General features: G+C 37.9%; 31 protein-coding genes across 42 annotated transcripts in view; 12 read left to right on the plus strand and 19 right to left on the minus strand.

The window, feature by feature from the left end:
• nectin1a (nectin cell adhesion molecule 1a) overlaps positions 1–965 on the minus strand; it is a 19144-nt gene extending 18179 nt beyond the window's left edge. For both annotated transcript variants that reach the window (XM_056730178.1, XM_056730177.1), the window contains exon 1: positions 276–965. In XM_056730178.1, coding sequence (XP_056586156.1) covers positions 276–327 — 52 coding nt within the window. In that variant the 5' untranslated portion in view covers positions 328–965. The remainder of the gene's footprint in view (positions 1–275) is intronic.
• A 1435-nt stretch (positions 966–2400) lies between these two features.
• Positions 2401–4458, plus strand: LOC130408373 (thy-1 membrane glycoprotein-like). The gene is made up of 4 exons (XM_056731864.1): positions 2401–2547; positions 3280–3334; positions 3539–3868; positions 3957–4458. The coding sequence occupies exons 2-4, from the start codon at positions 3289–3291 to the stop codon at positions 4058–4060; spliced, it is 480 nt and encodes a 159-aa protein (XP_056587842.1). The 5' UTR covers positions 2401–2547; positions 3280–3288; the 3' UTR covers positions 4061–4458.
• Positions 4459–4774: 316 nt separating this feature from the next.
• On the plus strand, positions 4775–7551 carry LOC130408372 (uncharacterized). Its single transcript, XM_056731863.1, has 2 exons — positions 4775–4955; positions 5519–7551. Exon 2 carries the CDS (start codon positions 5605–5607, stop codon positions 6229–6231), a length of 627 nt encoding a protein of 208 aa, XP_056587841.1. The 5' UTR covers positions 4775–4955; positions 5519–5604; the 3' UTR covers positions 6232–7551.
• Positions 7552–7560: 9 nt separating this feature from the next.
• Positions 7561–25361, minus strand: gig2e (grass carp reovirus (GCRV)-induced gene 2e). The gene is made up of 4 exons (XM_056731866.1): positions 25252–25361; positions 24527–24985; positions 17312–18094; positions 7561–8383 (listed from the first exon to the last, which is right to left on the minus strand). Exons 1-4 carry the CDS (start codon positions 25325–25327, stop codon positions 7932–7934), a joined length of 1770 nt encoding a protein of 589 aa, XP_056587844.1. The 5' UTR covers positions 25328–25361; the 3' UTR covers positions 7561–7931.
• A 6559-nt stretch (positions 25362–31920) lies between these two features.
• bud13 (BUD13 homolog) lies at positions 31921–37033 on the plus strand. Its single transcript, XM_056730193.1, has 11 exons — positions 31921–32090; positions 32389–32482; positions 32566–32647; positions 32773–32821; positions 32901–33166; positions 33248–33534; positions 33698–33806; positions 33900–34038; positions 35825–36015; positions 36564–36645; positions 36726–37033. Exons 1-11 carry the CDS (start codon positions 31954–31956, stop codon positions 36817–36819), a joined length of 1530 nt encoding a protein of 509 aa, XP_056586171.1. The 5' UTR covers positions 31921–31953; the 3' UTR covers positions 36820–37033.
• A 345-nt stretch (positions 37034–37378) lies between these two features.
• On the minus strand, positions 37379–39250 carry si:dkeyp-69c1.9 (uncharacterized). Its single transcript, XM_056730194.1, has 5 exons — positions 38783–39250; positions 38231–38403; positions 37991–38110; positions 37667–37892; positions 37379–37591 (listed from the first exon to the last, which is right to left on the minus strand). The coding sequence occupies exons 2-5, from the start codon at positions 38391–38393 to the stop codon at positions 37483–37485; spliced, it is 618 nt and encodes a 205-aa protein (XP_056586172.1). The 5' UTR covers positions 38394–38403; positions 38783–39250; the 3' UTR covers positions 37379–37482.
• A 212-nt stretch (positions 39251–39462) lies between these two features.
• Positions 39463–40913, minus strand: c1qb (complement component 1, q subcomponent, B chain). Its single transcript, XM_056731450.1, has 3 exons — positions 40799–40913; positions 40468–40636; positions 39463–40275 (listed from the first exon to the last, which is right to left on the minus strand). The coding sequence occupies exons 1-3, from the start codon at positions 40799–40801 to the stop codon at positions 39737–39739; spliced, it is 711 nt and encodes a 236-aa protein (XP_056587428.1). The 5' UTR covers positions 40802–40913; the 3' UTR covers positions 39463–39736.
• A 390-nt stretch (positions 40914–41303) lies between these two features.
• On the minus strand, positions 41304–42426 carry c1qc (complement component 1, q subcomponent, C chain). Its single transcript, XM_056731441.1, has 2 exons — positions 42163–42426; positions 41304–41988 (listed from the first exon to the last, which is right to left on the minus strand). Exons 1-2 carry the CDS (start codon positions 42338–42340, stop codon positions 41429–41431), a joined length of 738 nt encoding a protein of 245 aa, XP_056587419.1. The 5' UTR covers positions 42341–42426; the 3' UTR covers positions 41304–41428.
• Positions 42427–43501: 1075 nt separating this feature from the next.
• Positions 43502–44775, minus strand: c1qa (complement component 1, q subcomponent, A chain). The gene is made up of 3 exons (XM_056731451.1): positions 44643–44775; positions 44387–44547; positions 43502–44249 (listed from the first exon to the last, which is right to left on the minus strand). Exons 2-3 carry the CDS (start codon positions 44535–44537, stop codon positions 43642–43644), a joined length of 759 nt encoding a protein of 252 aa, XP_056587429.1. The 5' UTR covers positions 44538–44547; positions 44643–44775; the 3' UTR covers positions 43502–43641.
• Positions 44776–45386: 611 nt separating this feature from the next.
• fbxo40.1 (F-box protein 40, tandem duplicate 1) lies at positions 45387–48595 on the minus strand. The gene is made up of 3 exons (XM_056731247.1): positions 48586–48595; positions 46122–47915; positions 45387–45867 (listed from the first exon to the last, which is right to left on the minus strand). Exons 1-3 carry the CDS (start codon positions 48586–48588, stop codon positions 45661–45663), a joined length of 2004 nt encoding a protein of 667 aa, XP_056587225.1. The 5' UTR covers positions 48589–48595; the 3' UTR covers positions 45387–45660.
• Positions 48496–53356, minus strand: fbxo40.2 (F-box protein 40, tandem duplicate 2). Of its 2 annotated transcripts, none has more exons than XM_056731249.1 (4): positions 53048–53356; positions 52797–52835; positions 50849–52627; positions 48496–49408 (listed from the first exon to the last, which is right to left on the minus strand). In XM_056731249.1, exons 2-4 carry the CDS (start codon positions 52797–52799, stop codon positions 49229–49231), a joined length of 1962 nt encoding a protein of 653 aa, XP_056587227.1. In that variant the 5' UTR covers positions 52800–52835; positions 53048–53356; the 3' UTR covers positions 48496–49228. The 2 variants fall into 2 exon arrangements, with proteins under 2 accessions (XP_056587227.1, XP_056587226.1); XM_056731248.1 differs by having other exon boundaries at positions 52797–52888.
• A 665-nt stretch (positions 53357–54021) lies between these two features.
• Positions 54022–73102, plus strand: arhgap42a (Rho GTPase activating protein 42a). Of its 4 annotated transcripts, XM_056731613.1 has the most exons (25): positions 54023–54366; positions 55683–55778; positions 57214–57275; positions 62649–62720; positions 65183–65284; positions 65395–65505; positions 65705–65809; positions 65915–66044; positions 66247–66347; positions 66439–66548; positions 67048–67107; positions 67577–67655; positions 68324–68363; positions 68582–68644; positions 68941–69015; positions 69144–69228; positions 69316–69374; positions 69461–69566; positions 69700–69859; positions 69973–70141; positions 70387–70776; positions 70872–71028; positions 71294–71356; positions 71586–71665; positions 71825–73102. In XM_056731613.1, exons 1-25 carry the CDS (start codon positions 54213–54215, stop codon positions 71911–71913), a joined length of 2718 nt encoding a protein of 905 aa, XP_056587591.1. In that variant the 5' UTR covers positions 54023–54212; the 3' UTR covers positions 71914–73102. The 4 variants fall into 4 exon arrangements, with proteins under 4 accessions (XP_056587593.1, XP_056587591.1, XP_056587594.1 ...); XM_056731615.1 differs by lacking the exon at positions 71294–71356 and having other exon boundaries at positions 54022–54366; XM_056731614.1 differs by lacking the exon at positions 67048–67107 and having other exon boundaries at positions 54024–54366.
• Positions 73103–73822: 720 nt separating this feature from the next.
• trpc6a (transient receptor potential cation channel, subfamily C, member 6a) lies at positions 73823–81413 on the minus strand. 3 transcript variants are annotated; one of them, XM_056732051.1, is made up of 13 exons: positions 81161–81413; positions 80633–80982; positions 78796–79543; positions 78500–78679; positions 77701–77865; positions 77125–77341; positions 76798–77025; positions 76402–76666; positions 76080–76275; positions 75405–75605; positions 74962–75030; positions 74798–74873; positions 73823–74679 (listed from the first exon to the last, which is right to left on the minus strand). In XM_056732051.1, the coding sequence occupies exons 2-13, from the start codon at positions 80773–80775 to the stop codon at positions 74531–74533; spliced, it is 2637 nt and encodes an 878-aa protein (XP_056588029.1). In that variant the 5' UTR covers positions 80776–80982; positions 81161–81413; the 3' UTR covers positions 73823–74530. The 3 variants fall into 3 exon arrangements, with proteins under 3 accessions (XP_056588029.1, XP_056588028.1, XP_056588030.1); XM_056732050.1 differs by having other exon boundaries at positions 80633–81413; XM_056732052.1 differs by having other exon boundaries at positions 73825–74679; positions 74974–75030; positions 80633–81413.
• A 1982-nt stretch (positions 81414–83395) lies between these two features.
• Positions 83396–85932, minus strand: angptl5 (angiopoietin-like 5). Its single transcript, XM_056730542.1, has 8 exons — positions 85622–85932; positions 85135–85297; positions 84898–85001; positions 84736–84820; positions 84554–84658; positions 84307–84426; positions 84044–84229; positions 83396–83872 (listed from the first exon to the last, which is right to left on the minus strand). Exons 1-8 carry the CDS (start codon positions 85751–85753, stop codon positions 83553–83555), a joined length of 1215 nt encoding a protein of 404 aa, XP_056586520.1. The 5' UTR covers positions 85754–85932; the 3' UTR covers positions 83396–83552.
• Positions 85933–86498: 566 nt separating this feature from the next.
• On the plus strand, positions 86499–89259 carry cfap300 (cilia and flagella associated protein 300). Its single transcript, XM_056730543.1, has 7 exons — positions 86499–86717; positions 87275–87356; positions 87433–87505; positions 87637–87794; positions 87890–88062; positions 88169–88235; positions 88781–89259. The coding sequence occupies exons 1-7, from the start codon at positions 86608–86610 to the stop codon at positions 88916–88918; spliced, it is 801 nt and encodes a 266-aa protein (XP_056586521.1). The 5' UTR covers positions 86499–86607; the 3' UTR covers positions 88919–89259.
• Positions 89260–89394: 135 nt separating this feature from the next.
• birc2 (baculoviral IAP repeat containing 2) lies at positions 89395–96346 on the plus strand. The gene is made up of 9 exons (XM_056730540.1): positions 89395–89870; positions 92872–94356; positions 94458–94557; positions 94645–94723; positions 94811–94859; positions 94995–95237; positions 95323–95577; positions 95839–95880; positions 96022–96346. Exons 2-9 carry the CDS (start codon positions 93438–93440, stop codon positions 96213–96215), a joined length of 1881 nt encoding a protein of 626 aa, XP_056586518.1. The 5' UTR covers positions 89395–89870; positions 92872–93437; the 3' UTR covers positions 96216–96346.
• A 110-nt stretch (positions 96347–96456) lies between these two features.
• polq (polymerase (DNA directed), theta) lies at positions 96457–109529 on the minus strand. Its single transcript, XM_056730539.1, is given in 33 exon segments — positions 96457–96589; positions 96673–96770; positions 96859–97000; positions 97091–97215; positions 97291–97402; positions 97527–97711; positions 97834–97952; positions 98033–98147; positions 98232–98406; positions 98483–98611; positions 98698–98891; positions 98989–99229; positions 99308–99510; positions 99903–100052; positions 100350–102832; positions 102970–103213; positions 104008–104132; positions 104227–104420; positions 104513–104655; positions 104735–104933; positions 105023–105165; positions 105285–105497; positions 105591–105737; positions 105826–105967; positions 106051–106182; positions 106184–106265; positions 106355–106463; positions 106545–106701; positions 106820–106950; positions 107638–107820; positions 107953–108601; positions 108712–108814; positions 109141–109529. Coding segments are annotated over 33 exon segments (7737 nt in total). The 5' UTR covers positions 109197–109529; the 3' UTR covers positions 96457–96475.
• A 485-nt stretch (positions 109530–110014) lies between these two features.
• On the plus strand, positions 110015–112763 carry ddias (DNA damage-induced apoptosis suppressor). The gene is made up of 4 exons (XM_056731367.1): positions 110015–110324; positions 110448–110609; positions 110703–110808; positions 110908–112763. Exons 1-4 carry the CDS (start codon positions 110212–110214, stop codon positions 112585–112587), a joined length of 2061 nt encoding a protein of 686 aa, XP_056587345.1. The 5' UTR covers positions 110015–110211; the 3' UTR covers positions 112588–112763.
• A 478-nt stretch (positions 112764–113241) lies between these two features.
• Positions 113242–122135, plus strand: pcf11 (PCF11 cleavage and polyadenylation factor subunit). The gene is made up of 16 exons (XM_056731027.1): positions 113242–113606; positions 115391–115516; positions 115819–116001; positions 116112–116273; positions 116459–117435; positions 117514–117691; positions 117787–118021; positions 118122–119413; positions 119505–119562; positions 119707–119820; positions 119929–120043; positions 120150–120333; positions 120463–120618; positions 120736–120828; positions 121008–121043; positions 121281–122135. Exons 1-16 carry the CDS (start codon positions 113439–113441, stop codon positions 121494–121496), a joined length of 4293 nt encoding a protein of 1430 aa, XP_056587005.1. The 5' UTR covers positions 113242–113438; the 3' UTR covers positions 121497–122135.
• A 271-nt stretch (positions 122136–122406) lies between these two features.
• ccdc90b (coiled-coil domain containing 90B) lies at positions 122407–125063 on the minus strand. Its single transcript, XM_056731861.1, has 9 exons — positions 124676–125063; positions 124478–124597; positions 124265–124368; positions 124072–124173; positions 123911–123952; positions 123748–123819; positions 123620–123673; positions 123308–123422; positions 122407–123066 (listed from the first exon to the last, which is right to left on the minus strand). The coding sequence occupies exons 1-9, from the start codon at positions 124767–124769 to the stop codon at positions 123011–123013; spliced, it is 759 nt and encodes a 252-aa protein (XP_056587839.1). The 5' UTR covers positions 124770–125063; the 3' UTR covers positions 122407–123010.
• A 224-nt stretch (positions 125064–125287) lies between these two features.
• alg8 (ALG8 alpha-1,3-glucosyltransferase) lies at positions 125288–128774 on the plus strand. The gene is made up of 13 exons (XM_056731860.1): positions 125288–125615; positions 125862–125940; positions 126036–126229; positions 126328–126431; positions 126539–126606; positions 126679–126805; positions 126884–126987; positions 127121–127241; positions 127358–127497; positions 127729–127868; positions 127951–128048; positions 128124–128196; positions 128291–128774. Exons 1-13 carry the CDS (start codon positions 125527–125529, stop codon positions 128523–128525), a joined length of 1572 nt encoding a protein of 523 aa, XP_056587838.1. The 5' UTR covers positions 125288–125526; the 3' UTR covers positions 128526–128774.
• An 83-nt stretch (positions 128775–128857) lies between these two features.
• guca1d (guanylate cyclase activator 1d) lies at positions 128858–131963 on the minus strand. The gene is made up of 4 exons (XM_056731862.1): positions 131669–131963; positions 130644–130793; positions 130202–130289; positions 128858–130114 (listed from the first exon to the last, which is right to left on the minus strand). Exons 1-4 carry the CDS (start codon positions 131861–131863, stop codon positions 129990–129992), a joined length of 558 nt encoding a protein of 185 aa, XP_056587840.1. The 5' UTR covers positions 131864–131963; the 3' UTR covers positions 128858–129989.
• A 2472-nt stretch (positions 131964–134435) lies between these two features.
• On the minus strand, positions 134436–143370 carry dub (duboraya). Of its 2 annotated transcripts, XM_056730753.1 has the most exons (7): positions 143228–143369; positions 141265–141408; positions 137684–137770; positions 136331–136408; positions 136174–136236; positions 135861–136061; positions 134436–135619 (listed from the first exon to the last, which is right to left on the minus strand). In XM_056730753.1, the coding sequence occupies exons 3-7, from the start codon at positions 137699–137701 to the stop codon at positions 135137–135139; spliced, it is 843 nt and encodes a 280-aa protein (XP_056586731.1). In that variant the 5' UTR covers positions 137702–137770; positions 141265–141408; positions 143228–143369; the 3' UTR covers positions 134436–135136. The 2 variants fall into 2 exon arrangements, with proteins under 2 accessions (XP_056586731.1, XP_056586733.1); XM_056730755.1 differs by lacking the exon at positions 141265–141408 and having other exon boundaries at positions 143228–143370.
• Positions 143371–144011: 641 nt separating this feature from the next.
• cysltr2a (cysteinyl leukotriene receptor 2a) lies at positions 144012–147284 on the minus strand. Its single transcript, XM_056730751.1, has 2 exons — positions 147152–147284; positions 144012–146712 (listed from the first exon to the last, which is right to left on the minus strand). Exon 2 carries the CDS (start codon positions 146703–146705, stop codon positions 145689–145691), a length of 1017 nt encoding a protein of 338 aa, XP_056586729.1. The 5' UTR covers positions 146706–146712; positions 147152–147284; the 3' UTR covers positions 144012–145688.
• A 371-nt stretch (positions 147285–147655) lies between these two features.
• On the minus strand, positions 147656–174128 carry rb1 (retinoblastoma 1). Its single transcript, XM_056730748.1, has 27 exons — positions 173851–174128; positions 173345–173465; positions 173155–173264; positions 172839–172973; positions 169741–169779; positions 169589–169638; positions 169273–169383; positions 168775–168917; positions 168531–168608; positions 168001–168110; positions 166633–166710; positions 165981–166068; positions 165759–165875; positions 165341–165397; positions 165227–165258; positions 163497–163573; positions 163117–163343; positions 153352–153467; positions 151573–151685; positions 150812–150957; positions 150610–150714; positions 150375–150488; positions 150019–150161; positions 149526–149556; positions 149299–149441; positions 149165–149211; positions 147656–149023 (listed from the first exon to the last, which is right to left on the minus strand). The coding sequence occupies exons 1-27, from the start codon at positions 173958–173960 to the stop codon at positions 148953–148955; spliced, it is 2712 nt and encodes a 903-aa protein (XP_056586726.1). The 5' UTR covers positions 173961–174128; the 3' UTR covers positions 147656–148952.
• lpar6b (lysophosphatidic acid receptor 6b) lies at positions 154939–157208 on the plus strand. The gene has a single exon (XM_056730752.1). The coding sequence runs from the start codon at positions 155502–155504 to the stop codon at positions 156531–156533; it is 1032 nt and encodes a 343-aa protein (XP_056586730.1). The 5' UTR covers positions 154939–155501; the 3' UTR covers positions 156534–157208.
• Positions 174129–174429: 301 nt separating the features above from the next.
• On the minus strand, positions 174430–181130 carry dlat (dihydrolipoamide S-acetyltransferase (E2 component of pyruvate dehydrogenase complex)). Its single transcript, XM_056730750.1, has 14 exons — positions 180688–181130; positions 180019–180120; positions 179812–179936; positions 179556–179682; positions 179348–179474; positions 179024–179199; positions 178440–178593; positions 177803–177870; positions 177596–177706; positions 177389–177496; positions 177158–177276; positions 176890–177052; positions 176661–176797; positions 174430–176554 (listed from the first exon to the last, which is right to left on the minus strand). Exons 1-14 carry the CDS (start codon positions 180955–180957, stop codon positions 176425–176427), a joined length of 1917 nt encoding a protein of 638 aa, XP_056586728.1. The 5' UTR covers positions 180958–181130; the 3' UTR covers positions 174430–176424.
• A 588-nt stretch (positions 181131–181718) lies between these two features.
• zw10 (zw10 kinetochore protein) lies at positions 181719–187470 on the minus strand. Its single transcript, XM_056730749.1, has 16 exons — positions 187074–187470; positions 186089–186223; positions 185858–185959; positions 185567–185644; positions 185315–185474; positions 185043–185195; positions 184751–184945; positions 184495–184631; positions 184231–184413; positions 183311–183549; positions 183117–183188; positions 182880–183043; positions 182653–182783; positions 182406–182537; positions 182124–182326; positions 181719–181964 (listed from the first exon to the last, which is right to left on the minus strand). Exons 1-16 carry the CDS (start codon positions 187176–187178, stop codon positions 181841–181843), a joined length of 2313 nt encoding a protein of 770 aa, XP_056586727.1. The 5' UTR covers positions 187179–187470; the 3' UTR covers positions 181719–181840.
• Positions 187471–187973: 503 nt separating this feature from the next.
• usp28 (ubiquitin specific peptidase 28) lies at positions 187974–203058 on the minus strand. Of its 4 annotated transcripts, XM_056730746.1 has the most exons (29): positions 202914–203058; positions 201865–201939; positions 201563–201686; positions 201310–201397; positions 200954–201116; positions 199311–199397; positions 199088–199225; positions 198841–198911; positions 198470–198546; positions 198246–198394; positions 198019–198146; positions 197281–197376; positions 197030–197188; positions 196694–196899; positions 195789–195859; positions 195451–195679; positions 194409–194726; positions 194191–194327; positions 192506–192760; positions 192285–192380; positions 191935–192113; positions 191705–191783; positions 191540–191619; positions 191340–191463; positions 190639–190828; positions 190456–190541; positions 189636–189701; positions 188787–189012; positions 187976–188652 (listed from the first exon to the last, which is right to left on the minus strand). In XM_056730746.1, the coding sequence occupies exons 1-29, from the start codon at positions 202959–202961 to the stop codon at positions 188600–188602; spliced, it is 3798 nt and encodes a 1265-aa protein (XP_056586724.1). In that variant the 5' UTR covers positions 202962–203058; the 3' UTR covers positions 187976–188599. The 4 variants fall into 4 exon arrangements, with proteins under 4 accessions (XP_056586723.1, XP_056586722.1, XP_056586724.1 ...); XM_056730745.1 differs by having other exon boundaries at positions 187974–189012; positions 192506–192757; XM_056730744.1 differs by having other exon boundaries at positions 187975–189012.
• Positions 203059–204180: 1122 nt separating this feature from the next.
• On the plus strand, positions 204181–209375 carry htr3b (5-hydroxytryptamine (serotonin) receptor 3B). Its single transcript, XM_056731761.1, has 9 exons — positions 204181–204217; positions 204429–204595; positions 204820–204864; positions 205526–205635; positions 205765–205934; positions 206192–206349; positions 208522–208732; positions 208818–209027; positions 209110–209375. The coding sequence occupies exons 1-9, from the start codon at positions 204181–204183 to the stop codon at positions 209373–209375; spliced, it is 1374 nt and encodes a 457-aa protein (XP_056587739.1).
• Positions 209376–211680: 2305 nt separating this feature from the next.
• Positions 211681–216512, plus strand: htr3a (5-hydroxytryptamine (serotonin) receptor 3A). The gene is made up of 9 exons (XM_056731393.1): positions 211681–211747; positions 212085–212248; positions 212406–212450; positions 212907–213016; positions 213130–213299; positions 213598–213758; positions 213987–214197; positions 215450–215680; positions 215971–216512. The coding sequence occupies exons 1-9, from the start codon at positions 211681–211683 to the stop codon at positions 216255–216257; spliced, it is 1446 nt and encodes a 481-aa protein (XP_056587371.1). The 3' UTR covers positions 216258–216512.
• Positions 216513–225119: the final 8607 nt, after the last annotated feature.

Below are 225119 nucleotides of genomic sequence, written 5' to 3' on the forward strand. Positions count from 1 at the left end.
TAAAGTTTCTTCACAGCGATGCCATAGAATAATCGTTTTGGGTTCCACAAAGAACCATTCCGCCAAAGGTTCTTTGAAGAACCATCTCCCTTTTTTTAATCTGAAGAAACAAAATTTAACTTCGGTACCTTTTTATCTGATTGTGTATAATAGGAGATGTAAGCCTACCAGGAGCCACAAATTCCATCTCAAACAAACCCGTTCGAGCGTCTAGAACAATACTTAAAATATTGATATTTAGGACTGTTGAAAATGAAGACATTTATTTATCTTACCTGATTTCAAAAGAGCCATCAGAGGAAGCATAAACTTCAACAACATCATCATCTGGTTTAAAATGTAACGATTGCCAACAACGTGATGCTTAGACTGGCAGAAAACTTAATCCAAGTTCCCCCATTTATTGAGGTTTGTCCAGGGCACAGGAAAGCAGGATGTCCTGACGTCCAGCTGTTTTACTACATCCAGTATCCACGCGCAGATCCGAAGCTTTTACTAGTCTGTATCTGTAATAGAATTACGCGCATCCAAACTCACTTGAACTGCGCGCGAGGCCACTTGGATACACTTTCTTCTGCGCGTGGGTAGCGGACCATAAATCAGCTTAAAGCGCGACCCACTGAGATTAATGTAGGATGGAGGACAGTCACAGTATCAACCTCTGTCCTCTTACTGCCTTGAGAGTTTTCGAGTGTTTTTTGCCCTGTCGTCCAGGATCGATCATCTACGTCCTTTGCGCCTTTGACGTTTCCTCTGAACAGTTACAGTACACGTTTGGACCGTATCTGCAAAGTCCAGTAGTGAAATTCAAGTTGTGCTTTTCTAATTCGTCGAGTGATCGAAAACAATAAAATTAATGGACCACAGTTCTTAATGGAGTTTAAATGTGCATCAGTAACAAAAAGTGATGTCCGACCTAAAACAAAGTAGGTATAGACTAAGAGCAGACTGTGCGACGTCTACAGCATACCACGCGTCAGTTCAGGACTCGTTTCAACATCACAACAAGCTGGTGCATGCTAACAAACTCTGATTTGTGAAGTCATTCAGGTTCTTGTGGCAACTCACTTTACGGGACGTTGTATAATATAAAAAGAGACCTCCATCGTGTGGTCAGTAAATGCACATACAATTGATCGTTGTCAATACTATCATTATATTTGACAGAACACTATAGAACTGGTTCCATTTAACACGATTGTAAAGTGTCAGAAAAGTACTAGGAAAAGAGAGTGAGAGAGATAGAGAGAGAGGAATGTTATAAAACATAGAGAGACAGTCAAATGTTATAAAAGCCTTTTTTGGTCGTAAGAATATTGTGAGAATATTGTCCAATTGTTTTTGTCTCATAGTGTTATATTTTATTTGTCATGTTGTTATGTAAAACAAAATATTTGTCATTTTTAATTTGTAGGGAGTTCCTGAGAATAAATTACTGCGTAACATTTGTATGGTACCACTGAATTAATCTCTTCATTTGATGTGAAGGGCACGTTGTCATGGCATACTCTGAAATCCTTTCAAATGTAAAACACGCCCCCACCTTGCCAGCATTTATGAATTTATAACAGCATTGAAAATGAAAATTCAAAATAAAGCAGTGGAATTAATTCTCTACCTTAGCAATATACTGCCAGTGCTTGACAAATAACATAAGGAAACAATGGAGATGTCAGTCACTTTAAAAACAATCATTCATCAACATAGAGAAGGCAACAATAAACACTATAGTGTGTCATTCACCTGTCTATAAACAGTGTTTGTCTGAGGTGCGGCAATCGACTGAATGACTGAAATCTTTGTGGCACTGAATCCACCTGCATCCATTTTTTTAAAAGAAAGACAAATGTCTTTTACATGCAAATATCACTTCTAATTTAAATGCAACAAACTACACCTTTAATATTTAGCACAAAAAAGTATGATATAACAAAATGATTGATTGATGCGAGGGTAGAAGAACTCTGAGGAATTAGATTAATAAATCATTAGATAATATTGCACAATCAAATCTAAATATAAACATAACGCAAACAAAATCCGGTAAATATAACACACTCCAAACAAGCGAGAGTGAATCATGCTATTGGGTGAACTATTTAATTCTATTCATGTATGTGTGATTCATGTTTGGTCGTTAGAAGAGATATTCAGAAAAAACCTGTCCTACTCTAAACCCACTGTTTATATTCTCCTGAATCAACAGCAACAGCAATGTTTAATATAACAATGGTAACAACAAATATAAATAGGCTGCTTTGATATTTTTGTGACAGATTTCAGATTTTGGGGCACATATATAAACGTAATATGCAGACATTGCAAAAAGCCATTGTCTAGTTGATCCTGTAGGGGGAGACAAATCTCAGCTACTTCAGTTTCCTTCACTCTCTTGTTTCGTGTCCCGCATCCACAGCTTTCATCCTGGTAACCTCCACCCTTCATAACGGTCTAGTTTTATGAATCACACACAGGAAAGGACCTTCTGCCAAATGAAAAAGAACACAGGCCGGGATTAAAACAGCATTCTGGTAGAGTATCTGAAAGGTAACCATCTGTAAACTGTGATGTCATGCTTGCTCAGGATAACAACAGAATTATATCCCTGCATTTCCTAATAAGATTTGCTCTCTTATCTGGGATTAAGGATTACAATTATAGCTCATCTTTTCATCTTGAAAAAAAAATGCACATTCTGCATGGCAAATGATCTTTCTGGGAAATTATTAATCTTCATGATTCTCAGAGTATTTCTCTTTGGTGAGACTGAATATACATTTTAGTATGTAAAGATGTTCTCTCCATTTCTGCTTGCATGTACTGTATTTGTCTAAACATGATATTGTAGGGATGCATCTTGGGACGGGCTGCTGCAGTGCAGTGGTACATTAGGTTTGTGTTTTGAGGGGAAAAAGTGCTGTGTAAAACAGATAGGTGGAGCTATAGCACTTCTGAAGGTTGAGCAGATGGGTGGCCTTGATGCCACACACAGCTGAACAGAAAAAAACATTTTAAAATGCAGGTTTGTTTAATGTTTAATAAGTTTTTAAAGCAAATTTGACATGTTTTTCTAGTTCAGAGTATGTAGCCTTTGGTATTGCAGATGGTTTATATTAAAGCTCATTTTAAATTCATGACCACACTATTTACAGTTTATCATGGGAGTGACACACTACTGCTGATAATTTATTTTATAAATGAATGCATTTGTGCATATTGTTGAATGTGTTTTGCTCTTCACCCAAAGAGCTTGTTAACAACTTTCTGTATTCACTACAGCATTCTGCAATGAACACATCAAACTCTATGTTTTTGTGGATTGTATTTCTGGAAGGTAGGAGAATTAAAAAGATTATACTATTAAAAATAAATAAAAATATAAAGTCATAACTAATAATAATAATAAATAATAATAATGAATCCATAATTTATTTTAAATATTATTTATTACATTACTTCATGCATACATTACTATGTGTAATGCTTTATGTTGACACTGTAAATGTGTAAGTAAAAAAACATGATTTTCCATTTGCAGTTCTGATCGGCGCAGTCCTGTGTCAAGATGAGATTATTATTACAGTATGTCAAGAGGAAGATACTGACCTCAGAGTCAACTGCCTCCTGGAGCCCAAAGCCAACTACCACACAGACTTTGAGTTCTCCATGTCCAAAGGCAACAAGGAGATTATCATAAACACTAACATCTCTGGTATTATGCCTGACCCCAAATTCAGACACAACACATTTGTGACAGAGATTGAACCCTACGGATTCAGACTGACCATGATGGGCTTCACCATCTCGGAGAACACTACTTTCATTTGCAAAGTAACCAAGTCCCAGAAGACTCTGTTTGTTGAATTGGGTACAGTAATTGAGATTCAATGGTATTATTATACAAATTCATAACAACTCTTTTCTCTCCTTAAATTTGAATTTACCTTCCCTTACAGACACCATCGAGCCCTGCTCTGCCATCAGTGTGTTTCTGCTGGGTTATCCCTGGATCAGTCTTCTAATTCCTATGTGCATTTTACAGCTGTGTGAAGACTTCTGAGAAATAGCTCAAGTGTATACAAGAGCATTAGCAGGCTAAATTAAAAGGGGAAACATTTCTATACAGCTCTCAGCATCTTTTACTCTTTAGCTTTATTTTACAAAGCTCTGCTTTTACTGTAAAGTAAGACTGATTGCTGCCTCTGTGATGGGATTATTTACTGTTTTTTCACATGGCAAAAGTTAAAGACTGCTGTGTTAATAGGTGTCAATATTGCTTAACCTTCAGAAGAAATCTTACAAGAATTTGTGTATCTTTGGATGTAGCTGCATAACTCAGTGAAGTTAACTAATATGTTTGTAATGGTGTTAAAATGTGCCACCGATGTCTGAGTAGCTCTATATAATAACATGATTTTGATCAAATTCACTACAAATGTTTAATTTATAGGACACTTTAGAACAATTAAATAAACATATTATTATGTCAACAAATTAAACAAAAACATTCTGATTGCAGCATGTGTACATAGACTTTTTGAAGATGGCAACATTGGGAATGTAGAATTAAAAATTGAGGATTGCTTGACAAAAACTAAAAGGCACAAGAGTCAACTTTCAAAAAAAAGTTATGCAAATAAAAATATATAATTGTGGCAACATACATTTTCATTAGGAAAAAGTATTTCAAAATGGAAGTTAGACCACAATAAAGGATCAATGTTCAGCGTTAGTTAGTTACGTAGAGAAAAATGGCGGATGAAATGGCAAAATACATTTTATATGTACATATTATAAAGAATACCAAATATAAACGGACTGTGTAACTTGAAACTTTTGTTTCTTGACAAGAAATGAAAGTGAAAGTATTTTTGCGCTAAAGGTCGGTCAGAGCTCAACTATTCCAGCTCACAACACCCGATTGCATTATTGAGCAGAGAGCAAAGACGGACAAGGTTGGTAAATGTTTCGATGTCCATCCTACAGTTTTAATACGTTATCGAAACGGTCAAAGATGTAAGGTTGGTCTTTCGCTCCCTTTTTTTAATTAGTTTGAATCCGGCGAAACCACCAAGGAATGAAAATATATACGAATACAAAAACGTTGTAACTATAACGATTGTTCTGTGTAACCGCCGAAGAAACAGCCAGTTGTGTAGTTGCGCCTTACATTCGTAACAATATGTGTATTCGGATTTAGAAAGTTTGTCCGACTTGACTGCTCGTTCAACTCCTCCCTCGAGGTCTGCAAGCGGGTCTCGCCGATCGGATGGCGCAGAGCCACCTGAGTCATGTAGCCAATGTTTGTTCATTTCAACAGGTTGAAAATTCACTGGTACACTTCACCTGTTTTATAGGCTTATCTTAAGGGAAGGGCTCAGACCAAAAATCTGCCTCTGCTCCTTCCACAGACAGAAAGTGCTTCTTATAATCAGAGCATACAAAGTGTGCTTTTAACATTTTATAGTTTTGCAAATTTTAATTATGTATTAATAATTGCCTCATTTGTGTTGTATAGGACCTGCAGACTCTGTAAGGATCGAAAGATAAATCCTACATATACTTCCAAAGTTCACGGCCATCTCATATTGCATAAGCATCAAGATGCCAATACAGTTTAGTGGATGGGAGACATACTGTGAGAAATCGAGGCACCTTAAACCAGGTCAAGAACCAAAAAAAAGCCATGGCTACATAATGTACCACGGGACACACAAAAACGCAGCAGCAACAATCATATCATCAGGATTCAGGCCCTCCAGTGGGGGAACTCTGGGCCCTGGAGTCTACTGTAGTAGGGACATTAACAAAGCCATGGGTTACCCAGGCGGTTGTGCTCCTGGTGACAGAGTTGTGTTCAAGCTGCGAGTAAGAGTAGGTAAGGTGAAGAAGATTGACTCTAAAAGTACGCACTTGTGGTCCACTTGGCATCAGAATGGATATGATACAGCCTGGTTGCCCAGCCCTAGTGGAATGGAAGAAGACTGCGTCTGGAACCCAAAGCGACTCACAGTGATCGGAATAGCACACTGCACAGACCCCAGTACTAAGAGCTCACTTGAGAGTCTCATAAAGAAGCAGGGACAGTTGCAGGAAGCCGATGGGAGAAGTCTGGATCAATGTAAGGGGTGTGGAATGCACACACAGGATAAACACACAATGGAGAAATGTTGGTCTTGTAAAACATCAGTATGCCCTTTCATGGATAAGCATGCCTGCCAAAAGAGCTGAACTGAAGGGAGTAGTTTGTGTACAAATGCTGTCAATGTATTATCAATTATAATGTAAAGCCATCACTGCAAAAACGAACATCAGTCATAGTTTTTAGAAACTGTGCAGTGTTTATGCATTTCTCTGTATGTGATATCATTGTTTAATCAGATAATGTGTTGTTATTGAGGTGAACCACATCGGTCTAGAGCGTGAAGTGACACTGCACACCCAGGGCAAATAGTGTGCATACTATTGCTTCACTAACATGAAAATGTAGCGAATCATACGAGCTAAAGTACGGACAATAGTAAATATAAACTTTTGTAATTTTATTTATTTTTATAAATGCTAGTAATCCAAATAAGAAGTTATTTAATGGTGGCACATTATCATGAACATTGAACGACAATTTTCAAATACTTTAAAAAATCAAGTTTGTTATAGGTTTAAAGGGTTCATAAAGGGAGGAGCGAGAGGATTGCTGACGAGAGAGCGTCCTGGCACGCACATGTGCTAAATTTGTGTTATGTTCTTGGAGCCGGTGTCGTGTCGAAAGCTGCCGGCCTTTTACTTCCGTGTCATTGTTTGTTTATTTTGAGTAAAAGTTTGTTTAAAGGCAGGGTGTCCGATTTCCGAATTACGCTTGTTAAGAAAAAAGTCGGGCCATGTACCAAAACAACCTTGTAACCAATCAGCAGTGAGGTACACAGGATGCAGACGAGCCGAGCACTGACGAATGCGAAAGATGGGGGATTTCTACAGTGCAGCTGCTGATTAACTTGCTTTAAAAAGTTTACTTTTCAACTTTTCAATAATTTTATGTTGTTGATTTTGTTTAAACACTAAATACTACTAAATTCTTTGATACTAGTGGTTTCTCATTTTAAAGGCCAATCAAATTGACAACCTATGCATGTGCAGTGGTTGAAGCAACCTTGTAAAAAACTGTATTAAGCACGATTTCAGATACAATTTATGTAATGTTTAATTGTTGTTAAAAATATTATCCTGATTTTAGCTAGCAATTTTAGAGACTTCCCTATATGGGGTTTATTCAGGTGGTATAGGGACAATATGGTATATACTGTATAAAATAAAATAACTGTATTGTTCTAATTGAAACCCAAGATTACTGTTGTTGGCTTGCTATGATTTTTCTATTATTTATTTACTACTGATAGCACAACATTTCTGACTTATAAAACATGCTGAATGCCTTGCCCTATTAGAAAGTATACCACATATGCAAGGAAAGGAAATGTATCTTTTAAAAGTCTTATTGTATATTTGTCTTAAACTGGTATATTGTTTAAAAAACAACAATCTGTGTTATGTCTGGGACAACAGATTCTGTCTTACTTTTAACTCAAATTGTGTAGTCCTTTTTATTTATTGAACACATAATAACACAAAAGTACACATATTGAGATAAATAGTACAACACAAACTATGTTGTAAATAATCAACACATTCTTTTTGAGAGTGTAGGTAGCTTTTCCAATATAATTTTCTTAAATTACTTTTATTTTTTAATTTGTAGATTGTTGGAACACAAACTTTTTTAAAGTAGGTTAATTTTGCTTGCTTGTGTCAGAACATGGGGTACAATATGATCATTTAAAAATGATGAAGTTTTTTTTTAACAGTTTGTAAAAAAAAATAACAAACAACATATCAGAAACTTTAAAGCATTTTTAGACTAACCCTTCAGTATTATTTTAATAACGTTCACAGTGAGCACCAGAAAGCCCTACTTTTGGGTGGATTTCATCAATGATTGTGATTCTTTTTGGATCCCAAACACAGTCTTCCTCAAGACCACTTGGCACCATGCCGCATCCTGGAGGGCACCAGGCGGTGTCATACCCTTTATCATGCCAGGTTTTTTGCATTGGGTGATTCTGAGAATCAATCTTCTTCACTTTACCAACATTGACTTTGACTCTCAGAACTACTCTCTGATCCACAGGCAGAGTCTTATCCATAGGGTATCTGGAGGCCTTTTCAAGATCTCGACTGAGGTAGACACCACGGCCGAGCATCCCTGTAGCAGACTGTTTAAAGCCAGATGCTTTTATTACTTCAGCAGCATTCCTGGATGTGCCATGGTACATCCTGTAGATGTTACCTTCCTGTGGTTGTATGAAGCTTTTGAGGCATGGTGGAGAACCTGGACCCAAGTCATCTTCAGCCCACATGTTTGCACCTGTATAAACAATGATTAAAATATTAAGGTGTATCGTCAAAAATACATTCAGTACAATGAGAGAAATATAAGCACTGTAAAAAAATCCTGTAAAAATGGATAAAGTACTGGCAGAAAACTACCAGTACATTTTTATTTATATTAAGGACATTTCCATTAATGCTAACATGTAATTTCTTGCAGTGCAAAATGTAAAATACCGGCAAAACAACTGTTATATTAATATAGTATATTGTGCCCCATTTTTTACTGATTTTTTTAAGTGTGAAAATATTAATAAAAATGTTGTTTCAGCATTTACAGTATAAAATAATTCCAAGTTGTCGTTACAAGATATTACAAACTTTATAAACAAGCTCCATACATGTTTCAACAAAGAAAAGATGACTTACCTCTGACTTTGCTTATTACTCTAATCACGGAACTTCTAAAAACACGTTTTATATTATTTAGGGCGTGATTGTAACAAAAGAAGTTTCTCTGACTTTTACTTTCTATTCATCCAAACTTTGAACAGTTTCCTGTATGTAATTTGTGACTCGTGGTGCTTCTGAAGTCTGTAAGATTGATTAGAAACTGTGTTGCATATTTGTTTTAAACCAACATCAACAAGTGTTTTCATATTTTTTAATGCCATATATGAAAAATCTGAAGCAAACAGGGTGATTTGTTTGAATGACACATTTTTACTAAGCTGTACTGAAGTTACCCAGAAAAAAAATAAAATACATTCAGATTGAACAAAACCCAACAGTTAAGTCTGGTATCTTATAAGGACATGTCTTAACATTCAGGACTGACCTAATGTTCACACATTGTTAACTTTTTATTTATTTAGTAAAAACAATGTTGTATACATTAAAAGTTATATTAAAATTGGACATAACAAATGAAGAGAACCATAAGTAAAATCAGCTATATTTACTTTATTTAAAACCAGTGTGGTTTAAGTTTCGTTTCTCTCTATACGGTTGTTTCCCTGTAACTGCTCATTCGCTGTCATGACGCCTAAAGGGCTGGGTATGGGGATGTATTGTATTGTAAACTATTGTCCTTGTAAATTTATCTGCATGTTGTGTGTATAAAAATGGTTAGGTTTAGAAGTAGATTTTGGTATATAAAATATTTATAAATTGTAAAGGATGTATGATGTACATCAGATTTTACAGCTAGAAATACTTCAAATAATTCACAATGGTATAAATACCATTTATAGCATAAAAAATCATATGCTATTTAAGTGCCAATTTACTGTATTGTTATTTATCTTCTGTACAAACACAAGATAAGATTGATTATTGGAATGCTTTTATTTGATAATCCTCAGCTGTACACATCCTTAGAACATGTTTTCAAATCAAAATCAGATCAAATCCCTTTATTGTCAATCAACCATATACACAGGTGCAACAGTAGGTGAAAAACTTGGGTGCAGTTCCAACAAAAATGCCAGTATGACATTTCTTGTACACATTTCAGTCAGGACCACTTACGTTTGAGAACAGATTTTAATTGAATAGCAATGCATCTATTTGGTATTGGGGTTATGGTTCTGTTCTGGGCCGACTCCGCCCGCATGTCCGGCACGATTTCCTGGACGGAGCGATCAGAGAGTCGAAACCCCAAAACAAAACCATATGCCAATAACCCCAACACAATAGTGCGGATAACCTTAATGATTAATTGGGTTAGCCAATTGCCATAGTAGTTGATAGTAGACAGGGGAAGCATGCGCCCTGGAGCGATTTTTCTGTTAAATTTGGGCAGGGGAAGCTTACACCCTAAGCAGTTACCTGGTAAATAGTGGATGGGGGAAGCATACACCCCACCGCACTTGCATGTTAAATGGTGGGAAAGGGGAAGCATACACCCTGAGCATGATGGCTGGTGAATGGTGAGCATGAGAGCATATACCTGAAGCGAAATTTACTGCAGTGATGGGCAGGGGAAGCGTGCACCCTACTTGCCTGCAAGGAATAGCAGTGGAGTTATAGGAGCAAATTGTTAGCAAACCGAACGAGTTAAACAAGTAGTAAAGCTGGCAGAGGAAGCATACATCCTGCAAGGAATACCACTGGAGTTATAGGAGCAAATTGTTAGCAACCGAAAGAGTTAAACAAGCAGTAAAGCTGCAGAGGAAGCATACACCCTGCAAGGACTAGCACTGGAGTTATAGGAGGAAGTTGTTAGCAAACCAAATGAGTTAAATGAGCAGTCAGCTGGCAGGGGAAGCATACACCCTGCAACGAATTTCACGAATGTTACATGAGCAGTGGTTAATGAGCCGAATGGTTAATCTAGCAGTAAAGCGTATACCCTGCAACAAATTGCACTGGTGTTACATAAGTAAGTTGTTAAAGGCTAAACTACCAGTAGCTGGCAGGGGAAGCATTCGGCCTGCAACGAATAGCTCCGGAGTTCACATGAGCAAGTTACCAACCGAACGGGTTAGCGAGCAGTAAAGCTGCTGGTGAAGCATACCCCTGCAACAAATAGCACGGGAGTTACATGACAATTGCAAACAAGCTGAAGGGTTAAACTAGCAGTAGCTGCTTATCTGAACTGCTGAAATGACTCGCGTTAACTTGAGAGCCCTGTTGATGAGTTTAACAGTGATGGGATCCGGCGATTTATTTACTGCAGAGACTGTGATACGGAAATGAATGGGAATTTAAATGCAGCGCTGTGCTGTGTGTCGAATTAGGATTGGTGCATGTCAGAACAGCTGACTGTCAGCTGGAGCAATCTAAACTAACCTGACCTGCCTGAACTAACGCGATGCTTGATTTACACAGTAAACATTTCTGTACAAGTTTTACTCCAGAATAAAACAAATGACATGTAATATACATAATAATAATACACAGCAGCGAATGTACACACAATGTGCGTAGTGTACAGTGATTGATATGTATATATACTTTTGATTCTGTATGATCAGCTTAGCATTATACTTATTTTACAAATTTACAAAATGTGTGTATACAAGACACTCAAATCCTATAGATTTTTTTTAAGTACATTGTTTCATAAATTATTTAACAGTAGTATATTTATACTAGTCTTATATATGTGTTAATATATACAGTGAGGAAAATAAGTATTTGAACACCCTGCTATTTTGCATGTTCTCCCACTTAGAAATCATGGAGGGGTCTGAAATTGTCATCGTAGGTGCAAGTCCACTGTGAGAGACATAATCTAAAAAAAATCCAGAAATCACAATGTATGATTTTTCTAACTATTCATTTGTATGATACAGCTGCAAATAAGTATTTGAACACCTGAGAAAATCAATGTTAATATTTGGTACAGTAGCCTTTGTTTGCAATTACAGAGGTCAAACGTTTCCTGTAGTTTTTCACCAGGTTTGCACACACTGCAGGAGGGATTTTGGCCCACTCCTCCACACAGATCTTCGCTAGATCAATCAGGTGTCTAGCCTGTCGCTGAGAAACACGGAGTTTGAGCTCCCTCCAAAGATTCTCTATTGGGTTTAGATCTGGAGACTGGCTAGGCCACGCAAGAACCTTGATATGCTTCTTACAGAGCCACTCATTGGTTAACCTGGCTGTGTGCTTCTGGTCATTGTCATGTTGGAAGACCCAGCCTCGACCCATCTTCAAGGCTCTAACTGAGGGAAGGAGGTTGTTCCCCAAAATCTCGCAATACATGGCCCCGGTCATGCTCTCCTTAATACAGTGCAGTCGCCCTGTCCCATGTGCAGAAAAACACCCCCAAAGCATGATGCTACCACCCCCATGCTTCACAGTAGGGATTGTGTTCTTGGGATGGTACTCATCATTCTTCTTCCTCCAAACACGTTTAGTGGAATTATGACCAAAAAGTTATATTTTGGTCTCATCTGACCACATGACTTTCTCCCATGACTCCTCTGGATCATCCAAATGGTCATTGGCAAACTTAAAACAGGCCTTGACATGTGCTGGTTTAAGCAGGGCAACCTTCCGTGCCATGCATGATTTCAAACCATGACGTCTTAGTGTGTTACCAACAGTAACCTTGGAAACGGTGGTCCCAGCTCTTTTCAGGTCATTGACCAGCTCCTCCCGTGTAGTTCTGGGCTGATTTCTCACCTTTCTTAGGATCATTGAGACCCCACGAGGTGAGATCTTGCATGGAGCCCCAGTCCGAGGGAGATTGACAGTCATGTTTAGCTTCTTCCATTTTCTAATGACTGCTCCAACAGTGGACCTTTTTTTACCAAGCTGCTTGGCAATTTCCCCGTAGCCCTTTCCAGCCTTGTGGAGGTGTACAATTTTGTATCTAGAGTCTTTGGACAGCTCTTTGGTCTTGGCCATTTTAGTAGATGGATTCTTACTGATTGTACGGGGTGGACAGGTGTCTTTATGCAGCTGACGACCTCAAACAGATGCATCTAATTTAGGATAATAAATGGAGTGGAGGTGGACATTTTAGATGCAGACTAACAGGTCTTTGAGGGTCAGAATTCTAGCTGATAGACAGGTGTTCAAATACTTATTTGCAGCTGTATCATACAAATAAATAGTTAAAAAAATCATACATTGTGATTTCTGGATTTTTTTTAGATTATGTCTCTCACAGTGGACATGCACCTACGATGACAATTTCGGACCTCTCCATGATTTCTAAGTGGGAGAACATGGAAAATAGCAGGGTGTTCAAATACTTATTTTCCTCACTGTATAGGTTGCTTGAAATTGGAATAAAGCAAGAATCTGTAATCGCTTTCGGGTTCTGACAAGATTCATCTACTTACCATCTACTACAGTGATCTGATTGATTTTTCTTTTCATTTCTTTTATGAATAACTCTTTCCTACTGTCAGATTACTTTTTTTGATGTTGTAAATGATGCCATTCCAACAGCTGTGAAATCTGGTTTTGGATAAGAATTGTTAGGGCATTGGGACCTTTACTTTATATTCAGGACTGACTGGATTTTAGCCATTGTTTTTACAACCATCTTTATTATCTTTAGAACTGAAAGTGATAGCAACTTTATTTGCCATTCAAATGTTGCTTCTGTGTACAAGTTTGTTTGGCTGTAAACAATTTGCATATGTCATTTGGTATGAGGGGGAATGGCTGACAATAATGAACACTATGTCTCTGTCATGAAACTCGAACGGGAACCCAATTGCAAGGCAGAGAGATAGGCAGGACGAGATGATACGGGGTTGACAGGTTTATTTAACAGAAAACAAGAACACTACAAAAGGGTCAAAACAAAAACCCACGAGGGGGAAAACAGGACAAGAATAATATATAAACTATAACAACGTACAAGGACACTGACTCACTAAACTAATAAAACAAGCACTTGAAACAAAACACTAACACTGACTGAACTACACTTACTTTGACGGAGAACAGGAACAAGAACAACTCAGACGAGGACCAGGTATCACACACAGTATACAGGTACAGCTTACAAGGGACATCATACAATGAACGCGCACAGGACAATGAAACATGAGGACTCTATAGGGAAAACAAACAGAGGATGGTAACGAGCAACAGGTGCTGGGGATTAGCACTCAGGGAAAGCTGACGAGGAACAAGATGTAGGGAACAATGACGAGACACGAGAAAGATCACTCAATCTCACACAAAACCATAGGTTATGCCATGACTCCACTCAAACAACAAGAATAAACATGACATGAGTGGAATCATGACATAAGCCCCCCCTTTAATGAGCACCTCCAGGTGTTCATCAAGGGGTAACTAACGAGACAAGACTGACTGGGAAACAGACAAAAACCAGACAGACAAGGTGAACATGACAAGGGGCATACAAGATATGATAACAAAAGGGTTGGGGTGAGATAACAAAAATAACAGACATGGGAGGGGGGCGGGGGCAAACAAGAAAACACAGGAAGTCCAGAAGGGGCAGGGCCGGGCGGGGAAGTCCCAGCCCTGGGGGACGCGCCAGGGCGCGGAGCCCCAGGAGGCTTGACAGGGGTAGTCCTGGGGGGAACTGTCCTAGTCCCCTGCAGGACTGCAGGGCTGGAATGCCGACTGGACGTCGGCTGGGCAGCCGGACTTGACGGCGGCTGGGCAGCCGGACTTGACGGCGGCTGGGCAGCCGGACTTGACGGCGGCTGGGCAGCCGGACTTGACGGCGGCTGGGCAGCCGGACTTGACGGCGGCTGGGCAGCCGGACTTGACGGCGGCTGGGCAGCCGGACTTGACGGCGGCTGGGCAGCCGGACTTGACGGCGGCTGGGCAGCCGGACTTGACGGCGGCTGGGCAGCCGGACTTGACGGCGGCTGGGCAGCCGGACTTGACGGCGGCTGGGCAGCCGGACTTGACGGCGGCTGGGCAGCCGGACTTGACGGCGGCTGGGCAGCCGGACTTGACGGCGGCTGGGCAGCCGGACTTGACGGCGGCTGGGCAGCCGGACTTGACGGCGGCTGGGCAGCCGGACTTGACGGCGGCTGGGCAGCCGGACTTGACGGCGGCTGGGCAGCCGGACTTGACGGCGGCTGGGCAGCCGGACTTGACGGCGGCTGGGCAGCCGGACTTGACGGCGGCTGGGCAGCCGGACTTGACGGCGGCTGGGCAGCCGGACTTGACGGCGGCTGGGCAGCCGGACTTGACGGCGGCTGGGCAGCGACCTCTGGCGGCTTCTGGCCCGGGCTCGGTGCCGGACGGACCGTCACCTTCCCACAGCGCCCCCCCCAAAAAATATTTGGGGTTAGGCACCACCGGACTCGGGACCACCGGACTCGGGACCACCGGACTCGGGACCACCGGACTCGGGACCACCGGACTCGGGACCACCGGACTCGGGACCACCGGACTCGGGACCACCGGACTCGGGACCACCGGACTCGGGACCACCGGACTCGGGACCACCGGACTCGGGACCACCGGACTCGGGACCACCGGACTCGGGACCACCGGACTCGGGACCACCGGACTCGGGACCACCGGACTCGGGACCACCGGACTCGGGACCACCGGACTCGGGACCACCGGACTCGGGACCACCGGACTCGGGACCACCGGACTCGGGACCACCGGACTCGGGACCACCGGACTCGGGACCACCGGACTCGGGACCACCGGACTCGGGACCACCGGACTCGGGACCACCGGACTCCCAGCTGCCCTCCGCTGCCTCTTCTTTTTCAGCCGACCCACCCGTCTGGTGGTCGGCTGAAGGAAGGAGGTGAAGGGCTCTGCTGGTTCGGGGTTGGAGGCCTCAGAGGAAGACCCCGAAGAATTTCTTCTCCCCCGTTTGCCACGGAGACCAGATGGTGGTGGTGAAGAGACTGCAGAGGATGGGGAGAGGCCCATGACCCCGATTTCTAGGGAATGACCCTCGGGGATGGCGGCCAGCGGAGAAGGAGAGCAGGACTCGACTGAGACCCTGGGCTCCGGCCGATTCATGGCGTACCTGATCAGTTCGGTGAAGCCCAACGGTCTCAGCATCTGCATCTCCTCCCGCGTCAGAGGATGGTTGAGGCCACCATTGAACAGGACCATCTGTTCCTGCTCATCATGGACCATCTCCCCTGCAGTCTCAAAGAAGCGATCCGCGAAGCCAAGCACGTCACCGTATCCCTGACGAACAGTACACAGGCGACGTGCCTGACTTGCGCGTCTCGCCTCCATGCCTGCTGGGTTCAATCTTGGCGCGTTCATTCTGTCATGAAACTCGAACGGGAACCCAATTGCAAGGCAGAGAGATAGGCAGGACGAGATGATACGGGGTTGACAGGTTTATTTAACAGAAAACAAGAACACTACAAAAGGGTCAAAACAAAAACCCACGAGGGGGAAAACAGGACAAGAATAATATATAAACTATAACAACGTACAAGGACACTGACTCACTAAACTAATAAAACAAGCACTTGAAACAAAACACTAACACTGACTGAACTACACTTACTTTGACGGAGAACAGGAACAAGAACAACTCAGACGAGGACCAGGTATCACACACAGTATACAGGTACAGCTTACAAGGGACATCATACAATGAACACGCACAGGACAATGAAACATGAGGACTCTTTATAGGAGAAACAAACAGAGGATGGTAACGAGCAACAGGTGCTGGGGATTAGCACTCAGGGAAAGCTGACGAGGAACAAGATGTAGGGAACAATGACGAGACACGAGAAAGATCACTCAATCTCACACAAAACCATAGGTTATGCCATGACTCCACTCAAACAACAAGAATAAACATGACATGATAGTGGAATCATGACAGTCTCCTTCGTTTAGACAGATCAGAACCAAATATGATATATTATTCAAGAATTTTACAACAGTGATGTCAAATGATCATTAGTTTAGGGGTATAGTTAAGGATTATCTATTAATATGACATGTAACACTTTAAAATAAGGTTGTTTATATAACATTAATAAATACATTAACTTACAATGAATAATATATTTAATGTCAATTACATTTTTGATATTTGATCATTTTGCATCAACTAACAGTTACAACTTTTGATATTAAAATGTAAGTGTTAAAATGATCAAACTATTCACCGTTAGTTCATATTAGCTATTGCACTAGCTAATGTGAACAAATGCAACCTTATTGAAAATTATTAATAATATGTTTTTTTATGTTATTTATGTTTTAGCTGTAAATGTATGCTTGTCAGTAAATCCATATTTTGAAAAGTATTTGTTTTAGTTTTTAAGTGTTAAAGTAACATACATGTACAAGCCATATAATAATGAGATAATACCAGTTTGTTTTTTGTGTGCTTTTATTGACGTTTTATGGTATGGTCAGCATTGCATGGTACAGTATATATTTGAATTTCATCTTTTTATTTAACTCCTTTAATTACGTTCTTCCCTTCTAAATGTGTTTTTAATATCACCATGTGCCCCTTAAATTGAACGGATTACACCACTGACTGTTATACAGGTTGGATCCCAAACACAGTCTTCCTCAAGACCACTTGGCACCATGTCACAAGGAGGGCACCAGGCGGTGTCATACCCATGATTATGCCAGGTCTTCTGATATGGATGACCTTGATAATTGATCCTTATAACTTTTCCGACCTTAACCATGACTCTCAGAACAACTTTCTGATGCTTGTCAAGATGTAGAGGGTACTTGGAGGCCTTCTCTAGATCTCGGCTCAGGTAAACACCACGCCCAAGCATGCCATCAGCAGACTGACGAAACCCCTCTATTTTAATTTTTTCTGCAGCCTCCCTAGATGTACCATGGTACATTCTGTACACTTTACCTTCTTGGGGTTCTTTGGAAAGGCGTGATGGAATTACATCAATGATTGTGATTCTACTTGGATCCCAAACACAGTCTTCTTCCTGACCACTTTTCACCATTCCACAATTAGGGGGGCACCAGGCAGTGTCAAACCCTTGATCATGCCAGGTTTTCTGATATCGATGACCTTGAGAGGTGATTGCTATTACATTTCCAACATTGACCTTAACTCTCAAAACCACCTTCTGGTCCTCAACTAGATCCTCATCTAGAGGGTATTTGGAGGCCTTCTCTAGATCTCGACTGAGGTAGACACCAGGTCCCAACATGCCACCAGCAGATCGACGAAAACCTCCTTGAAGTATTTTTTCTGCAGCCGCCTTAGATGTGCCATGGTACATTTTGTAGACATTATTTGCAGTTGGTGTGTTCTGACTCTGGAGAACTGTCGGTTCACCTGCAACCATGTCAACTTCAGCCCACATATTTGCACCTGGACAAAAAAAAATCTCAGGATATCTCAAAATATTAATGGAAACTCAAATGGTTTCCATAACAATAGTAAATAAACATAAGAGAGATACAATTAATACAAGAAAAAGCTTACAATAAATGGTTACAGATCATTAAACTTGTTATAGAAATATGTTTAGGGTTCATTAAAAAAGAAAAACAGATACATTTTAGCAAAAAAACAAAGTGTTGACTGACCTCGATTGCTTCTCTTAATGCTGAATACAGGTTCTCAACTCAGGTTTATAAATGACCCCTTTCAGGGTGTGTCCACAGCGGAAGGGTGTGTTTCATTCTCTTTCAGTTTCTTTTCATGACTTTATATTATGCAGTAATGAACACATTCTGAAGCAGGGTGCTGTAAAATCTGTGTTTTGTTCACAGAAAAATGTAAAAGGTCAATTATTTAATGTTATTTTTAATATTTTATTTATATGGTCTATGAAAATATTTTTTTCTGTTTTGTTCAGGTTGGTAAAGTAACTTACACTCCGCTTCTAAATAAAATAAACTATTTAGTGAAAGAATTATTTTTATTTTTTGTCTTGTTATCATCTGACCTTAAGACATCACATTTAATGCGAGTAATAGCAACTCATTAAAGCACACATATTAAGCATATAGAATTAGGAAAAACTGGCTGTAACATCTTTTTCAGTGTGTTTTCATCCTTAACTTTGTTAAAATGAGTACAAACAATTCACACGTCTTTTGTTTTTAAGTACAGTATGTATATATATCTCATTCAAATTTTAAATGTCAAAAAGAACTACCACTAGCTTGTTCCTTTAAGCTCCTTTAAAGCAAGACATAAAGAGGACATTTAAGTTTCATTCTCGCCTTTAATGTTGTCCTGCAGCTGCCCGCCTGGGTATAAACTACTATTTATATTACTTTATATAGGAGTATAAAGATAAAAATCTGCCATGGTAATGATTCATTACAACATCTCAAATAGATCAGATCTAAGACATTACCTGTTGTAATACTACCATACAAGAACAATGGGAATATATGATTCGATGTGACATAACTGAAATGTAGAGACTGTATCTGGCATACATGTTAAAGGGCATTTTCACAAAGGGACTTTAGAACTTTTCTAACTATAGGTCTTGTTCTTTATGTTTACTATTAATTGAACAGGCTATCTGCTGGCTTAGGTCCTGGCTGACACAGATTTATACGAAACTTATTTTTTAACAGTGTTGGGGACAAGATCTGTCTGGTTATAAGCATTCTTCCAAATATCTTTCTCTGTGTTCATCAGAACAAAGAAATGTAAACAGATTTGGAACAACTCGAAAGTGAGTAAATGATGACAGAATTTTCATTTTTGGGCGAAGTATCCCTTTAACGAAAGATATCTACCTAAATGGACGTATAGCCTGTATTAAACAATTTTCAGAAATATTCTGAAATTAAAGGGAACAAAGGTTTTAAAAATAACATTCACTCATCTTTTTTTATTTTTTTGTACAGTCTATCTATTTCATTCAAAGTTTAAATGTCAAAAATAACTACCAGCTTGTTCTTTTAAAAAAACATACAGAGGACATTTAAGTTTCGTTTTTGCATAGACATAGAGAGATACGTTTCGTTTTTGCCTAAAATGGGTGCAGCTGCCCCACCTGGTTTTAAACTGTTTGTAAAGCTGCTATAGGAGTATAAAGATGAACATTTGTCAGGGTAATGATTCATTACAAGTGAGAACACAGTTTTGTCACCATTCATTCACTCGTGATCTACATTTATATTGTTGTTAAATTGTTGACTTTTTTAGCAATGTTACTGCTTTGTTTAAAGAATAATACATATCACAGACATACAATTTGAGAAAAACTGTCTGTAACATGTTTTTTCAGTGTGGGTGATCCACTCCTGGGCGCTGAAACATTGGCTTCTCACAGCTCTGGTTGTGTGTTCACGGTGTGTGTGGGGTTGCTCACTGCTGAGTGTGTGCACTTGGATTATTTAAAATCACTGGTTCTCAACTCTGGCCCTCGAGATCCATTTTCCTGCCGAGTTAAAGCCCAACTCTGACAAAACACATGAAGAAGCTAATCAGCGACTTCAGGAACAGACTTGCTCAATTTAAGGCTGCGCAGATTGTTTAACATTAAAGTACCGCGAGATCGATTCAAATGCGCACGGAAAATCTGCACTTGAATCGCTGTCGCGGTACTTAAATCTCATAAACTGATAGATTTACGCAGCGCCGCAGTTTCGTTATGGATTTATGGCCATCTTAATGGTCTAGGCTCCGCCCATTTTTTATTTTGGCGCCCCTAAGCGACCGTGAAAGGAAATTTCAAATTTCTTTCAATAATTATTTACATTCACACTCCACACAAGTCATCTATTGGTTTGGTTCCGATCGGTCGAAAACTCAGGGAAAGTTGCTCAGAATAAGACCTATCATAAGATTCCATTACTTTGGGTATATGTCAAATGTCATGTGAGGCACAATTGTTTAAGCACTCCTAAAGCGTTATTTAGAACCCCGGTGGCCGAATGAGTTCACATTTCTTAAAGGACCAAGTGTCGTTTTGATCGGCCACCGTTAACCCAGCGTAATGAGTGCTCAAACTTCATTGGCGGCCATGTTTTTTGAGATATGCCAATGTCCTTTTACATATACATGTTGCACGAGACAAAGACCCACTATACCAGATATCAGGTATATCTGGCGAACGGTTGCTTAGTTGCATTAGTATAGCCATTTTCTAGTTCAGTCAAAGTATTGTGCCAAATTATAGCAGTTTTTTTATTGTGACCCCGGATTGAGAGTCTATTATGGGAGGCCGATTAGGGTGAAATACATTAAAACGCTTGCGTGTTTAAATTATACTTGCGCTGACATGTGAAACATTTCCGCTTATGTAACGGGGACCGCTGGCTTAACACAGAGTGCCGGTTCAAATACTCTGGCTAACGTTTGAAAAGCTAATTTAGTTTTGTATGAAACAGACGCTGTCCCACAACCAGTTGCACCTGCACAAAGGTAGTGCACGCATGCACTTGTGAGGGAGAGAGCGCAAAAATTCATTGTGACCGGAAGTCGTTTCGTTGTTACCGGAAAACACTTTGTTGTCTCTTCGAACTCGTGTAATGAATGTAAACAATGAAGTATTTCTTATTATTGGTCACGGTTGGCTTTTTTATGTGTAATTATCAGCCTGTTATTGCTAACTATGACGAATTTTTTAATCAACCGCGCTTCCGTGTACACTGAAATGACTTCCGGTCACACTGAAAAACTCGTGAATGCACTCTGGTGCAACCTTGTGCATCATTATAAAGGCCGATGTTTCTGTTTCATAAATATTGAAGCAAATATGCTTTTCTAAAAGGAGCCGTTGTATACGGTTGTATTGCCCTATTTATACATGTAAGTGCGCACGTTTTTAATGTTTTTCGCCCTAATTGGCCATGTAAGTGCGCACGTTTTCAATGTTTTTCGCCCTAATTGGCCATGTAAATGCGCAAGTTTTTTTAATGTATTTCACCCTAATCGGCCTCCCATAGTCTATACATATGTTCCAAGCCCCATTTAGATATCTCAAACGGTTCCCGAGATATGGCCATTTTAGTTAAATATGCTACTTCCGGTTCGGACATTTTTGCACCGCCTAGTGATCGAATTTTTTTACTTTTTTTTCGATAATTATTTATATTCATACTCCACAGAATCCACCAGCGTTGGTTTGATTCCGATCGGGCAAAAATCCAGGGACAAGTTCATTTTTTGGCATAAAATGTAAATTAGCGGGGAAATTTGCATACCGGAAATGAAATCAGAGAAATACTTATTTTTAGTTTTGAGCCAATGATTACACTGATATAAAGCACTTAGGTGTGCGACAAACGGTTTAGGGGTTACGGGCGGAAACGCTTCGGAATCGCTGTAGCTCCCCCTAGGGTCCGACATGGCTGGCTCCGTGTGTCTGAGTAGCGACAAGGACTACTATCTGACAGAGTCTCAGCTCTGTCGGTCTTACGGTTTGAGCTGCACGATCAGTTTTATGGCAGAAGAATTATAAGAAGAAGAAGAAGAAGAAACATACAATTACAATAAGTTTCTAGCGTTTCACGCTCGAACCTTAAAAATGCGTTTTAAGTTTAGAAACTGGTGAGTTCCCCCTCCCCTGCCTCTCGCAGTGGTTTGGCCCTCTTCCTGCTCTCCCCGTTCATGTCACCTGCGTATTGCGCAACACATTCAAGTCAGGAATGCGGGTCTGTTCATCAGTAGTTGTTGAACTCCAGTAAGAAGGGCATTTTATTCACTTTAAATGAAGTGATTCTCATTAATCTAGTTGATGCTGATTCATTAATAAATTAGTTGTTGCAAAAATTGCTGATTACTGATGTATTTTTACATGAATCTGCTATGTTGGCAATTAAAACGTTACTTAGCTAGTAAACGTAAACTTGTTACACACCGTGCAACTAACTTACACACCGAAGCCGTTTCCCATGCATTGTTTGATTTTTGGCGACCTGGTATGATGTGAACATTAACGGCCACAATTAGCCACCGATCCTGCCATTCAGGTTCCGTGTCACACACAGCCACGGACATACCGGTTAAAATTTTGTGACGTTTGCACTATATTTAGCCTTCAACAAAAGGTGCACACTTTTCACCTTTCACATTCATTGAATGTGTTTTTAAAGGTTACTTTCCTCCCCTAGAGCTAGCCCTTCTGTATTTACACCTGCTTTAAGTGGAGTTTCAAGAAAAGCTGAAAGCAAATGAACAATATGTTTAAGAGATATCATGTATTTCAGCAGGTGAGGCAAGATCTATGTTTATACCTAAAAAGGGAGCAAGAAACAATGTGAGAAGTTGACTCAGCAACAGAATCACAATATACAGCCTGATCAGATATATATTTGACACTTAGGTTAATGCAAATAATGTGGTGTTTAGTTCTTACAGCGTTCCTTTAACGCCACATAGCAATCTTCATGGATTGGAATGTAAAATACTGACATGTTATATCCTGCTATCAACAAAAAACATCATTTTAAATTTTATGTACGGATTTACATTTGTTAGAGCAGAACATATACTGAATGTTTTGGACATACAACTCTTTATGTTTCATCTCCATTTACATGATTGTTTGCATAAATCTGCCTCACAGAAATAAACTATTTACAGCTGTTACAGAAGATCAGGGTCAGGTTGACAAAAATGAACACTTTGTCTTAAACATTTAAACAGATCAGCTCTGAACATTTAAACATGTTTTTACATGGAATATTTATTTGATCTTTGTCCATACTTAGGTATGCTTATTTTTTAGGTAAGGGATCTAAAATATCTATAAAAATGCAAACAATATATCCATAAAATCTATAAATGACTTGTAAAAACATTAGTTTTAAATCAATATTTAGACCATTACAGCATCTATGCAAAGGTAAAAACATCTTTGTTTGTTTTACTGTGCTGTACATATTAAGGTCATGGCTGGCTTATAGAATACTTTGATAGCGGTTTCTCATTTTAAAGGCCATTCAAATTGATAATGTATGTGCAGTCGTCGAAGCAACCTTGAAAAAAACGTGTTTTTAGCACAATTTGAGATACAATTTATGTATTGTTTAATTGCTGTTAAAGATATGATTCTGTTTTTAGCTAGCAATTTTAGAGACTTTGCTTTAGGGGTTTATTCTGGTGTTAGGGACAGTATGGTATATACTGTATAAAATAAAATATCTGTATTGGTGTAATTGAAACCCAAGATTAATGTTGTTGGCTTGCTATGATTTTTCTATTATTTATTTACTACTGATAGCACAACATTTCTGACTTATAAAACATGCTGAATGCCTGGCCCTATTAGAAAGTATACCACATATGCAAGGAATGGAAATATATCTTTTAAACGTTTTATTGTTTATTTGTCTAATACAGTATATCGTTTTAAAACAACAATCTGTGTTATGTCTGAGACAACGGATTTTGTCTTACTTTTAACTCAAATTGTGTAGCCCTTTTTATTTATTTAACACATAATCAACACAAAAGTACAAATATGGTGTTAAATAAACGACACAAACAATGTGTAAATAAATAACACATTATTTTTGAGAGTGTAGGTAGCTTTTTTAATAATTTACTTGAATTCCTTTAATTTTTTAATTTATAGATTGTTAGAACACAAACTTTTTTAAAGTAGGTTTATTTTGCTTGTACACAGGGTCAGAACATGGTACAATATGATAATTTCCAAAATATGAATTGTATATTTAACAGTTTGTAAATACAATTTTAAAAACAACATTTTAAAAATGTTAGACAGTTTTTAGACTAACACTTCAATAGTATTTTAAAAAAGATCACAGCGAGGACCAGAAATCGCTTGTTTTGGGTGGATTTCATCAATGATTGTGATTCTTTTTGGATCCCAAACACAGTCTTCCTCAAGACCACTTGGCACCATGCCGCATTTTGGAGGGCACCAGGCGGTGTCATATCCGTGATCATGCCAGGTTGTTCGCATTGGGTGATTCTGAGAATCGATCTTCTTTACTTTACCAACATTGACTTTGACTCTCAGAACTACTCTCTGATCCTCAGGTAAATCCAGAGGGTATCTGGAGGCCTTTTCAAGATCTCGACTGAGGTAGACGCCACGGCCGAGCATCCCTTTAGTAGACTGTTTAAAGCCAGATGCTTTTATTTCTTCAGCAGCCTCTCTGGTTGTGCCATGGTACATCATGTAGATGTTTCCTTCCAGTGGTTGTATGTAGCTTTGGAGGCATAGTGTAGAACCTGGACCCAAATCATCTTCAGCCCACATGTTTGCACCTGTATAAACAATGATTAAAATATTAAGGCGTATAATCAAAAATACATATAGTACAATGAGAGAAATATAAGCACTGTAAAAAAATCCTGTAAAAATGGATAAAGTACTGGCAGAAAATGAACAGTACATTTTTGTGTAAAAATATTAATAAAAATGTTGAGTGTCAACATTTACAGCATAAAATAATTCTAAATTCTCGTAACAAGATATTACAAACTTTATAAACAAGCTCCATATATGTTTCAACAAAGAAAAGATGACTTACCTCTGACTTTGCTTGTAACTCTGATCACGGAACTTCTAAAAACACGTTTTATAGTATCAGGGCGTGATTGGAACATAAGAAGTTCCTCTGACTTTTACTTTCTATTCATCCAGTATGCTTTTATGAACTTTGAACAGTTTCCTGTATGGAATTTGTGACTCGTGGTGCTTCTGAAGTCTGTAAGATTGATTAGAAACTGTGTTGCAAATTTGTTTTTAACCAACATCCAAAATCGAAGAGTGTTTTCATATTTTTAAATGCCATATATGATAAATCTGAAGTAAACTGAATTATTTGTTTGTATGACACTTTTTAAGCTGACCGGAAGTTGCCCAACCAAAAATAAATACCTTTTTAACATTCAGATTTAAAAAACCCAACGGTTATGTTTGGTGTCTAATAAGGACATGTCTTAACATTCAGGACTGACCTAATGTTCACACATTGTTAACTATTTTTTTGAAAGCAATAATGAAAAGAAAACAATGAAAACAATGTTGTATACAATAAACGTTATATTAAAATAGACATAACATATGAAAAGAACCAAAAGTAAAATCAGCTATATTTACCTTTTTTAAAACCAGTGTGGTTTAAGTTTTTGTTTCTGTGTATACGGTTGTTTTCCTCTAACTGATCATTGGCTGTCATGACGCCTAAAGGGCTGGGTATGGGGATGTATTGTATTATAAACTATTGTCCCTGTAAATTTATCTGCATATCGTGTGAATAAAATGGCTAGGTTTAGAATTAGATTTTGGGATATGAAAGCTTTATAAATTGTAAAATATGTATGATTTACATCAGATTTTACAGCTGGAAATGCATCAAATAATTCACAATGGTATAAATACTCCCATTTTGTATTCAGCATTAATCCAAATTGGCAAAATGTTATGCTATTTAAGTGGCAATTTACTGTATTGTTATTTATCTTCTGTACAAACACGAGATAAGATTGATTATTGGAATGCTTTTATTTGTTAATCCTCCGATGTACACATCCTTAGAACATGTTTTATGATTCTGTATGATCAGCTTAGCATTATACTTATTTTTATTTCTATAAAATATTTACAAACTGTGTGTATTCAAGATACCCATGTCCTATAGATTTTACTTTTAAATACATTGATTCATAAATGATTTAACAGTAGTATATATATATACTAGGCCTATCTATGTGTTAATATACACTCACCTAAAGGATTATTTGGAACACCTGTTCAATTTCTCAGTAATACAATTATGGTGGTGTAATGGTGTGGGGGATGTTTTCTCGGCACACATTAGGCCCTTAGTGCCAATTGGGCATCGTTTAAATGCCACGGCCTACCTGAGCATTGTTTCTGACCATGTCCATCCCTTTATGACCACCATGTACCCATCCTCTGATGGCTACTTCCAGCAGGATAATGTACCATGTCACAAAGCTCGAATCATTTCAAATTGGTTTCTTGAACATGACAATGAGTTCACTGTACTAAAATGGCCCCCACAGTCACCAGATCATAACCCAATAGAGCATCTTTGGGATGTGGTGGAACGGGAGCTTCATGCATCCCACAAATCTCCATCAACTGCAAGATGCTATCCTATAAATATGGGCCAACATTTCTAAAGAATGCTTTCAGCACCTTGTTGAATCAATGCCACGTAGAATAAAGGCAGTTCTGAAGGCGAAAGGGGGTCAAACACAGTATTAGTATGGAGTTCCTAATAATCCTTTTGGTGGGTGTATATAGGTTGCTTGTAATTGTTCCTTTAAGTTCCTTTAAAACAAGACATAAAGAGGACATTTAAGTTTCATTTTCGCCTGTAGTGTTGTCCTGCAGCTGCCCTCCTGGATATAAACTACTATTTATATTACTTTATATAGGAGAATAAATATGAAAATTTCACATGGAAAATGATTCATTACAACATCTCAAATAGATCAGATCAAAGACATAACCTGTAGTAATATTATTCAAGAACAATGGGAATATGTTACACAATATATTCCCTTTCCTTTAGCTCAGTGTTAAGAGCAAGGTTGTGGGTTCGATCCCAGGGGATTGCAAATTCCCATGTAAAATGTATAGGATACTGCAAAGTAAGTCGCTTTGGATAAAAGCGTCTGCCAAATGCATTAATGTAAATGATGTGAAATAACTGAAATGTAGAGATTGTATCTGGAATACAGTACGTTAAAGGGACTTTTGAACTTTTCTAACTATAATTCTCATTCTTTAAATTGACTGCTTTGCAGCTATTTATTGAACAGGGTATCTGCTGGCTTAGGTCCTGGCTGACAAAGAATTTACAGGAAACATGTATTTCTCGGTACACCAAGCAACATTCATGATATGATGCTGAGAAAAACTGTCTGTAACATGTTCCCTATCAAAAGCTACACTTGATGCTGCGTTTCAAACGCTATGGGAAAAAAGTATTTTTTCGACCGGTTGTGAAACACGTGTGTCAACCATGCCCCAAAAATATTTAGGCTTTAAATAACCTCGGCAGGTGACGTGGCTAATTACACACTGTGTGGCCATTACATGCGAAATATTGAAGTAGTTCGGAGTTTGAATACGAGAGTAACCACATCATATAGATTTAAAGTGTCTAAGCACTGTGACTTAGCCTTATCTTATATTTAAAAAGGTTACTGATATAAGTCATGAATGATTCAGAGAGGAGATGTGTTCATACTGGGGATCGTGGTTTGTTTTAGCGAAAGCACGGGAGACGGAAGCCGTTTCTCCTGTGCGCTCGCCGCGACGTCCTCGAGTCTGCTGCCGAAGCGTGTCCTGGCACTTCTTCGGCCCGGGCAGAGGACGAAACATCCCTTCTTTCGGCAGGGTTGTAGAGCGCCGCCTCGGGGAAACGCGAAAGCACTTAACAAGCTTCTCTGAGCGGTGACAATTGCGGTCGACCGTCTCAAGCTCGACTGGCCGATGGATAAAGAAACACCCAAAATGCTCAAAGCTAGACGATAGGGGCCTGTCGGGTGGCCGAGGGGAGGAGCCCGAACGTTGGGCCCTCCGCTTTTTTTCGAGGATCTCCACGTCGAGTTATCTCGGTCGTGGCAGAGACCTCATTTTTCTGTATGCGATCGTGCCATTGACGTCGATGTTTTGGACAATTGTTGGCGAGAGACCACAGGGGTATACGATGATGCCCTGGTTGGAAGAGACGCTTGCGAACTATCTCTGCTGGGACATCGTCGTCACTTTAAAAGCCCTCTCTCCCCATCAAGCCTTGCTGACTTACATCTGCACTTTTGGGGAAGGCTTTTCAGGCAGCAGGTCAGGCTGGTGCTGCCCTGCACACCATGGTGGTTCTGCAGGTGTACCAGGCTGACCTGCTGGATGTTGTGAGCACAGGCGGGATGATTGATGAGTACGTAGAGCCACAGACTTGTCTCTCCGCGCTACCAACCAGACGGCCGTGCCATCGGCCGTTCAATGGCTGCACTGGTCACCACAGAGAGACACTTGTGGCTGAATCTCACAGGCATCAACACTGTAAAAAAAAACGGAATTTTTACGGTAAAAAAATAGCAGCTGTGGTTGCAAGAACTCTACCATTATAAATACGGCATAACATTTTCTAATTTTATGGTGAAAGGATATTAGCACTGTTGATTTCACGTTTAAGATTGCCATTTTATTCCATTTTATTCCATATTTTACCATATAAATAATTGTTCTTTCCATCAAAAGAAACACTGTTTCACTTGTGGCTGAATCTCAATGGCATCAACAGGGACTCAATACTCATCACTTTCAAAGAGTTTTAGGTCTCATGGCGGCGGTTTCCACAGTGATACCTCTGGGCCGCCTGCACAAGAGACTGTTTCAGTTGTGTCTCAAAGCCAGGGTGTTTCATCCAATGGCCACCCCCAAAGGCAGGGGCTTTGCACCCTTACTATTTGGTTCAGACCTCGATCTCTGACTTTAGGTCCCACTCTCGGTCCATTCTGTCGTCGCAGGATGCTTACGACAGACGCATCCCTCATGGGTTGGGGTGAGGTCTTAGATTACTGTCCAGCCCAAGGGATCTGGAGAGGTCATCTTCTCGATTGGCACATCAATTGCCTCGAAATGATGGCTGTATTTCGGGCCCTGAAATACTTCCTCTGCAGTTACAAGGCTACCATGTCCTAGTGCGGGGGGACAACCCTTAAGCAGTCTCGTACATAAATCACCAAATCCCTGTCCCTCAGAGCGATTCACATCCCGGGGCATATGAATGTGGGAGCAGACTTGCTGTCCAGACAAGCTGTGTCAAAGGAGGAATGGAAAATCCCCCCGAAAGTAGTCAAACATATCAGGGAAAGATTTCAGGAACTTCAGACTATTCTAAGTGCCAGGGTGCCCTCCACTAGAGGGAACCACGCCCTTAGATGGTGCGTTTTTGACAGATGTTGCATGGCACACCATGCAGACCCAATCTACTGCCAGATCGTTTCAGTGTTGGAGTTTCTGCAAGAGAAACTGTCCTCAAGCACAAACCCGGTGCTCTCAGGGTTTATGTGGCCGCCATTTTGGCCTGCCAGGCCCTGAGTGATGGGGTTTCTGTGGGAAAACAATGCCTCCTTCCAAACAGACAGTCCCTTCATGGGATAAAGCGATAGTGCTCGAGGGTCTGGTTAGCGCCCCTTTCGAACCTATGGAGTCAGCACCTGTCAGGGTTCTGACCTTTAAAAAGTTTTTTTGATGGCAATCACCTCTCTTAAGAGAATCTGAGATTTGGTGGTGCTCTCGACCTCGCCGTCCTGTTTAATTTTTGCCCCTGGGATGGTCAAAGCTATTCTGCATCGTCACCCGAGTTAAACTCATAAAGTTCCATTCTAAACCATGCATCCAGTTGTTCTTGAGGCCTTCTGCCCTCTGCCGTTCACGACGTCGGAAACAGGGACGATTACACCTACTGCATGGTGACATCATGCATTTCGACGTCATGCATGTATACGTGCGCATTCGCAACGTGACGTACTGCATGCCTTTCTGTTTACTTCTGTATACGCAAACTTGTTCAAACAACACGGGGATGGATTCGATTTCAATGTCACTAAGTGATTGAGCATATTTATTTTTATAACAGTGCTGTCTTTGTTATAGTCACAGAGGATGTCATTAAAAAACGTTAGTTTGTGATACGGGTTCACATTTGAAATGGCATGGTTTCTTTTCAATATGTTTAAAAAAGAGCCCTTAAACAAATTAAGGCTTGAAAATGTCAGAGCTATTAATTTTTTTAAACGTTTTTATAATTAGTATTGTTTAGCTGTGGATTTATAACCAGAGTACTGCTGGTTTACATCAACTGCACTTCTATTTCTAATTTATTTTTCTATTGTTCTTCTCTTTTTCTCACGTTTTTAATCAATTTTATTGCTGTTTTATTCTTTCTTTAAATCTAATTTGTGATCTTAAATAATTAGCATTTTAAAGATACGTCTTATTTCTCTTTGTCAATAATTTTATGTAAAGCACTTTGAATTGCCCTTGTGTATGAAATGTGCTACATAAATACACTTGCCTTGCCTAATACGCACTTACTCTACTAACGAATTGTTCAAGACAACTCGGATTTCGGGAATTCCCGACCTCAAACCCTGAAGAAAACGATTTACAGCACGAAATGACATGATTAACTATTTTTGTAAACTCTTTTAATATATTAAAATCAAATTGTTTTGGCTCTTTTTAATATGCCCCGACGCCGCATGATTGACAGGAATGCATTGATCTCGGAAATAATATCCGAGGTCTGAGTTTACACAATCATGACATAAAAATACGCGAAAACAATCCCACGTAAGGAAAACATGACACACATGCGCAGTAACGAATGCTTGACCACATGTCGTAAAGGCGCATGCGCCCAAAAGCATGCATGACGTCAACATGCATGACGTCACCGCGCTACAGACTGCAGCGGGGGTATGTCTCCAAATCGGCTGCCTGCGAAAGCCTTGAGGACGACACATTTTATTCTCATTGGCCAGAATGTTCACGTTTATGTGTTGCGTGTTTATTCTGACACAATCGGTTCCGATTATACTTACAAATATAATTTAATTTCTTACCCTTTAATTTTTATTTATTTATTTTTACTTTTTTTCTTCTCTTTTACTTTTGTACATTTCAATTGTACATTTGTACATTATATGCTCTATGGTGATGATATGGAGCATACTTTTTACATCCTGTATGCATTGTATACTTGGCATTTGAAAATGTTTACTTAAGTTTTACCTGTATGTATGTGAACATGTCTTCTTGTATTTCTTTGAAGTTCAATTAAAAATATATATATACTCCCAAATTAGATTTTTGTGTCACATTTTATGTTTATTGTACTGATCATAATGCAATCTTAATGGTTTTCCTATCATAATCACTTAACCCGTGACAAAGAAGTGAATATCCCGTGGTCTGCTTTAGGTTCAGCTCCCCATGGGGAAGCACGAAGTGTCCGACCTGATGGCCGTCTTTTAGTTGTTGGTCCTCCCCCGCCTGCACCCGGCTGATCTCGCCAGTCGGTGGAAGGCTAGTATTAGGCAACTCGATCAAGCCTACTGCTTTTACAATAAATCTCTCTCGCTATACTTTGATGTCATTCGATGATCAGTCTGCGCAGCTCAGCAGTTGATTAGTACTTTTGTCCCTTCACGGCATCCGTTTCGTGACGTAGTAAATAAACAAGATGGCTACTTCCATTAGCAAAGGTGCTGCGCTCACCAAAGCTGATTACTTAAAACGATATTTATCAAACGACGACGATGGCAAGAAGTCGAAAGAAAAGAAGATTAAGAAGAAACGACCGAAACCTACAGGGACAGGGTAAAAAGAAGCGGTTGAACGTAATAGAAATGCTTAAATGAATTAAAAAGCTCGTAGTGTGCAAGTAAACCATTGAATATAATGTCTTTATGCTTGAGTATCTATCATATCATAGTACGCTTTCCACCTACACATCATCTTTGCTCCACAAAAATACATAGTTCGAACACATTTATAATGTCTTTAAATGCTGTTTATTTTAAAAGCTCACTGGGTTTTGACATCTGAAACCAACACAGCTGCTATTTGTCAGTTGTTGAGCTTGAAGTAAACTTACTTATGTCATTATTAACTACAGTATGAAAATTGTGGATGATGACATTGACTGGAGGCAGCTGGCTGCTCTGAACGAAGAGGAAAACAAAGAGGAAGATGAGGAGGAAGCGCCTGTGGTGTGTAAAAGAATGCCGCACATATAGAATTTTGCATTTAAATCATTTTGCATCATAATTATGAGAATCTCTCACAAATTTAGATCGCAGAAGTGATAGATGAACGGCCAGAAGATGTTAAGCAACTTGAGGCATTCCAAACTAGCAAGTGGAAACTGATGGGTGGTAAGACGTATACATCTTTTATTCATAATGTACTTTACATTCAGTTCTAATTCTATGCGCACGTGTGTGCATGCACATGTATAGTTATACATGTAATACTTAATGCTTTTATTCTTACATTTTAGCAACAGAGAGTGAGCTCCAAGAAGCTCAGGACTCAGAACTAGATGGAAGGTAACAGTCTTTATACCTTTTAATCTTATTCTTTTAAAGCTATTACTACTTAGATTGTAATGTGTGTCTGTTTGTGTAGCTCAAATGCTGACAGAGATCACAAAATACGACATGACTCTCCAGAGAGCTCTCCTGTACAGAGGTCGAAGCATGATTCACCTGACCTCTCACCCAAGAGGCTTCGACATGACTCCCCGGATCTCTCCTCTCAAAGAAAAGGTCGCCATGATTCGCCGGATCTCTTACCGAACTACAAAAACAGACGACACGACTCCAGATCGCCTTCCCCTCCGAGAAAGGGCAACAAGGGCTCACCCTCCAGAATTCAAAGGCAACACAATAAAGGTATGAGGACACAATCATCATTGTGTGTATAACTTCCCTTATGATAAACTAAGAATATTTGATTTATATATGCTGTTTTAGAGTCCCCGCATAGAAAAAAGACAAAAGGTGCTTCAGCGGGTGACCTTTCACCTCCCAGAAGACGAGCCCGAACAGGAAAAGACTCCGACTCGGACCAGTCCCCTCCACGCAGACGTCCTCAGGGGCGACAGGGGGCAGACTCTGATTTATCTCCACCCAGAAAGAGAGGCCAGAAGGGTAGAGGTTCAGATTCAGATCTCTCTCCCCCCAGAAAGAAGCCACAGGGAGGCCGTGGATCTGACTCCGACTTGTCTCCACCACGAAGGACACGCTTACCTGATGGACAGGTAAGATTCTTCATAAGCACTACAATACCAAAATATACATCAAGCAGTGTGTGAATGATTGATATGTCCCATATGTACAGTAGATTGCATTATATTTTACTGGTTGCATTTTTTATTTAATTTGAGGAAGGTTCCTTAAATAATTGCACATTTTTGCTTTAAGGGTCCTCGAATGTTGTCTGGTGGAGCTGCTGGGTTGGTCTCTGTAGACGTCCTTAGGAAAGAGCAAGAAGATATTCGCAGACGGGAAAAGCGCAACAAGCCTCTTGAAGGTCCCAAGAATAGCCGTTGATCATTTTGAGGATGAGAAAGGGTTTTTTGTTCGTCTGACCTTTGAATATTTATTTGATGCTTTTTTCTCTCAGAGGAATCCAGAAATGCAGAGACGATTTTTCGAGATAAATCCGGTAGGAAACGTGACCTGGAGTCGGAGAGAGACGAACTTCGCAGAAAAGCTGGAGAGAAGGCGGAGAAGGATGAGAATTATGCTCAGTGGGGAAGAGGGTGAGAGCCATTTTATAATTGACTGCGTTCATTTTGCAGTTGTGGTTTTTGGGAGAACTATCCCTTTATTTTTGTTTACTTACTAATCACTCTTAAAGGTCCAGTGTATGAAATTTAGCAGGATCTAGCGGTGAGGTTTTGAATTGCTCCCAACGGCTGACTCCACCCCTAGCCCCCTGTGTCCGCATTAGAGCAGTTTTTTTTATTAAGGGCCACTGTTGAAACAACATGGCGAATTCTATACAGGGGGAACCGCGTTGTATGTAGAAAGAAATATCTCATTCTTAGGTAATATAAACATAACACTTTATTATGTAAGGTCTTCATACACCTCTGAAGACATAGTTATGTTATATATTATTACAACCAAGAATGTAAGATGCTGATGTTCTATTACCGCATTATTATATCAAACTGTACTGCATCTCAACTTGGTACGCCAGTTGCACTGCAGCAGACAATAGAGCCCTTCAAAGAATAATCAACACAGCCCAAAAATTTGACCACTCGCCTACAGGACACTTTCTTCCCAGTTGCCATCAGGATTTTAAATACATAAATTACACTTAAGACAATGGCCATTGTAAAATATATATATATAGTTATATATATATCATTTCCGCAATGTCATTCAACTACAGCTACTTTACTTAATTTCTTTTCTGTCAATGTGCAATATCACCTTTGAAACATTAAGTGACAGGATTCAATGTGTAAAATCACCTTTTATGTTCAACATCACCTTCAAAACATTTGAAACATTTGGGATCAGGATTCAAAGTAGCATATCAATGTGCAATACGGATTCACTTAATATTGACTTAATATGGTACGCTATACCTACTCAAAATGTGCAAACATTTTGTCAATTATTCCGTTTATACCACGGTTACCAGACCACATGACATTGTTCAAATGTTTAAATTCAATGTTTGTCATATTATCATATTTAAAATGCTGTTGATGGAAGGACTACTTTCTTGCACATCTCATTTCAGTTAGAGCGGACGGACTCGGAAGCTTGAGCCACGTAGTGGTTGTGTGTGTTAGAGAGACAATGTGACAGAAAAGAAAGAGTAGGTTTATCAAAATATATTTATTATCAGTTATAAGCACCATGAAGAGAAAAACAAACCAGTTGGCTATCAGTGTGTAATAATGCATTTTGTTTTTATATATAGTTATTTTATTAATTCGATTTCAGTATATGTATTACTTGTTTTTGAAATGCTTTGTTTTTTGAAACAAGACTGCACACGTTTCCATCAACAGTAAAGTTTGACATTATAGAAGTCAAATCAAGAGCAGGGTGCTGTGTGAGGTGATGGCCTGTAGGCTACACTATGACCTTTCTGTTGTTTAAACTTGGTGAAGTGATGTGGAACTGTAATGCGGTCATCAGACCTGAAACACTTTCATGTGTGTTGATTTAAATGAAAGTTAATGCATTCCCATAGAACGTTCGTCAAGCAATCACATTGAAGCATTCAACAGCCCCATGGTATAAATGTGCAATAATATATACCAGTGTGCAATAATATATATTAATTTGCATTCCTGTCAATAGAGCCTTCAAAAATTACACACTGGACCTTTAATATTTGATCTACTTGTAAATTGTTACTAGCTTATCTTTTTAATTGTCTTTCATTTACACTTAGTCATTAAGAAAGACGCTTTTATCCAAAGCAACTTATAAATGAGGTAAACAATGGGAGCAATTGGAACATCATAAGGACAACAAAAAGCATAAGTGCAATAAAACTGGTCCGGTCTTCTATTGCAGGGTTGCACAGGGTGAAATGCAGCAGCAGAATTTGGAAGATGCCTTACGGGAGGTTCAGAAGCCCTTAGCGCGACACATTGACGATGAAGACCTGGATCGCATGCTGAGGGAGAAGGAAAGGGAGGGAGACCCCATGGCTGCCATGCTTCGTAAGAAGAAAGAGAAAACTGCACAATCAAAAGGGATAAAAGGTGATATTCTGCTGTGACATCTTAATCACGGTTGTCAGTTTTTTTATGTTTTGATCTTCTGAAAGATGGTGAGTATAAGATTGATGATGAGAACTATTCTCATGTTTTGACAAAAGAGATCACATGACTGACTTGTAATAAGATCCTTTACAGTTTGTTTTTACATGCTGTTTATCTTACATACAGCAGTCTTCACAAATAGAAAAAAAATTAAATAGTTATAGACTAACCATTCACATATAGTAAACACTAATGAGGGTACAGACAAAAAAGTGATATACTATTTCGTCTGTGCATATTTAATATATTTGCTAGTGCTACTATGTCTGATTAAGTTTGCAAATTCGCAAATTCAAAATCACACGCATCACCCATATATACCTTATTTACACTGAATAGTTTCCAGTTGGACAATGAAAACCCACTTAATATCTGAGGCTAAGATTAGCCAGACTAATCTGTTTCCATTTAAATCTATGTGAATCAGACAAAAATGACAGAGAGCAACATTAACTTAACTTGTTCTTTATGTTCTTCTTTTCCCCCAGAAAAACCTACTTACAAAGGCCCGCTCCCTCCTCCAAATCGCTTTAACCTTATGCCCGGGTATCGCTGGGATGGAGTGGACAGGTAAGAGGTTTAGATTGATTAGTTACAACTTAAAAACGGTTGTATTTATGACATTTTAAAGCACTTCTATAAACCTTTAGGTCCAACGGGTTCGAGCAAAAGCGCTACTCCAGGATAGCTGATAAGAAAGCTGTGGACGAGATGGCATACAAGTGGAGCGTGGAGGACATGTGAAAATCTACAACTTTGAGAGATTCTTGATGTACAAACTGTTCAATGGTGACATAATGACATCAGTAAAGTTCCCACTACACCTGAATTCAATGCAGAGTGAAGCTTCTTTTGATGAATCGGGATGTTTGATCATATAAAAAGATTGTTTGCAATGATCGGTTGTGTTGTTTATAAGAAACATGTTTACTTATTAAATGTTACTTTTTTATACAAAGCGGCTTCGTTTCTATATTCAGAAAATGGCTTTTCATGTCTTGTATTAAAAAAAGTATGATGATGAAGATATATACATTATGACTTTGTGTAGATATGTTGGTAAGTGTAATTATACTGTAACCCAACAATTTACATATGAAATCAATGGAAGAAATTTAAGAGAAGCAATATATTATGCTACACACTATTTCTTTTCTTTTAAGAATTATGGGATGGAAATATTTTAAAGTTACTTTTGTCATACCCTGAGAAAATCTCTCTCCAGTCCTCCAACAATAATCTCTTATTGAATGACCAGGTAAAAAAAGAAACCAACATTTCTTTTGTAAAAATAGAACAAAGCAAAGAAAGAGATATTTTTTATATGACTGTCGTCCTTAATATTACACACTTCCTTATGTGATTCTGGCACATTTAAAAATACACATGGCTACTCTTAAATGGGCTTCACAGTTCTGTTATCACTGTTCTTTTAATTTGGACAGGGGCTGGAGGAGCATGCACAGAGACGTCCCACCCAGGGAAGGCCTCTCTTTGCACTGTTCTGTATTCTGCTCTGTGGGACAGAGATTATTTTCATTACAAATGTCCAGGAAACAGAAATAAGGCTGTCAGTTCTGATGGTTATTACCTCAATGAAGTGTTGAAGGCTAGATTGTCTGGATGAGGAACGACCTGATTTCTCCTGACATAGATTCTTTTAGGTGCTGAAAAATCCTGCTGGTAAAGAGAATATCTTTGTTCTTGGACAGTCTTCTCCGGTCTCACAGGGGCTTTAGTTTGCCATGCGATTGGTGTCCCATCTGGTGTGTAAGATGGGTAATCCTCTCTGTTTGTTGTAATGAAACTTTGGTCCCCTGAAATGTAATAGTTCAGATTGATAGATTTTCAAAAATCTCGTAGCTCACTTGAAGATATCATTAAACAAAACCAGAATTCATTTTTGATACTTTACCATCTAGTGTGAGGCTGCACTGCAGAATCTTCTTCTCTACCTTTGGGCAGGTTTTGGGTCCAAATGCGGTCTCTGTTGTGGTTACCATCTTTTCTCTCTTTCCTGGGTAGAGCAGTAAACCTGTAGAATAGATGCTGGCAACATTTGTCATGTGTCATGAAACTGAATTATTACAGTTTTACTGTAGCCTATCATAGACAGTGAAATGACAGAATATTTGCAGACACTAAAACTGGTTACCTGCCAAAGAAGGAAGTTCTCCCCGTATTGGAACGGGTCGTGGATGTTTTGTGCCTCTTTGACCATTTTTGAGAATAATCACATTAGTTGGACGGTGAGGATTATATGGGAATCTTAGAGTTGGTCTCTCTTGTTTACTGTTTGAGTTCTCAGGAGCGGTCATTTTTTATTTACTGTTAAGAGAAAGTCAAATTGTACATTGCGTTTTTGTAGCTACACTTTATAAATATTTAAATTTAAAGTGATATCGGAATGTTAAATTGAATTGACAAATACAATGATGATTAAATTATAATTTGGATTGCCTTCCTTTTTAATATCCAGCATTTAACACTTGAAGATATGCAAATGAGAAATTTATACAGATCTGCGTCTATACATCAGTTTTCCAAAACAATGCATACTAGTGTACTCTAGATTTAATGTTACAATGTTAACATATAAACATTTAAACGGTGGTTTTATTTATTTGTTGCCTTTTTTAAAAGCTTCTAATTAAATTAAAGTTTCTATGAATTCAGACAAAAAGCAAGAGTTGGCATTTACACTCACCTCATGCATGGACCTTCTTCCTCCCATGAATTAAAATCCTGATTTGTTTAGAAGCTAGTTATTTTGATGCATTCTTGCAGTACAGTGGCTTGTTTGGGACCTGCTGTTATACACAGTAAGTGGCTGTTGCTATGGCTCCTCTATTCTTTATAGAAAGCCTGGAGGGTGGTAGACTCAACTCAAGGACAATGAGTTTAAGTAATGAATAAGACTGACGCGACTGTTTTCAATGTGGGACTTACTTTGTTAAAGGGATGGTTTACCCCAAAATAAGAATAATTTTATCATTCATTTAACCTAACCTGTAAGACTATTTTTCAGATTACAAAATATATTAAGAAGAGAGGTAAAAAATGAAATGTATCATTATACAATTCAAGTAGCCTGCATTGGTTGTATCAACCGGTGTAAATGTCAATATCGATTTAAAATCAAAATAGCAAATAGCAAACATCAAAGTATTACAATTAAGTGCCAATTAAATGTGTGAATCTGTAAGTTTGTAAACTATCAAGCCAACACTGGATAATTATATATTGAAACATACAGTATATATTAAATCTTTAACATAAGATTTTAATTTTGTATTTTCAACACATTTGTGTGATTTTACCAAAACATGTTGTGACTAATTTTTAACTAATAAATGTAGTGAATAATAAAAAAAGGAAAGAAACAACAACTTTGTTAAGCTTTAATCAACACATTACATCTGATTCCTATAAATTCCCAAGCAATGTTTCACAAATAAAACATGAACCATTAACTATGACTTTTTCCCTTAAAATAACTCTTGATTTGTGGCTTATTAATAGTTAGTAAGTATAGTTATAAGGTTTAGGGATTGGGTAGGATCAGGGATATAATGACCAATAATAGGCATGTTAATAACAACTACTTAATAGTGAGAATTACCCCCTATACTGAACTGTTACCTATTCTTTTGTATTACTCTTACATTGGGAAGAGTAAGAAACCTGTAAAGATACAGTCTGTGTCTTTACAAAAGATTTGGCTATGATCTGTAGTCTGTACAGACACCTTGTCTCCTTTGTTTAGTGGCAATACCACAGAACCTGAGGACACCGATATAGCATCAGGTTCATCACAAAACTTGACCTTCTCTAGCTCCCCCACCTGAATTTTTAGACAGGAATTCCTAGAGGATACATGGTAGCTGATATAATACATGCCAGCTATTTGTACATTGAAGATACCATTAAGGATAGGATCATCATCAATTTGGATCAATGGGATATCAAAGTTTATTTCTGTGTCGGGAATAAACCGAGCTTGAGAAGTACGTCTTTTATAAGAGAAAACTTCATGTTGTTGAACAATGTTTTTGCCTGTAAAAACCACCCTTTCTCCCTTCGGGCCCGGACGTCCTGGGTTTCCTTGAATCCCCTTATCACCGGACGGGCCAGGCCTGCCTGGTAATCCAGCAAGTCCAGGCTCTCCTTTTGGCCCACTGACCGGGACACCATCTTCACCTGCAAACATGGCCAATAAAGACTCCTTTGATCTTTCTGTGCCATATTTTCTTTCATTTCAGAGGTGCACAAAGTATGTTTATAATTATGTACAGTTTTATAAATGGTTTGTGAAACATATTATCAGCTTTGATTACATACAGCAAGCTTTGAAAGAAAAATTCACGGATTTGTGAAAAATTATCCCCATACCTCTATCTCCTTTTTCCCCTTTTGGCCCGTCCCTTCCATCGGCACCATGGGCTCCTGGAATACCAGGTCTTCCAGGATAACCCCTCACACCATCACATGTTTTCGACTCAGAAAGAGCCACCAGCAAAAGCAAAACAGTGAACTGCAGTGTCGACATGAGGATAAACCCCTTTCAAAATGAAAATAAAACATTTTAAACACCCAGTACTGAAAATCTCTTTTCCTAACTTGTGTCGGTCGATTATACATTGAACTTTTTGCACCAGCAGCATACTTTGAATTTTAATAAAAGGAGTTAAAAACATCAAATAGTAAGCAGCTTTTAACTTACCATCTTGTAAGGAAATCGTTGAATGTCTTAAACTGAATGTTTTCACTCGCCTGTATGAAGGGTGCTTATTCTCAAATTCAGAAGTGAAAAATGTTGCAAAATAAAGGGAAGTTACAAGATAGTCACACACTATTTGTCTTGATTTAGATCATTTTTTTATTATTGAAACTTAATTTTGCAAGTGTTTGCAAGTTTCACATCCCATCCATCTTTCTAACCCGGCTTGCCCTCTGCAGGGTCTCGGAAGGGCTGGAGCCTATTCCAGAATCTCAAGCCATAGGCAGAAAACACTTAACAGATGGAGTTTCATATACTTTTTTTCATAGAAATGTAACATTTTTTCCCGCACAAATCTAGCTTTCATATATTGTGCATTATCTTTTATTCTCTCAACAGTTTGCCAATAATGTATGGATTTGTATTTGTTGAAAGGTTTTTAAAATGTTTGCTTTCTTATGATGGTTAATATATAATGTGCATTTAAATAACAACACCACAAAGAGAATATATTTAAGCATATTGCATTTTTTTATTGAATCAGCAGTCAACACTTTATTGTGTGTAATGTTCCATAAAGTTTGAAACAAGTAAAAATAATTTGCTCATTTTCATTAAAAAACAAGTGCAACATTAAAGAGCGTGGATCAGGAAACCTGAAAAAACACTGTCACCCACATCCCCTGCAAACATGCCATTATAGCTGTTTGTTTGTAGCCAAACGTTCTGGTTTTGTTTCAGGGAAATTGCCAAGCCACCAGAAGGCGCTTGCAGGCTTTTGGGGGTTTTCTGATGATCACAGAAAGTAGCTGTCTTAGTTCCATCAACCATAAGGACAACACAAAGATTTTTGTCATAAGAAGTTGCATGAAACACAAAATAATAGTACCCAGAAATTTGACAAACAAATTTTCCATCATTATTGAAATGGCTGTTGATAAGGGTGATATTTTTACTGAAGCGTATAACAGCATGGGGTTCTGGTGGGTTTCTTGTAAGACGTGATACGCTGAACGCAGACTGCTGAAGAGATGTGGTGTCTCCAAATTCAGCATTATCTCCTGGCTCCCCAGGGGGACCAGGTGGCCCTATGTCACCAGCTTCACCTGGGCGACCTCTCTTTCCACGGCTTCCTATAACTCCAGCATCTCCCTTTTCTCCTTTTACTGTAGTATCGTCTCTGAGAGGAATCCCTGTTAAGATATTCACACTTCTCCAGTAACACTCCAAAATATGAAAGGTTGCAATTGCACACAACTAAAGACTTCATGACAAGCATATATCTTTTATTGGCAATATTTAAATTACATAGAATACAGTGGGTATTTTATTTATGTGTTTTTTCTCTTAGAAAGAGTGAATCTTACCTGGATCTCCATTATCTCCCTTTATTCTCTCTCTTCCATCGCGTCCAGGAAGCCCAGGGATACCTGGCAAACCAGGTGTGCCCGCATCAGGACAAGTGTCCATGGATACCAGAGAGAAGCAGAGAAAAACTATGACAATGATTCCAGACATTCCAGAAGTTCGATGACGATCAAACATGTTAGCTGTGTATTGAGAACACTAAGCGCTGACTGTCTGAGTGTTCATGGACACGAGATCTTGAAATAACAAGCACAATGAGTTCCTCTTTTCGAATGCCCCTGAAAACTTTCATCCACTGATTTTAATATCTCTGTTATATTTGCTGGACATGAATGAGATTAAATGGAGAGCACATGGAAACTTTTGCTTAAGTCTTTTGTGTCTCATACTGTATATTTCTCCTTAGAAAAAGAGCCAGAAATCTTATATTTGTTTCCATTAGATATAAAACTATGTCACAAACTAAATTCAGATTTGCCAAATATTGCGATATTATTGAACATTATAACATCAAATTCTGATTTTTTTACCTCTGTAATATTCATTTCACATCTTTGAACGCTTCATGTATCTTAACAACTATCTCATTTGTTTCTATTTGTATTTCTACAAAGCAATTTTAGGAAACATTGGAGACTGAATACTTAAATGAAAATGTATTAAACCTAAATGGTACTTAAATGAAACCTAATTAAACCTAAATTAACTTAAAAATTCCTCAAAAGGAACCCAGTGAACATGTTGTTGTAATGGCAGAGTTGAGGGATGTTAGAGTTTAGGATGTTTAAAGGAGGGAGTATCCTTTTTTGAATAATATTTAATATATTTAAATATTATGGATTTTGTTTCCATATGGGGAATTTGAGGATTATTAGTTGTAATAATAACTGCCTGCTCCCCCAAAGTTACTTAGGTCTCTCCTTGGATGTACATCTATTTGCCATTTTATTGTTCACTGATTGTCAGACTGCTTAGAAATGCACTCCTTTCCTCAAGAAATGGCACAATTGTTGGTTTCATTCATGTCACATATAGCTGTCATTCTGAAACCGCGTATCTCTATTTTGTGTGATTTGTTTTATTTTTTATTATATGTCACACCATTTTGCAAATATCTAACCAATAGAAAGTAAATAAAGTGATTGTCAACTTTGACAAAACAGTATGTAATCATTGAAAAAGGTTTCTTCCATTTCCTGAAAAACTGAATTTTCATGCCGAACTTTCCTGACAAACACCCCACTAGTTTTCTTTCTTTTAAAGAAAACTAGTAAGCATGCTACAACAGCGTATTTTAAATCTAACCACAGTGTACAGTGACGTAATAAAACAAAGCACTTCGGTTGTATAGTTTTTATTGAAATTCATTGGATACATTTATATGAGAAGTTAGAGCTCTGTTTAAATGCAAGTTTAATGCAGATGCTTCATTTACATTTCACAATAAGTCATTCAAACTGTTTGTAATCATGTCTGCACTAAGCGCTGTGATTGATTAAAAATCCATTGAACACTGTAGAACCCTTTACAGAGTTTTTGGACATTTCATTGCTATTTTTATCTGCATTCTCCTTGAAAGGTTCAATCCATACAGTATTACTCTGAGCTAGTTTGAGTACAGCGCCACCTGACACAACATGAACTCGTGACTGTGGGTGAACATCACAAAAACTGAGGCTGGCAGGAGTTTCACTGTTACTTTTAAGCCTAAGACATAAGCGTCCTTCAGACACTGCGTGAAACACAAAGTAGTACACCCCGGGAACCCTGCAGGTAAACTTGCCCGTCTGGAGGTTAAAATCTTGTTTGACGTTGCTTAGTTGGGTATCGAAGATCACAGGTCGGTTATGTTGAGGATGATCTTTTGCAGATCGTAGCACAGAGAAGGCCGGTGTCTGACTGGGGATGGGCTTGTTACCCGGTCCACTAGATGCAGTAGAACCCTTAGGACCAGGGGAACCAGGGCCACCAGGTTTACCCATCGGCCCCATCATACCCTTTTCACCTTGGGGTCCTTGTGGACCTCTGCTGCCAAACTCTCCTTTGACTTCATCCAAAGCAATCTTGTTGACCTTTATCTGCAATGCTGGAAACATACCTTCATTCATAGTCATATCAGACACTTCATGCTATGGTGAACCCATAGCTCATTGATTAAATACAACAATTTAATTTCTTTGATCGTTTTAACTGGGCGGTGCATTTCACAAATTACTTTCCTACCTGGTTGTCCTTTTTCTCCTTTTGGTCCTTGCATGCCGTCCCTTCCGGGAACTCCTTGCAAACCATCTTTCCCATCCTGTACCCGACAATAATCCTGACAGAAAACAAGCGCTCCACACCAAACCACAGGAAACAGAGCAAACAAACGCATCCTGAAAATTCTTATCAGAAACACAAAAATGTAAAAAACAGCTACAAATTCGTATGTTGATTATGGTTAAACAAGCATCTTTTTAAGTACACAATTCTGCCTTACCAGTGTCTTTTCCTGACTGATGCAAAAGGAAAGGTTGCTGTTGACAAAAAATTGTATTGTTTCATTTCTCCAAAACTAAATTAAAAAATCTCTCAAAACGCCATCATGTGCAATTTTTTCTTCCGCATACACGCATGTTCCCTATTCTCAGAAAGACATTTTTACGAAAAGTTCATCCAATCATAAAAAAATTATATAATGTTTTTCATAAAGTAAAACACTACAGACAAACCATATTAAAGGAATAAGCCATTAACAAACCTCTGCTCTAAAAGAGCTCACACAGGCTCACTATGAATAATCTGTCTTCTACAGCTCAATATTTGCCATAACTCATAATTTTACAAAATTGGAACGTTATTGGTGTTGAATAGGTCTGTAAATGTAAATCTTCATACTTTTAGAGTTATATAATCTCAACAAACCACAATAAAATGTAAAAAAACAATTCAATTACTTCAAAAATTCTTAATAAACTTGGCTTTACAGGTCATTTCATCATACTAGTTTATATTTTAATCAGTAGTGAGTTAATAAAACTTACAAAACATTGAAATTGGTTGACACATTTTGATGTGTTGCAGTAATGTAAAAAAGCTGAAATTACTTGTAAATCCAAGTTGATTGTACTTAAAAATCTAAAAAAAATCTAAGGCAGCAAAGACATATATAGAATTTATTTTTTAGTATCGGAGAAACTAGCCATTTGGCAAGCTGTTGCATCTTAGTCATCCAGATGTTTAAATCACTTTTTATGGCCTTAGCAGAATTACACAGCTGACACATACCAGCTTACTTTTACACCCTGAGAAAGACGCTTTCTCATCAAGAAGACATTTCTATAAATACATTACAACACAAAGTCAATTTAAGGAAACATAAATGCAATAAATCTACACTGTGATTGCTTGCATTGAGAGTGTTACGGATGCAAAATATAAAGAAGCAACACATTACAAGAAGATTGCATCACAACAAATGTAATATGTGTTCAACCAAAGTCTGAAATAGTACAATGCTATTTGGGTTTGATGAACATGGAGATCAGATTATGTTTCTTTTTTTCTTCTTTCTCTTGACAGTCAAAGACACCAGTTAAAGCAACCGGTTCTGTTTTACTCTCCTTTTTATAGTGTTCGCAAACCTTTAGATGTTCTGAGATCGGAGGGATTTGATCAAAACACCAGCCATTCACTGTGGAGAAGAGATTGCTAAACTGCCAAACCTATAAAGCAAAGTTTTTATTTTTTAGATATGCACTAAAAAAAGGGCTGTGACTGCATACAATATTTCCTCGAAAAGAACATTCTTTCATTATTTACTGACTGTAATTTCAAACCTGTGTGACTTTCCTTCTTTCTTATTTACATTATTTTGACATTTGTCAAAATATCTTATTTTGTGTTCCACAAGATACAGATTTTGAATGACATGAGTGTGATGACAGAATTTGTATTTCTGAGTGCTCTATTAACTCACCTTTTTCCTGGACCTCCAGCACCAACCCCCATGAGAGTAGACCTTCTTTTCCCACTTCAATGAGACCATGCCTCTTTCATGAAGCAAGGTGCCACACAACTCCCTCATCAATTGAGAGACCAGAGCCAACTGGGACAGAGTAAAGCTGTCAAGAAATCCAGCAATGTGAAACAGAACTTCAAATGGTAACCTGCTCAGATCATCTGTATTCCTCGCACGCTTCCTTCCCAAAGTCACAGTCTTCACACCTTCATATAAACGATCAGAAACCTCCGGTCTGAGGCAGAACGTGCTAAGGTCTTTATTGTAGAAGACTGTCGCCCTATGAGAGCTGGGTTGAAACCTTCTTTGAATAAAAGTGCAGCCAAGATAGGCGAGAGGGCACCTCTGTTCGAACCAGCCGCTGATGCAACTCTGGATGTCCGAGTGGACGTTCTTGAAGTGCGACGGGAACTCATCTCGCCTGAATATGTGATTGCACAGGTACGTGAACACTGAGCTAGATTTGTTGTGTCTTCTAGTGACGCTTTCAGTCTGAATCTGGACGTGAAGTTTCAGGGGTCGGTCAGCAGTGAGGTCTTCCAGTGAGGTCTCTGGTTTGAATGGGGCAGAGTAAAAATCGTATGTCTGTGTTCCGACATCCACAAGAAGAGCATCTGTGAAGATGGATTCAGCTATTAGGTGTCCCAGTAATTCCTTCTCCAGAGAGCACAGCAAAGTTGCTTGAACCTCATCCCATTTTGGCATGTCGTCGATTTCGACACCCAAGTCGGAAGTGTCGACGCTTACGCTTACCTTCTTGTGATGGGAGGGGTTACGAATGCGGTTTTGTTTTTCTTTAAAACTGATCGGGACTTCGAAACTGCGGACCACTTTAATTTTCATGGGCTCTAAAGATTTATATAAAAAAATATTTTTGGGTCTTGTGTCGCATGCAAAAAGAGACGTGGCAGTGAGGAATTTATCTTCATCCCCTTTGTATCCGTTACTCTCGTTTTGCACCTGCGGCTCTTCCTTTAAGATTTCTAACCTGCTTGGGTTGGCCTGTGGTTTTATTCCCTTCCCACCCGTGGATGTCAGATTCTGCCCTGAAGCTTTTATAGTATGTTTGCAACCACTCAATTCCATACTGAACATTTTCTCCCAAACATTATAGCTTTCAAGATCAACCACGTCAGGATTTATCGCCAATGCTTCTCTTTCCTCTTGAGTCAGACCTTCTTCTTGACACTCGACATTTGAAGCACCATCAGCAGACACAGATGATTCCTCGACCCCATTCAGGAGCGGTTCCCCTCCCACGGCCCCCTCCAGCACCATGACATCTTCAGCCACCGGTTCAATAAGTTCAGGAAAGATCATCTTCATTTTGAGAGACTCAAACAGATGTTGCTGATCTCTCAGAGCCAAGGACAGATCGAGAGGTTCCTGAGTGTGCTTCTCCTTTAAAATGTTTTGATAGAACTCAGGTGTCTCGGTTTCTTCGATGGGCCAACGGTTCCATTCCATAGAGCAGAAGATGACACTGGCAGGGCACACTTCCAGGTGCTTAGCCAGCTTTGAGCGGCACATGGTGAACGGGCAGCCGTATTCAACGTTGAGACAAGAAACCCTCTCGTTTGGGCAGAGAAGCATATGTTCTTCTTCTTTGCACAGGTGGAACACGGCACCGCAGAGGCCACGGCAGCTGATGATCACGCATGAGACCGAAATCTCGACCGGGGTCTTGCAGCATCGGCTGTGGCAGCTCTCGCAGTGCCGATGAAGCGTGGATGCTTGGGTTCTTTGCTTGCCCTGTGAATGTAAAGATGGTCAGAGAATTTATAAATGTGTATGTGTATAATTTACAAATGGAATATTGTAAATAGGAATCTCAACATGGACTTACACTTTGCATTGTTCAACTTCTAAAATAAATGTACATTCTCAAAAATCATGTATTTTATTGTGTATTCCAATTAATATAAATCAAACTGCAGTTGGTTTGTTGATTTAAGGCATAATAACTCAAAACATAAAGCTAACTAACACAATAAAACACAATAAAAACATGATAACACAATAAAAACATGACTTTCTTCAAAAATCTTCAGATTTTACTTACTTCCTGAATGCACTTATCAATTGTTTTGTATTCCGTTCAGATCAAACAGCATCAACGTTTTTCAATTCATATGTATTTATTGGAAAGGTAACAGATTATACATTTTTAGTACTGTAAATCCCCCTGCTTTGACTGCTAATTCCATCATGTGTTTAAAACTAAATGACAGAAATATAGACATATTGAAAGCTAACTAAAAGCTCTGCTTCTTGGCTATACCCAGAAATGCAATAACAAAACAGATTTATATTTGAACGCATATTGTTTTTATTAACTGTATAAAGGTTTAGACTGTGAGGTTGGCAAGTTTTAAATCCATTTCATGGCAAACACTGAAAAGGCAAATGAAAGTCGTCCTACCATAGTGTGTTCACAGTGAGCTCCGGGTTCTGTTTGGCATAGTGGACTTTAGGTAACTAACCTATAACTGTCGCTCCCATTTGATAAAAATAGACAGACATTCATAAACTTCGCTTTGAAATACAAGAGTCATGTTACGTGTGCTGTAACTTCAGCCACTCAGATGTTTCAGTCTGTATTGAGGTCAGTTTTGAGGTCAGTTTTTCTTATAAATAAACTGTTAATATAGAGGTGATTCATAAGATCTAACACAGCATTGCACAGGATAGTGTTTAGATACACACATCATTTGAAATTTTCCTTTGCTATATCTGTTTTCAAATTGGGGTTTGCTGATCATGCAAATGTTGCATAACTATAAAGTGCAAATAAACTGTTTTATTTTACTCATTGGTTTTAGTTTCTAAACTAAAGTAACAACATTATATTAAAACATGACAGACAGCTATGCAGATGTATTTAAATAGGAGACTATGCTGTTTTTTTTCACATGCAATGGAATTTAAAGTTACATAGCACAAAATAACGGCAGCATTCAGTTACATGTAAAGTAGCTATAAAACAATTGCAGCCATTCAAATCAAAACCAAAACAAATAGAAGACATCAAAGTTACAGTCTCGAAATCATTTGCGTCCCATAAATTAAGTGAGCAAACTGTGTCTCTCATCCCCTTTGGTGGCACACATACTGGTCAGGGCAAATGGCTCGGTTTTCATTTCAGTTTGGTAGAATGGACAATGTTTCAGATGCTCAGACATTGATGCTGTGTCATCAATGCACCAACTACCCACTTCACTGAAAAGAGTACTGAACTCCCAGACCTGAGAAAGAGGGGAAAAAATATATTATTTTTACTTTCTGAAATTGTTGTCACAATTTAATAATGAGATTTGGCAAATATTTGTGCTACCTTTAGTTTACCGTAGTGGTAAGTAACCTTTAATTTATCTTTTAATTTTGACGTGAAATTTCTTTGAGTAAAACATTAATGTGTAATAATCAGCCTCAGCTATATATTTTTAAACTCCAATTTAACTTTAAAACAATTAAATAATAAAATCTATATTTCACAGTTTTACATTTTTGCAAAGCTGCTTATACTATTAAAACGTATATTGTATGTATTAAAAACACCAGTAGAGAAATTAAATTCTGAAAAAAATGGTGAAAGTTTAATACATTGTATTACTGCCATTTAGAGTTGGGAATCGATTGAATTTTATCGATTCCAATTCTGATATCGGTTTTGATTTTTATCGATTCCCAATTTCGATTCCACATTTGAAGTTAAACATTTAGATATCAACCTGCATGGTCATATAGCCTTTTTATTGACTTGTTTGCAAAATATGTATATATTTATGAGCACCATTTTGTGTTTATATATACATAGAACCATGATTTTTCTGATTTATTACAATTTGTATTACCATAGCTGAACTACATCATGGTGAAACTGTTCTAACTATAATGAAACTTATATTAATCTGTGGTTCCTGTGATTTTTAATGCAAATACTATAGTTAAACTGTGCTCATTATGGTAAAAATATTATTCATTTTCATAAGGGCTTTTGATATCACCAGATCACGCAGCGCTTGTACTTTTCTGAAATACACACGCAGGAATTGATAAGAGGAATTCAAACTTTTAATCTGAAGTATCCGATTCCTATTCCTTTTGTTTCCGATCTGATTCCTAGCCTTTCGATTCCGATACCCCAAACATTTTTTCTACATTAATCAATCAATGGAGTGTGAGTTCCTCGCCACAGCAGGGCAGTGTTGGCTTGCTCACAGGGAGACTGGATTTATTTATTTATTAATTAGATATTATTTATTAGAATGATCTTGCTCGTTCTATAAACACCATGCACTGTGCTGTGTTTCACCTTTTCTGTTTTTCCTGTTTGCCCCTGTAAAGCTGCTTTGGAGTAATGCACATTGCGAAAAGCGCTGTATAAATAAACTTGAATTGAATTGAACCCTACTGCCATTTTTTCTTGCAACTGTACTATTCTATTGCTAGAACCATATGTGTGTCAAATTATATGGCATGTAAACTAGTAGCACTAACAGTAAAAGATGGTTATAAGTATTAAGATGATTATAACTTTCTACATAGAAAGAATCAGGTTTGATGACAAATACATCAAATTTCAACTTTTCTAATAGATCATAAGCACCCGTCATTTCATACTTTTCACATAAATACGATTAAAATGATGCACCCCTAAATTGTCTACTAAAAAGTGCCCTTACTATAGTTGGTTTCCAGCGGGTTCCTCCGTGAGAGTATGACTTTTTGTGCCATTTCAAGGTCACCATTCCTCTATCCAGAAGATGTGTTGCACAAACATCCCTAAACAATCGTGAGACCAAGGCAAGCTGAGACAGCGTAAAACTATCCAGGAAACCAGCAATGTGGGAGAGCACCTCAAAAGGAAGATTGCTGAGAGAATCTTCATATTTCACACGTGTCTTAAATGCACCTGCGTTCTGTGAAGCATCCATCAAACATGTAGGAACTTCAGGTGTGAGGGTGAAGATGCTCAGATCTTGGTTGTAGTGCACTGTGGCTCTTTGCGTGCCCGGCTGGAGTCTTCTCTGACTGAATGTGCAACCAAGGTAAGCCAAAGGGCATCTCTGCTCAAACCAGCCGCTCAGACAAGACTGGATATCCGAATGTACATTCCTAAAATGTGAGGCGAACTCATCCCTTCTAAAGAAATGACCACAGACAAATGTGAACGCTGATGTCGATTTGTTGTGTCTGTGCGTAACAGTTTCGGAATCAAGCTGAACGTAAAGTTTCAAATCCCTGTCTGCTGCAACTTCAGCGAGGGATGCGCTGTACTTAAAGGAAGTTGTGGCAAAGTTATACGTCTGTGTCGCGATGTCAATGTAAAGTCCATCTGTGGGGACGGTTTCACTTATTTTGTGGCCTCGTATTTCAGTCTCGGCGGAACAAAGTAAGGTGGAAAACATCTCATCCATTTCATGGCTATCTTCCTCAGACGCTTTGACATCAGATGTTCCCACACACTTGTGCTCAGTCATCACCCTGGTGGTGGAGTCTTTAAATTGAATGCGTTTTTGTCTGTAACTAGTAGGGACTGCGAAGGAGCGTAAAGTCTGGACTGGTATGGGCTCCAGGTTCCCATAAACAAAATCTCTCTCTCTGGGCGTGCAAGCATCCATCTGACCAAAGGAGATCAACATGCGACCGTGGTGCACTATATACAAGTTGAACTCACTGGGTTTTAACTCCTGCCCGAGTCTTTCTAGGACGCCATCTTGCCAAGGTGACATTCCTGTTTTGGAAAGGTCATAAAAAGTGTTTTCTGCCTCTTCTGCTTCTTTTAATGTTTCTTGCAGCTTTGTTTCAGAGGAACCTGTTGGTGATGTTTTTGTCTTGGACGCATCTATCTCGGCCTGCTTGCAATCTCCTCTTTCCCTGCTGAACATTTTTTCGAACAGATTGTACTTCTCTTTGTCAACGGCGTTGTCTCCATCTTCCTCTTCTTCCTCCTCCTCCTCCTCCTCCTCCTCCTTCTTCTCCGTCAGATTTGTTTCCTCTTCTCGTTCCTCCATCAACTCAGGAAAGAAGTTTCTCATTTTCAACCTGGCGCACAGATGTTTCTGGTCTCTCAGTGCCATGGAGAGGTCAAGTGACTCCTGCTCACGGATCTCTTTAAGGAGGTTACTATACAAAGGAGCGTCAGGGTTCTCAACAGGCCAACGGTTCCACTCCATCGAGCAGCAGACGATGCTTGCAGGACACACCTCCAAGTGTTTGGCCAACCTTGAGCGACACATGGTGAAAGGACAGCCGTAGTTAGCATTGAGGCAAGGCACCTTCACGTTGGGACACAGCAGGGAGTGTTCGTCATCTTTACACATGTGGAAGGAGGCACCACAGAGCAAGCGACAGTTTACGACCATGCACGACACGGAGATCTCGATGGGGGCTTTGCAGCGACGGCTGAAACAGATCTCACAATGCCTGTGCAGCTTTGGAACAGTTCTTCTATATCGGCTCTGTAGAACAACATAAAAGAATACCAAGACAGAACAACTTCAACTGATTAGAAATGACCAAAGCTTATAGACCAAAAGTCATAGTTTATCTCAGATGTGAGAAATGCACAATGCACAAAATATAAGGGCAAAGCAATTTATGAATAATGAGAAAATAAAAGGAACATACCATTATGATATGAAGCAGTGCGCATGAGCCACAGCGGATCTGACCGAGGAGAATAGTAGGCCAATTTTATGCATTAAAACAAATGGATTTGCCTACAGTATTTAAATGCAAATTAATATATAAAATGATGTAGTAGAACATATAAATATGTTATATTTGTTGAAACGTTTCATTCAAATATTACCAGTTTTTAAAAGACCTTAAAGTAAGCAGGTGGCTAAACTGTGCTAACAGCAAACAGCTTGACTTACCTAAAGGGTGAAGCATGTCTCAAGTGTTGTCAGAGACCTTTATGAAGAACTGGATTGTGGGTCATGTTATATATAGTTGCCACAGCTGACAGCAGCCGGTTAAATTACATCTTGATGCCGTGGACACCTAATATAACATGTAATACGACATATAACACTAAAGGGAAGTGGAATGTGTTTATTTTATCACATCATAATGAAGCCCTTTGCTACGTTAACAACGAGCACACAGAGGTGTAGATTTGTCCAGCTGGAGTGAAATTTGAGTTTTGATGTTTCATAAGTTGTCAACTAGATGGCAGACTTCTCCTTTTCATTGCAAAGAAATCTGTACGTAACCTTTGTTAATGGTAACCAACCTAAACATTATTTATGATCTAAGTTTTTGGCTCGTGATGTACCTGACGTAGTTGCCCAAGAGTTTTTAGCAAATAAAATCATTTCAACTAATTTAATAAACGAACACGAGTTTATCTTTAAATAATAAACTCTGAGCTGAGAGAAATGAAGTTGCCACAGTTTCATAGACCACATCGATACATGTTAGCACTGTTTCAGAATCACTTCCGGTTTCACTTTTCGGTTTTAAATCTCACATGTATAATTAAAATAAGATTTTTTTTTACCTCGGTTATAAATGTTATGTGGTTGCATTTTGTTTAAACGATTGTGTTGACAGCGTTGACCGAATTTAGAAGATTTAATCGATATACGGTAATTTCATTAACGTTAATTGGTTTTAATGGTCTGTGTGGGTGGGATGATATCATGGCAGATGACAACCAACAGAACACCATGGAATATATAAGCCCTAAAACCACATCAAACTATATTTGTTATTATATAATGATAAATGACTTATGACTCATTGTGAAGAGATTGGTATTGTACCTCCCAAATACAACCACCCCCACATGCATGATCTCTTCCCGGAGGTGTGCTGTGCTGAGATCAGACCAGCAGGAGTCACCGCTACACCAGTTAACGTAACACATTCATACAATGCTCCGTAGTTGAGCAGGGGAACAAGATGCCGGAAGTGGGGTTTGGGGATGCGGAGCGTCGGGACTGGTAACGGTGGAAGTTCACGCTATTTAGTCATCTACCGTTTCTGAGGACTAAGGTTGCCGCCGATCGTCAGGTCTCATTCATTTGCGCTTTTACAATGGGGCTTCCTGCGCTGGAGTTCAGCGACTCTTTTCTGGACAGCCCGGACTTCAGAGAGCGACTTAAATGCCACGAGATTGAGTTGGACCGCACGAATAAGTTCATAAAGGAACTGATCAAAGATGGCAACATGCTGATCAATGCGCTAAAAAGTGAGTCACGTGTCGTGTTTTTCTTTTTATCAGTGTAGCGCACGAGTTGTTGGAGTTGTAAACGCCCCCGTTTGATTGGTATGAAGTCAATAGAGTAAATACGATTATTTGTTAAAAATTAGCTTTATTTTTTTGCATTTTCAGGAAGGCTGTGTTATATCTTTAACTGAAAGACAATTTAATGTAATATAGTAAGAGAATATTTGCTTCTTTTAATGTGTTTAATTGAATGGTTATTTTCATGGAAACTCGTTTAATGGTCATTGTGGGTCTCTGCTGGTGATGTGTGGGGCTTTACCTTATAAACACGTTGTGTGTTGGATTTTTGTGCTTTTAATGATAAACATTTGATTTATCATTGTAGCTATTTATCTACTTAATAAGTAATTATTATTTCATTTCATAGGATTTGTTTAAAAGTTCAGGGTTAGGTTAATGTGTGCACCGAAGTCTTGAGATCAGTGCAATGGATTCGACTCAGTGGAATGTAGTTTAATTGCTTCAGTGTTCAATGTAAGGAAGAGACCGGTGTCAAAGTAGTAGCTGACCTTTTGACCAGTCAAATACCATCAGTGGTGTGCTAGATATTTATCTCATGAAGGTATAGGCTCTTTGTTTAAACCTTAAAATATCCCCAATTTCTCTGTGAGCTAAAAGCACTGCACGTTTCAATGAAACCATTGTGATGAGTTTGTCTTTGTATGCCTCTGCTGAACACATTGTTTTACATTTTTACCACTGCTGTTATCATGGTTCAAGATGCGAGCGTGTACAGGGCTTGGGCATCATAAAATGTTTATTCTGCTGCGATCTGATATCTGGAAGCTTACAAGACATGTTTCCCGTCCCTTCAGTAACTTGGCTTCTGCTGCCTGTAACTTAGCGGTATTTGCATTTCTTTATTTTCATGTATCTGTACACCAGACCTGAACTTTAAGGAGGAAAGGTTGGGTTCAGTCAGTCAACAGTGACTATTTGCAGTTATTTTGAACAATAATCTCTTTCTCAACTTCCTTCTCACATAATAGTCTGCACAGCAGACAGTTTATTCAGGGTTTGTGATAAACAAAAGGCAGTGAATGTCTTGTTGTGGAGACCTAAATCTCGCTTTTCAATTTGACAACAGTTTCATGTGAAGTAACTTCCTTCTTATTGTTCAAAACAAATGACCAGTTGTGTAACATTTTACCTTATAACCCAAGGCAATTATAAAACCAGGTGTGATAAAAATGTCCCGTTATATAAGTGATGAATGCGTTTAAAAAAGTTAAAGTGCTGTTCTTTATCACATGAAAACTATGCTGTCATTTCAACAGATCTTTCTGAAGCTGTACAGAAGTTTTCCCAGTCTCTTCAAGATTTCCAGTTTGAGTGTATTGGAGATGCAGAGACAGATGATGAGATTAACATCGGTAAGTGTTCAACAGTCCACAACAGCCGTTTAAAGTATACCAACTGATCAAGATGCACATTTAATACGTTCCCAAAAAGGACCTTTCTAACTCTCCTTGGCGCAAAGCTCTAGCAATGTGATGGTTAAGGGTTTGATTCTGAGGGAATGCATAAACTGACAGAAGTATAAATCCCTTTTTTAGCTAGTTACCACAATTGTGTCAAACAGAACAGCAACTCTTTATCAGACTGAGATAATTGCTGCCTGGCATTTAAAAAGTCATGAACCCAAACAATAATGTGTAAAAATATAATCGGTGCGTTTTAGTCAGTCCTTGACTTTTAACACGGGTCATAATAATGTTTGATATTTAGACTGTTATACTTGTTACTTGATAGTCGCTTCTTTTTCGGCTGATGAATTATTCTTGCACGTTTTGAATGCAGCCTTGAGTGTAGATTATTTTTACAGACCTATATGCATATCTCAACAGGATGACTATTGTTTCACGCATGTGTGGCATTGCCATTTATGTGCATCTCTGTCGATCTCTGAGTCTCCTGCCGTGCATCAAAGCAGCTGAGATTTGTTTTGCTTTAACATGAATTGCAAATGGCTGTGGGTCTGTGTATCTGGAAGCCTGTGCTCTTTAAAGAAAGTACTGTAGTTGAAAGTAGTTCTTATCTCAGTTCCTAATTGGATGTCTGGGGGAGTTCAGATCCCACGAGAATGACAGGGGGCTGTGAAGTGGGACCCTTTCTAATCGCAGAACAGAAAAATGCTGCATATTCCTGGGACAGGAAGTGATGTGGCCAGAGCATTTGTTAAAAAAACAGCAGCGAAGCGCAGGCTCATAATTGCGTGACATCATGTACATCATGTACATGACATCATGTACTTTAATCATTATTACATAATATAAACATTGGTGTGTTTTAGACACAGTTTCCCATAGAAAGTATCTAGAGTTTTGTTATCTACATACTAAATATATTTATAAATAAACATATGTATTTTAAATCCCTTCTCGTGGGTAGGGTTTAACACACATCTGGATTATATTTCAGCAAACATTAAAACAAGAAACTGGCATTAATAATCGTACATTCTCACCAATGGCATGAATCACTGTAAAATACGGCATTCTGCTTACAGTACGAAATTATTAATCATTTGGTCAATCGTCATTCTTTTTCACATGAGGGGCTCAAGCAGGAAACGTGTTTCACATTTCTTCTTTTTAAACATGTGGTCTGCTGTTTCTTGAATACCCCTTTGTGCATCGATCACCTGTGGGTGGCCGCTGTATTTTTTCTACACCCCTAATGCTGCGTTCAGGTTCTTTGTATTTCCTCTATTCTGGGGGTTCAGAGGGCAAAATCAGATGTGCTGATAGAGTCATTACAGATGCAGTTGATGGACGCATGACTGGAATTTTTTCTCTCTTATCACAGCCCAATCCTTCAAGGAATTCTCCCAGCTGCTGAACACGGTGGAGGAGGAAAGACGACGACTTGTAAGTTTCTCAAATTGGCTTCTTTTTAATATCGCTGCAGTGCCAGTGAGTCCAAGCGTGATGTGGTTTACCTTTAATGTGCCACAAAAGAAGTAAATAAGTGGTTTGCTTACTTTTTACTAGTTTGTTTCTTTATTGCTCCTTTTATGTGGTATTGTTGACACATGCGTCAACACACCAAGCACACTTTTACGCTAGTGTAGTTGTCTTATAAGCACGCTCTACTTAGAGTCAGCATGACCTCAGCGTGAGTTATTGCAGTTTAGTGTGAGCATTATTAGAAACAGGCCGTTTTAACAGTAAGACGCTACAGGAAACTCCAAATATCAGCAAATGTCAATGGAATTTTGATTTTGTTATACTTTTTCTCCATGACGTCTCTTACGGATGTGCTTCTAACATTATCCATCAAGTACCACAGCCAAGCATCCCAGTGCCAGCCGACGCAGCTGCAGATTTAAGGGCACTTTAAGTTTGTTGCCCCGAAATATTGCTGGCGCTCACTGCTGCTGCAGCTGGTAAATCATTAGTCATAGTACAGCAGTGAAAGAGCTCATCCAGCAAACAATGCTGCCTTGTGCTTCAGTGGTGACCCTGCCCACATGTGAATAAACACAGAGCTTTGTTTGGGATTCATGAGGCACTTTTCCATCAAGTCCCCATTCAACCCAGTGGTGTGGTTTTACTGTCACAAATTCACAATCTTTTTCTACCTATCGTGTCAACGGTCAAAGTCTGCGTTATTGTCAATTCTACCACATGTACATGCATATAGAAGATTGAAATTGCGCTACTCTCAGACCCGATGTGCATCAACACAGTATAAAAATAACACCGTATAAAATCCACAGTATAAAAAAAAAATAGATACAGGTAAATACAGATTATTATATTTATGTAAAATATAATTTAGCAGGGATATTTAAAAAAGAAAAGAAAAGGATGAAATATGCAACAGGGCAGATGTAAGGTAGTGAAAAGAGCTTATTAGTCTGTTTAAAGTGACACAAAATAAAGTTTGAAAAAATATTTTTGTCATTTAATGGCTGTGGTCAGTTGTGTTTGATATTGTGCACGCTGTCAGAGGATTGCCTGAATGTTGTTGCTTTCAGGACAGACATTTGTGTCATCGTGTATCATCAATTCATATTTTGTAAAACAAAGCAACATTTGGCCAGATGTAAACTTGGTCTAAAATGCACAAATACATTCAAAGTTATAAAATTGAATTGGTGTGACTGTAACACAACAGTTTTAATGGTAACAAAGACTTTTTAATTGTGTCTGCTGGGCTTGCATCTGGTTTTCTAATATTAAGGCTGAGGTCAAACCTGAGGCTATTTACACATGACACATTGTCATGTTGGCTCATGCCTTCTGATTTCTTTTCCAGACTGTAGATTACATTATTTCTCAGCAAGAGACCTGAGTCATCGATACGTACCACACAATTGTTGCATCATTCTTGCTAAACAAGAAATTTTCTCATGCGTCTTAATATATCAAGTAAAATATTAACTTATAACTTTTATAATTATATGTAAACTTAGGTTTCAGAAAGTGACTCGATAAATTCTGTTAGCTTTTGTCACACTAGTTATGTTGTCTTGCTATGAAACATTTAATCCTGATTGATTATATTACCGAAGTTATATCACGCTTTGAACTGGGCGATTTTACAGTTATGGATGTGACATTTTCAGTCAAAACTTGAAATGTAAATGCACAGAGAATGTATTTTATTTTCAATACATTAAACCATTTGTTTATGTTTTACTAACCCCCTGATGATAGTGTCCAGACATCAGTAAGAAATCAGTATATACACAAGTTTTCTATTATAAAAGAGAGAAACATTCACATGTAATAGATGTGACACAAACGAACAAATGTTTTTGACAGACAATATACTTTGTAGTATTTTTGTGAATTAAAATGTGCTAACCAGAAGCAGTAATACCCAACAAATGGAGAAGGGATGGGTCTTCATAGAAGATTAAATAGTTACAATTTAAATCACGGGCCCATTTATGAAGAATATGGAATGTTATGGAGGTGACAGTTCACCTTGCTATGCAAAACTATGCCTTAAATATTTATACAACCAAATATTGATGTCTGACTATTACTGTGGTTAAAACGTGACCATCTTAAGGTTGACATTTGCATAGAAATATCTCATTCGAATATCTCATCTCATATCTCACTGACCTGAAAGTTTAGCTAAATTTAGCTTTGTTTTTTTATTTTTTTGTTTCTTCTTGTTAGTCGTCCTGTTAACTTCCTACTCACTGTGTAAATAATCAATTTATAGTTAATAAAGTTTATCTACCCATACTTAAACCTATCCAAATCATATTTCTGAAGGGCTTAAATGACGACACAAGGATATTCATTCTGTTGAAGTTACAAACTAACATGTTAAAGGAATGTCCCTGGACGTTCATTACATATGAAATGCGTCAAAACTCAGAAAAAAATCAATTCAGACAAGAGGAAATGAAATATGTTGCTTTTGTGTGAAAAAGAGCCGCTCCAGCAGCGCTGCCGGAGTCCAGCCGCGTCCCGACTGAAGCTTCAGTGTTGTGTATTGTTCTGTGAAGAGAGGGTCAGTGGAGCTGTGTGAACGGCCTCAAGGGAAGAATTACCCAGAAGCCTCCTACAGTTTCTTCCTGCAGATCGTAGCCGCGTTACGCTTTAGTCTCGCCCGCTCCTGCGCCGGGCCCCTCAGGATGACAAACACCTCAGCTGAGCTGAGAAAGTCCCGTGGGCCTTTTCATTCATAGACATACAATAACGTGAGCCAAGAGGTGAAAAAACTCCTAGTAAATGCTTTGCCCTCCCTCAGGGGTGCTGCTGGGAAGTTCTCGGCATTACTGGAGCGCAGTGGTCAGACAGTCAGGTTGAGAGTGTGAATCATTAAGTAAACACAAATTTAGTGTTTAATTGAACGTCTGCCATTGTGTGCGGCTAGATTAGTGAGCTGACTCATATTCGCTTTAATCTTAGGCACGCTGCCAGGATGCTCTTCTTTAAGTGGGAGGCATTTCCCACATGATGAATGTGGCTGATGTAAGAATTGAGTTTCCTCTCTGGCTAAAAAGAGCCATGGGAAGTTTTGATGTTGTAAGAGGAACGGGTTCGTCTGAGCCCTCGACACTCTGCTGTATGTGCTGAAAGGTCCTTTGCTTCAATGAGCTGAGCGTTTGTTGTTGGCCTCAGTTCAGTTGTGTAGAAATGTGCATCCCGTCTGTGCAGTTACCAGAAGCCTGTCATGTATGTTAGTAGAACAAAAACATTCAGAAAGTATTTTCATGCAGTAGTCAAACATGATATGCTTATTCCTCACAATGAACATATCAATATTTATTTAAGTAAAGCTTCCGAATGACAACGTGAGGGCGTTCTTGTAGCTCGGTTCAGTTGCTGGAGCATTGCTTTTAATTCCAAGATAACGCACAAAAAAGAATGTATAGCTTGAATGTCGCTTTGAAGTTTACATTTGTGGATTCGGCAAACTCTTTTGTTCAAAACAGATGCATTGTTGTTGCAGAAATCATTAACGATAAAAGGAATGCTAAATTATTAAGACCTCAAAGGAATAGTTCAGACATATATAATTGACTTTATCATGCTATTACTGTTTTGCCACAAGACACCCAAGAACCAATGAGATTTGTTGTTATCAACACGCTGCTATATTTAAACTTTGGGGCGTTAAAATAAATACACAATGTATCCATTGCTATAAAAAGCTCAAAATATTCATTATTTTCTCTTTTGAATGTATCATTTTGCTTTGAAATACCATTTGAATCCATTTGAGACTATTTTTAAAGCCATTTGAGTCAATTGGATCATTTTAATGGTGGGTGTATAAGAAGAGTTCATTTGCAAACAGTGATAACCCTGTTTATAAATCAAATCATGGTTTTTATTGTGCATTTAAAGTAATACCTAGAAGAATATTTTTAGATGGCAAAGAATTTTTGAAGAATGTTGGTTACCAATACTAGCACCCATTGACTTGAAACCACTGAGACGTTTATATTTTCAAAAAAAAATTGTAGCGGAGGAAGAGTCATATAATTGTTTTAAATGACATGAGGGTGAATAAATGATGACAGAATTTAAGTTTTTGATGAACTATCCCCTAGAACTACAGACAACTGAGAGGAGAGACTAAATATCTATGCTAGCCCTAGGGACAGACTCCACTGTGCAAGTTGTTATTGATATCTTTACTCTTACATCTGGACCTTATCGGAGTCACTGTACATTTCTATTATTTGTAACACAAAATCCATTATTGTGGATGTGGGTGGAACTTGGAAGCAATCTGTGGAGATGGAAGGTCATAGCTGCTGCTGGCTGAGCATAGGCAAGCATGTGGAACGTATTTGGACCAATTCTCCAGCGAGACAAGAAGCCCCGTGTGCTGTTCCTGGGAAAGTGTATAAAAGGAGCTAGTTTATGTAATTGTATGTTTTTCCAATTTTAGTGCCTACATGAAAATGGTACTAATTATAGCATCGTTCTTTTACAGTAAATAAAAGTAATTCGCTTGGAAACTTGCCATGCTCGGTTTGCCTGCTGTAAGCTTTTGAAAGAAATGGACTGTAATTTCAATCAGCACCTACAGTACATTGAGCTGTGCGGATTTTATCACTACAGACTGTGAAATTCTCATGCATTTATATGCAAATAAAGCTTTTATGGTAGAGAATAAAGACTCAGTATAATGAGAGTCTATTTTAGACCCTCTTAAAGGAATAGTTCACCTTATAAAGGAAAATTCTGTCATTATTTACTCACCCAGTTGTCAATTTTTGACTTTCTTTCTTTCACAGAACACAAAAGAAGATATTTTGAAGAATGTTGTTAACTGTACCTATTCACTTGCATTGTTTTGTGTCCATACTATAGAAGTGAATAGGGGCCAGTATTATTCAGTTACCGACTTTCTTAATATCTTCTTTTGTGTCCTGTGGAAGAAAGAAATTCATACAGGTTTGTAACAAGAGGGTGAGTAAATGATGATAGAATATCTTTATCATTTTAACGTAAATCTAAAATTGTACACAAAATGTTTAATTCTGTCATAATTTTTTCACCCTTACGTCATTTAACACCTCTATGTGACTCTCTTATAAGAAATGTGTCAGTTTTGTGTCAGTTCAATGGAAGTCAATCGGGGCCAGTGTTGTTTGGTTACCAACATTCTTCAAATATCTATAAAACTAAACTAATAAGACTAATCTGATTAAAATATTGTTTATTTTGTTATGTTTTATTTTAAAGCATTTTTTTAACGATTCATTGTGATTGGTTTATTTATGACATTTAATGGTTGTTTCGTTACTTTATTTATAGATACAAAATGCTGATGATGTCTTGATCACACCTTTGGAGAAATTTCGCAAGGAGCAGATCGGAGCAGCCAAAGTAAGTTCCTATACCCCATTGTTAGTTAATGTTCTGCGTATTACCTATACAGCGACGTTATTCTATACAGTCAATATAGGTCCGCAGTAAAGCTCAGCAGGAAGCATGTAAATTGCAAACATGTGTTGAGGAACAGTTAAATTATAGCCAGATACAGTAATGACACATTGACCAACGTGCAAGTTCTGCCTTAAATGCTGGAGGGCATGTTTATAAGCAGACTTTAGTTAAAGGTTACTCTTTCTGGGAGATTAGGCTCTTACTGATGATCTGTGAATGTGACCCCTCCAGTCGTATTAGTAGAACCGAAGCATATCCTGTTGAGCTCACAGCTCAAAGATTCAAAGCCAAACACGCTTGATGCCTTATTTGGACTTTTTGGATGAAAGCTCCGCAGCTAAAGCTGCAGTAGAACTCTTTCAACTTCGACATTTGGACGTGATGGAGGCCAGAGGGAATGACAATCCTCTTGTGAAAGCGAGCACATATTCAAAGCAAAAATCTGTCACACACACATAGACATACACATAGAAACTCTCAAGGACTCTTTCACTTGCTACATCCAAACACTGCAAAACAATGTCGTAATCAGTATTTTGTCTGGTTTTTCCAGGAACAATGTCTAAACATCCTCAGAGCATGATAAATGTTCTTGGGAGGCAAAACTACTTTTTTTTACCCTATGTCAAATAATAAAAATCTTTTAGGTAAATTTATGCTTAAGAAAAATAGAATCTGGTAACACTTTACAAGTAGTTCACTGTTAAATTAAGATCTCACGATAAATCACCACATGCCATTCAAGCTGTCTGTGTGTTTATTTCTTCAGTCGAAAACAAATTAAGGCTTTTCAGGAAAGGTTTTCAGGGTTCTTATCCATATAATGCATTTAAACAGGGGTCCAAATATCAGTTTCATTGCAGTTTCAAAAGGCTCTACACAACACCAGCCGTTGAATAAGGGTGTTGTGTGACGAAACGATTGGTCGTTTTCCAAGAAAACGAAAAAATTATATACTTTTTAAACATAGATATTTGGCTTGCCTCCATGGAGTGCTCCATGTCTATATTTATGCACTCTCGTGTTGTTTTAAATCTCATGTTCTCAAACATGACACACAAGGTATTTTACTGGTAAAACATTTCAAGTGAATATGTTTCTATGATCGCACAATAATAATTGTCTTGGACCTATGAAATCCCACTACGTCTTTTTGCAAATCTCTTAAACCAGAAGCTGCACATTCCTAGAGAGCGTGATGTCATTGCTAGCCAGCAGATGCGCCTAGAAACTGGACTAAGCGTGTCAAAAATGAGATTCCTTTCTGGGTTTTTTTGTTTTGCAAGTCGACAGTCTGTGGTTCAGACGGAGTGTCCATAAGTGGGTCATGGGAAAGGTTCTGCTGATGTCGAACAGGAAAAACAAGCAGCTTCAATTTAAACAGGATTCTCTTGCATTCTTAAGAAAGAGATTCTCAGTGTTGGAGGTCTACAGTCCATGAGCTCTCTGTCCAACGTATATAGGTGGTGTCATCGCAGACACAGGAAGTGGGGGGGGGGGGGCTTGTCTAGAGTAAACATCTTTACTCTGCCTCATTTAGAAACATATGATCTTTCCAATAAATGGAAATACCTGGAGTGCTTGTTTTTTTATTTGTGGTTACATGGGTGCCCAGAATCATCAGCTGATATCATGATGATGCTGATAGTGCCTGATCCATTTTGTACACGCTACACAGGTGTGTTTTAGTCCTGTTTTACTAAACTGCTGGGTTGCATTTGTTATAGAGTTTTATCGTGATAGATTTTATTGTTTTTTAAAAGGATTACATATTTAGATACTTTTATGATTTATGAGTCACTTTGGTCATTAAATTTGTCACTTTCTTTCTATGAATCTACTAAATTCAGCATTTTAATCAAAACTGTTTAAAAATGCTTTTTTAATAAAGGAAAATGGAAAGATCCAAAGAAATATCTTGAAATTCATATTTTCGATGCTTTGACGCAGTTTTCACACATTGAGTGGCCCCTCCCCCTGTTGATATAGCCAATAGTTTAGTTTAGTTTACCTCAGCCTGGAATGTGTAGTGCAGAATGATGTCATAAAAATCGTTGATCCATATTGCAGCTGAAAGTTTTGAATACTTGTGATTTTGTGGAGCACACTACACTTTAACCTATTCATAATAAAAGCTCAAAAACTTGCATTTTGATTTCTAGTTGACGTTAAAGTGTGAGTTACAGGAATAAGTTAAAATGTCAGTCTGCCATCTACTGGTTAACTTCTTGGATTCATTCTGAAAATAAACTAAATAAAACTACACTGTTTTTTTAGGCTGTAACATTGTGCTTGTTTTCAAATATGTTATTTTATGTAACATCTTATCACCGCAGAAAACTTTTATCACAGTAATTACTGTACAGGAAATTCCATCTCATATCACCTTTTTTTTCTTGAAGGAAGGAAAGAAGAAATTTGACAAGGAGACGGAAAAGTATTACACAGTTTTGGAGAAGCACTTAAGTCTTTCTTCCAGGAAGAAAGAGCCTCTTTTGCAGGAGGTAACTCGAACGCTGAATTATTCCACACAGTAAACAAAGTGTCTTTGATCTGAGTCAAACTTCTCACCCTAACCTTTAATGAACACCTTGGTTATAAATGACTTTTACAGGCAGACGCCCAGATAAATAAGGAAAGACAGGTCTTTTATGACGCATCTCTGGAATATGTCTTCAAAATCCAAGAAGTGCAAGAGAGGAAAAAATTTGAATTTGTGGAGCCGGTAAGAAAAACCTGTTTCGATTTCTCAAAACAGTACTATGAATCCAACTGCTTAGGAATATGGAAAATATGAAACCTCTGTTTACCAAGAGAAAATCACACAAATACTGTAGCTTAGGAAGTAGTTCAACATCACATGTACATGTTTTTACACCACAAAAGCTTGAAACTGTGGTGACTTTCAACCTTTTCTCTCCCAGCTTCTGGCATTCCTCCAGGGTTTGTTTACCTTCTACCATGAGGGCTATGAGCTGGCGCATGAGTTTGAGCCGTACAAGCAACAATTACAGTTCAACCTACAAAACGTAAGAAACTTTACATTACAAAATTACTTTTAGTGCTGCACCAAAGGGTCCATCGTGAATGTTGTTCTAGACCAAATTAACTTTTCTTTTGATATTCTATTAAAGACAAGGAATAACTTTGAGAGCACAAGACAGGAAGTGGAAAATTTGATGAGAAGGATAAGGTCTGCAGAGCAGGACATTAAAGCTCCTGGACAGTGGACCATGGAGGGCTTTCTCTACGTGCAGGAGAAGAGTGAGTTTCTTTGTGGACACTCATGCTGCTCCTCATAAGCTTGTGTCAATGATTTTTCATATTATATCATTTCATTAGAAAAGCAGAGAGACAGCATTCAATATATAGTTTAACAGTTATGCAGAAATATTTACATGCATGCTACTTTTGATCACCTCTTAAAAACCAAAATGCACCGTTGATCACGTGCTTTCTGTTGAAGGACCCTTGGGGTGCACATGGAGTCGACATTACTGCACATATGAGAAAGGGACCAAAATGTTTACAATGAGCAACTCCGAATTCAAGTCTGGAGGCAAACAGGTACAAAACAGCATTCAATATTTTGTAACTGAAATGTTTTATTGCTTGTTTTATATAGTGTTGTAAGACATGTTTTGTCTTGCATTAATAGAATGGACTAGTCTTGAGCCCCCCTGAGATGTTTAAGCTAAAGTCCTGCATCAGACGGAGGACAGATTCTATTGACAAGCGCTTCTGCTTTGATGTCGAGGTGGTGGAAAGGTGTGTATTTATTTTGGGCATAAGACATACAGTAATACAATAGTACAGCTCTTGTTTTCTCTTCGCTAAAGGCTGGAATACGATACACAAATTTTAAAATCTGAACAGAATAAAGTAAAAATAAAAAAACACACTACGCGATAAAATCTGCAGACTGAAAATCTGAGCAAAAGTCTTGTAGTGTATGCCAGCCTTTAGGCTTTGGTATAAAAACAAGGGCCTGAGATGGCCATTTTTTTGTTACTCTGTCAACATTTTCACTGGTTTAACGGGAACAAAATCATATATTATTTATACCTACATTACTGATTTTTCCAATTTATTGATACAAATAGCATATACATTTTACATCATTTTACCTCTGTAACATATTTAAAACAGTAGAATTTAACAATAGTGTTACAAACATTTGATGTTATGTTGTACGTGTGGCTCTTTCTGTGTCATTTTCAATCTTTCCTTCCTTCCCTCCATCTTTTTCTGTTCTTTCTAACTGAAGAAGTGACCCCTGTGAAGGGATTCTGTTCAGTTATCTTCAATGTTTCTATAAAACTCATCGGTACGTGGGCCTTCATCGTCAACTGTTGGAGTGCTCTAACAATAGCATCACTTTATAAGTAATGTACTTTTTGTCTGAAATGCTGCTTTTTAATACTGGTCATGCTGCTTACAAAGATATATTTTTCTCTTTTGCTACACTGCAGCGTATGGATTTGATGTGAAGGTACTTGTAATACATTGCATACGAAAGGTGCTTAGAGCAATTTAAACAAAATCCTGAATATAACAAGATCTAACAAGTAATAACCGATTGTATCATCAATGCAAATGCTGATGTGACTCAGTCCTTTGTGCAAAACAAGCAGAGCTTTATGCTTTAAAGGTTTCTCCTGTATATAACGATATAACTGATGGTTATAAAAATATGTCTAAAGCAAGTTGTTGTATGTCTTCAGCTGGCCTTTCATCCAGGGCTCCAGATAATTTGAAACTAAAACCACATTAAAGGTGTCTTATCTGCTCAACAGGCATGGCATCATAACCCTGCAGGCTCTTTCTGAATCCAACAGAAGACTCTGGATGGAGGCCATGGATGGAAAAGAACCAGTAAGAACAGTAATCTGCTCTTCAATCCTCAGCCGTACTCTGATCCTATTTTGATATTTTCAGTATATCTCAGTTCATAGTCCAATGATGTTCCGCAGACTGATAAGATACCACATTTACCAAAACGTACAGGTGTCTGGGTTTTCCCCTTCACATGTGTAAATTAACAGCTAATATCAGGTAATTTACCGAATTAAACATTACCTGCATCCATTTCAAAGCAAAGACGTGTGTTTTTGAAACTCATTAATGTTGGAGCAGACATATTACACCGCTTTGATCTTATTCCCAATAAAGAACTATAAAGTGGTTTTCTTTTTTAAACTATGAGGTGACTTCTTTTCTTTCTTTAGAGAAATAGTTGTTGTTAAAGAAGCTCTGAGGTCTGATGGAAGACAGTAATGTATACATGAGCAGGAAACAGATGACAGCTGAGAATTTACACTTTTTAAACGACTGGCCTCAGTAGTCATTTACAGATTGTGTGTTGTATGTAAACATCATGGTTAGATCATGTACGTTATATAGTGACTATTTTTTATTTTATATATACAGCACAATTGTTTATCTTCATGAAGAACTGCGGATTTGTATTTATTTATAATACAATTGCAATATATTATACTGTATGAATGTAAATGATTTATAAACAACCTAATTTCCTCTAGATTTACACTCTTCCTGCACTTCTGAGCAAGAAAGAGGAAAGTAAGTTCATCTCTCCCATCATTTATTCTTTTGTCATATACAGTATGACGAATAGTTCAGCCGGGCACAGTATTCCGGGCTGTTTGTGAAGCTGGCATACGATCCAATGTAAACCTTGAAACTGAAATTGTAACCCCATGCAAAATAATTCACAAGACTAAAATCGCCCATCTTCATTGGCCTCACATTTGAGAAGCATGAACCTTCTGTGTCCACAGCGTTCCTGAATGAAGCTGGCTTTAATTTTGCAAGAAAGTGTGTAGAGCTGGTTGAAGCAAGAGGTGAGACTTATCCTTAAGCTTGTGTATGACGAAATTGCTGTCATTACCGTCGTTTGACTTTCTTCTGAAAAATGTCCAAGCAAATTTTCAATTGCTTAAAGAAATGTTATACTTTTTATTTATCTTTTAAATGACTGTCATGGTTGAAATATGTATTTAACTTATTAGAGTAAAAAAGAGCCCAGTATATGAGTAACTTTTAAACCACCTGACACAATATTTTTATTGTGTATCTTTGTTTTGTTTGCATTAAATTGCTTTTAATAAGAAAATGACCTGTTCCCTTCCACGTCTAGGCATTAACACAATGGGACTGTACAGAATAGGTGGAGTTAATTCCAAAGTCCAACGACTCATGACTTCAGTGTTTGGTATAGAAATCTTTCCCCAATAACATCATCTTACACTTGTAAAACGAATACACATAGAACACACATAACGGAGCTTTCCAATGCTGTTATAGTGAGCATTTTAACACGAGTTCATTTCTCCCACGTAGCTGCCAAAGCTCCAACAGATATGGACCTTGACCCAGACACCTGGGATAACAAGACCATCACCAGTGGTCTAAAGAATTACCTCAGGTTTATAAATACCCTTAAAATAAGTTTAACTTTAAACAGTACATCAAGGCATACCACAGAAGAAACGTGACATTTTATTCCCCGCAGGTGCTTGGCAGAACCTCTCATGACTTATAGATACCACAAAGACTTCATCATGGCTGTCAGTGAGTAACTTAGTTTTCTCTTCTTATTACGCATGTTTGGGATGACAGATGATGTTTTTTATATCGTTTTTTTGTTTGTTTTTTAGAGTCTGATGATCAGAACTACAGGGTCTGTGCCGTCCACGCTCTCGTCCACAAACTGCCTGAAAAGAATAAAGAAATGCTGGATATTCTGATCAAACATCTACATGTGTAAGTCCCCCTGACTTGAAAACTTGAATAGAAAAAGAGTTGCGTGTCTCGAACGTTTGTTTGCAAATATACTTTGGATCCAGCATGGTGTAGGTCGAAGAAGTCTGAATGGTGTTTTTTCTGTGTTTTGTAGGGTCTCCACACACAGCCAAAAGAATCTGATGACCGTATCTAACTTAGGTGTGATTTTTGGCCCAACACTCATGAGGTCACAGGAAGAGACGGTGGCAGCCATGATGAACATCAAGTTTCAGAATATTGTAGTAGAGATTCTTATAGAAAATTATGACAAGGTGAGCGTCTTTCTTCGGTTAGTCGAGAGATTCATCTTTGCTGTACTCTCCTGTGTTTTCATATAGCCATTGTAGAAGTTGATTAAAATTCTCTTATTAACATTTGGTCTTAGGTATTTCACCAAGCTCCAGACCCCAACATCCCCCTGCCACAGCCTCAGTCTCACTCTCATTCTCAGTCTCGCACCAGCGCCCGGCGCAGCAAAGCCATCTGTCTGTCCACAGGGTCCCGCAAGTCTAGAGGCCTGTATCCCCCCGCTCTGTGTCTGGCTGATGCTGATAGTGAGTGACCTTTCTACTCTTGAGCTTATTTATGTTCACCTGAGATAGCTTTATCTATGGTTATACTATCACACCATCTTATTCTTTAATGTCACTATTAGACCGATAGTAAACTACGCAGTGTCTAAAAGTCACTGTCATCCAACTCCTAAAAAAAAGTTTTGAGTATTCATATTAACATTTCTACACAATTTACTAGGCTACAATTCTGACTTAAAGCATCTTCCTGTGTCTGTTCCCATCAGGTGATACGTTCAGCAGCAGTCCCAGCAGCACTCCGATGGGCAGTATGGAGTCTCTCTCATCACATTCTTCAGAGCAGAACAGTTGCTCCAAGACGGGCTCCCCCACGCGCGCCAAACACAAACCATCAGGGAGTCTGTGCTGGACCACCCCCTCCTCCAACGGGCCGAAACGCTCCGCCTACACCACCAGCCCTGATTCCAGCTCTAAAGAGGACGCCAACAAGACTGACGGAGAATGGGAAGAGGCGCTGAGTACAAGCCCGGGGGATCGAGGATCTCCAATATCAGAGCTCCTTCAGAGGCCCTTAGGGGAGCAACTGGAGGGTCATGGAGAAGTAAGACGCAGCCTCTCCACCGCTTCTTCTCTCACTTCCCTCCACATCTCTGAGGGTAAGAATGTCGATATCATGTTTGTTCTTGGTGGATTCCCCTCATGTTTCATGATACTGTTCATGTTTATGATACGGTCTTGTGGTGATGCTCAGGTTTCAGGAGCTGTCACGGTTCCATTCAGAGTCTTGTGTCACGTGGTCACAGGGACAGTCTCAAGTCTCTCCATCTGCCGGATCTTCCTCTTAAAGAAAACTTGAGATGCAGAGCTGACTCCTCTGCCAGCAATGGCTACCAGAGACCTGGATCTGTGTAAGCAAAAAGTTTTTAAAATTCAGAAATGAACAGCGTAGAAGGTATAGAGCTGATCTCCAGGTCGGTTTGACTGGTTATTCTAGTGCCAAACTTCCTCATAACCAATCATCTTATTGTTAGTCTAACAATGAAAAACTAACAATGATGGTCTAATTCTACAATGACTCACTGGCATAGCCAAGTATTTCATTTCAAAGCTTATCGTTTAACCTTAAAGCTTAACCTCATTCAATATCTTAACATAACCTGCTTGTTATTTCAGCGTGGCCTTTAGAGCAGCCATCTTTGAGAGTCCTGTGATTTCTCAGCCCCCAACTTTGGGAAGGTAGTGAGCCAGACAGAGTCTGAAGTTTATTCTTACTAATATCATGTTTTCATTTGTTATAATTATTGCTTGCATCCTTTTGCTCTAACGTTACTGAACAATATGTTTTCAATGCTAAGAGCAGCCGCATGTGTCTCTTTTAAAAGGATGAATGTGTGGTTGATGGTATCATTAATACAACCCTGTTTGCTAATTTTTTGGTCTCTCACCCCCTCTGGTGTTTTAACAGAGACGCAAAGGCCTTGTATTCCTGTAAAGCGGAGCACAGTCACGAGCTCAGCTTTCCACAGGGGGCGCTGTTCTCCAAAGGTTACCATACTTTCCATTTAAAACTGTAACACATTTTTTTTTTGCAAGTTGAAATGAATATGCATGTACGTAATGGTGAAGGTCAAACATTAAAGTGGACTAAAAATAGACTTTTGACAAATAGTAATTTGGATGTTTATTTGTGTTTTGATATTGCAGTATATCCATCAGTGGAACCCGGTTGGCTTCAAGCGACCTATGAAGGCAAAACTGGACTCATACCGGAAAATTACGTGGCGTTCCTCTGATTCTTCTGAAAAAGGCAAAAGCCTAGTCCATGGTATCCATGGTGTTTGATTTTGACCAAAAAGGGAACGTTTATTAACGCCTTACTGTATGTAAATAGTTTTATTGCATAGCATTATAACCAATCCAATAACTATTCTACATGGTAATGTTTATTCAGGATGTAGACATGCTTCCAGGTACATGCGGTTGACTGTGTTAACATACATTCCTGTATTTATAATTGCCAAACTGCTTATGGGCTGTGATATTGTGAAAACAAACTAATTCACATGATGAGATTTCTCATAACACATTGACAGTGTTGCGGTACGGTTCAGAAGGTTAGTGAAGATACATGTACAGTAATATAGAGGGAGAATTACACCAGCATCACATGAATACAAATATCTTGTTTAGCCATATAACCACATTAAGTATCTTGCTAGAATATAAAAGTATCCCAGCAATGAGATACATGCAAATGTTTCTAAGAACATTAATGTAAATGAAAAGTACATTTCAAGAGCACTCTTGTAGGAGACCGTATTGCCCAGTATTTGACAGTATGTTTTAATGAACACAAATGATAAAGCATGCAATAGGACCACAGTACTATTACAATTAAAACTGTGGCTTGGTCTTTTAGGTGAAATCATTTCCTCAATGGGTTGACACCCATTGTAATTTTCAAGTTTCAAGTGCAATTTCCAAACCTAAATACTAGAAACGTGGTACCTCAAGGATTTTCAGATCATTTCATATAATATGTCTAAATGACTTTAGGAGCCAAAAGAGGTTTCCTTTTCTTCAAACTTATTTAATTATACTAATATACTTTGTCAGTTTTGTGGCTATTGGTGAAACAATGCTACATAACAAGTGTGCCTTAGACGATTTAGTTAATACTGAATGTATTTCTTAAGTGTAATAGAGTGTTTTTAATAAGTACAATCAACAAATGACGAAAATACTGACAGTGTTAAGTTGTGTGTAGCTGAATACATGTGTTTTGTTTAGTTGTTCTGTAGCAAAAATGCTGTTGTTCAAGTAATGGTTCTACTGTGTTTTACTTTACACTGGTTTAGCATTTCTGTATGTTTTAATGGAGTAAAGCATTTACGTTATACAGATTATAACAGCTAGTAACATAACACACAAAGTAATTTAATGTTTGCCTGATTATTTTCTCATAAAGTATTTCAAAAAGTATTAAGGTGTTTTGTGAATTATTTGATGTATCGAATAAATATTATGAAGTCCTTAAACATGTAACAGTCAGTTAGCAGTCTGACATAAAAATTTCAACGTAAAGTTCCCCAATGTATAAAAATTATGATTATGATTTCATCTACCCACTCCGTGACATCATGTACTAAATGTGAAAGATGTTCGAGAGAACGTTGGACAGTACCTCTGACATCATTTGAAAGAACTTTGACCATAATATCCCCTAAAAAAGTCCAGGAAGACAATTTATTCCCCAACACAGTTATTTTCAGGACGGGCCTACATATTTACGTCTTTATAATGAGGCCTTTGCCTGTGACTAAAGTAAACGGATACCTATTTTTACTTTAGCTACTACTATTTGTTAAATATCTTCTCATTGTTATTTCTTTGAATAGGTTCCACGCAGGTAAGAAGTGAAGAGAAGTGAATTCATTTGAAAGTTTCCATGAACGTCAGTTTGAAATGGACATAGGCTTGACAGAAACACGTGCTTTTGACATTGTTTTTCCAGCTCCGCAACATCTGTCAGCAGAGCAGACAAACAAAGCAAGTCTTATTCTATTAAAACATGTTTTCATTCCTCATTCTCTCTGGATTTTTCATAATAACTTGTAATAATGTGTGCCTATGTCTTTCCCTCTAATGTACTTTTTGGTTTTTTTGACGGAATAGGTCTAATTCAGTGAAATATCTGTCCCTTATGATGTAGCTATAACAGAAGTCAAGCTTAAAATATTGAATATAAGATGTATCTTTATTTACATACACACATTGAAATGAAGTTATTTTGTTAGTACAAAAGGATGAGAGAGTAACTGGAATGAAGATCGGGAGGCATTGAAGCTTTTGGTATGTTTTTGAGGTGCTTTACTCCTTCAGGATTTTTGGAAGCATTGGAACAGCCCATTACAAGTAGGTTTAATAAACATTCATTAGGGCTGAGATGCCAAACAGGCCTGTGCTTAGTAGTATAATTCTACTTAAGTTATAATACAAATGTAAAATATATTATTAATATGCTATTTTTCACATTTTAATGCATGCAAACTAATACTGTTTTTATGTGATATATCTCTTCTCATTCCTCAAGAATTTGCCAGCAAGTTGCTAAGAGGAATTTTAGTTGTGTGATTTTGGGCGAAGTATGATGACTGACTGGGAATGTTTCTACTTCTTTCAAAATTAGTGAGTAAAATTGGTCAGCATGTGTATCATACAAAAATCCCACTATAGGATTGCATAGTCTCGCATTATATTAAATATAAGAAAAAAGCACAGTATCATTTTCACAGTCATGTTTTTTTCTGCTAACCCAGACCGAGGCAAAAAAGCATTTGGAACTGAAGTCCCTGTGCAAATTGTCTTTCTGGCTTATATAATAAGAATATGTTTCTGTTTTCGACTTTCTCAGTAAGTCTTCTGTGTAAGAGAATGCTGAGAGAGATTTTCTTCAAGTTTTCTCACTAGCTCAGCCAGCTCCTCCAGGTTGTGGGACTTCTCCTCTAACAGCTCGTACCGAAGGCTTGAAATGTCTTGCTTAATCTCCTTCAGTTCACCTGAAACACAGCATTGTTTTCCCAACAGGACAATTCAATTCATGCATCATACATTTAAGACATTGGTGTTTCTTCCGAAGTTTAAAACTAATGAAAGAGTTAATGTAAATACACGTACCCTCATTGATTTCATCACATTCTTTGTCAGTCTGAGCTTTAATGACATAGCGTTTAACCAAGCGTTTCATGATTTTCTGTGGAGATTAAATACAGAAGTTGAAAGTTAAAATTAAAATGAAATTTACTTGACAAAATGTAAACTTTAACCAGAGAATAACCAACAACACTACGTGCTTGATATCGACTGGAGTTGGCAAGATTCTTCTCATTGGTGGCTTTGTTTTGTCCCAACTGAAGACACAAGAGCAACATGCATGTATTCGTTAATTCTAACAAAATGATGTTTTAAGTGATAGTTTACCCAAAAATGAAAATTCTGTCATCATTTACTCTTGTCATTTCAAACCTGCATGAGAAGACATTTTGAAGAATGTTGTTAACTGGCAGCCTTTCACTTGCATTGTTTTGCTTGCATTCACTTCTACAATAGAAGTGAATGGGCGTCGGTGCTGTTTGATTACTAACTTTCTTCAAAATATCTTCTTTTATATTCTGTAGAATCCATGACTAGAGGATGAGTAAATAATTACACGTTTGGGTGAACTATCCGTTTAAATAAGTTTATAAGCTTTGCTTATGAACAAAGGAAAGATGTTAAATTTCACCTCATGAAGCTCAGACCCCTTCATGATGGCTTTGTGTCTGTTGAGGAGCTCGTGCAGGAGTCCCTTTACCCCTGTCACCAGACCCAAAAAAGACTTAGGACTCGGTATTAGGTTAAATGGCACAGGAAGAGTCCTGCCCTCTTCAAAATAGGTGAACCAGAGCTTGGCACGGGCAAACTTCCACTCCACATCTGCATCATCCTGCAAAGTTTTCAATCCTTAACAAACTAAAATGCAAGAGATGTGCAGAGCAAATGGATTCCTTTCCAAAGATTGTATTTAGACAGTTAAACTTTGTTTTTTGTTCAATATGCAACTCACTTGTAACTGATTTACAGATCCCATTTGCTCTATTGCACAGATTTATAATGTCAACAGCACCAACACAATCTCCCGGGAATTGGTAACTATTTAACGAGCTGGCTAATTCGAACGAATTCATGATATCGTTTTCATACTTTTTAATAGCCTACTGTTTGCTTTCGTGTCAGTAATGTTAAGGGTGTGGTTAATGGTGGGGCTTCAGTATTGCTTTTTTCTTATAATCGTATAGGATTTTGTATAATTCACATTGCACGAATTCATACGAATTAACCACCTTGTAAAACAGTTACAAATTCCTGGGTGATCAGCTTGGCATCACTTAAGACAAATGTGAACACATGAGATGAATACCTCGATCTCCTGAAATGAATTGTTGATCATGGCAATGAGCATGTTGAGTAGGACAATGACCACGGTGACATTATATACTCCATAGAGAACATAGCCAGTGTTCTCGATGAAAATGTGTCCGTTGTTCACAACTACAGACCTGACCTCAGAAAGGCCAAATATTGCCCAAAACAATGTTTTGAAGCTTTCTTCTACACTACAGAGTTAGAGAAAAAAATTACATTAGTAATCCACGTCCAAAATAAAAGAATAGAGGAATAGAAGTATAGTGTGTTCCTATGAAAAGGGGATGATCCAGAAATCTTATTCTGTTTGTACCCACGTTGTGAAAGCCTCATTCTGTTTAGCCCCCAAGTAATACGAGTAGAGGTTGAACATCCCAAACATGAAGGCCAAAAAGACAAGGATGAAGATAACCATGAACTTGAAGATGTCCTTCACAGTTCGGCCCAAAGATATCTGCAGCGGTCCAAAGCTCTCATTAGCTGGGAGTATGTATGCAATTCGAGAAAAGCTCAAAACCACTGCAATGGCGTACAGGCCCTCTGAAACTAACTGTGGATCGGAGGGCAGCCAGTCAATCCGAGCTGGAACGACATACAATAAGAGAGACATTACACAGACTGCTTGTTATCATACTGTATATTATGTCATCATTTTTTTCCAGACCTGAATCTTGCTTGACATATCTAAGAGGTCGACTTGACAAGTCACTCACCAAGCTGGAAGTATCCCACCTCAGCAGGCAAAGTTACGTTTGTTAGGTCTGTGTAGTGTTGATCAACATAACGCTGAGCTGCACACGCATGCCAGAAGGCCATTATCCTTGAGATGAAGGATGCCACAAAAATTGCCAACATTCCAAAGTCTAGCAAATTCCAAGGCTCGAGTAGATATTCCCTCGGACCCTGTGACCAGATTTCCTTGCATTCTGCCCAAATCATCCCTATGAAAGTGATTTGAAAACAAATCATTTTAAACAGACCAAGCACATGCAAATTATGCATAATGTTGTCTTAATGGAAAGTAAAAATAAGAAACAAACCTATGACCCAAGAAATGATGAGCATTTCCATCCACGTAAAGGGAGTTGTTTTCATACGGAACAGCTGCGTCGGATAGTCGTGAATGGTCATATTTGGAAGCAGCTGTGTCCCACCAAAGCGGTCTGCAGCATTCATGACCAAAAGGCCAAGGAAAATAGTGAAGGAGGCTACTTGGGCCACAAACTTAAGGAAAGGACCACGCATGATTTTTCCCATCTGTTGGTAACAGCATTTTTTATAGAGTGTAGTGAGGTTTCCAAGAAGTGCTTATTTTTGATGCACTGTTTGTACATAGTTCTATTGTATATTTAGCCATTAATGCTTATTATCTTTCTACGCTTATCGACATTGTTATGACTCATGTGACACGCCTGGATATTTTAAGCATTGCTGTAATTTACAGTCATGGGAATTTAAAGCTAAAGAAACATTGAGTACAATAGAACAGCTTTAGTACGTGATTCACACAGGATGTTAACACAAAAATATTGTCATGTATGTACTGTTTATGTTTGCTATGTAGCAAACCCAGATTGTTAGAAGTGATAGCATGCCTTATCTGTAAGAAAACATACCTTGCTAAATGGTGCCACCCAGTACACAATAGCCAGGACAGGGAGTCCAATTGCAACACCTAAAACCACCAGGAGCTTTATAGCTGTGCTCTGCTGCCTCAGTTCTGGCAGGTTTTCATACCATATTGATAAGAGCTGTTGTTGACAGTTAGGATGAGCCACAAACTGTTTGGGAAAGTTCAAAAAAATACTCAGATACACAGGTTTTTCTATTTCTGTTTCTTTTTTTAAACATTTTGATTCAACATTTTATGGCAATAATAAATAAATAAATTGCAAAAAGACCAGAAAAAAATCCAAAGACACCACTGTGAAGAACCTTTTGTGAAACAGAAATGGATGTTAAAGGTTGCCAGATTTGCGTAGCCAACCAGTTCAATGGCTAATCAAAACTAGCCAAACAACCCAAATACCAAAACTCAAATGTTGCCTCTTCTATACGTAAAAATATATTTTATACTGAATAACTATTTATATAAGTATTTATTTGAGTCATTTACACTTATTTAACACATTTATGTATTACGCACAGTTTCTTCTTGAAAATCACGGTACAGTAGTAATCATAATTACCGTCTGTTAAATAAATAAAGAATAACTGATGATGATCAAAATCTTTCCCCTTTAAACTGAAGACTTTAAACACAACCAACGACTTTAAAATTAACCAAATTCTGTGGAAAAAAACGCAACATGGCAACCCTGACAGTAAATATGGAACATTTTGATTTAATATCATACATTTTAACGTGATTTATAATTTAAATATGACTTAAAATTGTATATGTATATAATTTACCTTTTTCAGTTCGTACTTTATTGCAAGTTTTAAGCGAATGAGACTTGGCCGTCCAGGCGCATCTAAGGTCTCATCCTCTTCACCATTCAAAATCGCTTCCACCTCTTTGGTGCTCCTGCACAAGTCCAGAAGTCCCACAACAAAGTCTTTGCATTGGATGGAAAGTTTCCTATATTCATTCTAAGGAAAATAATCATTACAAAGCACAAAGAAAAGTGTGTATATACACAAAACGTTGTTGACATTTTTAATCTGTCTGATTTTTAAGATCTATATACTAGATTTGGTTGCCATACCTTAAACTCTTTTTCAATATTGGCCAAAGAGGCAAGCTCATTACTGAGCTCCAGTGCCGCCAACACAGGATCCTCATTGGACAGTGAGAGGTAAGCCGGACTGGCCAATCCCCTATAGGCATTGATCCGTGAGCGTGAGTGGCTAAAAGAATCATACTTTTGATGATAATTGCAAGTGTCACATGTACAAAAGTAGTCATGCGGCTGCTCAATACGAGTGCCTTTTCCCAAAAGTATGTGCACGATCTCGTACTCATGGCAGTGAGATGCTAGAATGATTGGAGTGATGTCATGAGAAAAGCGTGTACCGTCTTCGTCATAGGCAAAGAAGTCATCGTGTATGGGTGCTTGACTGGGGCTTGCTGTGAGTCGTTTGTAGTCAGCGAATGCTTTGTGGCTCAGTATGGCCTCCACAATCCTTGTGTAGCCTTTACTGATGGCCAACAAAAGTGCATCCCCTATACGTGATAGATTATCTTTCTCTAACAAAAGTTCTGTTACTTCTAAGTGTTCATTAGCTACTGACAACTGCAATGCATTCTGGCCCATGTAGTCCACACAGTTAACATCCAGATCGGGAATCTCCTCCAGCATTCTACGCACAACAGGTATGTTTCCATATTCGGCGGCATCAAGGAAACGTTCTTCTAAAGGTGTTAGGCTGTTTGGGTGGGCATTGAACATGTAGGCTGCCCCTCGCACAGCCTGTCTCCTGCTCTTGGCTAGCATCTGTCGGGCCAGGGTCTCACTATGATTAAAAACAGATAAAAAACTTGTAGTTTGGCCAGATATTTAAGTTTGTGTAACTGTTCAAATCAGTTGCTTGTCATTCTTAAGTGTACTTGGAGACATAGTTGTCTCTTGCCTGTGAGCCTGTAAACACTTAAAAGTTGTGTCCTATCGATATCCACTCATTCTAGTCACATCTGGAACAGTACTGGCTTTTTGTAAACTACCAGGATTCATTTTAATCTCAAATAAACCATTCATTTTTATTTACTACTGAAAGATTGCATGAAAAGGACAAGAACACCCAAACATGCAGGTTGTTTGATTTGAATGCATTAATTTATAATGTTATATTACACATTTCATGAAATAAATAAATGTAATAACATAAATATGATAGAAAATAAAATAAAATAAAATAAAGGTATATAACATTGTCCATGTAAGGTTAAACTATCGATTATTAGTCAAATTGATAATTTATTAATGCATATGGTTTAGTTAATTTGATTTAGTTAAAACACAGAGTTATTTTATTAGTTTTGTTGCCAATTTTATTGTACAGCACAGTTTATTAATATCTTAAATTAGCGTAATTTACATGTACATTTTAGTGTATTTTTTGCAATATTGTTATTTGCTTTAATTATTTATCTGTTTATTTTTTATATTGCTGTATAAGTTAATTTATTTTTATTTTATTAGATTCTTTTTCATTTGCTTTCAGTGAATTTTAATACCTCGACTTAAACATTCAGTTTATTGGTGGGGCAATTTTTCCATTTCATTTAGTTTAAGTTTTTCAAACAATATTCATACCATTATTTGATTTGATTTCAATTAACAAACAGTTTGAATTGTTTTAATAGCAAACCACAACCTTGTTAAAATCCATGTAGTTTGGCTAAACATGTCAAACTTTCTAAACCATCCATAACGTTGGTCGTTTATGACACATTTTAAAACAGATTTTTCTGACCAACCTTACAATTAAAACCTTGCCACTTTAATAAAAAATGACATTATAAACACATTAAACAACGCATTGAACGTATCTCAGAAAGCTATACCTACACTGAATTCACCTATAGATCCTTGACCAACTCACCTATGGTAGTATCCGTAACAGCCATAAGAGTCGTCAGCAAAGTCTTCATTCATCAGTAAATTGTCTTTACTTCGATTCCTCTTTTCAATCGTGGGATACCTTGATTGATTTTTGTCCTCCAGAACGAGTCTTCTTTGATTCATCCTTTCAACTGAGGCAGCACACTTTTGACATGATGTGAATACACCAAATCCAACACATCCCGCTATCCAAACATCCAGCTCTGAAAGATGGAGTGTGCGCTATGCACTGGCAAGTCACCATCTTCTACAATTCTTTGTTATGTTCTCGCTTGTCTTGAGAGAGTGCAGACCACTGAGGAATTCGGTCCCTTGTTTTCCACTCATTGGCTATAAAAGAAGTACATTATAACAATTCTTACCTCTTCATGCTTGACTGAAAATCATTCTTTATCATTACAAATTAGTTCATTTGTTATCCTGCAATCAATTTTCTCAATAGCGGAAAGCATTTAGCACCATATTTAGCCTTTGACAGATTGGAAAATGCATTACTATATTTGGTTACCATTATCATTAAAACTTTACACAGAGTCACTGAAGAAGTCACAGTAATGTCATGTGCTCTTTCAACAACTCCCTCTCCTTTCAAAACAACCCATTCATTGTAAATTCCTCATCAGTTCTGTCTTCCGAGTCGTGATTAAAATCTGCTTCCAAATTCAAAACTCAGTAAAGGAGTTCAGATGCTGTATCCCTTTGGGTCCATTTTAGTGTTCTCAATAAACCTCTGCTTCCTGTGTGTTCATTACGGACGTCCAACTCGCTGTAAACTGTGGGAAATGGCTTCAATGGAATTCCAAACAGACCAATCCTCATGCACGTTCAGCGGCTACATCACACATCTCACTCCATTTATTTTGACTCTCTCTGGCTTTCCATCTCCCACACTCTTACTCCTTTGTGTGTGCGTTCAGTAAACCGTTTAAATGTGTACGGACGCAGCGGTTAGCATATTGCCCACAAAAGTACGTGAGTACGTGAGCCAAGTGAAAGGGTCAAAAGGTAACCCTCACAGTGGGTCATGGGAAGCCACTGTCTTGTTTCTATTCTCGTGTTGATGGGCCGCTTTACTTGCGCCCGCTATTTTAAGATCCATTTCCAGGGACATGGATCATAATAACAGACTGCCCTCGGCGCAAGGCTTGCTACTATGGGACTTAAATAGTTTCGTTGCCAGCAATTTGTCATTTTTTTATCTGGTCGTTGCACCACTTTGCAGCAGAGTTATTTTGATACCAAACTTTAAGCTGAAGTCAACTTATAATATGGTTTCTATATTTTGAAGAATGTTGGTAACCAAACAACATTGACACCTTTTGACTTACAGTACATTCTATGGACACAAAACCACCAAAGACATTTCTCAAAATATCTTATTTTGTGCTCCTCAGAAGAAAGAGTCATTTACAGGTTTTGAATGACATATTGTTAAATAAATTAAATTAATTTTTAGTTCACTTTCCATGTCCATGTCTCAAGCACAGTTTTAAAATATACTTCATTGCATGTGAATGTGGATGAACAAGTCAAAGTATTTGCTCTACTCATCATGAAAATTGTCACCCACTGTCCTCGTGCCGGAGCAGAAGCGGACAAGCAAAGTATACATTACTTTGGGCTTAAAATGGAGAGTGTTTTATTTCAAATGGACAGGACAAATATTGTTGTACGCTTCAAGATTACCATCCCATTTATTACTAAAGTCAAATCACACGGGTCTGGTGTTATCTGGTTTCATAACTCCACTGGACCTATGTCCTAGAAATTCCTACATTCTCTCACGGTGACTCCCACATAGGCCCAGGGCTAGATACCATACATGACACGCTTTAGCAAAACTTGGACATTTTGTTTAGTCTTTGGCAGGACAAAATTTGGCAGGATACATTGTTGTAAATAGACGCAGAACAGATGGTTTAACATATACACATAACTACTGACATATTTACCTAAGGACAGTGAGGCTAATAGGGGCCCACACACTATGCAGCTTATTTAAGTGTGTTAATTATATTGATCCTGTCAATGAATCAGGAAAAAACATGGGCCACACACATCAGTGGGGACACAGATGTTGCCATAAAAATCCAGTCTTCCCTTTTATTATGTTTCATGTTTTTCCAATGCCAAAAATGTCATTTTCATGACAGTAAATTCTTTTAGGGACAAATTAAGTTGTGTTTGAAATTTTAAGGGGCTTTAGTGTCACAAAATTTGCTCTGCAGAAGCTATAATTTTGTTTTGAATAATTACTGTTGTCTTGAATTTACATCTGGCATTTTAAGAGCTGAGGAGAGTTTCTCTTAAATCCATTTATTTAGTTAAATCTACACTGTAAAACAATCCAGTGAAAAACTAAATAAACCGTTAAATAAATAAATAAATTAAACGGTTTCCTGTTTTCTAGTAAATTTACGGTCTCTTCCTGTAATTTAACGGTTTGGACCATGTTTTCAAAAATAAACTGTAACAAAAAAATCCTTTAAAAAAGGGAATTTTCCGGCAGCTGGGACCCCAGAAAAAAACAACATTCAAATAACAGTTTTCCCTCTGTAAAACTACATATTTTTTGTAGTCTTTCTTATACATTTTCGGTCTTTTTCTGCAGTTTTAATGTTTTTCCTGTATTTTAAATGATACAAGAAAAATCTGAAAAAAATCTGTAAAATTACAGTTTTTTTATTATATGCCTGAATATCTGTAAAAACTATCAGAAAAAAAAGTATCACATTTCTTTTTACAGTGCAGAGTCTTTTAATGATAACATTTGAGTAGTGATACAGCTTTTTTCATTATAATGAAAAGCAAGAATAAATATTTTGGTTCTTGACCCATCGCAATACCAGACGTTTTGTCACACTGATGACATCTCGGTCAATGATCAATGCTTCATGGATTTATTTTGAGTTCTGGATCTGAACTCTTCTGATCTTCATAGACACTGATTTGATTTGGACTGGCTTGCCGTTTTTAGTCCAGGTGTCCCATCGAATATGTGACTGGGTGGTGTAATCTTGGTCCAGTTGGGAGCCATTCAAATTTGCTTTTCCACATTGGTTAAACCACCATCCTGTGTTGTTTTGGTGCACACTGCAGCTTTCAACTGCTTTTTCATCAAAAGTGCAGAACGGGGCACAGCCATCGTTGTCAATATCAGAGGTACTGAACGGAGCTGTGTCCTGGTTCTCCTCCTGGTCATATCCTCTGAATGCATCCCCTGCAGAAACAGAGCAAGATTAAATCATGCTCTTATTTTGAAGTTTTATTTTAATATGAAACATTATTCAAAAACTGTGTTTTAAATGCAAACTTGAGGAGTACATCCTTGCCATGCTCAACCGGGTGAATTGATCCAGTGTCATGAGAACTAAAAAACGAAATGTCTGACCTGCACTACCAGCATATCTGCCCAGGTGTATTGCGAAGAAGTTGGTTTCGTCTTCAAGCCAAAAATTGTCATATGAAGCATACGCTATGGAATCATCTTGCGACACCAGAGACACGTGCAGCTGGAAACGTGTGTTTTTCTGATTCAAAATATTGAAGACCTTCCTCAGACCTAACCAGTGTTCTCCTTAGGAGACAAAACCGACAGAGATCTTTAAACGAAACCCATTTTAATTGATGAACGTTAATTGATAAACAATTCACCTGGTAAGTGTCCAAATCCATCCAAGTACTCTGACCACACTTTTTTGAAGTCAGTGAGACCATCTGTTCTTCTCTGTATTACTGTCCATCCACCCTCCATATAGTCCATTTCACAGAACACCTGTTAGAGGTCCAAGTGTAAAACACTTAATTCATCATCGGCGCAAATCTAATAACAAATGTTTGTTTTGTTTCTGATAAAAGAAAACTCTGGCTTGACATTTTCAAATTCATAATGAGGTACTTTCCTCAAAAGGAACATCTGTGTCTTCTGGATGAATTATGTAAATTCCACTAGGAATTTTGGGAGATATTGCCTCTAGTGTCTCTTTGATGTCACTACAATCTCTCCCTGTGAAAAGAAATGGTAATTCACTGAGGATGATGTGGTATAGGCATTTCTTAAGAAAATGAACCTAATAATCTTACCGTGGGACTGCAAGGAAAAGACATCGTTGTTGCTTCTCTGCATGTCCAAACTGAGCGTGTTCACTCTGGTCATCAGTTCATTCATCTTAAAGAGGAAAAGTTAGAAGTTTAAGAGCAATGTTCATGTAATGAGAGGTTATATGTATGGAATTTTATGTATACCTGACTTGAGAGTAATTCCAAGGTCTTCTGCTGTTCATCAATGAGATCTCTGATCAGCTTTCTAGTGCTTCTTGTATATGATACCATGGTGTTTTGGAGGATACCTAATATACACAACCAGCATCAAACTCAGTAAGAACTCAAATAAACGTATAACAGTGAGAAAAAATAACATATAAATGAAGGAAAGTGTAAATGATTGAATAATATCATGCACAAATAGTAGGAAACACCTACTGCACAAGGAATGCTTCTCATCACGCATTAGCTTGGCAGTCATTTCACAAGGCATAGTGCATTTGTCTTTGCCTGAGCTATATTCTTTTTGGTCTTGAAAAGACGCATTGTCCAACTGCTCATTTAAAATCACAGGTTCATCATGGTGAGTGCTCCTTGAATTCTGATGTGGAAATAATCAAACACTGTATTGCATACATATTAGACAAGTTTTCTTTTACAACAACATGATAATAATAATAACGACAATAAATGGTCTGTTGAAATTCAAATTGAATGTAAAATTACTGTATCTTTAAAAAGCATTACATTGGTTTAATGAACATATAAATAAAACAATATACTATATGCTATGTACGTCATTAAATATAATACAACTTTTTAAATAAAGTAATTCTTTTTAATAGCTCTCTAAAAAGATTCAAGTTATGATGAAGAAACTTTAAAGAACATTATTTATAGAAAAGCAAAAGATGACAACACTCACCATAGGCATGTCTGATGATGCAAATAGATGAGTAAAAATATGAAACAGAAACAAAGTGATCCAGATCATCTTGGTTTTTGCAATCCCACACATACAAGTGTGAAGATGTGCACCTTTCAATGAGATGGTCATTATCTTAAGTGTCCTGTGGGTTGAGACCGCCCTCTTTGGATTCCAAACACCCACAAAAAAGATATTTACACAGAAGTCTTCAGCTCAACAAAAGCGGTTGTCCAGACCAATTCTGTTTCATTTTAATACTATAGTTTATTGGACTTCAACAACATCCTGTATTGGCTATGAAAACCAGATGCTGAAATGTGACACTTCTCACTGTTGAAGTGGGAATCAGCATGGGCAGCATACGTAAGTGCATTCCTTCCAGAAACACAGCGGTATCCTGGGATATGAAACTTCATATGATACAGTAAAAACGCTCCGTACTGCCTTCAAGACACTTGAAGTGGAAAATTTAATTGAAAATATATTTAAATGATTTGATTTAGAATATGAACGGTGCATAAATGTGTACTTTGAATACCACTTTGCTCTGGGATAAAGGTAAACGAATGCATAATGTAAATGTTCAATGTTACAAGGTACTGTTGTCAATTATGCAAAAATTATTTTCCCCAGTCAGATAGATTTCATAGTCTTAAAGCAACACATCTGTTCGACATTAAACAGTTCTGCTGAGTATGCAGTATAGCCTATTATATAAAGCACTTCATGACCAAAACCCTGCCTGTGAGTTAAAGCTTTAAAAGTCATTGGGAAAATTACAACATGTCTATCTTTCTTTCTGTATTGCACCCATAAACTTGTGGAACTGGAATAAACAATTGTCAAAATATACAAAAGTATAAAAAAAACTTTACTAGGGTTTAGGTTTTTGGTCTTTTGTCCTGCTACCATGACGTAATTCTTCACCGTCCCAGCTGAGAGCGCGGCTGGTTTTGTTGTCATGGTAACGCTCAACAAGCAGCATGGCGGAGGAGAAACTTTCGTTTGAGCAAGCGTTCACATTCAACCTGCTGTCCAAAAAAACGTCCACGTTTCAGCAAGACCCAAAGATAACAAGACTCCTGATGAAATGGTAAGAATGTTCCCCGTTATAAAAAGGTAACATTGTACGGCGTAACAATAGGTAACAATCTACTGGTTGCGCAGAAAAAAAGTCTGTTGACATACTGAAAATATGTGGCGCAGCACATTCATCAATTCTCACATACTAAGCACCAACTCGAAATACGCAGATAATTTATACGACGCGAAAGAAACCACAAACACATTCATACTTGCGTAATTGACGTAAGCTTTATAATTTTCCCTTTCGGAAAGTATGCAAATATTGTTTTGTGTATTTATCCGTGTGCTTTGACCAGTTATATAAGGTCGAGGCTTTCGCAGTATTCAATAAGATTAAAGATCTCAATCTACATAAAACCTCTTTTTGTCACAGTGACATTTGTAAATATTATTTAAATCGACAGGTTCAAACTTTTTAGTGTTAGGGTTATAACTACAGTAGATTCTTACAAAATATTAATAAAAATAGTTTGCTGTATATTTGATCAAATAGTAATAAATAAATATACTTTTTTCAGATAATTTGACATTTTGGTTCAATGTGTTTGTCACTCGGCCTTTTAGGTCGATGTTGGGTCGCATAACCACCCAGGCATTTAACTTTGACCAACCCTTCCAGCCTTATAGGTGGAATGACTTTGCCTGGGTAAGTATTATCCCATTATATTTGACCATTTATGTGTAAAAACATTATGCAAACACATGCAAATTGTTATTGACAGAATTTCTTTCAAGATCCCTGTGTAAAGTACAATTTGAAGGTACTTGATAACTCTGGATCATGGACACTGCTGGGTATGATAAATTAATACATAATGATGAATGATGAGTGCTTTAATCTTAAATTGTGAATTGGTATTTAATTACAATACTAGTTTATTTCTCATTTCTTAAAAAACAAATAATGGCTTTTCACTCATTCACAGGTAGAGACATCACACATGTAAATGCTGAAGTTATTCCTTGTACAAAAGTCTCAGTGGAAATGTTTGATCCAATTTACTCAAACGATATTGTTCACCCCTCTGGACACATTGTCAAATGTTACCATGAAATACACCCTAACTTTGATGAGTTACGCAGGGTATGGACCTTTTAAAACTATATTACGACCATAGAGGCTCTCACGCATAGGCGCAACAATGAGCTGAGTTGTTTTCTCTGTTTGCATTTTGACAGATTTTGCTTGAAGAGGATTCTGACAATTATCATAAAATCAGTGCGGATGATCGTCAGGAATTTCTGTTCAGATTGTTCAAGCATATGGTTTTAGGAGGTGAACTTTGCCAATATGAGGATGTTATTCACCCTTACATTGACACTGCTAAAATAATATACAAAGATATGGTCAGGTATGGATTTTTGGCCTACATTTATATCTCATATTAACTTTTTTTAAATGCAACAGTTGCGTGCAGAAAACTTTATTGACAAACATCTGTTTAATGTGTCTTCCAGTGTTCAGAAGGACCCGGGCACAAAAGACATTAGTTTGGTCTCAACGGTCTTGAAGGTTTCTGCTTATGTATGTAGCCTTGCTCATTTTTTGCATGCTCTATTAACAAGACTGACTAAAATGATGTTGACATTTAGTCACCCAGATGTTTTTTAAACCTTTATGACTTTCTTACATGAAACACAACAGACTTTCTTTAAATTGAAACACAAAAGGAGATTTGGCAGAAGGTTAGGGACTTAACAGCAGTCTTTTCACTGTTATTTGTATCTTTCACTATTAACTTTCACTTGCATTCTTGCATGGTTTGCATTCTTTATCAGCGAATAGTGATTGAGACTAAGTAACTAACTTTCAGAGCGAATGTCATAGGGATTTGGGATGATCATGAAGGCAATTAAAATTATAATATTCTACTGTATGTCTTTAAGCAGCTTTGGTTGTATATGCAACAGATGAGCTGTATCCAAACCAAACAGAGTGACATATATCCCCCACCGCCACTGTTGCCTAGACACAACACAACACATCTGACTTAACTTCAAAAAAAAACAGCAAGTATGAAATAGTGACAGCCATGCAGACTTAAAATTCTTTCTGGTTTTATTTTTTAGGATATGTCTGGATTGTGCTACCCATCTGCCGTAGAAAATGAGCAGACGTTTGCTTACCTCAGTATTGATCCATTCAAGAGGCATGTGTATGTCTTATACCATTCCTTTGGTATAGGGGATTTTTCAGAGAAACAGTGAAAAACACAAAGATATTATAAAATACATGTATATGGCTACGTATTTGAGTTTGGACATTTGTGAAAAGAGCTTGATGGAAGTTGTTTTTGTTATTTTATTAGCCAAGTTGTTCTTGTTAATTATACATGGTTATGTTTTTTTCATTTTTTCTTTATAAATTACACTAATAGCCTATTTGATGCGTGAAATACTCTAATCTTTCTTTGTTTATATCTATAATTATTTTGTTCTGTGTTGTACCTGTCCTTTTAGTAAAGGTTAAGAGCCAATAGTACAATAACATGTGTGTTTTTAAAAATGGTATTGATGATACGATTTAAGACTGGCTTGCTTCACTCTCATTCTCCCTTTTAGATCTCCATTCATTTATAAAAGGGTTTAAATAATTAAATATCCTGTCAGTTACATTATAACACAACTGGTATAGTTTAATCAAGTAAAGTAACAACTTTCCCTGGGTATTTTATAGTTCAACATTCAGACGCGTGATTCTTGTCGCCATACCATCAAATATTTCCTTATTTAATCATTTATGAGCCTAAAAACTAAGTAAGATATTTCCCACTTCAACCTAGAAATAATTTATGGAACTGCGCCCTTTTTATGTTACTAAATGTTTCGTAATGTTGTAATGTTACTAATGCATTGGTAACATGTTTGTTTTAGTGTTATCAATTACTTGGAATGTACGGAAGTTATTTCCGAGTTTGACGTGGGGAAAAAACTAATCCAATGAGTCTGTAACGCGGCTCTCACTAAATTCTTGGTGTTCGAGTCGGTCGTGTTGACAGTCAGTCTTATTATACAAACGTGAGCGGGCGGAAAGTGGGCGGCGTTTAAACACCGAAAAGTCCCTTGCTCACCACTCACTACTCATATAACGAGTCATAACGATTCAATTCTGTAAACTTATTTCGATTCTTTCGAATTTCCTCATTCATCTGCTGAAAAGGTAAGAAAACGCACACAATTGGAAACAATGAACTAGGGGGCAGTGTTGATAAGATTTTTTTGCGTATGTCATCGGCTATATGTCCATTTTACCTTGTGATTGCCATGTTTAATACGTATTATAGTGTTAGAACTGTTTATGATCATAGACATGGGATATGTGAATGAATAGAATGACCGTTTTTGGGACGTTCGTTTTGTACATTCAACTATGCAGGTTGTTGTACAATGTAATACACATCATTTAGCCTCATAATTTACCTAATGATTTCTCTGTATCTTGTTTATTATCTGATTAAAAACTGCTTTAAATCCCCACAAAGTATCATCAAGTAACAAAACAAAATAGGACATTTCATTATAAGATTGAGCATGATTGCAGGCTAAGCCTTGTTCTTATTCACAATGTGAAGTAGAGAGGTTAAAAGCCCTGTATAATATTTGTGATCCTACCTGTGAAAACTAAGCTGATGTCACTTTTTTGGTGATTTACTATTTTCAACATATGGAGTAGACCAGAGCTGTTGAATGATTGAAGGACGAGTTGCGACACACTTTGATCTCGCCGCCATGTTGTCACGTGGTTCCTGGAGCTCTCGATAGTTAAAAACTGTCAGTCTGTTTAAATGGGTTTAAGTGGGAGGTACTGTGGAAGCAGCTGTATCTACAAATTCACTAATACCAACACAATATGCACTGATAACTACGTTGATTAAATTCATAATAACATATTGTCTGATGGGTGTATAAAAGACAGTATTAATCAGTTTTGTGTGTTTAATTTGATTAGGAAAAATGGGTAATGTGCAATACATTAAAGAGTAACTAGCATACGATTTTTAAGGTTGTACTTTGGTTTATGGATTGTCCAACAACAAGTTTATGTACATAGAAGGTGTAAAATCAGTATGATGTCGTAATAATAGGTAATTATTCTTACCTTATTTCTTGATTGACTCTTAAATGATTATGTCCGCGATTCATCTTTCTAATCCCTCCTTTCTGGCTTAGTGTCATGTGATTGGTCAGATAGTGTAGTCTGCTGTGATTGGTCAAACACGTTTGTAACGCCAAATCGGGACGAGAGTGAGTGATGATAATGAGTGTCAGCTGCGGGTTGCACGGGTATCGCATCCGGCAGTCGACCGTGCGGGAGCTACCGGCTTTTTACTTTCGTTTTGTGGTTTGTTTATTTATATTAAAAGTTGTTAAACGCAGTTTCCGCCTCCTATTTCCCATTCCTTGAATTTGTGTCAGCCTGAACACAGATGAACAGGGTAGAACACTGCAGGTTAGTTTCGTTTTAAACGTCTCTAATCATTCGTGCTTAGGCTGAAAATCATTCGCAGCTGACTAGTTATGCATTCACGTTGTGTGTGTAACGTTGTCAACGACAAGCGCTTAAATCCCCGTTATTCCGTTGATATCTGCAGGTGCGCAATCCGTGGATTCTTGGCAAGCATACACGCACAACGTGAGCGCTGTTTGCTATGACAGATTTTTTTTGTCTCCGGACATGATTTGTGACATCATCAATGCATGCCCTAAAGAGCTCCCCATGACACGAGTTACTTCCGCATTCCATTCTTCGGACGTCTGTGATGTCTGTGGTAGTGTCGCAACTCTTTTTTTTAAACCGGCTCTGGAGTAGACCACTTCCGACCACATAAACAACGCCGGTTTAAATAGAACCAACACAATATTTATACCCGATTTAAAGTTGTTAAACGCGTATTCCTACTGAAACAGAAAGTAAGTTCTGAACCACGAGTAGCACCTCCACTTTTCAAATAACCGATAGGGTTTTGCTTACGTACCAGCCCGGCAAAGATGCAACTGACAACTTGACTGACAGCCACAGTTGTAAAAATGTTTATTTGATAGATTCCCAATTTAGATTATGTGTCGGTGTCATTTAAAAAGCTTGTATTTTACGTTGATGCATGGCACTTGTATGTCTACTCATCAATGCTGTTTATAATGTCATTCTGTACATTTCGCAATCGCATACACAAGTTTGCACCATACTTCAGATTTTTAGTTTCTTAAATGATATCTTTAAAATTATAATGTTTTTATTAAATAAAATAAACGTTTACTTTAATATATAGTTAATAATACATTATGTAAAATATGTTATCCAGACATATAGACCTTTGATCAACTATTGTGACGCAACATCCGCTTCTGTTTAACCGAAGCAGAAGAAAGGACTTTTGGCGGTGCTGCTCTTGAGCAAAATCATTTTAGTAACAGTCACGGTGAGTCGGTGGTTTTTAACCCTTCATTGACCAACAAACATGTTTTTAACAGCTGTGGTGTAACATGGTTGTTTTTTATGTATTCGAGAAGAATAACCGCTGTTGTCTTTTCCGCATAGGCACAAGCGCAGATAAAATGACAGCGTCATGGAAAACACGTCTGATAATTCCTTTGCCGTTTCCGATCACGACACGGGGTTTCACCCTCATCCCACACGTACTCCACACTTACGGGTCAAAAATGTTCCTGACATTTGCATTTCGTTTCTGATTCGAATTAGTCATCGACCTCAAATATCAAGGGGAAGGGTTGATACATCAGGAAACGCCTTAAAACCGTATAGTTCAAAAGAAATCGAAACTTACAGATCTGATCACATAATTATTAAGACATTAATAAACGCGATAGGTCTCCGATGGATTAGACAATACCCAGCAAACATATTTGTAAAATATTTTTTTGTATCTTATAAATGTGACGTAAGTGCATACATTTTGTCTTTAACAGCTATGCAGTGAGCAGATATTATCTAACGTTGTATGTGTTCAGTTTATCTACACAAGGAATGAAACACGTAAAACGTTGTCTTTGAAATGCCTTTATTTGCCAGGTGTGATACATTGATTGGTTGAGAGCAAGGAGTGTTAGTTTGCCAATCAGGAAGTAATATCCATAGTTTGCTCCGTCCATTATTTTACTTTATGGTTGGACTAATATTTGTTTCTTTTCTTTGTTTACAGATTATTGCATCATAGTGGAAAGAAGCACAAACCCATTACTTCAACCTCTTTCTTACATAGGAGTTTATAATTTTTTTTTAACTAAGATGATCTATTCTGTCATGGCGGACTAGACTCACTATGGGATGTCCAGCAGAGAGCAAGGTTTAATAGGACGCACCCTGTGATCACGTTTTTTCTATAGTTTCTAGTTAAATTGATTTTGAGTCCGGTGTTTTATTTTATAATGTGTTTTTGTCAGTGTAGTCGAGGTGTTTTTCATAGTGATCCAGGCTGAGCTGCGATCATGAGTTCTTCTTTAGCAATTTCATTTAACAGCTATCTGGTGTGTGCTGTGTATGTTTTTTTGGTTATTGCGTAACCAATATTGTGTTATCCAGTCATGTTGAAAGGATCACGAGTCCATCACATGGGATTTCTGGTCAGGGGTCAGGGTTAATGTAATATGGTTTTTTTTCTGTGTAATTTTTTTGCTTAGATATTGCTTCATTTTATGCCCTCACACAGACGGGGTGTTACAATAAAGCCTTTCTCTCTGCTGGACATCCTGCTCTCTCTTAATCCAAATGGAAATCCTACAAAATAATGCTTTCCTTCGGGGATTGTGTCGTAACAGCGGCCCCGCAGATCTACAGTATGATAACTCCTCAGAACTCTTTCGTATATCTACTTACGCTAAATTCCCCGCCACCGCACCGGTGACAGAAAGGAGTCTCGCACGTGCCGGATTTTACTACACTGGAGTTGGCGATCGTGTCCAGTGTTTCCGGTGCAACGTGACTGCTGAGAACTGGCAGGCAGGTGACTGCCCTGCTGAAAAACACAAACAGCTGTCTCCCAACTGCAGTTTCATTCAGAGTTTACCCGCTACCGCAAACCTCCTATCTTCTTCCCATTCCGCCTTCTCTCCGCTCCGCAATGTTGCTATCCTACAGCTGTCAGCCCCTGCATCGGCTGGAGCATCAACCACGGCCGTTTCCGGCCAGACGGAGGACCAGGTGTGTTACTTAAACATGGGATTCAGCAACCTGGCCCCTTCCAGTCCCATAACGTCTCGTGGAGTGGAGGACATGTCTCACCAAAGACCTCCAGCTTGTCACAATCCTGGCATGCGTCGGGAACAGGAACGACTGGATACTTTTCAGAATTGGACTGTTGCTACCATAACTCCAGCTGAGCTGGCCAAAGCTGGTTTTTACTACCTTGGCCAAGGCGATAGGGTGGCTTGCTTCAGTTGTGGAGGACAGCTTAGCAACTGGGAACCAGGAGATAGGGCAGTGTCTGAGCATCAGAGGCATTACCCAAACTGTCGCTTCGTTCGAGGTGATCGTGCAGAAAACGTTCCGTTAAGTGGTGGCGGCCTTTCCAATGTTTCTAATTCAGCAATGCAACAGTGTGAGGAAAGACTGCTGACATTTGTCAACTGGCCCTCTAGAATACCAGTACGACCGGACCAGCTGGCTAAAGCTGGCTTTTACTATGTTGGTGAGTGTTTTGATCGTGTTTAGTAAATCATGTGTGACTTGAGATGAGTCCAATGTGCCATTAATACTCATGTCCTCATCTCTTTTTTTGTTTATCCATAGGTCGCAACGATGATGTAAAATGCTTTTGTTGCGACGGTGGACTCAGATGCTGGGAGTCTGGTGACGATCCATGGGTTGAACATGCAAAGTGGTTTCCAAGGTAAATTATTAAACAAATAAACCATTTTCAGTGTTATTTCTCTCATCATGGTATTATTTGTATTTTAAATGTGTTTCTTTATCATAGATGCGAATACCTTCTACAAGAAAAGGGCCAAGATTTTGTTAATCAGATTCAAGCTAGATTTCCAAGACTTTTTGAACAAGTATGTGGAAAAAATCAGTGTCATTTGGTTGAAGGTTTTGATGCAATGTGAAGGATATCATACCTAGTTTACACTTTGTCTTTACAGCTTTTGACAAATGGAGATAGTAACTCAAGGGAATTTGTGGATCCTCCCGGTAAGTTTTCTTGAAAAGGTTTAAGTACTTGTTATACTTTGTTTTTTTGGCCTACAACACGTAATTGTCATACCTGTGTATGTAAAGTTAGCTGACCGGTATTAACAAATATTGCATTTTATCTCAAACCTTCAGTTGTACACTTGGGACCCGGAGAGGACCGCTCAGAAGATGCAGTGATGATGAACAATCCTGTTGTGAAGTCTGCTTTAGAGATGGGATTTGAACGTGGCCTGGTTAAGCAAACTGTCCAGAGCAAAATTCTGACAAGTGGAGAGAATTATAAAACTGTTCAGGAACTGGTATCTGATTTATTAAGTGCAGAAGATGAGAAGAGAGAGGAGGAGAGAGAGCTCCTCGCAGAGGAAATGGCCTCAGGTATATTATTCAAAGATTGTATCTCATGACCCAAGAATTTAACTCCTCTCAATCTAACCCTTCTGCTACCTTGTTTTTTTTACAGATGGTTTCACTTTCCTTAAGAAACATCACGCTGCCTTGACACAGCGTCTTAAAAGCGTACAAAGCTTAATGGATCATCTTCTTGAGGAGAATGTTATTTCACAGAAAGAATATGATATTATACGTAACTGCACTTCAGTCAAGCAGCAAACAGGGCAGCTCATCGATTTAGTTTTGTCAAAAGGAAATGCAGCAGCAGAGGTTTTCCGCAACTGGATCAAAAAGAATGACGTGTACCTGCTGAGAGAACTGATGGGTATGTGATGATTTATGATCTTAAATGTAGCGTCTGTACATTTTGAATGTTTCATGTTGTTAGTCTGTGTCAGTGTGAAACCTTTGTATCCCATATTGGCTTCAAGGCCAGTAGATAGGAACACTTATGCAAAACAAGGTGATGCTCTTAAAAGCGTTAAAGAGAAAAGATCCTGAATGAACAGCGAGAAGTCCACAACAAACAAACCACTACATAATATTGACAATCGATTTTTATTTTTTGTTCTTACTGCAATTTCAGCCCTGACAAATGAAGCTGTATCACCGAGTCAAGATCTTTCAGGTATATTCAAACACAAGAAAAGGTTTTGTTTTAATTTTGCCCCTTTTAACACTAGCCATCACACAAAGGGAATCAGATAGATCCCACTCAGAAGTGAGAGAGTTGTTGTAAAGTGATTGACACTGTCATTCCTTTTCACAGACTTGCCCATGGAGGAACAGCTGAGAAGACTACAAGAAGAACGTACATGCAAAGTGTGCATGGATAAGGAGGTTAATATCGTCTTTATTCCCTGTGGGCACTTGGTGGTGTGTAAAGAATGTGCACCTTCATTACGCAAGTGCCCAATATGTAGAGGATTGGTCAAAGGCACTGTCCGTACCTTCCTTTCATAGTATGAAAAGTGGATAAATAATTAAATAAAACTCTGCGATTGTCTGTAGTCTTACATCTTTTTAATTCATTAACATCTTTGGACAAAATGTGGATTTGGCAAAGGAAATATAATAAAATTATATAAACACAATTCTGCACATTGCACATAATAAAAACATTCTGATCATATTTATTACATATTAAAATTATTTTACTACTTTTTTTACACAATACATTTGTACCTTTCACACTTCATTGAATGTAAACGTGATTATCATAATTAGATGTCCAAGTCTTGCAGGTTACCCCAGCTTGGTCCTATTTTGACTTTTGCTCTTAGCTTCACATGTAATTTAACAACACGCTCCATCTCCCGCTTCACAATTTGTGCAACCTGTACAAGAACAGAAGAAATTATCAAATGTGCAATTCTCTACATTATGGTAAATGTTCAAAAAGACAAACCATCCTAGTTACCTGGATGATATCCTCTTCTGCTACCTCATAGATAAGTTCATCATGTAGCTGAAGTATAAAATATGCTCCACGAGGAGACCGAGTTCTGTGTCGACCACCTTCCAAAAAAAAAGGATATAAAACATTCACAAAGTACATAAGGTATACAAAAATACAGTAACCCTATGTAATGTAAGTTCATCACACCTGATCTGATTGAAGGGTGCTGATGAGATGTGGACTCTCCAGGAAAAGCTTCTTCCAGTCTGCGCTGAATGTTGTTTGTGGCCAATTTGACAATGTCAGCAGCAGAACCCTGTACTGTTGAATTCACTGCCTGTCGCTCTGCCTGAAAGTGCAAATTACAAATGACTTCAGTAAACTGTTTTATTACGAGAATTATTCCGAGAATACTAATAAAGAGCATATAGGTTCTTACATGAGACTTGATGTACATATTTGGGTCCTTTATTCCTGGTAAGAAACGTTTCCTGCCAAGTAATGTCTTAACAAAACCGTTTGTCCCACACTTCTTCACAGTTTCACAAAGAAATTTCTGTATGCCTTGGGGGAAAGCAAATTCAGTGTTGTCATGACAGCCTTTTTGGTCTAAAATGAACTCCTTATTTTGTAATTTACCTGTGTATCTGGATTTAAACGTCTCAATGTAACAAGCAGCATCATTCTCCTCAATGCCCATCTGCTCTCCAAGTGACTTTGCGCCCATGCCATAGATTATTCCATAACAAATCTGATGACATAAGCAGCTAATTAAAATCCAAATAAAATCTAAAACAATACAAGTAATAATACTGAAGAGTATTATTCACCCTCAAACCATAAATCAAAATATATAAAAGTCGAATGTGTTTAACCTGTTTGGCCTGTTGTCTCATATTGTCATCAACTGAAGCTGGGTCCACCATTTTCCACTCGGCCGCTATGCTTTTGAAAACATCTGCACCACTGTTGAGCACCTGGAGGAGACGCTTGTCTCTGGACAGATGAGCTAAGAGGCGAAGCTCCAGCTGTGAGTAGTCAGCAGCCAGAATAAGCCCACCTAAGAAACATGCACATAAAAGACAGACAATGTGGCATACAAGCAAATAGATAGACCTTTAAAGTGTCAAAATTATGTCCAAACCCAGTCCTAGAGCATAAAAAAAGATGAAAGTTTCATACCTGTAAAAGGAACAAACGCATGCCTCATGCTAACTGAAAACGCCATTCCTTTGTCTGGTGATGTGTCTGGCATTTTTAAAAGGGGCACCAGCTGGCGATTAATCTTTGATCTTTTAGCCCTGAATTAAAAAACAACAAACATGCTACACATAATGAACAATAAGTAATCGTACAGAAATAAAATACCATGAGACCCTACCATGTCTTGCTTGCACCACACTGTGATGGTTGACTTTCTTCAATAAGAGTTGGCATCTGAATTTCAAAGTCCTTTGGAACGTTCTGAATATTTGGTTCGGTGAAGCTCACCCGCCCTGTGTGAGACAATAAACCAATTCAAATCCACAAAGTTGAACATTTCCAAGCATTCTTTCGAGCTTAGTTATTTTTCGCCACACCTGTGGCGGTGTGTGACTGTGAGATTGGATGTATTCTGTCCATCTTCAGCTGTGAGTTCCACTTCTTCTCTCTTTGCAAGGGGAAAACCACTTTAGTCAAAGCATTTGTGATTCTTCTCCACTCAAGAATAACCCCTGGTAACAGATGCAATGGTTTCAGCTTCTCCAGAACGTCCTAAATACACAGGTTAAAGTATATTGAGAGAGCATATACCACAGTTTTAACAACTGAATAGGACTGTAATACATGCCTTGGTTGTGCTAAACTGTTTAGAAAGTTTAATCCTAGCTCCTGCTCTCCTAGTGTATCCCAGAGTCTTCTTGTTCTTCAGGCCATTTACATCTCCATTGGGAGGCAGCTTCAACTCAAGAAACAGTACCTAAGACAGTTGAAATGTAATGGAATATTGAACCGTTCAATAGATTTAGTGGAAAACTTCAGACAGAGAGGGGACAGCACAGTTACCTCTGCAATGTCTTCTGGATTGGTCAATGAGAAGCTGTGTCCTGCCAGCTGATAGGCTTGCGCTTCAAGGGCACTGAGCTTGGCCTGCATCACATGTTTCTGGACCTCACATTCAGCAATACTAAACCCAATTCCATTCAGCTCCAACAACGCCAGACAGTATTGGGTGGGCATCTCAACCTTCTTGAACACATCTACACATCCATTAAAAATGAGACGACATCAAATTCTTTCCATCAGGTATTATACACAGTATAGGTAAATTTATGAGGCTACGGTGATGCTTTTTACCTAAGAAACCCTCCTTTTCTAGAAGACCGTTGAGCTGTGTCATGACCTTAAAGGCCAGAACAGACTCAATAGCAGCTCTGTATCGTCCAGTATGACTGGCATCTCCATAGATTCCTATACTCTGTACACCCTGGCCTGGACTGATCTCATCTAACATTGGAAGATCCTCAGGAGCAAAGCTGGTCACCATGTTGTGGAGGGTTCGCTCCTTGGAGCTTGAATCCAGAACCCAACATGCAATCTATATTTTAAGAATACATGCTTTATTTTTGTAGGAATACAATCAGCTATGATAGAATTTGTGATTATTCTTTCTAACCTTTGGATCTTCAAACGTGCCACTCATAGTGAGCTGACAGGCCAGGAGAAGCGTCTTGAACAGCTGAATGAAGTCATAGGTCACCATCACTCTGTCCGCATCTGAGAGCGATGATGTTTTCAAGCAAAATTGAATTTGCTTCAATCTCTCTTCAACCGTCAGACTGTCATCAAGAGGTGGTGGAGCTAAGCTGGCACTTATATCTGTATGGGAATAGTGTGTTGAGTGATAGTTCAGCCAAAAATGAAAATTCTGGTATCATTTACTCAATCTCTTTGTCATTTAGAATCTATATGACCTTATTTCTTCTGCAGACCACAAAAGAAGATATTTTGATATTTTTGTTGTTAACCGACACCTATTCACTTGCATTGGTGTTGCGTCATAACAATGGAAGTGAATAGGTGCCGGCACTGTTTTGTGTTCTGCAGAAGAAAGAAAGTCATACAGGTTTGATATGACAAGAGGGGGGGAGTAAATGATGACAGAATTTTTCATTTTTGTGTGAACTATCCTTTTACAAAAGAAGTTATGTTAGTTGGTAATTGAATAAAACTGAGGAATTTGTACAAAAGTTGTCTCAAATTTACAGTACCTGTGTCCGACAGCTCCTGTTGTAGACATACGAAATATGCATCTTTTGCACCCCAGCATATTGAAATGCCAATAACAACAAGATCATCAGATCCTTTAAAAACGAAGCCATCTTTTCGCTTGTTCCTCATTGGTGTAGTAGCTTCAGTACCTTTAAACATAATACAAAAAATTACATTTTCTAATATTCATTAAAATTCCCCCAAAAATGAATATTATGTCATCATTTACTCACCCTATAGTCCTTTCAAACCTGCAGAACACAAAAGAAGATATTTCGAACAATGTTGGTGCCCATTGAACAACGGTTTTTGGTTACCAACAATTTTCACATCATCTTTTGTTTTCTGCAGTAATAAAGGTCCTAAAGGTTTGAAATGACAAGAGGGTGAATAAATAAAGAAATAATTCAAAATGTTAGGTGATCTATTTCTTTAAAAAGTCTTACACTTTTTGAATTTTCCGCCTATAACGTTCTCAGGTTGCGCAACACTGCTGTCTATCTTCTCACAAGCAACAGCAAGTGAAAATCTGTCCTTTGTTTTCCACTCCTTTATAAATGTTTGGAAAAGCTGTTTATTGCTTGCCACATCAATTATGGAGAATGATTCTGGGCTGCAGGGGTTAGAAGCAGCGAGAGATGGATTCTCATCCGCAAGAAATGTGTCCAAGTCTGACACTGAGTTTGACCTCAAACCTGCATGATGATCCTTCAGTGTGTTTGGATTTATTTCACACCTTTGTTTAATTTTGCTGTTAAGTGGTGACTTTAAAGCTGTGGTGGTCCTTTTTACTTTTGGTGTGACTGGTTCAGATACAGGTGTGGGAGGAATGAGGTCATTGGGAGTCTGTGGTTTTTTTTGGACTACCCCTTTAGCTTGCTTCTCAAGAACAGAAACAACATCAGACTCTACCAAAGTTGGATTTGCCTGGCCTGGAGCTTCTGCTAAAGTTGAGAACTGATCAGACCATTTATCAAAAACAGCTTGCATCCCTGGACTGAAATGAAATGAGGAACCGTGTAAAGGACGTGTTTCAGATTCCATTTCTGAACAAGTCTCATTGCTGTGTGACACATGGAAGTCTTCTTTATAACTGGGTTTCTTGGTTTCACCAGGGGACAACCCTGGTCCATCACGTGCCTTGACAACACTGTTAAGTTTGTCAAGGTAGTGCTCTCCAATAAGTAAAGAATCTCCCCATTCTGATAGGTTGAAAGATGATTCACCCCATTGTTTTGCTTCTTGATCTACTGTTGGTATGGCATCCCTCCTATCACAGTTAGGTTCTGAAGTGGAGCCGTTTGAATTTGCACGTACTGGATCTCCTTTATTCTCTCTATCTGTCCCCGCCTCCTCCATGGCATCCAAGATAGAGTTGTCATATAGACTGTCAAACAGGAAGCTGCTGCTCCGGTTGGGGCTGTTGTCAGTAACATGATCGGATGACTCATGATTTTCAGATTTTTTGTTTACACATGATTCTTCTTCAGAAACTTGGTTACTATAATTTAAAATATTCTCCAACTGGCTATCAGTGAGCGAGATATTATATTTGGGTTTGGCTACAGTTGGTGCGAGACTGTTTCGTTTGTTGGGTTGATTCTCATGAGGTGACAAACCTTCATCTGTGTTGATTTGTTCTTTTTCTGTGGACCTATTTGAATTTACGTGTACCTGGTTGATTTTCATCTGACTTGGTAAACAAATACGATTGTCTTGTTTGTGTCTAGGTGAAAAATCATCCACTTGAAGCAACATTTTTTCAGTCTGTGTATCAAGCTGAAAACTGTCATTAAACTCTTCCAGTCCATTTGCGTACATGTCCGGCGAACAAAGCTTCTCAGAATTACACGCTGAATCATTTGCAGCTTTAGAGATTAGATGTATGTGATTGTTCTCATCTTTATTGCTGAATTCTTGAAAATGTCTAACCACGTCCTGTTCCTGAGTTTCAGTATTGTCATGATTTGAACTTTCATTTAAGTGTTTTGTTTTCAATGTACATTTTTTCCCTTTATCTGAGGTCAATACAGTTCTTAAATGTGGTGCCTCCCCTTCCTGAAGGGGAGCAGGCAGATGAGAAAATATTTTTAACTCATTATCTAAGTTCAGTTCCCCATGGGAAACCTGGGATTTTGTCTTGTTTTTCTCTATCCTACAGTCAGTTTCAGTTTTCTTATCATCCTCTGCTGTCCTTGGTTTCCTGTCATTTACACTCATAATTGATGTTTTAGCTTCAATGAGTTCTGCTTTGTCATCCACCCTTCTGCGTTTTAAGAGCGGACTTACACAGTGTTGGTCACTGTCAGAGATACCGCCAACTTTAACATTAGAATTCTGTCTGAAATTGCTTTGAATTGCTTTTGATGAATCTGATGCCTGGACTGGTGTCTGGTCGGTGTGAAAGCTCTTGTCTTTCGCATCTAAGGATTTAAGAACTTTGTGTAATGCACTTGATGGTCGTTCACAATTCTTAGCAGACTGACACTGGTGTACAGCATGTTCTGTGACCAGGTCAATTTCCATCGGCTTCTCCGAACTAGCAGTGAACTCTTGCCTTGAAGAAACACTGGAACTGGACTCAGCACTTTTATTAAAGAATTTCTTTTCTGCTGCTTTCTCTTCCAATTTCATTTCCTCATCATTTTGCTTCTGTTCAAATTTTGGGCTTGACACAGACTGTGCAGATTTTGTGCTGGATGTTTCCGCAAGTGAACTGGAATCAGGCTGGGCATTTGTAGAGGATGACGCAGGCTTCCATTCAACCCCAAGTAGAGCCAAATCATGTTGGAGGAGCTGTCTGGCCTCAGCTATGATCTGTTGAGCAGCTTCCCTTTCAGTCAAAGGCTTCTTACCACTGACCCAGATACAACGCATGCTCTTGCGTTCCTGAGCCTCCACCTCGCTTTCATCCACTGCCTGTCTGGAGCTGCAAAGACCCAAGCCATGAAGAGTTTGATTATGTTGTATTATGCAAGACTCAAAAAATGAATTTATGCCAAAAATATAAAGGCAAACAATGATAAACTTTTTGAAAAAGAAGAACAGGGTTGCCTGTTTTATTACCTTTTAAAAGGAACAGCCTTTCGAAGGGCCTTTTCCACCTCTGTAACATCAGCCCTCGCTACTTCCGCCACAGTGTTGAACCCTGAGCTGTAGAGTATACGTGCTCTCTGGGCGTTCAGTAAAGAAATACGAACCAGGTCACACAACTCTCTCTGGACTCCAAAACTGAGACGACTCTGAAACTGGGACAAAAGCAGCTCCAGGTTGTGCCATCCAAGCCGATTGCAAAAGACTGTAACCATACCTGCCAGATGCCATTTTTTGTTAAACAGATGAAAGATTATTTGCTTTACATAAATCTGACACTGGAAATCTTTAATAGTGATAGAGCAAGAACAGGAGTTCCCAAAGTAATACAACTTGAGGACTGAACGACAACTGACATATTTTTTTTCTATTTACTTTACTTTTACATATATGTTGTTTTTCTACATTATTTTATTGTACTTTATTATATCTGTAAATTGTTTGTTCCCCAACAACAAAGTAAGAATTTCCTTGTACCTAGTACACCTGACAGTAAAGATCTTGACTCTTCGCTCTTTATTTAAATATACAGTATTATTGAATAACAGATGCATTTAAAATGTTATATGCAACCTGCATTGGTGTTAAACTGAACCTCAGTTCTGAGAAGAATCTAAGGAGGATTAGGCAAAAAAAATCACTAAATATGTGCATTGTTTATCAATCATACATGGTCCAGCAAGCCCAATCAGACACAAATAACTAAACTAATAGCACATGAGAGGAACAACAAATAAATAACTGCTTAAATTGTAATTGCTTTACTTTCTGTGAGTTTTTAGTTTTCTATGCAATTTCTGCATATTAAATTAAAACCCATATTTAATGATACACTGTAGTTGGCCTTTTTACCTAACAATTTAGTTGATAAATACATACAATTTTAGTGATTTTTCCATTTTGTACCATACACCTCATAAATGTATTGGTTTAATCAAACATGAAGGGGGCTTAAAAGCAAATTTTGCACAAATTCAACCCCCTGGACATCACATTTGGTATAGAGTTTACCTGCATATGTTGAGGCAGACTGTTGCAGTGACTGAAGCTGTCCTCTGCTACAGCCGTACTTCTTTGCAACAGCTCCAAGGGGTTCTTCATTTACCAGGTCACAGAGCACCAAGGTTGTGAAAAATCTGCAAAACATAATATTAAACATCATTATTAACACACCGAATTGCAAAAATTTGCATTTGACAATACCCTCTGAATTCAAAAAATGCACATTACCGTTTGTGAATAGCCATCTGTCTTTGTTGCTTCTCTGTTTTAGCAATTAGTTTTCCACTAACGGAGCGAGCCAGAAATCCTTCTTGGATGCCCACCATCTCAGCCACTCTTTTCATCGCAGAGGGTAGCTGCTCCCACAGACAGAAGAACTGGTACCAGTCTATCGTCGTCCAGTCCACATACACAGGTGTTATCTTTCAAATGAATGCCATTTAAAATTTCATTATTTACACATTTTTTTACGCAACTCCATGCTACTTCTGATAAGCAGAATAGGTTTATTCACCTGATAGAGTATATGAAGATCATTTTCCAAAACAAATCCTTTCATTGCTCTTTGTAGGTCAGCGAAAATCCCCAAGGCTTCCGGGGGTGATAAAGATGAAGACAGGGTCGCAGAACCCAGATGTGTGGGGCAAAATCTCTCCGCTGTATAACAGAAAATTGAATCACTGTCAAAATCTATTGCACAACATTAGAGCAAGATTTCATTAATGTTTCTTCTTACCATCTCCATCCTTCTCTATATGGATAAACTCATTGTCCATCAGCCACTCTATGCAGGTCTCAATAGCCCCCTTGTTTCGACCTTCTGATTCAGCTCCTCCCTGATTGGCCGGTTCAGATGCTGTACTGGATGCCAGGAGAGTGCAGGAAGCGTACATTCTCACATCCTGTGGTGAACTAGCGACTCCTCCAACAATAATCTTAAATGTAAGATAAACAAAACAATGCAATTTTAACCAGCCAATCATCTCCACATACCACCATTATCAGCAAACTATTGGTGTCCTACCTCCAGGATGGCCCTGAGCATGCTGGTAGTGACGCCTTCACCCTCCCGCTTCAATAGGCAGCTGCTGATAGGTTTGAGCGAGCCCTGAATGAGGCTCAACCCCTTCGCACGCTCTGCTTCTTTACAGACCAGCACACTCTCCCCTGAGACATTACATTCAATAATTTATAACAATGCGCTATATTGCCCGCATTCATCTTTATAAAACATTGTCTCAATGTAAAGCAACAGATATTTTGAATTCCAAACTTTCAGCACTTACCCAAGGTGTCTACGCCTTTACGGCCTGCCCGTCCCACCATCTGCTTGTAAGTGAGTATATCCAACAAATGTCCGTTAAAAACAGGAGTTCTGATAATCACACGTCGTGCTGGCAAATTTACACCCGAGGACAAGGTGGAGGTGGCAGCTAGCACTCGGATGTAACCTTGACGAAAAGCACCTTCAAGAATATCCCGCTCATCAAATGTCAAACCTGAAACAAGAGGGTTATTAAAGCAATCTGAATAAAATTTGACGCGAGTTTAAGATCAATGATAGTGTATGTTGAATATCATTGCAATAGTACCTGCATGATGGAAGGCCACTCCCCAGGGAACGGTCCGCTGAAGGACCTGATCCAAGCCTGCAGGAGTTCGCTTCAGCTGGGCGAGCACATCCTGGAGCCCTTCCTGATTCAAAGAAATACTTTGCACACCAGAGCCTGATTGTATCTCTTTAAAATAAAATGTTAGAACATATAAGAACGCATTTCTGGTCTATAATTGTTTTTTAACCCACACATGTTCATATCCTTTATAAACCTTTGTGATGAAGATTGTAAAACTCCCTGCCGATGCTATCCGCTAGCTTCTCACACCAGTTCTTTGAAGGACAGAAGAGAAGTACCGAGTGTCTATCCTGCACAGTCTCAAAGCAGAGGCTCACAATGTGATCATCATCTCCCTGTGGAAATGCAACTCGTATCATCAAAACTTTCTAAAAATTATTTTTTGTAAGATCATTAAATGCTGTGTGGAAACTCTGACCTTAACAGGAAGAGCTGGGGTGAACTGCCTGACCAGGTTCAGAGAGTCATCATAGACATTTGTGCCAATCTTGACCCACTCCATTAGCGGGACAGGTCGATAGCTAGTACTATACAGCTCTGCATTCAACCAGCAGGGCAAGAAGGTCCAAATTTGGCAATGTGGCACTCATACCAATAATTTGCACACCTGCTGTAGTACTTTGACCAGAGCACCTTGAAACAAAATAATGTTTATCTTTATTGGTTATTTTCTACAATCATTACTTAAAGAATATTGGCTTAAACATCACATTATAACAAACCTTAATGCATTTTTCTGTGCAATGTATTTGATTTTAGTCAGCAAAAGTTCCAACAGATATCCCCGACCAGAGTCACCCAGCATGTGCAGCTCATCGACCACAACAATTCCTGTAAATTTGATAAGCGTTCAGTTTTACAAGAGTGCCATAACATGCAGAAACCTAAGAAATAAATCAGGGTTTATTGTACCGAGTAGATTCAATTTGTCTTCTTCAATGAGTCTGTTGATGAGTCCATTTGCTTTCTCAATTGTACACACGGCGACATCCAAAGCCGAGAAACCACCAGCAGCCGAGGTGTTACCCATATACCCCTCCACTCTGACCCCTGCTTCCTGAAATACATTCTGGGTGGCAAGGCCCAAGTATGTATAATATTGACAAAAACACATCAAGTTCATCCGAAATTACAATACATTATGAATCACAGACAGTGATTCATGTACTCCACGAATGTGAACCAACCTGTAGATAAAACATCTTCTCTCTCGCCACAGATACAAAAGGAAGAATGAACATGGCCTTCTGTCCTGTTTCCAGAACTCGCTTTAAAATTAACAACTCTGAAACTAACGTCTTCCCAGCACTGGTTGGGGCTGAAAGAAAATAGAAAACTTGTTTATTTGTCATATAACCAGAATTAATTTATAATGAAATCTCCCATAATTTACACATTCTTTGTAATGTACACAGACACAAAAATATTTAAATGTATTTATTATTTAAACTATACGTTTTATAGTATAGTTTAAACTATACGTTTAAACTATACGTTTTGTAAGGTATTGTTCCTCATAAAAATGATTCCTACTTATATATTTATATAAATAAGTGCTATCAAATATATTATAATCACGATTAATCGATTTCAAAATAAATAATTGTGTTTATATAATCATTAATAAAAATAATTGTATACATGTGAGAAATATGTGTAATATTTTTATTTACAGATAATGTAAGTTACATTTAATTATAAATGTATATATATATATATGTGTGTGTGTGTGTGTGTGTGTGTGTGTGTGTGTGTGTGTGTGTGTGTGTGTGTGCGTGCGTGTGTGTGTGTAAATATTTTTTATACATACAAATGTACAGTATGTGCGTGCATTTACATATTAATAAAATTATACATGCCTCACACATATTATATAAACACAAACATTTGTTTTGGAACTGATTAATTTCAATTCATTGATTTGACAGCCCTATTATAAACATCAATACCTAAATAGAAATAAACAAATGTACTGTTATGTAATAAATATATAAAGATTGATTACCAGAATATACCAGATTTTGACCTTCCAACACATTGCCCAGGGTCAGACACTCTGCCTGCCACTCAAACATTCTCTGAACGCCCAGACTCTGGTACTTTTCAAGAACAGGCTTAGGAAGACCCCAGCTGGAGAGCAGAAGCTTGTCCAACTGATCGGCAGGACGGCCCATATGGATGCTTTGTCCTGTTTAGGGTATCAAATTGACAAAAATGAATACACTATAGAAGTTATAGTATGACTATTAGCATTGTGTCTTACATATTAAACTTATAAAGACATTGCAAATAATATTAAAAACATCAATCCACATCCTACCTGCATCAGGTATGGTAGCATCACTGAGGACGCTGAGATCTAGGCCTGGTGGAGGTGTGAGCACGGAGACGGACAGGTTTTTAAGAGCTCTCTTCTGCTGCTGTAACAAGGATCGTTCTTTAGCAGCAGCCATATGTGTTGGACTGAACAAAATGTAATCCTTAGAGTTATTAAGAGAACCATCAGGGCTGGTATCTTTACTGAACTTTAACTGTCTCCGGTCATTTGCTCCTTTAAACGTTTTCTTTATTGAGTGTAAGATCTTCTGAGGTGAACAATATTTTGTGTGCCCAAATTCAAGCTCGTGTGCCTGCCCCCTATCTGTCTTTTTAGTTTCACTGAACAACAGCTTTTGAGCTAAATCCCTCCAGTCTTTCTCTTTTTTCGCTTGTGTTCTTCTGCGTTCTGATGGAGTTGAGGGGCTGAGGTTTTCTGTACTTTGCACTTGTTGTTCAGTGTTTTCTGGTATTCCATAAACATGAGAATGTTTCTTGAGTAATTCAGACTCTTCCTGTACCACAGATGCAGAACTTTGCTGAATGTTTTCAACGTTCTTGTCGTCTGGAGCCAGCTCATTTAAGGCTTGTAAGAGTTCCTCATCCATGGCCAGAGTTGCATCACCTGGCATCCATTGCTTATTCTGGTTTTGCTTTGGGAAGAAGTAATACATTTTGCATTTAGAATACAAAACAAAATCAACTGCCATCATGTTATATATATATATATATATATATATATATATATATACAAAAAACATACTTTTGGCTCATTGCACTTTTTTTCAGATACTCCTGTCGCAGAGGAATGTGTTTGAGGCAGGCGTATTGACTCCCCTTGTGGTTGTTCATCTGGATGAACTATGCTGAACAAACAAACACAAAAATACAGCATATCAATCTTTTTTCTCTTGTAACGACAGCTAACAAGATGTTCAACTGTAGTGTCTATCACCCGAAGATGATGCGGATACTGCCGAATTAAACTTGAATAATTTAATAGATGTGTTCTTCCCTTATTTATTCTGTATTTAAGACTAAGTTATCAGAGACAGATGAGAATGGGGTTAAGGTCGTTTAGTAATGATTAGCATCTAAAGCTCCATGTCAACCAAGTTTGTAAACACGTGTTCATGGAAATGTACACAATCAGAAAGCACACAGTTTCATATGTTTTGCCTATGGCTCTTACCTCTTCTTTACAATACGATGCTGTCCCAAATACATTTTCCTGGTTGACGTCGTCATGACATTTATAAATATATATGCAAATGTTTATAGTAGTGTCTTTATAGAAAAAGCTTAAAATGTTTGCTAAAAGTAACAGTTTTGCTGCTACCTGTCGTCTTTCCACATACACAAACTCATATTAGTGGATTATAAATATATAATAAAACAATTACAATATAATTTTGGGATTTCTTATCCGGCTTACATAATTCGAAATAAAGTTATTAACATAAACACACTACACAACGCTTATTGTTTCAGTGATATTCCATTTGTCCGGTTCGAGCTTTGTTTGTGTAGTTGAATGTTTAAAAAAAACTATTCTAAGAAATCAAAAACAAAATGTAAGCAAAAAATCAAAGTGCCCGCCGTGTTTGTACACAAATGTCCGACTGGAAACAGAGACAGTGCTAAAAGTTCCATCAGTTCCTACACAAAAAAATAAATCTATCTTCTTTGAGTTTTATAAACAAATACTTTCCAAATAAAAATAATTAAGTAATTATATTTTCTACTTAAAAATTGATAAATATAATTCGAAAATGTTACATTTTAATCACTCGCTTGTCTATTTCACAACACTGACACCTGCAGTATGAACAAGATATGATAAAGTGATTGGGATGAGGAAGAGGAAGTTATCCATAAACATGCTCGAAACTGCATTTATTTAGCACATTAAAACAATGATGCTATTTAATTATCCTCAAAATACCTTAAGCTATATTCTGTTAAAATAACAGAGATATAAATGCTATTTCATTGCTTACGGTCATTCACAGACGTGTACGACAGAGGGCGCTCTGATCCCTTAACGTTGCGGAATGACTGCCGAACCTAAACAAGGAAGAAACTCGTGCTTATCCTGTTTTTGAAATTCGAAGTTTGTTTATCTGCGTTTCTTGTTTATTTGAACATATTTTATATCCTCAAACGAATGTAAAAAATAGTAGGGTTAAATTAACGTTAATTTGTATGGTTTTAATAACATTACACTGAAATGTTTGTAAATTTGCTGAATGTTTAAGCACTAATGAGCAACATTAGGGGCCTGGTGAGTTGCACGATACTTTCTCTTCAAGACTCGTGTCTTGTATACCCGTACTGCAAATGCTGTTTATCCAGGTTAACGCAGGAAAATAAAAGGTATGTATAATTGTTTGTATTGTTTTTGTACGCAGTTACTCTTGCTATGATAAATGTTGTAATCTAAGAGTGGCTTTTGCCTAATTAAATAAACTTGCATATCATCATTACTTTTTTTTTTAGGACAACATGTTATAGGTGTGGATTCCAATGTGACCTGAAAAATGTGGACTACAGATACAGGCTTTCTGTTAAGGTGTCCAGAAATCAAGATATATTTGGTGTGACAGTATTTGGTGGATGTTTAAATCCTTTCTTTGGAATTACGGCTGGTGATCTTCAAAGGTAGGTTTTACTTGATTTTGAACATATGCTGGTTTTGAACAAACTTTCCTGCGGTATCATTGCAAATGTATTGTGATAATGTATTTTGCACAGATGTATTGAATTGGAGAAATCTAATGGTCCACATGTTGTTCAACAACTGCTTATCAAAGCCGTGGAAGACTGCTTCATAGGAAGATGCGTTGTATTGGGGTTAAAGGTATAATGGATATCTTTATTTTGATTTAGGAAGGTTTATTTAGAGTCCGACCACCTTCTATTCTAAATGAACTTTAATTTTTGCTTTGTCTTTTAACAGGTCTCTCATGATGATGTTTCAACACGGTTGGGAGATCAACAGTCGTCCTCACTGGTTTTGAAGTCCAAACAGTTAGTTGCCTGTCAAATATTTTCCCCAAGTCAGGCATTTGCTGGATTCACTGTATTTGGTTATTTTAAAGACCTATTGCAGTCGCATTCACATTTGTTTAGTTTTGAATCTGCCAGTGTTTCACAACAAAAAGACTCACAAAGAGATGAACTAAACAGCTTTGATTATACTTTGCCGTTATGTGCAAGATTAAATTCTCAACCCAGCAGTGACGAATTCACACTGTCAGATGTATGGCAATCGCCTGGTTTATGCTGCACTCCAGGAGAAATAAGTAGTGATTCATTACAGCACTATGATTTCGATTTTCTTTTACCAAAGAATGAGGACAGGAAAACATGTCAAACCGATCTGGATCAACATGTTAGTGGTATACAAGATGAACTGAAAAATGATGCCCAAAGCAGTGACAGAAAATCTTTGTCTGAAAATGATTCTGAAATCATAATTTCCAGTCATTCTCTTTTAAAAGGTATATCTGGGGAACATTACTATGCAACTTTTGACAACTCATGTTATTCTGGTCAAAATATATGTTTAGATTTAGAGGATGCACCATCTGAAAATGTATTAGATTTTGTCAGGGTTGAGCCTCAGTTGTCAAAAATAACTGATGCAAAGCATCTGAGATACTCTTATAAGGATAATCTGGTTAAACAGGATGAAATCATACAGAACCAGACTAGATGGTCTCTAAATGATCACTCAAAGCTAAAAAGAAAAAGCTCAAATACTGCATCTGCTATACAAAGGGGTGAAACTGCTTTGTCACCACTAATGTGCAATTTGAACACCAAAAACTTGAAAATGAAAGATGAAAATGATTGGCCGGAAAATCTTGAAATTACAACGAACAATGCTGACATCCCTAAGTATTCCAATGTGCCGTGCACACCTAGGTTTTCGGGCCAAAGGAAGAAAAAGATAATCCATTCTGATTTAAACATGAATTTTAGTCCTGACATTGTGCCTCCTCCTAAAGAAGACAACAGAAGGGACATCACGGTACAAAGAAAAAGATTAACCAGAAGCGGGCTCTCTGTGGCTTTTTGTTCACTAAACCATGAAGAGGGCAAATATTTCAGGCACTGTGTGGAAAGTGAGATCCTTTCTGGAAAATGCAAAGTCAAACAGGAACAGATTGTATGTGATGAGCACAGGGATACATACAATTGCTCTTCAGATTTGTTTGTTTCTTTACAAAACAGTAGGGACATGAACCAATCGGATGTGACAGAGATGTCTAAAGTAAATGAAGCAAAGAATGTCAACACATCAGAACCTGGACTTTCAGACGCACTTCCTTTTTCACCATGTTGGCAATCCACCCCAGTGGCATATCAGCACAGATTCAGACAGAAGTCTGAGCTGAGTCATGTATGTGGAGAATCGATGTACTCCAAAAGACTTGAACTTGAGTTTAAAAGCGATATTCCAGGTCTGAAGGAAAATGGACAAAACAAACCTAAAGTCACAATGTCAGAGTCGGCTCAGTTACAGATTATTGGTGTTACAGAAATATTCATGGACAAGTCTGATGTGCAGGGTAAAAGTTGTAATTCATCGATCAATTTAAATGAATGGTCCAGAGATCTCTTTGAAATTTGAAATAGTGAACTGAAAATGTTGCTGGACAGTCTCATCTTCATGATTAAACACTAATGTAATGATGTTGTTCAAAAAACAAATTTTATGTATTATTTGTAAAAATGTTTTCGCACTATTTGCTATAACGCATTTTTATTCACTTTATTATAACAAAACATAAAGCTTTGTTTCTTACACGTGTTTGCTGTTTCAATGTGATATCATAGATGAAAAACCAATTGAACATTTTATAGTCACAGCTCTGACACAAACATTCAGTTAACATTTACATTAAATAAATAAAAATAATATTAAATCAATATAATAGGGCGCCATATACTTAAACAACAACGTTAATATGTTTACATTATAGAATTAAATTGAAGGTATAGTTCAAACATGTACATTTTGTCAATATTGTTTTGCACCCGCCGAACCTCTCAAAATGCCAATTATGCTACAGCGCACACTTGACGTTATGTTGTGATTTTGTTCTTTTATATAATTATTCGATTCTGATAGGCCTTCATCGAATATAACTATTCTGCTTTTGACCAATGACACTTAGTGCAAAGTCTCAAACGCCCAATCAAACGAAGCGTTTCAGGATAGCCAATCAAAATCCCGTGACGCACGTTGAACTACACAACGTTTCCTGTGACGCGTAGTCTCTGTTGAAACACGACGGACATTTTGCTGCGCTGAACAAGAGCAGAATATTTTGCGATAGAAAGGAGACGACGAGAGGAGGCACACCGCGGCGCACAGATGAAACGAAGAGGAAATACAAATGTTTAAGTGGACTGTAACAGCGATTGTTTGTATAATAATTTAAATTGTGTGGCGGCAGCCTTCCACCTAACGGCTCAAAGATGTCGGACGAAAACGCGAGGGAGGACGCCTGTCGCGAGTACCAGTCCTCGCTCGAAGATCTGACTTTCAACAGCAAACCGCACATCAACATGCTCACCATTCTAGCAGAAGAGAACATCCAGTTCACCAAGGATATCGTCGCAATAATTGAAGCACAAATTGCCAAGGTTTTTATGAAAATAGATTTATTTTTGTTTCAGTCATCGTATTGTAGCTCAAAGTGCGGCCAGTTGGTTAGTTGAGCAGCGACATGACATGAGGCCTGTAACATGGCGGCAGCGCGGATTATTCGTTGAACGCACCACATTGTGCAACTCGCCGTAGATATTAGTTTCGACGTTTTATCGCCAACAACAATATTTTACTTGAATTAGAACCGCACATGGAGTTTGAGAAGTCACGACTTGATTTGGCGGTTAACTTTAGTTACGGCACGCCACATTTCCTAGTTACGTTAGGCCAGTTAAAGTCCACATGTTTGTCGGCACGTAGCGTCACAGCTGTTCATAAAGTCTGAGTTAATGTTGACGCACATATAGATTAGTTTATAATAAAACCTATTTATGAAGATATGTTATATGAGAACGAAATTAGCGTGATGGCTTTACATTTAGACAGACCATAAACGACAGCGCATAACGATTCTCACGTGCTAGTCGTAACCAACGTTTTGTTGTGCCCTATCGCCGTCCAAACAATGAATTGGGTTACAGACAATTACATTATTATAAAGCGCAATGTTATTTATGTAACGTTACATTAGATACTTCTAGTTGTCTGTAATGGTAGGAAAGAAAACATTTTTATCGGTTTATGTAATCTGTCCAGTGACTTGAAGTACCCGCTGTTGTCTAGTTGGTTTAAGTTACTTGACACCCATTCTGTAACATTGGGAACTGTCCACGTTTGGCTAACAACACGTTCTTTCATTTGCTATTACATGTAAATGCTCACAAATATGTCCCGTTGTCTGTCTGTAGATATCAGCTTCTATACATGGTTTGCTGCTCATGTACATGGATAGATGGTTAGACTATTGGTTCGCTGAACAGGAATTGCATTGTTTGTTTTGCAACGGCATAGTGTTGCACTAGATTATACATTTCGAGTTTAGTCTTGTTTGGCTGCTCTGTGAATACGAGCATGCCTGGCTTAAAAGTCCTTTAGGATGAATGGCGCACATTTGTATTGTGTATTTTAACCAATAAAGGGTTTGGGGTCTTAGATTTCTGAGTAATTTTCCTCTATTTACTGCAATGTTAATAAATGGTATGCATCTGTGACAATAAACTATGTGAAATGCCTTTTGTCTTCATTTCCCAGTGTATTTTTTGTGGTAAAATGTTTGCTGTATTGATTTCAGTTTAAACTTTTATAAACAAGGCATTGCCAGAGACAACCTCTTCCAGAGTTTTGTCAAACTTCTTTTAAACATTATACAAAACATTTATTTCTGCACTGGGGCATGTTTAAAACAAACTTTTTGTCTGAACTTTACAGTTATGTTAAATGTAATTAAGTGTTTTAACTATTCAAATCTCTGAAAAAAAATCTAAAATTTGAGTTCCTGATAAAATACAAACAAACCGAGGAAGAAGAAAATGGCAGATTTTTCCACCGGAGGGCAAGTTCATGGAACGCTGGTCTGCTTCTAAAATGACAACAGAAAAAAACTGAAACTTGAGTTCTGACAACCTAACAATACCATTTTCTTGATGGACTGGACCTGAAGACTGCACCCTGAAGATTTTTCCCGAAGTTTTTTTTTACTTGGGTACTGGATTTTTCATACTTGCAGAACTTTCCATTGGTTTTCCGAAGAAGTGGATTTTTTTTGCCTGTAATTTTTCTGACCCCAGTTAAATAACCCCAATCCTCAGGAACTAATTTATTGTAGTAATGCATTTCTCCCCTGTTGTTCTCTAAACTTGTCAGTTTTCTATCACTTTAGGCACCTCCTGTTGAGAAGCTTCCCGTTTTGTACTTAGTGGATTCCATAGTGAAGAATGTTGGCGGCGCATACCTTGAAGTGTTTGCTAAGAACCTAGTCAATTCCTTTATTTGTGTATTTGAGAAGGTACATAATTTCTTAAGTTTGTGTCCATGGTGTTACATCTCATTTAACGTCATGTGTTCATTGTACTTATAGAAAAACGATTAATTCCTTTTAATTTTCAAAATGTTACTTGTTATAGTCGAATTATAAATGTTGCTGGGTTTCAATTGTTGAGAAGTTGAAAGTACTCAATTTTTGTTGTCTGTTTTTCTGCCTTGTGTTTAATGTTTTCAATTGTTAAGCCTTTATCATTTTGTCAGTGTTCTGTGGACGTAAATGGAAGAGTCAGATATTCTTTCCCCCTTTCTTTTACGTCACTGCAGGTGGAGGAGGGTACTAGAAAAAGTCTCTTCAAATTGCGTTCCACATGGGAAGAGATTTTCCCTTTGAAGAAGTTGTTTGCACTAGATGTGCGTGTGAACTCCGTAGATCCTGCCTGGCCTATTAAACCGTTGCCCCCAAACGTGAATGCAAGCATTCATGTCAACCCAAAATTCTTAAAGCCGGTAAGCATTAGTTTATGACTATGGTAAGAAGGGTGTGGTTAGGAGTTTTCTATTAGTCCGATGGATACTATTGTGGATTATATGAAATGTACGCTTTTTTCTTTACGTAGACTGAAAAAGTTTCTCCAAAACCCTCCATACCACAACCTCCGGTTCAGAGTTTGACACAAGAGCAGCTGATAAGGCAACAGTTACTTGCCAAGCAAAAGCAGTTGTTAGAACTTCAGCAAAAGAAGATAGAGCTTGAACTTGAGCAAACAAAAGCCCAGTTGGTAAGTGTGAAAGTGCTTAACGTGATTGATTGTTGTATCTGCATAGAAGCTTTAGTTTCTTTTTAGCTTGCTTATATTTAACTATTGAGCATTAGCCATTGTCATTACAAATCTTTTAAGAAATTGACTTTATGCTATGGGTAATGCATTTTTGTAAACCCACATTTTTTGTTTTTGCCCTCAAGGCTGCAAGTCCTGCTGTTGCAGCAAGCCACCATGCGGTTGCCCCAGTACCGATGGTCACTCAAACAGTTCCTACACCCCAGACCAAATCTTGGCTTCCGGCACCTTCAGAGAAGTTGGCAACCAGAGATCCTAGATTAAACAGAATTGGTGGTGGTACAACAAATACTAAGGAACAAGTGACTCAAAAGAAGGAAAGTCTGGTTACTCCAAGTTTTCAGAATACATCTGAAAAAAGAGGACAAGTGGCAACTGAAAGACAGAACAGATTGGACAGGATGAGGATACCAAGAAAGGATAACTCTGCCAATGAGGACAAGGCTAAATTAAAGTCTGTGTCACCAATTGGGAAAGGTAACCTTGCAAAACCCAGAGAAATTGAGTCTCAACATACAAAGGCTGCTGAAATGCATAAAAAGGACCCAAGGCTACATAAGCAGACAAACGACAAGACCGACTCAAAAGAGGAGGTTGTCAGAGAGAAGAAAAGAAGTTCGGAAAAGAAAGACAGGGACGAAGCCCTCAAAACCATGGATCATCCGAAATCCAGAGGCAAGCTTCCCAACGGCTCTTTAAATAAGCACGAAAGACTCGAGACTTTTATAAAACAAGAAATTAAAGCCAAAGCAAATTTTAGAAAAAGGTCCCGGTCAAGGTCGCGTTCACCACCGACGCATTCTCCCAAAAGAAAAGAGAGACGATCATCTCCAAAGAGAAAACCAAGGAGCATTTCTCCACCCTCCAAGTCTGTAAAGCCGAGGCAGTTAAACAAGCATGCACACGATGAGTCTTTTCCACAAACAAGTGTAAGAGATGAACGAAGTACAGCTAAGAAAAGTGTCTCGGAAACAAGACGATCCAAACGGCCTCTTGAGGAAAGAGCTGCTGATCATAAGGATGGGTTGCAGCAGAGAATCTCTGATCACAAAGATCCAAAAGATGGCAAGAGGTGGAGGAGCGGATGGGAGGAAAATAAACAGTAAGTGATTTCCATGCCTAATATTAAACCTAAATATCACTACTGTTGGCTAATCTAAATTTGTTTTTTACAATTTAGTCCTAAGCAGTCAGAGCAAGATCATGGAAGACTGGGCCCACAAAGACACAAGACGTGGAACACTAATCAAAGACCCACCTTACCTCGTATACCTAAACAACATCGCTTGAGTGTTGACAGCAACCTGCAAATACCAGAAGCACTCAATTCTGCAAGCAAGCGAGATCTTTTGAGAAAGGTATGCTTTAACTTTATTAATCAAGTTTAATTTTTGCTTTAACGCCGAAACACAGTTCTCCACAGCATTTCCAAACTGTATGTTTTTCATTTCAGGCGAGCAAAAGGCATGCTGACGGTGAAATATCCAATGAAGAATTCCTCGATGTAGCCCATCAAATAAATCAACTTTTTCAGTATCAGGAGGAAAGGCAGCGCTCTGACTCTTGGGATGACTCATGTGACGAAGGCGTGTACTCATCGAAAAAGAAACCGCAATCCATTACTGATGCCGCGCTTTCTTATCTTGAACATAAATCAAAGTTGAGGAAAACACAGCTCTGTCGTCCAGGTAAAATTTCAAATTAAAATGCCACATTTTTAAAAATAACATTATACATGATTAGACTAGGCTTTAAATTGTCTTCTATTTATGTTTCCAATCCCCATAGTGCAAAAAGAAGACCACTTGCTTGAAAACATTCAATATCCAGATGAACAATACATTGAGGGCTCAGACATGCATAAGAAACCTCACAATGCCACAAAACCTGTCTCAGACCACGATGATCCTAGAAGAACCGACAGGGTGCTGTCAAGCACGCTTTCCACTTTCAGAAATTCCCAGAGCCCAGTCACAGAGCGGGCATCATCGCCTGCTGAAATGGACATGGAAGGAGACATCAGCCCACGTTTTGAAAGTCCCAACAGTGTGCACTCTGGCACAGGCCCAGAGGATGGTCCAATAAATTTGGAAGCTCTTCCGAGACTCGACCTCTTTGTGGAACAGGGCAGGAGCGTATTAAACCTTGGTGACTCTCCAGGACATACACCGACGCTCTCTTCTGAAGGTCCTGCTGCAAAGGTGAATATGCCACGACAGGAGGGACCGAATATGCCTCAACGATTTGATAGATATAAGAGTTCTCAAGCTCCCTATGATGGGGCACCAAGCCACATCAGAGAGCCGCTTTTAGATGGTCCGCCAAGACCTTATACTCCTGCTCGATATGAAGGCAATACGGGTGGATTTGATGGATCGGGCGGTCATGGACCAGTTAGGTTTCCCGGACCTCGATTTGATGCTCCTCGCTTACGGTTTGAAAGACCACCATTTTCCAAAACCCACGAAAGACCTGTGCGATATAACAACCAATCACATAGACCAATGAGGTATGCAGAGACTCATAATATGGTGAGATATGGTGAACCTCAAGGCCCTGTTCATTTCGATCATCCAATGCATCAAAACAGATTCGCTGCTCCTCCAAGGTTCGATAATGCCCCCATGCCAGCGGGTCCACAAGGATTTGATGAATCAAGGTTTCAAGTTAGACCAATGAATTATGATGACCAGCAAGGTGCTGTTAGATTTGATAATCCGACAGGTGGAATGCCGTTTGAAAACCCACTGCAGTCAGAATCAATAAGATTTGATGGACCGCCCACCATGCCTAGATATGACCAACAAGGCCCCCCGAGATTCTGTGGTCCAAACATCCAAAATCAACTGAGATCACAGGAGCCGACTATGTATGATCAGTCACAAGGGCAGGGTCTTATGATGAACTCTGCCCTACCACCACCTAATTTCAATGTGCCGCCCATGAACTCATTCGGAGGCCCACCCCAGCAGTTCCCCATGCAGCCGGGTGTTTCGCAAGCATCAACCTTCAGCGTGCCAGGTGCAACGTCATATAGACCTCCGTTATCTGGTCCAGGTGGTGCAAATGTTCCTCAGCCTGTAAGTACCAAGATACTGACTGACCTTTGATAGCCGTGTACTCTGAAAAGCAATACAGTATTGATGCATTTGTTGTTTTGTGTATTTTCAGATTATGGGAGCTCCAAATCAGCCCTTTATACCACAAAACCAGCTACCCTTCCCACCTGGTAGGGGGATTCTTTATGGAAATATCCTAGAAGCGTGTAAACTGTATAAACTTTACACAAATTTGTGTTTTTTTTTCTGCTGATTGCTGTTGTTTGCTTTGCATTTATGCTGTAATAAATGTATAATGATTTGGATTTTTTCAGCTCCCCAATTTACACAGCCCGAGCAATTTAGGCAAATAGATGTGAATGACCTGTTCTCAAAACTTCTGATGAAAGGAATTATACAAGCTCCACAGACAGATACAACAACTGCTGGTTTGCATCCTACTTATTAATACACATTGTTATATGTAGTGCAATTACTTATACTTCACTATTACAGTATAAATAACCCATTTGCAATTTTTTCTAATTAATATTTAGACTCCCCCTCAGCAAGTCAGACTATGGCTGTGCCTGAAGAAGAGGAAGAGGAGGAACAGGAGGAGGAAGATGATGTCCCGGACATGACTGGCTTTGTTTTGGATGACATGAAACAGTATGTATACAGTTTGTAACACTTTGGTTTCATCTTGTTGATGTTTAAATCGATCATGTGTAAAACCTAAAGATTTGTTTGCAAATCGATTCATTTCACTTTACAGGAGACACGACAGTGTGGTCACCAAACTCTATACTGGAATCCAGTGCTATTCCTGTGGCATGCGGTTTAAAGCATCTCAGACGGACATCTATGCGGATCATTTGGACTGGCATTACAGACAGAACCGTTCTGAGAAGGACATCAGTAGGAAAGTTACACATCGGAGGTGGTACTACAGCCTGACGGTGAGACAGAAACAATCCACATCAATGTTGTATATTGGATTTAAAAACTGCATTTGTCAATTCCTGAAATGGGGATCTTTCAACAAGGTATTTTGAAAACTGGACATAAAAGCAATGCTGTGTTTTTAGGATTGGATTGAGTTTGAGGAAATTGCAGATCTCGAGGAGAGGGCAAAAAGTCAGTTCTTTGAAAAGGTTCATGAGGAGGTTGTACAGAAAACTCAGGAAGCTGCAAAAGAGAGAGAGTTCCAAAGCGTGAAGGCTGCTGCTGATGTTGTCCATGAGGTGAGATGGTAGCATATGACCATAGACATGTCATTATTCCAAGGAAAACAATGAATCTGACTGTATTTCTTCGTTTGCCTATTTATTCATCTCTCCATCGTTGTTGTTTACCACCAGTTATGTGAGATTTGCCAGGAACAGTTTGAGATGTACTGGGAGGAGGAAGAGGAGGAGTGGCATCTGAAGAATGCCATCAGAGCTGATGAAAAGGTAAGAATTATGGTGATGAAAATAGGATGTCGTCGGTGCCAAGTGGTCCAGTGGACTGTGCACCGACATATTGTGCAGTAGTTCGAAGTTCATGTTTTATTAGTGGTTGCCATGATTTATTTTAAAAGGAAATACTAAGGTGTTGTTATACTATGGTGTTTATTATCTTTCCTTTTCAGACATATCATCCATCATGTTACGAAGACTACAAAAATGTAAGTGTTAGTTTGTGCTGTCTAAGTTCATAGTTTAACACAAGGGGAATGCTAATCTTAATGCGGTCTCTTAACATATTTCACAATTAATTCTTATAATTGTTTACTATTGAAGTCGCATGGCTGACACTACTGTTCGTGGGGTTTTTAGATTGAGTTTTTTATGTGAAAAGGAATATAAAATGTTCTCCTCAATATAAAAATGAAAATTGATCAAACTCTTCCCTTGTTTTTTAGACAAACTCCTTTGTGGATTGCACACCCTCGCCCAATAAAATGCTTACAGAAAACCCTTTGACAGCTTTTCTGAAGCAGGAGCAGGGCGATGAGGAGACCTCATGCTCCAGTATTAAAGAAGAACCCACTGAGGACGGTACGGATGCACCCACGGTAAAGGAGGAAGTTCAGGTTAAGTTGGAAGAAGAATCAGAAACCAGTGCAATTATTTTCTAACTATGCTGCTCTAAAGCCACCCCTTGTGGTCTTTTGTGTTTTTGTAAAGAAGGATATTTTTATATTCCAGAGCTCTGGGGCCGGGACCTCAGCTAGATGTTAAATACATTTTTGTATTTGTATTTGCCTGCAGAATTCAGGTATTTTTGCCATGTGAATGCCCAATGAAATGTACTTCAAAAGATGTATCTTTGGGGAAATGTATATGTATAATTTAATTTATAAATAAAGATATTTTTGGTATTCTTTGTGTAGTATTGATAAACCAAGGTTTGGGAAAAACTTTTTTTGTTTTCATGGGAAATGGTAAACGATGAAAAGATGGAAAATTACATTTTTTGTTTTCCCACCCTAAAACAAGGGGGTTAACAATTTTCAGTAGTCGGTAATTGTGTAAATTAGGGGTTGGGGCTTATTGTAAATGATTAATAGGTGTTGGTTCATTACTTTGAGAATATTCAAACAGTTTCCCTGACCTCAATGTGTAAATAGTTATCTCGGTTTATTACTGTATTTGAGTAATAGATGTTTAGTTAAAAAAAAAACAGGGTGTCTTTTTCCTTTTTGCAGAGGTTCAAAGGGCAGTTTTACTTTATGCAGAATATTCAATAAAAAAATAAATCTGAGGAAGAAATAGTGTCTTGTGTGAAAAGTGATTATCGTGTGCTTTTTGACTCATTTGAATTTGTCTGTTTTATCTATAATCCTTAATAAAGTTTTAATGGTGAATAAATATTCTTTGTCTATTCTTTCAACAGCATCAACACATGTTCACTAGGAAATAATTTAATATTGCATTGGTTTGTCTAGTTAGTTTATAAAGTTTACCAATTGGTTAATGATTTTATTAGAAGTAAGCAAATCACACCTGTATAATGAGTGTGTAAATGGAAAAACAAAAAAACAAACGGACATTTAAATTTGATTTTATTTTCTTAAAAAGCCAACCAGTCGGACAAAAGCCATGAGTTCAAGCTTCTATATAAGCCCTGCCAGACAGATGCACTAGATGCATGATATAGATAGTAAAGGGGCCTCTTCTGCACCACTTCAGTCTATGAATAAATTCACAGAGCAAGAATTACTACCAACTGCAAGTAGGAATAGCTAAATAAAAATTTACTAAACGTTGCCTGCATCTTGAGCAAGTTATCTGGGCCAGAAACTCTGTTGACAATACATTCATGCTGTAGAGCCAAATGAGAACTAAAACAAGAAAAAGTCATGGTAGAACTTTTGTGATTCAATATAGCTGGAATATCAGAAAAATTACTGCAATATTATAGACAGAATCTAGTCACATATACAGTATTGTACAAGCCGAATTGTCATATTGTCCTTTTCTTTTAACAGTTTGTCATTTTCCATTGTTGACTTCTAGTTGATTCTTTATAAAAAAACAATCCATTTATGTAACGGCTGAAATGTCATATAAAAAAAACTGCATTAGATTAAAACAAGAGTTCTAATAACATTTTAGATAAATCCTCTGAAGGTCTTTTCAAAAGTGAGAATTATTTCCACAGGCGATAGAAACCTAATGCAATTGCCAAGCAGGTGAAGATGCATGCTGTAAAAACAATACACAAAATGTCAAATTAAACATGTTCTTATGTTTAAGCATGCATACCAGAATGTTACAAATACATATAAATTGCATCAAGATATTGAAAGAGGGTGCTTCATTTGTTTATTTGTTATCAGGTTCAGTGTCATAGCAAACAAAGTAAATCAGAAGAAAGATATATGTCTAATTAACATTAAATCGCTGATTGAAAAGTATATCTATGAAGAGTATCTTGAATGCCTACCTGCAAGATATTGAATCGTTTGTAGTTTTAGTGATTCCAGGAGTGTCTTCAAAGAGGCTACTTGTATGTCTATTTTCCTTGAAGTTTCCCCAGCTTCGTTTTCTATTTGTACATTCTGAAAAAATGTGAGAATTGTTTTCTGTCCTTAATAAACAGTCATCTTTGTGAACAAGAAGTGATTGACGTATCATTTTGGTTTTCAATACACTTTTTAGTATTTTTAAGTATCTAGATCTAAATGCTTCGATCTTCTCAAAACTTTAATGATCATTGCTGCTTAAAAACATTATGATCATTATTTTTAAACCTTACCTGTTTTTGAAACTCCGTTCTAACCTCCATTAAGTTCTTTTCTTGATCTGTAAACTACCACAAAAAGAAATTAAACCGTATTTCAAAAATATAAATCATAAAAACAAATTTAGCATCCACACACTTACCATGTCAGTGACTCTACTCCGCTCCAGATTAATGTCTAACTTTGCATCAGCTCTGAGTCTTTGACTCTCTTCCTTCAATGTAAAGTCACAAAAAAATCAACCTATTATTGGACAACCAAGGCATTTCAAAGTCATTATTTATATTCACATAACCTTTACTTACCAGTAATCTGTTCCTTATTTGTTCCAGCTCTGTTTTCATTTTCTGAGTGTGAATTTTTTAAAGAAAAACATTAAATACTGCACATTTCAGATTATATCATGAACATCATAGGTTTCACATTATTTTTGTCTGTGCTCTGCAAGTTTAAAATTTGTCCTTACAACATTTTCTGAACGCAAGTTGGCAAATTCGCTCTTCTCCAGGATAACCATATCCTTTCTGATAGAGTCCAGATGAGCCATAATTTGTTGAAGAGCTATTTCCTAACACAGGAAAGATGGGGAAGAAACCTTACCGTTACACACATGTTCATCAGTACATGTTGCTGCCAGAACTTCTATTCTCCTGCCTTACCTGATGGTTTCCTGTGACCATATCTCTGTATACAATGTCCATATTGGCTGTGGTAAGTGTCACCAGTGCTGTTACGATCACTTCAGCCTGCCTTTTCTCAAAGCCTAAACCCATTGTAAAATGAATAGTCTTACTGTTATGGACTTTTCTTAATGTATATACAGTATCACATATGGTGTATACATATACACTATACACATCCAGCAAACATACCACTTGATTCCAGCTCTTTAACAAGCGCATGGGAGTCAAACGTCAGTTTCCTCTGATCCAATGGCATTAACTCCACTTTTCTCACATCATATGTCTTGTAAGCAGTAGTTGGGTGGAACCCTAAAGGATCAAAATTGAAAACACGTCTGTAAACCTTTGAAATGTTCAATGTGTATAAAGTTGATGTGTAAAACTTACCTCTCTGTTGACACGCTGGCGCGTTGAGATGATGTAATTTTAATAGTCTGGAGAACTGATAATGTCTGCGCATAAACACTCCCCAGCATGACATTGTGAAATGTTTATATATATTTATGGCTAAACTCAACGATGAGACGATAAATATTTGAGCTGGGAAGGAAACTTTTGCGTCTTTGCCCTTGATTCTGTACCATCGATGCCGTACAAAACATTACTAGAAAGAACAACCCTCTCGTGTCTCTCTCCTCGCGCTCTGTCATTCAGGACAAGTGACAGTATTCAGGGTCAAATCGATGAGCAATGCCTCACTTCAATCTTGTTCTTTTGGGATATTATTTCCTGGGTCGAACCTCTTGCGTGACGTTGCGATAGTATTGTAAAGGAGGAGTTATTGATGAAATGGGCGGGGTTTTGAGTCGTTACAAAGTTAAATACGTCTACGACATTTTAAAGATGTTATTTTAACTCATCCTTGTGCATTTTAAAGTAACCTTTTTAAAGCAAACTTGTCATTTGTATTATTCAGGGGTAATTTACAGTCCAGACCGTTGCTGATCGAGAGGCTTAAAATCGATACCACGTGGTATATGTTGTTTTTCTCAGCACTTATGAGAGTTGGCTAATCGCAGTAGTTTATGATGACTGGATAGAAAAGTTAAGTTATTTTTTGTAAGGTATCATTAAGTGAAATAAAATATTTTATAATATAATATGTTTATTATATAAAAGTCTTGCGTTTTAAACAAATCCTACATTTTACATCCAAGGCTCTCCCCTGGTGGATAAAAAGGTTATTGCTGTCCACGTTTGCTTTTTAAATAAAGTTTTCTTTACTTTAAGAAGCTGTCATGGCAGCGTCCATGACTACCGATCAGAGCTGTTTTTTTGCTCTGGCTCTCGGAGTTTCCTTTCTCAAATGTCTCTTAGTAAATGCCTAGTAAGTTTGCCTCACATTATACCATTTTTATTGTATATGACACCACACTGATATGTAAAACTCGTTGATATTTCACATCTACGAGCGAATGCGGAACACTCATTCTGCTTACCTTTCAAACAAGAGGATTTTTTTATAATAATTGAATCTGAAAACACCGCACGATGCAAATACTGATGCTTTACTTTCTTATAAACCACAGGTCATATATATACAAACTTGTCATTTTAAATCCTTGTCTTTTAGCCACTCTACGGATTTTGAGGTGCATAGGAACTGGCTTGCCCTTACACACAGTCTTCCAGTATCACAGTGGTATTATGAGGTATACACAACCTTTCAATGTTTGACAATAATAGGAAAATTCTGCCTAAGGCTTGTATCATAAAATGTGAAGATGGTTTATTTTCATATTTTCAGGCTACATCTGAGTGGACGTTGGACTATCCTCCGCTGTTTGCTTGGTTTGAATATGGACTTTCTCATATTGCCAGATTTTTTGATAAAGAAATGCTGGTTGTTCAGAATCTGAATTACGCAAGTGCTGCCACAGTACTTTTCCAAAGACTGTCAGTTATTGTGGCTGATGCTCTCCTTTTTTACGGAGTTAAAGAGTATGTATTGTCTTTTTATAATAATTACACTTTCCGATGTATCTTTGCACACCTTGTCAAATTTTTTGGTTATATTTAAGTGTTTTATTTTATTTCAGGTGCTGCAATTGTTTGCAAGATGGCAAGGGAAAATACCTTTTTGGGAAGTCCTCCATCCTTGCAGTGTTGTTGATGTGGAACTTTGGGCTTTTAATTGTTGATCGTATCCTTGGGAAAAGGACATATTTCTAAATCTAAAATGAAGTTAGGCATGCACGGCCTCAGATTAGATTTACATGAACTGAATATCCCTTGACTAATTTTCTGCAGATATTCATTTCCAATATAATGGCTTCCTGTTTGGTGTTCTTCTTCTATCAATAGCAAGACATTTTCAGGTATTTGTGGTCATTTTTGTTGGCTGAGTTGTTTTTAAGTTTTTATTAATAAATATATTTTTGTATCAACAGAATCGACACTTAGAGGGGGCCTTTCTGTTTTCTATACTTTTAAACTTGAAGCATATATATCTGTACATTGCCCCTGCATATGGAATCTTCCTGCTGAGATGCTTTTGCTTCACCAAGAACAATGCAGGTGATAATTCATCTTTGTCAGCATGCTTGAAAGACAATATAATGAGAAAACTAGATTTTTATTTATTTATTTTTTTAGATGGTTCTCTGCAGTGGAGAAGTTTCAGTCCTTTGCGATTGATAGCACTCGGAACAATTGTTGTGTCTACTTTTGCAGTGTCATTTGGACCATTCATAGCCCTGGTTTGTTGCAGATATTTCATTTGGATTTAATGTGATTATTAAGAGCTCCGTACAAGTTTAGCTTACAATACAAAATATAGTTGAAATGTTGAATTGCATTTTATAATTGTTTCATTTTATTCATCTTTTAAAGGGCCAGCTTCCACAAGTCCTGTCTCGACTGTTCCCTTTCAAGCGTGGACTTTGTCATGCATACTGGGCACCAAACATCTGGACACTTTACAATATTGCAGACAAAGCTTTTTCCATTCTGGGTTTGTTAATTTTAAAGCTCTACCATACAGCTTTACACATTTTTTGTAATTATGAATCTGTTGGATGTTGACTTCTTGTTCTTTTTATACTCGCTGGGATAAATGAATTTGCTCAGGTGTGAAATTCAAACTGCTTGATATCACCAAACTTCCCAAAGCCTCAATGACTGGTGGTCTTGTTCAAGAATTTCAGCACTCCGTACTTCCTTCAGTCTCTCCTTTAGCAACCCTTGTGTGTACATTACTGTCAATCCTGGTAAGTTCTTTTTTCAACTTGGTCTTGGTCTGGTTTTATCCATGTCTATACAGGCAGGGTCTTTATATTTGAAATATGGCCCCTCTGTGTACTGTTCTGGGAAATTAACATCAATAGTACCTGCATATAGTCCTGCATAAAGCTAGTGTAAATAAAGAGAGAACGTTGATAACAAGATGTGCTTTACTGCAATGAAAATGTAATTGCAAAATGTTACTTTGTCCATTGTAGCCTGCTCTTTTCAAGATATGGCATAGACCTGATGGAGCAAGAGGATTCTTACGCTCTCTTGTTTTATGTGCCCTTGGATCTTTCATGTTTGGTTGGCATGTACACGAAAAGGCCATTCTGCTGGCTATACTTCCTTTGAGGTGATGATCTAATGATATTTTATGCATAAGCATGCATGAAGCAGTCCAACTACTTTTACGAAAACAGTTTTATGTTTTTTAGTTTGCTTGCAGTGGAGAGCAGGGAAGATGCCAGGATTTTTCTTATACTCAGTACAACAGGGCATTTTTCACTATTTCCCCTCCTATTCACAACACAAGGTAGGTGTCCTTAAGAAAACATAACAAGCGTTTGTTTCAATGCTTATTTTAATTGTGGTCTTATCTTTATTCCAGAATTACCCATCAAAATCTTTCTCATGTTGATCTTCACAATCTTCAGTTTAACTTCATTGAAAAAGCTATTCAGGTCAGTGCCTAAAATATAATATATTATAAAATATGACCCTGATTGCCCTTTTACATGAACATGCATTCATGTGTACTATTAATGGGTTTTTCAGGAAGGAAGGAGCTCTGGTGAGCACACTGGAATCAGTGTATCTTTTGGGTTTGATTCCTCTGGAACTCATCTGTGAGTTTGTTTATCCCCTGACTGTCTGGCAGAAGACTTTCCCCTTCCTACCTCTGATGCTGACCTCTGTTTACTGTGCGCTGGGAGTGACATATTCCTTCATCAGACTGTATATAACATTGCTGACGTGTTCAAACTCCATAAACAAAGTGAAAATCCAGTAAATTGTGCAATTCAGTTGCTGCGGGTTAGACACTGAGATCCAACGTTATTCAACATATTGAAGGGCTGTTTTTAATGAGTTTAATGTTTTCTTTTCTGATGAAGATCTTTGGGAAAGGTTCCTTCTTGGAAATAGTTTGATATGGTTTAGGGATATGCGTAGCTATGTATTAGCATAGGCTATGGAAACAAATGTCTATTTTTGTAATGTGCTTTTGTAAATTTTTTAGATAAACTTTTCTCTACAGACAGTGTTTGGATTTCATTTTACTCAACATTTCTAATTCAAGTAAACAATTGTTTGTTTGAACGTTTTATTAAGGCAACATAAATATTCCATCTCAGATAATATATTAGCTGATTGTTACAAAGTACAGAAAAACAAAATCCTATTGAAGAACTTGTGTGGTATGTGTCTAGAATGAAAATTATCAAATAAAAATCCCACCAGATGCAAGTCTAGATTCCATGGTACGAAACTGGAATAATCTCTGTGAGGAAGCTTTTAACTAAGCTTTCATTGCCTCCATTAAAAGACACCATTTCAAAGTCAAAAAGGCCAGTTTAAAACACTTCACATCTTCTTAATATACCACCTTCACCTTAAAAGTCATGAAAGCACATCAAGAACTCCCCCTTTTTCCCCCAGTTATGACCTATTCAGGCATGACATACAATGGTATGTGTTTGAGAACACTGTTTAAGTTACTTATTTGTGACACACTTATATTTGTTTTTGATAGTTGCCTATATGTCTATAAGTGTCAGCCTCTAAACTGGGATTTTACAGTAATATACATATCTCTATATGAGTTTGAAATATGCAGTTAAAATTTTGCACACAGGAAACATTCAACAAGAGTTTAGATTGGACAAAACAATTCTTGGCCTAATGCAACAAATGGTAGCAATGCAGTTTTTGAGATTCTGTACAATGCAACTGTGAATTCGAGACGTATAAAGTTCTGTTTTTTTGGTATTCTATACCTCATCTGATTGCCTCTTGTTCTCTTGGAAATTCAGACCACAAAGGCAATTGACTGTGTCCCAATTCACTTGCAATATATTGACACCATATTGATACTTCTGGATGCCATAAACAGTTGAACTAAACAGGTTTTAGACAGGATGGATTACGGTTGTGCTTATCAATGAAAGTCATGACTCTTTGCTCAGCTTTCAATACTGAGCCTTTCTTTTTAAAGCACAATGTGGTTCGCTCCCAAGTCCTGCCAGCAGTTCCTTGGTCCTCTGTACTCATCGCATTAAAAGATCAATGATTGGCTCTGGACAGCTCCGACACAATGATCCGGGATTCGTCTGAATTCTTCCCAGAACTTCCTTATGTGGGGATCAAGCGTGAGGAGCTACATCTGATACTCAGAGTGGGATTGCCGAACATCTTGAAAAATAGTGCTATGATGGGGGATTGTCATATTTTTTGTCCCTGGAATGTTTAGTCAAATTTAGGGCATTCGACCCTCAACAATGATAAGTAAGACTGGAGTAAGGTCCATCAGGCTCTTGAGCATTTCCATTATATCAGGATGTTCTTTAGCTCCTTCGATAAACTCTTCAAGCGTCAGTTCACCTGGATGTTATAGGTAGATGCTCAGACATCAATAATGGAAAGACAGCACTAAGAGAATGTTTTTCATAAATTGAAACGTGTGCTTACCCTCCCCATTCACGTCAATCCTTTCATAAATGAGAGTCACTATCTCTTCAGGCTCAATGTCACGGTTTCTTGTAATGTCTTGTATTGCCTGTTTGTAGAATCAAAATATGATTAACGTCTATGGAAATATATAGATATAGGGTGTGTTGCCAAATGTGTATAGAATATAAAATACTGTTAGTAATCTAACTAGTACTCGGCAGTCTCAGAAACCAAGGTACATTGAAGCCACAAGAAAGACACACAATTGGATTAAATGAGTTCATCCACAAGTTAAGCAGACTGATCCAGGGTACAAGTTAACCCGACCTGCCTTTGGAATTTTAGCCGTGACATTCTAATTTGTTCCATTATCAGTGATGATGTGGAAATGAAAGGTCAAATTTATCTCAGATTATATTTTCTGGCAGTTTCTGTAAAAAAATTATAAGAAGTCTTTTACCGTGAATATAGTCTCCAATTCTTCCTTGTCAATTTTTCCATTGCCATCCTGGTCAAAAAGTTTGAAGTACCACTTGAGTTTCTGGTTGATTTCCCCTTTAAGCATCAAGCTAATGGCAGCAATGTATTCCACAAAATCGATATACCCGTCCTAAATAAAAACAACATAGTATGTATTCACGTTTTAAGAAACCACATATATACAAAGTCATACCCTAGTGTTGACCATTTTTGAAGACTGACTTTAATTCAGATTTGGGTCACACTTAAGAATAGGTACCAATTCTCACTATTTACTAACTATTAACTATGACTTTTGCCTCAATAAACTCCTAATTTCTGCTTCTAAATTAGTTTTTTTCAGTTTAGCTATTGGGTAGGATTAAGGAATGTAGAATAAGGCAGTGCAGAATAAAGCATTAATATGTGCTTTAAACATACTAATATACAACCAATTTGCATGTCAATAAGCAAGTTGTTAATGATGAATTTGTGCACCTTAATATAAAATGTTACCCAGATTTCTTTTTACCTCTGCTCACACATTTATTATAACAAGAAATGAGAGATTCCATTTCACCCTAATTTTATACTACAGCTTTATCAAAATATTTATTTACTTCATTATATTAATGTCTGGTTACCCTGCAGAGGACAATGGGGTTGGATGAAAGTTAAGAATGTAAATAACATGATATCTAAAACTTCTTATTTACCCTAAACTTCACATGTAGATATTTATTTGCAGCCTTTGAGCTACTAATAGTCACACAAGAAAAAAATAATGGTTTGCAATTAGGGTTGTGCTTATTTTACTAAGCCTATAGTCACTGTGCAAGAGCCTTTCAAAATAGCCATTCAAGACATTACTACAAACAGCATGTCTCTGCAAAACGGTTTTTGTGACGTGTCATTTGCAAGATTTTTTTATTGCATGTGACAAAATCACAGCAATCATCGTCATATAGTTCAATCATTAAACAAATGAATGCACCATGAACTCTAATTCAAAACAGTAATCTTTACCCCATCCATGTCGAATGTGAAGAACACCTGGTCCACGTAACTGTTTGCGTCCTCATTCATACCCTGCAATCCCAGAATGGACTTGAGTTCAAACAGCGTGATCAGACCTGACGGAGACTCCTTCATGAATTTGTTATACCAGTGGTGCATATCCTCAGCCAGGATGTCATCCAAAGTTGCGTGATTGTTACCCATGCCTGTTGACCCACAGGGACAGAAACAGTCCCTTCCGCAACTTCTGATCCACAGATGGCCCAGGCCGTTGCTTTAGGGCAGCTGACCCTGTCCGATCCTTGGTACAGGTGCACACTGGGCGTGAAAAAATCCAGACTGCCACTCCGCAGGGATGGATAGTGCACTGATCTAAACCTCTTATACCCAGATACCACTAAACGAGGCTGCTACTTAAAATAACTGTGACTAAGGAGATGATGGCGAGAACTGCCTGTTTAAGAATCATCGCCAGAGCCAACAGGGTGCTTATGTAACAGGACATGAGCCTCCTTCACATGAAGGGCTTGTAGGGTCATTGTGTAGGGTGCACGCGAGGCCAGCTCTCAAAAAAAGCTCATGGCGGAGACGCTTTGATCACATGTCACACTACTGGTTAATATTTTGAGTAGTTATTCTTCTCTCCTCAAGGCAGACTCAACATTTGTGTTAATGTTTTGTGTAGTACTACAAACTCAATTGTTTAGTGAATTTTCATTATACAGCAGCATGTGAGAAAATCACTTTCATTGGAAATGGTGACATGGGAAATCTGTGTAGAATATGCTTAAAGTCTTCCGTAGGTTCACATGTATCCACCACAGTAAATGGGATTAAACGACCACAGTCATTAGCTCAAATGCACTAAGCATTAGCTTTTAAAGTAATGTTTCAACTATCATGTGCTATAAATTAAATGAGAACAGACCATTGTATGACACTTGTTGCTGGTAAAATGTTTCCAAGATTTGGTATAAAGTTATAAGTTTGTTCAGATTGTGAAAGAGATGTTAATGTTTAAATGCTTGAACAACAGCGATACAGCACTGTGCTTACAAAGTGGATCCAAGAACAATAGAGAGAACAAATAAACGTAGGATAGATGCAATACTTAAAAATAATAGATTTTATAAATAGTAGCAACAGTAAAAAAATGAACATAAACACAATATATGTGAATTGATTTTTCAGTTATTACTTTTCTAAGTATGATATTACAATCATATTAAACTGAATATAAATCTTCCAGAGAAAAGCAAATATTACTCAGATGTGTGCACTGTAAGTCACATTGCATTAAGCATCTGTATAAATATAAAAGTATTTTCTCTATTGTGTAATATATCTTTTAGCTTTAAGTTCTAACGTATGTCACACTTCACTGCTGTGACATTCTTTGCAGTCAGGACAAACCAAGGAGTACTGAAATCTTTTAGTAGTTGATCCAGCTTAATCCTTCCTCTCCTGACCTTGAATCTGATTCAGATCAACAATTTATCCCATTGTAATGGCCGAACATCTTTGAATCCGTCCAAGTATAAGCACAGCTCGACCTTTGGCTCTTTGCCATCGTGTAGTTAAATTAAGCTCAAGAGAGCTTCCTTGAGGTCAGCCAGAGGTATTTCTCTGAGTGGGTAAAAGAGCCTCCTTACAAACATACTGACATGAGAAAAAAGCCAAAATGTTATTATATTGCAGAGATGTAGTCAAGTCTACCTTTGCTGAGTCTAAGACCAAGACCAGTCGAGACCCGGTCAAGACAAGGTCTTAATGACAAGGTCATTATCATTAAAGAGCGTGTTAAATGACTAGTAAAACAGACATAAAGCGGTTTAAACTAGAAGTTAGTGCGATGTGGAAAGTGTACGCTGTTGGTCGCATCTCTGCTCCTCAACCAAGGTCTTGTTGTTGATGCACTTTGTCTGCATTGTGTTGAGTAGTGTGTGTGCTGCTACAAGAAGAAGGATGACAAGAAACCTTGTTATGTAATGTAAATGCCATAGCAAATCGAGTAGTCTCACAGTCCCGTAATGTGTCAATTCAGTTAAAAGGGCGGTTTCCCGGGCAGGGATTGTTTTAAACCAGGACTAGGCCGTAGTTGCAATTGTAGTAATAGGGATATTTCAGTTAAGTTACCTTAAAAAAACACATTACTGGTGTGCATCTCGAGACATACTTTTAAGAATAAAGTTAAGTAGATTGTGGTGAATTCTTATAGCAACCATTGTAAACTTAATTATTTAGATCAGACGGCTTTGTGTTGTTTCCAGCCGTCCGTTAAAGAACGCGACACGCACGTCTACCGGAGATCCTGTGATATTTAACCAATCAGATGACGACTTCGAACGTGCTGATGTGTTTCCAAAAGGGGAATCTCCTCAACCCCCACCAATGTGCAGCATCCACCTGGATGATGCGACAGCAGCCATATTGCGCCAGAACGCCCACAACACACCAGCACATTGGTGAAAAGGAGATAGAGTTACGAAGCCAATTAGAACACATGGAGATGATTAGGAGGTCATGATATATAGAGGCGCATGGCCAAATTACACCCCTACACTTATTCAAAGGACATTATGGGATTTTAAATGACCAAAGAGAGACCAAACGTTGACACTATTTATCAAAGGCTAAAGGCTATGTTAGTAGGGGTGTTATAAAAAGGGAATGAGAGTGTCATGACCTTAATAAGGGTTTATGCAATACATTTAACTTTAGATCACAGTATTAGTTTTACAGGCCAGGTTGTGACAAGAAAACTAGTATTTTCCAATGACAGGTGAATGAGGATACTTCCATATTTTATTTTTCCTTAATTTTCAAAATCACATAATTTTTTTTGAACAAAATACTATCAACAACATAGAAAGAATAAAAATATTTGTCCTTTACTATAGGGGATAATGGTTATATACAAAAGTATATCCAAAATCAAACAAGTCTGTAAAAACTAAAATCCTACCAGCAGCTCAAACATGTGTTATGAAAATAATAATGAAACTATACAGGAAGAGAAAAATACTGTCTGCATCTGAAGGTTTCAAAAAGTGTTTGACATATGAAAGCAACCTTCGAATAGAAAGTTATTCACATTTTAGCTATATTTAGTTCTGCTTTGTGTTGTTCATTGTAAAGTAGTTTAACTTTTTTTCTTGTGAAACAGAAGAGATTAAATGAAATGAATAGGATTCATTCTATAATACAAAGCGTCCATTCTGACCCACATATAAAGAAGTTATAAAAAATACCTGAATAGCTCATGCAAGCTTTGATTATGTGCTACTATATGCAAAAATCTTGCAATGTTTTTAACTATCTTCATAAAGATTTCTTTTTAGGCCTGCGCCCAACCCAGTGTTTCCAGCGTTTATCTGTCTCTCCTTGCTGTATTAGAAAAATATATGCACATTAAGCAAAATTGTTGATAAAGCAGACATAAAAATATTCAAGATATTCATCAATGTTCTCATAGCTCTAAAGGTTTATCTCTACTTCTTCTTTCTGTTCCGTTTCTGTCTCATCTGTTGTTGATTCAGGTTCTGTCTGTGGCTTTTCATGAGCTTGCGCGACTGGCTCTTCACATTCTCCTTCTTGTTCTTTAGACTCAGAGGAACTTCCGCCTAACTGCAGCTCACCTTCACGTTTCTCCTCCACCTCCTCTGTCTTGTGTTCTTGCTCACCTCCATCTTTATTTTCTGCATTCACAGTCTCAACCTTATTCTCTGGTTCTGCCTCCTTTGGGTGCTGGTTTTCAACATCTGTTGATTCAGTTTCTTGCTCAGTCTGTTGTTTTGAAGAGACTGATATGGTGTCGACGCAATCAGATGCCTTTTGGTCCTCAAACACTTCTCCTTCATGCCCGTTTGGAGTTAAGGCCACCTCTTCTCCTTCTTCTGTACTGGACTTCCTGTTTTTGCGAGATGGCGGGCGGCGCTTGATGGAAAGTCGAGCTCTGCCCTGCACAGGTAAAATACAAAGAATGCTAAAAAATGCTAGTCCAAAAACAGTCACTTATCACTTATTAAATGGAAGAAATAGCTTGAAGATTTTGTTTCACAGAAAAATGAAAATAATTCATGGATAAAGGTAAGTAAATGATGACAGAATTTCATTTTTGGGTGGACTATTCCTTTAAATGACACATTCCATCAATTACTATTTTTCCATCTCATCCAAATCGGCACTGACAAATAAACACCTTGTTAATGCTCTTGAGAACTCCTCCCTCGACAGGGTTCTCAAAGCTGGTGGCAGTTTCCTCCTGTTTCGGTGTAGCAATTGCAGGAGGACTGACGGGGCTTCCAGGAGTGGTGGGAAAGAAAGATGCCAAGGGTAGCTTCACCGCCCCAGGGCTTTTTGGGAACAGAGGTGGTCCCGTTGGAGAAAGTGTGAGGTTGGCCTGCATGAATTAAGACAGATCTTTGTTTCTGATATGGCTTGATTAAAGCAATACTGATCTCTGTCCACTAGAGGGAAGCATTGATGTATGAGCAGAGGAAAGTTGGTTTTACCTGTAGTTTTTCAATGAGGGCAGAGTTTCTGTTCTTCCTGGGTGAAACTGGTCCTGCTTCTTTCTGAATGGGTGAAAAAAAGTAAGTAAGTTAAATAAATGCAAATAGCATTTAATAAAGTGTGGATTATTATTACAACGCGTTTCTTGAAAATCACCTCATCCTGAGATTGATCTGCATTATTACTAGCAGATAAATGCAGTGTGCGTGGGGGTCTCCTTCTCACAGGCTTATTCTGCAACAAAACCACAACACAAAATTTTCAAACAAGTTTAACTAAACATCATGTTTGTAAAGTCAACATTTTGTAAACAGCTGTTAAAACAGTTGTTGAGTGGAAAAAGAAACATGATCAGGGCAACATATCATGTTGCAGGACTTATTTACTTAAAATATTTCCTTATGACCCTATATATTATAAAATAATATATTTTGTACTGACAAACAGAAAGAGAAGATATAAAGCACTGTTAAGTGATAGTTCACCCCGAAATGGAAATTCTGTCATCATTTACTTGCCCTCAAGTTGTTTCAAAACATTTCTTTGTTGAGAACAAATTAGCACAATGGACTACCAATTTCTAGATTTTTTTCTAATATGGTAGTCAATAGTGCCCCAGAACTGTTTGATTATTTTTTGTGTTCAGTAGAAAAACCTAGAGTATAAAGTTTGAGGGTGAGTAAATGACGACAGAATTTTTATTTTTGGGTAAACTAAGTTGAATGCTTCATTTTGAAACATTAAAACATACATTCAAACATTAGATGTGCCTGCAACTTATAATTAGATGATGTGTATTATGTTTTTCTTTTTCTAATAAGATCATATTCAAGAATAACAAACAGAAATGGAAGAAAAGGAGAGGAAAGAAAAAGGTAATGTTAGAAATAAGTTAAACTGTCTGTCTGTTAAACAGTCATTTATGCTTTACATAACATCTCTCTTTTCAATATCTGTGTTGGAGACAGAGTGACAGTTTGGCAAGTAGCTATAGGCACCAGCCTATATCGTTAATGTCTTCAGGAAGTAAAACAGGTTATAAATACATAGGAAAAAATCTGTGTTCCACGGGATAAAACCAAAGTCAAAAATGAGATTTTACTTCCTTGTCTCGGCTGTAGGGAATGAATTACGGCACTAACTTGGAATATTTTTTCCTGTACCCGCAAGGTATCACGTTATACACTTGTATTTCACAATTAAACAGATTTTACGCAACCAAGCACGTGTGCTATTCTACAATATAACCTGTTGATTTAACCTAAATAATTAATATAAATACAATGCTATTTGTGTTGTTTGATTTATCTTTACATCTTTGTGCATTTTAACAAACAACTGGTGCACATTTCAAATGAGAGGATGAAAAGAGAAGCAAAATGAAAACGAAAGAAAGAATGCAAATTGCACAGCTTTTACAGTATAAGGCTGTGTCAAATCGCAAGAATAAGGGAAGCTGAAGTGCAGAGACAGTTTGACAGAGGCTGATAATACTCAGATAAACCTCACCACTTCAGCATCTGTCATTTGGGGTATTTGACAACTGAATTTTCCTGCTAGCTCAGCCACAGATCTCTTTTTTACAACCGTATGGTCCTGAAATACAAAAATGTTAGTGTAAAAATGCACGTCCCCTTTTAATAATCTGTAATAAAGATTCAAGATACAACCCACAACACTTTCTGTTAATGTATTTTGTGTGTCAAATTCACTTTTTGGGGGGAGGAGTAGCACATACAACGTCATGTCATAATTCTCCTAAAAAGAGTACTTTGACAATTAAATCACTTTGATGGTTGCTAATCACGTTCTGTAATGCTGAAAAGGTTGAAAACATCTTGTTCATGAAAGACGTTGAAAATAAGCTATTTAAAAAGCAAGCACTTAGAAAGAATGCTCTTTGAGCCATGAAAACATGTCTTTGGGGGACACAGGCTCAGTCATCTATGACTTCAACCTCTCCAGGCTGCTGTTTTAATCTCTGTATCAGTCTCCTTCAAACAACAGGCCTTCATCTCTGACCATAAGCACTTTCAGTATCAGTGGAGGGAAACCAGTACTGCCTTGCGATAGCAAAGAGTTACATTGTTGAAGTGAGCTAATGTGTTCAGACATAATTTTATGTTGTCAAAGTGCTCCATTTTAGGAACTTGTTGGAACCCACCAATGCTTTGAAAAACAAACGTCAAATGTATAAATAAATAAAAGAAAGTGTGCTTGCACCTGGTCCCTTGATGCGTTATAGTTTAATAGACTTTTCTTGTCTGTGCCTCTTACTGTTTTGCCTGTATCTGCTGCCCATGTTTTCCCTTTAAGATAAAAGCATTCCACTATGACATCATTTGCTTTCTTTAGTGCCCAAGACGGAAAAAAACTTCTGAGTAACTCTCTGTGTTGTTTATTTTTAAGCTAAGCATTTATTCATTCTTTAATTCTCTGTAATAGAATTCTTTAGAAATCCATATACTGCCCCAACTGAAGCAATCAAGATCAAATCAGCCCAAATGAACAAACTCATATCATGCTGTTAGACATTTATTTGTATCGACCAGCGAACCGCACAAGAAAGCAGTCACCAGGGTCATCGTGCAAAAACATTGAAGGAAATTCTTATTAAATTATTTTATTTGTCCCGCTGGCCACCAGTTGACTAGCCCTGCTTTAGGATAATTGCAACAACAGCATGTATAGGAATTAAACTAAAAGACTAAAAACTTCCAAAAAATCAACAATATGATATTTTCTAGAATCTCCTACAATTCTGGGAAGCTTTCTAAACTGTATTGAAGGTATATTCATCTATTATGAGATCTTATTGGTCGCTTTTCATCATTATTTGGTCCAAGTTATCCATATAAAAAGTATTCTTTAACATTTCCAAAACAATGTACAAATATTAAAACATACACTTAAAGTCCTAAGATTTTGAGAAACACACAGAGTGTATTTCAAATTAATTTCAATTCAATTGCACTTTTTGCATTTTTTTACATTGTTGCGGCTTTACAATTAATACATATTAGCAAAGACAGTTGATACATAAGAAAAATATAGAAATAAGAAAAATGATAAAAACTGCAAAAAGTATGACATACGTAGAATGCATATTATTGTAATGCTTTTTTAGTAATATGTGCATTGTCAAAACATATAATAATTCTCTCTAGGTTTATATTTGCAGTGTTGTGCTTTTAAATACTCAGTCATTTTATTGGTTAAACACATGTGCCATGTCTCTCAAGCAGTTGATAGCGCATCAAGTATAGAGCGCTGAGCTCATTATTGGTTCTTTAAAGCAGGGTGCAGGCAGCTTTTTCTCCTGAGACCCAGTGGGTGGTGAGTTTTACTACAAATTCCACAGCTGTGTCTTTGCACACATTTAAAAACACCTTAAGAGATGACCCCTGAAGATGACGACATCATACTAAACGTCACTAATGGTCCATCCAACAATTTTACTACTTCAATAAACACACAAAGTGTGGTGTGGTGAGTTAGCACACGCCACAAGACACGAATCCATTCTGAAACGTCTTTTTGTTTTACAACAGTTGGCAGCGGTGATGAGTAAACAACACAACCCGCAAAAACATGTAATCAATTCAGCATGGGCCTTTTTTCAACCCCAAAGCAGTCACACTTGCAATGACATGCTCTCATCGGACCGCACAGCAGTGGATGAGGAATGATCTCATTAGACATAACCATGAAAACATTAGATGGAAGTAGAACATGAATTTACATTATACACACAAAAACAAACTCTTGGGGTGGTGTCCTTATTTCAGAAGGGCTATCATTTGATCTGGTGCAGATCGGACACATCAGATTTTCTTTCTCCAAAAACGATCTTTAGCCAAAAGTGGCCCAATACTATGAGCTCATGTTCTTGCTGGGAATATTTGGAGTGGATGGTGTGGAAAAGTCATGTTCACGCTAAACACTCCAGCGTGAGTCAGTGAGTTATGACTGACTCCACCTCACACCTAAACTTCCATTCCGGGTCCAATTCTTGAATCATTCCCACAGTGGTCAAGTAGTATGACTCAAATCTTCATAGTCACTGACATCTGCTTCTTGTGAAAAGACAACCTTTCTTCACTTGTTGCGTTTCATCCGATGTGATTTCTGATGAAGCATATTATCTAACACCAGCATGGAAAAACCAACTAACACTTAATATTAAACATGGAAAGAAAAGATGTACACTGTCCTTAGCACGTCTGCACAGAGCATTTAGCCTACATCATTTGCAAATACTCCGTGATGTCACATCTCTGAATTCTGAAGGGTGGTTAGGAAGTTCACACCCATATGCTTGTCCAGTTCTTCAGGTCTTCTAAAGATCTAAAACAAAATGAGTCTTCTGGGGTGGAAAAAGTTGTAATTTGCTGTAGCCCGTTGATGAAGTGGGTGATGTCGTGTTGCAATACTTGCAATATTTCCCTTCTCTAGATCACACTTTGTAGTTGCACACAGCTTAGGAAAAGAGGGCCGTCGCTCTAACAGCTGTTGAGGTGGGACTGACACTGACCCGCATGTCCACATAGCTGAGATTCAGGAGATAATGAACATAAATATCCAGGGGTCCATGCAGGCCAATTCTCTAGAATAAGCCCTGACACAAAGCTTTAAACAAGATATGCATTCAACCAGCTTTCACAGCAGAGTCACATTCTTTAATGGCAGGAATTAAATCATGTTTAAATGTGGCTCTGCTTAGTGTTAGAATACTGTACATACATTTAGGATGAGAAAAAAGCCCCAGCTTCGAAATATGCAAAAACTATAGTCATGACTTTGTACCGAATTTTTTGAAGATTTAAAGGGATTGTTCATCCAAAAATGAAAATGCTTTGCTCACTATTGTGAAAACCCATTTTAAGGTCCCGTGTAATTTTTTGGAGGATCTATTGCCAGAAATGCAATATAATAAACATAAGTATGTCTTCAGAGGTGTTTAAAGATCGAGTAGCACAGGCAGTTTCTGCCAATCTCATATCAATCTTGAGTGCCTATACAGTAGTATTGCATACGTTGTATCTTCGAAGAGTATTTAGTTTGATCAAATTTATAAAAGGGAGATACACCTGTATTATTACTTTCAGAAAACCACGAGCTGCTAGAGGTAGGACTAGTGGGGAGAGTGGGATGGAACTACACCACGAGCAAGCAACACATCATCACATTAATCCTTCCGTGTTTTGTACATCCATGCACCTACACGCCGATGCCTAGAAAACACAGAAGTATGACTTAGTTTGACTTAGCGCGTTTTCAACTGATCGGTTTCAAACGATCTCAAAATCCATCGTTATATCCACCGTTTATATAACATCCATCACTTAATTGCCAAGAACAAAGAGAAACACCTGAAAAACCATAACTTCACTTTAGCAAAGAGTAACAGGGTGCAGCGTAGCCTATCTTGATGCAGCACAGCTAATCTTGATGGTAAGCAGGTCTCGATTGTCGATTGGCTGGTGGACGGGCTCTTTCTTTTGCCTTGCTTTTCCGGTAGAAAGGGCAATAAAAGGAATAGGATCCCTTGACGACACAGGGATCCAAAATTATAAAAAGCTTTCGAAACAAGTTGGAGTTCTGGGGGAGTGTTTCAAGTACAGAAATACTACGTCACATGTCCAACTCGTTTTTTAACAACTTGCATGTTTACCAGTGTAAAGAAGTCAGAATGCATGACATAGCATGATATCCGATCTTTAAAGACCTTACATAATGAAGCGTTGTTTTCACTACCTGAGTATGAGCAATTTCTATCTATATACACCGCGGGTCCCCTTACATGGATTTCGGCATGTTGTTTCTACAGTAGCCCTAAACGCACAAACTGCTCTGCAGAGTGTGTATTCTTCGTGACTCGACATCATCTTTGTCCTGTGTCAGCCACCATAGTGCTTCGAAAGGGAGAAGGAGGGGTGAGTGAGCCATTAGTTGCAATTCGCAACCTCACCGACACTGCTAGATGCTGCTTAAATCTCCACATTGGTCCTTTGAAATCCTACGCATTTATTTTTCCTTATTCGGCATTTCATCCAAGTGTGGTCACATTGTGTTTTTGTTTTCTGTATTTATATTCAGCACTGCATGGCTGGGCAAAAACAAATGTTCTACTGTTTAACGTGATTTCCCAGACAAGACACAACCACAAGCACACTCGGTTGTTTTGTATGTTGTGCAGCAGATTCCTACATTCACTTCCCCTATAGATAAAGCACACAGAATAACTTGACTCATAATAAAAATATATGAATAATGTCATAATATTGATGAACACCACCACTTTAAGGGACACTATTTAGTGAGCGTTCTGTATTCATTTTACATATCTGAATGTCAAACCTCCACAAACACACTCACGTGGGTCCTCCATCATAACCCGCCGTTTTAATCTGTCATACGGATGAGGTTACACCACTTCCTGTGTCAGTTAGACTGTTGCAATGCGGGCCATACTTTATTCTAACTTAAGACATGCAGGGAGGGTAGTGTCAAGGCAAACAGGGTGGCTAGAAATTTGATACGAACATAATTCAAAGAGTCATTGGCCAAACACAGCACTGCAATCTTTTGATGGGAGCACTGTCCGGCAAACATAATGTTATAGAAATGATAATCAATAGAGGTTTAACTTGTGACATGGATGACAGGTGTCATGGTCAATCCGAATGGTGTATTCATCAGTTTACCCATCGACTCTCACACTTGGCGCAGTCAGATACACTGGTGTGTTAAACAGTAAAAAAATCACAAATATGATAGCAAAGCAAAAATGCACAACTGTATAAGTTTGTTTCCAAAACATACATATTAAACAAAAAGCTGTATTTCATGCATGCTTAAGAGGGAGGACATACCTATTGAATATGACAATATTTATGATATCCTCTCTATACAAAATGATGCTTTGCTTTCTTGAATTATCTTTTGGCACAACAGGAGGTTTATTTTGCGAGTGTTCAGGCAACGTAAATAAACAATTACATACAAAACAACAACCGCAAACAGTTTAAAAGACAGAAACAGCTTTCATACCTCCATCTTCCAGCGCTGCTCGCGAGTCCACAACTTCTGTTGCTGTTTGTGACACTTGCTGAAGTAACGGCGCGCGCTCCCTCTCCTCACATGAGCGCGATGCGTGTGCGCGCTATCTCTCCCGTTCCCTCTCTCAGAGCACAAGAGGGTGGTCGGCGGTTATATTTAGGTTTGACTCTTACAACATTTCCACGGCCAACAACGCTGTTGTAACGTTGGTTCAGAAGAACTTCCCGTTTCACTACACAACAGTTTGAACAAAATACAACCAAAAAGCTTTCCTGTAGCTCAGTGGTAAGAGCATTGCGTTAAGGTTGTGGGTTCCAGCCCAGGGTTTTTGCAAATACCTATGTAAAATGTATAGGATAAAGCAAGTCGCTTTGGATAAAAGCGTCTGCCAAATGCATAAATGTACATGTAAAAACATTTATGAGGACTTCAAATGTTAAGCAAATGTTTGTAAAAAAATGCTTTATGTTGATACTGTGATATAATTAAGAAAATAGATTATTGCTCAAGATATTGCTTTTATTAAGTCAACAATATTCTCAAAATAATAAACCCATAATTCACAAACATAACAAGAAAAATGATCCAAACATAAAAATCATTTATTTTGCTCTAAGCGTATATTAAATAACATTTAACCATACAATCAACTTTCAGCCTTGCAATAGCAATCATGCTAGACAAAAGCACCTATCCAGCCAATAACAATGCCATATTGTAAATAAATGAATTCATCACAAATTTACAAAACAAGCCTAAAGGAATGGTGTGATATTGTTATTGCTCAAGAAATAATGTAATTGGGCTGTTTTTCAAAACCTAGTGAGCTGACTATCTAGACAAGTCAGCTGAGAGCATACACGGTTGTGCTCCTTGTCAGTGTCAGACACATGTCAGTGATACTACCACAAATATTGTTACGGGTACTTATAATGCCCTAAAATTAGATCTCGATAAGCAGCTCAGTGCGATGTTAGACACAGCCGTGCGTTATAATTCAGAGGATGCATTTCCATTAGGTTACACAGGATGCATGGTAAGGGGAGGTGCTTATGTAAGTGTGACAACACTCCATTTAAGGATGAAATGAAAGAGGAAGCAGTAATTTTTGACAGTCGGTGCAATCTGTTGATCTACAAACGCAACATAATTGCCTTGGAAACGGTGTCATTATTTTTATATCTCCTCTTCTCTTGAAAAAAAGTTAGTTTGGCACAATGGTTTACCATTGTGCAAAGCCAACTTGTGCAAGTGCAGTACACGTGCCAAATGACCCCAATTCATTGACTTTGTTCGGGATGTTGGATTCATTGCAACGAAACAAGCCAAAGAAGATTCAGGTTGATCTAAAAATGCAGTAGAAGGATGGGCAGATGTAAAATAATGATATCGAGGGAAACTTAAGACAAAATTCCTCAAAATGTGAAACTTCCTCTTATGAACAAAACAACAGTGACCAAGATATTTATCACATATCTTCAAATAGAGGTCCAACCCTGTGACAAGCAGGTGTCTTCAGGAAGCCACATACTTTGCATACAGTTCTTTTGCTTCCTGATAAGCTCTTATAAGAGAGTTAAACATGTTTCATAGGCCACAGAATGACGTGCTGCAGGCAAATGTGAAAAAAAAGGCCAAGACAATTGAAATAGACTGAAGAGATATTAGCACAAGAGATCAACCACACCCATCCCATTAAAAGGATAAAGTCCACTAAAAATAAAAATGTCATCTTATATTCATGCTATTCAAAACCTGTGACTTTCATTTTGACAACATTTTAAAGAATGTGGGTAACCAAGCTACACTGGCCCCCATTGACTCCCATTGTATGGACACAAAACCACTGAGACATTTAAACAATATGTTATTTTGTGTTTCACAGAAGAGTCACATAGAGGTTTTAAACATCTGGGTGAATAAATGGTGACAGTTTTTTTGTTTTTGGTCAAACTATCCCCTTAAGGTTAATAAAATTTGGACGGACATGCTTTAGGGGGCCAAAATATAAAACTGTTGGTCAAGGTTCAATTCCAATATATTTGAAACGAGGAATAAAATCAAACAACGCTGCTTTAAAAAAATAGTATTTACCTCAGATCACAAATTTCAGGCTGTGCAGTGAATGTATGTAAAGTTAATAAATAAGTGACTGGCTCTCTCAACTCTCGGTGGGATTTTTACAGCGGTCACATTGAGCATAACAATAGATTTACAAATATCTTCAAACTGCGAGATGTCACATCACATTTAATATTTAATATTTACAAGTGGCCAACAAATGATGACAGTGACAGAGTTCAACTTTATGTAAATGATCTGCAATGCAATGCTGATGGCAGTGGAGACAAGCAACCACATACAGTAAAAAAAATGCAAGGGCTGCTCATAGCTAAATAATAAAGTAAAAACATTGTTTCCTCTGTTCCTCTGAGGTACCTCTGTTCTTTATTCACTTCTGTAAAACCTGTAGTTCTTCCTGTCGCAGTGTCCTATCATTGATCGTTTTTCTCCGTCCTAAAAATTTGTCCGAGAACGATCTGAAATTCTCCCCCACGAAGAAGAACAGAAGGGGATCCAGACAGCTGTTGGTCGTACACAAACAATGTGTTATGACGGCGACCTTACGGACTATCCAAATGTAGTTACATGAGTCTTTGTTTCCATTCATCTTGAGCTGTTTCTCGGCAGTTAGGAAGACCGTCCGTACAACGTGATATGGCAAGAAACACACCAGAAAGATCACAAGACTGATGATGACCAAAGCGCATGCCTTCTTCCTGCACGGCCTGGTCCTACCCAGTGCAGGACTGGGCGTCAGAAGACTCTTCACAACAAAGATGGAGCAGAAAATCACGACCACCAAAGGCACCACAAAGCCCATGAGAAGAGACACATTGTTGATATAAAGCAATTTGTCCACGTTATCTGTTGACAGATCCAGGCACCGAGGACTTCCCTTTTGTTTTCCTTTCTTGGAGAACAACAGCGGACTGCAGGCCAAAGCCATCATCACCCAGATGACTGTACACAGGATCGCCGCAACGCAGGTGGTCTGTATGCGCAAGTACAGGTATGGCCATACCAGCGCTAAGTAACGCAAGATATTGAGAGCCACTAGAAAATACATCGAGCTGTATATGTTGAGATAAAACACATAAAAGATGAGTCGACAGGCGATATCACCAAACGGCCAATTGTCCAGTAGGTAGAAAGAGATTCTCAAGGGCAAAGAGCACACCATCATCAAGTCTGACAGCAACAGGTTCACCATTAACAAGTTCACAGGCGTGAAACTCTTTTGCTTTCTCCATTGGCTGTAAAAGATGCAGATAGATAAAGAGTGGCCAGCACTGCCCAGGACAAAAATGATTATGTACGTTACAGGGTACATAATGCGTTTGAAGTCATTTGTGGTGCCTTCTTCACAAGTTGAATTTCCAGAGAGATTTGACAAGGAGTCATTCATTTTTTCCCTTGGAGGCATAGGACAAAGTGCAGGTATGAATGATTTATAATACAAAACACAGAAACTTGGTTCTTAAGAAATGATGCATTGTTTCAATAAAATATTGTTGCTGAAGCATAAACTCCACTGGCAGGAGTTTTACTAACGTTACACGAGTTCTCAAGATTGCTTTTTGTTAATGTTTTATTTGTATGCTCCAATACAGGTTATTCTAGTTTAGCATGTGAATCTCTGCGACTGTATATCCAATCCGTACCAAAAAGTTGAGCCTTTAATAAAAAATACTAAATTTCTCAAACATTTACTCATTTTAACATATTGCTTGCTAGTTTGACAGCTTAAATGTTTACACAAGTGATTTACATAATACAGTGATAACACAACGCATGTTAAAGAGAACATTTAAAGAACATTTAAAAACAAACTAAAAGCTAAAAGAGATTTACCTTTATCTTGAGTGTAGAGTTGTGAAATCAGGTCAAGCACTTGTTGTTTCATTGCTTGACAAAGCAGCAGTGCATTGTAAGCGGTTTAAGAGAAGGTAAGAAACAGAACTTACAGTAGGGGAGGATGTCCCAGACCAGCCTCCTGTTCAACAAACGCTGTAAAAAAAACAATGCAACCCAGTTATAGAAGCAGCACAATCGTGCACGTTTTTTTACAGCATTACTGGTCATTTAGTTGCTGTGTATTAAAATAGATAAATAACAAATCCTTGAGTATCAGAGGAATTATATTATATAATGCTATGAAGTTACTGCTATGTAGATGGTTTTTGGTTCTTTTTAAACCAAAGCATATAAATAAATTAATATATACAACTAAGATGATAATCAGCTTTAAATGACAGATAACTTGCATCGGTTTCTTTTTAAATCCATCCGGTTGTGATACCCCCAATTGATGTATACTCTCTCTCTTGTTAAAGATGTAAACGTCTGATGAAAATCCTGATAAGCTTTTTGCAAAACCCACTGCTGACTTAGCAATGCCTTTGTGATTGCTCCACACGACGACAGCTCAATAAAAACTGCTTTCATGAAGGCTATTGAGGGGAATTTGAATAAACCTGTTTTAATCCCTTGATTGTAAGTTGGTTGCAAAACACATTCTGTACATTTACATTCGTCATACCAAAGAATTCAAATGAGTCACCTATGAAACATCAATTAACTTTTGGGAAGCAAGAATTGCATAAATGGTTTGCAAGTAAAAATGATGAACAATTAAGATGCCAATACATTTCATTTCACTGCTTCTCAAAAACATGTCAAAACAATCTATTTTATTGTTTTTACATACCAAGATGATGTTTGACATTACATGGCAAACAGCATTCCATGAATAAAATAACCAACTGCCAAACATGGTAAACAACATGCCTAATTGTTATAGTTTAACACGCCTAATGACAACAAATGTAAATGTGTGGTAACAAATACTATGGGGTCATGATCCTGCATTAACAAAAGCACACGTTTGGGTTTCTGTTAACAAACAGGTCAGTTGTTAAACTTAAGGAATTACATTATCTTGAAAAGAACATTTGAAGTACAGCATAATTATTTAGACAAAAACAAGAGCGCAAAACACAATCTTCAAAAATCCTAAAATTCAATAAAAAAGGAAAACTGTGCAGCAAGAACATAAAAAGGTCAGTTAAAGTCAAGATGGCCACATGTTAACAAACAAATGCATACGCGCACACACATCAATCATTCTAAAACATCAACCCAATAAAATGCTTCAACTGCAACACATTGTTATAACAACACATTTTCCAAATGATATCTATTGCATTATTTAAAGCAAAACTATTTAAAAAAATACAAATGTTTAAAAGGCAACACGTAGAATCTAATCTGAAAAAAACATTACCAAACCTAATACATGATTATAACAAAATGAAACACTGTTGTCAAATATCATCCTCAAAAACCTCATTTCCAGTACTGCACTGAAGCAAAATAAAACAGGCAAAAATTCAAGAACGAAATATAAATTTAAAAAACAAAACAATAAATTATGAAACTATACCACCAGTTTTAAAACTGTTCAAATACATTGAAAGAAAACCCCCACAAAGTTATAGTAGCAAATAAAGAATAAAAGTCCTTCATGGTTCCTCACACGTTTAAAATGAAAGACACATTCTATTTTCTAAAAGTGAATGAATCTAATAACAAAACTCCTGGAGATCGATTCATGCTGGGGCGGCTTTAATCGAGCACAGCGTGACCGATTCATTCAGGGTTCTGGATGCTCTTTTACAGACTCCTCCTTTAATTTCTGCTCTTGAATACGTGTCCGAGTGGAGCCTGTACAGACACAAACATCAGACAACAGGTTATAAGCTGCCACAAGAAATTCACAGGAAATGCTTGAGAATATAAAGTGTAGTTAAGGAAAATTTACTCATTACTCAGACAACAAACGTAAGCAGGACACATCGAACTTACTCATTTCAGCTAGCTTCTGGATGAGAGCAGACTCGCCGTTTGATTTGCTAAAAAAACAGACAATCCCAGTGTCAATGCTTTAGTGCCGTCAGAGAGACAAACAGGAAAAATGAGAAAACAAATTTGTAACATACCTTCCATCAGCTTCATCTTGTCCATCTGTGTCGAAGCGTAATCTCTTCAGGGGTTTGGGGGCAGAGCCTCCATCAAGACTCCGCTTGAGGGACCAATCGGTGCTGCTCACCATTTGATTAATCTTTTGAAATTTGTCTGATGACTGTATAAGAATAAAAATATAGATTTTTCAAAAACAAGTCAGACGAGATTAAAGTTCTTTAAAAGTGTAATAAATGCTACTAACCCCAAAGGACTCGCCAATCGATATGAGAATTCTGTCCAAGGCACCATGAAAGAAAAGATTAAAGACATAAACAATTAGACATATATTTAAAATGTTGACGTTGTCATAAAAATTATCTGACTACAAGGTAACAAAGCCTTTCAAACATTACTCTTAAAGGGGTCATAAGCCACGAACACATGTTTTTCCCTAACCCTATCTTTGGTGTGTTTAGTTGCCTACGCATGTAACAGACATGAAAAATTGCAAAAATGTAAGTTTCGAAACAAAAAATGCAATTATATAGAAGCAAATGCTCGCCCAGACCTGCCTGAAACGTGTTGTGTAACCACACACCCAAATGTATGTGCAAGTAAGGTGGGCATACCTGTCAGTACAACTGCTTTAGAACTTTGACCTTAAATCATGTACACACATCGATTACATCTAAAACAAACGATAATATTTGTTTTAGCCGTGTCGTCTGACCCCTTTAAAACACATGGACACTGACCTGCTCCGTGGGGTCATGACCACAGGGGACATACGGCTGCTTTTCAAGGGGGATACGTAGACGTTGTTGCTACCCGGCACCCGCAGAGGAGAGTTTTTGTAGGGACTGCAGGGGATATGGGGAATTGGAGACAAAGGGGGTGGCTGAAAAAGAAACGGAGACCCGCTCACGTCAATCAAAATATTTTATCATGGAACAGAGAATGACTAATATATAGAGAATGTAATTGGCAGTTAACATCTTAAATCAATTACTTCTCATATGACCTTGTTTGGAACTGATGTTTTTCCCCAGAGACCACCAGGGGGCGGTATAATACAACAAATCTATAAAAATGTGCTCTCAACATGTCTCACCCGAGGAGATGAATACTGAAGAATGTTGGTCTTCAGCTTCTGCATGAAGACCAGGTTGTAGAAGACGATGATGGAGTCGTGCTGACCTTCTCTAATCAATACGCGCTTAAACGTCTGTCAAATCAACAACATTTACACACAGAAGAGATGAACTGGTTGAGTTAATGATATCATATATTTCATAAACCTCAATGAAATAATTGAAAAAGGAAACACAGAATTCACAGACACTCACCTCTTGATTAGTATTGGGCAGCTCTTTGTAAGCGGTCACGATAGTTTTGAAGCGCAAATCCACATTTTTCACCTTGCATATGGCATACATGGCCGACATAATCAACTGCAATAAAATTACACAGTACCTTTAAATATTCTATCGGAACAACATTGCAAAGATTTCAAATAATTGTTAACTGCAAGAGTTGGATATACATTACCTGGTCTAAGTGTCTGTCTCGCATTAGTTCATACTCGTTTTGGAGGGTATGCTGAAGCAAGGTCCATATTATCGGCTCCAGTTCAAGATGTGATGTCAGCAGCTGTGAGAACAGCATTTTGAGTCGCAGGTAGGCCATCCTGTACACTGCAAAAGACATTACACGTCATACAAGTCTTCATAATTCTGAGTGTTTGATCGAAAGATCCACAGAACTTTTCATCCAAGGCCACATTAATTTAATCGATGATATTGGTGTCAAATAAACATATAAACAGCTGCAAAAAATATAAAGAGACCATTTCAAAATTCAAAAACAGATTTTCTGAATTAACTATTAATAGGTATGTGTTTAGGTAAAAAGATAGTTTTTGTTTCATTTTGTGAACAAATAACAATATTTCTCCATTTATATGCAGAAAATGAAAAATGAAGAAACAGGTCAAAATAACAGAATAGATTCATATTCAATTTTAAGCAGTACAAAAGTAATAATTGTCCATGTATTAAGGAATGAGTCAGTCTTTCACATTGCTGTTGGATGACTTTGTCACTCATGATGTTTGATTTCGTTGAAATTCAACAGACACTGGACTGGAATGACCACAATACATCTAGAAATCCTGCTTAAATGGAAATTTGGAATGGTCTCTTAATATTTTTCTGCGGCTTTTTAACTTGATGTAAAATATGGGTTAACCATGCAGTAAATGTTTTGCAAAACGGAAGTCAAAACTACTAGGCCATCTGATTATAACCTACATTTTTTGTAAAAAAGACTGAGCGAGTTTGAGCGGAGTTGTCTGGTGCCTGGTGTGGGGGGCTCAGCCTCTGCCGCTGGGGGCTGGCGACTCGGCCGCACAGGGGAGAGATACCTGGGGAGAGTAAGAAGGACATTTATTTTTCTCCAGTGAAAGATAAGTCGATTAAAACCAGTAAGTTGCTGAATATTAGGGGTGGATCACTACACATGTGCCTCATAGTTTTCGATCACATGCAACACTAGCCTTAACAACAGCTGCACGTCTTACAGAGACAAACTCACAACCCCAGGCTAACCACAGTCAACACTCATCTTCTTCTACACAGATACATATTATAAGAAGATGAAAAACCACATATACACTCTAAGTTAAAAATATACCAACTACATCCTCAAACTTAAACTCCAACCACAGATTTGAGAAGCTTTGACACGTTATAGGTGCAAACTAGTATTATACAATGTTTATGTGTTAATGGCGTCCAAAATGTCATGTCAAATCAAATCAGTAAAGTGTAAAAGCACGAGGAACTTATAGACACACAGGCCTATTAACCTACAAGCTCACGTTTTAACCTCAAAAGAGTAGTATCGGTTCCCTGTTCTACACATGTATCAAAAGGAAGCGCAGCATTTCATTCTCACGCAAAGGTCACAGAAACATGCATAAAAATGCTAAGTGATGAAAGGCTATAAATTCTGGCCAATATGTGACTATAAAACAATGCTTTTTTACAAACTAGCAATGGAAAACAAACTTAAAATCTGAAAAATTATTTAATTATTAATTTATTATAGATATTACTTCTACATTATATAAATAATTTAAAGCTAGAGATGCACCGATACAAAAGAGTAATGTCTGCCGATTCGGATTCGGATTTTATTAACTTTCCTTAACTTTCTGAACGTTATTAATTCCTATAATGACTTTTAATATTGGACATCAAACTGCTGATGTTTCTTTACATTTTCTATGTAAAAATGCAAACTCATTGCATTTTCCTGTCTCCTTTTGATTGACAGGATAAATTGGCCTTCTTCATTGGCTGTTTTTAAACGATCAGCCCTTAGTGTGAAGAATTGCTTTTATCAAGCAACACCGATTATTGGCCGATATATCGGTGCATCCCTTAAAGCTGCAATCCATAACTTTGACGGCAGTATATCTATGGCAGTTTGAAAGAAAAATAGCAGGTTACTTTACATACCGTGTTATCTAAAATGTGTTGAAAGGACGTCAAACAATTACCCATTAAATCACACTCAATAGCTCAACCTTGATCATTATAAAAACTAACCATCGTGAATGAAGAATTTATATTGGTCAATAATTCAACTTGCTTAAACACAGATTCTTCTTTATAGTATTTTTGCCCCAGTTAGTTAAAGACTGCACATTTTCTAATTTCATAATAACTGTGATAAAAATGATTTTGAGATACCAACAGCAGTCAACCAATCCGTGTATAATGGAAATCCTTACGGTTAGCAACTCGTGAAATTTAAATACTTCAAAGTTTTAAGCCTCTAAACCATTCGCTAATCACTTCTAATTCTGAGGCATTTCACATCTCAGTTTGTGGGCAAATTCTTGCACATTTTTATCTCCCTCGAACATTTCACTTTTTTCATACAAGCAACAATACTGACGTTGGCTGTTTCCCACACATCGATCACGCAATCAGTTCCTACATCAGCTTCTCTCACATTTCCCCTCTAATCCAATGAGTGTTGTGTATTGCTGCATATTCAGTAAGTTTGGAGGGATCACTCACAGGTCAGCTGCTGTGTGGTTGTGGTGCAGGGGCTGGTTGAGTGTTGCTGGGGGCTCTGCCTGTTCACCTGCTCCTTCCTCACAAGACTGTTTAAGAAGGTCAAAGAGTGGAGAGTCCTGAGGAAAAGAACAAAGTGCTCTGTGTTAGATTGCTAGTGTGATTAAATTCAAGACACATTTGTGTGTATAGGCCTTTCCACAATGTTCATACTATATCCAAGTAGTTTCACAGAAGTCACACTGAACAGAAAGTGATACTAGAGAATGAGTATATGATTAGAGCCCGATACTCGATAATGCCTTGTTTATGAGGTAATTCAAACACAACAACTAAATCCAATTCCTTTCAGAGTAAGTGCTTCCTTATTTACACCCACTGGCTCACCACTGCTCTTTTTTCTCTGCATGTGAGCCATTTCAAGTAAAAAATAATAATAAAAGCAAACAATAAATCTAAATAAAAAGACTCGACATATTATTAGAATATCTAAAAGGTGCTTTCGATCTAGCATCTACAAACAGCTAAATAATAATATATAATCAAGACACTCCTTGACACTCCTGATTTACAAGCTCCACGTTTGCATATCATTCATTACGTGTGATGTCATGTCGAGTCATTTAATGCGAACTTTGGACTGGCGGTCCCTCTTTTTGTTTACCAAGGTGTCAATGAACAATGCATATGAATGCACGGTTACATACAAGCACAGTTAGAATGAAACCAAAAGGACAACATTTATTATATATATAATATAACTTGTGTGATGAAACCATCAATTTACTGAAAGATTAGCTTCAAAGCACTGACAAAGGGCTTATGAAACTGAAAGGTCCTGGAAATTCAACTTCTCAATGAAATCGTTTAGGAACTATTGCTTACGACAAAGACAAAGATTACTCAATGTAATACAAGATAAACCCAAATTGTTTGGACACATAGGACTCCATTTGCATTGCCTTTAAGCTTAAAGTTGATTAAATTCCTCATATTGTTTTAATGGCCAAATTATTATACGTTGGTTATACTTGATAAACAATTTGAGTCCGAGGCAACTTGGTTCTGGATCTGGATCTGGACCACAGTCTAGCTTACATAGCATTGAAGGCTATTAATGGCAAACTTTGCTATTTACACCACACAAGCAAACTTTGCAAACAAAGATCATTATACACAATAACTTTGTTTAAAGCAATGCAAAAATAAAAAATATATACACTGAAAATAAAAAAGATCTATTAAAGTCATTAATACTTGATTAAAACCCCAAAGATCTTTCTAGAAGTCTTTTTAAAAATGTCCATGAGTTTGGTGTAGTAGTTGTTGACCTATGTACTATACTAACAGAAGCAAGCACATCTATCATACAAATCTTTAATGCATAAATAAAAAGGTTGCTAAAAAATATAAAAAGAGAGAGTGAAGATTTAAGATATCGTTTTAAAAGAACTTGAAAGTAAGGGAACTATGTAAAAGTGTCTAGGTGCATGTAGGCAGAATGCGGTAGCTATAGATAGACATGAATAGAGTGAAGGGAGGAACCTTCAACTAAAACCCCTCCCTCTCACTCGCCTCCAATCCGTCACTTCAAGTACATGCCTCACTGTGTACACCAGGACTGAACGGCAGGTTGACTAGCTAAAACCAGAAGCAAAGAAGATAACCCAGCCACAAATCACACAGTGAAGGAGTCAAGGAAATGAGAAATATTGGGTTTGAAAAAAGAACGGATTTTGTTTGAAGAAACTTTCTTCAAGAAGAAGACATTTATGACGAAAACCAAGGACACACTATGGATTATAAATTTGCTGAAGAAGTGATGCTGTGATATCGGTGTCAAACAACTGTGAGCATCTTGGAACCTGTGGGTTGGAAAGAAATAACAACTTCCTGTGCCAAGAACAAGGCAGCTAATCACATTATCCGCTACACCAAACGAGGTAAACCGATGTGGTCTGCTTATGTAAATGCACTTTGACTAGAATAACGCAACATTTTCTAAGCATTTGATGCTTCTGACACTAGAGATATTCATATGTTGGATGTGTATATTCCTTCATGGATTTTAATGTTTTGGTTCTCAGACCAATAAGAGCAACAAAGGACATTGAGTGAAGTGAACGCTAAACTTTACTCATCATAAACTGAAGATGAACATTTCACAAACAAACTGCACAAAAGATGAATTCAAATACGTCTTGTATAGCACAGTTTTCAGTATAGTCTTCATTCTGGGGTTGGTCTTCAATGTAGTGGCCTTGTACATTTTCCTATGCAGACTAAAAGTGCGCAATGAGACCACAACCTATATGCTTAACCTCATCGTGTCAGACACGCTCTTTGTCCTCAGTCTACCATTCAGGACGTTTTACTTCCTTAACAGAACGTGGCCTTTTGGACATGCTTTCTGCAAAATCTCAGTGGCCTTGTTCTACACCAACATGTACGGCAGCATCCTCTTCCTGACGTGCATCAGCGTGGATCGCTTCCTGGCTATCGTTTACCCGTTCGCATCCAGGACTCTGAGGACCAAACGTAATGCGAGAATAGCCTGTTGTGTGGTCTGGATAGTTCTGCTATCAGGCGGCTTACCCACAGGCTTTTTGATGGACACTACATCGGACAATGATGGAAAGTACTGCTTCGAAAAGTTTTCAAACTCGCAGTGGGTGTCCAAGGTCTCTAAAGTGGTGGTCTTTATGGAGACTGTGGGCTTCTTGATTCCGCTCATGATCAACTTCATCTGCTCCATGAAGGTCCTGCAGACCCTACGGGACCCGGAGAGCCTCAACCGGGGTGGGCAACTCAACAAAGCCAAGATCTTGCGCATGATCGTGGTGCACTTGCTCATTTTCTGTTTTTGCTTCATCCCGTTCAATGTAAACCTGGTGTTCTACACGCTGGTGCGAAGTCAGGTTATTACAAACTGCATCGTGGAGTCGGTGGTCCGGACTATTTATCCAATCGCATTCTGCATAGCGGTGACAAACTGCTGCTTCGACCCCGTGATCTATTACTTCACCTCGGAAACCATCCAGAACTCCATTAAACGCAAACCCAAATCCGTCCATGCAAACACACTGACCAATACAAATGACAATGTAGATAATTTGACAAATGACTCTAAAAATAAAACCTCATCATTACAAGATAAATTTATCCGCGATGAGTCTTCAGTGTGACTGAAGCCAAGGTGGCAAATCTCAGACAGGAAAAATTATACACCACTAGCAGAAGCTGATGTGCTAAGGATGTTCTCTGTTACCTAGTAATGACTTCTTCAGAACACAAAGATATTTTGGACGCATACAACTGAATTTGAATTCACAAATATGTTTTTAGTGTTATTGTTCTTGGCTGCTCTATGATGGTGTTTACAATATTTACTGTAACGTCTGACCGATCTTAATTATTAAATGTGATGTATATTACATATAACTTGAATTGGTAAGAAATGTGACTTTCAGTGTTAAACAGTTTTATTAAAAGTAGATTATATGTCGCCGCTGTCATTCTGAAACCTTGAATCTCCACATTTGCTTGTTTCAGGAAACTGAACAAACACTGCACTTTTAAATGATTACATCCTGTGCATTGGTAAGATATTTGCAAAACCCATTGACAAACATAAATGGTGACTAATAATAATGATTTACGACAAATAAAAAAACATGAAATATGACGATACATGGATTCAGACGGACAGCAGCGATGTGTAAAGGTGCTCATACGTTTTTTTTACATTAGAAATGTCAAACCTTTGTGAGTTTTCCATTTTTTGCCTATCCATATTGTTGTAGATATACAGTTTTATTCACTATTAAACTGGCAATAAAACATCTGGTTTGTTAAGTAAATTTCTCCAAGTCTGTTATAACAAAACAAAAAACATTGATGCTTCCTAAAAAATGATTCCCAGCTATTTTCAGGAACAAACTCTTGGTATTGTTTTCCATGCCAAGCCGTAACGAAAACAAACTTCAACTACATCCGCTCAGTTTAAGTACAAGCACTTCCCAAGGAAAGGGAGCGACCTCTCGACCAAAATGACACACAGTATGTTTTTGTCTAATAATGATATCGGTGTTTATCATTGTAGAAAATTAAGCTGATGACGTCCATGTCTGCAGGGTGTGCCCGCTGGGATTTCACAGCAGCAGCTCAAGCATGGTTTCATTCTTTAAAGATTGAATCATTCTTGCTGGGTGATTTATGATATCGCAATAAAATGTTACTATGAAAATCTATAAAGTACTAAGATTTTTGATTACGTTTCATGGGAGAACTAATCAAATTCAAAAGAGCAAAGTCGTGTGTTCAGAAGACTTAAACAGGACCGAACGCGTTGCTCCATCACCCTGCATTCCTTGGATAATCGCATGCCTGGGGGCCACACTTCCGCACATTCAAATCATGCTGGTGAACTATTTCTTATATAAGGTAACAGTTGAATAAAAACGTTGTCACTATTACCTCATGTTCATGTTGTTTCGAACAAGTACAACTACTTTGTCAACAATTTACGTTTTTTTCCTACTATGGTAGTCAATGATGTCCCAGAAGTGAAAATTGCAAACGTTCTTCCAAATATCTTTTCTAATTTATACAGGTATGAAATGACACGAGGGTAAGTAAATGATGACAGAATTTTCAATTTGGGTGAACTATCCCTTTAAGCTTCATTTGCATTATATAACTTTCATTCTTCAAAACATCTCTTTTTTCTTCATTTTTCGTGTAACATTTCCTTTAATCTCCAAACAGCCACTTTCACTCGGGTCCAAACCAAAGATTAACAAACTATGTGGATAATCCTATAAGAGATCCCAACAAACACAAAAGTATACGGGTATCTGATCTCTGCAATTTGTGAAATCCAGCATACAATGATCACTTAAGAATTATTCTGATTCTTACACAGAACTCTCTCAATGAACCAGATCTTAAATAAACCTTCTTTAAATGGGCTGGAACACAGGTATTCCAGAATATACCCTGCATGAGGGCCTTGCACAACATCACTGCCCTGAGGCATGTGAAAGCAAGTAACTAAAGTGGTGAAGAATGTAGAAGATAGGTCAGGTCTTTATAAACCAGAACATAAGGGAATTAGTGAAGTTGAACAGCTCCTGTGAACAGAAACACAGAAAAACAACCAAGCTAAAATGCAATGTGTCGCACTTTCTCTAATTAGCCCCGAACCCAGAGCTCTCATGCTCAGAAAGCTCAGACACTCCATTGTGTCATCGATCTCACGTTTTAGCCCCTCCCAAAAAAACATGTACAGAGAATTGGTGAAAAATGGTTTAACTCCACAATTCAGTAACACATACTTCCGAGTATTCTTTGTAATGCGTTTCAGCAATACATTTCTAACATCTATAATGCGTTTAGAAAGTATTCTCAGAATTATCTTTACCCTGACTTTAAGATGCATACCAGTGAAGTTATTTGTAAAGCATGTCTTTAAAAAGGACTTATCTATAACTAAGGCATATCCCTAGCTTAAACTGATCCCTGTCCGGGAATCCGCGCTGTAGAATTTAGAAATAAGTAGTTAATTTAACAGATCAGCAATATTACAACCAGTGTTGGGTGTAACTAGCTACCAAGTAATTGTTACTGTACTTTTTCTAAGGACAAGTAATTCAAATACAGTAAGGGATTACTCTTTTCTGTAATTTAATTACAGGCACTACAGATGTGATGAAACTAAATACTGTGTAAAATCTTCAATAGAGGAAATGACATCAAAATTATAAGTGTAACTTTATTGTATGTGTAAGAGCAATTTAACTATTTTGTTTGTTTATGGTGTGTCCAGTAGGGCTCATTTTTGCCGAATTGACAACATCCAACGTCCAACATCCCTCAGCTGCTTAAGTAGAAGACTTGCCCACTTACAGTATGCTTTAGTATATCCTCACATTTGTATACTTTGGTCAGTTAATAAGACTAATTTATTTAGTTATTTATAATTTATTTAAATGAATTTGCAGTTTCATGTCTATCCTTGAATCAATTCTAATCTAGGTTGAGGACGGATATAGAAAGTAATTAGTAATAAAATACTCTTTGGAGAGAGTAATTTGTAGAGTAATCTAATTACACATTGGCTGTGTAATTAGTAACTAGTAATTAATTACTTTTCAAAGTAACGTTTCTCAACACTGATTTTAACTCATCAGCTCTTGAATGATGTTTGTTGAAACAGTGACACCGGCTGGCTGGATCAGGTACTGTTTAACAGCGTGACAAGTAGCGCTCCAGAGCAGCGTTTAATTGTGTAAATTACCAAACCTACCAAAAGCCAATGCACGAAAACATTTTAAAAGTCATAATACAAATTTATTTAATTTTGAAGTGAAAAGTGTTCAATCTTCAAAAATATATTTTTTTGGCTAACATAAGTGGCTTAAGGCCCCAATGCCACCCCCTCGCAATGCCACTGGTCTTCACACAGGCAAAACAAAAACAGTGACAGAGGGATTCACCCAAAATAGTAAAATCTCTCATCATTTCCTCACCCTCGGTGTCAAACTTGTCCTGCTGCACACAACGAAAGATATTTGGAAGAATGTTTGCAAGATTCACTTCTTAGGCATCATTGACTACCACAGTAGAACATTTTTAATTTTTTCCATTTAACACAAAATGAGATATTTTGAAGAATTATGGAAAACAAACACTACTGTGGCACCTTGACTACAATTTAATTTTTTCCTACTACGGTAGTCAACGATGTCGCAGACGTGAAACTTGCAAACATTCTTCCAAATATCTTATACAGATTGTATATCTTATAATTTATACAGGTATGAAATGACACGAGGGTAAGTAAATGATGACAGAATTTCCAATTTGGGTGAATTATTCCTTTAAGCTTTATTTGCATTATATAACTATTATTCTTCAAAACATCTCTATTTTCTTTCATTTTTGGTGTAACGTTTCTTTTAATCTCCAAACAGCCACTTTCACTCGGCTCCAAACAAAAGATTAACAAACTATGTGGGTATCCTATAAGAGATCCCAACAAACACAAAAGTATACGGGTATCTGATCTCTGCAAGTTGTGAAATCCAGCATACAAGATTTATTCTGATTCTTACACAGAACTCTCTCAATTAACCAGATCTTAAATAAACCTTCTTTAAATGGGCTGGAACACAGGTATTACAGAATATACACTGCATGAGGGCCTTGCACAACATCACTGCCCTGAGGCAAGTGAAAGCAAGTAACTAAAGCGATTGAGTTATAAGAATATAGAAGATACGTCAGATCTTTATAAACCAGAACAAAAGTGAATTAGTGAAGTTGAACAGCTCCTGTGAACAGAAACACAGAAAAACAAACCAATGCAATACGCTGCACTTTGTCACATGTTTTTGAACATCATTTGATTTAACTTTCATTTAAAAATTGTGCTTACTATGTGCATTTGAGGCAAATCTTTATAATTCGCAAAACGTTTAGATAGTACATGATTAGGCACGGTCTTCAGAGCTGAAACACTTTATTAATGAATCCACTTTTATGGCTCATGGACACACACACGCTTGTTGAATTAGTGTGACGTTATATATCAGGACCTGTTTAAAAGCAGCTTAAACCATCTGGACTGTGAACACAGAGCATCTTCAACCAACTCAGACAGAGAAGCAACAGCAATGCAGATTAAATAAAAACATGGAATGAGAATCAAGAAAAATATCACTATGGTAAGTTGGTTGATTCCATGTGCATCAATTCTTAATCTGAATGTTATCTAGAATTGTATTATTAAGTCTTTATTTTTAAGTTATGAGTTTGTGTTTATTAACGCTTTTTAATGCATTAGCAAACAAACTAACAATGAATCATACTTCTATACCGAAGCTTTGATGTAAGTTTGTGTTAAATGTAGCATTTACAAATACATTTTTAAAATTAAAAGTTTTCTCAGTTAATAGACAGTGAACTAACACAAGTGGTTGTATTGGCATTAACTTACATTGACAAAAAAGTATTTAGTTTTACATCGTTTTCAGGATTTACTCATCTTTGTTATTCAAATTTTTTATTAAACTAAATATTTCTAGTAAAAAAATGACAGGGAAGTGAAACGTGTATCCTACATGTTGCACACTTACGATAAGTGCACATAGCAAACATTACCATGAATTTAACAGGGTCTGTTACAGGCAGCTGTGATTGTGTTGTAAATGTGTTCTACGCTGCCATAATTCAATCACTTTGTGTTTCCTTGTTCATAAACCCAGGTTATATAGACTCAACCGTCCCGGCAAACCGCACAGCGAGGTGAGAGCAGGTGGTATCCTTCATACAAAAGGGAAGTTGTAACTGAAAATTTCATTTAAGGTTTTAGTTGTCTGTGCCATGCACTTTAATTGATACACCAAATTAAAACACTCCAGCAACCTTAATGCTCCAACAATAACTGGAAAAATGTGCACTGCTATAACCATGACGTTACATCTTTGTTCAAAATAAAATAACCTTTGTACTGCTATGATAATTCATTGTTCCTCTCAACCCAGACAGGTTCCCCATTCGGCAACAAGAGCGGCTTTAATTGATCCAATTAAAAAGGAAATTATCACAAACAGGAAGTGGTCATGGATCGTGGGAACATGTCTGTTCAACCCCACTGCGCGGTGGACACCGGCTATCGTTTCACCTACTTAAAGATCTCCTACAGCATGATCTTCATCGTTGGCTTGGTCAGCAACACCATGGCGCTGCGCCGGTTTTGCCACATGCCTCGAACACTCACCAGCACTGGCGTCTACATGGCCAACCTTGCAGCAGCAGATATCTTCTTTGTCATCTCCCTTCCGTTGCGCATCTATTACCACCATAACAAAGCCACCGCTACCTCCAACCGCACCACTGACTGGTCTCCGGGAGGTGTCTTCTGTCAAGCGACCTTCACCTTAAAATACATCAGCCTGTATGGAGGAATCTTCTTTCTGGTGTGCATCGCTGTGGACCGCTACTTTGCTGTCGTGCATCCTCTGCTGCAGCACCTGAGGAGGGTTCGAACCTCCCGCATGCTCAGCGCCTGCATCTGGTGCCTGGTTCTAGCTCTTAGCATGGCTCTGCCTTTCCTGAGGTCAGCCGCATCCCGACAGAACAAGCCCTGCCTTCCAGATCCTTCTTCCAGACGAAACCGTACCATAATTCTAGCCGCTCTCGGGTTGGTTCAAATTGCCTACCTGTTCCCTGCACTCCTGTTGCTTTTTAGCTATTGCAGCATACTGCGCAGGTTGCCACGGCGACGGAAGATCTGTCATCGCCGTACTCTCACCATAATATACTGGGTACTAGGGGTCTTTTTTCTTTGTTTTACCCCTTATCACCTTAATCTACTGGGTTACACACTCACACAAGTGGGCCTTGTGCACAGTTGCGGCCTGGCACGAGTCACTAAAACTCTGCATCCTGTGGTTCTGTCATTGGCCAGCACCAATTGCTGCCTCAACCCCCTGATATACTACTTTTCTAGCACCCTGGTGCACAGAGAAGGAATGGGCAAACGGGAAAATGGAAGTCTACAAATTGCTAAATGCTCAATAACGGCAGAATTTTGAAACATGCGATGAGCAACAACCCTCAACACATTAACTTCCAGTGTATTTAGGGTATATATTTGATGTAAAGCAAATGTTAAATTCCATTCTGAACTACATCGGACTGAAGCTGACGTTAGAAGACCAATTGTTTAAGATAATTTATTTAAAAATGAGAAGGGGTACTTACTGCTCTCCATGCAAGATTTTCCATGATGAGGTGTTCGCAATGCTCTAGGTGCTTCATCATGTCGTGTTTGAGAGTGGGCTCGGCTTTAATGAAGCTCTCAATCACCTTGTAGAAGTCAAAAGCATGCAGCTGGAAGACGCCCAAGATCCAGGGGAAGCACAGATCCGTTTCTACTGAATCGCTGGCCCCTGTGCCCCGACCGAAACCCCCATTCTTTAGGGAGTTCCCTGGAACATGAAATGGGATGCAGTTTATGTAAACGGAAGATAAGAAGTTAACTATCATAAACACAACCAGGAGAGGAAAGCTGAACATGTCACCGAGTGCCATCACCAAAAAATGCTTACAAAAGTCAAGTAAGCCACAAATAAACTACTTACCGACATAGGTCGCCATAACAACTTCCAAGGCACATGCGAGCAGTGAGGTATGAAATGTTGCATTGTTGAGAAGTTTACTAAAATGTAAGTAACATGATTTATTGTCAGTGGGTAAAAAATGATTATTTATGACAGTTTAAGTCAGTGGTTCTTAACTCTGGCCCGCGAGATCCATTTTCAAGTTTAGCCCCAACTCTGATATAAAACACCTGAACAAAGCTTATGAGCGAATTTAGGAATGCGTTCAACATAATACGGTGCTGCGCAAATCTATCTGTTTAAGAGATTTAAGTACAGCGAAAGCGATTCAAGTGCAGATTGAATTTGCATCGCTCTCGCCGTACTTTAATGCGGTATGCCAAATAATCTACGCAGCCCCGCATTAAATTGAACGCATATGTTCCTAAAGTCACTGATTAGCCTCTTCAGGTGTTTTATGAGAGTTGGGGCTAAACTCGGCAGGAAAGTGGATCTCGCAGGCCAGAGTTGAGAACCACTGGTTTAAGGTGTATAAAATTTAACAGCATCTCCTCCTTTCTCTTTCAAAGCACTACGGCACTAAGATGTCGTCATGCTTTCACTTTGCCGAAGGAGATAATAATTTAGAGCAGTTTGTCAGAATGAAAAATAGCTCAAGGTATTAAAAACATAACGCTTCATTATGTAAGGTCTTTATTCACATCTAAAGACATAGTTATTAGGGGTCTAACGGTTCAAATTACTCACGGTGCGGATTGTGTCACGGTTTTAAGGTCACGGTTTCGGTTCGGTTTGTGCTATGTTCAGGGAAAAGGGACCACTGACAAATAAAAATAAGAACAAATAATAAAGCTACAAGTAATAGCATCAATAAAACAACAGAGCAATAAGAAAATAAAATAAGATACTGTATAGATACCTTTTAAGATAGAAATGGATTAAAGTAATCAAATAAAACATAACATTGCATATGTACAAATCAAATAAAGATGAGTCATAATTGAAGTTACAGAAGCTATTGAGTCACAAGCAGTGAGTGATTTCCTTGAGAAATATGCTGCTGTTGCTTTAAGAGGAATGAAACAGATCCAGTACACGGATACTTTAAACATGAGCGACGAGTTGTTTTTCGTCTGTTTCGTCCATTCACTAGGTTAAGACATAACCTAATATGTTTGTTAAGATACTCGACAAGAGGGGCATGTTGACCTACTTCGTGTGTGAATTCGTCCGTTTAAGCGCTTCAAAGACGCTTCAGATCTTTTCACAGCATGCAAGTGAGTTTTCTTGTGCATCACCTTGCACTTAAATGTTTAAATTGGCAAGGATTGAATAGGTTTAGTTTAAAAAGAGAAACGTGTTCTGTTCAGGTCTCACCTGCACTCGTCCACTCACAACACCTGGGTGATGAAAGCATAAATGACTGTTCATATTACAGCATACTTTAAATTTGTCTACGTTATTTGATTTGTTGTAGATAGGACTATTAAATGTTTATCCTTCGACAAACGTACATAGATGAACTTTGTCAGTCTGTTTTACGCATTATAATTTCTAATGAACCGTATTATAAATGCGTCTTGGACCGCACGCCGAACCGTTGGTGGAGAAAAGGGCAGTTCAAATTTTTACAGAGAACCGTTACATCCCTAATAGTTATGTATGATATATTGCATTTCTGTCATTATATCCTCCAAAAATTGAACATCGGACCTTTAAGATTTTCAGGAAGATGTTGATTCTGGTTTTACCTGAAGTTCTGCACAGAAAGTCTTTTCTCCTCCTAAAGACAGCACACAGGTGACCATCAGAAGTTATAATAGAAATATAAGCATGTAAAGTGTCTTGGTTTCATTAAGGCTTACCGATTTAAGCATGGACTCCATTACTTTGTAGTAGAGCTGAGCACCAAGATTAAACCGCTGCAAAGTAAAAAAAAAAAAAAAAAAAAGAAGTCTATTGGTTCAACAAATGTTAAAGGTTGAATAAAAAGCTCTTGGTTCATCAATTAGTACTGTGATGGTAGGGTTTCTTGTAGGGATGTACATAATATTCAAACTTTTGCAATGTTTTAATTTTTATGTTTCTTTTACAGTCGATATTATAAACAAATCTTAATCTACAAAATAGCATTCACATGAAAATGAAAGTGTGCATCATTCAAAACAGTTAAGTGTAGAAGGTTGATAACTGTTTATATTCATAAAAAAACTAAGAGATCAAAAGCTATGCCTTAATAAAGAAAAAGTCCTATTGATTCTAAAAAGTCATTGTTGGATTAACCTTTCTGCCCAGCCCCTCACAGCGCTGGCCCACAGCCTGAGCAAACTTCTGGCTGAAGACCTGACCCAACTCCTCAACCCTCTTAATGATCTCTTCTGAGGGGTCAACAGTGCAGTTCTGACAGAGAATGGAAATTAAGTTATTAAGTTACAAAGGACTGTTCATTCTGTCTAAAAAAAATTGAACTTTTTTTAAAGGATAGAGCTTGAAATAACAAAATACCTTGAAATAAACTTGGAGATTGTGTGAGGGCTGGTCACTAGCAGAGGTGAGTTCAACCCTGAGTTGCTGTATGGAATTCATGGCAGCTCTGGAAAACAAAAGTGGAAAAAAAATTAAGCAAAGGACAGGACAGGACAGGACATGGCAGCACTTAAGACTGCACTAGGTTAGAGGATTGTGCTAGCAACGCCAAGGTCATGGGTTCGATCCAAGGGGATTGCACATAGTTAGAAACAAATTTACAGTACAATGCTATGCAAGTTGCTTTGGATAAAAGCGTCTGCCAATTGTGTAAATGTAAGACCACCATAATGTTTAAAAAAACATGACAAATATTATTAATAAAAATTAAAGCATTACCTTAACAAAAGTAAAACCAAGAAAACACTGAGCTTAATGTGCCACGTGAATACATCAGAGAACTCCATCATGTGATCTTAGGCTTAAACCCACTGAGTTACAAAACATCTGTGTTTATATAATCCCATTCACACAAATGTGGCACTGTGACAAGTGAGAAAAAGTCAAAAACCCTTTTTACAACTAGCACACAGAGCTGACCTTCCTCAAACATACTACTCAACACGTGTTCCTGTACAAATGTATGGGATAGAAACTGATGTTCTGGTTAAAAAATGGATGACAGTCTTACCTGATCGGTGTCTGAGGAACAGGAAGTGTGACATCCTCTCCACACTGATTCTTTCTTGGAGTCATTTCCACCTTTGTCCTACAAAGAAATTGACTTCTGATATTAGACAGAAAAAAAACACATACCACTATGTGTCTGATAAGCAGACTGCAGGGCTCTACACTACGACCATTTCCATCCCATTTACGACCGGAAATTAGTCTGCGCGACCATGAAAAGATGTTTAGGCGCATGGTGCGACTGAACCGATCTACACTCATAACCCATTTAAACACCATCAAATTAAGAAACTACGACTCCCATATGTGCCTCAGTTTATTTTACGTGACATTATCCACTGCATTTCATGTTAGTCAACTGAGCGGGGTTTCACATTATAAATGCGTTTTCGCGCCATTAAGTGCCCCGCTTTTTACTTTCCATTCTGATGTGATGTCCTTAGGCTGTGCGAGTGTTTCATCAGGTGTCATTTGGGGAATGTTTGTCTGGCATAACTGACACTTGTTGGACGCAGAATAAATGGTTCTGTGTGGCGTTTCATATAGTGATCACCTGGCTTTCGTCAGGTGAGCCCAACACGCTTTCTTTATGGTGTTGCTTATGGTGCTTATAAATAAATGTCACATAGATGTAATCTGAGGGTGGAACAAGTGTTGGGTAAATTACTCTAGAAAAAGTAATTAATTACTTAATACATATTAAACAGTGTAATAAGATTACTGTACCAATTACTCTTTCCGAAAAGTATTTCATTTTTATCTTTTTAATTGAAATGAATAATTTAAATCATTCAAATAAATCAGTGGTTCTCAACCAGAAGGGTGTAGAGGTACTGCAGGTGGGGAACGACGGTTCCCCCAAACCCCAACCTTGGAACTCGATCGTGAATGCACACAGCGACGCGATTGGAAATTGTGCGGAAGACAGACTATTGTTGCAGTTGAGAGCTGCCTGTAACCAAGGCAAGGCACAAAGTTCACACGAGACTAATGTGCAATTTGATTTCATCGTTTGTAAATCTCACATCAAATGTTATTAATTAGGCATATGCATATTTGATACGTTTTATGTATCGGTTTGTCCGTATTCTGTGGTGGACAGTAGGCATCAGTATGATAATGTTTTTTAGTTAAACTTGCTGCAGTAATATGAAACTGTAATGTGGTTGACGGATCTGTAACTTCTTTATAGGTGTTCGGATCCTGAAAATTAATGCACATCCTGAGAATGTTCGTCTTAAAAAAAAATCAATTGTCTGTGCGCCTATATTTTTGACTGAGCTCCTAAATTTTTTAAATAAGCAGCACTAGCGCTCCTAAAAAAATATGTTACTGTGGAGCCCTGAGCAGATTTTAAACTCATACGTACGTTTCAGTTTTGTTGGGGGAAAGTGTTTCATCATCAACTAAAAACAACCTGGCATCAAAGTCTTTATTCTTGTAGTACAATTCTTCATATTGCTTGGAAAGTGTTTCCATCTGTATGAAAAAGCAAACAGGGGGTCACAAACATTGCGACTATTTAAAATGAGGATAAAATTATATTAATAAGAAATGTATTACATGTGGTTACAGGTCTTGCTGTAATAACACACTGCTTATTATCAGCAGGCAAACAGAGGGTCTATAAAACAGCATATATTACTAAACTGCAATAAAATGTCAAGCAAAGGTTCAAATAAATGGTGATAAAAGCAATAGCAGCTTTTAAGTGACTCAACAAATATCAGCTTGTTGAATTTTACATTTTATAAAGCTTATTTTTAAGTAAAGCTGCCAATATTCCACTTAAGAGATCACTATTCTGACTACAATAGTAACCATCATATCATTTAAGATGGCAACACTGTTGGAGCAGAATAAACTTTTGTTAAATGTCTTCTATGGTATGGTACAGACCGGAGGAAGCCCTTGGAGTCCTGACAAACCCGCAGAATCCAGGAACGCAGAGAAAGTGGTCTGGTACACGTTTTTCACCTGAAACAGACAATTATGCGTACACGCACATTACAATTACAATCAATCATCCAAATGCAAAAGGTTTTCTAGCTTATTACAAGCGTGTTATTAAAGTCATGGTTTATGCAATGAGGACTATTTGGAAGCAATGGCTGATGGGATTGTGTGTGAATGGAGCACCAACCTCATCCACGTTGCAGTCGCCTTCTTTGCAAAGGGTCTCCAGTAACTGCATGTCCATCTCTGGAGGACGAGGTTTGGCTTTGCCCTGATTACGTCTGGATGTTCTAGTCGGAGGACTCAGGGTACTTGAAGTAACCGCTGACTCTGGAATAAGGATGAGAGAATAAATTATAAGATGAGATCATTTCCTCAAACTTGACTCTGCTGTCCGAATTTTGCATTTTCTGCACTTTTTTATAATGACACATTTACACAGTATATAGTTCTCCATTTATTACAAGATTTAACTATGTGTATATTTGGGACAAATACAAAAATGGTCATTGACCGTATGTACACAATGACACTGTCAGTTCGTAAACAATATGTGTATATCCCAACATATAAACATATAAAAATGTTTGTTGAAGGTCTGTGGCTACCTTTTATACTGACAATATTTTAATGGCATTTGATATATTGTTCTGACTCCGAGCAGAGGAACATGTGAAACACTCACTGTAAGGGGACTGAAGGAGAGAAGGGGAGCAGTGCTTGCTGAAGAACTCCAGAACACACAGCAGCAACTGGAATGATATCACAAGGTCATCCTCCATCTGTAGAGATGTTCCTGCACAGGGAACAGACGGAAAACTAATAAATGACAGAAGCGGAACACTGTATCTGTGTAACATATCAACCATGAGTTAAAACACATTATTTTGACTGTAAAATGAAATTAAACGACAGCTTCTGACAGATCATTTTTATGGTTTAAGTGAAACAACTTAATGTCCCACATATAGATTTCCAGAGCTATTTTCTTATCGGCTCACCTTTGGCCAAGAGGAACATGGTCCAACCATTTTCCAAAAGCTCTTTTCTCCTTGGAGGAAAGAGACAGGATGATCAGATCATTGATTGTGCTAATAACAGCTGGACAAACAAGAAAACCAAAGCAGAATTGAGAAAAGGTCATTTTACTCACTTAGCTTTCTCAGGCTCTGCAAAGATGTTATCACACGTCCTTTAGGGAGAAAAATGGGTTTAATACCAGTGTAAATTTTCCTTTACTTTGTCTGTCATAACATCTGTAGAAGCATGCATGCACTATGCAGACCACATCAACTTTGCAATTTCATGTTAAATTCCACTGTTTACTTTTGTTATATAAAGGTAAAATAATAGTATTGAACAATTTTTTGCAATGCACCAAACAAAGATTTCTAATTTATCAAATACACTACTGTTCAAAGGTTAAGGGTCATATTTTATTTCACACATTACGGTTATTACATTTTCTAACTGTATTTTAGAAATTGTTTTATGTTGTGACATTTTTCAACTAAAATTATAATTTAAATGACAAGCCGTAAAATAGTTAAAAAAAATGCACTAGTGAGAACACACAACAGAAGACAATTTTTTGTAAAAAAATTTACTTAGGTATTTAATTTAGGTAATTTTCTGAAACAGAAAGTGTCATACGAGTCTGAAGGGAGGAATTGGGTCATGTTTTTCCAGCAAAATGCGCTGCCTTTACTGCAACGTTAGTTCATTATATCGATATAATGTAGGACCAAATCAGACAAATATAAAGAATAAAATGAGACAGAGAACATAATCACTGGATGTATTATATGCAGTTCAGTAGTTAAAAATCAGCAAGTACCTGCGCCAGGTTGCTGTCCCATTAAAAGTAGAAACCTTAAAGGGGTGATTTCATGAAAAAAATACTTTTTCCATGTTAAAATTCTAAAATCGGGTCTCTTGTGCATCTGCCGATTCAGAAAACCACAAATCATTAACTTTAATTTAATGTTTGCCTATCTCTGGAAGCCTTTGAGGAAACGAGCGCTTCAGAAATCTTTCTCTTAATGACGTAAATAGCCGTTCTTATTTTAATATTTATGCCCCTTGATCTGAACGTGTCCACCCATTTGCGCCGCCGCCATTGTCGTTTTGACATGTGTGAAGTTCCAACACCATGCAAATATAGCAAAGCTTACTGAACTGTCTGCTGCACAGACCAACACAGAACAATGTTCCAGCCTCACTGGAGACAAGAGAGCAAAGGATTTATTTAGTTTTCAAAGGAAATCATCCACACTGAACGAGGCAAAGTTGCAAATAAAGACATTGTAGGTACCGTTATTTTTTTAAGTAAGACCCCAGGGACCTGTGGATAAAATGCCACTGTGACACGTTTGTCTGTTCACTATTAGAAAGCAATGTGTGGGATTGTCCTGTGTAACGTTAATTTGACTTGGGAGAAATAGTGATGCGTTTGTCTCGAGTATCTTCACTTCAGAAAACTGTGTGTATGGTTTGTAAACACGCGACGCGGTTCTCTCGCCCTAATGCAGTCGTGACCGGACCAACAGGGGCTGGAGGGGCTTCGCGATTGGCCCCGGGGAAACCTGTGTGCTTATCAAAAACAATGTTTTTGGTGTTCAAAGACGAGACCTTGTTTCTCGTTCGCTTTATGTGACCATACTTTATTATTTTGTTTTGTCGCTGGAAGCACTGGCTCACAGCACGTTTGCTGCTGAAAAGGGGGCAGAGACTAGCAGCTCACTTGCAATTAAAGAGACACACACCAAAACAGCGCGTTTCTCCTCACATGCAAAAGTTGGCATGTAGTGCATGTTATATTAAAAGATTGTGGTGTTTTTATGAGCTGAAACTTCACAGACACATTATGTGGACCCCTTTGATTTATATTACAATTGTGTAAAACACTCATTTAATCACCCATTTAAATTAAGTAAAAAAAGGCAGTACTAAAGCCCCCTCGTGTTTTTAAAGTAAAATCTATTAAACAGGCGGTAAGACCTTAAAACAGGCGGAAATAAGGCATTAAGCTCTTATAAAATATTTATAATACATTTATTCAGACACTCTTGTTAGACTTGGATACTGCTGTAACCGGAACATTGTTAAACCTGCGTCGAACGATGCGGAAGTCAAAAACCCTGAAGCGTGAAAAGGGCCTATATGAGCACAACCAGCACAGTAGATTTTCAACGTATCAAGACTGCTGCTGCCACCTACAGGTGGGGGACTGAGATTCCTAAAACAGATTTTATAGCATATCACTGAATTTATAATATATTCAACAGAATTTTCAGATTATGTGTAAGATTATGTAGATGGTGGCACATACAACACAGGCTAGAGCAAATTCTGCAGACAAAACGCATATCTTTTAAATAAATTCATGATCACTCATAAATTCATGAGTTATAAACCTGTTGTTTCCTTTCATTTAGGAGTTTCATGACGTGAGATGAATCACAGTGAATATCTAAATATACGTTGAGGGAAGGGCGACCACACCCTGAGACATGTCCGAGCATTGCCTGGTTAGTAAGCCTTCAGCCCTCCATTAACAATCGACACGCATCCTTCTGTATTACTGTATTCTTTAAGAACATCTTTAAGATCCCTCTGATCTGTATGTCACAACAAAAACTCCCTGCTTACACCAGGGATTAAGATCTATTTTAGATGATCTGACACGAGACGTTGATAGGAATCTTAAACAATGCCTATCGCACTTTAGGCGGTCTGCCGCGGTCATGTCATATAAGGAATCAAATTTTATTCATCCTTCGAAATTTAACAGCTTGACATACTATGAAAACATACAGTATCAGATTTCAAAACTTCCCGTGTCTAAAAATACAAGCTGTTTATAAAGAAGCTACAAAATGGACGGTTCTGCATTTCCACAAATTACTGACATCAAAGAAATGGATAAAAAACTCCACATTTACATGCCAACAATGCACCGTTTGCATTCAGCAATAAGTGACTGTCTTTGGTGCAAACCTTTTCACCAACACAAATCCTGATCATTCGACATACCAAAAACTACTACATTTAACATTGTAATAATAATGATCGCAATATGTAACCATTTCTTATATTGCTAAATTGGTACCAATCTGGTTTTAAAAATATAGAAACATCAATTTTCTGCAATGCATTACATTTACATACAAAAAATACACTCTTAAAAAAACGCTTACGTCTCTTTAAAGCACACTGTACATTCAATAGAAAACTAAATAGCACACTTACTTCACAAATCTTTGATAGAGGGCCAAAGTGACATTGTATTTGTTCTCCAATCGTGTAACAGCAGTGTTCACTTTAGGGCTGATAGTGTCCACGTTCACGTCCATCATCTTTACAAGGCTTATGACCTGCATCACACTGTAAAGAAACGGCAACTTCATTTACAGATGCTATTAACACAACACGTTATTTTACTAAACAATTTACTGTATAGGCTTGTCAACACTAACTTACGGTTTAAACCTAAAAAAAACCTCTGAGTGCTTACCTCAAACGGAAAAATCAACAATTCTTCATTACATTTATTTGATATACATACCTCAAACCAATGACCTTCTGGAACTCTGTGAAGGTGAGCCTGGTGCTCTCCAGCTCGATGCCTGTGATAAACAAGCAGGCACCCCAAAGCTGCCTGTTTGAATAGGGCATCTGATATGACAGAAACACACTGTAAATACACATTTGTAAACAAATGCACCAGAATGTCTATACATCAGAGGAAGGCGTACATGTGCCTTGTCCAGGGACCTGATCTCCTTCTCCCAAATTCTCCATGCATGATCACAGATAGGATTGGTGACCTGAAGCTCCTCGCAGAGAGACACAAACTCAGGCTCTTTGTCCTTATGTCTGGAAAAAACAACAACAGATGACAGACGTGTTTAAGACACGACTAGTGTTTTGAGGATTTACACTACAGTACTACCCATAGATGAACAATTTACCATGATATTACCATGGTATTGTCGTGAAAGTGTAGTAACCATGTTTTTGCCAGATTGATTTGTCACCACAGTTTTACTACAAATCAGTTAACATCATTACACTATCGTGACTACAATGAAACAATGGTAAATTAATGGCGCAACTTAAGAGGCATAATCACCACACATATAAAGTTCAGGGACTATCAAACACAAGTACACGTCTGCATTGATCATTGAGTAAGTCATAGTTTATAAGAGAAATGTAATCACTGTCAGAGGAGGAATATTTCAGAGACCGACATTCTTACCGTTCTGTGGTCAGCGCTGTGTTGTCGCTGTTATCCGGCGACCCGTTATTAATGTTCGCCTTCGTCTCTTTCTTTTGCGGTGTCCCGCTGTTGCGCTTCTTCGGCGGCATCTCGGATGTTTCTCGATGAAGCTCGTTTCCAGTGACAGGACAGCCAGCGATCACAAACAGCGTGTTTTTGTTGTTGTGGTTAGTGGTTGGATGTCGGAGCCTGAGGTCGCTTGTTTGTGTCTACAACTCCCCAGTATTTCCTCAACTATCGAAACGCGGGAAAATTGACCGACGTAACGTCCGCCAAAAATGTGTCACTTCCGGTTCGCTGTGTTGTGAGGACTCATAACAAACAACCTGCGTGCGATCCTCACGGAGACAAATTGATCAGCAACATAATTTACAGTTAATCTGGTGGTGTATTTACGGTGAATACTTGTAAATGAAATGAATGTAGTGACATGAAAGAGTTTGGGAAGAGTTGATAAATGTTTAGGAAAGTGAATTCTTTATAAATAGTTCAGGTTTCAGGGTGTAAAGTGGATTTATAAATGGTTGTTTGGAAACAACAGATTCTAAGGCTTTCCCATAACTCGAAAGATGTATATTTATTAACCCCTCTCTTTCATTAACTATACATAAAATAACATTAGTATCTTAATTTAAGTGGTTTCAGTTAATGCGTTTTGTCTTATTTTAGAAAATATAGTACTTGTTTACAATATACTGCTGTGGAAACATTGTGACTGAATCGTGTCGAATAACCATTCAAGTTCATATCACAGCAGTCTGCAGTTTAAGATTAAAAGTCGTTTCACTATTGAACTGCTCAGTTGCCAAAACAGCCTGAAATATCAACTGATTCAACTATGTATGTCATAAAAAGACATAAAACACCCCCACTTCACACTAGGGGTCTGTTTGTTAACATTAACTTACAATGATCAATACCCTTTAGGAAATATTACTGTTAATTCAACATTTAATGAAACATTTTTTTCTGTTAATATTAGGCAATTATGTAACCAATGTTAGTTCACACAAAAATGAACATTCTGGCATGAATCTACTTGTTCCAAACCTGTATGCATTTCTTTGTTTGGTTGAACACAGGGAAAGATTTTTGGACAAATGCTTGTAACCAAAAAGATATTGGACTACCATAGAAGGAAAAATTACAATGGTAGTCAAAAGTGCCCCAGAACTGTTTGCTGTCCTACATTCTTCAAAATATCTTTGTTTGTGTTCAACAGAACTATGTATATATAAATCCTACAATGGTTGTTGTCAATACTGTCCAAGAACTGTTTGTTTATAAGCGTTCTACCAGATATCAAAGAATTTTAAATAGATTTGGAACAACTTGAAAACGAGTAAATGACAGAATTTTTTTTGGGGGGGGGTGAACTACCCCTTTAACTAATAGAACATATAACCTGTGTTTAAAAGGAACTGTCTTTTTTATTTGTTACTCATAATCAAGATATGGTGGACCAGTAATATCTGGTGACATTTACTGCATGTCTTTTAGGGTAAGATTTCAAATATATCAGGCAACATATTTTTCAGTTTTTTCTTTTGTTTATTCCCTCTCATCTGTCAAATTAAATTGTGATATTGGTCACATTTTGTCCCTCGTGGAAAAAAATCTCCCTTTAGAGTTGTCAAAAACCACTAGTGTGACTGCATGTCATACCGCTCGAGTCAAATGTTCTCTATGAAATAAAAACACATTTATTCAGTCATCTATGTATATTATAGCATCTTGAGGTCTTTTCTTTCTCTTAAGGTTTATTTAAGCAGTTTACCCCGTGAAATATGCGTTTCTCTTTAAGAATGAATTATATATTGCCACTATTTAAAAAGACCAAAACGTATTTGATATAAACAGGAGCAAAGGCACTACTGTGCTTTGTCTGCCTGGAGTGAGAGATGTAATAAATAAAATTGCCCAAATCAAAACCCTGCACCCATGAGAAACCATCACGTATACCATACAGGTATATATGACTCACAGAGTGACCATATGAAAGTGCAACTAATACAGTAATACAGATAATAAACATATGCACGAAGAATGACAAATTCCAATTGTAGTCCTAATTTTTGGCACACGCATCTCCAGATATCATTTAGGTTTTTCTTACAGTATATATAGAAGGTACTCATCCTGTTTCAATGAATGTGATATCAACACACAGATACAAGGTAAAATACCAATGCTCGGAGTTAAGGCCATTAAGACTTGGCCGTGGATACAGACATTACTCCTTGTTCAAATGGCATACACAGACTTGCGGTGCTTGTAACAATATCTTGAAAGAAAATTAAAACCCTTTCCGGCAATATCCCCTGAAACTCCACAAAGTGACCTAAACAATGGGTTGAGCGAAAATGTTATGCTTTGGGAAGTATGTAAAAATACAGCATACGGGAAAATGTATACAATTCGGACAAAAAAAAAAAGGAGAGGGAACAACCTGTTATATATCCCAGGGAGAGCATACAGTATAACCAATGAGAGAGATGTCTCCAAATCTTTAAAGTCCACTGTTTTCAGGCCAGGGCCGTGTTAAGGCTCTGCTCACAGGAGCATGGTGAACGGTTTCTCCAAGAACTTGCGGAACTCAGCCAGCCATTGTGCACCTACAGCGCCGTCTACCACCCGGTGATCACAGCTCAGAGTCACAGACATCATACTAGCAACATCAAACCTATGAGAGGCACAAGTCCAAGAGTCTCACAGATAGCATACAAAGCATCGTAACCAGTCATGTAATAAAATGTTAACTTTGAGCATTGATGGCAGATTTTGCTCACCCTTTCTCGTTGTCTGCAGGAAGCAGTCTCTGTTCTGAGCCACCGACAGCTAGAATGCATGCTTGAGGAGGGTTAATGATAGCAGAGAAATTCTTGATTCCATACATTCCCAGATTGGAAATAGTGAAGGTGCCACCCTAAAAAAAATCAAGAACATATAAAAAAAAAACTGCAAGACAGCTCCTTGTATGAAGAATATATTACAATATAATTATAACAACTGTAATACCTGGAATTCATGTGGCTGCAGTTTTCCCTCTCGTGCTTTAGCAGCTAACGCAGCTACGTCTTTACTGATAGATGCTAGGCCTTTAATATGAGCATTAAACACAATGGGAGTGATCAGACCCATAGGCGTGCTGACTGCAACATTAAGATCCACCACATGATTTCTGTGCAAAGAAAAAAAGTATTTGATGCATTAGTTAGGTATTATAAGAAAGCAGGGGTGCCCTCACATGGCCATGAGCAGAATTGCACTGTGGGAGATCACTCACTGCCTGATGACCGTATCCATCCAGGAAGAGTTGGCCTCTGGCACCTTTAAACACGCTAGAGCCGAGGCCTTGATTATAAAGTCATTGACTGAGAGTTTGATGTTATCTGCTTTCACCTCCTGATCACGAAGAGATACATGAAAAAGTACAGTTATTACAATTTCAAATTTACTGTAATTTAAAGTTTCCTTAAGTCAAAGATATGGAGTTGGGAGAACGAAGTTCACTCACAACATTGAGTTCTTTCCTGAGTTCGAGCACTTGGTCCATGTTGACATCCACAGACAAGTAATAATGGGGAATAGTTTGTTTTGACTGCATCAATCTCTGGGCGATCACCTACAGACAGGGAAGCAGAGCATTATGAAAAGCATGTGTAAAGAAGATCTGCTTTATATATGAAATGTTTCTGTGGCCAGATCACAGCAGCCAACTCACCCTGCGGATGTTGCTGATGGGGATATCGGTGAAGGTTCCAGTAGGTACGGCAGCGACAGCTGGAGTGGCGTCAGGTGTGAATGCGGGTGCAGCAGGGGCTGCAGCTGGGGCCTGGTGGTATGTATTTTAACAATACACTTTATATTTACTGTACCAAATATAGCACAAAGTGGTGTTAAAAAGGTCTTATTAAAAATAGGAACTTACAGGACTAGGTTTAGATGGAACGAAACTGTCAATATCTTTCCTGGTCACTCTTCCATCAGGTCCAGTTCCTATGGATACACCAGAAGCATTCAATATAAATCACACAGAAACAACACAAGTACTCTAATAATAAATAAACTCAAATAATTTAGCGCTGTCAATGGATTAACATTTTTAATCGCGATTAATCAAACCCTTTTTCGTGAAATTAAACATACACCATTATTTTTGTTTAACATGTCTTAGTGCTATAAATCGATAAAAAAATAAAGAACTCACTGATCACACACAGCTTTTATGTTTTTAAATATACTTTTACATTCTAATAATTTTCACATTTTATCTCCAAATTAATGCAGAAACAACACTTTTCTTTAACAGCATCATTTCATGAATGAAAGCCAACATTATAATATTGTTAGCTTTGCATTTGATGTCTTTATTTAATATATAAAATTTTTCTACTAATAAAAAAGCCATTATAATAAGTGTGGCCTTCCTGTCTAACAGGAATAAATAAAGTTCTCAAACAATTTATTGCATGCATTAACGCATTAACATTGAAAGCCCTATAATTTAGTAACACCAATGCAACTCTATAGCTGGTGACATCTCTGAGGAATGAACTGTCATGTACCTGTGATTTGGGCAAGGTCAATCCCCTTCTCAGCTGCGAGTTTCTTGGCTAGAGGGCTGGCAAACACCCTGCCCTTCCTAGCAGAAGAAGGAACAGCTGGTGGTGCAGCAGTAGGTGCTGGGGTGGGAGCTGCTGCTGGTGGTGGGGTAGCCACCTGAGGATTGAGTTTTCAGAGAAAATAACAAATCATATACATAATAAGCAAATTGAAATGATTTTATTATTCAAATAAAGTCAGAAACTGATCAATCCAATCCCGCATGCAAATTTTATTCCTATCGGTTCACAAAGTTATCTAATTACAACCATTTATGTGTCAATATTGATATCAGTCTATTTTTAATGCCAATGTCTACAAAACCGGGATTGCAAACCATTACAAATATTTCAAAGCGACCTTTCACTTTTAGAAATAACACGAGACTGTTGATATCACTTTGATGGTAACAGACTTTGACCTATATGAGAATGGCCATAGTTAGTATTGATTGGAGTGCTGTTGCAACTTAAATGTTCAGTAAATGATTGATGGCTCAAATAAATAAAGTAAAAATAAGCAGCGAAAAAATTACAGAGTTGTTTACCGGTGTGGGGGCAGGAGGTGGACTTGCAGCCACACCAGTTTCTACATAGTCAGCAAATGCACTGATGTCAGATTGCTTTTCCACAATGACGCAGAGAGGTGTACCAAGAGGAACATCTCTGGTGCCCTCTGAAATCAAGATCTTGGCCAGGTAGCCCTCTTCCTGGACCTCAAAACCTGAAAAAGAGATAGCAAAGAAAGATTGAATACCTCTTCTAACTTAAAATATTATTAAATGTAGTTTCTAAATAAATTAGTATCTCTCTACAGCAGGGTCATAGCCACTTCAGATATGGAAAGGGTAATATTTAGATAATGGACATACCAATTGTTGCCTTATCCGTCTCAATTTCAGCCAGCAGGTCTCCCTCACTAAGCTTCTCACCCACCTTCTTCTCCCAGCGCTGCACTGTGCCCATAGTCATAGTGGGAGAGAGAGCTGGGAGAAGAACCTAGGAAAGACCAATTTAAATCATTATAAATATTTCATACAGAATGCTTTGACTCCTTCATTTGTGGTCAACAACTAATACCTTCATATGGGCTGGGTAAGAACTTCCAGGAATTTGCGGGGGTGCCGGAGCCGCTGCTGCTGTTGCTGTGGTGGAGCCAGCGAGTTTGTCCAATGTTAGATCCTTAAACGCAAGGATGAGGTCAGGTCTAAATGTCCAGGGATAAAGAGATGATGGGCATTAAGTTGAGAACACATTAACACAAAGTCTTTGAGTGTGATTATATGTTTCATTCATAATGCTCTGGATCTTGCTTCTACTGATAAAAACTGCTTACTTGTCCACAGTAATACAGATGACGGATCCAATGGCTACATCTCTCGTACCCTCTGGAACCAAGATCTTGGCCATGTAGCAATCCTCCAACAGTTCAAATCCAACCGTAGCCTTGTCTGTTTCAACCTGACAAAATGAATTTAATAATAAGAATATCTTGTCTAAAAATCAATCAACAGTGAATGCAAACTAGCAGATTGTACCTCACCTCAGCGATCAGATCTCCCTCGTTGATTTTGTCACCTTCCTTCTTCTCCCATCGTGCAATGGTGCCCGTCTGCATTGTGGGGGACAAAGCAGGAAGCTCCACCTGGAACATATTTACATTGATAAGAACAAGAATAAAATATCAGCTCATATAAATGTTAAGATATTTGATACATAAAATACTTGACTTGCACTGAATAACGTTTTGTGTTAATATACAGGGATGTAGGCTCATTATGCCATTTAATATAGTCAAATTCCATGACTGAAACACTGAAATGTCTTCTACATAAGAATTGTCCACTATTCTTCACATAATGCATAGACCTCTAGCTGCCAAAAGTGTTCGTGACATGTCAACTGCAGAACTCCTTAAACATCTTGAAGGTGACACCACCAGAAATAAAACGCAGTGATGCATCACATCAAAACTAACGTTAACCGAAGCATAAAAGTCACAAAAAAGGAAAAATCAGCATATCTGTTATAATTATATACAAAACTTTATTATTTTTTCCCCAACCTTCGCTTGGATATGCAATAATCGCTTTTCTTAAAACTAAAGCAAGATAACTGAACACCCAGCAGTGCACGAGACATCTTAAAGCAGCAGGTCTCAAATGTTTTGTCAAGGTGCCCATGTAGAGGACCCACAGTTAGCTTAGCTTACCTTCTGGTGGGGTGGCAAGCTGTACACTCGCATGCTTTGACTGAAAGCGGCCGTTTGGCTGTTCAACAGCCCCGATCTCTTGCTAAGGATGCTGTTGTACAAACGTCGACCGTGACACAAGCTCCGGATCCGGACCGGGCCGTTGGAGTGGTATCGTTTGAGATGTTGGCATGACACCGGTCCGGACCGAGGACTGGCAGCAGGGCCCGAGAGGACACTGGGCCGGGTAAGCCTCGCAGACGACCTCACCCGCAAAGCTAAACGCAACATTATTAATAGTGAATTCGCCTGAAAAAACAGCAGGATATTAGTAAAGCTACTCTGTGGTAGCAGCTGCGGTCTGTCCCCCGAAACCGTTCAAACAAGCTCACTTTCCAATGACCTCCCCGCTCCAAAACATCACACTTTACGACGCTCTCCTTCACTTCGTCCCCCAGGTGACGCACAAGGGTTGCCAGGTTTATATGGTTACATGTCCCCTTTAATGATTTATTGTTAATGAGGGAATTTAGCTTTTCATGTTGTTACCATTCGACACAATTCGTGTCTTTGTAAGAATGTAAAATAAGACAAATCTGATAATGTACAGCCTAATATACTTTAGCTCTGTGATCCCTGAGAATATGAAAATCGGTTTTAAGCTTTCAGCAACATTTTTTATAAAGGAATTTTCAATATCACTTATTTTAATTTGAACCGTTTTAAAAACGTGTTAATTATTATTTTAGTGGGTGGGTTTTTTGAGTATGTGGCAACCAGCGAGCTGTCAATGCCGGTGTCGTGAGCTGTCGTAAAAGTGCCGTAAAGAGATCAGCAGCTGTCCAGTTTCATTTCTGCGCAGAGTAGAGCACGTCACTAAGGCAATCTGAGTTTTGGCGCTACATTATAAATGCATATATGTTATTTTTAACAATATTAACAGTAATATTAAGAATTTTACATTTTGATTTCTTAAATTTTCCTTGAGGTATTTTAAAAGTATTAAAATACAGATTATATGATATATATTAAAGTGATAACAGAGAACAGCATGTGCTTAGAACTGCATTTATTGTTATGCATTTTCAGCAAAATAGAAAAATAGATACAGTATTTGCAAGAAAAAGCCCCATATGGCATTTTTATATTGGAAGTGTATTGGTTTGTTGTCTGTCTATTTGACAATTTTAGTGAGAGCCGCTGCTCGCCTCTCTGTGTTCTTGAACAAGGCACGAATAAGACTTTTCATCTCATTGCAAGAGAATTCCACGGCCAAAGGCCCTTTTCCTTCAGCCCACCTAAAAAAAAGACAAATCTTTCTTTAGATTTATTCAATTATAAATATTAAAAACACTGAGTTAAACACTCAGATGCCAAAATGAACCTCTGGAAAAACATTATGGAGTGTGTGGTGGAAGGCTATGAATCTAAAAGAGTTTGGAACGCAATTGCATCACCTGTCCACTATCTCCTGCAGGCTAGCATTCAGCACAATAGAGAGCTCTTTTAAGGTCATCCATTTCTTTACATAGACTGGAACCTCTTCCTGATATTTTTTATTCTTGTTCTCATCTGGTAATGGGGTGAAGACAAGCGGACCTTCCTCGATGATGGTCTGACACAGTGTTCTCAGTCGGTCACCATCCTCATTTGAGATGTCCTAAGAAAAAGTGCATTTGATATTTAATGCCCTTAACCCCACAAAAATTTGAATATTGAGCATAATGAGTCTGCCTTACCTCCAACATCATAATCTTATTAATCAGCTCGCATATTGCAGTGTTGAGTAGTGTTCCCATGGCTTTGCAATATATGTTGACAGGCAAAACATCTTGCCAAACTTTTCCCAACCTCCTTAGCTGGTGAATTACCTAAAATACAAACAAATTCACATTTGAATGGGAAAAACATAAATCTCACTTATATTTATGGTTAAACATATAAATGTCTTCTCTGAAATGGTGAATTTATGGGATTTGATCATACTTGTCTGATTGCCTTGCTGGCTACAGAGTAATTTTCTTCATCATCCAAGTTGGAGAAGTTACGTGCCGTGGACAGCCTCTCCAGCATCTCTGCTTTTTGAACGTTCATTTGTGCCACAAAGCACCGAGCACCTTGTTTAGAAACAGAACACAAAAGTGGGGATCTTAATCTTGTTTCAATCATGCAAAGAGTGGGTGGACAAGACAATTTCTCTGTTGTGCCCTTACCCAATCTTCTGAAGCCTGGGACCAAGTCTACAAAATATGCCACTCCATCTTTCAAAGGAAGGTGAGGTTTGAACTGATGGCCCAAGGTTAACAGGTGGTGAGCGATGAACATGCAGTTATTGTGCTGGATGGCAGCCAAGTGAGGCAACTTCAGAAAGTTCTCCCTGAATCAGAACAACAGCGGCACATTTTAACAGACATTACACTAGGTATACTGCTATAAAAAAGCAAACTCACTTGTGATATGTAGGCACGACATCATAAAAAAGGTGAAAAATGTTTCGGACAGTGTAGAAAAGTTGGACTGCACTGAAAGAAAGAAAGACCGAACATTTATTTATTCCAACATCCATAACAAATCAATGAGCTTATTGACAAACTAATTTCCATAATTTGTTACACAGTTACAGGCTGTACTGCCATTTACATACCACTGGGGGGAGCTTCCCACTGCCTCAGACAGAGTGTGTATGGCCAAGTCCATTAGCTGCTGCACTGATTCACTAATACGACATACAGGCAGGCACAAAGTGTGCTGACTCAACTGCTTTTCATTCTCCAGGGTCTGCTGATTGCGATAGCCACTTTTTTTAATCAACTCCTTCTTTTCCTTCTCTCCTCCAGCAGGATTTGGTAGTTTGGGGATAGAAAGTTTGTACTCTGGAGTGATCTGGATATAAAAAGTTCATAGAGCTCCTGTGACAGGTCACTTAAAAGCATATATAGCTTCAAACGTATGCGTGTATTTTCTTGTTAGCATACATAAATTGCATTTAAAGGGGTCATATGACACATCTAAAACGAATATTATCGTTAGTTTTAGATGTAATGCAATGTGTGTACACGATTTAAGGTTAAAAAACGCTGTATTTTCCACATACCATTCCTGTTTGTTGATCCTCTTTGCCCCGCCTTTCTGAAACGCACAGATTTTTTATAAAGCTCCTCACTATGAAAAGCGAGTTGCGCTATGATTGTCCAGTTAACCAGTGCGTAGTAATTGGTGGAATACTGCAAGCGTGTGACAGAAATATAACACATCTTACCATATTTGGAACATCAGGTTCCAAAGCAATTATAATAACATGTACGCCCATCTTACTTGCGTGTGCATTAGGGCGGACTTAGTCAAATAATACCACGAACTGACGTAGATTTGTGGGGGTGGTTTGCAACAGGTGCAGGACTGGGTGAGCATTCGCTTTTAGATAGACTGCATCTTTTGTTCCCACACTTTTACGACAATTTTACGTCTAATACATGCATGGGCAACTTATAACACACCAAACACACAGAAAAACCCGAATTAGCGCCATATGACCCCTTTAAAAAATTTGCAATGCTGTCTTACTTTCACTGTGTTGTGCATATCTGATGTCATCAGTTTCCGTGCAGCCACAATGACATCCTGGCATTTTTTGCTTGCGAAGTGACAGTTGACGTTCCTGGCGTATTTCAAGAGGTCTGTTGAGTCTCCTGTGAGGTACCCCATTTTTTTCAGACTGCTCTCAAACTCCTCAGTCTGTTTAATAACCTGAAGACAGAATTAAATTTTGTATTGCAAAGACTTCTCTACTGACTGACAGATGTTTCTACGGGCCCTTTTTTATCTTACCGCGCTATACTCGGCTAGGTGATTACTGTTAGTCGGTATGGAATGAACCAAGCAATCCCGAATGATGCAATCTGACATTTCCTCCCATATCAGGTCACCTAAAATCTCAGACACCTTCTTTTCTCCTACAGGCACATCTAAACAAAAGAAAAAAAGAAATACCATCATCATTAATATAGTCAATTAAGACCTCTGGAATTATTCATGACTATAAAAACTAAATTGAAAAAATCCAAGGTTCAGTTTGTATGCATACCAAAAAGTTGTTTATGCAGCGTTGTAAGCACAGTGAGCACTTTAGTGTAAACCTGGCTAGGATTTGGATGCTCTGCTTTGGTTTCCTCGCACTGCAGGCTCAGGACTATGCCCTGCTCAGGCTGACTGTTCACTTCCACAACCAACGATGGGTATAAGATCAGAGGCTTCAGCATGTACTTAAACAACACCTGTCCTATATGACAGAAAGAGTCAGATAGTCTACTTGCAGGGCAGAAGTATCCATATTAAAATAAAGGTACATAATGGGTGGAACTTTAAAATAACTATACCAAATAGTTTAATCTTTTTATGGAGCTCTCCTTGGACTGAGAGGGCCTGGAGAATACTGGAGAGAAGAGAATCTGGAACAGAGTCATCTGCCTTGCATGCTCCTGTGTTCAAATGAAGCGCTGTTGTCAGGAAAGACTTCATGCTGGTGAGCTCTGCAAGGAATAAAGACACAAAAAAGCCATATTAAAACAACATTTCTATTTCTCTCTTTGAATGCTACCAACCTGTCTATCTCTGATAAAAATAAAAAATATATAACTAGGATAAACACCTTTGGTAGAAGGAAGTTTCCAAACTGCCAGTTTCTTCCACTCCTCTCCGAGGTGGTAGATGAGGTTTTCTCTCTGTATGGTGATCTCTGAGCTGAGGGCCTGTGGTAAAGGTAACTCTGTATCCTTCCAGGCCTTCAGGGCATCAACATTAGCTTGAGCCTTTATAATGGAAGATACGTTATTAAACATGGAAAAGAATGGAGCAATAAGACCAAAACACACAAAGTTAAAGCATATTGAATGTAACTCACTGTTCCATGCTGCTTGGCTGCTACTACATAGTTCTTTTCTTGTAGTGCTTTGTGATATTCCTCCATTGCCGTGTCAAACTTTAAAAGCATGTCAAAACAATAAGGATTTATTATGTATGTATCACATGCCCTAACATAAGCAAACACGCAGACTATTGTGAGCTTTCTTTGCATAATAGTCTTAAATATGACTGCACAAGCTTGGTAACACAACTCTAGCTTGTTAGCTAGAAAATCCTTTTTGCAGACCACCGAGTTAATTTACAAAAACAAACAACTATACAGCATTACCTCTTGGAGATGCTGGAGCATGCCTATAATCATAGTGTTCTTCTCTAGCTGCTGTTTCAGTTTGCCGTACTCGGTTACAGCATCATGGAGATTCTGCTTAACCTGTATGGGTAAACACGGGTTAATATTCAAAAAGTAAAGTGTATGCCTTACCGCAACTACTACTATTAAAAATGATTAAAAAAATACTATGAAAACAAGAAGCGTTATTGTTTAAGAAAAAATACTTGCCTCATTCTCAATACAGCTTTTTAATAGATCTATGTCTTTAGAAACAGATTCAACCTGGTCCACGAGCTCATCTGCGGCCTCCATACTGGATATAAACTCTGTATACTTTTTATTAATCATGTCAGTAACCTCTTCCTATACGAGGAAACAGATGAGACGATTAAGATTGGAGTTGTAAACACAATAATACTTGTATTCATATGAAGACTGGTTTCTTAGGTTGATTAAACACAACCATATAAATGCACACAAAACGAACAAGAAACAAAGACATAAAAGCAAGCAATCTTGTTAAATGAAATGATAATCTGTACCAACCACGTCTCTATAAAGGATTACATTGTTGACTAAAATCACGTTTAAAAAACACGTGTAATCGGTTCCTTTCCAGAGCTCAGACTGACTGGCACTGACAGGCAATGAAATCAGCATGACACGTCATCCTGCCAATGTCAGATCACTTATCCCTCTGTTCACTACTGAACAAATAACATAGTGATATTAAAACGTGTATGATCGTACAATCACACTAGTTTATATTACTAGGAATACGCTACAGAAATACCGACAGCACATTCAAATATCTCGGTTAACGGTCAATGATAGCTAAGTGAACGTTTGTATGTTTAGCCATGAAACAACACTGAATTATTGACTTTCTTTATTCTAGCATTATTACAGCAACATAAAAATTATTTTACTTGGTTCAAGTTCAATTACGTTATGCCTAAACATTTATCGAATGGTTATTTTGAGCATGTGTTTGGTAAGGTTAGTCTTTGCTAACAATACAATGCAATATGCAAACAGACCAATAATTCTCATTGTAAATTAATAACGTTTTAAAATCTAGTACCCTACAACATGCACGCAATGTATTGTGTTAATTCTTGTTTTGATTAGATAAGTTATATCAGTAATTTTCGGCTCTAAAAGACAGTATACGACACGTTAGCTGAGTAAACGTCACATTGAAGTTATTTACCTTCGTTGCCTCCACTTTTCGCGACAGTTTGGAGATTTTGCAGGCGAGGTCATCCTTCTCCAGTTTACCCGAGCTGGCGAGCACTTCTGTAACAAACGAAGACATTCTGTATTACATATGTTCCGATAGGATAAACACCGCAGTTTACCACTTCATGTCACTGCCCGCCATTCCGCGCGCAAAGCATGCTGGGAGTCTGACTGTATCAGGGAAAAAATGGTTAGAAGAGCTTTTCAGTTGACTTATTCAGTCAGAGTTTGGTACAATTTAGGTCTATTAAAACTAGAGTTGCATTGGAAATCTAGGATTATAATGAAAGTAGGGTAATAATAAAACGATTGTTGATTTTAATAAATAAGGTTGTTGTAATGCAATCACTGTAGTACAACATTTGGAATCTCATAAGCTTTTCAGTATTTTTTTGAGTATTTTTTCAATTCTTGTCAATATCTCAATGCTTTATTAAATGCTTCAGGTATTACAGCCTAGTGTCCATTTTATCTAATCATAACTGTAGCCTATGTGTAGGCATTTCAGAAATGTGTGTAACTAAGTGAATAATTATAATACACTTTTGAATTATTAGCTTTTACAGGGATTGATTTCAAAGAATTTAGGATGAGCAATAAATCTTATGTTTTCAAATAAGTGAATATACGGTTCAACATTGGCATTTACTGTCTGAAAGTGAATTATTTCCAAAAAGCATCTTTATAAGACCTCTATAGATGGTATATCTTAACTTGTGGTAGACCTCAGCAAAGAATCAATAACTTGTAGTTTTAATTTAATAACGATTTGAATACAATAGATATATACAATAAAATATTAATATAAAGTAATATTAATTTACAAGTAAGTATAGAATAAATTGTTAGATTATAACCAACAATAGACTGGAAGTCGGGCCAGCGCGTGACTTTGATGAAACCGTCTGAGAAGAAGAATTTTAGAAAACAATTAAGAGTTAAGAATTACAGACTTTATTTAACAATGGCATTAAAGAAGTGAATGATTGTTTTTTGGGACATCTAGATGATAATCTTACATTTTTTCCCTCCCAATTTTCTTTAGCACTCTGAGGGGACATTTCCACTTCAAACATTTTGTCAAATGCAACTATCGTTCATACGAAAATGCCTTTTCTAAAGAGATGTACAGTATCTCACAGAAGTGAGTACACCCCTCACATTTTTGTAAATATTTTATTATATCTTTTCATGTGACAACACTGAAGAAATGACACTTTGATGCAAAATAACAGCTTGTATAACAGTGTAAATTTGCTGTCCCCTCAAAATAACTTTGTCAATTTGGACATTTTCACTTAAGGGTTGCTAACTTTTGTTGCCAGCGGTTTAGACATTAATGGCTGCGTGTTGAGTTATTTTGAGAGAACGGCAAATTTACACTGTTATACAAACTGTACACTCACCACTTTACATTGTAGGAAAATTGTCATTTCTTCAGTGTTGTCACATGAAAAGATATAATCAAATATATACTAGAATATGAGAGGTTTACTCTCAAAGTGGTGACTCAACAAACAAACCATCTTCAGTGTGATGCTCTGTCATACCTAGAAAAAGAAAGAAGGGATGTCAGTAGAAAGGATTGCAACTCTCTAAATATTTCCAAAGCTTGCACAAATACTGTCAAGGACTCTTTCATTGCTGTGTCCAATGATGAACGTTAAAGAAAGATCTAAGAAACCTGAGGTTCCTACTGTGACTTCAAGGCAGACGATAACCTGAAATTGATCCATCCTCAAAAACTCTGCTCTTTTTTCCATAAGGGGCTGTTTTAGTTCATTATGAGTTATTGTCTTGTCTATGTTGCGATTTGGGTTGTTCTGTTCCAGTAGAATAAACTCCCCATTTTTAGTTTGTCCTGATTTAATAAATTTTGCTCTTATCCTGGCACCAGCCATATATGGCTCCTGCAAAGCAAAGCACAGACAGTTTTTCTCCTCACTAACATATGACCTGTGCATTTCTATGCCTTTGACACATTAACAAAAATGCATCCAACAATGAAGAGCGTCAATAACTGAACCAATGATGGATTGCACAATTTATTTTCCTTCGATACTCTCAATGCAGTTTGTAGTCAATGGCCTTGATCCATAACCAATAATATTTTGGCTTTTCTGACAAGAACAGGGCCAAGATTTCATCACATGACATCCTTGAGCCAAATGTTAAGGTATAACACAGAAATCTGTTCTATCGGACTTTTAAAAATAATTTGGGGGGGCTTTTTTATGCTTTTAATTATAGAGTACAGTGGAGACCTGACAGGAAACCTTGGGTGGAGGCAGGGGAGTGGGACTGGCAAAGGACCGCGGAGACGGCTATCTAGCCTGGGTCGCTGTGAGCGCACCATATGTCGGCTTGCTATCCACTAAGCTAGGCGCCGACCAGTAGGTCCAACTTTGACCCTGTACTTCCCATTATTTGTGACATAATATTGCTCTGCTTGCCTGTAGCAAGACAGACCTTCACAACAAACCATACAATATCACCTTATACAATTTCAGAGAAATGCATAAACAAACTGTACCTGGAATTTGTATCTGGTTGCTCTGAGTAACAAGGCATACTGAAAGCCTTCCACCTTAAAACAGGTCTAATGGAGGAAAGTAAAAAACAACTATTATTTGAAAGCAAAGACTATAATTGGAGAGTTATACTCAGCTCTTGAGACATGGGTTAAGTGACAGTGTTCATGTCAACCAGCTTAACTGACATAGCAACATAATAATCCGTATTATAAATTGAGCTGCAGAGTGTAGAGAGAAGGAACTCAGAGGAACAAGAGAAAGTGCAGATGAGGGAATGAACAAAACCAAGAGAGTAAGAACTCATAAGGATAGGACGAGTGAGAAATCGAATTTTATTGAAAGATAACAGAGGGGTAGAACAAAGGAGTGGAAATCAGACAAAGTACAAAGACAGAATACAGACATGATTTTCAGCTAAGTGTAGACTGAAATAAAGTGGCTTCAGCAAATCTCTATAAAACACTAGTTTCATTCGATATTTTTACGGTTGACGTAGAAATTATTACTCCGCTGTTAACGCTCTTAACAAACCTGCAGTCTTGCTTTATAAAATGTAATCTATGTGATCTTTCCGGAGATCAAATGTCTACAAAGAGTGAGCGCAATCATATATCCCTTCAAGGAATTCAGAACACAGTGAACGTAGACAAACAAAGTCATTGTGCAACCAAACTGAAATCCAGAGATCTAGGTTTGACATCCCTGTGACAGCTTTGGATGTCACTTCCAGCTTTATTTCACAATGACAACTGATGTGCTGTGTATGGACTCCATGACTGCAGACAGACGGCTGCATAGATCGTGTGGGGAGTTTCTCACTTTGGGGGGCTCCTTCAGCACCACCCTCTCCGCAGAACAGTCCAGGACCCTGGGTAAAAATTCACTGAGCTTTTCCTGCAGAGAATCTGGGTAAAAACAAACAAAAAGTATAAACATCTACTTATCAATGGTCCCAGGGTTGAGCCCTGGGATCATTGTACAAAATATGATTGCAAAAAGTACCATCCATGTCCTGCCCCAAATAGGAACACCAGCAATTCCTGATCAGCTCTATGACATCCAGGTCCTCTTGACTGATAGTGTCTCTGACCATGAGATGCATGCAAGGGATGACACACTCGTTCATGATGACCACTCCCTCGTCATTCTCATCCTGTTTTTTAAACAGTGTAGCTGCATTTTCATTCAGCTCCTGCAGGGGGCGACACGTGCACGTAAGATAAACAGTCGAATGTTTGGACACTGAATGCACATTTCTCTTTTAAAGACCTTTTTAGCTAAATGTGAATAAAATACTTGAGACAAGATTTGTAAAAAAAGAGACACATTTGATATTTTTGTTTTTTTAATATTTAATGTGTTTTTTTAATATTTTGATTTCTTTATAAATGTTATGTTAGTAGTCATTTATTTTAATGTGTGTGATATAAAAACAGAAAGTGCTTGTGGACCAGTGTTGTTCACGTCTTGCAAAATTGGCTATAGATCCTGTTTAAATACTATACCGATGATTTGGTTAAGTAGTCTTGGTCATAACTATTACTGTGTTAGTGTTAATCTAATCATTCTAAAAGGTTTAAATTAATAGTAAAACAAGTACGCTTTCCTTTTTGTTATCAAAATATAATTTTTTATAGATTTATTTTTATAATTTACAAACTGCTCTATCATGCAGATTTTAGGCACTAAACGGCCATTCGTACCTTTAGACATTTTCTCCTGTAAAGTGCAATAAGCGACTGGTCCACTCCTCTCTTCTCCCCTTTCCTAAGAAGGACTGAGTTGTCCTGGTGGGCATGTGCAAGGTAATTCAGTGCCTCTCTTATTCTGCAATGAAAAATCTTTTTTTAGTCTTTTAACAACAATGCACCAGTTATGCATGCTTTTCTTGACTCAAACGTACTTTCCGTTCTGATACTGTTCAAGACCTGTCAACAGGTAGGCAAACACTGTCTTGAACATGCTGTAGTCTTCATGCCATTGCTGGAACGAGTGGGAGGGAAACACTCGTTGAAATAATGAAAATACATCAATTCAAATAAAGGAGTGCAACAGTAAGTGATTTTACCAAGTATTCATCCATGTCCATGTCTTCTGGTTTAATGAGCCGGAGTTTAGTTCTGGCCTCTCTCATTATACTGATGGCCCTAAAAGGAAAATACCAGTTGGTACCAGTGGCTTAGATTAGTACACTTATTCAGTCTAAAAGGCATAATGTGTAAATCTAAAACTGCAAAAATATTTGCTTTCAGGTTTTCCAAAAACATATTTTAATAAGCTTAAGAAGGAAATCAGCACCTGTCATCAAAACTCAGGTTACGATCTATAAACTGCTCCAATAAGGTTCTCTCGATCACACGGCCGGGTGCCTGATTCTGGAAGAGGTAGACCAGCACGTGCTGGAGTCGAGGGTCCTGCTGGGGTGTTGTCTCCTCCTGGGACAGTTCATGCAATCTGGAATACTCCTCATGGAACGCCTGATAATGAAAGCGTGTTTCACTAAGAGGCACCATTTTATTCAATACCCACCCCCAAAAAAACAGTAAAAACCTGCTAAATCAAGTCCCAATCAACAACTTTAATTATCTAGTGCAATGAAATTCAGATCAATGTGTAGTAAGGATGAGAAGTGTTCTGCTGATGAATACTTTGATAAGTCCTGCTTCAGGTCCATCCTTGTCAAAGGCTTCTCTTGCTTTGGCAATAGCAAGTATGACGCCCTGCATAGCTGGAGTCAACATCATCTGTTTAATTAAAGATGAAAAGCAGAAAGACATGATTTGATCATTATTTGCAAGCATAACTTGCTTATTGGTTATAAAAAACACTTGAAACCATTCCTTTACTGCATAACGTGATGACCCTTTACCTCCTCATTATAACCATCTGCATCAGAGCGCACCAGGATCTTGCCTACATTGGGTATCTCCACCTCAGAAACTTCATTCTCAGGCTGTCTGCGTCTGGCTGCGGCTGGGTTCTCCTCTGCGGACGTGGCCTCTGACTCTGGCTGAGTGTCTGTATCTGCCTCTGGTTCTGCCTCATCACTGTTGACCTTCTCCTCTGCCTCCACCTCAACCTCAGTCTCCACTCCGTCCTTAGAGGCTGACTCTGCCTCAGACTGCTGAAAATATAACGGTGTCAAAGCTTTGTGAATATAGTCAACGACATACAATTCAAACATCTGAAAATAGAGCTGGAAATCATGGGGAACCAGGGGAAGGAGTTTTTTACCTAAAGAATAAACCTGAATATAGAGGAAAATATAAATAAATGAAATCATTATAACTGTTAACTGACCATCATATTTCCACCTGGAAAACTATTGTGACTCAACATGACTATGTCACACAATAAACAACATCTTTAGTTAGGTTATGATCCTAAAAGAGTCCTTGCAACCAAACAATTCTTGGTAGGAAAATTGCTTTATACATTTTTTGTTCTCTTCAAAACAACTCAAATTAGAATTGAAGAAGAATTTTCTTTCTTACAGTATTTTGTGGTCCCAAATCTGTTTTACAAAGCACTTTTATATAGTGTTGTTTCACATGGATCATGACCACTAGAGGTCCTTTTTCTACCAGTTTTGACAAGACAAAAAGGGTCATCACGTTAAATATATACCCAATGGAATACAGTTTATTTTTAACAGATAGCAAATAAAAGATCCAGCACCTGAATAATAATTTCTGTCATCATCTCACAATCGAGTGTGATTAAAACATGATATACTGAGTCAAGCCGTATCCAAGAATACCCTCTCTGAAGACAAGACACAATAAACACGGCCTAAACAATCGCCTGTTGATTGATGCCTCATGAACATTTTCCTCGCAATCATTTATGAACTGCGAGAAGGTAAGAATCCAGTTGTTCCCGATGGTCAATGGAGAAAACACAGCTCACGCTCTATTTAAAGCTAATCGCTCTTCACAGCTGATATGCTGTCCCCAACAACCCTGACTGAAAGAGTGAGGAATGTTGGATGGCTCTCGGCTCAGATGAACCTTATCCCAACATGTGCTTCCAAAACGTTTCACCTTACAAAATACCGGGGCAACATGAGCGACTAAACATTAAGCAAGTGCAAACCATGTCAAACAAACAACATCGTAAATCTACTCATATAAATATATTTCCACACTACTCCCATACCATATGAAGATATCTATACTAGCCAAAATAAGCTTTTCTTTATTACAATTCCAGATGTTTGAATTAAAGAGAATTGAACACGATGGTTAGGAACTAACTTTTAAAAAAAACACCACTCGCATTTCCTGTTCACTTACGTTCTATGGAAAGATATGACAATAAGTTAATGATGTCAACATTTTGTGTGTACTGTTGCTTAAATTTTATTGCACTTATATCATGATTCGCACACCCAACAGATACTTGTGAATTATTTTCATTTAATGTAACAACAGTACTAAAATTCCAGTGTTTTATGTCAAGCAAGTAGATCATGACCCACATGTACTGTACATGATTCCTACATTGCTGTATATGTGACCTATTTTTTGCACTTCTCAAATAATGCTTTCTCACCTGACTCTCCTCTGACTTCTCTTCATTTTGATGGCTGTGTGCCTGGTTGCTGGTGATATGTTCCTCAGCTGACTCTCTTACATTCTCAGTGGCCTCTGATGATATCGAGTTGAGATCTGCTTGACTGGCCACAGGCTCTGGGAAATGAAGGAACATTTAAATTATAGCTGCAACAGATACATTAAAAACATCTCGTATTTTGTAGACAAGGCCCTGACCTTCACATTGCTGGGCAGGTTCTGGCGGTGCTGGATATGGAGTTTGCTCTTCAGTCACTTCATTTGTGTTTTCATGGGCTGGTTCTTGGTGTGGCTCTAGATCTTGATGCTGTGGCTGTTCTGGAACTGGTTCCTCTGTGTTGGTTGAAGTGAGTGCCTGATGACATGATTCGTCACGTTGGGCTTGGCAGAACTGCTCTTCCCATTCTCTCAGCTCTTGCTGGAACCAGCGGTTGTCTTCCCGTACGTAGCGTCTCAGGATGGAAGGGAGGGAGTCCATTCCCTTTACGACCTGTCCAGTCTCATTGTCTGTGTCCTCTGTAATTTATTGGCAGAGAAAAACGTTTATAAAAGATGATTTGTTTGGATAAAACTCAACGGTTGTTAAAGCCTGTTTTGATTTAATTGTAAAATATATTTAAACATAAACACTCTATAAAATGTAACTATGATTTGACATGAAAGAATTTACACTAAACTAAATCAATTAAATACACTTTTTAAATTGAGTTAATGTTAGTAAAAATATAAGTAAATCAGAGTAACTCAAATATTTCATCAAACCTATTTAGTGTATATTACATATATAATTAGTTAATTTAATTTAATTTTTTTTCATTTAATAAACAGAAATAATACATGTACATTCTAGTGAAATTAACTGTTTTTAATCATTTTTTAATATGTCCCACTGAAAAACTAGTTAAACGATTTGAAAAGATTGAAAAGACACTGAATTATTTTTCAGAGTCGGTTTCATCAGATGCACAAACCTAGCCCAAATTGAACGTTCAGTTTATAAAACAATTTATTTTATATTTCATTTTTATTTATATTAATTAATATCAATATTTTATAACATATTAATTTTATTAAATTAAAACTAATCAACAGTTGTTGATTCTTTGTGGGTGTCTACAGGAAGTTCAATTTGGGCCACTTAACATTCATGTTCATGTTGTTGCAGCTGAAACACACTGTATATTAACATAAAAATTGAACACATAAATAATTAAATCTGAGCATTACACGTGGAAAGTACCTGCGATGAGATATGGCAAATCGTCATTGATGTACATTAGGCAGTAGGCACTGGCGTTGGTCATGCCTCCGTATGAATCTCGGACCAGTTCTTCCCAGGTGGACTCTGTTACCATTACATCATTGTACTTCAGCCAGCGTTTGTTACTGTGATCATAGATGTAAGCCCAGTAATGGCCAGCGGAAGCCTGTCCCTCATGAACGAGAACAGCGTGTAGCCTGTAGGGTACCTGAACACATCAAAAGAGAACGTAGGGGGCATAAGAGTATCATGCAAATTTCTTGAAAGGGTTTAGTCAATATAAAAGCGCCAACGACTGTTCAGGATATAGACTTTACCTGACACAGACTGTTATCTGAGTACATGCCCTCCAGGGCCTGACTGACCTTGTCAATGCTGGCTTTCAGCTCTGCACACATTGAAAGAACACAGATCAATACCATACACCTGAGGCCAGGATCCTGATACAGTCACGAACGCATTAGGACAACTGCTTGTGAATGACTATGGCCTTCAGAAATTAAAATGCACGATATGTGTTCTCATTGATTCCAGCATGCGAAAACGTACATAGGGATATTTTGCCTGAGAGAGACCCATTTAAAAGAAAAGTAACAGAGGAGATCATATTCATTTCTCATTGCTTCTTTTTCTAGACAGGAAAGCTAATTTTTTCTGAACTTCTCATGTTTTTCAGATATTGCTCCTAAGATAAGGGTCCTATGTGCTGTATTCATTTATCATAAGCAATGGATAAGCAAGGGATAGGTCACCCAAAAAGATTCTGACATCATTTATTAATCCTTCTGTAATTCGAAAGTTGAATATATACTCATTTGGTTCCCCCTTTACTCGTTCAGTTCCCCTTTGGTGGAATGAACTACCAGCCTCCATCCGAACAGCTAAAAACATACCTGTTCCACATTTATTTGACTAACCAATAACTCTCAAAAAAATCTTGTTGTTCATTCTACTCCAGCTTTAATCCTCCTAAGTAGCATGTCCTTGTATACTAACGCTACTATTTAGCTAGTTAACAAAAATTGCTCTCCTACTTGTAAGTCGCTTTGGATTAAAGTGTCTGCCAAATGAATAAATGTATCTTTATTTATGTAGTTCTACAGAAGAAAGAAAGTCAGGAGGATGGTTTCTCCAATAAAATTCACTGAAGGCAACATTGCTAGTTTCAAGATGTGAATGTGAGAAATCCTCTTGGGAGAAGCAACCAACACGTAGGATGTACCGTTTATGGTGTTCTCGACCTCTGCTCTCCAGCGCTGTAAGCAGCCTATGACAAAGTGCAGTTCCTCCTCTGTCACACTGTGCGGGGCAGGCTGCAGGGGTATATCCAAAGATGGTCTGCACTGAGTGAAAGGCTTGTGAATTGGAGTTCTCTGCGTGGCTGTCTGTAAACCATCTGATGGCCTTGTATCATCTGGTTCTGTTTGACTGCAGAAAAACATTAAACATAGTCAGAGAGCGAAACAAACACAGATGAGTAAACAACAGTTTTATAACATTCTCTCATACTGCTGATGTGATCATCACACAGGAGACTATGTTTGGCATTGGGCCTTGCCTGGTGTCACCTGAGCTGGGTTCTATGGGAACAGGAGGGTTTAGGGGTACCGGAGAGGCTGGAGACATGTTCGCGGGTTTCATGGTGGCAAATTCAAGGACGTACTGCAACATGTCGGCGAGGGGGTATTTGGTCGGCCCTGAACCATAGTGTTTATATCTATAAAACAGAAGGAACGAGTGAATGATGATTTAAAATCACATGGCGTTTGTTTGGTGATATTGTTGCAAACATGCCCCTTTTAAACGTACCCCTCAAGTCTCTGCTGTAGAATTGTTAATTGGTCCTTCAGTCTCTTCACCTCTCCTCTTCTGCCATGGGTCTGGTAAACATTTTTGTGGAGGTATCTGTATGTGATGAAAAGTGAATGTAAGTTTAAGCTGTTAAAATGTCTTTTTACAGCTAGTGTTTCAGATTTGTTATAGTTTTTCGATTTGCACTTCACGGCCACCTTAGAAAACAATCAGATACCACATTGAAAGCTATGGGTAGATGGAATGGGTGTATATCACATTCCACTTGGCTTTACAATGTCCACCATGCTCTAATGTAAACAATATGAATAGTTAAACATTTAACTGGATATGTATATGACGTAAGAACTATTTCTATTAAGGGTATTAGGGCTTTCAAACGATCCAGAATAAAGTTTGTGTTTAAATAATATATATTTCTGGGTACGGTGCATATTCATTTTGTATTTATAAAAACATACACATACATGAATATATTTGAAATTATACGAAAAATATCAATGTTTATATATCATTTAAATTATATATACTGTAAATATGCAAATATTTGCTAGATTTATACATGTATGTGTATGTCTTTAGCAGTACAAAATGACCATGCATTGTAAACAGACATACTGTATATTATGCAAACAAACTTTTATTCCTTATACAATTGGGTAGGATCTGATTTTTTAAATCACAATGAAGATTCAGTATATTGCAATGTGTTGACCAAGAAGACACTTATCTAACCTGTCCATGTAGATCACTTGGGGAAACTCCAGTTTTTTGTGTATTTTCTCTGGTCTCCCTAAAGACTGATTGAACTCAAATCTGGACAGCTCAAAGGTCAACACCGGTGGCAGCTTGGAGAACCACCTCTGTAAACAACACAAAAAACACATACTCAAATTTATTGACTCAACGTGTACATGTCAGAATAATGTCAAATCAAGTACGTTATGACAAAAAACCCTCACCTCCTGACTAGTGGGAACCTTTTGATCTGAATGAAGGGACTCGATCTCTCCTTCAACCATAGCCCCCTCCAAACATTCGTCTAAATTATTAAATCCATTCACTTGGAGAGGGTATTGTCCAAATTGCTCAATATTGGAAACAATCTTTCCTATACACAATGACACAGCTGTTAGCAACGGGTCTGACAAACACAGAACAATAAGAACAAATATCATTCCCGTACCGTCAAGAAGCCTCTCAGCCACAAATGTTCCATAGAACAGCTGGACCATTGGGTTGTTCTGTTTGTCCTCTGGGTTACTGAAATGACCAGCAGTGATGTTGTTTCTTCAAACTAATATACTATTTTCTAGAAAGTACACAAGACTCATGCTTGTCTAAGAAATGCATCACATAAAACCATGTTTTATGATTTTTTTTACAAGGTCCACATTGTCAGTTACTATGTCATTGTGATTTTTCTGCTAAAATTGGTTGATATTATTACGGTACAGTTATAACTAGATTCATCTCTTGCGAATGAAAAATTGCAACAAATGACGCACCTTTCAATATTTATGATTTATTTATTTAAAATCCTTCACATGAACTTACGTTCCGTTAGCAGCCAGTTGGAATGCATCCTCCAGCCAGTCAAGCAGCTTGTGTGAGAATTCACTGACATCCTAAATTAAACATACTTAAAATAAACACCTTTTTTAAGCACACTGCAGAAGCATTTTTATAAACTGCTAGAACAGCATTTAATAAACTGCTGTGAAAAAGAACATTCCAGGTACCCTTTAGTGCAATTTCTGTCTATCACAACTGTGAATTATATGTATTAAATAATGTACAGTACCTGTTGTGCCTCACTGGTTCGAAATGCATCCCTGAGAAGCTCCACGGCCGCAGAGGGGTCTACAAACCTTCTGTTTGAGCCCACCATCAGAGCAAACAGGCAGCGCAACTCCTGCATGAAGGCAATGTTCCTTTTCTCCTGGAACAAAAATAATTGATGTAGTTGTGCTTTAATGTTGGAACATTTTTGAAAATATGAATAATGGATTTCTCAGATTACTCACTGAGTGACTCTTGCATTTCTCCAGCACGCGCTCAGACAGGCAATAGTTGAGCACCAGGCGACGGAATACGGGCAGGTGGTAAAGAGACTGAAGCAAGAAGTAAAACTTTGTAATTGATCATTTGTGTCCTTGCATTAAACACAGTAAACTTTGATTTTGGTCCATGAAAAACGTATAGGGTTTGCATGTTTAACGTAGTTCTAACTTCAATGATTGCTAAATAAAAGGTACATACAGTCTACAAACCTATAGTCTGTCTGTACCAAGGATGTTCAATTTCAAATAACATAGTTATGCATTCGTTGAGAGGCACATTAAACTGCAGGACGTTAACACACGATCTTTACGCTTATCTATAAGCAATAAACTGTAACATCGGGTTTTACAGTTCACTGCTTAGTCTATCATCAAAACAATGCTCTATTTAATTAGCTCAGACGTCTATCGATATCAATGTTGGTTTAAATTTCAACAGAGACATCTGAGAAGCCTCGCTAAATTCAGTCTGGAATGGCCATAATACAATTAGAGTGCCGAGATGCTTCTGCATTCAGGAACAATAAAAGTAGCTACATCTGATCGTCTCTATTCTCCGGTCATTAGCAACACTCTTAATTTAATTTGCGCAATACGGCCAGATTACACGATAACCAGTTAGATGAGAGCACGTTTAGCAGCTTTTTATTTCAGAATTTTATTTCTGATAGAATATGTTGAGCTAACATAACACCCAACAATTAGCTTTTACAAAACACTTTAAAAGATAAGAGAATATAAGTGTTTGACCGTTTTCAAAGGCCTAGTGATATCGAGAGTACGGGATAACAATGTATTAGCCTTAATAATAGAATTTATTTAATAATAGTTTACATGATTTTGTAACCAAACAGTTCTTGGCCACCATTGACTATCATAGCAGGAAAAAAACAAACATTTTCAGTCAGCTGGAGCAATATGCCGTAAAATTATAGTTTTTTGGGTGAAATTACAGGAATTGAGGATACATAAATAATTGTTTCCCCATTTTTCTTGTAAATTTGCTATCTTTTTTAGTCCTTTTACAGTTTTCACTATATTTCGAAAATAAACATCAAAAAGAAATCTTGGTATTAAAAGATTTTTTGGCAGCTAGTCCAAAAAGTCCCTTTTTTACATTTAACATGGTAAATAACAGAAGCTTTCAGTAAAATTACAGTTTTTAATTTCAAAACGGCCCCAGAACTGAACAAAGAAATTTATAAAGCAATTTGATTTTTATGGTAGGAAACTACTATGGCTACTATATTTGGTTACAAGCGTTCTTCCAAAAATCTCTCCTTCTGTTCTTCAAAGAAATATATACAGATTTGGAAGAACTTGAAAGCGTATCAATGAAGGCAGAATTTTCATTTTTGGGTTAACTGTCCCTTTAAGGGAAACTAACACTTCAGTTAATCTACAGAAGTCAATCATATAGACCTTCTGTTTTAAAAATGAGTGTTACAAGGAAGTTTCCAAATTATTCAGAACATCATTACAAATCAGCCTGCGCTCTAGATGTCAGTATTGGTAACATATCAAGCAACCACTAGTTTTTTGTTTCTTATAGAAAAATGCTGATTTTGCTCTCAAAAAATATATGTATGATTAAGACGTACACCCACCTGAATGACAGCACTGAACCAGCAAGTATTTCCCACATTCCGTATGCCCACAGGCCAGTCCTCCTGCCGGATCCAGTCCACAGGGCTGCAGCTCTCTCCAGACGCCTCACACCTCTTTCTTTTCATTTGGGCCGCATTCTCTTCTGCGCTAACCTCGAGAGCCCTAATACAAAAAAAAGCAGCGGGACATTAGGTCAAGAGCAGAGGGTGGCTGTGACATTCCTACATTTTTACCAAAGCTCGAGTGATTTGGATTTCTTCATGGCTGTGACTTCGGGGGAGAGAAGAGAAACCTTAACCTCTTTGAAATCTAAATTAAATGAACATAATTTTTAGTTTAGGATGTATCAGTGAACCTGTGAAGCTCTCTCCTTTCTGCCTCTGCTTGTTGCGACTCCTGAAGACTGAGCTCAATCGCTGTCTGCAGATCATCTTTGGCAGGACCTGTGTCAAATCCAGTCATACAGTTATCGGGTCAAACAACTACAGACATCATAATATTATCCGTGCCACCTCAAACTATTATATAAATCATTTTATCTTCGAAAATGTGATGACGTGAAGGTTATTTGATATTAATAGAACATATGTCTCGTCTTATCGGCCCACCGTTCTGTGTATTGGATGTATTTCTCTCATTGTCGGCTTGAGTAGGTTCCTCTGGCATTTGCTCTTCCTTCATGGTCTGGGTGGTCAGTACCCCTATAGCTTGGCTGATGTCACCTTGGCTAGCCTGAATAAACAGAAACACATATGAGACAATTGTTCATTACTGAATTACAAATTGATAATGCCTTATGTGACCCTAGTGTTGTGTTTCACGACCACGTCTAGATTTCATTAGCCCCGTCCCTATGGTATCATTTTCATATTTACAAACACGTGTCTGTCTTTTGCTGGAATTTACATACATTCAGGGTACTCTGGAGAACATGCAGATCTTGAATGCCGGTGATCTCTCTGAGCTGGTTAATCAGCATTTGGTTCTGAAAACGACAAGCAAACATCTTGCTTTTCATTTCTTAATTATACCGCAAGCATATTAAAAATACTTCTGTTTGTGATAACAAGACCCACCTGAGTAATTAACTACTAAATAACAAGATTGGTTGCAGAAATAAAAGAGCAGGTGTGAAGAGATGAGGTAAAAACAAGAATATGAAACGAGATGCAATTTACACTTGGATTTATCACCCACTTTCCCACATTTATGACTTAGGTGTCAAATGAGCGTGGGTTGAAAGTGGGAGATATAGCTGGCCTGATAAGCATGCAAGGTCTACGTGCTCAACACATTAAATCCACATTCATTCTCATTGGCTTGAATTTACATCTTTTTAGAGACAGTATCCCTAAAAATAGCCTCTACCATGTGGCATAAGGGCCATGTAAACATTTAAAACGTCTGCGGCCCAAATGAAAGATGTAGAGCTGGAAGTGCTATAAAAAGTAACTTTGACAGCAGGTGGGAATGTCAGAATGGCTGTGGAGAGAGCCAGACACCCCAGACTAGAAGCTTGAGACATATATGGTGAGCTGGAGGCCGGTGGGCGCGCGCTCATAGCTCTATTTTAGGCCCTCGACACAGATACCGCTTTTGTTTATCATGGTGTCCTTCTGTTTGAGTGACTCAAGCTAAATAAAACATTCATAAATTCATAGTTTAATTTAGTGGAAGACATTAAATAACATTTTAAGGAAATACCAGATTTCAAAACAGTATTCAAAGACATACAGTATAGCCTACGCGTAAAACTTTTGACAGACTGTCCTATAAATGATACAAGTTTTGCTTGGCGAAATATTATTGATGTTATTTTCGTTTTAAAATGATGTTCTTCATTAACCTTTTCTTTTCTCCCAACTCAAGACATTCAAATTCGGCTGTGCGCGTCATTTTTTACACGCTTTATAGTTTTTTGAAGTTGGACTTTCTACAACAAAAAACAACACTGCTCACCGAATTTGCGGATGTTTCTCCATGTTCAATATCCTGTTCAACTCTCATGGCAGCGCAGGATGACTTTATTGGTTTTAATTCTCCAGAATGCTTCACCCTGACTCAGAGCGCGACCAACTCCATTCGACACACACACCCACACGCGCGCTGCGCAGGGACACAGTGGTGCGCGCCCTAGAAAATCGACGTGAGCGCGCTTGGAAAGCTGTCAAGAAACGTTCAAATAAGAGAATCCTTTACAAACGGACTTTACAAACTTTTGGTGACAAAATAGCATGTAAAGCATGTATTCAAATAAAATTGGAAGCTACTTAATACAAATTGTAGTAATATATAACTTAGTATAATTTACCATATCACATTTGTTAAATTCCTAGATACTACTGTGTTTTTAAAACTTCCCATAGTAAATATTAAAGTATATAGTATTTACAACAATCCATTAATTCACAAAAGTTTATAGGCTACCTATAAAATACTGTAGAAACCATAAACAATAATGAGTAATAATTAAGAAGTGTGGTAATTACAATAATATAGGCCTACTTCAGTTTACTGTCAGTTAAACTACAGTTTATTCTACTGCAATTTTCAAGTGGAATAACTCAAATAAATCTTTAATGATCTTTTTTTACATTTAATGCAAATTTTGTGTGTTTACATCACATCTTTGCCTTAACCCCTTTTCTCAGCTGAGAAAAAAATTACAATTTCCACACACTACCATAAAAGGTTTGCATAAAAGATTAAAATGACACATAAATTTACATTACATTTATGCATTTGGCAGACGCTTTCATCCAAAGAGACTTACATTGCATGATACATAATATGAGGATTTTCAGAAACCCAACTCACGGCTAACAATCACTTCAATACAATATATATCTTCAATCAATATATATATTTTTGTATAATACAAAAAAGCAGCTTTAGAAAACCCTGCACAACATATAAATAAGAAACAAAGAAAGTAGTGATGAAATCATGGACTATGCTAAGGGTCCATGACTACATACTGGGAGTAGACATCCGTCCTATTCACTTAACCCGTATCTTCTTACCATCTTAATGGAAAATCAATTTGCTGGAGTGGCAAGCAAGTTGCATCGGTGCATTTGTAGCAGTCATGTGTATGAGGACCATTCAGATGTTTCATGTCATTTGTTTCTGTAATAAAAGGCACATTTTAAAGTTTTGAATCTTGGATAAAAGTGATTTGAATTAGGCGGCACTTCAAAAGCAGATCCTGGATTTCATTGCCAGGATGAATCCTGTGCTATTGCTGTCTTTGTTCCTGTCAGGTAAGTCCAATGTTGCTTTTTTTATTATTTATAATTCATTTATAATTCAGTCATTCAGTTCTACTTGCTTGCAATCATTTCATATTCAAAAGTAAAAACATTTAAAAACTTTTCAGTATCTCATGATGGATGATATTTCACAGGCTATATACTTCTATACAGGACTTTTAAGTGCGTCTTAACCAATGTGTTTTCATAACATTCTGAACAGTTTTTCCTCAGGCTTTACAAGCTTCAGAAAAGCCAAAAAGATCAGCTTTAAATCAGCTCACCAGGTTATTGCTTCGCAAATATGACTGTGGAGTTCGGCCTGTCCAGAACTGGACCGATTCTACTACTGTCTACATTGACCTTATAATCCAATCTGTCCTTGAAGTGGCGAGTTTCTCTTTATTTAACCTTATATAATGTCTCATTTCATTAAAAAAATCAAGCTTTATGTGCATAGTGTAGAAACAGTTATGTTAAAACTATTTTTTGAACAATGTGTGCTTGGAAAATATTCTGAACTGCAGGTTTTGGACATTATTATTGCACATGTGTTTATTTTCACTAAAAATGTACATAAAAATAATTTTGCATGTGCCAATGTCTTTCCACAGGATGGGCAGACTCAGAAAGTTACCACCAGCCTTTGGTATCGCCAAGTTGGTATCACTTTACTTATATTTTATTTTTAAGTCAGCAGCTTGTTTGCTTGTATATCTTCCTCAGACAGTTCACTGATAAAGGTTTACAGTATACTGCAAAAAAATTACATTCGTAATATCTACATTTAAAACTAGAGAAAGCCATTTGTATTATCGTATACTGTTTATTTTAAATGTTCTGTATATTTAAAAATATATATTAAGATTTATGCATTAATTAAATGAATAACATTAAAAAGCATTGAAAAATTAAAACAAATTATTAAAAAGGTGATTTTTTTAAAGATGTTAATACATTTTTCTCAGCTGACCTATAGGTCTATTCTTGACCTAAATTAAACATTTCAATTCTAAATATTATCAATAAACCCATAAGATATAAACCTAAAAGTAAATATGGAAAAGTCACAAATTTTTAACTAAAATAAGAAATACCAGATCACATTTTTATTTTATATAGGTTTAAAAGAACAGTTTAAGATTTTTGTGCAAGAATTGAAAATTACTTTTTGATAGAAACAAAAAGAAAAGCATATAATCACATTTTTGAACGTACGAAATGTGAGATCCATTGAGGTCTGAACATTTTAGAGATCTGAATCTTTCTCAGGGGACTTACTGGGTGGTAACAGTAAACCCTATTACTCTAATGTTTTAGATATGGAACGATGAGTTTCTTGTTTGGGATCCTGAAGAGTTTGATGGAATTACTGAGATATCGCTCTCCTCAGACGCCATCTGGGTGCCTGACATCATCATAAGTGAATCGTATGCACATAAAAGACAGTATTGGTTTTAAAAATTCACTGTTGCATGTGTTTAAAATGCTTCTTTAGTGCAACTCCAAATTTTTATTGTTATACTCACCTTGCATCATACCTGTTCCTTTCTTTCCAGTGTGGATGTTGGTAAATCCCCGGTCATTCCATATGTTTATGTCAACTGCTCAGGAACAGTGAAAAACTACAAACCCGTCCAGGTGGTCTCAGCCTGTCACCTGGAGATTTACGCCTTTCCTTTTGACAGGCAGAATTGCACTTTGACCTTTCGCAGCTGGCTCCATTCAGGTAAATTACTCACACTTACACAAGCGTGTGCTTTCACTCCTTTGATAACAGCCATGCCTCTGTATAATAAGAGTTGTGGTGATTACCAAATGTTTTTGATCAGTACTGGTTAGAATCTTTTAAAAGCTAACAGATTTCAAATAATCTTACTGACAAACATTTGTGCAATTACACAAAACAGTCTGTGATGGAAATTAACTCTGACTTGAATTGGTAGAAAATGTAACCACATCCAGCCGAGTGTGTTTCTTTAACAGTGAATGAAGTGGATTTAGGTCTGTGGAGGTCAGCCGAAGAAATCGCCAGAGACACCAGAGAGTATATGAATGATGGTGAATGGGAGCTGCTGTCTGTCCCTTCACACTACTGGACTCTGAATATAGAGGATAGAGACTACGCCCACATTCAGTTTAATGTGAGGATTCATTCTGAGCATATTCAGGAAAAAAAATAATTCAGCTTCAGGAGGATTTGCCCCAAAATGAGCCTAAAATAGAAAATAAATGCCAGGGTGTACAAATACTGTATATAGGCCGCCACAAAATCTGCACATGCAAAACTTAATTGTGATCGTTCACGCCAAAATGAAAATTCTGTCATCGTTTACTCACCCTCTTGTCATGTCAAACCTGTATCACTTTCTTTCTTCTGCAGAACACAAAAGAAGATATTTAGAAGAATGTTGTGATCATAACAGCAGCAGTACCCATTTACTTCTATTGATAACAAAACCAATGCAACTGAATGGTACTGCTGTTGTTCAGTTACCATACAACATTTTTCTAAAAATATTATCTCGTGTTCTCCAGAATAAAGTCATAAATGGTTGAAATGACAAGAGGGTGATTCTATAATGATGAACTATCACTTTAACTGTTTACTAAGTATGTAGCCAACACTTTAAAATTGTAAGTTTCAGAAAAATACTGTAAAATAACAGTTTATCATCACGTAAAATGACATGCTTGTCGTGTACATTTTTTTGTCTTTTTCTTCAAAGGGGTCATATGTCAGAAATACGTGTTTTTCTGCGTCTTTGGTGTGTTATAAGTTGTCCATGGATGTATTAGACACGTAAAATTGCAAAAATGTAAGTGTCAGAAAAAAAGATGCTCTCTATCTAAAAGCGAATGCGAACTCAGACCTGCCTGTAACGCCTCTAGAACCACACCCCCACGCATTTACATCACTTTGAGGTATGATTTGACTAAGACCCCCCAAATATGTATGCAAGTTAGGTGGGCTGTCTTGTAAATCTCATTGTACCGTCGCCAGCGCAGCCTGATGTTCCGAATATGGTAAGAGGCGTTACATTTCCGTATTTGACCAATCACTACGCACTAGTGACCTGGCCAATCATAGAACATAGTGCTTTGTAAAATATCAGCGCGTTTCAGAGAGGCGAACCAAAGAGGAGATACAAACATGTACAGTATGTGGAACATACAGCGTTTTTTAACCTCAAATCATGTATCACATTGTATAACGTCTAAAGAAAACAATAATACTTTTTAGCTGTGTCAAATGACCCCTTTAACTTGACAGTTTTTACCTAACTTCACAGTTTGTTTACGATATTAAAAAAATACGTGAAACATCTAAAATACAAGCAAAATTCTGTAAAACTACAGTTTTTTGTGTCAGTTTACACATATTTTAACCTGTTTAAATCTATTCAGCAAAATTTAATAGAAATCAGCATTCAATGAAAAAGGCCACAGATGCCTTAAAGATGTACACACATCAACACTGAAATAATATTCAGTTCTTATGAGATTCTTCCGACATAATGTTCCAACCAATTCAATTTGTTCGTGTTTCTCAAGAACACAGACATTAGGCACGTAACGGTCCACCGGACACGCAGAGTATTGACAGTAGCCTGACATGTGTCACAACCGTTCACCAACCTTTGAGTTGCAGATGGCGGAGTCGCACTAATGCTAATGGATAAGGCTTAGCACCAGACAGCACACAGCAAGGATGATAATAATGAGACTGTCTTTCTGGCATTTGATCAATGAGTGCCGTGTTTAGAAGAGGGATGGGCCGATAGGTCAAAGCTGGTGGGCAATCTACACGTGCTGTTCCACTAAGGTGCACACACCATGGCAACGGCTGTGTTCTTTGATTACCCCTGCTCTGCGGCTCATAGCCAAAGCCATTTAGGAATCCATATTTGTGCTTTTAGTCGTTGGCCGAATGGGTGGCAAACATGTTTAAGTCGGTATGAAATTGGTCTTTGTTGTAGTGTGAAAATTTAAGCAGCCCTATACAAGGAAAGTGAAATGGATGCTCCTGGTCTTAATGAAGGGAAGTGGGAGGAAATAAGTCTCTTTTTATTTCACTGTGGCAGTGGGGTTGATGATCAGGATAGGATCAGAATCAAATCTGGGTTCTCAGGGGGAGCTGAAGTGTGGGAAAACAATTTCAGTTCGAAAATGAGCAATTGGGCTTGATTTAGCAAATCCATGAAATGGGGAGAAGGGTTTAGCGTGTTATATAATTCCACTTTTAGAAACCACCGTTTTAGACTATTTTGAGGACAGGGCAGGTAATGGAAAAATGTGCCGCTTTCTCCTTGCAGGTGTTGATTCGCAGGCGCCCCCTGCAGTACGTGGTAAGTCTGCTCCTCCCCAGTATCTTCCTCATGGTTGTGGATGTCATCAGCTTCTACCTACCACCCAACAGTGGGACTCGCATCACTTTCAAGACCAGCATTCTTCTGGGCTACACTGTGATCAGAGTCAACCTAATGGACGAAATCCCTGCTACAGCCATCAAAACCCCCCTCATTGGTATTACAGCCAGAACTCTTCATAACTACATTGTTTGCTTATAATCGACAATTCAACTCTCTTCACTAAACCATTTCTGTCACAGGGGTTTTCTTTGCTGTCTGTATGGCACTGCTGGTGCTCAGTCTGGCAAAGTCCATTTTCGTGGTAAAGCTTTTGCATTACAGTGAGAGGGATGTCAAGGGGATGTCCATATCTGCATGTTTACTCGACAAATACGGCTCAACAGACCAAAGCTTTATGGAGAGCACTTTCACTTCATTGAAGACGCTGGATGATGTGGATCAGTCAGGGGGTAAGAGACAGACTGTTATCTATTCGTTATCATTAGACAAGTTACTTGCGCCTATATAGTATGTTCTCTCTGGCTGTTTCAGGCTATGAGTTTGATCTTTCTTCAGAGACAGATCTGTTCTCCCTCACAGATGTAACAGACAGTGACTCTCCACTGGAGAAAATCCTGCAGGAGGTGGTGAATCTCAAACTGTACCTTCAGGAGGAGGACAATGAATGCATTGCACATTCTTACTGGGTGGCGCTGTGCCTTAAAGTAGACAAGCTCCTCTTTAGAGTTTACTTTGTGCTTGTGCTTATCTACTCTATGACTCTGATGCTGCTCTGGAGTGGATGGAGCTCAGTGTGACAGAGAAAGTAAGAGAGAGAAAACAAAGAAAGCGAAGGAGGGCAGGGATAGGGTTTAAAAAGGGCACTTTTTTCATAATTATATAAATTAAGATTACAGACACAGGTGCTGTTTGTAATTTTTTGTGGATCAATAAACAGAAATGCAATATAATATGCATACCAATGTCTTCAGATGTGTATAAAGACCTTACATACTGAAGCATTATGTTTTTATCACATCAGAATGAGCTATTTCTATCCACATACACTGCGGGGTCCCTTTGCATGGAATTCCCTAAACAGACAAACACTCTACGAAGTGCGTTTCGTGAATACGTCATCTCCGTTTTAAAAGAAGCTTGAAAATCTTAGTTCTGTGTCAGCCTACATATTGGTTCGAAAAGGAGGGGCGGAGTGAGTCGTTGGTTGCAATTCGCAATCTCAACACTAGATGTCGCTAAATTGCTAGCTGGAATAGGTACTTAGAAATGTAACTCAAACGTTAATTCATAAAGCACTTAAATTGCATTAGCTGTGTCATACATTTTATTTACTACAATTAATTATTCACTGTAATTGAGATAAATGTGTTTGTCCTTTGAATGCATAAATGGGTTTTATTTATGAACAGAAAATACAACCAGTGCAGCCCAATGAGATGTACATGAGAAATTCTCCAGTATGCTTGAATTTTCCATTTAGATGTTAAATCATGACAAGTTTTACGGTGAAAAGTTAGTTATGTTTTTGTGATTGTATTTGTGCACAATAAAATGAAACAAATTATTTCTGGAGCCCTGGTTATTCTTACTTTGCTTTAAACTACATGTTCAGATGTAAATTACAGTTAAAGTGATAGTTCATCCACAATTGAAAATACTGCCATCCTTTACTCACCCTCTTGTCATTTCAAACCAGTTTGGCTTTCTTTACTCTGCAGAACACAAAAGAAGATATTTTTAAGAATATTGGTAACCAAACAATCGTGGTGCCCATTGACTTGCATGGTTTTGTAACCATACAATAGAAGTGAATGGGTACCTCTGTTGTTTGGTTATACAAATCGTCGCTGTCGATGTCCAAATGGGCAGTTTTTCAGAAAATTGAACACTGTACCGTTTAAACGATTAAACACTGTGTTGTCAAAGTTGACAAGCACTACCTTTTAGGGGTTAGATATTTGCAAAACCCAGTGACAAACATGTGACTTATAATAATGGTATATGACCAAAAATAAAAATCACGAAATATGGAGATAGAAGGTCTCCGAAGGACAGCCCCGAAATGTAAAACAATGCAAATAATACGAAATAAAAATGTATCAAAGAGGAAAATGCTTGTTTTCAACATCTTTGTGATGATCTGGAAATCAGACAGAATATATTTATTTACTATCCATAAGCAAAATTCATATAATACTATAAAAAATTAACTATCTACAGTCTTTTCACATTTTTGCTGCTGAATATGATGTATGTACTTCTCTCGCTTCTATAATATAAAGCCTATGCCCCCTGTTTACCTGTAACAATATCTTATTTCACAGTCCAGCTTCCTTACCGAAATATAAACCACAATCACCTTCACGTCACTGTAGTGTGTTTTCCATACATAGACAACAGCATCTCAGAGCTGCCTGTCCAGTTAGGAAAAGGCCTAATTCAATTTCTCTACAAAACTCAGATAATATTTTCCTGACGTAAATTTAATCAACTGCCTATTGCCGGGCTAATTAAGTCTCATCATGACTGGGCGAAGTATTAGATCACGGTTTAATGTAGTAGCCTAAGTGCTCATGAAAATTGACTTGAACTTGGTGAAGAAATATGACCCTTGAAATGTCAAAGGTGGCTGTTATTTATAAGTGACCCCCACTGAAAAACACCAGTCACATATCCATTTTTAGAAAGCTTGTTTACATTTGCAGTTATTGTTGACCTTATTAAACAATTTATATGTTAAATTCCATGTTTTTTTCATATAAGCTTTCATTAAAATTATTTTGAAGCATTTACAGGTTTGGTAGTCTGTTAATTTCTCAGTAAATACACAAAGCAATGCTTTGTAATGCTTGTAAATTATCTCAGATGTGACTGAGTGACATAAAGACTAAAGTGCTGTGGACCCTCTCAGGCTGTTGGATTGATGATGTAGTGAAGGGCGGGTGGACTAAGTGCTGTAATTGACACAGCCCAAGCGCTTATGGGAAGCTTAAAGATAACTGATGGAGCTTAGGGGGCATCAGTGGATGGAAGCTGCCCTAGGACAGCAGCCTGCGCGAGGAGCCCTTCTTACCGCCGAAAAAAAGCCAATAGACAACAGAAATGAATGTTTCAGCACTCTGGACAGCGCTTTGCGTTTGCATGTGTGGAGCGGCGACCGCTTGCTCAGGTAAACTTTTCTCACTTTTAAGATGAAAAACAATTCCTATACATAACATCACGGTGTCTCATATTTTAATTAATTTGACAACCTAGTATTCTGGCCATCATATGCAGGTTTCCACTTAAAAAATCGGCCATTGTTACGAATATCGATCGATCTATTGTTGTGAATTTTGGGAGGGACGCGCCCTGGCCCCGAATCTCATGTCTAAAAAATGCTGCGTGGGTAAAGCTGGAAGCTCGGGCTATCGATATCAATCAATTTATATTATTTTTAATTGTAAAAATAATTATATATTTTTTAATTTGAGGTCAGGTTAAGGTAACAGCCTCTTGTGTTGCAGGGAAGAAGCTGGGAAACAACTCTGGGCGTTTCGTCAATGCCACACTGGTCCGGATAAATGAATATTTAAGCGTCGGATATAAGAAAGGAGTTCGACCAGTTCGGGACTGGAGACAATCAACGACGGTGGCTATTGACTTAATGGTTTATGCTATTTTAAACGTGGTGGGTATAAGTCTTATTAATCTGTTTTGGGGATATTTCCACGGATTTTTTAAATCCTTAACAAATATATAAATTTTCTTTAATAAAATTCACACATTTGAATATTTGTGAAGTTACAAATAATAAATGCGTATTTGTGTACTTTTATGCAACACAGGATGAGAAAAACCAGGTTTTGACTACATACGTGTGGTACAGACAGGTAGGTCAGGCTTAAAACCAGAAACATATTTGAGTATATAAGATACAAGTATAAAAGTAGTGTGTATCCAATGAATTATGCTTTACAAATTCAGAGGTCTTTGCACACGAACCCATCACGGCCTGGTTTCACACAGGGTTTAGCTTAAGCCAAGACTAACCCTTGGTTAAATTGGAATATTTGAGTTGCTTTTATTCAAATGTTTGTGTTAAAATATTACTGGTTTGCATCTTGAGACAAAACAGTGGCACGGTTATATTTGAAGATATTTCAGGGAAGGTTATTTTCAGATAGGTCTGCTCAAACATTCATTTTAGTCTGGGACTAGTCTTAAGCCTTGTCTGCGAAACCGGGCATTAAAACACTGTTAAAAAGGAGTAAAACATATATAAAATAAATACCTCAAATATTACATATTTGCATATTTTGTGCATTACATTTTTCTCACTTTAAAAGCAATGGATGGATGAGTTCCTTGTTTGGAATCCTGAAGAATTTGATGACGTCAAACAAATTTCCATACCAACTGCCAACATCTGGGTTCCAGATATTTTGATTAATGAGTTGTAAGTGGATACGTGTCAGTCTTCCATCTTCATTTAACGTCCTGATTTCCGATTAAAAAATAGGTTGCTTTCTTAAGCCAAACTCTCTTTTCTTGCTTTCTCTGCTCGGGCAGTGTGGATGTAGGAAAGTCTCCTGATATTCCGTACGTCTATGTGGGCAACGATGGGCTCGTGCGCAACTACAAGCCCATCCAGGTGGTCACTGCCTGTTCCCTCAACATCTATAACTTTCCGTTTGATGTCCAAAACTGCAGCCTGACTTTCCAGAGCTGGCTGCACACAAGTAAGTAAACATATTTCAGTAGAGTTTTGGGAGAGCGAACTGTTGTTGTCGTCAGTTGCAGCGAAATCCTTCTACACTCGAAATCCAAGTCTAAAAGGATTTTCAGATATGTGATCTTCAATTATGCAAGAATCTCAACCATGAAAGCTAATGAAAATACAGACAAGCAACAGGAGGCTTTTTCAAAACATCACGATAATCACAGAAAAAAATTCAAAGATTTTTGGTGTGTGTTTTTTTTTAAATGCTCACTTTATTGCCGAAATCAACTGACCTTCAGCCTGATCTCCTCATGTAGCTAAAGACATCAACATCACGCTTATAAGGACACCTGACGAAGTAAAGGAGGACAAAAGTGTGTTCATGAATCAGGGAGAATGGGAACTGCTTCATGTTCTCTCCAAATACAAAAATTTCAGTGTGGATAGTAATGAATACTATGCTGAAATGAAGTTCCATGTGAGTAACATTGTTTTCTACAGTCTTGATTCAAAAACAATAAAACTGCAATAAACAACTGCATTAGCCTTGTATTATTAATTATTTTTAAGTACCAATGTTTTAGTAATTTGATATTCCAAGTAAGTGGAAATACAGTGGAAAGCAACAAAAATAGTGCTAATGTGAAACCAAGAAAATGCAAAAACACATTACATCACTAAAATGTGTCTCTTTTACCACAACCAGGTTGTGATCCGGCGTAGACCTTTGTTCTACACAGTAAACCTCTTGTTGCCCAGTATATTCCTAATGGTGATGGACATTGTTGGGTTTTACCTTCCCCCAGACAGTGGAGAGAGAGTGTCCTTCAAAATCACTCTTCTCTTGGGATATTCCGTCTTTCTCATCATCGTTTCTGATACACTGCCAGCTACTGCCATAGGGACGCCGCTGATTGGTAAACAAATCTATTCATTTAATTTATAGCAGCAAGGTAACGTACTTGAGTAATGAACTTGTTTGGGTAATTTGTACCTTTCTCAAGTATTGATACAATTTCTATTAGACGCAGACATATTTTATAAAAATGTCAATTTATTACTTGATTTAAAAACACAAAAAGTTAAAGAAAGAATGTGGGATGGAGAAAACATCGAGGAAAAGGTGCAAGGTCTTCATCAGGCACAACTTGTTTTTAAATTAATAGTTAAAGCTTTTCCCCTTAAAATGAGCACTGCATCTTTCATTTAACTTTTATTTAAAAGAGGAATTAAAATGCATTTCCATGCAAAATGTATTTGGCCACTGTAAGTCATTCATCCTTGTGACTCACTACACTTGTGACTCACTCACTACATTTTCTTAATCAAGGTAGTATATTATAATATAAAAGATATTTTGTCTATTTCATTAATTGAAAGCTAACGTGTTATTTATTGGGTAGCAATTGGAATCTGTGATTAAGCAGTTTCCTTAGGCCACATTTCTGCCGTCACTCCCACACAAACAGAAACAAATTTCCTTCAGATGTAGACGTACAGTATTGTGTGGGAATACAAGCTACAGAATTTTTGAATCAGAGCTGAATGAATGGGCAGTGTTTCAGCTGGAATCAGTCCACATGTCCATTGATTTTCAGCATGCAGCAACTGAAGCTGTGAAAAAAAACTTTTCCAGTAATGGTAAAAAGTTTTTGAGTTTGAAGTCGCAAAAATATGACCATTTAAATAATGATAACTTACAAACATTTAAAACCCCACAAAATATACCAGACAATATATTTCTTTCATTTTCATGATTTATTTTTCTTGGGATCTATACGGTTTATACCCCTAGGGTGACTTAGAATACCATACCCACTTAAATTTTCTCCCACATTTTAGAATAACAATAAAAGTTTAGAAAAACATATCCGAAATTACATCTCTCATGTTGTGACAAAGAACTCTTCGTTCCTATCTAAGATGGTCTCTTATATATCGCTTTTCCTTCATTAGTCGTAGTCATCCAATTTTTTATTAAATACAATTGTAGTTTAGCAATGAAATTGTTCAATATAAAACATGATAAAGAAATGTTCTGCATTAAACAGGCTTTCTTTGCAAGAAAATAAAGTGTAAAAATTAAGGAAAAAAAGATTTTGTTTATCAAGAACAGAATTTATAGGGAACATTCCATAACTTCATTTCTTCTTTTATGTGTTTGTGTAGGTGTGTACTTTGTGGTGTGCATGGCTCTACTGGTGATCAGTCTGACAGAAACTGTTCTGATCGTGAGGCTGGTGCACAAACAGGATCTGCAGTCCCATGTGCCCCAGTGGGTCAAACACCTGGTGTTGGAGAAAGCCACAGTCCTGCTCTGCATTCGCAATAAGAAGTTCTGCCCCCTCCTCTCGCAGGGATCTGACCTCCCTCTCTACAAAGAGAACAACATGAACACAGGTGGGAGTTCAGGTAATTGCTGTAAATGTTTGATGTGGCCGCGATGTGATCTGGGTTTATCTTGCTGGAAATCTAGCTACAGCTGTGTTTTGGAACACGACGGATGGTTTCTACTTGCATGGTCCAAGTTAGTAGACCATCACAGACCAGAAACAAATACGATGCTACTACGGCAGTCACTTGTTTTGGGTCAACCAGCTAAGATGTTCCAAAACACAGTTAGCTTCTCAAGCTTTCAACACGTTGTGGAGGCAATAAGCTTTGAGATTCACCTGTCGTTCTTTAAGCAGTGCGCTGCAACCATCACAGCCGCGAAGGCTCCAGAGACACCGGCAGAAACCTGAGCCTTGGGATGACAGTCCGGGACACCAGCCCTCCCGTCATGGACAGCATCTTGCATGAAATCACCAGCATCCGTCAGTTCATGGAGAAGAAGGACGAGAGCAGGGAGATCGCAAAGGAGTGGCTGAAGGTAGGGTACGTGCTGGACGTCCTGTTGTTCAGGGTCTACATGCTCACAGTGCTGGCCTACACCATCACTTTAGGCACCCTGTGGTCCGTCTGGCAGAACGCCTGACCACAAATGTGGATCACAGATGGAAGGCGCCATTTCTCTCTCACTGCTTAAAATGAATGCAGTGTTATAAGTAAATGTGCTGGTAATGTGATTGTTATCTCACAGCAGAATAACTTGTTGAGCTCTATGAAGCAGAAATGTGCTTTCAAGTCAAAAGTTATTACTTGTGGGCTGTTGTGATGACCGGATCCAAGAGAGCTCTTCAAACGGACATCCAACGTACAACTGATTTTAATATTAGATCATCTGTGTAGTTTAAGCAATATCACACGAGCAAAAACGCTGAAGTGCTCAATATCGCACAGATGGGATTTGGCAATGAGGTCATGGTTAATCACAGTGCTGATATTAAAAGGAAAGTTCGCCCAAAAAATTAAAATTCTGTCATCGTTTATTCATCCTCATGTTGTTCAAAACCTGTATGCGACTATTTCTTCTGTTCAACACAAAATATGATATTTTGTGTCCACACAAGGGTCAGTGTTTTTGGTTAATCTTCTTCAAAATATCTTGAGAAATGATGAGAGACTTGGAGGATATCACTTATCCAATCAAATTAGTGGACTGGAACTCAGTGTTGTATAAGAAACTCATCTTTGAAACTTTCATGAGTATATTGTGCCTGGAGCTTTGAGCCTTTCAGTCTAATGTTGACCCATTTTTCTGCATTAGATTAATCACATTGGGCTCAAACATACTGTAAAACATGTTTACTTGCACTTTTAGTTCACTACATGTAATTGTTTGAAATGTATAACTTGTGCCACAGTTTTTCTGTCATCCCTATATCTTTTAATATCCTGCTATTGAAATCTGCGCTTTGATTAAAGTCTGCAGTAATGTGTGTGTATTTATACATCTTGACATGTTGTGTGATCAGGACACAGTTGTCTATGTCTATATTGTTTTCCCTCTTTTCTAGCCCAGAGGGCTGTTGACTATTATTCACTGCCTGTGGACTGACACTAAATGTACTAATTGTAAAGATTTTCACCTCACTGGGAATGCACTCAGCAGGCCTGGGGTGATTGGATAAATGCCATCGACACCCTACATAATTAAAGAAAAAAAATCAGTTAGACAGTAAATGGGAGCATTGATCCCAATAAAATCAATGCAACTACATCTCTCCTGCCTGTCGGCATGCCGGCTCTGTGCCTGCAACAGTGCTGTGTTTCCAGAGGACATATATTGGGGGTATCTTTCAGTTAGTTATGAATTTGTTATATCATATATTCTGTATCCTCGTAATATTACATTTTTCATGAAACCTCTGACCTACAGAAGAGGCCAAAAGTCTGAAAACAAGAAAATGCTGTTTTGTATCGTTATAATTTCTTTGTAATATTCTTCATAATTTTTTGTGATTGTATATTTTTAACCTAAATTATCCTATGAATTTAAGAATTTTGTAGTTTTGGTAAGTCCAACTTGCTGAATGACAGCATGCACTCATGCTGGCATGTTTGCGCAAAACCTGATGATCCATTTTATCCCCAGCATGAGATCCGAGAACGTTATTTCCAGGTTTAAATTAGATTTTAAATTCCACATTTTCTGCATGGTCTCAGACTTTTGGACCTTTACAAATGCGACACTCTTAAAGGAACAGTTCGTCTCCAAAATTGAAAATTCTGTCATCATTTACTCACCCGATTGACATATTTACCTGTATAAATTACTTTGTTCTGATGAACACAAAAGAAAGTTTTTCGAAAGAATGTTGTCAATTTTCACTTCTGCGACATCATCGACTACCATAGTAGGAAAAAATACATTGGTAAAAATTGGTGTTTTCCTAAATTCTTCTAAATATCTATAAATATTTATAATTTATAATATAATATATTTTCCCACTATGGTTGTGAATGATGTCCCAGAACTGAAAATGTCTAACATTTTTCCAAATATCTTTTTCGACAGAACAAAGAAATTAAAACCAATTTGAAACAACCCGAAGGTGAGTAAATGATTTTCATTTGTGGGTGAACTGTTTCTTTAAGGTAAACATTTGATTTGTACGCTGTTTCTTTTTCTTTTTGAAGTAATCAATGCTAACATTATTAAATAAATGTGAAGTAGGGATACAAGTACAGACCCTTGATGTTTGCGCTCCACTTTGACCAGCAGAGGGCTTCTAAAGCCATGTAATACATGGCTGTCATTACACAGACTTGGCTGTAGACATCATAAAATACCAGAGATTCATTTTCACTGGTATCTCTCATTATCTCTTATTATCAACAAAGAACACAATGATGGCAAGCCATGCCCGTGTCCCAAATCATAACAAATGTCTTCAAGAGGCCGTTACTTGTCTGCAAAATCATCTGTTGGAGGTTTTTTGCTGGTTGCGTATGGGCCTGCAGGCGGGTTTAGCTGACAATCGAAAGGATTTGGACAAGACCAGATCCACCATTCAGACCTCTAACTCTCCTTGTGCATTAAATCATATCTGGGTCAAAGAGCAACCAAAGATGGGACCCCTTGCTCACCCGCACAAAAGCTATTCAGGAGGGCCACATTCATGCACCCCAACCCACCCCCGGCTTCCCAAACCTATCCGCACCCCATGCCTTAGGTCACATGACCTTCACGAATATGCCTGTGTTGGCACCCCTAATGATGCTTATCTTCCTAAGGCCTAGCAAAGCGAATATACAATTTGGACCCTGCTGTCTTTCTCAACGATCATTTAAAAAAAATCTGTTTCATTTTAAGAGAGAGAACTAATTAAAAGACTCATTAGCTGAGTGCACGGTGGTAGCATTGTGTTCTATATATGAAGCACATGATAGTCAGAAGCCTTGAAGAAATCAGCATTTCATTACTGAAAGAAAAACTTGTAATTCAAAGTTAATCATGTACTAACATTTGAATTACAGAATCATGCGAAATTAAGGAATAATTGTTTTTTTATAGTTTTATTTGGACTTGATATCAACGACTTTACTTTAAGATCTCCGTTGTCTCCAAAATATTTGGTCATAGATATTCTAGAGCTTGGTGTAACTACAAATATGTACTTTAAAAAATGAAAAACAATGTACCATCATGACTGATGTACTTTCTCTCTCTATTGGTCTTTTCTTTTATCCTATGTAATACACACATAGGCTACTAAATTTGTGTTGTATGAAATACTGTATATTCAATAAATGAATAAATGTTCTTTCCTTGACATTGCATAAAGGTGTGTTTATGTTTTTAATATATCACAACATTATTTGAAGACTCCCCTCTTATAAATTCTACATAATAAAATATTCTTGTAGCGCTTGGCATAATAATTTGCTATAAACACTGAGAAACGCCTTGATTTTTCATTGCTCCGATCTATTATTCAATTTAATGCATGTTTTAAACAATTTCAAGGCATCACGAGGCCCCCTGGTGACCCCTGGCCAAGAAACACTGTGTTAATATGAACATCGCCAAGAAACACCTACAAATCATGCAACTCCTGCAAGATGGCAGCAGTAATGCGGAGCTTTCACTGTGTCTACCCTGCTAACACAGGCAGATGTTTACAATAACTCAACAGGATCATAACTCAAACACACACACAGAGCGTTAGACAGATAGAATACCAGAGGGAGCATTAGCATAGCAGCGAATTGCCATTATTTGCTCAGATGGTTCCTGGTATTAACACAGAGCCCTATGTAATGAACACAGGCAGATAGAGGAAAGCATACAAGCACCGAGGTTTGTATTCTTAGCTCGTCTCCCACCAGAATAAAAGAGAAGCAGAGACTGCTTTTGTTTCAGTCTATTTCCCTCTGAATGGTAATGAGAGCAGGCAGTTAAAGGCACAGAACCTGTTCTTATTAATGATACTCTACCTGAGTGACTCTACTTTGCTGCCTTAAGAATTTATAGGCTAATGCAATTGCATCGAGTTCAATCTCAACGCCTTGTTCTTTATTTCTCCCTAACTCTGTTAAACTGTATCATTCGATATGGGAACATCTCGGGTCACATCTCAGCAGCAGATATGGTAAACTGGACTTCATTCAAGTTTGATGCACTGACAATTATGTTATATTCAGAAGCTTTTTCTACGTTGTATTAGGAGTTGTTTTAAACAACAAAGAGTAAAATAAAGCTGAATCCACTTAGTTATAAAAAATATGAATATTATGATGGAAATCTGCTTCATCTCACCTTTATCTCAATGAAGTTCATTTTACAAGCTCCGGGATGCCAGTAAGGAACAACGGAAATGAATAGCATCACAAAGAACATTATAACCGAGAGGTACAATATGAAAAGTTACATCATTTTGTCAACCTAATTCCAAGCCTGTATAAGGTTTATTTTGTTCTCTGGAATACAAGTATAGACCTTTTTGCAAGAAGTAAACAACACCGTTTTACTTTAAACAAATGTTAGAAGAAAATACAACCAAGAAAACATTTGGGACTCAATTGAAAAGAACAAACTTCTTTAAGACTTTTGTGAAATAACAATAAAATCTAATGGGAATTCATAACTAAAACGTAATAGAAGTGCTTCTTGTTTACGTCTTGCAAAGTATTCTGAGGTCATCACAACCTTGCTTGATATCTGCAGCAACTAATCTGGTACATTGCATGGAAAAGAGCATTTTTACATTTTCTGTTATGCATAACTATTGTGTTCCACAAAAAATACCATACAGGTTTCCAAAGACCAAAGAGTTTTGGGTAAACTCTTACATTAAGTCCTTGTATTCCATGTAAAACATCCATTATCTATATATATATATACTACAGTATATGAGTGAAAACATGAAAAAGGCAGACAAGCTTATGTCCATTTTTTATTTTTGTTCTAACTGCAGATTTAAGGAATACAACTGAACATTATTTTAAGACTCATAAATAAAAAAACAAACAAAAAAAAAACACTACAAAACAACTACTGTTAGTAGAATGTAAAAAATATTTTTCACTATTAAAGGCACAAAATGTACTTAGTGACAACACTGAGAAGAAACCTGCTGCATTCAGTCTCTTTAAATTCTTTATTTTTTTTCCACACTCCATCAGAGAACACTGAAATGTTACAAAGAGATGTGTCTGATCCTACACCAAAATAAAGACTACTCCATCAGGAAACTGATGCCAATATCTGCAGCACGACACCCAGAACGTAGTGCTACAAAAAATAGCAAGTTGCTGGAAAAGACAAAAGGACCGTCGCAAAGCTCTAATGCAAATTAACATTTGTACATTTGACAACAGAAAACAAAACAAAAATATAATAATAATTGGGCACCTTCTAAGATTAGGCTAAGATTAGGTGCTGAGGTAGACGTAACTACAATTCAAATAACAACAACAACATAAACAAAAACCCCAGAAACAAAACTTAAAGAGCAACTGGACTGGCACTTAAAAAAAAACAGGCAAGCCAGGGAAGAGGGAGATAAAGAAGAGTTTACAGAAAGAAATGAGGGAAGATAGAGGGGGCAGAGAGGGAAGAGAGATAGAGAGAGAGAGAGAGAGAGAGAGAGGAAAAACTGCTTTGTTACATAAAAAGCTTTGTTATGCTTGGTCCGACAGGGCAATTGGTCCTCAGTGCTAATATATAAAGTAAAGACAATGTCTTGGTGCTTTGTTACTCAAACAGTTTAGTTTCGACCTCAATGGCACATGCATGGCAACACAGCATGAAATGGCTACTCTTTCTAGAACACCACTGGAACACAGTGAGCCAACCCCAGGGATGCAATGATGACACTTGGCTTACTGTTTTTCTTTAAAATAAGTACTTTAACCAACAAATAAACATGTTAAGTAGGGGCAGTAAAATTGCATCGACAACCCACAGAATGTTACAGGGATGTTGTCGAAACGTTTATTCAGCAAACCTGTTGCTGATTGGAAAAACGAGAAAGTGGAGTCAAAGAAAGTTTTATTCTCAAACAAAGATTTTTTCCCTCAAAGCAGGAGATTCATTGTAAAAAAACAGACATATTCCAATTTGTGGAATGTTAAGCTTGTTTACCAAACTTTTCTTTTTGAACCGTGTATAAAACACTACAAGATCACAGCATTTGATCGACTGCCAGTGGAAACACTGAAAACAGACCAAATGATAATTATAAAAAATTGCTAATTACTATTTACTTCAAATGGACTAGTCCCCTTGTAGGAGAACTTGAAGTAAGGACACGCTATTCCAATCTGACATCATCGTGACATCATCATAACACCCCTGGAGCCCTGAAGACACCAATAACTTTATTTTGAAAGTACAGAAACTAAGCGGATATATGTGGACAATTTGTTGAACAATTTCATTTAGGCACAAAGATATTACAGAAACATCATAAGAACATTGAGGGAAGAACTATATCAATGCCAATATTTTTTTATCACCATGAGAGAAAAGTGGCAATAGAACACGACTCGCAAAATTAGTACATTTGACACTAATGTGCATCTCTCACGTACACACACGCACTCTCAAACATACGCTACGTGAAAACACGCTAAAAATAAAAAAAGTAAAACGAAAACAATTTAGAGAACAGTGACACCGGTATGTGACTTAATTTCTCGTATTGCCACATATTGCAAACTCTGTTTATACCATTTAACATCAGTTTACATTATCCATTTACAGAACAAAATATATATTTCTGCCTTATTCATGGAGCTACTTGTTTTTAATTCTCACAGGGGGGCGAAAGATCCCCAAACTCACAGTGTTTTCCAGAAAACAACGGCAAGACACAACAGTTACATTTCTTGTGATGCGTCTTCACCATCCCTTCTTTTTTTAGTCACTTCAAGTAAAAAACAAAGTTGGCAACGTGATTGTTTGAGATATTGTGTGCAATGTAATTGATCATTGGCATCACATCATTTTTTTGTTGTTATTATCACAAAGGAGAATGTGGCTGATTTAGTCCTTCACCTGCAATGTATTGACATCCAGAAAGCAACATTTATCACTATAGGATCACACACGGTCCAACATTACCAAAGAGGAGCAAGGCGAACAATTCAAACGAGAGAATAATGATATAAAAAAAGAACTACAAAGTTTTGCCCCGCTGCAACCTCAACCAATGGAAAAAGACTGACACTTAATACAAAAATATCACAATTTTATATATCAAATGGCCTCTGTTGGCTCTTGCTCAGGACTACACTCATACAAAGAAACATGTCAACTGACAGGATTTAATTTTTTTCTTCCTTTCGTCTCTGATTACCACTTGCAGTCCCAATTGTCCAACGCACAATGCACTGCTGCATATGACCTATTCTTTGCGGTTCAAACATAGTGAACCTTCTTTTTTCACATTACAAAACTACAATTCTATTCACATATTTTCAAGTTTCTTTTTTTTTAAAGTACTACACTTCACTTGTTCCATACGCACCTCCCAGATCAACTCTGACCCCGAACTTAAGGCTTCAAAAATCTCTTTTCTGCTCTTAAGGTAAGGTTTACAGGGCTGGGGGGGTTCTCATAGGGAAGGTTATGCCTTTATCACCACTTTTCCTATTACCAGTTCCAGTAAATCTCACCCTTTCATATTTTTTGCTTACCAATTCGAACGTACAACACTTCTATGCATGAGATGACGTGAAACGCGAACGCAAAAATGTGCTTTTGCCAACGAGAAACATCCAAACTAAACGCAACTTAGAGGTAGCTTACGAAAATGACCGAACCCAAGAGCTCTTTAACAAGCAGGGTTAGTAAATAATAACAAAAATAATACCAAGTTTGGTAAGATTAATGCAAAACAAGAAAATAATACAAAGTTAATGAAAGACAAACAATCTCTCTTAACCGTGGCACTTAATTTCTTAAGTACTTAAGCACACGCTGCTTTTCGCATCTCCCCTGCTCGACATGGCAGAAAGACAAACAGCAAGGGAACAATCAAACATACAAGAACTAAGAAACAAAGGAAAAATTTAAACGCTAGCACATGAGGTCACAAAAAACGAGGTAATTCAAGTACGATGTGCTGAAGTAAATCAAGCTGTAATAGGAAACACAGACAAAAGCAGAGGACCAAATGTTCAGGACGCGTTTCATAACATTCGAAAACTCCGTTATCGATCCCTCGGATATGTGCGAACAAGCCCCGCATGTCACACTGCTGTTCTGTCTCCAAGCCACTGACATAAGCAGCTTTAGTCATCATTTTGGTCTCTATAACAACAGCATCAATTGTTGATTAGATGTCTAGTATCCAGTAATGGATGTTCTGTATGTATTGCCGAGTTATTCATTTCAAACGTCCACTGTTGTGATTACATTGCGGTGAATTGATTTTCAGACCGGTCGTGAACTTACGAAACATGAGAAGTGACGAAAAACAGACTGAGACAAACAGAAAAAGTTTAGTTTATGTTATGAAGAACATAAACCGTGTGCATAACGCGCTATATAAAATTGAGACGTGGCGCTCGAAAAATGTCAAGAATAAAAACATCAAACAAAAACTGTCATCGTGAATTTCGTTTGTAATACGCGGTATAAAGCTGTGAGACTACTCCGGAGATTATGAGAACAGCAAAAAAGTAAAATGACATTGATGAGCAGAGTTTTGAGAGCTAGCTGATTTGTACGCTGGTTAAACCAATAAGCCCTTAATGAACGTGAATCATATGGGAGGGATCTACCCACTGAATGTTTAGCTGGGCATCATCAACATGCGCTAAGCTTATGTCCCAGTTCGCTGTAATGTCTGTGATGTACGTGACTGTTTGTATTGGCTTTGCTGAACCTGACCGGCGCATTAATGCTGACAGACCTAAGTGCTTTTGGGCATCATCTCCTCTGCTGTGATCAGTCTGATCAGAAAAACAAGGAGATGATATGGTGGAAGAGATGGTATTGTACTAC

This window comes from Triplophysa dalaica, chromosome 19, assembly GCF_015846415.1.
Source record: "Triplophysa dalaica isolate WHDGS20190420 chromosome 19, ASM1584641v1, whole genome shotgun sequence".
Taxonomy (NCBI): domain Eukaryota; kingdom Metazoa; phylum Chordata; class Actinopteri; order Cypriniformes; family Nemacheilidae; genus Triplophysa; species Triplophysa dalaica.

Excerpts from the sequence above, each read along its gene's own strand:
- LOC130408373 (XM_056731864.1), top strand. The coding sequence starts at position 3,289 with ATGAACACATCAAACTCTATGTTTTTGTGGATTGTATTTCTGGAAG. Across the intron at positions 3,335-3,538 it reads GTGGATTGTATTTCTGGAAG|TTCTGATCGGCGCAGTCCTG; the intron begins GTAGGAGAATTA and ends TTCCATTTGCAG. Across the intron at positions 3,869-3,956 it reads GACTCTGTTTGTTGAATTGG|ACACCATCGAGCCCTGCTCT; the intron begins GTACAGTAATTG and ends CTTCCCTTACAG.
- LOC130408372 (XM_056731863.1), top strand. The coding sequence starts at position 5,605 with ATGCCAATACAGTTTAGTGGATGGGAGACATACTGTGAGAAATCGAGG.
- gig2e (XM_056731866.1), bottom strand. The coding sequence starts at position 25,327 with ATGTTCCAATCACGCCCTGATACTATAAAACGTGTTTTTAGAAGTTCC. Across the intron at positions 24,986-25,251 it reads AGTTACAAGCAAAGTCAGAG|GTGCAAACATGTGGGCTGAA; the intron begins GTAAGTCATCTT and ends TTGTTTATACAG. Across the intron at positions 18,095-24,526 it reads CCCAAAACAAGCGATTTCTG|TTCTCCAGAGTCAGAACACA; the intron begins GTCCTCGCTGTG and ends GTGAACCGACAG.
- bud13 (XM_056730193.1), top strand. The coding sequence starts at position 31,954 with ATGGCTACTTCCATTAGCAAAGGTGCTGCGCTCACCAAAGCTGATTAC. Across the intron at positions 32,648-32,772 it reads CAAGTGGAAACTGATGGGTG|CAACAGAGAGTGAGCTCCAA; the intron begins GTAAGACGTATA and ends CTTACATTTTAG. Across the intron at positions 33,807-33,899 it reads GCGCAACAAGCCTCTTGAAG|AGGAATCCAGAAATGCAGAG; the intron begins GTCCCAAGAATA and ends TTTTTCTCTCAG.
- si:dkeyp-69c1.9 (XM_056730194.1), bottom strand. The coding sequence starts at position 38,393 with ATGACCGCTCCTGAGAACTCAAACAGTAAACAAGAGAGACCAACTCTA. Across the intron at positions 37,893-37,990 it reads GTGCAGCCTCACACTAGATG|GGGACCAAAGTTTCATTACA; the intron begins GTAAAGTATCAA and ends ATTACATTTCAG. Across the intron at positions 37,592-37,666 it reads GCCTTCAACACTTCATTGAG|AGCAGAATACAGAACAGTGC; the intron begins GTAATAACCATC and ends TCTGTCCCACAG.
- c1qb (XM_056731450.1), bottom strand. Across the intron at positions 40,276-40,467 it reads AGGGGAAAAAGGAGATAGAG|GTGAAGATGGTGTCCCGGTC; the intron begins GTATGGGGATAA and ends CCATGTTTGCAG.
- c1qc (XM_056731441.1), bottom strand. The coding sequence starts at position 42,340 with ATGTTTGATCGTCATCGAACTTCTGGAATGTCTGGAATCATTGTCATA. Across the intron at positions 41,989-42,162 it reads GGGAGATAATGGAGATCCAG|GGATTCCTCTCAGAGACGAT; the intron begins GTAAGATTCACT and ends ATATCTTAACAG.
- c1qa (XM_056731451.1), bottom strand. The coding sequence starts at position 44,537 with ATGCGTTTGTTTGCTCTGTTTCCTGTGGTTTGGTGTGGAGCGCTTGTT. Across the intron at positions 44,250-44,386 it reads AGGAGAAAAAGGACAACCAG|CATTGCAGATAAAGGTCAAC; the intron begins GTAGGAAAGTAA and ends GTATGTTTCCAG.
- fbxo40.1 (XM_056731247.1), bottom strand. Across the intron at positions 45,868-46,121 it reads GCTGGAGGTCCAGGAAAAAG|GTTTGGCAGTTTAGCAATCT; the intron begins GTGAGTTAATAG and ends TTTGCTTTATAG.
- fbxo40.2 (XM_056731249.1), bottom strand. Across the intron at positions 49,409-50,848 it reads CCCGCTGGAAACCAACTATA|GTCTGGGAGTTCAGTACTCT; the intron begins GTAAGGGCACTT and ends CCTCTTTCTCAG.
- arhgap42a (XM_056731613.1), top strand. The coding sequence starts at position 54,213 with ATGGGGCTTCCTGCGCTGGAGTTCAGCGACTCTTTTCTGGACAGCCCG. Across the intron at positions 68,364-68,581 it reads TCTGAGCAAGAAAGAGGAAA|CGTTCCTGAATGAAGCTGGC; the intron begins GTAAGTTCATCT and ends CTGTGTCCACAG. Across the intron at positions 71,357-71,585 it reads CAGCCCCCAACTTTGGGAAG|AGACGCAAAGGCCTTGTATT; the intron begins GTAGTGAGCCAG and ends GTGTTTTAACAG.
- trpc6a (XM_056732051.1), bottom strand. The coding sequence starts at position 80,775 with ATGAATCAAAGAAGACTCGTTCTGGAGGACAAAAATCAATCAAGGTAT. Across the intron at positions 78,680-78,795 it reads ATATTGAAAAAGAGTTTAAG|AATGAATATAGGAAACTTTC; the intron begins GTATGGCAACCA and ends TATTTTCCTTAG. Across the intron at positions 77,866-78,499 it reads TAAAGTACGAACTGAAAAAG|TTTGTGGCTCATCCTAACTG; the intron begins GTAAATTATATA and ends TTTCCCAAACAG.
- angptl5 (XM_056730542.1), bottom strand. The coding sequence starts at position 85,753 with ATGACCATCTCATTGAAAGGTGCACATCTTCACACTTGTATGTGTGGG. Across the intron at positions 84,821-84,897 it reads TGGAATTACTCTCAAGTCAG|ATGAATGAACTGATGACCAG; the intron begins GTATACATAAAA and ends TTCCTCTTTAAG. Across the intron at positions 84,659-84,735 it reads CTTTTCCTTGCAGTCCCACG|GGAGAGATTGTAGTGACATC; the intron begins GTAAGATTATTA and ends TTCTTTTCACAG.
- cfap300 (XM_056730543.1), top strand. The coding sequence starts at position 86,608 with ATGGCGGAGGAGAAACTTTCGTTTGAGCAAGCGTTCACATTCAACCTG. Across the intron at positions 87,795-87,889 it reads ACTTTGATGAGTTACGCAGG|ATTTTGCTTGAAGAGGATTC; the intron begins GTATGGACCTTT and ends GCATTTTGACAG. Across the intron at positions 88,063-88,168 it reads ATATACAAAGATATGGTCAG|TGTTCAGAAGGACCCGGGCA; the intron begins GTATGGATTTTT and ends TGTGTCTTCCAG.
- birc2 (XM_056730540.1), top strand. The coding sequence starts at position 93,438 with ATGGAAATCCTACAAAATAATGCTTTCCTTCGGGGATTGTGTCGTAAC. Across the intron at positions 94,724-94,810 it reads TTCCAAGACTTTTTGAACAA|CTTTTGACAAATGGAGATAG; the intron begins GTATGTGGAAAA and ends TTGTCTTTACAG. Across the intron at positions 95,881-96,021 it reads ACCGAGTCAAGATCTTTCAG|ACTTGCCCATGGAGGAACAG; the intron begins GTATATTCAAAC and ends TCCTTTTCACAG.
- ddias (XM_056731367.1), top strand. The coding sequence starts at position 110,212 with ATGAGCAACATTAGGGGCCTGGTGAGTTGCACGATACTTTCTCTTCAA. Across the intron at positions 110,325-110,447 it reads TTAACGCAGGAAAATAAAAG|GACAACATGTTATAGGTGTG; the intron begins GTATGTATAATT and ends TTTTTTTTTTAG. Across the intron at positions 110,809-110,907 it reads GCGTTGTATTGGGGTTAAAG|GTCTCTCATGATGATGTTTC; the intron begins GTATAATGGATA and ends GTCTTTTAACAG.
- pcf11 (XM_056731027.1), top strand. The coding sequence starts at position 113,439 with ATGTCGGACGAAAACGCGAGGGAGGACGCCTGTCGCGAGTACCAGTCC. Across the intron at positions 119,563-119,706 it reads CCAGCTACCCTTCCCACCTG|CTCCCCAATTTACACAGCCC; the intron begins GTAGGGGGATTC and ends GGATTTTTTCAG. Across the intron at positions 121,044-121,280 it reads GTTACGAAGACTACAAAAAT|ACAAACTCCTTTGTGGATTG; the intron begins GTAAGTGTTAGT and ends CTTGTTTTTTAG.
- ccdc90b (XM_056731861.1), bottom strand. The coding sequence starts at position 124,769 with ATGTCATGCTGGGGAGTGTTTATGCGCAGACATTATCAGTTCTCCAGA. Across the intron at positions 124,174-124,264 it reads TGGTCACAGGAAACCATCAG|GAAATAGCTCTTCAACAAAT; the intron begins GTAAGGCAGGAG and ends TTCCTGTGTTAG. Across the intron at positions 123,067-123,307 it reads AACGATTCAATATCTTGCAG|CATGCATCTTCACCTGCTTG; the intron begins GTAGGCATTCAA and ends TTGTTTTTACAG.
- alg8 (XM_056731860.1), top strand. The coding sequence starts at position 125,527 with ATGGCAGCGTCCATGACTACCGATCAGAGCTGTTTTTTTGCTCTGGCT. Across the intron at positions 126,806-126,883 it reads CTTCACCAAGAACAATGCAG|ATGGTTCTCTGCAGTGGAGA; the intron begins GTGATAATTCAT and ends TTATTTTTTTAG. Across the intron at positions 128,197-128,290 it reads TCATTGAAAAAGCTATTCAG|GAAGGAAGGAGCTCTGGTGA; the intron begins GTCAGTGCCTAA and ends TGGGTTTTTCAG.
- guca1d (XM_056731862.1), bottom strand. The coding sequence starts at position 131,863 with ATGGGTAACAATCACGCAACTTTGGATGACATCCTGGCTGAGGATATG. Across the intron at positions 130,290-130,643 it reads AATTGGAGACTATATTCACG|GCAATACAAGACATTACAAG; the intron begins GTAAAAGACTTC and ends TTCTACAAACAG. Across the intron at positions 130,115-130,201 it reads GATTGACGTGAATGGGGAGG|GTGAACTGACGCTTGAAGAG; the intron begins GTAAGCACACGT and ends TATAACATCCAG.
- dub (XM_056730755.1), bottom strand. Across the intron at positions 136,237-136,330 it reads CAGATCAATCTCAGGATGAG|AAAGAAGCAGGACCAGTTTC; the intron begins GTGATTTTCAAG and ends TCACCCATTCAG. Across the intron at positions 136,062-136,173 it reads CCCTCATTGAAAAACTACAG|GCCAACCTCACACTTTCTCC; the intron begins GTAAAACCAACT and ends TAATTCATGCAG.
- cysltr2a (XM_056730751.1), bottom strand. The coding sequence starts at position 146,705 with ATGAATGACTCCTTGTCAAATCTCTCTGGAAATTCAACTTGTGAAGAA.
- lpar6b (XM_056730752.1), top strand. The coding sequence starts at position 155,502 with ATGAACATTTCACAAACAAACTGCACAAAAGATGAATTCAAATACGTC.
- rb1 (XM_056730748.1), bottom strand. The coding sequence starts at position 173,960 with ATGCCGCCGAAGAAGCGCAACAGCGGGACACCGCAAAAGAAAGAGACG. Across the intron at positions 165,876-165,980 it reads ATCTCCAAGTTTATTTCAAG|AACTGCACTGTTGACCCCTC; the intron begins GTATTTTGTTAT and ends ATTCTCTGTCAG. Across the intron at positions 165,259-165,340 it reads TGGAGTCCATGCTTAAATCG|GAGGAGAAAAGACTTTCTGT; the intron begins GTAAGCCTTAAT and ends TGCTGTCTTTAG.
- dlat (XM_056730750.1), bottom strand. The coding sequence starts at position 180,957 with ATGTTGCGTTTAGCTTTGCGGGTGAGGTCGTCTGCGAGGCTTACCCGG. Across the intron at positions 179,200-179,347 it reads GACGGATAAGGCAACAATTG|GTTTTGAGGTCCAGGAAGAG; the intron begins GTATGTCCATTA and ends TCTCTTTTTCAG. Across the intron at positions 177,497-177,595 it reads CCATCAGCAACATCCGCAGG|GTGATCGCCCAGAGATTGAT; the intron begins GTGAGTTGGCTG and ends CCCTGTCTGTAG.
- zw10 (XM_056730749.1), bottom strand. The coding sequence starts at position 187,178 with ATGTCTTCGTTTGTTACAGAAGTGCTCGCCAGCTCGGGTAAACTGGAG. Across the intron at positions 186,224-187,073 it reads GAAAAGTGGAGGCAACGAAG|GAAGAGGTTACTGACATGAT; the intron begins GTAAATAACTTC and ends TTCCTCGTATAG. Across the intron at positions 185,196-185,314 it reads GAAACTTCCTTCTACCAAAG|AGCTCACCAGCATGAAGTCT; the intron begins GTGTTTATCCTA and ends TATTCCTTGCAG.
- usp28 (XM_056730744.1), bottom strand. The coding sequence starts at position 202,961 with ATGAGAGTTGAACAGGATATTGAACATGGAGAAACATCCGCAAATTCG. Across the intron at positions 197,189-197,280 it reads CTACAGCAGAGACTTGAGGG|ATATAAACACTATGGTTCAG; the intron begins GTACGTTTAAAA and ends TCTGTTTTATAG. Across the intron at positions 190,829-191,339 it reads ACAGGAGAAAATGTCTAAAG|GAGCTGAATGAAAATGCAGC; the intron begins GTACGAATGGCC and ends CGCCCCCTGCAG.
- htr3b (XM_056731761.1), top strand. The coding sequence starts at position 204,181 with ATGAATCCTGTGCTATTGCTGTCTTTGTTCCTGTCAG. Across the intron at positions 204,218-204,428 it reads GCTGTCTTTGTTCCTGTCAG|TTTTTCCTCAGGCTTTACAA; the intron begins GTAAGTCCAATG and ends CATTCTGAACAG. Across the intron at positions 206,350-208,521 it reads ACGCCCACATTCAGTTTAAT|GTGTTGATTCGCAGGCGCCC; the intron begins GTGAGGATTCAT and ends TTCTCCTTGCAG.
- htr3a (XM_056731393.1), top strand. The coding sequence starts at position 211,681 with ATGAATGTTTCAGCACTCTGGACAGCGCTTTGCGTTTGCATGTGTGGA. Across the intron at positions 213,759-213,986 it reads ATGCTGAAATGAAGTTCCAT|GTTGTGATCCGGCGTAGACC; the intron begins GTGAGTAACATT and ends TACCACAACCAG. Across the intron at positions 215,681-215,970 it reads AGAGAACAACATGAACACAG|TGCGCTGCAACCATCACAGC; the intron begins GTGGGAGTTCAG and ends TTCTTTAAGCAG.